The 288,358-nt window shown below is 42.3% G+C and overlaps 6 protein-coding genes and 3 long non-coding RNA genes across 36 annotated transcripts; 5 read left to right on the top strand and 4 right to left on the bottom strand.

Annotated features, from left to right (window-relative positions):
• Positions 1-9,090: 9,090 nt before the first annotated feature.
• Positions 9,091-10,370, bottom strand: LOC121841169. Its single transcript, XR_006080169.1, has 3 exons — positions 10,197-10,370; positions 9,792-9,934; positions 9,091-9,503 (listed from the first exon to the last, which is right to left on the bottom strand). It is a non-coding gene; the product is annotated as an uncharacterized LOC121841169 (long non-coding RNA).
• Positions 10,371-13,125: 2,755 nt separating this feature from the next.
• On the bottom strand, positions 13,126-14,823 carry LOC121841154. Its single transcript, XR_006080158.1, has 5 exons — positions 14,728-14,823; positions 14,496-14,628; positions 13,659-14,240; positions 13,413-13,499; positions 13,126-13,239 (listed from the first exon to the last, which is right to left on the bottom strand). It is a non-coding gene; the product is annotated as an uncharacterized LOC121841154 (long non-coding RNA).
• Positions 14,824-18,559: 3,736 nt separating this feature from the next.
• On the bottom strand, positions 18,560-23,440 carry LOC121841216. Its single transcript, XR_006080241.1, has 5 exons — positions 22,770-23,440; positions 22,310-22,396; positions 21,884-22,020; positions 21,680-21,738; positions 18,560-19,400 (listed from the first exon to the last, which is right to left on the bottom strand). It is a non-coding gene; the product is annotated as an uncharacterized LOC121841216 (long non-coding RNA).
• A 10,006-nt stretch (positions 23,441-33,446) lies between these two features.
• Positions 33,447-68,089, top strand: LOC112226816 (dystrobrevin alpha). Of its 20 annotated transcripts, none has more exons than XM_042307888.1 (24): positions 33,447-33,646; positions 42,404-42,471; positions 42,824-42,904; positions 43,020-43,233; positions 44,167-44,252; positions 46,504-46,658; positions 47,888-47,993; positions 48,488-48,654; positions 48,852-49,030; positions 49,659-49,667; positions 50,221-50,304; positions 50,616-50,699; positions 52,154-52,249; positions 57,251-57,338; positions 57,651-57,751; positions 60,673-60,786; positions 62,245-62,341; positions 63,099-63,119; positions 63,806-63,965; positions 64,079-64,168; positions 64,260-64,344; positions 66,105-66,234; positions 66,353-66,391; positions 66,505-68,089. In XM_042307888.1, the coding sequence occupies exons 2-23, from the start codon at positions 42,405-42,407 to the stop codon at positions 66,368-66,370; spliced, it is 2,232 nt and encodes a 743-aa protein (XP_042163822.1). In that variant the 5' UTR covers positions 33,447-33,646; position 42,404; the 3' UTR covers positions 66,371-66,391; positions 66,505-68,089. The 20 variants fall into 20 exon arrangements, with proteins under 20 accessions (XP_042163822.1, XP_024247166.1, XP_042163826.1 ...); XM_042307885.1 differs by lacking the exon at positions 33,447-33,646 and adding an exon at positions 38,512-38,746; XM_024391393.2 differs by lacking the exon at positions 33,447-33,646 and adding an exon at positions 38,513-38,746 and having other exon boundaries at positions 48,906-49,030.
• Positions 68,090-72,081: 3,992 nt separating this feature from the next.
• On the top strand, positions 72,082-87,833 carry mapre2 (microtubule-associated protein, RP/EB family, member 2). 3 transcript variants are annotated; one of them, XM_024391391.2, is made up of 8 exons: positions 81,381-81,640; positions 83,430-83,557; positions 84,144-84,289; positions 84,553-84,772; positions 85,301-85,458; positions 85,894-86,052; positions 86,349-86,471; positions 86,562-87,833. In XM_024391391.2, the coding sequence occupies exons 1-7, from the start codon at positions 81,519-81,521 to the stop codon at positions 86,427-86,429; spliced, it is 1,014 nt and encodes a 337-aa protein (XP_024247159.1). In that variant the 5' UTR covers positions 81,381-81,518; the 3' UTR covers positions 86,430-86,471; positions 86,562-87,833. The 3 variants fall into 3 exon arrangements, with proteins under 3 accessions (XP_024247160.1, XP_024247159.1, XP_024247158.1); XM_024391392.2 differs by lacking the exon at positions 81,381-81,640 and adding an exon at positions 72,082-72,207 and having other exon boundaries at positions 86,349-87,833; XM_024391390.2 differs by having other exon boundaries at positions 86,349-87,833.
• Positions 87,834-99,687: 11,854 nt separating this feature from the next.
• spidr (scaffold protein involved in DNA repair) lies at positions 99,688-184,532 on the top strand. 4 transcript variants are annotated; one of them, XM_024391387.2, is made up of 20 exons: positions 99,688-99,886; positions 100,288-100,443; positions 100,577-100,640; positions 102,722-102,934; positions 111,651-111,799; positions 122,688-122,941; positions 128,524-128,627; positions 132,380-132,668; positions 138,414-138,624; positions 138,915-139,147; positions 165,665-165,823; positions 174,533-174,620; positions 174,833-174,973; positions 175,166-175,225; positions 175,998-176,202; positions 176,482-176,718; positions 178,133-178,226; positions 178,392-178,506; positions 178,918-178,971; positions 184,048-184,532. In XM_024391387.2, the coding sequence occupies exons 1-20, from the start codon at positions 99,869-99,871 to the stop codon at positions 184,165-184,167; spliced, it is 2,964 nt and encodes a 987-aa protein (XP_024247155.1). In that variant the 5' UTR covers positions 99,688-99,868; the 3' UTR covers positions 184,168-184,532. The 4 variants fall into 4 exon arrangements, with proteins under 4 accessions (XP_024247155.1, XP_024247154.1, XP_042164292.1 ...); XM_024391386.2 differs by having other exon boundaries at positions 175,992-176,202; XM_042308358.1 differs by lacking the exon at positions 102,722-102,934 and having other exon boundaries at positions 175,992-176,202.
• A 197-nt stretch (positions 184,533-184,729) lies between these two features.
• Positions 184,730-186,226, bottom strand: LOC112226813 (CCAAT/enhancer-binding protein delta). The gene has a single exon (XM_024391389.2). The coding sequence runs from the start codon at positions 186,005-186,007 to the stop codon at positions 185,093-185,095; it is 915 nt and encodes a 304-aa protein (XP_024247157.1). The 5' UTR covers positions 186,008-186,226; the 3' UTR covers positions 184,730-185,092.
• Positions 186,227-187,691: 1,465 nt separating this feature from the next.
• On the top strand, positions 187,692-207,875 carry LOC112226810 (DNA replication licensing factor mcm4). 2 transcript variants are annotated; one of them, XM_024391380.1, is made up of 17 exons: positions 187,692-187,754; positions 188,385-188,505; positions 188,649-188,804; positions 191,441-191,604; positions 191,820-191,921; positions 192,062-192,157; positions 192,287-192,382; positions 192,753-192,891; positions 200,508-200,728; positions 201,021-201,141; positions 204,693-204,952; positions 205,285-205,650; positions 205,962-206,089; positions 206,334-206,541; positions 206,822-207,050; positions 207,262-207,395; positions 207,565-207,875. In XM_024391380.1, the coding sequence occupies exons 2-17, from the start codon at positions 188,424-188,426 to the stop codon at positions 207,655-207,657; spliced, it is 2,595 nt and encodes an 864-aa protein (XP_024247148.1). In that variant the 5' UTR covers positions 187,692-187,754; positions 188,385-188,423; the 3' UTR covers positions 207,658-207,875. The 2 variants fall into 2 exon arrangements, with proteins under 2 accessions (XP_024247148.1, XP_024247149.1); XM_024391381.2 differs by having other exon boundaries at positions 187,695-187,754; positions 188,406-188,505.
• Positions 207,876-208,224: 349 nt separating this feature from the next.
• ube2v2 (ubiquitin-conjugating enzyme E2 variant 2) lies at positions 208,225-224,019 on the top strand. 3 transcript variants are annotated; one of them, XM_024391384.2, is made up of 4 exons: positions 208,225-208,377; positions 219,268-219,416; positions 223,571-223,696; positions 223,834-224,019. In XM_024391384.2, the coding sequence occupies exons 1-4, from the start codon at positions 208,362-208,364 to the stop codon at positions 223,978-223,980; spliced, it is 438 nt and encodes a 145-aa protein (XP_024247152.1). In that variant the 5' UTR covers positions 208,225-208,361; the 3' UTR covers positions 223,981-224,019. The 3 variants fall into 3 exon arrangements, with proteins under 3 accessions (XP_024247152.1, XP_024247151.1, XP_024247153.1); XM_024391383.2 differs by having other exon boundaries at positions 219,268-219,437; XM_024391385.2 differs by lacking the exon at positions 208,225-208,377 and adding an exon at positions 208,409-208,433 and having other exon boundaries at positions 219,268-219,437.
• Positions 224,020-288,358: the final 64,339 nt, after the last annotated feature.

Genomic DNA, 288,358 nt, shown 5'->3' with positions numbered 1-288,358 from the left:
TGCTCTGTACCATCACTCATTCATATATCCTTATGTACATATTCTTTATCCCCTTACACTGTGTATAAGACAGTAGTTTTGGAATTGTTAGTTAGATTACTTGTTGGTTATTACTGCACTGTCGGAACTAGAAGCACAAGCATTTCGCTACACTCGCATTAACATCTGCTAACCATGTGTATGTGACAAATAAAATAAAATTTGATTTGATTTGATTTGATCAATTAGCCTTTTAAAATGATCAACTTGGATTAGCTAACACAACATGCCATTGGAACACAGGAGTGATGGTTGCTGATAATGGGCCTCTGTATGCCTATGTAGAAATTTCACTGAAAATCAGCCGTTTCCAGCTACAATAGTCATTTACAACATTAACAATGTCTACACTGTATTTCTGATCAATTTGTTGTTATTTTAATGGACATAAAATGTGTTTTTCTTTTAAAAAACAAGGACATTTCTAAGTGACCCCAAACTTTTTAATGGTAGTGTATATATAATCCATTTTAGAATATGGCTGTAACACAACAAAATGTGGAAAAAGTCAAGGGGTGTGAATACTTTCCGAAGGCACTGTATATTTTTTAATAATATCATCTTTGAGAACTAACAATCAAATAAAAGCTTGACAATCAGGATACAGGATACAGGGCACATGCCCATAGATTTTGTTCTAAAGTTTGAGCAGAGAAACACAGCATTAGCGATAGCACAATGCATAGAATTGCAGGAAATTGCCAAACTGTAGAATTGCCGGAAATTTGCTTCAAAACGGCTAAATGTTCTCTCAGTTCAATTGAATCATTTGTTGAACAGCAACATTTTCTCTACCAAGATACCTTGACCTTTCTATGTTAGTTTACACTCCTCTTCCAACTGACTGTGGGGAGGTCAGGATAATGAAACTGTCTAGAAAATCTATTCATTTTACTTGCCATTATTATTCACCTGATGATAAGACAAGACATTATTTATTTATTGTTCGCTAACAAACGATGTAGGTCCCTGGGTCTCTGATATGCGTGGGCGGGGGGTCCCTGGGAAAGAAAAGTTTGAAAACTCCTGTGGAAGGATGTTTTGGGCACAAAGCATGTGCTTCTCTGAGGGGATTTGGTTTTAAAGTGTACACTTCTCAGAGGGTCTTTGTGTTACAAGTATGCATTGCTTACGGCCTTTATTTTTAAGTGTACACTACTCATGCACAACTTGGCATGTCTCTTTGTTAGTGTGGACTATTCTAAGGGGACTCTGTTAAATTGTGCATTACTCTTAGTAAGGACCCTGAGTCTAAGCTGTGCGTAGTGCGTAGTAAAACTCTGCTCTAGTCTGGAGGAGCCGGGTTGGGGGTTTAAAGTGAGTAGCTGCTCTGCTCTGCTCGGAGGGACCCTGTGCTGGGCTGTGACGGGTGACGGTGCGCTGCGCTTCAATACACCAGCTCTTTTGTCCTTCACACTCTGCAGCTCCCTGATAGCTCCTCCCTCCTCGCCCTCCTCCTTTTCCTCATCCTCCATGCTCCACTCCTCCCTGCTCTGCTCTCCCCTCTGCTCTGCTCTGTGTTCAGCTGCCTTGGGCCTCCCCTCAGCCTCCCCTCTGCTCCTCGGGGCTAGGCCTGGGAGACATGACTGCACCCTTCCTCTCTGAATGACTGACTGGCTGTAATGTCTGGCTGGACAAGACCCATCAAAAAGCATGTTGGCAATAAAAATGGGGAAGGAATGGATGGAGAGGAAAATCATCACTAAACGTGTTATTGCTCACTGTGTAGAGAAGAACAGAGACAGAGGGTCTGAAATTATGTTGAATGAGATCAATTCTATCTGGGAATAAGTCTGATCGAATCAAATCAGTTGAATTATATTTGAATCACAATACTTGTATTGTCTAGGTCTGTGGGACTGTGACCTAGGTAATAGTAGTGCTAGATTGGGAACAGCCGATCGACATGGCTGATTGTCACACCGGGAGAGCAAGGGGAAGGAATCAATGCTAACTGTAAACACCTCTGCATAAAATATATAATGGCTATGAGAAAATGTGAATGGTTCCATGGTTGAATGGCACCTACCTGCTACAGTATGACGGTCGGTGAGGGTGCTACAGGACAGGACATTTGATAAAGATTCATAACTCTCCTTCTGTCCGCTTTGACCTCCTCTCACGACCCACCACATATTAGCCACCCATTATCCAGTAATTGAAGATCTCCACTTCTCCATGCAACCCTGCAGATTCAGAATACGTGCCTACTCTTTTTGAGAAAGGTAGCTTGGGGTATTACCATAGATAGGTATCCCAGCAGTAACACCCAACACAGCCAAAGCCTGAATGAGAAATGAGGTAAACTCATAACGTAGCCTATACACAATAAAAAAAAACAGAAGGTAGGCTAGCTACACAGCCAAATGTAATGTAGTGAATAAATAGGTGGCCTAACGGTGTGAATGTATAGATATAGTTATCTGGAGAGGAGACAGAGCTAGCCTCAGACACCGGGTCACCGCATGCCATTGGCGCTCTCGCCGACACATCATCAATCACGTCACTGTGCTGGCGTTGTGACGACTGGATGTATGGCGGCTGCGTCTTTAACTCTAGTGTGATGACACCACAGAGGGCCACAGTGACTGGTGAATGTTTTACTGTGGGTTAGTGCACTGGTTAGTTCCTTGCAAATGAAGGCATGACGCTCAGCTCGCCGTGTTTTAGATGTGGGAGGCCACACATGCTCAGCATTATATGAAGTTATTATACCGTTATAAATGATTATACTCCCATTCAATTAAAACATCTACTCAACCCATGGATCTTCCCAACCCTTTCAATATACTGTAGGACTAGGCAGGCAGATTGAAGAATGGAAGAAAAACCCATTAAACTGAATGGTTATAATGTTGTCTGGGTGTGGATCCACACGGGAAAGAAGTTCTATGGAACACATACATACCTGGATGGTTTTTATTTTCTGGTTGTTCTCGTTAGAGAGGTTCTGGAAGCGGGCCAGTTCAGCCAGGCTGTAGAGGCTGCGTTGTCTGAAGTATTTCACCACAGCTCTGTGCATCCTCTTCTGCAACAAAGAAAGCTAGGAGGGTGGGGGAGACAGGGAGAAAGAAGGAAAGAAGGAAGGGAAAGGAAAAGAGAGAAAAAGGAATTGGTAAGGCAGGAGAGGAAATTAATGGCAGTGTTCAAGAAGAATGATGGAGGGGAATAGAGAACGCAGTCAATAGCCCATTCTGCAGTACACGGGCCTGACAGGAATTTCACAGTCTCTTGGTTTCTCTGCTCACTCGTGTGCAGTCATCAGAATCCAGTCACATCTGGCTGCCAGGATGGGGGGTTAATTTTCTCTAAATGCTTCAGCAGTTTTGTTCTAGCCGAGGCAAACTCTGTGACTGCAAAGCTGATGAGTAAAATATTTCTACTTCACCCAGTTTAACTTTATACCAATCCCCTCAAGACATATTTTACACATACACACAGTCATGAACCCCCCACCGAAACTAGAAATTATTCCTAGTCTATTGGAAAGACATGCTGCTCGCTTTATTATTTGAACACAGTTTCAAGCAAAAGGGTTTCTTTCAATTCTGATAGATGCCATTGCTTTTTCTTCCTCCCTCCATTTCTCTTCTCTCCCTACAAAGCTTATCATTGCTTGGCAATGTGTTCCCCAGTGCATAGAGAAACTAAAGCAAATTAGCTCAGCCATCAACTGCTGAAGGAAAGACAATAACAGGAATGCTCTTTATGGCGTACCCTGTTAAAAACCTGTGCAGAGAACTCCATCCACATAAACAAAACAATGCTTAAATGCAGTGATAAGAGGACACTTACATGAACCATAAAGTAACTGATCTTATTGGAGGAGAAATAACACAAACCATTTTTAGGTTAACACTTGAGGAAAAGTGTTTGGTTGGAGCATTGAAGCATTTAGCTATTTGCAGGTGATTCAAAAAAATAAACCCAACGCTAACATGAAATTACTATTTATGTCAACTAATTACAAATGCCTACATTCAGAATGTGTACGGTGTCTTAACAATGGGTGAGGTATCTGTGTGAGTACAATGTCTTATTACCATGGTGCTACATGTGTTTGTATTATAACAGGCCAATGCCTGTAAAACTATGGTTTGATGAGTCAGAGCTTCTATTGGCTCCCTCTGCTGAATATCTAACGTTTTACCGGCTCTTCAAACAACTGAGAACTTGTAACATGTTTGGAGGGAGTCATGTCATTCCTGTACACAGTATTGCTATGGGCTGTCAAACAATGTCTGCCATGATATGATCCCACCAGTGTGCTGTGTCCTTGGCAACTAGTCTTTCTTCTCTGTTAGCCAGCTAGCTACTATGGAGAAAAAAAACATGTCACATTGTGTATTGAGAATGGCAACTGATAGAAATGAGATTGGCAGAGGGGTATGAAAATCCACAAATCAATCAAAAACCAACAATTCACTACATTACCTTAAATCTGTTTTGTATTTTTAATGAGACAATTTGAGATTTTGGTTACCTAGGTAAACACATTAATAAGTCTAGATGAGATTTTAAAAAACAACACTGAGAAACATTGTCTATTCTATAATGATAGTCAATTTAAGTAAATTACAGGCATATTATCAAGCTTAATTTGGGTAGAGAACGTGAATGCTGGGACAGTGGTGCTATTCTAAACCTGTCTAGAGTTTGAAACAAACAGAAATGGTTGAGGGAGGTTGAATCCAGAGTAAAAGAAAATCAGGCTTTGATCATGAGCGTGGAGAATCCTGTCCACAGGATTTTATTTCTGCATGCATTTCTCACTTGATAACATTCATGCAGTCAGATGACGAATTGCTCAAGTAAAGGTATTAGTCATTTTGGGAAACAAATCATGTCTATTGCTTATTGCCAGTGCAGTGCCGGGCAGTGCATGTTTTATTTCCTGGTTAGGCTATAGAATATGGTTGTCATCTGCAATTCCTCTCAAGATCAAAGTTAAATTGCGTCCCGGACCATAAAGACCAAAACGATTCTGTAGTCTCACAACTATTCAATACCTTTGGGAGTATAAGTTGTTCTGTAGTTTCTCATTTAAAACCTTTGGGAGTATTAGCATTGCAAGTGCATTCTCTTTTTCTATTCTTTACCTGTGCTTGCTATGGTTCTCTCTCCCATTGACCACCTAGTGAACAGAAGCTAATGTGTAACATAAACATAATGAAACATGTCACCTTGGAACACCTTGAAAGACAATTCATGCAAACGCATAAAGACTAAGGATGCATCCGAAATAGCACCCTGTTCCCTTTATTGTGCACTACTTCAGACTAGAGCCCTATGGGCCCTGGTGAAAAAGTAGTGCACTATAAAGGGAATAGGGTGCGATTTCGGATGCATCCTTATTCAGAGACCCATTCAATACTGCATAGTGAACTTAGTCTTTTTGCGTTTGCATGAATTCCATCCACCCATCGCTTCTCTCAACTCCCTCTTGGCAGAAATACTACTATATCACATCCATAATCCTCCTACACTAAAGTTATTGCATTAAGATCAGATTACTGCAGTAACCTCCTCATTGGTTTCCCAACTAAAACCATCCAAAAATAACTGACCATGCAAAGAAACAATCCAATCAACTGGCAAACTGAATATAATATACACTTAACGCCCAGTTAATTAGGTATACCACCCCAATCACAAAAATGGATCGCTCCTACAGACAGTGAGTCACTTGGCTTGCTATATAATGCAGGCAGACAGGCATCGAGGCATTCAGTTACTGATCGATTGAGCATTAGAATGGGCAAAACCAAGTGACCTAAGCGACTTTGAGCATGGTATGATCATCGGTGCCAGGCACGCCGGATCTAGTATCTCATAAACGGCAGTCCTCCTGGGCTTTTCACGCATGACATTGTCTAGGGCTGCGAAAACAGCTCGTTGATGAGAGAGGTTGAAGGAGAATGGCAAGATTCGTACAAGCTAACAAACAGACAAATGAAGGCGCAGTACATATGTGGTGTGCAATACGGCATCTTGGAATGCACAACTCTTCGATCCTTGTCACGGATGGGCTATTGCAGCAGATGACCATACCAGGTTCCACTCCTATCAGCTAAAAACAAGACGAAGCGGCTCCAGTGGACATTGAGGAGTGGAAAAACATTGCCTGGTAGGACTAATCCTGGTTCCTGTTGCATCATGGACCCATCCTGCTTGGTGTCAACCGTACAGGCTGGTGGCGGTGGTGTACCGCCATCCAGTTTGCAGTAACTGTGTGATGCCATCGCGTTAGCATGGATAAAACATCCCTGTGGACCATTTCCGACTTGTAGAATCTACGACCCAAAGAATTCAGGCAAAAGAGTGGTCAGACCTGGTACTAGATGAGTGTACCTAATAAACTGGCCGGTGAGTGTAATTTCATATCTTATCATATCATGATTTAAATGTATGATTCAATGGTCATTAAAAAAAGCCTCTGCTTGGTTCCTTTTGTCAAACACACACACAGCCTCCCGCTTGGCGATCATGAAGGCATTCTTAAGTTCTCTGTACTCATGGGCCAACTCAACCTTCTCTTTAAGGGCTACCTTTAGGTCAGCCTACAACACACACAGAGAAACACAAGTTCAGTTATACTTTAAAAAAAAACCAGGTTTCACATATCTTGATAACAAGGTTTCCTGTCACATCAAGCAGTTGACAGGGCTTATGAGAATGGTCACAGAGAGTATTGGGAGACATGGCAGGTTGTAGTTTTCTAAGTGAGTACAGTATGTCTGAGGAGTTCCATCATGGTGGTTGGTTCCATCAAGCCCTAGTGGAGGAGAGCTGCTACAGTTCTACCAAAGAACAACACATGCTGAAGCTGAAGTTATACTGTACTTAATACTGTACACGTTGGATGTCAGATACTATATAAGTCATCAAAGATATGGATCACTGTCCCAGGTTGGGCCTACAGACAGGAGAGATACGCATTCTTATGATCCCATAGGCCTGGGAGTGAAGTCATAGATTTATGTATTTAGGAAATACTCAGCATTATGACGAGCTTACAATTGATTTCCAATAATATATTTTGTCATAGGTTGTTTAGGAGATAGAACGTGTACATGTCTGTGAGACTGTCTCTCTATGTGCACGTAAGTGTATACCGGTGTACGTGTGAGTCTTACAAACTAGGGCACACAGGGACAAACACAGACAATTAAACTGGACACTATTCGGGGGAATCAAGCAAATAAATAACAATCTCTCTCTCTCTCTTTCCTCTTCTCGCCGCTCCTCCCCCCCTGTATCCTGGTGCCTATCTCGACTGCACTGTACTATACTGTACCTGCAGAACGAAGGAACATAATGAAGTGTGTCTCTGCAGTAAAACACAACAGCAGCAGCACTAAAGTGATGAGTTTAACCCAGCAGAAAGAGAGGGAGAGAGACGGGCCGTAAACATGACAAATGCCTGCTATTGATTTCAGGTTTAATTACAGCAGGCAAGGCATGCAGCACTACTGACAAAGCCCATCTGATGGGTGCTGTTTTCTGAAGTGTAAATTGAACAAATTACACTTCATTGCCCATAAGAAACTGATGGCGTCTGCGGTTTGTTTGCATTGTTTACTTTATCCACAGTGACTACGTCGAACGTCAGCTAACCGCTTGATTAAATTAACGAAGGACGACACTGTATTGATGGTGGAAACGCTTCGGAAATGTTTGGGTTTGGGGACTGGAGATGGCAGCCAGCTTACCTGCAGGACAACAAGACAAGCTGATTCCATTTAATTTAATTTAAACTGACTCAGTGTTACTCTTTGTTAATGTGTCTACAGTATATACAAGCAACAGAGGTGAATTATGTTTGTTGATGCTGAGGAAAACCGATGAGCATGCCATCAAAAACACACACACATACACACACACACACTCCTCCTCTGAGCTGATAGCCATGCTAATTGGCTCTACCTGACAGTTAACATCCCAACAGTCAACATCCATAGTGACCTCCAGGGCCTTCCAATGATATGAGGTCAGCATCTTTCTCCTGTGTAATTTCATATCTCAAATGTGTCCAGCCATTACAGTGTGTGCGCCATTCTCTGAGTCACGCACGGCGGTTCCCAAATGCTTAGTGTGCTTATTATGTTACGCTAATGTGGATATTATGTGAGTGCTTTATATTGAACCTAATGATCAAAGTAACCCATTTCCTTATAACGTAGCACTCTCTCTAACTCTTGATCTTTTCATTTGGTGAGAGGGACTATAGGTCTATTGTTGTTTCCATTTGATTTCTTCAAGTGAAAAAGGCTAAAGCTCTTTTTGCATGACTGCCTTTTATCAGGCTAATGGGACTTGTATCTATAAGGAAGACTTCCTAATTCTTAAATTGTCTCACGCCAACAACTTCTTTAAAAGTTGCTGCGCTCGCGGATGCATGGCGGCCTAAGCTCCATTGCCTTTTCTTGTTTTGAACTAATGCATTCTTGATCACCGTTTAATGAAACTCTATACCACATGGCGATTTCACATTAGATAAGCCATGTGAGACTCCCATCAGCCACGAGGCCCTGGCTGGGCTGATCATCCTATCCTGCATGCTGTAGATGAAATCCTTACAATGTATAAGGCTTTAAAACAAAGCATTTAAATATCCAATAATGTACAAGACAGAAAATCTAGTATTTTTTTCCCCACTCATATTCTTTTTGAGGTGAATACCAAAAAATATTAGAATGATGAAAAGGTGTTTTTATCACTGTGCTGTCAATGGTGTGAGGTTGAAAATAATAGCCTTTTGTTGAAATGAATATGATGTTTTAACATACAGGTAACTGAAAACGGCAAATGTCTAACCAAGAAAGATTCACCAATACAGGAGAGACCTAAAACCACTCATCAGTTATTTGTGACTCCTATAAAATAAAATGATTGGCCTTGGCTTGTAATTTTAATTGCTGTTGTTGTCTTCTCACAACGGATTGTGGTGAGTAATTCTACTGACGCTAATCCACAAATAACTACACAATAAGCTGAAGACCCTTTCAGACTTTCTCTTGTGTTTGTTACCAATATACAGTACCACTCTGAAAACAAATGCCAATGGGCATGTTTGAAATCAAAACATTTTTAGTTTCAAGCACTCAGCCTACCTGACGTTAAAACAAGTGGCAAGTCAACATTTCAGGGGAATCAGAATTGTACATGGTCTCAAGAGATAAAATCCACAATTCCAGCTAAATGCTCTGTATTAGGAATAACAGTGATACTAAAGTCAAATACAGTGAGTACAACATAAACCAAACCACCTTGTATTCAACCAAATGACCCAGTGTTTAGTTACGTTGGTTTCCTCCATTTTCTCCTGTCTGGTTGTGAACAGAGTAGAATGAGTTTCCACTGTTGGCTCCATCCGTTGTTGACAGTTGGTGATATCACGTTCCAAGGTGTTCATGATCAACATAGCTGTTTGGTTTTGAAACTCTACGGCATCAAAGACGAACCTGATAAATGTGAAATACAGGTGAACGGCAATCAATTGATTTGGAATAATGCCAAGCTGATTCCTGTGGCGATATCAATGATGGAAAAGCCAAGACTTCAAAGTTAATAGTGACGCTTCACGCTCTGAGAACAGCATGAATCAAACTAATACATTCAAGCTTTCCAGGGTCTCTGGTGCAACAGGCTTACAATGATAATAAATTCCAAATACTCTAGATAGGGTAGAAGGCCTATTATATTATATTGGCAGAACAGAGGGTGGTTGTGAAGAGAGGAGAGATTCTTACTGTAGTTCTTCAATGACATCTGGTATAGCGGCTGCTGTTTCCTCCATGTGAGGGCCTGTTCTGTACTCTTTGGACTTAGCACTGAGGTCTGCGATCCTACTCAAGGCATGGTTACACCCGTCGGTAACAGCTTGGTGTAATTCCTATCAATGTTAAATGAGATTGAAATGAACGAACCATGAGCCACAAAGAAAATTGGCAGCCTGATTTCAACATCGATAACTTTCAACAAGTCCCACCCACCTTCTGATTCAAAATACATGACCGTATAACTTGAAAATTATGCATGTCTATTAGATGTAATAGATGTTATGGAATGTGTTGTGCTATCCATTACATTTCTCACTATTTTGAAAATGAAACACAGTGGTAAGTGACTCTGTGTAAACCCTTGCTTTATCATACCTTGACTGTATTTAGATGGGCAAGTTTTAGCCTCCGTTCCTTTTACAGACAAACTGAAGTGTTGTTGTGTTCCGTAGGAAAATCACTGAGTTGCTCCCTTTTTTATTTTTTTTTATTTCACCTTTATTTAACCAGGTAGGCTAGTTGAGAACAAGTTCTCATTTGCAACTGCGACCTGGCCAAGATAAAGCATAGCAGTGTGAGCAGACAACACAGAGTTACACATGGAATAAACAATTAACAAGTCAATAACACAGTAGAAAAAAAGAGAGTCTATATACATTGTGTGCAAAAGGCATGAGGAGGTAGGCGAATAATTACAATTTTGCAGATTAACACTGGAGTGATAAATGATCAGATGGTCATGTACAGGTAGAGATATTGGTGTGCAAAAGAGCAGAAAAGTAAATAAATAGAAACAGTATGGGGATGAGGTAGGTGAAAATGGGTGGGCTATTTACCAATAGACTATGTACAGCTGCAGCGATCGGTTAGCTGCTCAGATAGCTAATGTTTGAAGTTGGTGAGGGAGATAAAAGTCTCCAACTTCAGCGATTTTTGCAATTCGTTCCAGTCACAGGCAGCAGAGTACTGGAACGAAAGGCGGCCAAATGAGGTGTTGGCTTTAGGGATGATCAGTGAGATACACCTGCTGGAGCGCGTGCTACGGATGGGTGTTGCCATCGTGACCAGTGAACTGAGATAAGGCGGAGCTTTACCTAGCATGGACTTGTAGATGACCTGGAGCCAGTGGGTCTGGCGACGAATATGTAACGAGGGCCAGCCGACTAGAGCATACAAGTCGCAGTGGTGGGTGGTATAAAGTGCTTTAGTGACAAAACGGATGGCACTGTGATAGACTGCATCCAGTTTGCTGAGTAGAGTGTTGGAAGCCATTTTGTAGATGACATCGCCGAAGTCGAGGATCGGTAGGATAGTCAGTTTTACTAGGGTAAGCTTGGCGGCGTGAGTGAAGGAGGCTTTGTTGCGGAATAGAAAGCCGACTCTTGATTTGATTTTCGATTGGAGATGTTTGATATGAGTCTGGAAGGAGAGTTTGCAGTCTAGCCAGACACCTAGGTACTTATAGATGTCCACATATTCAAGGTCGGAACCATCCAGGGTGGTGATGCTAGTCGGGCATGCGGGTGCAGGCAGCGATCGGTTGAAAAGCATGCATTTGGTTTTACTAGCGTTTAAGAGCAGTTGGAGGCCACGGAAGGAGTGTTGTATGGCATTGAAGCTTGTTTGGAGGTTAGATAGCACAGTGTCCAATGACGGGCCGAAAGTATATAGAATGGTGTCGTCTGCGTAGAGGTGGATCAGGGAATCGCCCGCAGCAAGAGCAACATCATTGATATATACAGAGAAGGCCCGAGAATTGAACCCTGTGGCACCCCCATAGAGACTGCCAGAGGACCGGACAGCATGCCCTCCGATTTGACACACTGAACTCTGTCTGCAAAGTAATTGGTGAACCAGGCAAGGCAGTCATCCGAAAAACCAAGGCTACTGAGTCTGCCGATAAGAACATGGTGATTGACAGAGTCGAAAGCCTTGGCAAGGTCAATGAAGACGGCTGCACAGTACTGTCTTTTATCGATGGCGGTTATGATATCGTTTAGTACCTTGAGTGTGGCTGAGGTGCACCCGTGACCGGCTCGGAAACCAGATTGCACAGCGGAGAAGGTACGGTGGGATTCGAGATGGTCAGTGACCTGTTTGTTGACTTGGCTTTCGAAGACCTTAGATAAGCAGGGCAGGATGGATATAGGTCTGTAACAGTTTGGGTCCAGGGTGTCTCCCCCTTTGAAGAGGGGGATGACTGCGGCAGCTTTCCAATCCTTGGGGATCTCAGACGATATGAAAGAGAGGTTGAACAGGCTGGTAATAGGGGTTGCGACAATGGCGGCGGATAGTTTCAGAAATAGGGGTCCAGATTGTCAAGCCCAGCTGATTTGTATGGGTCCAGGTTTTGCAGCTCTTTCAGAACATCTGCTATCTGGATTTGGGTAAAGGAGAACCTGGAGAGGCTTGGGCGAGGAGCTGCCGGGGGGCGGAGCTGTTGGCCGAGGTTGGAGTAGCCAGGCGGAAGGCATGGCCAGCCGTTGAGAAATGCTTATTGAAGTTTTCGATAATCATGGATTTATCGGTGGTGACCGTGTTACCTAGCCTCAGTGCAGTGGGCAGCTGGGAGGAGGTGCTCTTGTTCTCCATGGACTTCACAGTGTCCCAGAACTTTTTGGAGTTGGAGCTACAGGATGCAAACTTCTGCCTGAAGAAGCTGGCCTTAGCTTTCCTGACTGACTGCGTGTATTGGTTCCGGACTTCCCTGAACAGTTGCATATCACGGGGACTATTCGATGCTATTGCAGTCAATGGTGAGGAAGTTACTTTTAAAGAATGACCAGGCATCCTCAACTGACGGGATGAGGTCAATGTCCTTCCAGGATACCCGGGCCAGGTCGATTCGAAAGGCCTGCTCACAGAAGTGTTTTAGGGAGCGTTTGACAGTGATGAGGGGTGGTCGTTTGACTGCGGCTCCGTAGCGGATACAGGCAATGAGGCAGTGATCGCTGAGATCCTGGTTGAAGACAGCGGAGGTGTATTTGAGGGCCAGTTGGTCAGGATGACATCTATGAGGGTGCCCTTGTTTACAGAGTTAGGGTTGTACCTGGTGGGTTCCTTGATGATTTGTGTGAGATTGAGGGCATCTAGCTTAGATTGTAGGACTGGCGGGGTGTTAAGCATATCCCAGTTTAGGTCACCTAACAGAACAAACTCTGAGGCTAGATGGGGGGCGATCAATTCACAAATGGTGTCCAGGGCACAGCTGGGAGCTGAGGGGGGTCGGTAGCAGGCGGCAACAGTGAGAGACTTATTTCTGGAGAGAGTAATTTTCAAAATTAGTAGTTCGAACTGTTTGGGTATGGACCTGGAAAGTATGACATTACTTTGCAGGCTATCTCTGCAGTATACTGCAACTCCTCCCCCTTTGGCAGTTCTATCTTGACGGTGAAGTCTACCTTAAACTTCACACTTTCTGAAACAGAGAAATGAATAAGCAATTGAATTTGAAATACTCAACATCTCTCACTAAAATAGAAATACGGTAAACTGAACATAAAATGTTAGATTACCTCAGATTTATCATTGTAAATCTTTCTCAGTTTTTCCGTTTCAATTTCCAGTTGTTTTGTCGCTGATAACGCCTACCTCAAATTCCTTATGAAGTCCCCATCTGGCGTTTTCTGTGTTGGTTTGCTCCTGGTGTAATTCTGCTTCAATAGTTGTTCTTTTATCCTGAAATACAGTTCAAAACTGAAGAAACTGTTCTACACAACGAATCATATCAGTCTCTTGTCACACTGTTTTTATAACACACCTGAGAGTAAAAAGATACTCGACAGAACCAACCCGTGAAACTCAAAACTGTAAAGAAAACAGACAGAAGAGATTTACCTTCAGAATGGCCAGGGCTTTCATCTCGCTCGTCTTTCTTAGGATTCTCAGTCACTTTCCGAGGAGATACTGATGTGTTGCATCAGTAACACTAGTAAAGAAGCCCATTCCATCATTGTACATGGATCTATCTGAACGTCTATCTTCAAGTGCTCCTTTCCTTTCACAAACCCAACTTGTTAGTGAGTCTCCATGCATGGATGAATCTCTAAAAGTATGTGCTTATTTCACTGACAACTAGTGCAGATTATGTGATCGGCAATATCTAATGGTCAAAGCGCTGAATCTAAACATTAGACGTGTCAATAAGGATATGCCACCTCTATATCTAGGATGGATTTACTACAGGTTAGAGTGCATGGATGTCTAGCTAAGTGCATGGCTCTTCTCACACATACTCGCATCCTCTGCTCCACCATGAAGGTCTTCTGCTCCAGCTCCTCCAAGTTGACCTTGGCATTGGGGTGCAGCGTAGCCATCTGGGACAGCTCCTCCTTAGCCTCTGCTCTCCGGTCCTCGTTCACACTGAACTTCTGCTGCATGTGCTTCCTGTTCTTCTGAAGCTGCTTCGCTGCCTGTTCACTGAATGACACATACAGAGACACACACTCGTACGTAGGTACACACACATACATACAGGTATGTACGCACACACGCGCATGCACGCACGCACGCACGCACGCACACACACACACGTCAGAGGGACCCACCATCAGAGCAACACTGACCAAGTTCTTGATACTGCAATGTATAATTGTGTTACGGATTCCTTTCCGTAGTGATTAGTATTAGATAAATATAAATATTGTGATATGAACGAAGTGATAAACCTCTCACTAGATCTTTTTGCTGTAGTCCTCAATCTCCAGTTCATACTCTTTGTTTTCCTCATGAAGATTCAAGGTATCCTGATGTTTCTTTTAAGGAACCCCTCCTCGGTGTGAGAGACCGCCACTTCACCTGCAAGTCTCTGGAATATGCCCGGACACAACATTAGGAGGATATCGTATGCAATAAATTAAATATTGTCAAAAATACGATATGTCAACATAACTATGACATAACTTACAGTTGCATGGACTTCTTTCCGCAGCTCTGAAATCCCTTCCTTTAATTGTGAAAATGTTCTACCTTCTACCTCGATTCATATTTTCAACTCTACAACCTGTGACAAAAATATAAATATACATTGTATTTGCAAAGAGTAAGGAACTTGTGTGCATGGCCTTCACTGGTTCTAACAGCAGAACTATCAGCTTGCTGACAGTTCTTAGCAAACTATTGGAAAAAATTGTGTTTGACCAAATACAATGCTAATTCTCTGTAAACAAATTAACAACAGGCTTTCAGCATGCTTATAGAGAAGGGCACTCAACATGTCCTGTACTGACACAAATGACTGATGATTGGTTGAAAGAAACTGATAATAAGAGGATTGTGGGAGCTGCACTGTTAGATTTCAGTGCAGCCATTGATATTATTGGACATAATCTGTTGTTGAGAAAACTTGTGTTATGGCTTTTCAACCTCTGCCATATCATGGATTCAGTGCTATCTATCTAATAGAACTCAGAGGGTTTTCTTTAATAGAAGCTTTTTTCTTTTCGAGAAGCTTTTCTAGGGCTACTGAGTGGTGCAGCGGTCTACGGCACTGCATCTCAGTGCTAGAGGCATCACTACAGACAACTTGGTTCAAATCCAGGCTGTATCACAAACGACTGTGATTGGGAGTCCCATAGGGCGGTGCACAATCGGCCCAGCACTGGGTATGAATGGTGTAGGCTGTCATTGTAAATAAGAATTTGTTCTTAACTGACTTGCCTGGTTAAATTTAAAAAATGCCATGTAAAGTGTGGTGTCTCCTATCCAAAGGTAACTCGAGAGGGAAACACAGAACCAATTGGTAACGCTGATAGTGACAGTTATTTTTCCGATAGAGAGGAACATGAAAATATTACTGAGGAACAACATGTTTCTGAGCCAGTTCACGCAGGTGATTCTGTGAAGTGCCCGTTCCTGCTCCACACAGAAGTACCAGTGCAAATGCTTGGGTACAATCAAACCCGTATAACGCTCCTAAATCAGCTTGTAATAATGCAATTTCACTCAGTCCCGAAGTGTTGTACCAGGTTATAACCAGTCTGGGTACTGTGTTCTTCAGAGAAGCTGTAAGAGAAGTTAGAAATTTGTGCTCAGTCACCGAGGACGTTGACTTTGTAGCAGGGCAGAATGTAGCCAGGTGGTTAAAGCACATAGCTGTATTCCTTTATATCCACTAGATTGCATCAAATTGTATTTGTCACATCTGCTGAATACAACAGGTGTAGCCCTTACAGTGAAATGCTTACTTCCAAGCCCTTAACCAACAATGCAGTTTTAAGAAAAATACCTTTAAAAAAAGAAATAAAATGAACAAATAATTAAAGAGCAGCAGTAAAATAACAATAGCGAGGCTATATACAGAGGGTACCAGTACAAGAGTCAATGTGCAGGGGAACCGGTTAGTCAAGGTAATTGAGATAATATGTACATGTAGGTAAAGTTATTAAAGTGGCTATGCATAGACAATAAACAGAGAGTAGCAGCAGTGTAAAAAAAAGGGGGGGGGCAATACAAATAGTCTAGGTAGCCATTTGATTAGATGTTCAGAAGTCTTATAGCTTTGGGGTAGAAGCTGTTTAGAAGCCTCTTGGACCTAGACTTGGCGCCCCGGTACTGCTTGCCGTGCGGCAGCAGAGAGAACAGCCTATGACTTGGGTGGATGGAGTCTTTGACTATTTTTAGGGCCTTTGACGTCACCTGGTATAGAGGTCCTGGAAGGCTTGGCCCCAGTGATGTACTGGCCCGTGCCAAATCTTTTCAGTCTCCTGAGTGGGAATAGGTTTTGTCGTGCCCTCTTCTCGACTGTCTTGGTGTGCTTGGACCATGTTCGTTTGTTGGTGATGTGGACACCAAGGAACTTAAACCTCTCCACCTGCTCCACTACAGCCCCGTCGATGAGAATGGGGGCGTGCTCAATCCTCTTTTCCTGTAGTCCACAATCATCTCCTTTGTCTTGATCACGTTGAGGGAGAGGTTGTTGTCCTGGCACCACACGGCCACGTCTCTGACCTCCTCCCTATATGCTGTCTCGTCGTTGTCGGTGATCAGGCCTACCACTGTTGTGTCATCGGCAAACTTAATGATGGTGTTGGAGTCATGCCTGGTCATGCAGTCATTAGTGAACAGGCAGTACAGGAGGGGACTGAGCACGCACCCCTGAGGGGCCCCCGTGTTGAGGATCAGCATGGCAGATGTGTTGTTACCTACCCTTACCACCTGGGGGCGGCCCGTCAGGAAGTCCAGGATCCAGTTGCAGAAGGAGGTGGTTAATCCCAGGGTCCTTACCTTAGTGATGAGCCTGTTTGATGGTTCGTCAGAGGGCATAGCAGGAGTTCTTATAAGCTTCCGGGTTAGAGTCCCGCTCCTTGAAAGCGGCAGTTCTACCCTTTAGCTCAGTGCGGATGTTGCCTGTAATCCATGGCTTCTGGTTGGGGTATGTACGTATAGTCACTGTGGGGACGACGTCATCGATGCATTTTTTGATGAAGCCAGTCACTGATGTGGTGTACATACTCCTCAATGCCATCGGAAGAATCCCGGAACATATTCCAGTCTGTGCTAGCAAAACAGTCCTGTAGCTTAGCATCTGCTTCATCTGACCACTTTTTTTATTGCCCGAGTCACTGGTGCTTCCTGCTTTCATTTTTGCTTGTAACCAGGAAACAGGAGGATAGAATTATGGTCAGATTTTCAAAATGGAGGGTGAGGGAGAGCTTTGTACGCGCCTCTGTGTGTGGAGTAAAGGTGGTCTTGAGGTTTTTTTCCTCTGGTCGCACATTTAGTAGGCTGATAGATATTAGGTAAAACGGATTTAAGTTTGCCTGCATTAAAGTCCGCGGCCACTAAGAGCGTTGCTTCTGGATGAGCGTTTTCCTGTTTGCTTAAGGCCATATCCAACTCATTGAGGGCGGTCTTAGTGCCAGCATCGGTTTGTGGTGGTAAATAGACAGCTACGAAGAATATAGATGAACACTCTCTTGGTAGATAGTGTGGTCTATAGCTGATCATGAGATACTATACCTCAGGTGAGCAAAACTTTGAGACTTCCTTAGATATCACGCACCAGCTGTTGTTTACAAATATACATAGGCCGCTACCCCTTGTCTTACCAGAGGCTGCTGTTCTATCCTGCCGATACATAAATAATGTGTGCAAGCCATTATGGGATTGCGCATGCGCAGTGTGTAAGAGTGAAAGAAAGCAATTACACTGGAGAGCTGTTGAAATCCATCGTTGGTCCAACCTTACTTTATTTTTTATCCTACTCTTGTACCCGAGTAGGATCATAATCTGCAGTGTATAAGTTTGTTTTGTAATATTTATGCCAGATGGTCATGTTAGCCTGTTGATACTTTCAGATTGACATGAGGATGTTAGCTTCTTCCTAGCTGAATACCAGTGCTCTCAGAACCACTTTGTGGAGTTGATAACATTATTTGAAGCGTGAGTAATTATCAGAATGACGTTCGATTTCATGTAAAGACTCAGGGTGTTGTATTTTGTTTCATTTTTTTATTTTTATTTATATAGTGACATACTTTTGTATACTATATATAGTGTATATAATTTCCCCCAGTGCTATATGGATGTGGTGAGGATCTACTGTTCCATGTGGGGTTTGGGTATCAAATAGACAGTGTGTTTGTAAGTACTCATATTGTTTTATTACTAAATGTATTTTTGTTTTTCATGCAAGATGTCATTTTGTTTCTGGACATCTTGTACTCAGACATTTGAAAAATGTTAGAAAGTCTATTCTAGTCTATTCTAACTGTGAACATTGTGTTCTGTGTATTTTCTTGTGTTTTTCTATAGAAAGCAGAGCCATTACCATTTATGCATTTCTCTTTGTACTTATTGTACTCAGATTGATTTTATGCACTTTACTAACACATTTACTTCACTTGATGGTGATTTAGACTCAACTTTACTTTATGGTGACCACCTTGCAGTGATTTCCGTCCTACATTGTCCTATTTTAAATGCACGCTTCGACAGAATAAACAACCCCAAATGAGTCTGTGTCCTGTTCTAGGTTTGCTTTTGCCGGCTACATTTATGCCACTGACTGACCTTTCTGGACGGCTGCTTCCACAGTGAAATAGTATACATTTTTCTCCCAAAAGTTCACCTCCTCTTCTTCTCTGTTTGTAGAGCTTCCTCTGCATCCTGGCGATCAGCTTCTAGATGTTCAATCAGATACACCAACTTTGTGGTTTCCTTACACAGCGGAGACAACAGGCCACCTTCCGTATGAATGAAGAAAGATGTTTGTACAGTATACGTATACCAGTAGCCTTATCTATTGAAACATATTGGTCATTATCAGTTAAACTAAGCAAAACGAAAATACACTACGAGTGGACTCATTGTATAGAAAGCATCTGCAAAGAACAGGGGCTGTACTGCATATGGACGATTCAGAATAATGTGCACGTTATAGATGCCATTACACTGGACATTTTTGTTACTAGAAATATTCCATTGTGTTCATGGACATCATGTGACACGAGGCTGTGTACTGTATCCCTCTCATTTGAGAAAAATAATTCACTTCTTTCGGTTCTTGCACTTAGCCCAATGTCTTCAATGTATAACTCAGTAGACATAATTGAAGACTTGGATTCACTGGAATGAAATCTGAAAAAGACGGAACACATTTCTTCACATGCCTGAAGAAATAGGCGCATTAAAGGGATAGTTCACACAAATTACAAAATTACATATTGGTTTCCTTACCCTGTAAGCAGTATATGGACAAGGTAAGAGGGCTATCCTATCCTATCCATGCTTTGATTTAGTTTCCCTGGAACAGATTCCGAATGCTAACGTTTAGCATTTGTGGCACAAATCCCATTCAACAAACAAATTAGCTTTTGTTGGCAGCATGTTTAAATCATCTATAAATGGGTTAGCTGACAGCGTTACGAAAACGATGCGCACACTTCAATGAGGCAGAAGTCTTTAGGATGTTGTGATTCTGGATGGCCAGGTAGCTAGCAACAATGACAAGAAACTGCCATGTGGGGAAACGTAGGTGGCTCGTTTTCTGCTGGAGCGCGTGCTACAGGTGGGTGTTGATATGGTGACCAGTGAGCTGAGATAAGGCAGGGCTTTAACTAGCAAAGACTTATAGATAACCTGGAGCCAGTGGGTTTGGCGACAGATATGTAGTGAAGGCCAGCAAACGAGAGCATACAGGTCGCAGGGTGGATAGTATATGGGTCTTTGATGATAAAACGGATGGCACTGTGATAGACTACATCCAGTTTGCTGAGTAGAGTGTTGGGGGCTCTTTTGTAAATTACATTGCCAAAGTCAAGGATCGGTAGGATAGTCAGTTTTACGAGGATATATTTGGCGGCATGAGTGAAGGAGGCTTAAGGAGGCTTTGTTGCGAAATAGGAAGCCGATTCTAGATTTAATTTTGGATAGGAGATGCTTAATGTCAGTCTGGAAGGAGAGTTTACAGTCTAACCAGACACCTAGGTATTTGTAGTTGTCCACATATTCTAGGTCAGAACCGTCCAGAGTAGTGATGTTCGTCAGGCGGGAGGGTGCGGGCAGAAATCGGTTGAAGAGCATGCACTTAGTTTTACTATTATTTAAAAGCAGTTGGAGGCTACGGAAGGAGTGTTGTTTGGCGATGAAGCTCGTTTGGAGATTTGTTAGCACAGTGTCCAAAGAAGGGCCAGATGTATACAGAATAGTGTCGTCTGCGTAGAGGTGGATCAGAGAATCACCAGCAGCAAGAGCAATCATAGATATTTACAGAGAAAAGAGTCGGCCCAAAAATTGAACCCTGTGGCACCCCCATAGAGACTGCCAGAGGTCCAGACAACAGGCCCTCTGATTTGACACACTGAACTCTTTCTGAGAAGTAGTTGGTGAACCAGGCAAGGTAGTCATTTGAGAAGCCAAGACTATTGAGTCTGCCGATAAGAATGCAGTGATTGAGTCGAAAGCCTTGGCCAGATCAATGAAGACGGCTGCACAGTACTGTCTTTTATCGATGGCGGTTATGATATCGTTTAGGACCTTGAGCGTGGCTTGACCAGCTCGGAAACCAGCTTGCATAGGGGAGAAGATACGGTGGGAATCGAAATGGTCAGTGATCTCTTTATTAACTTGGCTTTCAAAGATTTTAGAAAGGCAGGGTAGAATAGATATAGGTCTGTAGCAGTTTGGGTCTAGAGTGTTTCCCCTTTGAAGAGGGGGATGACCGTGGCAGCTTTCCAATCTCTGGGGATCTCCGACGATACAAAAGCGAGGTTGAATAGGCTAGTAATAGGGGTTGCAACAATTTCTGCAGATAATTTTAGAAAGAGAGATTGTCTAGCCCGAATGATTTGTAGGGATCCAGATTTTGCAGTTCTTTCAGAACATCAGCAATCTGGCTTTGGGTGAAGGAGAAGAGGAGGGGTTTGGACAAGTTGCTGCAGGGGGTGCTGAGATGTTGGCCAGGGTAGGGGTAGCCAGGTGGAAAGCATGGCCAGCTGTTGAAAAATACTTATTGAAATGATCGATTATCGTAGATTTATCGGTGGTGACAGTGTTTCCTATCCTCAGTGCAGTGGCCAGCTGGGAGGAGGTGCTCTTATTCTCCATGGACTTTACAGTGTCCCAAACCTTTTTGAATTAGTGCTACAGGAAGCAAATTTATGTTTGAAAAAGCTAGCCTTAGCTTTCCTAATATCAATCTCATGACTTGGGATTTGGGATTTGTGCCACAACTGCTAAAATATGAGCATTTGGAAACATTACCAGGGAAGCTAAACCAAAGGACGGATTGGTGTCATATCTTGTACATAGACTGCTAACAGGGTACGGAAACCAATATGGGTGAACTATCCCTTTAATTGCTGTAAATGTAAAGCTTTGGATGAAAACTAACACTGGATAAACACGACACTACTTACCTAAAAGTTTTGCTATTTTTCTGTTTTTCATGAGACATCTGATGCTGAACATTTCCTGACTGATAGAGGGGACAGGACAAATTACAGAAATGCATCCAACCTTACAGTATTTCTAGATAGATTGGATCATTTGTTAATATCACTGATATTTGCCCCATAGTTCTCTCTCTCTTGCATGATCACACTATGACATCAGCATCTTACCTGTTGACACCAGTTCTCCAGTTGCCTCTTCAGCTCCTGAATATGGCAAACAGCTTTGTTGGCACACAGTGAGGGGGTGTTAACCAGGGCACAACTGCGACGTCTGCTGGGGCACACTGCTTGAAGATCTGCCTGATCTTAAAAGATATCAGAAATTACGAGCCGTAAATCAAATTGAAGAGTTATGCCCCAAATCATGTTTCCTTTTGGTTGGCATGATGAAAAGCCAAAAACACATAACTGATTTTCATAAATACTATACATACAAATAACAGTGTGACTGTATAGCATAAGGAATGAACATGAAATGTCTATCCCTTAAAATTAGACACAAAGGTACATATGGTATATCGGACATGTAATCCACTATGTATGAAAGAGACATAGTATTATAAAAACCAGTGATTGACTTGGGCAGGAGCTCACCGGCACTGAGTATTGACACATCAAATGATCTACTTGTTGTGATGCACAGCAGAATATTAGCTCAGAAGTATTGTGGAGTTCCTGCACCTAAATATGAACAATACAGGCATCCAAAATTAGTACAGGCACCTATTTCAGTCCAAGTCATGCACTTATTATGACAATAACATAATGAGCTTATGTCCTTCCAGTATCACCCATAACTGTTCATAACCAATCGCCGTATTGTAAGCATCAGTAAACAGGCCAGGGAAGCTTAATTTGAGCCTCATGTGGCAATATAGACTTGGTGGTTTAAGGGCGCCATCTGGCTGCAGTATAGTTCCTGGCCTAAATACAGAATATTGAAACAGATATCCTACCCAGTCTAACATGCACTTTAGGCCGGTGCTTTCAAGGTACAACATACTTGCAAGTGGAGTGCTCATAGGAAACGTTATTAAGCAAGTGAGTGACTCACCTTTTGTCATGGTCTGTAATTTGATACAGTACATTACACCGGTGGTGTTGTGCCAACCTGTCTCATTGTCTGGGAGCAAGTCAACGTGTGATGACAGAGTATAACCATAGTAGAAAAATGCGAACCACTATCTCTGTTCTGTTTCAACTGCTTTTCAAGTGTTCAGGTATGTGTGCGTGGGGAGGGGTATATCGTGCAAAATATAATTAAAACATAGTAATCTCGGCCCCCCTTCCCTGGATGTAAATTAAGTGGTTCCATTTAAGGCAGTAGCAGTATGCAATCGCCACAATCCTGTGCAAAAACAAATTGTTAGTTAGATCATTGTTAGTGAAATAAAATCTATTATTTGGTACTTACTACATCTTGCCACTGTGTAAACTAATGGCAAAATGTAATCTTAGCAGGCTAGGTGTGTGTCATGTGGCATGAAAGGAAGGTAAAAGCGTGGTTAATTTAGCCTGGACAGAAGAGGGTTGAGTTGGCTATGAATTTACTTGTTCCCAGAATGGATATATCCTCGTTTTTTTCCGTTTTTTTCTACATGTCAACGTCCTGATTCAGGCGCTACTGTAGCACCCACAGCTACTTTTGCCGTCTACAACATATCCTGCGAAATGTTCAAAAAAGTATTTTCTGACTAGCTAGCTAGCGGCTACATAAAATACAATAATGCCCCATAAAATTATATTCTGCCTTGAACGGTTGCGTAAACTACCGTGTCACGTTGTTGCTAAGCAACACGCAGGTTCTCAACGGGGCTGCATCCAAGAGCACTATAGCAGTGGAGGTTTGTTCACTTTACAAAATGCCAAATGTTGCAGTTGTTGTCGACCGCTCGAGGCCCTTTGCATGGTACATGCATAGCTCATCATCTGACATTTTAAATTAGGGGACGTGATGCATTGTATTAATTCAGAGGTTTACACCAAGGTTAGACAAGTGTCTATACATTTTGAGACACTATCAACATTTAAAGCAGGGGTGTCAAACTCGACGCTTTATCGACGTCCAAGTCATCGGGGTCCTGGGTACAGATGTTTGAGGTTAATGCCTTGCTCAAGCGCGGAATTGCAGATTTTTCCACCAGCTACCTTTCAGACTCATCCTGATTTTCACGTTTGTGCTGCAATTACACCATAATTAATGTAATAAAGATGATCTGTTATTGATCATTAATTGATTAAATACTAACACCTAAATGTCAGCTATATCAAGGGTTGGGGTTAATTCAACTAATTCAATTCTAGTTCAATTCCCTCTGAATTCCTTGTAATTAAATTCAAATTCCAGGTCAGCCTTTGAATTCAGAGATAATTCAATACCTCTCAATTCCAAGGTAACTACATTTCAATAATTCAATTCACAATTAAATATTATCCCAAACAATTCCACAAATGAAATTACCTCAGGCTTTCAGGCTGATCATGTCACTTTTCAGACAGCCTTACTATAATGGAAATATAAATTATTTAAAACAAATCCTTCAGTTAAATGTTTGATACAAAGTGCATTAATTCCTTTAACTGGGAAATGTACAAATATTGACTTGAAATCTAATTCCAAAGATCAAATGTTTTTATAATTCCAATTCCATCAGTGCAAATAGTCTAAATCCATAACTTTAAGATTTGACCCCAACCCTGTTTGTGTCCTTATGGCAATCAACTCCACTTGAAAGTCCAATGTGCGCTACAAGTTAAAGAGCAGATATAGGCCTACTATTGGTAGATTTATAACAAACATGTTCTAGGATAGGCCTGGGTCATAAAGACCTCAACTGGATACTGGTATGGAAGCAACACAGGATTATCACAACATTTATAGATTTTATTACAACTTGAATTTGTACAGTTCTACAAAGGCAAATATTAGGTGTAATTACAGCAAACTGATTTTCCGTGCAACACAGCAAACAACACAATATTCAATCAATATGAAAGATCTTAACAGACTAAAGTGTTACGATCATAAAACTGGCCACAAAATCACAGTATAAAACACAAGGACTCATTTCTGTCATCATGACGTGCTTTGAGAGGTTAGTTATGGATCATATCACCTCCACCTTCTTCTGCCTTCAACACAATCCAGCCTTACATTCTGGCACAGAGACTCATTCAGGACTTCTCCTTAGATGGACTTGTGGTTGTTGGACTTCCTGAGCCAGCGATCACAGCGGGTCAAAGTCGGTCCCCACGTGGCAGACATGCGCACCACCAACTCAGGCTCTCCTCAGGGATGTGTTTTGTCCCCACTCCTGTACATATTGTACACTAATAGTTGTACTAGTTCCCATCCTGACAGACACCTAGTTAAGTTCGCTGATGACACTGCCTTGATCAGCATGTTGCGTGATGACGAGGAACAACGTGGCCTGGTCCTAAATGACTTTGTAGAGTGATGTGACGAATCACACTTGGTCCTCAATACTAACAAGACCAAAGAGATAGACTTCAGGAAGCGTACAACACCTAGCTCTACAACATCTATCAGAGGTCAGAACATAGAGATTGTAGAGGAATACAAATATCTGGGTGTCCCCTTGGACAATAAGCTTCAGTGGAGTAAATGTACAGATCTGATCTACAAAACGAGTCAACAGAGACTGTACTTTCTCAAAAAGCTAGAGTCTTTTAATGTTGACTGTACTATACGGACTCTGTTTTACCAATCTTTCATTGAGAGTATTTTAACTTTTTGCAATGTTTGTTGGTTTGGCTATGCCACTGTCAGCCAGAGAAATATGCTTAGAAGGATTATCACCACAGCAAGCAATGTACTTGGAGTCAAACAGACAGGCCTGGATAAGATCTTTAAGGTCAGCGCCCTCCGCAAGGCTCACAAAATAATTTTAGACCCAAGCCACCCCCTGTACCCAGAATGTGAACTACTCCCCTCTGGGAGCAGGTATAGGGCAACCCTCTGCAGGAAAAACAGAACGAGACAATAATTTGTGCCAGGTGTGATGTCCCTCCTAAACAGCTCGGACTAATGTTCCTACCGTCCCAGTAAGGCCAGCAGGCTAGTCTCTTTTTATTGGTGCGTAACTGTTATGAAAGTTTCAATGTCAATTTGTTTTGCATTTAAACGCCACTTTGAATGTGTACATGACACTGCAACAAAATATCCCCACGGGGACAATGAAGTCAGTAAGTAAGTACCTGACAACCTAGACCCGCTACAATTTGGGTAACACTTTACTTGACACCCAGCATCATAACACTTTATGACACGGCCATAACCATGACATAATATGTCATAACAGCTGACATAACTTGTCACCTGTCATAATATGGTCATAACCCATATATTTACACCTGTTGTGATATATATTGTTTATTTTATGGCTGGTTATGACACCTACATAAGCGTGTCAAAACCCACATTTATTTAAATGTTTTTTCTCTGCCAAGAAGTTTCCTTTTGTTTGAAAGTCTGTTTCGTAAGGAATTTCTTGTTGTTGTAAGGAATTATTTACAGTCATCTTTTTTTCCATCATAATTTAAATAGAAAATACCCTTTATGACACTGTCAAGAATAATTTTGACCATCACAATCATGTAAGTCAGATAGGGCTATCACATACAAGCCCTTATGTCAGTCATCAGTCAAAAAGAAGGTGTCTTGTCCTGCTCCTGAAATCTGCTCCTGCATTCATCCCAGTCATCAGCAACAAAGCATTGGGGTAGGTGTCAGTCTGACATCAATGTGTGCACTATTACAATGATCATTTAGTATGGTCAATTTCAGATAATTGTATATAACATAAACATACCGTTGACAAGCAGGCTGTGGTGTAATGGAATGTTTTGCCTTGTGTGGTAGGTTTTGACACTCTTATGTAGGTGTCATAGCCAGCCATTAAATAACTACCGCGGTAGGTTTTGTGGGTTTTAACACTCTTATGTAGGTGTCATAACCAGCCATAAAATAACACAATATATGTCACAACAGGTCTAAATATATGTGGCATGACAGAGTTATGACAGTTTATGACAAGTTATGTCAGCTGTTATGAAATATTATGATATCGTTATGACCGTGTCATAATGTGTTATGCTGGGTGTCAAGTAAAGTGTTACCATAATTTGCATACCACCCCAAAAGATCCATAGATTACGCAATCATCAGTGCACTGCACACTGTCCTATCCCATTCTGGCCACCCTTCATAGCCTGGTTCCTCTCTAGGTTTCTTCCTAGGTTCTGGCCTTTCTAGGGAGTTTTTCATAGCCACGGTGCTTCTACACCTGCATTGCTTGCTGTTTAGGGTTTTAGGCTGGGTTTCTGTACAGCACTTTGAGATATCAGCTGATGTAAGAAGGGCTTAATTCATACATTTGATTTGATTTTGATCTGGACAAGAGGATTACCAATGTAAGAATGCTGTTTATCGACTCAGCCATCAACACCATAGTGCCCTCCAAGCTCATCACTAAGCTCGGGGCCCTGGGTCTGAACCTTGCCTTGTGCAACTGGGTCCTGGACTTCCTGACGGGCAGACCCCAGGTGGTGAATGTACGCAACAGCACTTCTGCCATGCTAATCCTCAACATGGGGGCCCCACAAGGATGCATCTTCAGCTCCCTCCTATACTCACTTTTCACCCATCTCCAACTCAATCATCAAGTTTGCTGACGACACAACAGTGGTAGGCCTGATTAGCAACAACGACAAGTCAGTCTACAGGGAGGAGTTGTGGTCCCTGGCGGAGTGGTGACAGGAAATAACCTCTCCCTCAACGTCATCAAAACAAAGGGGCTGATAGTGGACTTCAGGGGGTTAGGTCAGCCCAACGCATCACGGGGGGCATACTGCCTGCCCTCAGGACATCTACAGCACCCAGTGTCACTGGAAGGCCAAGAAGATCATCAAGAACCTCAGCCACCTGTGCCATGGCCTGTTCACCCCGCTATCATCTAGAAGGCAGAGACAGTACAGGTGCAGGTGGAGGGTGGCACATACATTTTTTTGTCACTCGGTGGGGTTTAATTCCGATTTTTCAGGGGGTGCTGCAGCACCTTCAGTACAGCTATGGGCTCATCCTATATTTTATTTATTTCACCTTTATTTAACCAGGTAGTGTAACGGCTCTCTTCTATCTCCTCCTCTGACGAAGAGGTAGAACAAGGATCGGACCAAAATGCAGCGTGATGATGATTTATGATATATTTTAATGAAGGAAAACCTATACATACAGAAACTACAAAACTAACGAAAATGAAATAATGAAAACCGAAACAGCCTATCTGGTGAAATACAAAACACTAAGACAGGAACAATCACCCACAAACACACAGTGAAACCCAGGCTACCTAAATATGGTTCCCAATCAGAGACAACGAGAATCACCTGACTCTGATTGAGAACCTCAGGCAGCCATAGACTATGCTAGACACCCCTACACAGCCACAATCCCAATACCTACTAAAACCCCCAATACCACAACACAACACAAAATAACCCCATGTCACACCCTGGCCTGACCAAATAAATATATAAACACAAAATACTAAGACTAGGGCGTGACAGAACCCCCCCCAAGGTGCGGACTCCCGGCCGCACACTAAAACCCATAGGGGAGGGTCCGGGTGGGCGTCTGTCCACGGTGGCGGCTCCGGCTCGGGACGTGGACCCCACTCCAACCAAGTCTTAGTCCCCCTGTAACGCGTCCTTTGATTGGCGACCCTCGCCTCCGACCTAGGCCTAATAACCCTCATCAAGGACCCCACTGGACTGAGGGGCAGCTCGGGACTGAGGTAGAAGCTCGGGACTGAGGGGAAGCTCGGGACTGAGGGGAAGCTCGGGACTGAGGGGCAGCTCGGGACTGAGGGGCAGCTCGGGACTGAGGGAAAGCCCAGCACTGAGGGAAAGCCCAGCACTGAGGGAAAGCCCAGCACTGGGAGGAAGCTCAGCACTGAGAGGAAGCTCAGCACTGAGAGGAAGCTCAGCACTGAGAGGAAGCTCAGCACTGAGAGGAAGCTCAGGCAGGTAGTTTGCTCCGGCAGATCCTGGCTGGCTGGCGGATCTGGAAGAGTCTGGTTGACTGGCAGATCTGGAAGAGTCTGGTTGACTGGCAGATCTGGAAGAGTCTGGCTGACTGGCAGATCTGGAAGAGTCTGGCTGACTGGCAGATCTGGCTGCTCTGACTGCTCCATGCAGACTGACAGCTCTGGCTGCTCTATGCAGACTGGCAGCTCCATGCAGACTGGCAGCTCTGGCTGCTTGCAGGCTGACAGCTCTGGCTGCTCCATGCAGACTGGCAGCTCTGGCTGCTCCATGCAGACTGGCAGCTCTGGCTGCTCCATGCAGGCTGGCAGCTCTGGCTGCGCTGAACAGGCAGGAGACTCCAGCAGCGCTGTAGAGGAGGAAGGCTCTGGCTGTGCAGAACAGGCGGGAGGCTCCGGCAGCGCTGTAGAGGAGGAAGGCTCTGGCTGCGCTGAACAGGCGGGAGGCTCCGGCAGCGCTGTAGAGGAGGAAGGCTCAGGCTGCGCTGAACAGGCGGGAGGCTCCGGCAGCGCTGTAGAGGAGGAAGGCTCTGGCTGCGCTGAACAGGCGGGAGGCTCCGGCAGCGCTAGAGAGGAGAAAGGCTCTGGCTGAGCTGAACAGGCGGGAGACTCCAGCAGCGCTGTAGAGGAGAAAGGCTCTGGCAGCGCTGAACAGACGGGAGACTCCGGCAGCGCAGGAGAGGAGAGAGGCTCCGGCAGCGCTGGAGAGGCGAGGCGCACTGTAGGCCTGATGCGTGGTGCTGGTACTGGTGGTACTGAACCGAGAACACGCACAGGAAGCCTGGTGCGGGGAGCTGCTACCGGAGGGCTGGAGTGTGGAGGTGGCACAGGATGGGCTAGACCGTGAAGGTGTACTGGAGAGCCTGAGAGCAGGGCTGGCACAGGACGTGCAAGGCTAGGTAGGTACACGGGAGGCCTAGTGCGTGAGGCTGGCACAATTTTCACCAGCCGACTAACTCGCACCTCAGGACGAGTATGGAGCGCTGACCCAGGTGCCATCAAATCCCCGACTCGCTCCGTCGGACGAATATCGTACCTAAAGCACCAAACTAGCAACTCCCTCATTACTCTCTCCTCCAATTTCCCCATTAACTCCTTCACAGTCTCTGCTTCGCTCACCTCTAACACCGGCTCTGGTTCTGGTCTCCTCCTTGGTTCCTCACGATAAACAGGGAGAGTTGGCTCAGGTCTGACTCCTGACTCTGCCACTCTCTCCCTGAGCCCCCCCCCAATAAATTTTTGGGGCTGACTTTCGGGTTTCCCTCTGCGCCGTCGTGCTTTTCTCTTCAACTTTATTCTCTTATAGCCTGCTTTTTCACTGCTCCAGCGAATCCCAGGCGGGCTCCGACACTTTCTCTGGGTCGACAGCCCACCTGTCTATTTCCTCCCAAGTAGTGTAGTCCCGATATTGTTGCTCCTGCTGCCGCTGTTGCTTCTCCTCATACCAGCGCCTCTCGGCTCTCGCCGCCTCCAGTTCTTCTTTGGGGCGGCGATATTCTCCAGGCTGATCCCAGGGTCCTTCACCGTCCAGTTCGTCTTCCCATGTCCAGTCCCAGTGCAGGTAGAGATACTGGGGTGCAAAGGAGCAAAATAAATAAATAAATACCAGTATGGGGATGAGGTAGGTAGATAGATGGGCTGTTTACAGATAGGCTAAGCACAGGTGCAGTGATCTGTAAAAATGCTCTGACAGCTGGTGCTTAAAGCTAGTGAGGGAGATGTGAGTCTCCAGCTTCAGAGATTTTTGCAATTCGTTCCAGTCATGGGCAGCAGAGAACTGGAAGGAAAGACGACCAAAGGAGGAATTGGCTTTGGGGGTGACCAGTGAGATATACCTGCTGGAGCGCGTGCTACGAGTGGGTGCCGCTAAGGTGACCAGTGAGCTGAGATAAGGCGGGGCTTTACCTAGCAGAGACTTATATATCTACTGCTGTACAAACCTTTCCTATTCATATACTGTTCATAATGTCTATGTTTACATTCCGGACTCTGATATTGCTCATTATGATATTTCTTTATTTTGGGATTTGTGTGTATTGTTGAAGCTAGACACATAAGCATTCCGCTGCACCTGCGATAACATCTGCAAAATATGTGTATGCGACCAATCAAATTTGATTTGATTTGAAGAACTACATCTGCTGGCTGTCTCCAAGTCCACTCCAAACACCCACCAACTAAGTTGTACTGAGAATACCTCCAATTACCACTTTACAAGCACACATAAACTGGAAAAGGATTATTCAATGTGACTGAAGGGCTGCATTTACACAGGCAGCCTAATTATTATATAATTTTTTTGCCAATAATTGGTCTTTTGACCAATCAGTGTAGATATTTTGCGAATAATTAGGAAAAAAAAAAATCAGGGGTGCGTTCAGTTTGATTAATCACTTGCTACGTTGCATGACGGTTTTACTGAAAGACACATTTTACAAAAACGTTCTTCAACGTTCTTGAACAGACTTTGAGGTACGTTTGCTTCGTTTTGTGGGTGTGGTGGGGTGTGGCTTGAAGCAATGAGTGATGGTATTTAGAGGGCAGCAGAGCGTTCCCAACCCACCACCCAACCCCTTTCTGTTCAGAACGCAGCCCATAATTGGGCTGCCAGTGAGGGAGTTTGATTAATCTCGCCCCGGCGCCCGTGTAGATGTGTTTTGCACTGGCTGAAAGTCGAAAGCCCCACTGCAAAGTCGGTTCAAAACAGAAGTGATGTAATTAAGCACGTGTAGTAATGAGTAGGATTCTGTGTTTTCACATGCAAAAGTGATTGCTTTTGATGGAAACGCTTTATCTGCCTTCCCAATGGAAACTATTTTGAAAAGTCAAACAAACATTTATTTTTTGGAAAAGATGATGCCCCATGTTGCGTTGTTGGCAATTTGACCAAGCTGCATAGATTACGTTAGATTTGAGAAAGGCGCTCCTCTCTCCCCGCTTTCGCCCGATGATGTGACAAGCCATAGCGTGACAAAGTAGCGTAAACTATATTTGTATCTTTATTTAACTAGGCAAGTCATATTCGTATCATATTCGTATTTACAATGACAGCCTACACCGGGCCAACCCCAGACAACGCTGGGCCAATTGTGCGCCGCCCTTTGGGACGCCCAATCATGGCCTGTTGTGATTCAGCTTGGATTCAAACCAGGGTGTCTGTAGTGACACATCTAGCACTGAGATGCAGTGCTTTAGAACGCTGTGCCACTAGGAGGCCGCATTATCTTTGGTAGATTATATTAAATGATATATGTTATTAGTTATTACAACAAGACAGTTAACCCACAGTTTCCCGTAATTGTAAATAAGAATTTGTTCTTAACTGACTTGCCTAGTTAAATAAAGTTTACTTTAAAAAATAAAAATACAATTACATTATATAGACATAGGCCCACTGTAATCAAGTCCTCTAAGGAAGTGCTATTTTGTTGTCCTCTGCATCCTCTCTATCTTTGTGAGGTAGCCTTGTGCAGCCTAGTGTGGGCTATGGATCTCGACTATTGTCTGGGTTTAATTAATGTGCCCAGCCTAGAACAATCCAGATGTTTCACCGGATGCACAAATCTGAAGCATCCGGTTGGCGTTTCTACTCTTTAGCAAATGTGGTGGTTAGAGGGAGCCCAGTGGCCGGCAGTAGGAGAAAATAGAGCGAGATTGATTTTGGACGACCGGTTCGTACGTAAAGCATTCTCTATTCCGGCTGCAAATACATCGGTTTCCTCCTTAACTTGCTTTAATGGTGTGCCGCGTGATTGTTTTTTTAATGTGCGTACAGTATTAATAAAACAATTTTCCACCACCATTTTGAGATTTTTGGACAACTTCAGAATGTTTCATACCGCGTTCAGCCAATCCGGTTGCAGCAGTCGGTTGTTTACCCTTAGTTGAGGTGGCCAACATCATAGTAGCATTAGCCACTTTAGCATTAGCCACTTTAGCATGGTGGTGGAAAATTACGCACATTTTTTCATTTTTTTCCCACAGTGGCGCGCAATTAAAACTAGTTAAGGAGGAAACCGATGACTTTGCATTCTGAATGGAGGATGTTTTTTGTACGAACCGTTCCCCGGGGGCCACCAGCGTAATAGCCGCTGGTCACATAGCCTGCCCTAGATGATAGTGAAGATCAATAGCTCCCACTAACGGTTTCCCAGGCTATGCATGTGGAGGATGTTTTGTCTTATTTGTTCATTTCTAAACTGTGCTTATCTGACTCCGATGTGATGCAAATTTCTCTCATCAGTTTCTCACCGTTCAAAAAATGTATTTATCAGATGGGGATTGTTTCCACAGACCCCACAAGCAGTCAGCACTGACTAGTACAACTCAGAGACAGGGCAGTCCAGTGTAATACACTCCCAGACAGACAACACCAAATTGTTGAGACTTCTTATTTACTGGCCATATATGTTACTATAAACACTTTGATGTGATACAGATTTATCTCATCAGTTTCTCACCATTTTTTAATTATTATTTTTTTAGATGTGGTTTGGTTTCACAGACTGCACTTATCCTTCCTGTGCATTGTATTAATGGGTTTATACAGTAAGTATATGGCTGAATCAATATGTATTTGTGTGTTTATTTTGTCAACTTCAACATTTGTAAAGAATACACTGACGCAAGTGAAGAGATTCCGCATTACGTCATCGGCAGAAGCCACACGTACTCGAGGCAAATGCTGGGTTGCGCTACTCGAAAATTTCCATCACATCACCGCTGCAAAAAGCGTTCGTAATTACAGGAATATACCGTTCTAGGGGTATTGTACAATTGACCTAAATTAATCGTAATCACATCTATGGACACGGCTGACACGTCTATCCTGGATGTAAACAATGCAGTTTTATTCCTCGAAATCCTGGTAAGTATAGACAGCACAAGTGCACTGGAACGACCTTAATATCACTCGTGTAAAATCCAAGTTACTGTATAGGAACTAGTGAGATCGAGATTTGTTTTAATCCCGAGGCAAATTGCATGTCAACTGTTAGAATTTAAGGATTGACAATTTGGGGGTTACCGTTATTATGCCTCATTTGTAGTGCCTCTGTCGTAACGGGATACAGATTATCGCAATGGATGTGCATATAAATCTGTCATATACAGCCTGTTGTTGCCTTTCTTCACTCATCATGTGTGTTTGACAAGAAATGTTGACAATGATGCTCTTGGTATTTCACACTGTCAACCATAGTGTTTCTCAGTTCTTTCTGAAATACACCAGAGCTGAGCAGGATCCATTGTAATTAAAGTAACCAAGTCATTGACATGGCTATCATGGCTCGTTTGTAAAACTGTTATGGCATCATCAACTAACAGTTTGGTACACTACATGACCAGAAATATGTGGACACCTGCTCTTCAAACATCTCATTCCAAAATCATGGACATTAATATGGAGTTGGGCCCCCCCTTTGCCGCTATAACAGCTTCCACTTTTCTGGGAAGGCATTCCATTGGATGTTCCACAAGATGTTCTACAAGAGCATTGGTGAGGTCGGGCACTGATGTTTGGTGATTAGGCCTGGCAGTCAGCATTCCAATTCATCCCAAAGGTGTTCGATGGGCTTGAGGTCAGGGCTCTGTGCAGGCCAGTCAAGTTCTTCCACACCGATCTCGACAAACCATTTCTGTATGGCCCTTGCTTTGTGCACTGGGGCATTATCATGCTGAAACAGGAAAGGGCCTTCCCCAAACTGTTGCCACAAAGTTGGAAGCACAGAATTGTCTAGAATGACATTATGCTGTAGCATTAAGATGTCCCTTCACTGGAACTAAGGGGCCTAGCCCAAACCATGAAAAACAGCCTCAGACCATTATTCCTCCTCCTCCTCAGTTGGTACTATGCATTCGGGCAAGTAGTGTTATCCTAGCATCCACCAAACCCAGATTAGTCCGTCGGACTGCCAGATGGTTAAGTGTGATTCATCACTCCAGAAAACGCGTTTCCACTGCTCCAGAGTCCAATGGCTGCTAGCTTTACACCACTCCTGCAGATGCTTGACATTGTGCATGGTGATCTTGGGCTTGTGTGCAGCTGCTCGGCCATGGAAACCCATTTCATGAAGCTCCAGATGAACAGTTATTGTGCTGGCATTGCTTCCAGAGGCAGGTTGGAACTTGGTAGTGAGTGTTGCAACCGAGGACAGATGATTTTTACGTGCTACACGCTTCAGCACTTGCCGGTCCCATTCTGTGAGCTTGTGTGGCCTACCATTCCATGGCTAAGCCGTTGTTTGTTGTTCCTAGACATTTTTAACTTCACAATAAAAGCACTTACAGCTGACCGGGACAGCTTTAGCAGGGCAGAAATTTGACGAACTGACTTGTTAGAAAGGTGGCATCCTATGACAGTGCCACATTGAAAGTCACTGAGCTCTTCAGTAAGGCCATGTTACTGCCAGTGTTTGTCAATGGAGATTGCATGGCGGTGCGCTCGATTTTATACGCCTGTCAGCAACTGGTGTGGCTGAAATAACCAAATCCACTCATTTGAATGGGTGTCCACATACTTTTGTATATATTGTGTAAATATCAGCATATTCCCACCGATCCAGTTTTTCTGTTGTTGCAGCAATTTCCCGAAGCAGTTTCACTAATCACCTTTGTAAAGCAGCCAGAGTTTTTTTTCTTCCAGTAAGGAGCTCACATTGGGACACAGGGTCAGTTCAGGAACAACAACCACAAACATGTTAAAAAACAGATAGAATGCTTTCTGTATTATGGAGCAAAGAACCATGGTGATCAGAGGCCCTACAGGCAGACAGCATTTACTAGTACAACTCAGAGACAGACAGTGGTGAAAAAGTACCCAATTGTCATACTTTAGTAAAAGTAAAGATACCTTATCAGAAAATGACTCAAGTAAAAGTCAACCAGTAAAATTCTACTGGAGTAAAAGTCAAAGTATTTGGTTTAAAAAAATACTTAAGTCTCAAAAGTAAATGTAATTGCTAAAATATACTTACGTATCAAAAGTACAAATTATTAAAAATTCCTTATATTAAGCAAAACAGATGGTACAATTGTCTTGTTTTTTAAATGTATGGATAGCCAGGGGCACACTCCAACACTTTTACAAACAAAGCATTTGTGTTTAGTGAGTCCACCAGATCAGAGGCATTAGGGATGACCAGGGATGTTCGCTTGATAAGTGTGTGAATTGGACCATTTTCTGTCCTGCTAAGCATTTAAAATGTGATGAGTACTTTTGGGTGTAAGGGGGAATGTATGGAGTAAAAAGTACATTATTTTCTTTAGGAATGTAGTGGAGTAAAAGTACAAGTTTAAAAAAAAAAAGTAAAGTAATGTGCAGATACCCCAAAAAACGATTTAAGTAGTACTTTTTACTTAAGTACTTTACACCACTGGAGACAGGGCAGCCCAGTGTAATACACTCCCCGACAAACAACACAAGATTGTTGAGACTTCTTATTAACTGGCTATATAGGTTGCTATACATACATGCAGTACCAGTCAAAGGTTTGGACACACCTACTCATTCAAGGGTTTTTCATTATTTTTCACTATTTTCAACATTGTAGAATAATAGTGAAGACATCTAAACTATGAGATAGCACATATGGAATCATGTAGTAACCAAAAAAGTGTTAAACAAATCTAAATATATTTTATATTTGACATTCTTCAAAGTAGCCACCCTTTGCCTTGATGACAGCTTTGCACACTCTTGGCATTTGCTCAACCAATTTAACCTGGAATGCTTTTCTAACACTATTGAAGGAGTTCCCACATATGCTGAGCACTTGTTGGCTGCTTTTCCCTCACTCTGCTGTCCAGCTCATCCCAAACCATCTCAATTGGGTTGAAGTCGGGTGATTGTGGAGGCCAGATCATCTGATGCATCACTCCAACACTCTCTTTCTTGGTCAGATAGCCTTTACACAGCCTGGAGGTGTGTTGGATCATTGTCCTGTTAAAAAACAAATGATAGTCCAACTAAGCACAAACCAGGTGGGACGGCGTATCGCTGCAGAATGCTGTGGTTGCCATGCTGGTTAAATGTGCCTTGAATTCTAAATAAATCACAGCCAGTGTCACCAGCAAAGCACCCCCACAACATCACACCTTCTCCTCTATGCTTCACGGTGGGAACTACACACACAGATATCATCCGTTCACCTACTCTGCATCTCACAAGAACACGGCGGTTGAACACGACGAACCAAAAATCCAAATTTTGACTCATCAGACCAAAGGACAGATTTCCACCAGTTTAATGTCCATTGCTCGTGTTTCTTGGCCCAATAAAGTCTCTTCTTATTATTGGTGTCCTTTAGTAGTGGTTTCTTTGCAGCAATTTGACCATGAAGGCCTGATTCACACAGTCTCCTCTGAACAGTTGATGCAGAGATGTGTCTGTTACTTGAACTCTGTGAAGCATTTATTTGGGTTGCAATTTCTGAGTCTGGTAACTCTAATGAACTTATCCTCTGCATCAGAGGTAACTCTGGGTCTTCCTTTCCTGTGGCGGTCTTCATGAGAGCCAGTTTCATCATAGCGCTTGATAGTTTTTACTTGACATTTTCCAGATTGACTGACCTTCATGTCTTAAAGTAATGATGGACTGTCATTTCTCTTTGCTTATTTGAGCTGTTCTTGCCATAATATGGACTTGGTCTTTTACCAAATAGGGCAATCTTCTGTACACCACCCCTACTGTACCTTGTCACAACACAACTGATTGGCTCAAACGCATTAAGAAGGACAGAAATTCCACAAATTCACTTTAAACAAGGCACACCTGTTAATTAAAATGCATTCCAGGTGACTGCCTCATGAATCTGGTTGAGAGAATGCCAAGAGTGTGCAAAGTTGTCATCTAGGCAAAGGGTGGCTACTTTTGAAGAAACTCAAATATAAAATATATGTGGATTTGTTTAACACTTTTTTGGTTACTACATGATTCCATGTGTGCTCTTTCATAGTTTAGATGTCTTCACTGTTATTCTACAACGTAGAAAATAGTACAAATACAGAAAAACCCTTGAGTGAGTAGGTGTGTCCAAACTTTTGACTGGTCCTTGCAATTTCAATATGTGATGGGTGTTTTTGTTGACAATTGTTGTACAGTTAACTTCATTACTGAACAAAGCAGGCAGCTTTACACACAGCTCTACCCTGTGGTTATAAATCTGATATCAATTATATTCTTATGGTGTAAAATAGCACTGGGCAATCAGTGGATGTAAGTACATACATGAACAGCTGCAATATATAGCTGATGTCTAAGTGGGGAAAAATATGGGGAAATACAGGGCCATAACTCAAACAACTGCTCATGTCTCAGAAATACTGTACCCCTTTGCTTTTCTTTCTTTGACTGTGGTTTAAAAAAACAAACTTAATATACATAAGAGACTTATAAGGGAAGGGTTCAGCGTGCCTGAAATTCAGTTAATAACTGGGCAAGAGAGTTTATCTATCCACTGCAGGAAGAAATGTGATAGTTTTAATATTGCTAAGAGAAACTGTCTTTATAGCCTTGGTTTGATTCTGGCAGGGGTGGAGTGTTACAAGTTATCTGCAATGTTTATGGTATACAATGATTTGCTCATTTCAGGGCAGTTATTTTTAATACTGCAAGTGTATGTGACGCTAGCACAGAGCAAGAGTAATGCTCGCTGGGTGGGCGCCAAGTGAGAGGTTGGAAGGGGCTGCAACTGGAGAGCCAGTAAAGCTGTACAAGAATGTCAAGCCTGCTCATTTGAAGTTAAAGATAGAGGCAGCAGCACAACCTGTGTCCTGACAGTTTCTAATTTCAGATATGTGACTGTAGCTAAGCTAACCCCTTCCAACTGGGGCTGGCTGCTTTTTGTTGTAATGTTTGCCTGGTAGAGAGGGCTTTATATACTCTGTACAGTTGTTATCAAGAATGACAAGCCTTTGGAGTAGCACACAGACAGACAAGGAAACAGAGGACCATGGTACATTCTGAAGGGTATGTTCAACATTGACAAGTTTGTTATCTCCTGAGTTGTGTTGCTTGTGGTTGTTTTCAATCTTCAACAGGGGAATAGTAGTTTGTGTCAATCTTAGCTATTTATTTCACAGATTTAGAATAGCATTCGTAAGGTCAAATACTTGGCACGAGAGCTTGGCTCTGTTCCTTTGTGATATGAATTGGCAGTTTGAGTATGTTACATTGTTATTATTAGTTAGTTAGTTGCTATGCGTTTGTTGTACTATATGAGACTCAGGTAGATTGTGCTTGGATGATTAATGAATGATTCACTCAAAAGTGTTTAACATTGTTGTAACTTACTTAAACTAAAACTTGACATTACAGACAGATAATGTTTGTTTGCAGTCATCTTTATTGTGTGAATACAGTGTCTAGGAGTGAATGCGCTACTTGCTACCAATTTGATCCAGTGTTACCATAGAGGGCGTTACTCTGCAGAGAAGGGTCTATGTGCAGAATTTGTTTTCATTTTTGTGTATGTGTACAGTACCTTCAATTAGCATTTGGCATGAAACATTTGGAAGTTTCTGCATGTAACCTGAGGCCACTGCATAATATTTGCATATTTATTTAATTATTCAATTAACTTCTACATTATTGATGAAAAGTGGCCAGTCGTGGGAGAAAGAGTATAATGAATCGTTTATAATTTTGTTGTCATTGATGTTTTGCTCCACAAAATCTGGTCCCATTTAAAGTGAGAGAGAAGGGGGGGCATTGCACCCTGTTTTTTAGGAATGGAGTGACTGGGTTCTTTGCTACCATGGCAACTTACCACATGACTAGGTGTATTAGATTTCCTTGGACAGTGTGCAGCGAGGCATAGTGTGAGCATTCGCTAGTTGCTGTGAAACGTTCGTCCTTGTCTCGCTCAAGTTTTTCAATGCCCTGTAGGGACTGTCCGCAGGCTACAGTTTAAAAAAAAAAAGTATTATTTAACATGTCCTGACGGTCACCAGGTAAGAAATTATGTGTCATGTTGCCATTTATTCAAGTGAAAATGGGCAGTGTGAGGTGGTCAAAAGTTATTAGCGTTGATGGAAAAAATGACTCTGGGTTATGTCAGTCATGTCACAGATTATGTTTAGTGAAGGATTTTTGGTACTAATGATACAGTATCTTGTGGTGATTCAGGCTATGAAGTGAACTGAGATAGAGTGTGGATGGTGATACAGTACGTAGAGATAACCAAGAGGATGGTAGTGTTGATGTTGTAGAAGGGGTGTCAGACACTTAGTATTGTAGTGTTGCATTGAGACTAGCATGTACACTAATGTTCAAAAATGTGGGGTCACTTAGAAATGTCCTTGTTTTCCATAAAAACATACATGAAAATGAGTTGCAAAATGAATAGGAAATAGAGTCAAGACGTTGACAAGGTTATAAATAATGATTTTTAATTGAAATAATCGTTGTGACCTTCAAACTTTGCTTTCGTCAAAAATCCTCCATTTGTAGCAATTACAGCCTTGCAGACCTTTGGCATTCTAGTTGTCAATTTGTTGAGGTAATCTGAAGAGATTTCACCCCAAATTGGATCGGCTTGATGGGCACTTCTTACATACCATACGGTCAAGCTGCTCCCACAACAGCTCAAAAGGGTTGAGATCCGGTGACAGTGCTGGCCACTCCAGTATAGACAGAATACCAGCTGACTGCTTCTTCCCTAAATAGTTCTAGCATCATTTGGAGCTGTGCTTTGGATCATTCTCTTGTTGTAGGAGGAAATTGGCTCTAATTAAGCACCGTCCACAGGGTATGGCATGGCGTTCCAAACATTGAGTGATAGCCTCCCTTCTTCAAGATCCCTTTTATTCTGTACAAATCTCCCACTTTACCATCCCCAAAGCACCCCCAGACCATCACATTGCCTCCATCATGCTTGACAGATGGTGTCGAGCACTCCTCCAGCATCTTTTCATTTTTTCTGCATCTCACAAATGTTCCTCTTTGTGATCTGAACACCTCAAACTTAGATTTGTCCGTCCATAACACTTTTTTCCAAATTTCCTCTGCCCAGTGTCTGTGTTCTTTTGCCCATCTTAATCTTTTATTTTTATTGGTCAGTCTGAGATATGGCTTTATCTTTGCAACTCTGCCTAGAAGGCCAGCATCCCAGAGTCGCCTCTTCACTGTTGACATTGAGACTTGTGTTTTGCGGGTACTATTTAATGAAGTCAGTTGAGGACTTGTCAGGCGTCTGTTTCTCAAACTAAACAGTTGTACTTGTCCTCTTGATCAGTTGTGCACCGGGGCCTCCCACTCCTCTTTCTATTCTGGTTAAAGCTAGTTTGCGCTGTTCTGTGAAGGGAGTAGTACACAGCATTGTACGAGATCTTCAGTTTCTTGGCAATTTCTTGCATGGAATAGCCTTCATTTCTCAGAACAAGAATAGACTGATGAGTTTCAGAAGAAAGTTCTTTGTTTCTGGCCATTTTGAGCCTGTAATCAAACCTACTAATGCTGATGCTCCAGATACTTGTCTAAAGAAGGCCAGTTTTATTGCTTCAACAGCTTTCAGCTGTGCTAACATAATTGCAAAATGGTTTTCTAATGATCATTTTGCCTTTTAATATGATAAACTTGGATTAGCTAACACAACGTGCCATTGAAACACAGGAGTGATGGTTACTGATAATGAGCCTCTGTACGCCTATGTAGATATTCCAGCAACAATAGTCATTTACAACATTAACAATGTCTACACTGTGTTTCTGATCAATTTGATGTTATTTTAATGGACAAAAAAAAAGTGCTTTTCTTTCAAAAACAAGGACATTTCTAAGTGACCTCAAACTTTTGAACGGTAGTGTACATTAAATGATAGTAGTTGCGGTTGAACAGTGGCACTACTATGAGTAATACTACAACTACTAAAGCTGTTGAGTTAGTAGTGTTACGTTCATGTATTTTTTTGTTGTAAAATGACCACCTGGGAAGCAATATTGTATTGTCTGCACACAATAATGACCTAATCATTGATCCATTACAAACGTGTCACTATTAGGACTCAAGTACTGAAAGAATAAAATAAATGTGCATTATTTTAATTCAAACTGTCATGGCCCAGTGAGTGTAAGTCATTACTCATGAACAGTTTTAAGAAACCAATAACTAGCCTACTGATTTTGCTGCACTCGTTATGTCTAGGGGTGTTAGGCCTAGCTACATTGTCTGTAACCTGAATGAATGGCTGCTTGAATGTGAGAGATCAGTGTTTGAGGACCGTGTTGGATGCACATGTGCCCAGGGAGACAGCAACCTTACCTTGGTCCAAGGCTAGCTCTGTCTCTCTTGACCTCTTGGTTGGCCAGTCCAAGCAGATTATTATTTGCTCAGATGGTGACAAAACATAAATATGTACAAAAAGGAAAAACACCAAAGGCATGCCCAAAGTAAAGACAAAAACAAACGGAAAGCCTGATGGCCACCAAGCAAAACCAGCAGCTTCGTGGCTTGCAAGCTGGGACATTGACTGACAATCCTAATTGACAGTACCTGATATGCTTATCGAGCCTTGGCTCAGCACCTAGACACTGCCACCTGTGGGATGGAGTGTGGAAGTGTGTCCTGGATAGTGTGTTTGTCTTTGTCCTAACACTAACCTCATATCATCTGTTTCCTCCTGATCAGAATGATTGAAGATCGTGGGAGGAGTGGTGACATAATGGCGGAGAGACGACAACTGTTCGCAGAGATGCGTAAGTGTACAGGGCGATCTCTGAAAAGTAGTGAACCACACTCAAAGTATTATAACTGTTGTATGCATAATAACAACATTCACCAGGTTATTAATAACATTTACCAAGTCATTTACCATGCTACCTCAAAGAAAGATTCCAGTATAGGATCCAATATAGGCCAACACAGCTTACTTTCATTAGCAATAATAGACAGGAATCTATTGTTAATGACCACATGGATGCACTCTGCATGGACAGTGTGTGAAGCAACACTCTTCCCCCAGTAGCTCCACAAAGTCTCATCATCACCAGCATTCCTGTGTTACTGTCCGCCATATTACCTTGCACACAAATTTATTTTTTCCTACAGGGGCACAAGAGTTGGATTCCATAAGATTGTCCACGTATAGGACAGCTTGCAAACTCAGATTCGTTCAGAAGAAATGCAACCGTGAGTATGGCGTGATGTCCTCTGTCTGAGGTTTGATTGGGATTGTCTTGTGTCTCTGAAAACACGTAGCTAAAAGGGAAACGTGTCTGTGCATTTCTATTCTGTCTTTTCACAGTCCATTTGGTGGACATCTGGAATGTGATTGAGGCGTTCAGAGAGAACGGCCTGAACACCATGGACCTCAACACAGAGTTCACTGTGGCTCGCCTGGAAGCAATACTCTCCACCATCTTCTACCAGCTCAACAAGCGCATGCCCACCACCCACCAGATCAATGTGGAACAGTCCATCAGTATGCTGCTCAACTTCCTGCTGGCTGCCTATGACCCGTGAGGATCCACCATGACCGCATCACTGTGTGACGGTCACTGAGCGTGATGATGGGGCAATTGTGTTGGATGTGTTTGTGTACGTGTGTGGTGTGTGTGGCGTCTGTTCACACACAGTCTTTCATGGGAGAACGAAATCCAGACTGACTGTTGTTTTAACAATGTAATGGTCTCACAATAGTCTTGTGTCAAGTGATACATCTTTAGTTCTGATGAAAGACAAGAGAAAGTAAACAGTGAAAATGACATAGTGATGATGATGAATACAGTTGAACCATTTCTGCTTGTTTTTACTGCTGTAATTACAGTGTATAAGAGCAACTTAAAGGTGCTACACAGGATTTTTGGTAATTTTTGCATTGTAATTTCAGAAAATGTTCATAATATATTTGGCACTAATAGTGGAATAATAATGTTTCACAGTATTACTTACCCGCTAGTGTTGTGATTGGCTGTGATATTCGTCTATTTATTTCTCCTGCCAGAGTATCATCTGTCAAACCGGGAAAGCTGTTTTGACCTTGTTTTCTCACATAAACTGAAATTGAGCGAACAGTGTAGAATTGTAGCAACTGGGAAATGACAGAGCGATTTCCACTAGATAACACAGCCACAAAGTCAGAACAGCTTTCCCAGTTTGACAACAGATGCTGCTCCGGTAGGAGAAATCAATAGGCGAGTATCACAACCATTCAAAAGAATGTAAGTCATACTGTGAAACACTATCATTCCACTATTAGCGCCAGATATATTAATAGACTTTTTCAGAAATTATAATACAAAAATACAAAAAAATCCTAGGGGTAGCACCTTGAATTGTGAAAGTGTTTAGATTATTGCAGGTATTATCATTGTACTGCATATTCTTGACTTTTTCACAAATACACAAATTATACAAATCTGAAAAAACACTAAACACATTTCTTCTTTTAGGGAAAGCCTCGGAAAAATCTCTGTCTTTGTTGTGAAGATGGCCCTGGCAACCATCTGCGGAGGGAAGATTTTGGATAAATTAAGATGTAAGATACATGGTTAATATTTCTTAAGATTATAGATTAAGATGAAGATGAATGAATCATTTACAGAGAATGATTTTCCCAACATTACTGTCCAGTGTTTACAGATTTCTATTAAATATGACCTATAATTAATTACAATATTAGTGAAATAGTTTTCCTTCCAAGAAATGCTAATTGAGTATGCTAAAAAGCATATTTTCTGTGTTGGAATGATGTGGGCATTAGTGGTGCGTGGGTCAGCTGTTTGTGCACCTGCACCCTCCCGCAATTGCTAATAACACATCTGCAACCGCCGGACTATATGTGATAAAGTGAAAATCTGAGGCCTGCACCCGACCCTAACCTGCTAAGACAGAAAATGCCCTGTAGGCTACAGTCAGAGACAGCGGAGTGATTTTTTGACAAGGGGGTGCAGGATATCTTTGCCTGATTTAGATATGTTGTTGCATATAATTTCAGACATTTTTGGTAGGCTATTTGTTTGTCAAATTGTCTATAATTAGATACATGCAGCTTATCTTCTCTTATTATACACTGAGTGTGCAAAACATTAAGAACACCTTCCTATTATTGAGATGCACGCACACCTTTCTCCCTCAGAACAGCCTCAATTTGTCTGGACATGGACTCTACGAGGTGTCGAAAGCGTTCCACGGGGATGCTGGCCCATGTTGACTCCAATGCTTCCTACGGTTGTGTCAAGTTGGCTCAATTGTCTCAATTGTCTCAAGGCTTAAAAGGCCTTCTTTAACCGGTCGCTTTCTCTTCATCTACAGTGATTGAAGTGGATTAAACAAGTGACATCAATAAGGGATCATAGCTTTCACCTGAATTCACCTGGTCGGTCTGTAATGGAAAGATTTCTTAATGTTTTGTATACTCAATGTATGTTGCTCTAGAAGACCCTTGCTCACCAGAATAATGTAATAGATCAATAGAATGAAAGCTTCAATCTAGTTGAGATTGGTCAAGTTTGCTCTGTCATCTCTGCTTCTTTCATAGATGTTTAGGGACCAGGGAGAAAATGCAATAACCCTAAAGAAACGGGAAATATTTTCTTAGAAACATTTCCAAATGACATCAGTTTGACCAGTTGTAAGGAAATAGAAAGCTGTGAAAACGACCCAACATGTTTCTGATAAGATTTCAGTTTGGCTTGGATGCATATTTTATGTGGTTGCAATATGATCAGCTTTTATGATGCTGATTAAGATAGCACCTCCACAGACAATATCTAACTGCACATTCACATTCTCTCAAGATGCCAAAAGAAATACATTTCTCCACGTCTGTTCCCGAGTTAAAATGTAGCCCACATTTGGTGTATCATTTTACTGCAAGAAATGTTTAATTCTGAGGGAGTTAATATTAAGGCTATGTGAGAGGTTGTAGACCTACAGTCAGTGTTCAGATTTCAGTTTCCATTTAACCCATCTGGACAGTAGGCTACAGTCCCTTTGACGTTTCATAGGCCTACAGTCCCATGAAAAAGTATTTGCCCCCTTTCTGATTTTCTAAATTTTAGCATATTTTTGATACTGAATGTTATCAGATCTTCAACCAAAACCTAATATTAGATAAACGGAACCTGAGTTTACAAATAACACAAAAAGATATACTACTTATATTTATTTCATTAACAAAGTTATGCAACACCCAATGCCCCTGTGTGAAAAAGTAATTTCCCCCTTACACTCAAAAACTAGTTGTGTCACCTTTAGCTGCAATGACTGCAACCAAATGCTTCCTATAGTTGTTAATCGGTCTCTCACATTGCTGTGAAGGAATTTTGGCCCACTTGCATATGCAGAACTGCTTTAACTCAGCGACATTTTGGGGTTTTCAAGCATGAACTGCTCGTTTTAAGTCCTTCCACAACATCTCAATTGGGATTAGGTTTGGACAATATCAACAATGGACAAATAATGAAACAAATACCAAATAACTATTCATGGCTGGGAGAAGTAATTATTTATAATAAAAAGGATAGGGCTTATTACATAATCCACTAATTTATTGCAGCAGAGCAGCCACAGCTACTCATAGGGAAAGTAAATGATGGGTTAGGGCATTTTAGCTTATGTTTTGTGGTAATTACTACGGACTGCTACCCAGCTCTCATTTGTTTTAGTTTTAGTTTCAGTGATTGCACTGCCTATTGCTGCAATTAGCTAACAATGGTGACAGCTGACAATTAATTTGATCAATTAATTATATATTTTGGAGTAACCACCCCCCATTTTCTGCCCAGATATTTTTTCACAGATATCAGACCCTGGTGGCATAATGGTATACTCCCAATTTGACCAGTTTCTGAGGGAGGTTCTCAAATTACCAATGACTGTTTTTGAGGCACCTTCCTTTGGCTATACTGAGCAAGCCACAAGAACTTGCTTTGCACAGCAGGTGAGAGGCCCATCTACACAAAAAATGAACATCAATTTTCAAGTAAATTGAATGTACAGTACAGTGCATTTGGAAAGTATTCAGACCCCTTGACTTTTTCCACATTTTGTTACAGCCTTATTCTAAAATTGATTATGTTTGTTTTAGTCCTCATCAGTCTACACACAATACCCCATAATGACAAAGCAAACTGGTTTTTAGACATTTTTGCAAATATATAAAAAAAATAATGAAATATTGTATTTGCATAACTATTCAGACCCTTTACTCAGTACTTTGTTGAAGCACCTTTGGAAGCGATTACAGCCTCGAGTTTTCTTGGGTATGAGACTACAAGCTTGGTCTGAGAGTCCTTTAGGTGCCTTTTGGCAAACTCCAAGCGGGCTGTCATGTGCCTTTTACTGAGGAGTGTCTTCCATCTGGCCACTCAACCATAAAGGTCTGATTTGTGGAGTGCTGCAGAGATGGTTGTACTTCTGGAAGGTTCTCCCATCTCCAGAGAGGAACTCTGGATCTCTGTCAGAGTGACCATCGGGTTCTTGGTCATCTTCCTGACCAAGGCCCCTTTCCCCCGATCCCTCAGCTCTAGGAAGAGTCTTGGTGGTTCCAAACTTATTCCACTTAAGAATGATGGAGGCTACTGTGTTCTTGGGGACCTTCAATGCTGCAGACATTTTTTGGTACCCTTCTTCAGATCCGTGCCTCGACACATTCCTGTCTCGGAGCTCTACGGACAATTTCTCATGGCTTGGTTTTTGCTCTGACATGCTCTGTCAACTGTGGGACCTTATATAGTCAGGTGTGTACCTTTCCAAATCATGTCCAATCAATTGAATTTACCACAGGTGGACTCCAATCTAGTTGCAGAAACATCTCAAGGAGAATCAATGGAAACAGGAAGCACCTGAGTTACATTTTGTAAATAATTTTGTAAATAATGTATTTCTGTTTTAAAAAAAAATTAAAAATCACTTTGTCATTGTGGGGTATTGTGTGTAGGTCAATGAATAAGGCTGTAACGTAACAAAATGTGGAAAAAGGGAAGGGGTCTGAATAGTTTCTGAATGCACTGTATACAACACGCTATTGGTATAGATACTGTATAGTGGGTGGATGTTGTAATTGTGTATAAAACATCCCATCATATTACTGTATTTTCTTTCTTGTACTACCCCATATGCCAAACCTGTATTTGATGTGTAACCCCGTCCTCTACTGTATGTTGACAGAAAAAAGTCTCCCTCAACACATTCCTGGACACGCTGATGTCAGACCCTCCTCCTCAGTGTCTGGTGTGGTTACCACTCATGCATCGCTTGGCTAATGTGGAGAATGGTGAGCCACCACAGCATATTTAACACATTCATTGGATGGCTGCGGGTAGGAATGATGGGTCATTTTGTCTCATATCATCGCATTGAGTCACTACACAGTAGACATACAGTACATGCTCAGGAACCCATGCCCGAGCACAAGCACACACACGTAGCCTTCCACCATCGCCCACCTCCCAACCCCTCATGAATGACAAGGAACTGACAACAGAATTAAAGTCTTACACACACTGATGATCACAGAACACCCTCCCTTATTTGATGTAAATCAAAAGAATGCTGTCTAATAGACCTGCAAAACATCCCAGTGCCATCGTTTTTTTTATAAAGATACTGGTTGCACCAAATATGTATTTGTATCAACAACCTTTGGTGTGTGTGTGTGTGTGTCTGTGTGTGGTATATATATGCACATGTGTGTGTGTGTATGTGTGTGTGTACGTGCATCCCCATGCACGTGTTTGTGTGTCTGTGTGTGTGCCATGCCCCCTGCAGTGTTCCACCCGGTCGAGTGCTCTTACTGCCACAGTGAGAGTATGATGGGTTTCCGCTACCGCTGCCAGCAATGTCATAATTACCAGCTGTGCCAGGACTGCTTCTGGAGGGGGCATGCCAGCGGTTCCCATAGCAACCAGCACCAAATGAAGGAGTACACGTCATGGGTAAGGGGGTGATGGGGTGGGGAGAGGGGGGTGACAGCATCAGGCCAGTCAGCCAGTGCAGCAGCCATTTCTGCTTTGCTTCACCCAATGCAGTGCTATGGGGATGGTGATGAGACTGTGATTCAATTCTCTTACATTTTGGTCAATGACATCAAGTCCTGTATCAAATTTTTGAAAGTCATTACTCTGTTTTTAAGTGCCTCTCCCTGCCCTCCGAAATCAGACGTAGCATCTTTTTGGGTTTCTCCCAGAAATCGCCTGCTAAGAAGTTATCTAATGCTCTCAGCAAGTCTCTGAGCTGTGCATCCAGCAGAGAACCTTTACACCCTATGTTTCCCGACATGCCAGAGAAACCTCTGAACCTAGCCCACATTGTGTAAGTATGGTGTAAGTTGTGTAGGTATTCTATTATATTCCTACAGTAAACATAGTAAAACTTGTATTCAATAGCACAATCCTCCTTTTCAATTTCAATACATTTCATATCCATCCCATCATCCCTAACTAGCCCTTTATCCCCAAAGTAAATGTTGAAACGTTGTGAATTGTACGTACTGTATATCTACATGTTTTGTTATTGCCTTATATACATTACACTACATGCTTCTAACACTCAAGTAATAACAATCAGTCAGTTGTCGGATGCACATGATCAATTCATGTTAGCTGTAGGAATAACCACAATTGGTAAAACAGATGTTTTATCTTTGCTCAGTTTTTTGTGGGAAAATCAAAAAAGACAATATGAAGACAAGGTCTTCTAGAACTACAGTATGTCTTTGATACATTCTTATACAAACCCTTAACAGCTAAGCTGAGCCCAGTCTGTAGTGTGGGAAACGAGTGGCAATTCATTCTAATGGCTGACAGACAGAAATTGATTTGGTCATCTAGACCCTTTTCATGTGGAAGTGAATTCAGTTGTACCACTTCACTGTGGCCTTTGTAGTGCATGCATGGGTGATCGTAACAAATGTCTTTGTTCTTTTCTTGCTGCAAAATAGAGACACTTGGTAAGTTTGCTTTGAATATTTGCCTAGAATATGTAGAATATGCCTGTAGTACATTTAATTAGATCAACTCAAGTAATATAGAAGGTAGTGTAATATATTACTAGTAGCTAGTGCAATATTATTTTGTCCCAGTATACTATGCCCTGTAGCTCCTGAAAGTCACTTCAGTTTTAGTACAACCTGCTTGTGTGCAGTTTACTACCAATTTCTGCATCAGTTATCCTAACTCTCCTTTGTGCCACATGTGAATACCTTTTTAGGTCATGTAAACAATAAGATTATGAGGAGTCAATGACCTTTGGATGAGTGAAGAGGGAATCCACACCCACGCATTGTTTACATAACAATATTGTCACAATCAGAAACTGCCCTGACTCCCCAGACCCATTCAATGCTCCGTCAGCCTTGTGAGACCTAGATCAGAAAGACACAGGCACACACACACACACACACACACACACACACACACACTATCTCTCTCTCTCCCACACACACACACAGACTCTCTGTCATGTTGGCTGTTTGAACATAATACAGTTTGTCTCCTGCACAGGCCTCCCAGACCAATGAACAGCACCAATGACTTCATGCTCTCCCACTCCATGCCCACGTCAGGGAACCCTTACTCCACTAAGAAGTAAGTATCTGAGATCAGAAAGACTGCAACGAGGCCGTATGCAGAATCAGGTTACCTGACTGTACATATTCGTCATGATTAAAGATTACTACATCCACTTAAGTCCCCTGAAAGTCCACATATACCCGTATGAATTCTACTAACCAGTCCTTATTTCTGTAAACCTGTATGGTTGTATCTGGCTGGTTGGTACAGGGTAGAGTGTTGGTGGAGGTGTGTGTGAGTGTTGTGTTTGTGTGTGCCTGGGTCAATTGTTGTGTTTGTGTGTGTTGCTCCTTTCGCGGTCTCACTCTTTTGTCTGGTGTAAATAGCTTGCCTTATAAAACCAAGAATAATGAAGCTGAGCAGAGAAAACAGTTGGCTAGGGCTGCTCCAGATCTGTTGAAAGGAAGGGGGTAAGTAACCCAGTGACCCAAGGGTGCCTACTGCCTGTGAGAATGGTTTGGTGACTCAAATGCATGCACAAACTAATTTATATAGATATAGGCTTTAATTGAAATGGAACAATATTTCTTATATAGCGCATTACTTTTGACCATGCTCAGGCCTGTGGGGCTCTATTATAGGGAATATGGTGCCATTTCAGACGTAGATATAGTCATTATAGAGCGTACACTGTAGTGCTCATTGTCCCAGTGGAGCCATTCACTCTTCTGGTTTCCTACAGTGTAGATGGTTTTACACAGTGATACTCAAGGGGCTATTTGAAAGATGCTAGATAGTGCATGCATAACAAAGACCATTGACCATTCATTAGGGTAGAGTATCTATTACAGTCATTTTCATACGTGTCCCACGTTACCTGGGAGAGTGAAGCTAACTGCTCCAAGTCACTAATATTAGCTTGGAGTCTCTCTCTCAAGTTTCTTTTACAATGATTAACATACAACTACACTCCTTTTGACTTGACTTTTTATATCCTTTTATTTTCTGTTTCGCTGGCTGGTAGTGTCAGCCTTGGACTCAGGAATAGTACAAGTGCACGGTAGATACACACACACACACACACTGAGCGAGCCAGGGAAATTTACAGGAGAAGTTACATGCATAGTTATCTGGCGTCAGTGAGTCCTCATCTCTATGTATCGGAGCTGCACCTCTACTTGATGCTAGTTTAAGGAAAGAGACAAAGGGCTCCATTGGTTTAAACACTGACCTCATTTGTAGAGCCAGGTTTCTAAAGATATGTACCTTCAGTGGATGTGATGATTAGGAGAGGTTGTACGGGGTCATTTGTAGACGATGTGGTTAAGGTGGGGTTTTGGTCTTGTGAGTCAGTAGTAAACAAACAGTACTTAGCAAAAATCACTCATTCTTGTCTTGACAATCTTATTGAAATCATTAGCTTTATCAGACATAGTGGCAGTTAGTGCATGACGACGCTTTGCATCTTGGCGCTATAGGTTATTTAGCACATTTTTCAAAATGTCAAATGAACGACATATCAATGTTTTGACATTCATTTACTTTCACAGTTTTTCAATGTTTTGACATAGTAGTTTCACAGTTGAAAACCTAAACACTGTCTATTCAGATAACAATTCCCATAAAGGGATTATGATACAGGATTAGAGATATAAATGCATGTTTTTTTTTCTCTCTGCGTACTGTAAATTATTTGAAAATGCAGTACAGGTACAGCATCACATTCCTATCCATAGTATTAGTATCTAAAGAGAATACAACAGGGATAGCATAACACAGTTTCGGGTTTTCTTCTATTGATCATTCAATGACTGAGAAGACATTGTGTCTCTCTCCAGACCTGTTCTTGTCCGGTCCTCTTTTCTCCTTGTTCTCATCGTGTGTGCCGTTTGTGTTTGTGTTCTGAAACCCTACACTGTTCCAGGTTAAACTACAGTCTCGATGTGGCCGATAGACTGGCTGATGAACATGTTCTCATTGGGCTGTATGTGAATCTCCTACAACACAACCCCACGTCATGGTTAGTCTGGATTCCTGTCTGTAAAGTAACAGTGGAAAAAAAGTAACAGTGGAAACTACTAGCTACAGTGCCTTCAGAAAATATTCCACATTTTGTTGTGTTGTAGCCTGAGTTCAACATGGGTCAAATATTTTCTCTCTCGCCCATCTACACACAATATACCATAATGACAAAGTGAGAAAAAAAAAGTATGACATTTTAGCAAATGTATTGAAAATGAACAACAGAAATATCTAATTTACATAAGTATTAACACCTCTGAGTCAATACATGTTAGAATCACCTTTGGCAGCGATTACAGCTGTGAGTCTTTCTGGGTAAGAGCTTTACACACCTGGATTGTACAATATTTGCACATTATTCTTTTAAGAATTCTTCAAGCTCTGTCAAGTTGTTTTTTGATCATTGCTAGACAGCCATTTTCAAGTTTTGCCATAAAATGTCAAGCCAATTCAAGACAAAACTACAGGTGAAGTCGGAAGTTTACATACACTTAGGTTGGAGTCATTAAAACTCGTTTTTCAACCACTCCACAAATGTCTTGTTAACAATCTATAGTTTTGGCAAGTCAGTTAGGACATCTACTTTGTGCATGACACAAGTAATTTTTCCAACAACTGTTTACAGACAGATTATTTCACTTATAATTCACTGTATCACAATTCCAGTGGGTCAGAGGTTTACACACACTAAGTTGACTGTGTCTTTAAACAGCTTGGAAAATTCCAGAAAACGATGTCATGGCTTTAGAAGCTTCTGATTGGCTAATTTACATAATTGAGTCAGTTGGAGGTGTACCTGTGGATGTATTTCAAGACCTACCTTCAAATTGGTTCATCCTTGGGAGCAATTTCCAAACGCCTGAAGGTACCAAGTTCATCTGTACAATCAATGTACGCAAGTATAAACACCATGGGACCACGCAGCTGTCATACCGCTCAGGAAGGAGATGCGTTCTGTCTCCTAGAGGTGAACGTACTTTGGTGCGAAAAGTGCAAATCAATCCCAGAACAACAGCAAAGGACCTTGTGAAGAAGCTGGAGGAAACAGGTACAAAAGTATCTATATCCACAGTGAAACGAGTCCCATATAGACATAACCTGAAAGGCCGCTCAGCAAGGAAGAAGCCACTGCTCCAAAACCGCCATAAAAAGCCAGACTACGGTTTGCAACTGCACATGGGGACAAAGATTGTACTTTTTGGAGAAATGTCCTCTGGTCTGATGAAACAAAAATAGAACTGTTTGGCCATAATGACCACGTTATGTTTGGAGGAAAAAGGGGGAGGCTAGCAAGCCGAAGAACTCCATCCCAACTGTGAAGCACGGGGGTGGCAGCATCATGTTGGGGGGTGCTTTGCTGCAGGAGGGACTGGTGCACTTCACAAAATAGATGGCATCATGAGGCAGGAAAATGATGTGGATAGATTGAAGTAACATCTCAAGACATCAGTCAGGAAGTTAAAGCGTGGTCGTAAATGGGTCTTCCAAATGGACAATGACCCCAAGCATACTTCCAAAGTTGTGGCAAAATGGCTTAAGGACAACAAAGTCAAGGTATTGGAGTGGCCATCACAAAGCCCTGACCTCAATCCTAAAGAAAAATTGTGGACAGAACTGAAAAAGCGTGTGCGAGCAAGGAGGCCTACAAACCTGACTCAGTTACACCAGCTCTGCCAGGAGGAATGAGCCAAAATTCACCCAACTTATTGTGGGAAGCTTGTGGAAGGTTACCTTACACGTTTGACCCAAGTTAAACAATTTAAAGGTAATGCTACCAAATACTAATTGAGTATATGTAAACTTCTGACCCACTGGGAATGTGATGTAAGAAATAAAAGCTGAAATAAATCATTATCTCTACTATTATTCTGACATTTCACATTCTTAAAATAAAGTGGTGATCCTAACTGACCTAAGACAGGGAATGTTTACTTGGAATAAATGTAAGGAATTGAAACTGTGTTTAAATGTATTTGGCTAAGGTGTATGTAAACTTCCGACTTCAACTGGATAACTAGGCCACTCAGAAACATTCAATGTCATCTTGGTAAGCAACTCGAGTGTATATTTGGCCTTGTGTTTTAGGTTATTGTCCTGCTGAAAGGTGAATTTGTCTCCCAGTGTCTATTGGAAAGCAGACTGAACCAGATTTTCCTCTAGAATTTTGCATATGCTTACCTCTATTCTGTTTCTTTTTATCTTAAAAATCTCCCTAGTCCTTGCTGATGACAAGCATATCCATTACATGATGCAGCCACGACCATGCTTGAAAATATGAAGAGTGGTACTAAGCGATGTGTTGTGTTGGATTTTCTCCAAACTTAACAGTTTGTATTCAGGACAGAAAGTTTGTTTCTTTGCCACATTTTTTGCAGTTTTACTATAGTGCCTTATTGCAAACAGAACACATGTTTTGGAATAGTTTTGCACAGCCATTAAACTCTGTAACTATTTTAAAGTCACCATTAGTCTCATGCTGAAATACTGAAGGGGTTTCCTTCCTCTCCGGCAACTGAGTTAGAAATGACCCCTGTAACTTTGTACCGTATTGATACACTATTCAAAGTGTAATTAATAATTTCACCTTTCGCAAAGGGATGTATTCAATGCCTTCATTTTTTACCCATATACCGATAGGTGCCTTTGGAAAAATTCCCTCATCTTTGTGGTTGAATCTGTGTTTGAAATTCACTGCTCAACTGAGGGGGTACAGAGATGAGGTAGTCAATCAAAAATCATGTAAAGGGCCTTCCGTGTGGTGCAACGGTCAAAGGCACTTGAGGTGTCACTACAGACCCTGGTTCGATCCCAGGTTGTGTCGCCACCAGTTGTGACCGGGAGACCCATGAGGCGGTGCGTAATTGGCACAGCATCGTCCGGGTTAGGGGAGTGTTTGGCTGGCAGGAATTTACTTGTCCCATTGCGGTCTTGTGGCGGGCCGGGCGCCTGCAAGCTGACTACGGCCACTATCGATGGGACAAGACTGTAAATACCAATTGGATATCACGAAAAGGGGTAAAAGTAAACCCCCAAAAATATATAGTAATTTGAAACACTATTATTGCACACAAAGTTTATGCAACTTATTATGTGACTTGTTAAGCAAAGTTTTACTCCTGAACTTATTTAGGAATGCTATAATAAAGGGGTTGAATACATATTGACTGAAAACAGCTTTTCATTTTTAATTAATTTGTAAATGTCACGACTTCCGCCGAAGTCGTTCCCTCTCCTTGTTCGGGCGGCGTTCGGGGGTCGACGTCACCGGTCTTCTAGCCATCACTGCTCCACCTTTCATTTTCCATTTGTTTTGTCTTGTTTTCCCGCACACCTGGTTCACATTCCCTCATCAGAATAAATGTATATTACCCTCTGTTTCCCTCATGTCCGTGTGTGGAATTGTTCTTTGTGTTGGGTGTTACACTACAGGCTAGCTTGCGCTAGGTTTGTTTGTTTTGTTTAATCCAGTTCATGTTACTGTGGTTGTGCTTTGTGCTGCCTCCTCGCCTGTGCCTTTTGGCCAGGATGTATTTTAAAGTTCTCCTGTTATCACCCATCTCTGCTCTCCTGACTTCCCGGGCAACCAGTCACTCACCCCGTTACAGTAAAAAATGATAAAAACATAATTCCACTTTGACATTATGGGGTATTGTGTGTTGGCCAGTGACACAAAATCTAAATGTAATCAATTTTAAATTCAGGCTGTAACGACAAAATGTGGAAAAAAATCAGGGGGTTTGAATACTTTCTGAAGGCACTGTGTTCACATTGTATTTACACCACCCTTGGCACGGCTCTCCCTTTATTAATTGGAGCTACAAGCCTTAATAAAGCATACACTACTCACATCAAGCAGAATAAATGAAAAGTGTCTATTCACAAACCATTGACGTGTCTTTTAACAGCTGACATACAGTAATGTAGCTAAGCCATTAGAAAATGTAACACTTTTTTCATTCACCATAATGCTTTTGCCAGCTGTTGTGCTACTTAGCAATCATTTTTGAAGGCTATATCAACATTATCTTGCTCATTAAGTTGTTACAGGGCTGTAGAAAGTTGCATTTGTTTTGCTCTTCACGTAGTAAAAATCTAGTTTACTGCCCTAGAATTGTCATTTTAATGTGCTTAAGATGACAGCTTGGAATTTGCTGCTTTTCCTTTGCTTTGATAAGTGGCAGTAGTCAGTTCTTTTCAGAGAACATCTGTGTGTTTATGTTTGTCCTCTATTAAGAACAACTTGGGCCGTTACATTAAATAGTTTGATTGGATTTAGATTATTGGACTAGTGCGTGTTCATGAGTTGCAATAAATGCTGTACAATAGATCTCAAAGTTTTCAACAGTATTGGGATTGTTCCTTTTCTCTGAAAGGAAACTCAGACCTTAACAAAATGATCCAGTGGAAGCTACTGACCGTTTACTGAAGCATCCATCCAAATGGACTATTTTGTAAGGTTGCTAAGATTGTTGGAATCATCTGCTTTAGTCCTTGCTGTTCCTCTTTCCTGCTGCCTCCGCCTCTCTTGTAGTAGTATCATCTTAGAGATCTTTCTGCAGATTAAAAATACTTACAGTTTCAACTGCATGTTACCTTCCTTAGCGTTTGTATAAGCTTAATGTTGTTCTTTAGTGCGTATAGTATGTGTGTGTGTGTGTGTGTGTGCGTGCGTGCGTGCGTGTGTGTGTGTGTACATGCGTTGGTATCTAGCTGCTTTAAGGCTTTGGCAAAATGGCTATGATTTGTCCCTAAATAGCATCACCAATTGACAAACAAACTAAGTGTTTGCATGTAAATACTGTGCATTATACTTAACTAAACAATCACACAGACACACTGTTCCAATTATCATTTCCATGAGGAAATTCCCATGAAATATTCTTTCCCAATGTATATACAGTAATGTAAGTACAGTACAGAACTACTTTTTATATTTGGCTGCGGTAAATATATAGGTGGAAGTGTGACTGTCTCCTCTCCTCTCTCCACCTGTAAACAGTTTGCTGGAGAGCAGTAACCACCAGGATGAAGAGCACAGTCTCATCGCCCGCTACGCTGCTAGACTGGCCTCTGACGGAGCCGCCGTGGTGAGACACATGCTATCTGAGGGCATAGAGGGAGAAAATACCATGAATAGCAACCTGACATCTTTGTGTGCACAGCACAAATACACATTTGTTCCAATTGTCTGTCTCTGAAGATAAAGTTGAGCGTGGGCCCTGAGTCAGGCCACCCAGTCAGGAAAAACTTGTGCCCCTAAGCGTATGAGGTGGTTTATGAGTAGCATTGAATAAGGAAATGACATCAGCAGGATTAACCTCAGTACAATAGATAATGTCATGTGTCCCTGTGTGTTATGGTAATGTCATGATCATGTCATGTGTCTCTGTGTTTTACAGCAACAAGCCCAGCAGCAGAGGGTCCCCAACGACATCTCTTTCACTCTGGATGCCAACAAGCAGCAGAGGCAGCTTATTGCCGAGCTGGAGAGCAAAAACAGGTCAGGGATGGATTCCCTCTGAATTCGCTTTTCTCTCTCTGTTCGCCTCTTTTTTACAAACCTGCCAATCGTGCCAAATTACAAGAATGGTGATAGCTCACTTAATGTTCTACCCAATGTGCTTCTCACACAAGCTGTGGTCACAAGTTATTCTAATAGGCTGTAGTAGGGCTGTGACAATTATGGAATTTTGGGTAACAGTCAATTGTCATGCAAATAGCCACAGTTATTATCATAATTGTAATTTTTGTTGAAAAGTGTTTTGAACTTCTAATGCATTTTTCAAAATTAGCTACGACACTGAAAAGAATGCAACAACACAGCTTTATGAATGTTTTGACCGCTTGGAACATTTGGAAATTAAGCATATCCTCCCGACCATGCCGTTCTGCTCGTAAAATGAGCAGAACTGCACCAAACTTTACCCACTTGTACAAATTAAACTGCTATTGGGTGAACTATATCTACTTGAATATAAAGTTGAACTCCCCTTCTTTTAAAATTATTATTACGATTGTGACGTTGTTGTTTTTTCACAGTTATTGTCCATAATTGTCGGTTACACGATTATACACGTTCATACCGTGCCTGTGCCATCCCGGGTATACGGTATTACCGGTGATACAACATGGGGTGTTATTTTTTTTTTCAATGTTAAAAAAAAGGCCCCAATGGGCCTCCCGAATGGCGCAGCGGTCTAAGGCACTGCATCACCACAGATCCTGGTTCGATACCGTGCTGTGTTGCAGGCGGCCATGATTGGGAGACCCGTGAGGAAACGCACAATTGGCCAAGTGTTGTCCGGGTTAGGGGTGGGTTTGGCCGGCCGGGATATCCTTGTCCCATCGTGCTCTAGCGACTCCTGTGACAGGCCGGCCGCATGGGGAAAAAGCCCCCAAGAATTCCGTTACCAAAAAGCTAACCAGATGCTAACAAGTACTAAGTATATATATATATATATATTTTTTAAACTTTATTTTACTAGGCAAGTCAGTTAAGAACAAATTCTTATTTTCAATGACAGCCTAGGAACAGTGGGTTAACTGCCTGTTCAAGGGCAGAACGACAGATTTTGTACCTTGTTAGCTCAGGGATTTGAACCTGCAACCTTTCGGTTACTAGTCCAATGCTCTAACCACTAGGCTACACTGCCGCATATAGTGAATGCTAGGTAAATGCTAATGAGCTCATAAATGTATTCAAGATTCTCAAAAGGCTACTTACTCACAGTTTGCTGCACACACAAAACAAATACAAGACGGCAGGGATGTCAAGCTAGGAGGGGATTGTCTCTACTATTACCAAGATTTAAGAAGCTTGATCTTGCAAGGTAACATCAGCCCCTTGGCTAGCAAGTTAGAAAACCAAGTACGCAGCTGGAGAGAATTTATTTGGTACATCTTAATGAGTTATTTGGTAACTTAATAGTGATAAGATATATAGCTGACAAAACAGTCAATTTCATACAAGTTTAACTTGATCACCTCACTAACTTGCGCTGCAGGGGAATATGACTCTGTTTTGCTTCTTTGTTAACAACCACACGTGACTGGCTCAACAGCTGTTTTGGTGAACTACCGGTAAGCTTCACGATAAAACATGATCTAACAGGTGAAATGAAAAATGCGATTTGCTTCATCTATTTAATGCACAAGTTGACTGCAGGTATTTATTTAAAAAGTACACATTTGAAAATGTATTCAAAAACAAAACACATTTTTTCCTACGGTATTGAAAATCATACCATGAGCATTTCAAAATACTGAGGAATACGGTATATACGGTATACTTCCCAACCCTAGTGACAGCCCTTGGCTGTAGCCCTGTTTTCATGGTAGTACCAGAAGAATTTGACAGCAAGTCAAATTACTTGATGTGGTTGTGGTAGACTTAATGTAGTCAAGCTAGCTGTTAATAATAATAATAATAATAATTTGGTGCTTAGGAAATGTCCTATTTCACACATGTACAAGTTTGTATATTATATGCATGTGTGAACTGGAAATCTGTTTTTTTGCATATCCCAACTCCCCCTAAAGTGGTTCACGGCCAGGGTCAGCCATTATCAACAGCAACCCTGGAGCAATTAGGGTTAAGTCCCGTGCTCAAGGGCACATCAACAGATTTTTCACCTTGTCAGCTAGAGGATTCAAACAAGCAACCTTTTGGTTACTGGCCCAACACTCTAACCACTAGGTTACCTGCTGTCCCTAGACCCCACCTGTAAGTCAAAACACACCATCTGAAATGCACAAAACAAAACTATACTGAACAAAAATAAAAATGCAACATTCAACAATTTCAACGATTTTACTGAGTTACAGTTCGTTGAAGGAAATCAGTCAATTTAAATAAATAAATTAGGCACTATTCTATGGATTTCACATGACTGGGCAGGGGTGCAGCCATGGGTGGGCTTGGAGCCAAGCCCACCCACTGGGGAGCTAGGGGCAGACAATCAGAATTTTTGCTCACAAAAGGGCTTTATTACAGACAGAAATACTCCTCCTCAGTTTCGACGGTTTATGGTAAATTATCTTGCAACAATTCTGTGGCATTGTGTTGTGTGACAAAACTGCACATTTTAGTGTCCTTTTATTGTCCCCACCACAAGGTGCACCAGTGTAATGATCATGCTGTTTAATCAGCTTCTTGATATGCCACACCTGTCAGGTGGATGGATTATATTGGCAAACGAGAATTGTTCACTAACAGGGATGTAAACAAATGTGTGCACAACATTTGAGTTAATTAAGCTTTTTGTGCTTATGGAACATTTCTTGGCTCTTGTAATTCAGCTCAGGAAACATGGGACCAACACTTTACATGTTGCGTTTATATTTTTGTTCAGTTATACTTCAGAAAGTTTACATATGTGATATACTAGCTTCAACTGGCATGTGTGTACGTGTGTGTCACAGAGAGATCTTGCAAGAGATCCAGCGCCTGCGAGTGCAGCACGAGCAGGCCTCCCAGCCGCCAACGGGCACCGCCCAACAGAACCCCACTCTGCTGGCCGAGCTACGTCTTCTCAGGTAGACCCATATCAAGTTTCTTTAAAAAAAATCATTCCTGACCATTTAAATGTGTGTGCATATAAACTCAACAAAAAAAGAAATGTCCTCTCACTGTCAAATGCGTTTATTTTCAGCAAACTTAACATGTGTCCATATTTGTATGAACATAATAAGATTCAACAACTGAGACATAAAGTGAACAAGTTCCACAGACATGTGACTAACAGAAGTGGAATAATGTGTCCCTGAACAAAGGGGGTGTCAAAATCAAAAGTAACAGTCAGTATCTGGTGTGGCCACCAGCTGCATTAAGTACTGCAGTGCATCTCCTCCTCATGGACTGCACCAGATTTGCCAGTTCTTGCTGTGAGATGTTACCCCACTCTTCCACAAAGTTACCTGCAAGTTCCCTAACATTTCTGGGGGGGGAATGGCCCTAGCCCTCACACTCCGATCCAACAGGCCCCAGACGTGCTCAATGGGATTGAGATCCGGGCTCTTCGCTGGCCATGGCAGAACACTGACATTCCTGTCTTGCAGGAAATCACGCACAGAGCGAGCAGTATGGCTGGTGGCATTGTCATGCTGGAGGGTCATGTCAGGATGAGCCTGCAGGAAGGGTACCACATGAGGGAGGAGGATGTCTTCCCTGTAACGCACAATGTTGAGATTGCCTGCAATGACAACAAGCTCAGTCCGATGATGCTGTGACACACCGCCCCAGACCATGACGGACCCTCCACCTCCAAATCGACCCCGCTCCAGAATACAGGCCTTGGTGTAACGCTCATTCCTTCAACGATAAATGTGAATCCGACCATCACCCCTGGTGAGACAAAACTCTTCAGTGAAGAGCACTTTTTGGTCTGGGGCTGTTTTTCATGGTTCGGGCTAGGCCCCTCAGTTCCAGTGAAGGGAAATCTTAACGCTAAAGCATACAATGACATTCTAGACGATTCTGTGCTTCCAACTTTGTGGCAACAGTTTGGGGAAGGTCCTTTCCTGTTTCTGCATGACAATGCCCCTGTGCACAAAATGAGGTCCATTTAGAAAGGGTTTGTTGAGATCGGTGTGGAAGAACTTGACTGGCCTGCAGAGAGCCCTGACCTCAACCCCATCGAACAGCTTTCGGATGAATTGGAATGCTGATTGCGAGCCAGGACTAATCACCCAACATCCGTGCCAGACCTCACTAATGTTCTTGTAGCTGAATGGAAGCAAGTCCCCGCATCTATGTTCCAACACCTAACCCTAGGAAATCCTTCCCAGAAGAGTGGAGGCTGTTATAGCAGCAAACAGGGGACCAACTCCATATTAATGCCCATTAATGCCCATGATTTTGGAGTGACATGTCCGATGAGCAGGTGTCCACATACTTTTGGTCATGTAGTGTGTGTATATATATATATATATATATATATATATATATATATATATATATATATATATATATATTATGTTTTTTTCCTCAACCAGGCAACGCAAAGATGAGCTGGAGCAGAGGATGTCTGCTCTGCAGGAGAGTCGCAGGGAACTCATGGTACAGCTGGAGCAGCTGATGCTGCTGCTGAAGGTGCGTAAGAACGCACTATGCATGCCATACAGTTTAATTTCTACTATAATATAGGTCTACTCAGTCCCCTCCAGAATTCGCGATTCTGTGATCGCAACATTTTTGCAAAAGTATTTGTGAGGGCTTGAAAATTGTACCAAACACTGCACTATTTCTGCATAAAACTGACCCTGCAGAGGGCGCACTTCAACTTTCACTGCAGAACTTCCCTGGTGTTAGTAAATCCTGAGGTGTTGCTCTGGTCTTGACAGGTCTTCCCTTCTCATCCTCTGACCATACCCCATAACTCTGTCTTTATCAAAAATGACTTTGTGTTCCCCAATTTCTTCCATGTCAAGATATCGAGATATACGATTTAACAGACCTTCTTCTGGTGTGTCTACCCAAGGACATTGTTTTGATCATAGGATTATGACCACTGACAATATACAACCAACATCACTTTCACATAATAAAACAGTATATAGGATAATATTCAGCCTGAGTCAGTCACAACAATAATGGATAGAATTCTGACATAAACTGCTTACTCTACTGGCTTAAGTGGTAAGGCTATCAATCTAATTACTCAACTGAAAGGATCAATGCAATTCCAGTTAGCTCTACCTAGCATTAGAATGCTAGCATCAGACTTGCTTTAGGCCTAGGCAAAAAATCCCAATAGGTTTTTACATGTGAAAGAAATTGTCTTCATTGAATGATTATGCTATTGTGTGTTTTTTGGGACGGTAAAATGAATAACATTTTTTCTTCACAGGAGGAGGAAAGGAAGCAAGCTGTAAGTCTGTCTGTAAAACCTCAAAATAACTAATGCTTCTTTCAAAGAGATGTGAAGAGACTTGAGGACAAATGAATGTGATTATATTGTGTTTGTTTGTGGTTTTGCTGACAATATGTGATCAGCTCTCATTGGAAATGAAAATGCAGCAGTCAGTTGAACTAACAGCATGTTAAATGTTTAGATCATTTATGATTTCATGAAAAGTGCTACTAAATGAACTTACAATTCATTATGGCATGTGTGCTATGTTTGTTGCTCACCATTTATGGATGTATTTTGAAAATATTTTTTTATATGCATAACCTAACAGATTTTTCAGCACAGCTGGTCTGAACTTGAGGATTTTTTGCTCCATTACTGGGTCTTATAACATTGTAATTGACATATGGGAATGATAACATATAATTATTGGAGGTTTTAAGCAGTGAAGATGAGTAGGACCTTGAGCTTTTCTTGACCAAAGCTACAATCCCCACTTTAATTTCCCCATACAGACCTATAGAGATTCATAACAGAATCATTCAGTATAAAAATAGCTCCACCAACATTAGATAGATCAATGTTGATCAAGATAATCACTGGTTGTTACTGCACTGGTGTACTACTACTACTACTACTACTACTGAAACAGTGACAGGAAGGGACACCTAGAGTCACACTAAAACCCCTACTTCCTGTTTCAGACTCAAGGGCCTGGCTCCCCCCGCTCATCCCCCAGCCACGCAGTCAGCCGGCCCATCCCCATGCCAACCCAGTCAGAGTCTGCTGGCACCACACCCACTCACACCCCTCAGGACTCACTCATGGGTGTGGGAGGAGACGTGCAGGAGGCCTTTGCTCAGGGTAATACACACATGCATGTATTAACACACACACAACTTTACAGATGAGAGTGAATTGGCCTACTCTGGTTCTGGAGAGCCACAGTCTTCACAGAGGCTCTGTTCTATCTCCAGGCCCCAGGAGAAACTTGAGAAATGACCTTCTTGTTGCTGCTGACTCCATCACCAACACCATGTCTTCATTGGTTAAAGAGCTCAATTCAGGTGATACTATAGTCTCACTGTTTCTATCTGACTTTTGAAAGTATACTTTGCTCATCGTTTCAACAGTTTAACACTGTGTTGTCTCCGTCAGAGGCTGGAAGTGAGACAGAGAGCAACATGGAACTGGTCTCCTCTCCCACTTCTGATCTTCTAGCACAGATGACCACTAAACCACGGTAAATACAGTATGCCATTGTATAGATGTCGCCGAAGAGGATGGCTGACGTTTTACATGCTCATAACCAATTGTGCTATTTTGCTAGATTTTTGTATTGTTTGTAACTTATTTTTTTACTTATTTTGTACACAATGTTGCTGCTACCGTCTATTATGACCAGCAATAACTTCTGGACATCAGAACAGCGATTACTCACCATGAACTGGAAGAAGCTTTTTCCTTTAACGAGTCTGACGAGAAGGATATACTGCTCTCCCGGGAACAGGCCCAGATCCTGGTCATTAATAAAGGTCAGAACGGGACAGTACCCCCCGCCCCCAACGGTGCGGACTCCGGCCGCAAAACCTTGACCTATAGGGGAGGGTCTGGGTGGGCGTCTGTCCGCGGTGGTGGCTCTGGCGCGGGACGCAGGCCCCACTTCACCATTGTCTTAGTCCGCCTCATTGTCCGCCTCCGTGGCTCTCTAACCATGAGGTGGAATAGCCCGCACTGGGCTATGCAGGCGAACCGGGGACACCGTGCGCAAGGCTGGTGCCATGTAAGCCGGCCCAAGGAGACGCACTGGGGACCAGATGTGTAGAGCCGGCTTCATGGCACTTGGCTCAATGCTCACTCTAGCCCGGCCGATACGCGGAGCTGGTATGTACCGCACCGGGCTATGCACCCGCACTGGGGACACCGTGCGCTCCACAGCATAACACGGTGCCTGCCCGGTCTCTCTCGCCCCCGGTAAGCACAGGAAGTTGGCGCAGGTCTCCTACCTGACTTCGCCACACTTCCTGTGCCACCCCCCCAATAAATTTTTGGGGCTGCCTCTCGGGTTTCCTTGCCAGCCGTGTTCGCTTCGCCAACCTCATTCTCCTGTAACCTTCCGCGCACTGCTCCATCGAATCCCAGGCGGGCTCCGGCACTCTCCCTGGGTCGACCGCCCACCTGTCTATCTCCTCCCAAGTTGTGTAGTCCAGATTCTGCTCCCATGTCCCGAAATCCTGACATCGCTGTTGCTGTTCCTGCTGCCTCTGTTCCTTCTCCTGCTTTTTCTGCAGCTGCTGTTTACCACGCCGCTTGGTCCTGTTAAGGTGGGTGATTCTGTAAGGGTTTTCCTGTGGTGAAGGAGAAGCGGACCAAAATGCAGCGTGGTGGTTACTCATGTTCTTTAATAAAGGAACTAGACATGAAATAACTAACAAAACAAGAAATGTGCAAAAACCTAAACAGTCCTATCTGGTGCAAACACAGAGACAGGAATAATCACCCACAAACACACAGTGAAACCCAGGCTACCTAAGTATGATTCTCAATCAGAGACAACTAATGACACCTGCCTCTGATTGAGAACCATACTAGGCCGAAACATAGAAATACCCAAAACCTAGAAAAACAAACATAGACTGCCCACCCAACTCACGCCCTGACCATACTAAATAAATACAAAACAAAGGAAATAAAGGTCAGAACGTGACAGCATGTGACAAATAAAGTTTGATCTGATGCAGTATGCAGTATGTGGATCAGTACTTGACTTGGGCAGAAGCTCACCAGAACTGAGTTCTTGCACCTCATATAGAATATTAGCTCAAAAGTATTGAGGGGTTTCTGCACCTGAATATAAATGGTACCGGCACCCAAAATGAGTACTGTCACCTATTTCAGTCCACGTCAAGCACTGGAGCAGATCTAGGAATCTAGGAATCTATAAAGGCTGCACAATCATATACAGTAGATTTTAGTATGGTAATGTTGGATTTACCTCCATAGTGTTGGTGGCAGGAACACTGGTGGAGTTGAGGAGGAGTGCTATGAGAACGACCTGGTTCAGGTGCTGGAGGATGAGCTGAAGATGGAGGAACTACTAAAACACAGACAGAAGCAAGAGAAAACCCGCATGGTGAGCTATGGTTAAATATATTTAAATGAGGGGAAATAGTGCATTACAAAACATATTCCTAATATTATTCTTTGAAATCTTCTCTCTTCTTCTTGGCTTTGTTCCTGGTGCTATACAGGTGACATTGCAGCAATGACCATGCTGAACCAGTTTTGTGGTTAAGTAGCCTAATTAATTTCTCTGTGGTCTTCTACATCTTCTCACAATTTCTCACTACACTGTATGCCAACTCAGATGGGCAGAGTATTTAACTCCCTATCCTCTGAACAGGTAAACAATATGCGAAGCAACAAAAGTAGAAAAACACTGGAAGATGGATGAGAAGAGAAGGCACTGAGAGGCTTATGAGGAGATGATGGTCCGCGAGCATGCATGCTCTCCAAGTCAAGCTGAAGAAGAAGTGACAGGAAGGAAGGATCAAAGTTATGACACTGCTAAATCCAACAATAGAATACATAGTTATATTATGTAAAGATCTATTTTTAAAACCAACAGCATATTTAAGTGAATACTGTGAACCGATATGGAGAGATCATATAACAACAGAGCTGTCTATTATACCACCGGTGCCATAAAATCAAGTAACTTTATTGGGAAGTATTTGTTGATTTTTAATCATATTATGTTTAGGTAAGAGCTGTTGAAGAATTGTGCAAGTATATGTTGTAGGTGTATGGTGGACAAACCAGGCCGTTGTGTTTCAGTGAGATTGCTTTTGAATCCAAATATTTACCTGGTGTATGTGTAAACTGAGGCACAACTGTCTATAACCTAGAGGTTAGCTATAGTATGTCTGACCGCTATGACCAGGTTGGCCTACCAGTCCAAGGATTTTTAACTACTGGTGTTGTTTGGCTTTTGTATGTGTTGTTTGACCTTTTATCTTTGCTTTTAACCAATTGAAAGAGTGGCTTGTCAGAGAATGTATATCTTTTGACATATCTCATATTGTGTGCACTGCCTTAGCTGATTAGCCTAGCTCACCTTTGGATGGGGTACAGACAAACCTTCAATGCAACATGTAGCTAACATTGTTTCTGCCACTGTTAAAATGCAAATGTTCATCACTGTCAAAATCACATTGTTTAATTCACCCATAAATATAGTAGTTAAATAGTACTAGCTATATTAGGTAAGAACTTTGTGGCAGAAGGACAATGTTATTTATGTCTTCTGCATTTTGTGTTTGCCACATTGCATATTTAACTGAATTCCACCTGGTGTATTGGGCCTGTAGGTGATACTAAGCGAATGAGACCGTATAGGAAGAACAAGCTGAACTTTTTTTTTAAATCTGATGCTGGAAAGTGATATTGTCTACTGAGGGATTTCGTTAACTAATAGCTATATGTTGATGAAGAGTTATAGTTGAGTTTATTTTATTAATACCTGCTTAAGATTTAAAGATGTGATGACAGACATGAAATTGGAGTAGGAAGTACAATACCTTAAAGAAGAAAAGAATGGAAACATTGTTCACAGCACTTCAGTTTCAAAGGTTTACACTTTGCAAGAACGGAGAACATTGTTTGTTTCCCATGTTTCAGAATCAATATCTACTGTAGATTTTGAAGTTGCTTTGTCATTTAAATGTTCTGACCAAATTATTTGCATTTTTCTGCTCACTCACACACAAATCTCTCTCAAACATACACTCAAAGACGCTCACAGTCACACTCTTGATACCTGAGATCTGTGTGTGTAAACTGTTACCCAGTCACTTTTAAAGAAGTGGTGCAAGCCAATTTGAAATCATAAATGTGTGAAATATATGTAGTATGATTTTCGAGCTAGTTCATATCAGTGATTTTGCATGTTGGTGATGATGCATAATAAAGAATTGACACAACATGAGGATGTTGTCTCTATGAGCTCTTTCTTGCTTCTTTTTTCCATCACTTATGAAAGGCTCCTGGCACTGCATAGCCTGGAATCAACTGAAACAATGGTGAAATGGAGCACATCAGTTTGGATTCTGGGCTAGCACTATGAATTCCCATAGGCGTGGTTAACTGCTCCACATTTATTATCTGACACTAGTTCACTGCTCACTGCCTCTAATTCATCACATACCATCCCAGCTAGAACAAAAAAAGCAGACAACCATTGCTAGATGAGATCATTGCACTCATACTTTTGTATAACTGCCCACATACAGTAGGTGTATCTCTTGGCTTTTATTTTTATTTCACCTTTATTTAACCAGGTAGGCTAGTTGAGAACAAGTTCTCATTTACAACTGCAACCTGGCCAAGATAAAGCATAGCAGTGTGAACAGACAACAACACAGAGTTACACATGGAGTAAACAACAAACAAGTCAATAACACAGTAGAAAAAAAGAGTCTATATACATTGTGTGCAAAAGGCATGAGGAGGTAGGCGAATAATTACAATTTAGCAGATTAACACTGGAGTGATAAATGATCAGATGGCCATGTGCAGGTAGAGATACTGGTGTGCAAAAGAGCAGAAAAGTAAATAAATAAAAACAGTATGGGGATGAGGTAGGTAAATTGGGTGGACTATTTACAGATGGACTATGTACAGCTGCAGCGATCGGTTAGCTGCTCAGATAGCAGATGTTTAAAGCTGGTGAGGGAGATAAAAGTCTCCAACTTCAGCGATTTTTGCAATTCGTTCCAGTCACAGGCAGCAGAGAACTGGAAGGAAAGGCGGCCAAATTAGGTGTTGGCTTTAGGGATGATTAGTGAGATACACCTGCTGGAGCGCGTGCTACGGGTGGGTGTGGCCATCGTGACCAGTGAACTGAGATAAGGCGGAGCTATACCTAGCATGGGCTTGTAGATGACCTGGAGCCAGTGGGTCTGGCGACGAATATGTAGTGAGGGCCAGCCGACTAGAGCATATAGGTCGCAGTGGTGGGTGGTATAAGGTGCTTTAGTAACAAAACGGATGGCACTGTGATAAACTGCATCCAGTTTGCTGAGTAGAGTATTTTGTAGATGACATCGCCGAAGTCGAGGATCGGTAGGATAGTCAGTTTTACTAGGGTAAGTTTGGCGGCGTGAGTGAAAGAGGCTTTGTTGCGAAATAGAAAGCCGACTCTAGATTTGATTTTAGATTGGAGATGTTTGATATGAGTCTGGAAGGAGAGTTTACAGCCAGTTATAGCCAGACACCTAGGTACTCATAGATGTCCACATATTCTAGGTCGGAACCATCCAGGGTGGTGATGCTAGTCGGGCGTGCGGGTGCAGGCAGCGAACGGTTGAAAAGCATGCATTTGGTTTTAATAGCGTTTAAGAGCAGTTGGAGGTCACGGAAGGAGTGTTGTATGGCATTGAAGCTCGTTTGAAGGTTAGATAGCACAGTGTCCAAGGAAGAGCCAGAAGTATACATAATGGTGTCGTCTGCGTATAGGTGGATCAGGGAATCGCCCGCAGCAAGAGCAACATCATTGATATATACAGAGAAAAGAGTCGGCCCGAGAATTGAACCCTGTGGCACCCCCATAGAGACTGCCAGAGGACCGGACAACATGCCCTCCGATTTGACACACTGAACTCTGTCTGCAAAGTAGTTGGTGAACCAGGCAAGGCAGTCATTAGAAAAACCGAGGCTACTGAGTCTGCCGATAAGAATATGGTGATTGACAGAGTTGAAAGCCTTGGCCAGGTCGATGAAGACGGCTGCACAGTACTGTCTTTTATCGATGGCGGTTATGATATCGTTTAGTACCTTGAGCGTGGCTGAGGTGCACCCGTGACTGGCTCGGAAACAGTAAGCTATTGTCAGTAAGATAGGATCCCTGTCAAATAGGGAATTATGTCAACTTGAAGACTAAGAATTAAAAACAGTCTAGAAACAAATGCAGGCATCCACTGGTATTGAACATCTGAAAGTCTGTCAAATAATCCCTTGGGCCAAAGAAAAGGCCTTTGACTAATCACTTCAGCCAAGGTCATCTTAAATGCTAATGTTTTTCATGCTTTCTTGCTCCTGATTTTTGAAACGGATACCCTCGTCTCATTGATTTGCCAGCTCTGTCCTCTGTGTCTGCTCCCCTGCTCTTGCTTGACATGCCACTCCATCATCTGTCTTCCTCCTCTCTACGTAGGACTTGATGGCCTGCCCCCTGCAGAGGAAGAAGTATCTCAGCACCCAGAACCAAATAATGTCTGCAACACAACAATTAGCTGTGTTTCTTTCCTACAAGCAGTGGTTCAACCATCCGTTGGGTCCAAGACAAATTATTCCTCTTGTTATTCACTTTCATTGTTTTTTTTTTGAGTGCCTGCACAGACATTGCTACACACGCTGTGATGATATATACCTGAGAACCTTAATGGCCCGTTTCCTAGACACATATTAAGCCTAAAAGCGTTCTTAATGGAGATTATCCATTGAGTTTAATCTGTGTCTGGGAAACAGGCACCGAGAGCAGTTGTTCCCCCCCTTCTAAAACCAAAGTTGCACCCCTGACCCAGAGTATACACTTTTGCAAATGGCACACTATGATTGACCAATATCTGATAGATTTTCTGTGACAATTTATATAATTTCTGTGTGCTAAGAGAAATGCCAAGGGAAATATTTTTTTTATGATAGTGTAACCGGTGTGAAATGGCTAGCTAGTTAGCGGTGGTGCGCGCTAATAGCGTTTCAATCGATGACGTCCTCGCTCTGAGACCTAGAAGTAGTGGTTCCCCTTGCTCTGCAAGTGCCGCTGCTTTTATGGAGCGATGGGTAACGATGCTTCGTGGGTGTCAGTTGTCTATGTGTGCAGAGGGTCCCTGGTTCGAGCGAGGTGACGGATTAAAGTTCAACTGTTACAATTAGAAAAGTTTATATGGTATTCCTAGCCTCACAAGATACGTTTAAACAAACACATGACATTTGTTTGGATTTAGAGCTTAATTGTACTTATCATATCCAACTTGGAATAGGAATCTTGAAGGTTAAACCCTTCATTTGAAGTACAAGATGCATAGTTGCGTAATTTAAAATAAATATAAAATATAAAACATGAAGCATTGAGAAATTAAATAACACATTGCATTATCTGTAAAAATTGTGTTATTGTATGATAATAAAATAAATGCGCGCATGCATTATTTATCATGTACAAAACAAGGAGAGAGCGAGAGGCACTTGAGCGCTTAGGTTACTTCGATGCCCACATACAGCTGTCCTCAATGAGCAACGCATCAAGTTATGACAGGTCGAAATCACTCCAGATCAAACCCATCAACTTCTGCAACGCTTGTCGAAGAAAATATGTGTCGGTTGTCCACGTCATCAACTTCTACAATCGGTGGATTCGATTATGCTGAGCCGCGTGACACCGATCTATGGCCCATGACGTAACCGGGCAAAAGCGGTGAGTGAGTAGCACCATTCTCAAATCGAACAGTAATCTGTGAGGCTGTGCTGCTGGGTCATGTTATCTACAAGGCAGCTTGGTGCATTGCCCAGAAACATACAGCATCTCTTTTCCATAAAATATAGGCCCATGCTATGTTTGAATTTTCAAACTAGTTTTCATTGGGAAGGCAGATAAAGTGTTTTTATAAAAAGTAATCACTTTTGCATGTGAATCCCACTCATTACTCCCAGTGCTTAATTAAATTGCTTTGTTTTGAGACGACTTCACCCGGACCGTTTTTGTTCAAAAGAACTGGGAACTCAGTACGTTCAAGACAACTGGGAACTCGAGAAAAAACTCTTGACTGGAAAAAATCGTTTTAAAAACGGTCATCCAACTTGGAATTCCAAGTCGGAAAATCTAGCATATTTTTTTTCTAGAGCTCCAACTTTATGGCCTGAAGATAACTGACATCATGATTTTAACTATTTTTTTCCCGACTTCCGATCAACTTTCACCCGTTGCAAAACACTCCTGCACGGGAACCCGGGCCGGATTAATCGAATCACTACATTGAATGGAAAGAGGTGCTGAAATACAGCATTTTTTTTTAAAGACGGAGTAACCTGGAACCTGAGTTCACTGGTGAGTCAAAGATCTACGGATGCAATGTGTGATAAAAAAACAACATATTCATAATAATAAAGGTGTGGGATATGTTTCAGGACATGTATGGGCCGTACACTTCAGTGTTATGTTTTTGAATTATACTCGATGTGGTAAATATCTTGGCCACCAGTTTCTGTCAAAGTGAGTTTGTAATTATTGCTAACTGGTTAGCTAGTCCAGTGTACAGTACACTAGCAAAGATGGTGAATAAAGGAAGATGTCCCAATCTGGCGTTTACCGTAGAAAAAAATGGGTCAGTTCCGGTCATCTTAACGGGGCACCAATGCATTAAAGCAGCTAAGGTCTGGTCTGCTAGTTAATTGACAGTATATGAACCAGAAAGAATTAGGCAGTTGGATGTCTTGCTTCCTCTTCCGCTAGCTACCGGAGCCGATGTTGACTAGTTATGCCTTGATTAGCTAGCTAACATGCTAACTGTTTGGTTTGACAGCTGGCCAACTAGCAAGCAAGTTTCAGTCACTACTCCACTTTCACTTTGGTCTGTGTGTCGTTTTCACAATTTGACACTTATGCACATTTAAACCACTGTGCGCGGGACAAGGGACTGCACGTTTGTAGCCAAAACTCTTGCTAAAGTTGCAAGAATGTCAAACTTGGATATCGAAAACCAAGCAAAAGCTTGTAAAAAATGACGTTTAACTATTAAGTTCATTGCAAGACTCAGCCACCAGAGACATATCCTAATTGTACTGTTGTTCGGGTTCAACACATTTAACAATGACACCACAATGGCACGGTGCTAATCAATGCTGCAATTCAGCTGCAGCCAGCAAGGTGGCCGAGACAGCTGATGCCGCACAGCAGCTGCTAAAAAATGCATGTTGAGATCTGAAATTCTCAGGTCAACTTGGCATTTTTGCCTTATGGCATGATTTCTGCGGTCATTATGTTTGCATGAGGAACACCTATGTGGCAAATCATAATAATTCCATGTAATCTCTTTGGACATTATTTTATTAATAATGTGTGCACTGACTGAATAGTCCACTGTGTTGTAGTTTACCAAAAATAAACAGTGTGTGCACTGTCAGATTACAATTTAGGCTGGCTTCTATTTAATTCCAATTTGTATATCGAAAAACAAAACAAGTTTCAATTCATTGTTCAGAGATGATCAAAAGATCCATTCTATATTCACACACTGAGGTATGTCAATTATGCATAGGCTTGCAAAAGGGAGGGTATATTACTGGAAACTTTACGAGTAAACTAAAGTAGACTACATGACCAAAAGTATGTGGACACCAGCTCATCAAACATCTCATTCCAAAATCATGGGCATTAATATGGACTTGGTCCCCTCTTTTCTGCTATAACAGCTTTCACTCTTCTGGGAAGGCTTTCCACTAGATGTTGGAACATTGCTGCGGGGACTTGCTTCCATTCAGCCACGAGCATTAGTGAGGTCGGGCACAGATGTTTGGCGCTTATGCCTGGCTCGCAGTCGGCGTTCCATTTCATCCCAAAGGTGTTCGATAGGGTTGAGGTCAGGGCTCTGTGCAGGCCAGTCAAGTTCTACCACACCGATCTCGACAAACCATTCTGTATGGACCTCGCTTTGTGCATGGGGGCATGCTGAAATAGGAAAATGCTGAAATAGGAAAAGGCCTTTACCAAACTGTTGCCACAAAGTTGGAAGCACAGCATCATCTAGAATGCCATTGTATGCTGTAGCGTTAAGATGTCCCTTCACTGGAACTAAGGGGCCTAGCCCGAACCATGATAACAGCCCCAGACCATTATTCCTCCTCCACCAAACTTGACAGTTTTCGCTATGCATTCAGGCAGGTAGCGTTCTCCTGGCATCCGCCAAACCCAGATTAGTCAGTCGGAATCCCAGGTGGTGAAGCGTGATTCATCACTCGAAAGAACGCTTTTCCACTGCTCCAGAATTCAATGGTGATGAGCTTTACACCACTCCAGCCAACGCTTGGCATTGCACATGGTGATCTTAAGCCTTTGTGTGGCTGCTCGGCCATGGAAACCCATTTCATGAAGCTTCCGACAAACATTTATTGTGCTGACCAGAGGCAGTTTGGAACTCTATAGTGAGTGTTGCAACTGAGGACAGGTGTTTTTTACACACTACGTGCTTCAGCACTTCTGTGAGCTTGTGTGGCCTACCACTTCGCAGCTGAGCATTTTTTGCTCCTAGATGTTTCCATTTCACAATAACAACACTTACAGTTGACCTGGTTAGCTCTAGCAAGGCAGAAATTTGACTTACTGACTTGTTGGAAAGGTGGCATCCCATGACGGTGCCACGTTGAAAGTCACTGAGCTCTTCAGTAAGGCCATTCTACTGCCAATGTTTGTCTATGGAGACTGCATGGCAGTGTCCTCGATTTTATACACCTGTCAGCAACGGGTGTGGCTGAAATAGCTGAATCCACTCATTTGAAGGGGTGTCCACATACCTTTTGTGTATACACTGCTCAAAAAAATAAATGGAACACTTAAAAACAACACAATGTAACTCCAAGTCAATCACACTTCTCTGAAATCAAACTGCCCACTTAGGAAGCAACACTGATTGACAATAAATTTCACATGCTGTTATGCAAATGGCATAGACAACAGGTGGAAATTATAGGCAATTAGCAAGACACCCCCAATAAAGGAGTGGTTCTGCAGGTGGTGAACACAGACCATTTCTCAGTTCCTATGCTTCCTGGCTGATGTTTTGGTCACTTTTTAATGCTGGCGGTGCTTTCACTCTAGTGGTAGCATGAGACGGAGTCTACAACCCACACAAGTGGCTCGGGTAGTGCAGCTCACCCAGGATGGCACATCAATGCGAGCTGTGGCAAGAAGGTTTGCTGTGTCTGTCAGCGTAGTGTCTAGAGCACGGAGGCGCTACCAGGAGACAGGCCAGTACATCAGGAGATGTGGAGGAGGCTGTAGGAGGGCAACAACCCAGCAGCAGGACCGCTACCTCTGCCTTTGTGCAAGGAGGAGCACTGCCAAAGCCCTGCAAAATGACCTCCAGCAGGCCACAAATGTGCATGTGTCTGCTCAAACGGTCAGAAACAGACTCCATGAGGGTGGCATGAGGGCCCGATGTCCACAGGTGGGGGTTGTGCTTACAGCCCAACACCCCGTGCAGGACGTTTGGCATTTGCCAGAGAACACCAAGATTGGCAAATTCATCACTGGCGCCCTGTGCTCTTCACAGATGAAAGCAGGTTCACACTGAGCACATGTGACAGACGTGACAGAGCCTGGAGACGCCGTGGAGAACGTTCTGCTGCCTGCAACATCCTCCAGCATGACCGGTTTGGCGGTGGGTCAGTCATGGTGTGGGGTGGCATTTCTTTGGGGGGCCGCACAGCCCTCCATGTGCTCGCCAGAGGTAGCCTGACTGCCATTAGGTACCGAGATGAGATCCTCAGACCCCTTGTGAGACCATATGCTGGTGTGGTTGGCCCTGGGTTCCTCCTAATGCAAGACAATGCTAGACCTCATGTGGCTGGAGTGTGTCAGCAGTTCCTGCAAGAGGAAGGCATTAATGCCATGGACTGGCCCGCCCGTTCCCCAGACCTGAATCCAATTGAGCACATCTGGGACATCATGTCTCGCTCCATCCACCAACGCCACGTTGCACCACAGACTGTCCAGGAGATGGCGGATGCTTTAGTCCAGGTCTGGGAGGAGATCCCTCAGGAGACCATCCCCCATCTCATCATGAGCATGCCCAGGCGTTGTAGGGAGGTCATACAGGCACGTGGAGGCCACACACACTACTGAGCCTCATTTTGACTTGTTTTAAGGACATCAAAGTTGGATCAGCCTGTAGTGTGGTTTTCCACTTTAATTTTGAGTGCGACTCCAAATTCAGACCTCCATAGGTTGATAAATTTGATTTCCATTGATAATTTTTGTGTGATTTTGTTGTCAGCACATTCAACTATGTAAAGAAAAAAGTATTTAATAAGAATATTTCATTCATTCAGATCTAGGATGTGTTATTTTAGTGTTCCCTTTATTTTTTGCGCAGTGTATATTGTATCTCTGTCCCTCTGTATGGCCTTAACACGTGAAATATATAAAATAATCAAATAAGATGATAAAAACATTTGGACAAACCTGTAAAACATTATCCTAAATATAAACCAACTTAGTGAATACCATTGGTGTTTAATATGAGGGTTTCAGCATGAAATATTCTTAATTTCTTTCACACACTTATTTATTTTGCAATGTTAAAGGTCCAATGCAGTCATTTTTATCTCAATATCAAATCATTTCTGGGTAACAATTGAGTAACTTACTGTGATTGTTTTCAATTAAAATGGTTAAAAAGAATCAAAAATAGCTTGTTTTTTTTTCAGGAGGGGAGCTGGCCTACCTGTAGCTATCTAGGCAAGCTATATGTAGGCCTACACAGCATTAAAAAAAAAGGAAAACACACCTCCCGATTGGTGCAGCGGTCTAAAGCGGGGCAGCGGTCTAAGGCACTGCATCGCAGTGCTAGAGGCGTAAACTACAGACCTTGGTTCGATTCCGGGCTTTTCGCAGCCGGCCGCAACCGGGAGACCCACGGCGCACAATTGGCCCAGCGTCGTCCAGGTTAGAGGAGGGTTTGGCCAGCTGGGATGTTGTTGTCCCTCGCACTTTAGTGACTGCTTGTGGAGGGCCGGGCGCCTGTACACTCACTCGTGTCGCCAGTTGTATGGCATTTCCTCGGACACATTGGTGCGTTGGCTTCCGGGTTAAGTGAGCTGTGTGTCAAGAAGCAGTGCGGCTTGGCAGGGTCGTGTTTCGGAGGACGCATGGCTCTTGACCTTTGCCTCTCCCAAGTCCATAAAGACAGTCAGGCTGTCAATAGCAAACATTGGCTATTGTTGGGAGGCAGAGTTATTTTTTTAGCAACTCTGGCTATGTGGCAGCATAAAGCTTTCATCATCACACAAAACGCTGATAGTTTTGCCCCAATGCAATGTGTAGACGGCATCTTGCTTGTTCTACGGCAATATTCGTTAGAAGAGACCAAAAATGACTCCAACTGCAATAGATTGCCATATATTACCTGTTAATGACCTAAATTACCATAGATTCTGGTAATTTTAGTAAATTGCTGGTAGCTTTGCAATCCTAACTCTGCATGACAATAATCATTGGAATGGTTGGAATGTCTATCCCTGGGAGAATCTGTCGGGATTCACAGGAATCAGTCAACTGGCAACCAGAGGTTACTGGCATCACTTTCTCAGGTGCAACCTACAACTATTGTGTCCTTGAGCAAGGCAGGTCTTTACGCACCCGGCCTAACCAGGTGCTGCCCTACAGCTGACCCTTTACTGCTCCCAGCCTGCCATGTGGCGTGTCAGTGGGGCCAGTGCGGCCCGCTATGTACAGTACATTCAGAAAGTATTCAGACCCCTTTAAATAGTTTTTTCACCTCATCAATCTACACACAATACCCCATAATGACGATGCAAAAACAGGTTTTTAGACATTTTTGCAAATTTATTAGAAATAAAAGACTGAAATATCACATTTCCATAAGTATTCAGACACTTTACTCAGTACTTTGCTGAAGCACCTTTGGCAGCGATTACAGCCTCGAGTCATCTTGGGTATGACGTTACAAGCTTGGCACACCTGTAATTGGGGAGTTTCTCCCATTCTTCTCTGCAGATCCTCTCAAGCTCTGTCAGGTTGGATGGTGAGCGTCGCTGCACAGCTATTTTCAGGTCTCACGAGAGATTAGATCGGGTTCAAATTCGGGCTCTGACTGGGCCACTCAAGGACATTCAGAGACTTGTCCCGAAGCCACTTCTGTGTTGTCTTGGCTGTGTGCTTATGGTTGTTGTCCTGTTAGAAGGTGAACCTTCACCCCAGTCTGAGGTCCTGAGTGCTCTGGAGCAGCTTTTCATGAAGGATCTCTCTGTACTTTGCTCCATTCATTTTTGCCTCAATCTTGACTAGTCTCCCAGTCCCTGCCGCTGAAAAAAATCCCCACAGCATGATGCTGCCACCACCATGCTTCACCGTAGGGATGGTGCCAGGTTTCCTCCAGAAGTGGCCAAAGAGTTAAATCTTGGTTTCATCAGACCAGAGAATCCTGTTTCTCATGGTCTGAAAGGCCCTTAAGTGCCTTTTGGCAAACTCCAATCGGGCTATCATATGCCTTTTAATGAGGAGTGGCTTCTGTCTAGCCACTCTACCACAAAGACCTGATTGGTGGAGTGCTGCAGAGATGGTTGTCCTTCTGGAAAGTTCTCCCATCTCCACAGAGGAACTCTGGAGCTCTGTCAGAGGCACCATCGGGTTCTTGGTCACCTTTAAACTAGGAAAACAAACTCTTAATCTTAGACTTGGGACCACACAGCCACTCCACTGAATAGCAGGCTAATGATTTCTTTGCGATGCTTGCAGTTAGCCACTAAATCCTTCCAAACCACTCATTGTTGAATTTGCGATTTCCTACTTGTTGTGTAATGTTTATGTCCAATGGCCCAGGAGCAACTTAACCTTTTATCTATAATTTATCTTCATATGACAAGGATTAAAAAGGATTTGCCAGTAGATTGTCGACTTGAATCATGACGATGTCTGCTAGCTAAGATTTTAAAAGTGTGATGTTGACATGATCATTCCAATCAAAGCTACTGTAGATATAACGTGATTTGACGTCATTCTATCTGTGGCCAATGACCTTGAGCCTTCTTGGATGGGCACTTATAATGTAACTCTATGGTAGCACTCAAGGGGCTTGAATTTTCGAGCTCTACCCATAGTGTCCCCATTAGTGACAGAACACTGAGCCAATCAAGCCGCAACGCTCTGTATTTTACGATGGCTTGCCCCACCACCACACAAAGCATTGAGCTAGGCTGAAACACCTGCATTTTGGAGCCTCCTTACGCTTCGATCACACCGACAGCGTCATTGCACAAAATAGTACACAGCATCATCTCAATATGCATGCAACAAAAGTTCAACATTCACCTTCTGCTACCATTTCTGCCAAGCCGTCTACGCATACAGTTTGACGCATACGTTCGATAAATCCAACATTTGCACCACTAGGCAAGCGCAGCGTTTCATTGGAAATTAATGTGATTCTGGTGTACCAAAATGCAATGCCGCTGTTTGTGTGATCGAAGCGTTACTCAAGAAAACAAAAAAGAGACCATGTTTGTATGCGGCTTTATTAACTTAATGATATATATTTTTTACATGGTTTGCTATCTGATATGTGACACGTATTAATGCCAAAATAACATGCAAAACAGGCAAAGCCTAAAAAAAAATATGATTTTGTATTTTTTTTAAAATGTGGGGCTCAAAACAGATGAATGACAAGTCGCCACTGAGCACAATAGATGCATAATCTTATTATTTAGTCCTGTCATTTAAATATCTACAAGTAGACCAGCTATTGAAGCAGAGACACAAAATAAAGAAAGCATTTTATCGTATGAGTGAGATAGTGGCCATATGCCCCACGCTCCTCTCAATTTACATCAACAACATAGCTCTGCCAGTAGGAAGCTCTCTCATCCATTTATATGCAGATGATACAGTATTATACTCAACTGGCCCTTCCCTGGATTTTGTGTTAAACACTCTACAACAAAGCTTTCTTAATGTCCAAAAAGCTTTCTCTACCCTTAAACTTGTTCTGAACACCACCAAAACAAAGGTAATGTGGTTTGGTAAAAAGAATGCCCCTCTCCCCACAGGAGTGATTACTACCTCTGATGGTTTAGAGCTTGAGTTCTAAAGTTTGAGTGTTTGGCTAGACGGTACACTGTCCTTCTCTCAGCACATATCAAAGCTGCAGGCTAAATTAACTGCCTTGTTCAGGGGCAGAACAACAGATGACCTTGTCAGCTCAGGGATTCGACCCAGCAAACTTTTGGTTATTGGCCCAACGCTCTATCCACTAGGCTACCTACCACCCCTTAAATTAAATCTAGAATTGGTTTCCTATATCATAATCGCTCCTCTTTCACCCCAGCTGCCAAACTAACCATCCTACCAATGCTAGATTACGGAGACGTAATTTATAGATCGACAGGTAAGAGTGCTCTCGAGCGGCTAGATGTTCTTTACCATTCGTCCATCAGATGTGCCACCATTGCTCCTTATAGGACACATCACTGCACTCTACTCCATCAGATGTGCCACCATTGCTCCTTATAGGACACATCACTGCACTCTACTCCTCTGTAAACTGGTAGTCTCTGTATATCCTTTGCAAGACCCACTGGTTGATGCTCATTTATAAAACCCTCTTAGGCCTCACTCCCCCCTCCCCCCTATCTGACATATCTACTGCAGCCCTCATCCTCCACATACAACACCCATTCTGCCAGTCACATTATGTTAAAAGTCCCCAAAGCGCACACATCCCTGGGTTGCTCCTCTTTTCAGTTCACTGCAGTTAGCGACTGGAACGAGCTGCAACAAACACTCAAATACTCCAATTCAAAGACTCATTCAATGACACTCTTACTGACAGTTGTGGCTGCTTTGCGTGATGTATTGTTGTCTACCTTCTTGCCCTTTGTGCTGCTGTCTGTGCCCAATAATGTTTGTACCGTGTTTTGTTCTGCAGCCATATTGTGTTGCTACCATGTTGTTGTCATGTTGTGTTACTACCATGCTGTGTTGTCGTCTTAGGCCTCTCTCTATACCGTGTTGTCTCTCTTGTGTGATGTGTGTTTTGTCCTCTATTTTTATTTAATTGATGTATATTTTTAATCCCAGCCCCCGTCCCGCATGAGGCCTTTTGGTAGGCCGTCATTGTAAATAAGAATTTGTTCTTAACTGACTTGCCTAGTTAAATAAAGGTTTATATATATATATATATATATGTGTGTGTGTGTGTGTGTGTGTGTGTATATATGTATGTATGTATGTATGTATGTATGTATGTATGTATGTATGTATGTATGTATGTATGTATGTATATATGTATGTATGTATGTGTGTGTGTATGTGTGTGTGTGTGTGTGTGTGTGTGTGTGTGTGTGTGTGTGTGTGTGTGTATATGTATATATATATATATATATATATATGTGTGTATGTATGATATGTCCCTTCGTTTTCTATTCGTGGAATTCGCCGTCCACTGTCCAAGAAGCGCGCCCCCATCACCAGTCACGTGGTTGGTTAGGGTGCACCTACGTCACCAGAGTCAGATTTGTGAAGAATAAGCAGACAGGAGAACGATCCCGAGGTGCGGCAATTTATATCGCATCGTCCTTTCATAGAGAGAGAGCAGGTAATCTGTTCAATATTTTAGAGACTCAATGCCTGGTCCCACCCAAGCACTGTCCCCAAATGGAGAGAATAACAACGACATCATCCCAACGGACGGATCCAACTGCATTCCTTACAGAAAAAATACAGTGCGAGGAGAGCGCGCCTACAGGTAAATCAGTGCAAATGCCGCATTCGGCGTGGCTTCACAGCAAGGCTTTGAGCAATAATAAGGTTGCTGCAAAACTCTGAACATTTGTTTCAGGAGCATTGGATTTTTCCACGCCATCCGCTCGCTCTTTTTCAATTATGTTACAATGTATCAGCTCGTGCATAACATTGGATGTATTTCCTTCTTGGTGACTGTTTCTTGACCATGGCGTAAATTGTCTTGAGGAGGCCCCTGCAAGTTCACAATAATGCCAAAGCGAAATCGGTGACATTTAAACATAAAATAACACACATTGTCTGGCCAGTTGGAAATGGGACCGCTGTAGGAAAAAACTAGCAAGTTAGCTTGCTTCATTGTCAAATACAGTCACTGTCTTGACTGTAATGATAGCAATAGCTGCTAGAATGTTCTTGTTGGCCCCACGCTACCCAATCGTGTGTTCTGGGAAAAGGGGCACCGTTATAAAAATAAATAATAAACTCGTTTGTTTGGGTCAAGTAGAGCCAATGAGCTAACAAAGCTAGCAGTACATCCGCTTTGTTGACACGAGAACGGCTGTCCGATTTTCTGTCTCAGTGCGCAATCAATGGAAGAGGATAGTTGGAAAACGAAACTCCAGTCCACATCTTGTCAGCTTTTGCCATTCATGTTTAGGGTTTAGCTGTTTAGATGTGGACTATGCGCTTGATGTAATTGTAGACTAACGTTAGCTGTTACCATATTTTTATCAAATGGAAATGCATTGTCCATCGCATTATAGCCAGCCCTCCGTATCAGTGACAAACGATTTAAACTCATTAGCTGAATGTTTGCATTTGGAATGGTGGAGCGATAGATAGTGGTAACGTTAGACATTTGGGTCATATGTCCTAAGCACCAGGCCCGTTATTTTCTTCGGCTACCCATTTGCGAATAGGATATGTTGCAACAGCAATTCAGGTTTTACATTTTGACATTATATGCTCCAGGCTGCCTCATCATTAAAATGAAAATATTCCAAATACCAAAGCTGTGAAAAACGTTATTTTTTTATGCACTTTACAAGGCGTTTGCATAATGTAGGCTACACTTAAAGACCATTTTTGCATTTACTGTGAAGGGTGGTCAACAGTTTCAAACATTTGTTTGCAAGTCATCACTTTCATGTCACTTTGCTCTGTTGATGTTTCTGAAGATAACATCTCAACTCTTCATTATGAAAATGACAGGTTTTTTTGTTTATTCTCATCCAATCTGCTCCTCATCCAATATAGATTTTGTGCTACACCCACACTCAAACTCCTTCTATGAGTGTGTTTACAAGAGTCTGTATTTCAGCTAAATTGGGCATCCTGATATTATAACTGCATTACTAACATGTTATTACATTACTGGACCTAACATGGGATATGCATGGAGATAAATTGTAATAGATGTTGTTAAGCAATTTGACAGTGGAAATTGGTTGGAATGAAAATCAGCATACACACTGATCTCACATAATTTGATTTGAGACCAGTGTGCCTTTATTTCGTTACTATTAGCTCTGGTTATAGGCCTAGGTTTGCTGTCGAGTTTCCCCTTGATGGTTTGTATTGTTGTTATCTGTCTTGCTTTACATTTACATGTAATGTTAGTAGTTAAAAAAGCCACCATATCATTTATCTGTTGGTCAACAATTGTGTGTACAGAACATGTTGGCTAACCATTCTGTAAAAGAGATTACCAAAAAAAATCCTCATTTTGAGATAGTTACAATTAATTTTCTCAAACATTACCAACTGCTTAGTGCCTTTTCTATCTTTTGCAGTTGGGGAATGGCGGTCAATGTATATTCTACCTCAATAACCCAGGAGACTATGAGCAGGCATGACATCACTGCCTGGGTTAACGATCTTCTCGGTCTGAACTACACTAAAGTGGAGCAGCTCTCCTCAGGTAAGAATAATTACGCTGTTAACCTTGCTGTAAACTGTTCTTCCTTCCAGACGCAAGGACCTCATTATGGGCTCAGGATATAGGCCTAGCATAGAAAGGGAGAGTGATGCGGTATTGGAAGGGAGAGATATGTCCATGCTTTCCCTCTGTTCCACACCAAGCTTCTGCAAATGACCTAGTAATAGATATAGAAATGTGTATAGTCAAAGAAACCTGGTGTAAACCTAACCCTGCTCCTAACCTATCCTTGCTCTGACAGAGAAGACGGACAGTGCTATTAATACAACTAGTTTGCGCACTTGCTGTGGCTACCATGCCATGGCTGCCCCAAGTAATCCAATCTCTGCTGAACCACACACAGTCCTGTAGCAAGGTGTGCTAATGGTACTATTTTGAGGTTAAAGCTGCTTGTCACTTCCAGCGCTGTCAAGCCTGTTGTGTCTGGTCTTCCGTAGGTTGTGTTGTGCTAGGTTGGCTGAAACATATAATTTGTTCATTATCATTTGTTTCGAACCTGTATCAGAAAAGAAACAATTTGTAGTTGTGTCACATCTTCTGACGTGGTTTTGTTTTCATTCACTTGTAGGAGCGGCCTACTGCCAGTTCATGGATTTGCTCTTCCCTGGCTGCGTCAGTCTTAAGAAGGTTAAGTTCCAAGCTAAATTTGAGCATGAGTACATTCACAACTTCAAGCTACTGCAGGCCTCCTTCAAGAGAATGAATGTGGACAAGGTGAGAGAATGAGGCTGAGTGAGTAGTGTCCTGACGGGACCTACTGTAGCTATTTATAACAGTTTACCATTAGATAGGGCTTTTCTTTAGTTACTATGGCTAGCCCAGGCTATATTTGATTGAACCAACACACACACACACATGCTCACTTTGCTCCTAAAAAATATTTTTAAATGAACGTGTCATATCACGTAAAGTGCAGATTATAAAACAGGTACCCCAATTTTTTGTTCTTGATCATTTCTTTCCACTTCTCTATGAAGATTATTCCTGTGGAAAAGCTGGTGAAAGCTAGATTTCAGGACAACCTTGACTTCATCCAGTGGTTCAAGAGGTTCTTTGACGCCAACTACGACGGTAAAGATTACGACCCACTTCAGGCCAGGCAGGGTCAGGATGCCATCCCCCCACCTGACCCCGGTGAGCAGATCTTCAACCTGCCAAAGAAGTCTCAACACCACGCTGCCAGCTCCCCCACTGCAGGTAAGAAGACCAGCCGCCTGAAGGGTATAATACAAAGCACGATCAATGAGTTAGCCAGTTTACTTGCCTAAATACTCTGAAATAACAGTTTATTTTTGAAAAAGATAAGCTTGAAATGGGTATGGTCTAATTGACTTGACAACCAAAAACAAAGTGTAGCTTTCTTAATAAACCAGAAAATGTGTAGTTCATTCTGGTAAGTTAGCTGGCCAGGAGTTTTGAAATAGGTGGTACGGATGAGTAAGGTGGGGGGGATGCCTGTAAGGGGGGCTCTGTCCGCCCTTGGACTCAGGTGTTCAAAAATGCAAAAATCTCTAACTGCCATTTCCTGCAATCTCGAGCCTTAAATGATAACAAATAAAGTAAAAAACAGTTTACATAGTGGCGCAGCAAGTCCACAAGGTAGTGCAGCGCCCATCTTATATTATTTTGGAAGAACTCTGCGTTGATTGTAGTATACCCCTCTGTACAGCAGACATTGTTTACGTAGATTAGGAAACTGACTGACTAACCTATATTTGTGTTCAGGAGCCACCAGGGCGAGCGCAACAACGCCGAAACAAAACCCTTGCAGCCCCCATCCGTCCTCCAGACCCTCTTCAGCCAAAAGAATCCCAGTTGCAACGACAACTCCGGCCAAAGGAGAGCGGGAACTGGAAGCACAGGTCACATTGCTCAATGACCAGGTAAAAAGCCACTACTACTGCATCATAACAACTTCATATATATAAGTTACTACAACCACGTCATTACAACTTAATATATCTAAGTTGGACTCACTGGTAAGATTTGTAAGAAAGATTTTCTGCTTTTTGGCAGAACCAAAATGATAAGTAATTCCAAACTGCCTTGAATGATAATTCCATAATCCTGATTTTACAAGGATTAGATTAACAGAAACATGAAAAGGGTCCGAGAAACAATAAGTTGGGGATCAGAGGAGCAGCAGTGTATAACAGCATTAGTTTTATGATGGCGCATGTGAGCATTTGGATTTGATTGACAATAGAAAAATCATTAATACTGCAAGAATAGTTTACACACAGACAAATGTTATTGTTTAAAGTCAAACAGCAAGATATGAAAGGAATATCAATTTGTCTGTCTCGTTTTGTGTGCAGGTGAACACATTAAAACTTGCACTGGAGGGGGTGGAGAAGGAGAGGGATTTTTACTTTGGAAAGCTGCGGGAGGTGGAAGTGCTGGCACAGGAGCAAGGTCAGGAGAGCGCACAGTTCGTGGAGAGGCTAATGGAGATCCTGTACTCTGCAGACGAACAGGTCAATCGGCTGTTATTGACTCTTCAGTGATTATTCATAGGAGATTCCCGAAGGGGATTGGGTGTGGGATGTTGTTGTGCAACATTTGTTTTAGATTCAAGAATGTTCGTACTGGATTGGGCAGTAAATGTTTTGATACTTGTTCTTTTCTAGGGAGATATTTTCTTTGTAATCACAGGCCTTTGTTTGATTAATTGAGCAATTGATTTAGGTTACCTAATGCTGTTAATTACTTGAAAAGATCTATGGCGGTTGTTGCCCTAACATTTTTGCTATGACTGCTTGTGTCCCCTTAGGAAGGTGCTGGAGAGGGGGAGGACGTGGACCCAGGGGTCCATGAAGAAGAGGTTCCTGATGATCAGCAGGATGAGTACTGACTGCCATCCCTCCGTGTCCCCACCACCATGCCCTTTTACTTTGTGAGAACTTTGTTACAGGTATCATTTTTTTGTTTCTTTTTGTTACATTTTTTTTTCCTAATGGTTTGTTTCTTTTTCGTTCTCTTGAAGACTGAGCACATGAAGCAACCTCGTGAAAAGAAGCACGACCCTCGTTTTTTATTTTTTAGATATCCCTCAGACGTTCTGCATTCTGTGTGTTTTGTTGACTGTCGGTGAAATGCTGTGGCCAGGTTGCTGTTATTACATACCGCCACATGCAGAAAAGCTCAGACCATCACAGAAGTTTCCAAGGCCATTGAAAAAGGGTGAAAAAAGTATGTAATTCAAAATTCTCTATTTGATGAAATTGTAATATGGAGTAGACCGTGTTTTTATCTGACAGCACGTGTTAAGTATGTTGCCAGTCTGTCCCATGATCCATCCATTATGTACGTTGTTTCAAAGTTATTGTTTATTTTAAGACTTGTACATATTAATCATCAGAACGCAATAAGCAAAACCCTGAAGGGCCGGTAGTAGCTCCTATTTAACCTTCCTCCATATGTTGCACTGTCATTTGACTCTGGAATGGACAATCTGTCCATAGATTCTCACAATTCACACAATTACAAATTGAATTGCAAAAACAATATTTATTAAAAACTAAGGAGACTTGATATTGCCTTTACGCGATGGGAGGCAGTTTAGTCCATGAGAATTATTAATGAAAAGTAGTAGTAAGTTAGTTAGACAAATTATGAGTAGCATGTGACTGTCTTCAGCAATTCAAAGAATTTTGATAATCAGTGCGTACTCAAAAATGCCTTATTTGGTGCTACGGTGACAGAAACAAGGTTGATTCATCAGTTTGGCTTCATCATAAGGGAAAGGGTTCGTGTAGACTAGTATGATTTTTTTAAACTTCAAGAGCAACTAGCCACCATCGTATTCAATGGAAGTCGGGTATATTTCAGATGTTTTCATATGACTTTTGAACCACAGGTCTTAGGGAAAGTTGTGAGTCAGTTCACTGAGTAATTTGACATACTATATTCCAAGTACGTATATTGTATACCCTTTCTTAATGTTGCATTTATTCTTATTGAACTCAGCAGTGCACCATAATACTTTAGTCGTATGTTGTGTAAATGAAAAGGAATGTAAACATGTACTGTCAATAATTATAAATAGATCATGTTTTTCTTCTGATGTCCCACTCATTATGCATTCCCCAAAATGTGTTGCATGTTTGCATTTTATTTGTGAATAACTTGACCTGCTTTTTACATATTTAATAAAAAACAACTATGTTAAGTGAGCTGTGTTTTGTATGTTTAACTTGCTATTTAAAACTGTTGAGATTTGGATGGATTTGCTGTAATAAAGCCTTTCACCTTTTCAGTCAAAGGGAGTGTTTCATTACGTTGTCTTATCCATCAAATAACCAACCTTCACTCCTGCTCCCCCTCGCCGGCGCTCAACGTCGCCAGTCTACTCACCACCGGTCCTGGCAACCCATCTATACGCACTCCTGCGTCTCATCAGTCACACCTGGACTTCATTACTCCCTGATTACTTACCCTTTATATAGCACTTGTTATCAGTTACCAGGCAGCATTGGTTGTTTCCTTGTCAGAAGTTTCTCTACCACAAGTCGAGCCAGCACCCCAGCCCATCCAACAGTCTGCCCAAGTCAGCGATGCCTGTTTGTCCCTCTCAGACAAATATGACGGGTCTCCCTCCAAATGCTGTGACTTCCTACTCCAGTGCTCCCTCTATTTCACTCATCATCAGATGGGAGCCCCCACCATGGAGAGGTCTGTGGTTGCCACGGTTATTTCCCTGCTGACCAGGCGGATGTTGGAGTGGGCTACTGCTGTCTGGGAGAGAGGAGAGGAGGAGCTGCGTTCCTATGAGGGGTTCATGGCTCTGTTCAGGGGGGCCTTTGACCATCCATTGGAGGGCAGAGGAGCAGGGGGGGAGCTCCAGATGGAGTTGACGTACCGAGATGCTAATCTAACCTTGGACACACTCATCGCGATGGCCATCTGTCTGGGCAACCTTCTTCGGGAGCGCCGGCACCTCCATCGCCTCTCTCCCTCCTTCGTTGACCGTCAGAGCCTGAACCCATGGAGATAGGGGCCACACGTCTCCCCGCGGCTGAGCGACGCCGTCAGAGACAGTTAAGGCTCTGTCCCTATTACGACCGGGAGGGGCATCAGCTTCAACGGTGTCCGGTATGTCCTAAACCGGAATCCACGAGAGCAGAGGGATGGCCCCATGATCATCCGTCTCCTATGTTAGGCATGAGTTCTCCATCACCTTTTTTAGTCTCGATTTCACTCATCTATTGTTTCTATAGCTCTAGTGGATTCCGGTGCCGCAGGGAATTTTATTGACCAGGCCCTTGCCTCCTCCCTGCACTTCACCTCATACCCGTTCTCCACTTCGTTTCCGGTCCAAGTGTTGGATATGCGACCATTGGGATCCAGCACTATTACGCACGTCACAGCTCCACTCACCCCTCACCGTGGGAACCAAGCACCAGGAAAGCCTTTCCTTCCTCATCACTTACGCACCTGTGCACAAAGTCAACCTTGGCCTCCTGTGGCTCCAATTCCTGGTCAGAGAGGAGGATGTCGGAGGACCAGCTTTCCTGCACCCTGTGGTTCCATGTCAGTGGAGGGATCTGTGAGTGTACGCCAGCCCATCAATCGGTCCTCCCGTATTGTTGACCCCATGTTTTGGGACATAGATGTGGACATCTGCCAGGCTCTGGAGAGGGATCCCACTCCTGCCACCTGCCCTACGGAGCGCATCTACATCCCCACGGGGGTCAAAGATCGGTTGCTGACCTGGGCACACACGTCCCTCACCACTGGACACCCAGGTACCACCCGCACCAGTCAATCCCTTTCTGAGAAATACTGGTGGGCCACTTTGGCGCAGGACGTTGCACACCATGTCTACTCATGCTCAGTATGTACTCGATCTAAATCTCCCTGGCACGCTCCAGCTGGAAGACACCTTCCCGTGCCTCAGTGTCCCTGGTCTCATCTGCCCATTGATTTTGTCACTGATCTCCCCTCTGATGGTTTCACCACCATTTTGGTGGTTGTGGATAGATTCTCAAAATCATGCGGTTTCATCCCTCTCTCTGGTCTCCCTACCACTGAGGCATTGATCCAGCAAGTCTTCCAGCACTATGGCCAGCAGATATGGTCTCCGATCGTGGCCCCCAATTCACATCACGTGTATGGAAGGCTTTCATGGAGAAGCCTGGGATCACGGTCAGCCTCACTTCTGGGTACCGGCCTCAATCTAACGCATCTGGCTCTCCACCAGGAACCTCCCTCTCCGCCTGTCCTGTAAGAAGCTGAGTCCCCGGTTTGTGGGGCCGTTCAAGGTCCTCCCGAGGGTCAACGAGCTAACTTACAGATTACAACTCCCCACTAACTACCGGATCTCACCATCCTTTTCATGTTTCCCTCAGGCCGGTGGTTCCTGGTCCCCTGGCTGATGCCGTCCCCCACGACACCCCTCCGCCTCCCTTGGACATCGAGGGGAGCCCCGCCTATGCCATCAGATCAGTCCTGGACTCCCAACATCATGGGGGTTGGCTCCAGTACCTGGTGGATTGGGAGGGGTACAGACCAAAGGAGCGGTGCTGGGTTCCGGTGGACGACCTAGATCCCAACCTCACCCGAGAATTCCACCTTCGCCATCTGGACTGGCCCGCTCCTCGTGCTCTACGTCAGTGGTCTACTAACCATTGGTCCTGGCAACCAATCTTTACACACTCCTGCATCTCATCAGTCACACCTGAACTTCATTACTCCCTGATTACTTGCCCTTTATATAGCACTCTTTTGTTATCGGTTATCAGCCAGTCTTGGTTATCTTTCCTTGTCAGATGTTTCTCTTGTTTTGTATCATTGTATGTTCATTAATATTACACTCACTAAGAACACCTGCTTCCTGACTCGACGTTACACCTGCGTTTTGATGTAGGAATCAATCAAGAGGTATTGATGACCAAAACATGCTCTGCCTACCTGTGCGTGTACTGAAGGAACTGACTCCATTTGGGTTGAGAGAGTATAATTGTTCCTGTTCCTGTCTATTGTATTTAAATAAAAGTAGGGCACTGTAGAGTATACTGAAGTCATTAAAATTACCTTGCCCCAATGAAGCCTCAGACTCAGAGGTCAGACGGTGGTAGATAAATAGCCTCTTGCTATTCACTTGCTAAGTAATTAAACATCAATAAATCATCAAATATACTGAACAGAAATAAACGCAACATGCAACAATTTCAAAGATTTTACAGAGTCAGTTCATATAAGGAAATCAGTCAATTGAAATTAATTAATTAGGCCCTAATCTATGGATTTACTTGACTGGGAATACAGATATGAATCTGTTGGTCACAAATACCTTAAAGGTAGGGGCGTGGATCATCAAATCAGAAAATATATTGGGGAATACCATTTGTGTCATGCAGCGAGACACATCTCCTTTGCATAGAGTTGATCAGGCTGTTGATTGTGGCCTGTGGAATGTTGTCTCACTCCTTTTCAATGGTAATGCGAAGTTGCTGGATATTGGCGGGAATTGGAACACGCTGTTGTACACGTAGATCCAGAAGGTCCCGAACATGCTCAATCTGTGACATGTCTGGTGTGTATGCAGGCCATGGAACAACTGGAACAATTTCAGCTTCCAGGAATTGTGTAAAGATCCTTGCAATATGGGGCAGTGTATTATCATGCTGAAGGTAGCCTAGTGGTTAGAGCATTGGACTAATAACCAAAAGGTTGCAAGATCAAATCCCCGAGCTGACAAGATAAAAATCTGTTGTTCTGCACTTGAACAAGGCAGTTAACCCAGTGTTCCTCGGCCGTCATTGAAAATAATAATTTGTTCTTAACTGACTTGCCGAGTTAAATAAAGGTCAAATAAAAAAACATGAGGTGATGTCAGTGGATGAATGTCACGACAATGGGCCTCAGGATCTCGTCACGGTATCTCTACACTCAAATTGGCATAGATAAAATGCAATTGTGTTCGTTGTCTGTAGTTTATGCCTGCCTATATCATAACCCCACCATGGGGCACGCTGTTCACAACTTTGACATCAACAAACCGCTCGCCAGGCATAACGCTATACACGTGGTCTGAGGCTGTGAGGGCGGTTGGACGTACTGCAGTGTTTCCTCTGGAAAATGTGTTAGATGTGGGGGAAAAGTTAGCTGGGGGGTTAAAATAAGTACTGAAAAGTTTGGATCTGGTGATTTTTTTTTTAAGGAAAAAAATTCTAATAAACCATCTGAAATATATTTTCCACCCCCAGAAATGAGCTCAATAACGTATTGGTCAAATTATTATAGTATACAAGATGCAATTTAAGGTTGAGTGCTGCAGCTATCTAAAGAAACACAACAGAGACCGTCTTTCTGAAATAATTTTTTTAATCATCTTGACAAAATGAACAGAGGAACATTTGATTGAACATGAATGAGAGCTCACTAAGAGCCTACTCATGAGAGCCCACTCATGTTCATACCAAAAGGAGGATGTTGGAAATCTCTTTCTAGGTTCTGACAAAAACCTAGTTCTGACGTAGTTTACAGTCTTGGTCAGAGCACTTTATTATTCTGGGCTTTTGGAAAAAGATTTCCAACGCCCTCCTGTAATTGAGCTCCTTGATGGGAGGGCCGTTGATGGAGAGCCGCATGCAGGCGGCTAGTTGCTCTCCCTGCACTCTGTTCCTTAAGTCTGTTTTGTGTTGACCCTTCTTTTTCAAGACCTCTGCGATCTGCCCTGGCATGCTGTCAATTAACTTCTGGGCCACATCCTGACTGATGGCAGCCCATTCTTGCATAATCAATGCTTGGAATTTGTCATCATTTGTGGGTTTTTGTTTGTCCACCCGCCTCTTGAGGATTGACCACAAGTTCTCAATGGGATTAAGGTCTGGGGAGTTTCCTGGCCTTGGACCCAAAATACCGATGTGTTGTTCCCCGAGCCACTTAGTTATGACTTTTGCCTTATGGCAAGGTGCTCCATCATGCTGGAAAAGGCATTGTTCGTCACCAAACTGTTGCTGGATGTTTGGGAGAAGTTGCTCTCAGAGGATGTGTTGGTACCATTCTTTATTCATGGCTGTGTTCTTAGGCATAATTGTGAGTGAGCCCACTCCCTTGGCTGAGAAGCAACCTCACACATGAATGGTCTCAGGATGCTTTACTGTTGGCATGACACAGGACTGATGGTAGCGCTCACCTTGTCTTCTCCGGACAAGCTTTTTTCCGAATGCCCCAAACAATCGGAAAGGGGATTCATCAGAGAAAATGACTTTACCTCAGTCCTCAGCAGTCCAATCCCTGTACCTTTTGCAGAATATCAGTCTGTCCCTGATGTTTTTCCTGGAGAGAAGTTCCTTGCTGCCGTTCTTGACACCAGGCCATCCTCTAAAAGTCTTTGCCTCACTGTGCGTGCAGATGCACTCACACCTGCCTGCTGCCATTCCTGAGCAAGCTCTGTACTGGTGGTGCCCCGATCCCGCAGCTGAATCAACTTTAGGAGACGGTCCTGGCGCTTGCTGGACTTTCTTGGGCGTCCTGAAGCCTTCTTCACAACAATTGAACCGCTCTCCTTGAAGTTCTTGATGATCCGATAAATGGTTGATTTAGGTGCAGTCTTACTGGCAGCAATATCCTGCCTGTGAAGCCCTTTTTGTGCAAAGCAATGATGACGGCACATGTTTCCTTGCAGGTAACCATTGATGACAGAGGAAGAACAATGATTCCAAGCACCACCCTCCTTTTGAAGTTTCCAGTCTGTTATTCGAACTCAATCAGCATGACAGAGTGATCTCCAGCCTTGTCCTCATCAACACTCACACCTGTGTTAACGAGAGAATCACTGACATGATGTCAGGTGGTCCATTTGTGGCAGGGCTGATATGCAGTGGAAATGTTTTTTGGGGATTCAGTTCATTTGCATGGCAAAGAGGGACTTTGCAATTAATTGCAATTCATCTTATCACTCTTCATTTGCGGCAGGGCTGAAATGCAGTGGAAATGTTTTTTGGGGATTCAGTTCATTTGCATGGCAAAGAGGGACTTTGCAATTAATTGCAATTAATCTTATCACTCTTCATAACATTCTAGAGTATATGCAAATTGCCATCATACAAACTGAGGCAGCAGACTTTGTGAAAATTAATATTTGTGTAATTCTCAAAACTTTTGGCCACGACTGTATAGTCAGTCCGATAGCTGGCTAAAGCAGGGGTAGAGCTGCCCCCATTCATCAAACTGCGAGGCCAGCTTTGTCATTGTCGTCAGCTGGTCCAACCCCTGAACTACATGAAACACTAAAAGACGTACAACATTATAGAAGAGCCAACAGAGTGGTAGTTCAACAGGAAATAGGGTTGGCCAACACTGGCCTAAAACGTTATCTTCAAAAGATTGTCACACTCATACCATACCTTGAATGCTCCAACTAGCACATGTTGCTTGTGAGAGTGCCACTCTTGCAGCACAGCAGCCTCTTGCGCTTGCAAGAACTGCCTGGAGAGGAGGGCCAGGTTAAAAGGTGTTTATCCTCTCACTAGAGAACACAGCCTAAGGTCCCAACACACTGAAGGCCCCCAGAATCTCCAGGTGTTGGAACCTCAGGTCTAGGCTGTCCTAGAGGCCAACAAGATATGGATCCATGACCTGATTACAGCACAAAACAGACAATACATTATTAATAGCTGTTTGTTTTAGTTTATCCAACACCCATGATGTAACATTGGTTTTATCACAGCATTTGAAAACAAATGTTCTTACCTCCTCTCTAAACCGAGCCCAGAACTGCTCCCTGGTCTTGGTCTTCTCCTCCTGGCCTCTCCCTCTCCTTGATGTTGAATGTCGGCTTTCTATTCCGCAACAAAGCCTCCTTCACTCACGCTGCCAAATTTACCCTAGTAAAACTGACTATCCTACCGATCCTCGACTTCGGCGATGTCATCTACAAAATTGCTTCCAACACTCTACTCAGCAAACTGGATGCAGTTTATCACAGTGCCATCCGTTTTGTCACTAAAGCACCTTATACCACCCACCACTGCGACTTGTATGCTCTAGTCGGCTGGCCCTCGCTACACATTCGTCGCCAGACCCACTGGCTCCAGGTCATCTACAAGTCCATGCTAGGTAAAGCTCTGCCTTATCTCAGTTCACTGGTCACGATGGCAACACCCATCCGTAGCACGCGCTCCAGCAGGTGTATCTCACTGATCATCCCTTAAGCCAACACCTCATTTGGCTGCCTTTCGTTCCAGTTCTCTGCTGCCTGTGACTGGAACAAATTGCAAAAATCGCTGAAGTTGGAGACTTTTATCTCCCTCACCAACTTCAAACATCTGCTATCTGAGCAGCTAACCGATCGCTGCAGCTGTACATAGTCTATCGGTAAATAGCCCACCCATTTTTACCTACCTCATCCCCAAACTGTTTTTATTTATTTACTTTTCTGCTCTTTTGCACACCAATATCTCTACCTGTACATGACCATCTGATCATTTATCACTCCAGTGTTAATCTGCAAAATTGTAATTATTCGTCTACCTCCTCATGCCTTTTGCACACAATGTTTATAGACTCCCCTTTTTTTTCTCTACTGTGTTATTGAGTTGTTAATTGTTTACTCCATGTGTAACTCTGTGTTGTCTGTTCACACTGCTATGCTTTATCTTGGTCAGGTCGCAGTTGCAAATGAGAACTTGTTCTCAACTAGCCTACCTGGTTAAATAAAGGTGAAATAAAAAAATGCCCCCAGACCCATTGGGTCATAGAGGTCCTGGTGGAGTTGGCTCAGAAATGACACCGGGGGCTGGGAATCATCAGAATTTTTTTATTTTTTTATTTTTATTTTTTAATTTTTTAATTTTTTTAAGTGATGCCATTGTCACAGGGACCTACAACACAAGAGTTATTTTGCTTGAAGTTATTATAATGAAGTGTTAGTAGTTCTTAAATATTTAATTGACTTGTGCTGTTAAACTGAGACATTTGCACACATTTGAACATGAAGATAGAAAATAATGTACCCGCTCTTTAATGGCCTGGAAGTTTACATCCTCCTTTTGGAATACTTTTGAAAGCCACGTCAGGCGAGGCAGCACGTCCACCTGCAGGTAAAGTTCTGCCACAAATCTGTAGAGTTAAAAAAAGTGTTTCACTCAATTGACAGTAGAAAACAGGTTTTAAAAGCCACATTGTGGACCATTCAAATAAGAGTTTTGAGACACTAAAAGCAGTAATAGCAACATAGTACATTTATTTAATTTGGAGTCCACTATAATCTATAATACATTTAGGCCTACCTGTACGTGGCACAGAAAGCCTAGTGGCCCTAAGCAGTTGGGCACCGGTTCACCTCCACCTCTTTAGACTATGCAGCCAACACTGCGCTGAGGTTTCACTGAAGATTAGCCACGGCCAGGTGCTGGGACAGCCAGCGAACATTCTTTACTTCCTACAAAATACATTTATTTTGAGTGTAGATGCAGTAGGTAAACAAGAGGAGACCAGACTAGCCAAGTGAAGAAATGTGATGCATAATCTTACCTTAACTTTTAAGTACTGAAGGCCCAGGGTCGCTGAAGCAGCTTTTAAGACTTCTGTCTTGTTACTGCTTTTGGCAAATTAACTATGAAGCTGCTGCAGGTGCTCCTTGAAAGTGTCCATATAGGAGACCTCAGCTGATGCATCTTTACAGGCCAGAACAAGACGGTGGGCTGCACAAGCCACAGACGCCATCCACAGGAAGGCATCCGTTAGCTGTTTTGCTCCACCACTATGTTGTCGTGTTCGAAGACGAGGAAAATGATTTGTATCACAAGTAAAAAATAATAATAATAATCATTTAATTCTAAGACCTTGTGTTGTGTCCATACCAATGATCACTGCAGCTCTATCAGTGCCCAAGCTGTACAATCTCTCTGTTGGTATCTTTCTGATGTGCAGCACCTCCTTGATGGCAGGAGTGTCTGCCTTGCCATCAGGGACTGACACCAGGTCCAGGAACTGGTTGTAAAGTTGAACCTCTTGGTCCATGTATCTGGAAAAAAACATTAAAAAATCCATACACATTATTCGTCATGTGGCTGTAGAATATCACTATTAAAAATAATTTTGTAACTCTTATTGAAATAATACCTGACATGTAAATCCAGCTGCTTATTAGTTGCCATATCTGTAGTTTCATCAGCGTCCAGGCCAATGGCTACAGATGTCTGGATGTCATGACATTGAGGATAGGCTCCTCCACAAGTTGAGCCAGAATCTTCAACATTTCGTCCACTATTATGTAGGACCTGTAGTTTGTGTTCTTGTCAATCTTTAAGTAAATGAGAACAATGTGAAATAAGTCTGGTGACATTTAAAAATCAAGTGAAGAAAACATGAGCAAAAACACAGAATTGTGGAGCAGTCATTCACCTTGAGCTTTGTGAAATAGTCACAAGCATCCCAGCAATTCAGCAAGGTCCAGCAGTTCTGGGAAGTTTGTGTGATGGCACTGCTCCCGCTTTGTTAGATGGTGCAGACATTTAAAACCCCCAATGACGGCCTCGTGCTCACTGTGGTTGGCTAGATGCAACCATGACTGAGGAACCTGTGAACAGCAACAGGCATAATGTGTTATTATTGAGCCACAATTAGTGCACAACCTGAGACATCTTTTACATTAGAAGACATTTTGAGAAATGGAAGTATCCAATAGAACAATCTTTACCTTTTGCCAGCATTGCATGAGCCCTCATACTTTCCATGTGGTGCTCTGTCCCTGGGTGCTGGTTTATTATATAGTCCAGCTGTAGTTATGTAGAGTGTAGTTTAGTGGAATTACTGGTGGCTGGAGCAATACCTATTACAGATAGCAAGCATTACAACACTACACATAATGCTACAGACTAGTACAGTCTAAATATGCAGAAACATTTTTAGCCCTTAGCCTAATTAAAGGAAATATGACTAACAATGTGGTGTATTATATAGCCACGGCTTCAGTCTGTCAATTTTAAGCCACTTTGGGTCCCATCCGGATTGCCGGTGGTGCACACTTGGCCTTACTACTCGCTCCTCTCCTTTTATCAACTCCTTCCCTCTGCTCTCCTCTCTCCTTTTCTCCTTCCATCTCCCCTCCTGGCTCTCGCCTTTCCTCTGTTCCACTCTGCTCTCCTCTCTCCCTTTCTCGTTCCATCTCCCCTCTTGGCTCCCTCCTCTGCTCCATTCTGTCCCTCATATATCCCTACCTCACTCCCCGGATTATGCCTCTTCTCTATCTAGTAAAGTAAGCCATACACTTGTTATAAAAACGATAGCTTAAGCTTTTAAAGAGTTAGCTAACTAAAGAAAGTTTAATTTAATTCAGGCTGATTTCACATTAGCTAGCTAAGTTAACATTAGCTGATGCTCTTGTCCCTGCTCACTCTTTCTCTTTCACTGCTGTGGCTGGAAATATTTCAATAAACTCATCTGAGAAAGAAAAAATCTAATCGAAGACAGATAAATGTAACTATCTTGCACTTGATACAGTTCCAAGTGTTTTTTATTTTACCTTTATTTAACTAGGCAAGTCAGTTAAGAACAAATTCTTATTTTCAATGACGACCTAGGAACGGTAGGTTAACTGCCTGTTCAGGGGCAGAACGACATATTTGTACCTTGTCAGCTCGGGGGTTTGAACTTGCAACCTTCCGGTTACTAGTCCAACTCTCTAACCACTAGGCTACCCTGCTGCTACCCTAGCTAGCTAACTTGCTAGACTAGTAACGTTAGTTAATCATGTTTCTGTCATCAACATACTTGTGGATATTGGGTAGCTAATTGCAGTTACAATTGTGGCAGCAATGTTATAGATCTAAATTATGTTAGTAGAGTTTTTAGGTTATAGCTAGCTTATGTAGTTAACTAGTTGGCTCGGTAACGTTAGTCAAACAAACAAACTAACATACCTTCCTTGCAGTTTCTCACGCAGGTGCACTCTGAGGTGATTCAAGCGAATTTTATTTCATGCCACAGAGCTTCTGTATTGCGCACTGGTAATAAGTGCATGAATTAAGCATCGGGAAGCTACTGATACCTCTCATCAAGTCACCGAACGTCTTCCTATCACCATAAAATACCGCCATGAATTAACATGGACTGTCAATGGAGAAAGTTTTTTTTGTAAGGCGTCGAACTGCTGAAGGGTTCACGTCACGTTCATGTCACGTGACACGTACACGTCATGTAGATGTAGTAAGGCGTTGGTATGACGACATGTTGGTTAAACGCAGACGTCTACAGACATTAGTAAGGTGTTGGTATCATGTCATATCAGTCAGATGTTCAATGGTAGGCGACAGCCACAAGTTGGTACGGTTGCCTAGGCTTAATTCTGGCACGTATCACCCCCCATACAAGTGCATTCTGAAGTGATTCAAATCCAGAGTCTTTATCAAGCACTGGTCACTCGCACACTGGACACTGACGCACTGTGTTTCTTGAGTTGCACCACTCACAGAGCTAAATAACCTTCAGAACTGTGTTGAACCCAGACATATTATCTATTTACCAAGAAAAGCAAATGTGCTTTACATAACTTTATTGAAACTATGTTTGGTAGAAATAGGATGTTTATTTTTGTGCGGCGGCAATGATTCTGCTGTGGCACAGCGCCACACTTAAATGAATGCAGAGGAAACACTGGGTTGTACGGGCAAATTCTCTAAAACAACATTGGAGGCGGCATATGGTAGAGAAATTAACATGACATTTTCTGGCAACAGCTCTGGTGGACATTCATGCAGTCAGCATGCCAGTTGCACACTCCCTCAAAATTTGAGACATCTGCACATTTTTAGAGTGGCCAATTATTGTCCCCAAATTGCAATGGTGCAATGATTGTGCTGTTTATTCAACTTCTTGATTTGCCACACCAGTCAGGTGGATGAATTATCTTGCCAAATGAGAAACGCTCACTAATAGGGATGCAAACAAATTTGTGGACAAAATTTGAGAGAAAAATTATTTTGTGCTTATGGAACATTTCTGGGATCTTTACATGTTGCGTTAATATTTTTTTGCTTCCAGCATCTTCCCCTGGATGAATCTAAGGACCGTGCTACAAGCAAATTACTGGAGTAAAGATGAGTAACAAACCTTTAGTACTGCATTTCCCAGGAGCCAAAGAAGATTTGACCACTTCCGGAAAGCTTCACGTGAACAAACGTCGCCAGTGGCGCGCCAAGAAGAAAAGTTGTGGAGAAGGCAGCTACCGTTAGTGGCCATTTCATATACTGGCTAAAATACTGTATATCACAATATTTTAATATGTTTGGACATTTTATGTCATACCCACTCATACAAAACGACATGTAACCATTTGCCAACATGCCTTTTCAAGGAAAGGTACGTTTCTCTAAGTCTATTCTGCTTGGTAGCTAACGTTAGCTAGCTAACTTAGACTGCTCTGTGTCTGGTTCAATTGTGCGACGACAACAACGTTCTAAGGGTTCTTTCAGAGAGGGTTTTTCCCACGATTCATGTTTAGTGACTGGCATCATTATACTTTAGTAACTCACCAAAGTGAATGTTGATAGAGTGCAGAGCCAAAATACGAAATAAACAAATTTTGAGCACGCCAGAATAACTTCGGTCCACGCGTTTTCTGGGATGCGAATGCATCTGGTAGTGCAGATCCGACGCTTGCACATGGACCAGAGTTATCTAGCTAACTAGCCAGCTAACTAGACAGTTTAAGTAAATATCAACTTTGCACTGTTTTACATATGAAGTCATTTATTTTTCAGCGCAAAAGATATTCCAAGGACATACAGTGTATGTTCTTTCCTGATGTCAAAGTTAGTGTCAGAAAAGTGGGACGAGGGCCTTCAATCACTGACAGTTCTGCTACCAAGTCCTGGGAGAGTTGTGGAGACAGCTTTTTGGACACTCCTGTGATAAAGGTGGGTAATGTACACAGACTATATGATCTAGAAGCAGTCTGAACTACTGTACTTCATGTTGTCATTACAATTAATCTCCATGATGCTGAGTTGCTCATATTGCTTCAAACATATCATTGTGGATTTATTTTAGAACCTAAGTTCATCTGGGAACAAATGGCGAGCTGTACGACGACTGGCACAGTCACCGGCACAAGGTATTGTAAACAATAGTTAAATAGTCAACAATACGGTTGGGCGATATCATTATTCTTGGTCTATCGCCGATTGACAGCCATCTTCGATGGTGACGACATCGGGACGATCGTTTATCCTATTTTAAGTTGACTGGCTTCCCTATCTGCTATAGCCTATTTCAATAAATATGTACAGAACGACACATAGGAATGGAGGCTCAAAGGTTTAAGGGTTTTTCTTTATTTTTACTATTTTATACATTGAAGAATAATAGTTAAGACATCAAAACTATGAAATAACACATATGGAATCATGTAGTAACCAATTTTTTTTTTTTTTAACAAATCAAAATATTTTTTTATATTTGAAATTCTTCAAAGTAATCACCCTGCCTTGATGACAGCTTTGCACACTCGTGGCATTCTCTGAACCTGCTTAATTAGGAATGCTTTTCCAACAGTCTTGAAGGAGTTCCCAAATATGCTGAGCACTTGTTGGCTGATTTCCCTTCACTCCAACTCATCCCAAACCATCTTAATTGGGTTGAGTTTGGGTGATGGTGGAGGCCAGGTCATCTGATGCTGCACTCCATCACTCTCTATAAACTGCGTGTACAAAACATTTCCATGTCATAGACTGACCAGGTGAATTTAGGTGATCACTATGATCCCTTATTGATGTCACTTGTTAAATCCACTTCAATCAGTGTAGCTGAAGTGGTGGAGACAGGTTAAAGAAGGATTTTTAGGCCTTGAGACAATTGAGACATGGATTGTGTCTATGCGCCATTTAGAGGGTGAATGGGCAAGACAAAATATTTAAGTGCCTTTGAACGAGGTATGGTAGTAGGTGCAGGGGCACCGGCTTGTGTCAAGAACGGCGACGCTGCTGGGTTTTTCACGGTCAACAGTTTCCCGTGTATCATGAATGGTCCACCACCCGAAGGACATCCAGCCAACTTGACACAACTGTGAGAAGCATTGGAGTCAACATCTCAAAGTTTCAATATCCTAAAAACACAAGGTAGCCAAACTAATGATTAGCATGAGCAAACAATATCAATAGCCTATTGAAAAATCGAATGACACGTTTAATCAATTTAAGTTTATTAAGAAGGAAATGATCCATGCAAGGAGGAAAAATTCATTCATGCTAGGTTGAAAACCAAATGGCCAAAACCTATCATAAAAGCTTTAAGACAAGGTAAAGTAATGAACCATAACCTATTTCCCAAATATTGTAATAGCCTAAGGTGTCCAAAAGTTGCCACTTTCAAAAAGAACAAGAATGAAAGTTTGATTCTACAGGCATAGGCTTTTCTCAATCACAGTTTTATGAGAGATCCAGAGATTAAACAATGTTAAGAGAGGTGGATTACTCAAATAAAGCAAATATTATCCAGTTCTGAAGACAGTAGACTTTTAGCTTTTATCCAGCCCATGATTTATAACCTTGCCTAACTCACTACGGCAAGGCAATGCGTTCCTCATCGGAGACGGACACGCACAAACCTGTTTCATGCTGAAGCTCCACCAGAAAGGAATATTAGAAAAGATTTCCCAGCTTCACCAGAAGGGAATATTAGAAAAGATTTCCCTGCCTCACCAGAAGGGAATATTAGAAAAGATTTCCCTGCCTCACCAGAAGGGAATATTAGAAAAGATTTCCCTGCCTCACCAGAAGGGAATATTAGAAAAGATTTGCCTGCACTTAGCCTCTGTCCAGGGTTTCAACAACATTCTCTTTTGTCATGATTCGTCTAGTTGTAGAATGCTATTTCACACTATAGCCCAACAGCGGTTAAGCTGAGTTTTAAAATAACAAAAATATTTGGTTGGCCAATAGGGGGCGATACCATTGCATATCAATGTTTTATGAGTACCTAATCACAATAGGACAACAATGCTTCATGATGTTTACTTGTCGTCTGTGTCTAGTGATAACTAACTTGTCAAATACGTTCTACTATACTGATTTAAAATATGTATTGGAAGGTTCTATAAGTGCCTGATGCAAATCCAAATCCATTGACAATCCATTATAACTGAAAATGCTTTATTATTATCCATGAACATCCATTAAAACTTTGTATCGCATCCAGTGCAGTGCAGTGGTCTGCGGTGTGATGAGGACCCAGTGCACATCGCCTGGAGCTCCAGTGAGAGTGAGCCTTCTGACAGTGAGCCCCAAGGCCAGCAGCCTCCTCCAACTCCCCCCAGCAGCATTGTGGCTCAGGTGCACCGCGGGCCCGGGAGACAAGGAGCCTCCATCCAGTTCTACAGCCGAGCCCAGCGCATGCTCAGCACTGAAACAGGTACTCGAAACGGGTGCAAACGGTTTGCATTCAGCTTGCATTGTATCCCACCGTGCTTCTACACCTGCATTGCTTGCTGTTTGGGGTTTTAGGCTGGGTTTCTGTACAGCACTTTGAGATATCAGCTGATGTACGAAGGGCTATATAAATACATTTGATTTGATTTGATTTGACACAATCTGTGGTTGGTATTTTGATTTCAATATGTATTTGTCTTTTAAATGGCATTCAGAGAATATATTCGTCAATGCCGCCTCAGTGCAAAAACTGCAGTCGAAAAGGTTGTAATTAAGAATTGAATATACTGTAGGGATGGGGGAAAAATCGATTTAGTAGAGTATTGCAATATTATTTTTGCAGATTTTATATCGATACTGTGATACTTTTTTTCCTGGGTAGTTAATGTTAGCTAACACTATAGTCGCCTGTACCTGCACCAAAAATGTTTTTTTTTTTGTGACCAACTTTTATTTAGTTTGTCATCTTTTCAGAAGGGTGGTACAGGTATAACATCCAAAGTAATATTCATTCAGATATATTCATATATTTTTGCATTTTGATATTTTCTTGTACCTGTGTGCTGCCACAAAAACAAAACATAAATATGAGAAATGCAAATAAAGAACAGTATCAACAGTTTTGTATTATTTTGTATGCAAGGAAAATAAACAAAGGCTCTCCTTCCCCAACCCAGTCCTCCCCCCAGTCCCCATCCACCTGTCTGCATTCTCCCTCCCCACCTGGAAACTGGGTTTCCCACCCTGCCTAGCCCCGATTCTCCCGCATCGTCATCGAACTCCCCTAACCGAAGAAAGCATGCCTCCCACCTCTTTCCGTCCCACCCAGTAACCAAGGTTGCCCCCCCAATAACGACCAGAGAACCCTCAAAAAGCATTTAACTGCAGGGCACTCCCGCATCACGTGAAGGAATGTGCCTACCTGATTTAGCGAACAGAGTGAACATAAGGGGACAATTTCATTTATACATCTTTATTGTGTGTTATTCATAGCTGACCTAAATTGGAGATAAAGAAAAAAAAGAGTTACCTTGTAATAGAAATGCTTCTTTCAGATCTTGGGATGTCTTCAAACCATTACTATCCATGATATCGGCAAGGGTACGGATACCTCATTTGGCCATTGGGGCGATATGAAAGGCCGTCCTTCTGATTGCAATGTGTTATTGTTAAATATAGAAGTCATGGCATACCATTTTTCTTCCTAGTTGCATAGTTTTTAAATTTTGCGCCTAATAGAAATTGTGTGAGAAATTATAGGGCCAAAGGGTAAAGATTTTAAATGCAATCGCATGTTAAACTTTGGTGACCACGATTTAAAAAGGAGCTATTTTTTTATTTTCAATCTCAACTTGTATAGCGTGCCTCCCATTCGCCATTCGGATGCATAGGCTATAGCCAGCCTACCGTTGACTATCAACGTGTCACCCACCACTTTACAACTTGAGCTTGAGGCAGCATAATTGTTTGAAACCTGAACCTTTTACTTTAAATCCAATAATGAGGCATTTCTTACCTTGTTTCAAGTATTAGTATTGTCCTTGTATGAGTGGACAAGTTGTTTGCGGAGCGCATAACCTAGGCTACACATTTGAGAAAAGTTTTGGTTTATTTCATTCCATTTACTAATTTTCAATTTATTCATTGTCTTTTTGTTTGGAGCGCTTCTGTCAATCTTGAGTAAGGACACACCTGATTACGCATAGAAGTAGGCTACCTGGCCTGTGTGCAAATGTAGGCCTATATATGTGCTGATTTGGGGATCTGATACTATTTCTGATTGTCTTAACTCACCATCACTGTTAAGCTTCTCAGATAAAACATTTATTTGCCTCAAACAGCAAGTGAAAGTATTTTTACATCCTTGAGAACAGTAAGTTCCTAAACGTAGCCTATTTGAAAAATCTTTCCAACTCTCTCCCTTTCGATAACTACTCAGCGTGAAAAGGTAAAAAATGTCATGCTCTGATCCGGTTGAAACGTCATAAAATAGTTCTACCTGATTTCTTCTTATTCCTTGCGCAAATAGCCTACAACTCTGTCTGTCCGGAGATCACTGGCTCATGAAACTGAGGGTCCAAAATATTTTATACAATGTTGTACTTTTGCTAGCACAGCCTTTGGGCTAGACCAAGTTAATAGTTGATACAATGTTTCAAGTTCCTTGCATATAGGCCATATGTAGCTACACATCATAAGCTATTTATTTTTGTCAGGATATGTTTTACCTGTGGGCTGCAATGTTTTTATTTGTTGGCTTTATGTAGGCAATTTTTACATATTGGCAATATAAGTTACTTTTAGATGTATTATTTTCATTTACAGTACATTCGGAAAGTATTCAGACCCCCTTTTCCACATTTTGTTACGTCACAGCCTTATTCTGAATTTTTTTTTAAATGATCATTTTCCCTCATCAATCTACACACAATACCCCATAATGACAAAGCGAAAACAGGTTTTCACGTATGTATTCAGACTCTCTGGTATGAGACTCGAAATTGAGCTCAGGTGCATCCTGTTTCCATTGATCATCTTTGATGTTCTACAATTTGATTGGTGTGCACCTGCGGTAAATTAAATAGATTGGATATGATTTGGAAAGGCACACACCTGCCTATATAAGATCCCACAGTTGACAGTGCATGTCAGAGCAAAAACCAAGCTATGAGGTCAAAGGAATTGTCCGTAGAGCTCCGAGACAGGATTGTCATTTGGGGAAGGGTACAAAAAAAATTACTGCAGCATTGAAGGTCCCCAAGAACACAGTGGCTTTCATCATTCTTAAATGGAATACGCTTGGAACCACCAAGACTCTTCCGAAAGTTTGGAGAGATGGTTGTCCTTCTGGAAGACTTCAATCTTGGTTTCATCAGACCAGAAAATATAGTTTCTCATGGTCCGAGAGTCCTTTATGTGCCTTTTGGCAAATTCCAAGGGGGCTGTCGTGTGTATTTTACTGAGGAGTGGCTTCCTTCTGGCCACTCTACCATAAAGGCCTGATTGGTAGAGTGCTGCAGAGATGATTTGCCTTCTGGAAGGTTCTCCCATTTCCACAGAGGGACTCTGGAGTTCTCTCAGAATGACCATCAAAGTAATGAATGAAGGGGTGCCAATAATTGTGGCACAAATATATTAGAGAAAAATATTTGTTTTATGATGTGAATATATTTTTTTCTTTCAATTATTTTACTTCAAAGGTTTGATTTTGGTGAATATTTTGAATGAAAGACTAAGAGGATAAACAGCAAAGACATTTTTTTCACAGCCCGTTTTGCTCATATTTACTAATGGTGCCAATATTGCAAATAAGGCATTTCTGTTTTTTGTTTTTAATACATTTTTCAAAATGTATTAACATGTTTTTGGGTTTTTCATTATGGGGTGTTGTGTGTAGATTGAGGGTTTTTAAAATGTAATCCATTTTTAGAATAAAGTGGTCTGAATACTTTCCGAATGCACTATATATGGAAAAATACACGTACAAATGTTGGCCAATTGACTGGTCGAAAGAACAGACGACTCTCGGTCGACCAAAATTGTTTTTAGTCGGGGACAGCCCTAGATTCCATAAGTACAAGTGGGGTTCTCTGTCAGGCTCTTGAGTGGGAGGGAGTAGGGTTAGATTTATTTTTAAACTTCAGATGGAGCTGAATTTGTCTATGATCGTCAAAGCGTTTGGGAGAGATTGAGATACATTGTCTAGATAAAGTAAGATGTCATCTGCGTATAATGAGATGACGTGATCTGTAGACTTGAAAGATATTGGTGTAATTTGCCTGGGCAAGGGGCTCCATAGACAATATAAATAGTGCAGGTGAGATGGGATCACCTTTCCTGCTACTTCTATTTATTCTGAACAGGATGGTTGAGGGATTAACCTTTTAGTATTTTAATCATATTATTGAATTTGGAGCTAAATCCCATATGTTCTGAAACCGACCAAAGATATGACCATTCTTGCCTATCAAAAGCTTGTTCTGTGTCCAGAGAGAGAACTGCTCAAAGAGTTTTGGTTTCTGATGAAGCATGTTAGATATGTAATAGATGACGGAGGTTATCTGAGGAGAATCGATTTTGAACAAACCCGCAATGGTCTGTATATACCATTTTGGTTAAAGTAAGTTTCGAGATGGGATGACAGAATTTTAGAACATATTTTTGAGTAATAGTGGACCTAATTGGTTCCAAAATGTTAAATGGACCTCAGGAGCAATTCCTTTCCAAACAGGTGATTTGCCTTTTATTCATGTTATCCAATGCCCTTTTGTGTTCATGTTGAGAGAAGAATAGTTCTTATCTTTTAAAAAGGACTCAATCTAGCTTGGTGTGGATTTACAATCAGAGGTGTATAATTCTTTATAGAAACCGGAGAATCTTTTGTTGATTTAAATTGGGTTCTGATAGTAATTCACCTGATTTCAGATTCAATGGTTGCAATATCTGCTAATTGATCATTACTCCCTAGCTTGTTGGCCAGTAAACGAATGGGATGTGTACCATGAGAGTATTGGAGAGCCATTAATATACACCAACACTAGACTACTGTCAATAAAATTAGCAGTAAACATGTACAATTTAAACTTCTAAACAGATATTTATATTATTGTGTAAGTGTTTATTCATATCCTTGATTTGCACAACGTGCGTTACATAAGCTCCCACACTGCTTATAAGCGCAAACAAAAAATAAATGTGTCCTATGAAAAGAATAACCCACATTTGTATATGCTAAAAATGACAAAATAAATAAAGCAAACAAAATAAGAATTAACCAAATAAATTACAGTGCAAATAAGTTTAAGTCACACAACATAATTTTGTAGCCTAGGCTACATTTATTTAGAATAAGACGCATCTGTGAATACAGGCTTTGAAAATTATACAAATGAAAAGCACTGTTTAATCAGCTTCTTGATATGCCACACCTGTCAGCTGGATGGATTATCTTGGCACAGGAGAAATGCTCACCAACAGGGATGTAAATACATTTTGAGAGAAATAAACTTTTTGTGCATATGGAACATTTCTGGGATATTTTTTATTTCAGCTCATGAAACATGGGACCAACACTTCACATGTTGTGTTTATATTTTTATTCAGTGTAGCTGGCAAACATTTAGTTGTGCATTTCATACTGTAATGGGCTAATCTGGCGCATGCTGCACAACAGTGAATGACTCACAAGGCTCCGGTCTCTCCTTTGTGTGCTTGTAACAAACAATATGTGATTGGGGACTACCGTAAGCTTCATAATAATGTGATAGGTGAAGTGAAGAACGCAATGTTCTTTACCTCCTAACTTATTACACAATTTGACTGCAGGTATTTACTGAAGTAGCTACAAATATTAAAATGTCTTAAACTTAAAATAGTTTAATCAGTATTGAAAAACCATCCTGTGGCTTTTTCCCAAATACCCCGGTATACGGTATACTACCCAATTCTACCAGTTTGTACAAATGGTTATCTGTTCTATGTGTGTCGTTTTGGAGTGAATGTGTTTCTTGGAGCCTTGTTATGTCAATATGGTTTCTTGCTAGAATATCAAGACACCTGGAACATTTGATAGGACTATTAAGGCCTTTTTAATATCATTAGAGAATAGCTAGTCTTTCCATTGTGTTCCTAATGTTTGCTATATTATTTATAATAATAATAACAATAAAGTAAAACATGAAATAATTAACCAATTCAGACCTTTACAGTTGTTGGCAGGAAATGGAAACAAAAAGACGAGTGATATGCAAGTCTAATGCATAAACAGACCAAAAAATATGATAGCTGTAGAAGCAATAGCACTTAATCCATTATCTTGATTTATTATTAGCAATATGATTTGAATGACCTTAAACATAAATGTGGCCTCATTTAAAAATTTAAAAAAATAAAAGAACAAAGGTATGTGCGAAAAGTGAAGTATATCCTCGATTGTATGTAGTATTCACTATTGCCTGTAGGGCACGTCCTCCCTGGAAGTTAAATTCAGTATCCCATATTGGACTGGCCATCTCTCCTTGCCAGTAGCAAAAAATCTATCTAAAATAATTTGTAGGGGAATGGCTACCAACCTATATTGCCATATTTAGTTAGCCTAAATGGATTCAATGCGCTGTAGCCACAAAGGAAAGCAGTCCCAGTATGTAGACACCTCCATATATTGTTCATTAATTGGCTTCTTTTCCATCAGTGTCTAAATGGCCTGGATCATAGGCAATATCATTTTAACTAGTTCAATGGTCATTAATAATTGCAATATTGTTCCTTGTACCCTAACATGAGGGGGTGTCCTCATTGTCTTATACTGTGGGCAACATCAGGGCAGCGGTTCGCAATGTTAATCAGTGGCATGGGACCCAACTTCTCCTGACCGAACAGTTCATAGAAATGACTACTCATGAAGGTCAAAACTCTAGTATTTCTCATCCTATAGCTTGTTCTCCATCTTCTTCTTTAATGTTTTAAATGGTGAGCCAACATGTTTTGGACACTTATCTCAAACTTGTTTCTCATGGCTCTCTTTTCACTCTTCAGCAGACATTGAGAAATGTGTTTGGAACATTAAATCTCAGTAAATTCGCAGTATCGAATCGCAAATCATATTGTATCGATACCTAAGTATCGTGATATCATATTGTGATGTCCCCATGAATTAACAACCCTAATATTTTGTGTATGTTCATTATGTTATCAGCCACATACAGTGGGGCAAAAAAGTATTTAGTCAGCCACCAATTGTGCAAGTTCTCCCACTTAAAAAGATGAGAGGCCTGTAATTTGCATCATAGGTACACTTCAACCATGACAGACAAAATGAGAAAAAAAATCCAGAAAATCACATTGTAGGATTTTTAATTAATTTATTTGCAAATTATAGTGGAAAATAAGTATTTGGTCACTAACAAAAGTTTATCTCAATACTTTGTTATATACCCTTTGTTGGCAATGACAGAGGTGAAACGTTTTCTGTAAGTCTTCACAAGGTTTTCACACACTGTTGCTGGTATTTTGGCCCATTCCTCCATGCAGATCTCCTCTAGAGCAGTGATGTTTTGGGGCTGTTGCTGGGCAACACAGACTTTCAACTCCCTCCAAAGATTTTCTATGGGGTTGAGATCTGGAGACTGGCTAGGCCACTCCAAGACCTTGAAATGCTTCTTACGAAGCCACTCCTTCGTTGCCCGGGCGGTGTGTTTGGGATCATTGTCATGCTGAAAGACCCAGCCACGTTTCATCTTCAATGCCCTTGCTGATGGAAGGAGGTTTTCACTCAAAATTTCATGATACATGGCCCCATTCATTCTTTCCTTTACCCGGATCAGTCGTCCTGGTCCCTTTGCAGAAAAACAGCCCCAAAGCATGATGCTTCCACCCCCATGCTTCACAGTAGGTATGGTGTTCTTTGGATGCAACTCAGCATTCTTTGTCCTCCAAACACGACGAGTTGAGTTTTTACCAAAAAGTTATATTTTGGTTTCATCTGACCATATGACATTCTCCCAATCTTCTTCTGGATCATCCAAATGCTCTCTAGCAAACTTCAGACGGGCCTGGACATGTACTGGCTTTAGCAGGGGGACACGTCTGGCACTGCAGGATTTGAGTCCCTGGCGGCGTAGTGTGTTACTGATGGTAGGCTTTGTTACTTTGGTCCCAGCTCTCTGCAGGCCATTCACTAGGTCCCCCCGTGTGGTTCTGGGATTTTTGCTCACCGTTCTTGTGATCATTTTGACCCCACGGGGTGAGATCTTGCCTGGAGCCCCAGATCGAGGGAGATTATCAGTGGTCTTGTATGTCTTCCATTTCCTAATAATTGCTCCCACAGTTGATTTCTTCAAACCAAGCTGCTTACCTATTGCAGATTCAGTCTTCCCAGCCTGGTGCAGGTCTACAATTTTGTTTCTGGTGTCCTTTGACAGCTCTTTGGTCTTGGCCATAGTGGAGTTTGGAGTGTGACTGTCTTTTATACTGATAACAAGTTCAAACAGGTGCCATTAATACAGGTAACGAGTGGAGGACAGAGGAGACTCTTAAAGAAGCAGTTACAGGTCTGTGAGGGCCAGAAATCTTGCTTGTTTGTAGGTGACCAAATACTTATTTTCCACCATAATTTGCGAATAAATTCATAAAAAATCCTACAATGTGATTTTCTGGATTTTTTGTTGTAGTGTACCTATGATGGAAATTACAGGCCTCTCTCATATTTTTAAGTGGGAGAACTTGCACAATTGGTGGCTGACTAAATACTTTTTTGCCCCACTGTATGGTAAAAATCACTGTCCAGTGTTTCCAGATTTCTTTCCAAAAAATTGTAATTATTTATGTTAAAAAGCAGCTTTTCTGTGTTTGAATGGTGTGGGCCCAACCCAACAACAGAATGTTGTCGGCGTATACCGGTAATTACAAATATTAATGTGAGAAGACCGCTGATTAGCCAGCTAAGCCTCGTCAGGAGGCTGACATGTTCTATGAGGAAATGGCAAGCATTTTTGAAGCAGCCTGTTTGAGATACAAGTTTTAAGTTTATTTTTATTTTTTTAAAGTATATTTTTTCTCTCCAATTTATGCTTAAACCACGTACAAACGAGTATAGGAAATAGTCAACTACATCATTTGGGTATCAGTTAACAGAATAGGAACTTTTAAAAGTGAGATTTTCAGTGGACACTTGTTAAAAATATATATATATTTATTTTTAGATGAGCTTCCGACGATAGACACGGATAGTGATGTGGATGAGGCTGAAGATGATCAGGGAAAGAAGGAGGACGGTGTGGGGGAGATCTCTGACTGTGAGTCGGAGCCCTGCGCTCGGGAACCGAAAGAATCATCTCCTAAACCTACAACTGTGAGTAAATGAGAGGTTTACTCACACTTTACCAATACTACAAAAAACAAGATAAAATACTGTATGTGTAATCACATCTAGAAATACTAAACAAAAATTATAATCTTTATTGAAATAAATAGAAACGCAGACATTTCACATTGTTTAAGACAAATATACTATTGCTAAAATACTGGACACAAACAATACTTTACGTCTACAAAAATGTACAGAGGCACATTAACACCTATGGCATTATGAGTTTCAGCCATGTTCAATGACACTAGGTGGTGCTATGCCCCTTACAGTGCATTGTTTTGTTCCCTCTGCCTTTATATGACAGTGCTGTGTTTACAATTGTCTACCCCCAGTTTAATCTAACCTCCCTTCACTCAGTATGAGCGTAAAGGTAAATATGTGCACGTGTATAGCAACATGTCAATAGCGGCATGGTGGTTCTCCCGTACCACCTGTCAGTCAGTATGTCTGCGGGCCACCTGGTTTGCCCATTAGGCTACTGCCCTTCCCACTCAACTCATGACGTATGTAAACACAACACTGTGTAATATACATTTAAGGAAACATGACTTCACATATATACATTTGAATGCAACATGACTATTTTATAGCACTAATCTGAACATCAACAAGGTCTAGTTAGTTATATTTTTATGATATACCTTTTTAGATATTCTACCACTAGGTGGAGTATTCAAAAACAAACTGACAGAATAGGTCTGACAGGCCAATACCAACACAGTACAATGCAGTGCACTTTCCTCTGTAGCTCAGTTGGTAGAGCATGGTGCTTACTATGCCAGGATAGTGGGTTTGATTTCCGGGACCATCTGTACGTAAAATGTATGTGCGCACTACTAAGTTGCTTTGAATAAAACATCTTCTACACTGAGTGTACATAACATTATGAACACCTGCTCTTTCCATGACATAGACTGACAAGGTTAAAGCTATGATCCCTTATTTATGTCACTGGTTAAATCCAGGATTTTCAAGCCTTTGGACAATTGAGACGTGGATTGTGTATGTGTGCCGTTCAGAGGTTGAATGGACAAGACAAAATATTTAAGAGCCTTTGAACGGGGTATGATGTCAGGTGTAAGGCGCACCGGTTTTAGTGTGTCAAGAACCTCAACGCTGCTGGGGTTTTCATGCTCCACAATTTCCCGTGTGTATCAAGACTGGTCCACCACCCTAAGGACTTCCAGCCAACTTGACTCATGTGGGAACTGTGGGAAGCATTGGAGCATCCCCGTGGAAAGCTTTCTTTCGACACCTTGTAGAGTCCATGCCCTTACGAATTGAGGCTGTTCTGAGGGCAAAAGGGGGTGCAACTCAATATAAGGAACATGTTTCTAATGTTTTGTACACTCAGTGGTGTATATTATAAGTTCAGGTCATGTTCTAAATTGTTACAGTTCATAAGTTGACCCCAAGTGGTTTTGCTGAATGGAGCACTGTCTATGTGGGGAGAGAGTAGGGCACGTTCCCAAACGGCCAGCAGCCACTTAACCAATGTCCATGTATCAATAAACTCAAATCTATTTCAGGTAATATACACATGTTTAACCTCATTTTTCTGGAAGGTAGAATTTTTTTGGCCTCTAAAGTTGTCTATATTTAATTGTGGAAAGAGGGATATTGTTTTGTGCTGCCTGACCTAGGTTATGTTATTTACATCGTGAGATACAAACAGCCTATTAGATGACACATTATATTTTGCATTCAACATTGTTAGTGTTTGACATATGTCAATCTATTATATTTTATGATGGAAATATGTTTATCTTTAGCCTACCCGCTCACTTGTAGTGACTGAACAGGGAAAGAAAGGTGCCTTTATGTCATGTGTTGTACAGTGGAGGCTTGCATTATGTCAGTCTTCAGAAGTCATTCAGGAGTGTTTGTTAAAGGTTGGCCAGGCACCTTGAGAATGTACAAGGAGTGGTGTTCTGTTCACTCCGATGTTTTCCAAAGTTCTAGAATATTCTACTATGTGGCTTTGGGATTGTTCAACTAGCGGCCCACCTGTGGTCTGTACTGGTTCCCACCCACCATGACATTTGATTGATCAATTAAGTCATCGATTGGTTAAAGCTTAGAAGGTAAGGATGGAGATAATAGACTCTGACCCTCTTGAGGACTAGAGTTGTGTTGAACCCTCCAGATGAGGATTAAAGTGCCTTCAGGAAGTATTCACACCACTTGACTTTTTCTACATTTTATTGTTACAGTCTGAATTTTAAATGAATTCAATTGAGATTTTGTGTCACCGGCCTATACACTATACCCCATAATGTCAAAGTGGAATGAGGTTTTCACAAATGTTTACAAATTAATGAAAAATGAAAAGCTGAAATGTCTTGAGTCAATTAGTATTCAACACCTTTGTTATGGAAATCCTAAATAAATTCAGGAGTAAAAATGTGCTTAACAAGTCATAGTTAGTTGCATGGACTCTGTGTGCATTAATAGTTTTTAACATAATTGTTGAATGACTACCTCATTCATCATACAGCAGGTAGCCTAGTGATTAGAGCGTTGGACAAGTAACCGAAAGGTTGCCAGATCGAATCCCAGAAAAATCTGTCGTTCTGCCCCTGAACAAGGCAGTTAACCCACTGTTTCTAGGCCGTCATTGAAAATAAGAATTTGTTCTTCACTGACTTGCCTAGTTAAATAAAGGTAAAAAAAAAATATATATCTCTGTATCCCCCACAAAATAATCTAAGGTCCCTCGGTCAAGCAGTGAATTTCAAACACAGGTTCAACCACAAACACCAGGGAGGTCTTCCAATGCCTCTCAAAGAAGGGCACCCATTAGAAAATAAGTTAAAAATAAAAATTAGGCAGGCATTGAATACACTTTTGATGGTGTATCAATACACCCAGTCACTACAAAAATACAGGCGTCCTTCAGTTGCCGGAGAGGAAGGAAACCGCTCAGGGATTTCACTGTGAGGCCAATGGTGACTTTAAAACAGTTACATAGTGTAATGGCTGTGATCGGAGAACTGAGGATGGATCAACAACATTGTAGTTACTCCACAATTCTAACCTAATTGAGTGAAAGAAGGAAGCCTGTACAGATTACAAATATTCCAAAACATGTATTCTGTTTGCAAATAAGGCACTAAAGTAAAACTGCAAAAAATATGGCAAAGAAATGAACTATATGTATAGAATACAAAGTGATATGTTTGGGCAAATCCAACAACACATTACTGAGTACCACTCTCCATATTTTAAAGCATAGTGGTGGCTGAATGATGTTATGGGTATGCTTGTAATCGTAAAGGACAGGGGAGGTTTTCAAGATAAAAAAAATCAAATGTAATAGAGCTAAGCAAAATCCTAGAAAACCTGATTCAGTCTGCTTTCCACCAGATGCTGGGAGATGAATTCACCTTTCAGTAGGATAATAACATAAATTGTGCTGAGCGATTTTGTGTTTTTTGATTTTGTGATTTTTTTTTGATTTTGTGTTTTCTGTTCTATTTCAATAATTTGTTTTACATAAAATGCATTATCAAATCAAATAAAATAGTATTAGTCACATGCGCAGAATTGTAGACCTTACAGTGAAATGCTTACTTACAAGCCCCTAACCAACAGTGCAGTTTCAAAAAATACAGATAAGAATAAAATTAACCAAATTTACAGGGGGGTACAGAGTCAGTGTGCGGGGGCACCAGTTAGTTGAGGTAGTATGTACATGTAAGTGGAGTTAATTAAAGTGACCATGAATAGATGACATCTGAGAGTGGCAGTGGTGTGGAGAGGGGGGGGGAATGTAATTAGTCTGGGTAGCCATTTGACTAGATGTTCAAGAGGCTTATGGCTTGGGGGTAGAAGCTGTTAAGAAGCCTCATGGACCTAGTCTTGGCGCTCCGGTACCACTTGCCGTGCGGAAGCAAAGAGAACAGTCTATGACTAGGGTGGATGGAGTCTGACAATTTTTAGGGCCTTCCTCTGACACCGCCTGGTGTAGAGGTCCTGGATGGCAGGAAGCTTGGCCCCAGTGATGTACTGGGCAGTTCGCACTATCCTCTGTAGTGCCTTGCGGTCGGAGGCCGAGCAGTTGCCATACCAGGCAGTGATGCAACCATGCTCTCGATGGTGCAGCTGTAGAACCTTTTGAGGATCTGAGCACCCATGCCAAATATTTTCAGTATCCTGAGGGGGAATAGGTTTTGTCGTGCCTGCTTATTATGTGGGTTGAATGATGTAACACAGAGTAAAACAATAAGTCACATGATGGTAGTAACTGCCCATTTACTGCTCATCACTTAACCATTTATTCACAGTATATTAAGAAATATTTGTTAATTTAATTTAAAGTCATCTCATTTCTATAGAGCTGCTGCCTATGCTGTCTGACCAAATCACTTAAAAAAAAAAAATAGTTATTCAAATAAACTTTAGACTGCTGAATACCAACTATCAATCACTTAGATCATGTATATTCAGGCTCTCAAAGCAACTGCTTTCTATCCCTGTAGGTTGCACGTTCTCTCTTCTCTCAGTCTCCATGCCTGCTCCGCACAGACAGAGTGCATTGGATTATGGTCATTGTAGTTAATTACTACGTTTTCTACACTAAACTAACCAAAATGGCGGTTAATCGCTCAGCACTACCAAATCTACACTGGAGTTTCTTACCAAGAAGAGTGAATGTTCCTGAGTGTCAGACTTACAGTTTTGACTTAAATCTGCTAGAGAATCTATGGCTTGGAAATGATTGTTTAGCAATGAATAACTACCAATTTGACAGAGCATGCAGTGACTCTGTAATTTTTATGTATTTAGTTTTCAATACATTTGCAAAAATGTCAAACATGTTTTCACTTTGTCATTATGGGGTACTGTGTTAAAAAGGATGATTTTATATATATTTTTAATCCATTCTGAATTCAGGCTGTAAGACAACATTTGGAATACGTCAAGGGGTGTGAATACTTTTTGAAGTCACTAAGGCACTTAAGCCTATGTTTAATGAAGATACTGAAATATGTATGGCCAACGAGAAGCTACATATTAGCCCTAGCTCTGTTGCCAGAGACCATGTTAAAAGGAATACTGTTGCTTGAGATTGTTTGCTGTATGCACACTGGATTGGAGTTACATTGTATGTATGTGTTGTCTTGACAAGTTAGAATGTGCCTCTAAAGGAGTTCTCTGTTAGTTGTAATGCAGTCGAGGCAATGTTCGTGAGGAAGCCTCACGCATGTAGTCAGATAATCATCACCCCCACAGACCGTGTAGCCATTTCCCTCTTACTTTCACAGCTGCTATCAGCATTCTGGGAGTCAAAGGTTACCTATCTAACCTCCCTGAACTGGAGGCTTGTGGTCTGAGGCCTCACAGAAACCAAGAGATTATCTCTGAAGCTGAATTCACCTAACATGTGAAACATTAAAAGTTGAACGTTTTTCTTAAGATCGGGTTTTGATGTCAATGGGAGATTTGCTTGAAGGTTTGAGTTATAGCCTAGGTTATTCTCAGGTTTGTCCTATTTTCAGTGTAGCTTTTTCTGTTCTTTGAAGCCCTGGTTTAATTTGGGGTACATATATTTTACATTTATGCGTATAAATGATAAAAATTAAATCTAAGTTGTCACGTGCTCTGAATACAACAGGTGTAGTAGACCTTACAGTGAAATGCTTACTTACAGGCTCTAACCAATAGTGCAAAAAAGGTATTAGGTGAACAATAGGTAAGTCAAGAAATAAAACAACAGTAAAAATACAGGCTATATACAGTAGCGAGGCTATAAAAGTAGCAAGGCTACATACAGACATTGGTTAGTCAGGCTGATTGAGATAGTATGTAGATGTGGTTATAGTGACTATGCATATATGATAAACAGAGAGTAGCAGCAGCGTAAAAAGAGGGGTTGGGGAGAGGGGCACACAATGCAAATAGTCTGGGTAGCCATTTCATTACCTGTTCAGGAGTCTTATGGCTTGGGGCTAAAAACTGTTGAGAGGCCTTTTTGTCCTAGACTTGGCACTCTGGCACCGCTTGCCATGCGGTAGTAGAGAGAACAGTCTATGACTGGGGTGGCTGGGGTCTTTGACAATATTTAGGGCCTTCCTCTGACACCGCCTGGTGTAGAGGTCCTGGATGGCAGGCAGCTTAGCCCCAGTGATGTACTGGGCCGTACGCACTACCCTCTGTAGTGGCTTGCGGTTAGAGGCCGAGCAATTGCCATACCAGGCAGTGATGCAACCAGTCAGTATGCTCTCGATGTTGCAGCTGTAGAACCTTTTGAGGATGTCAGGACCCATGCCAAATCTTTTTAATTTTCTGAGGGGGAATAGGCTTTGTTGTGCCCTTTCACAACTGTTTTGGTGTGTTTGGACCATTCTAGTTTGTTGTTGCTGTGGATACCAAGGATTTTGAAGCTCTCAACCTGCTCCACTACAACCCCGTTGATGAGAGTGGGGGTGTGCTCGGTTCTCCTTTTCTTGTAGTCCACAATCATTTCCTTAGTCTTGGTTATGTTGAGGGATAGGTTGTTATTCTGGCACCACCCGGCCAGGTCTCTGACCTCCTATCTATACGCTGTTTCGTCATTGTCGGTGATCAGACCTACCCTGTTGTGTCATCTGCAAACTTAATGATAGTGTTGGAATCGTGCATGGCCATGCAGTCGTGGGTGAACAGGGAGTACAGGAGGGGACTGAGCACGCAACCCTGGGGAGCTCGTGTTAAGGATCAACGTGGCAGATGTGTTGCTACCTACCCTCACCACCTGGGGGCGTCCCACCAGGAAGTCCAGGATCCAGTTGTAGAGGTAGGTGGTTAGTCCCAGGATCCTTAGCTTAGTGATGAGTTTTTGAGGGTACTATGGTGTTGAACGCTGAGCTGTAGTCAATAAATAGCATTCTCACATAGGTGTTCCTTTTGTCCAGGTGGGAAAGGGCAGTGTGGAGTGTAATAGAGATTGCATCATCTGTGAATCTGTTTGGGCGGTATGCAAATTGGAGTGGGTCTAGGGTTTCTGGGATAATGGTGTTGATGTGAACCATTACCAACCTTTCATAGCACTTCATGGCTACGGACGTGAGTGCTACGGGTCTGTATTCATTTAGGCAGGTTGCCTTTGTGTTCTTGGGCACAGAGACTATGGTGGTCTGCTTGAAACATTTTGGTATTGCAGACTCAATCAGGGACATTTTGAATATGTCAGTGAAGACACCTGCCAGTTGGTCAGCACATGCCCGGAGCACACGTACTAGTATCCGTCTGGCCCCGCAGCCTTGTGTATGTTGACCTGTTTAAAGGTCAACGGGGGGCGTGATCACACAGTCGTCCGGAACAACTGATGCGCTCATGCATGCCTCAGTTTTGCTTGCCTAGAAGCAAGCTTAGAAGTGATTTAGCTCGTCTGGTAGGCTCGTGTCACTGGGTAGCTCGTGGCTGTGCTTTCCTTTGTAGTCTGTAATAGTTTGCAGTCCTTGACACATGATGAGCGTCGGAGCCTGTGTAGTATCTTAGCCCTGTATTGACGCTTTGCCTGTGATGTTTCATCGCCGGGCATATCAGGATTTTTTGTAAGCTTCCGGGTTAGAGTCCCGCACCTTGAAAGCGGCAGCTCTACCCTTTAGCTCAGTGCGAATGTTGCCTGTAATCCATGGCTTCTGGTTGGGGTATGTACGTACAGTCACTGTGGGGACGACGTCCTCGATGCACTTATTGTTAAAGTCAGTGACTGATGTGGTGTCCTCCTCAATGCCATCGGACGAATCCTGGAACATGTTCCAGTCTGTGATAGCAAAATAGTCCTGTATTTTAGCATCTTCTTCATCTGACAACTTTTTTATAGACATAGTCACTGGTGCTTCCATCTTTAATTTTTGCTTGTAAGAAGGAATCAAGAGCATAGAGTTGTGGTCGGTTTTACCAAATGGAGGGCGATGGAGAGCTTTGGACACGTCTCTGTGTGTGGATTACAGGTGATCTAGATTATTTTTTTCTCTGGTTGCACATTTAACATTAATATTTATTTGGTGGAACTGATTTAAGTTTCCCTGCATTAATGTCTCCGGCCGCTAGGCACGCCGCCTCTAGGTGAGTGTTTTTCCTGTTTGCTTATTTCCAGAGTGCGATCTTAGTGCCAGCATCTGTCTATGGTGGTAAATAAACAGCCAGAATAACAACTACTCTTGACATGAATGGATGCAGATTTAACGATGGCAATCATTTAAAAAGCTACACTGAACAAAAATATAAACGCTACATTTTTCAAGGATTTGACTGAGTTACAGTTTATATATGGAAATTGTAATTTTTGTATTTTACCTTTATTTAACCAGGTAAGTCAGTTACGAACAAATTCTTATTTTCAATGACGGCCTAGGAACAGTGGGCCTTGTTCAGGGGCGGAACAACATATTTTTACCTTGTCTGCTTGGGTGGGGATTCGATATTGCAACCTTTCGGTTACTAGTCCAGCGCTCTAAGCACTAGGCTACCTATCATTCAATTTAAAATATATTGAAGGCCAACATCCCGGAGTCGTCTCTTCACTGTTGCCGTTGAGATTGGTGCTTTGCGGGTACTATTTAATATAGCTGCCAGTTGACTTGTGAGGCGTCTGTTTCTCAAACTAGACACACTTATGTACTTGGTTATAGCCATTTTGCGCTGTTCTGTGAAGAGAGTAGTACAAATTGTTGTACGAGATCTTCAGTTTCAATTTCTCACATGAAATAGCCTTCATTTCTCAGAACAAGAATAGACAGTCGAGTTTCAGAAGAAGGTTTTTTTGTTTCTGGACATTTTGAGCCTGTAAATCAAACCCACAAATGCTGATGCTCCAGATACTCAACTAGTCTAAAGGAGGCCAGTTTTATTGCTTCTTTAATCAGGACAACAGTTTTCAGTTGTGCTAACATTATTGCAAAAGGGGTTTCTAATGATCAATTAGCCTTTTAAAATGATAAACGTGGATTAGCTAACACAACATGCCATTGGAACACAGGAGTGATGATTGCTGATAAGTGGGCCTCTGTACACCTATATAGATATTCCATTAAAAATCAACCGTTTCCAGCTACAATAGTCATTTACAACATTAAGAATGTCTTCACTGTATTTCTGATCAATTTGATGTCATTGTAATGGACAAAAAATTTGCTTTTCTTTCAAAAACAAGACGTTTCTAAGTGACCCCAAACTGGTGAATGGTAGTGTACATTGGAGGCAGCTTATGGTAGAGAAATGAATATTAAATTCTCTGGGAACAGCTCTGATGGACATTCCTGCAGTCAGCATGCCAATTGCACACTCAACTTGAGACACCAGTGGCATTGTGTTGTGACAACTGTGTCATTTTATTGTCCTCAGCACAAGGTGCACGTGTGTAATGATCCAAATTTGAGACAAATAAGCTTTTTGTGCGAATGGATAATTTCTGGGATGTCAGCTCATGAAACATGGGACGAACACTTGTTTGTTTATATTTTTGTTCGGTGTAAAAGCTAGTGTTTCCCTATCCTATTCTGATCAGTGGCTATCCATTTTGCTTTCCTTTGACTACAGTTTGGGTCAGAAGGGTAAGAGTTAGTACTTCCTACTCTCCGCAAAGGATGAGGTGGTTACTATCAACTGTAAATCAAACTGGATCTAACAGGAAATGGACTTTGAGGTCTCAATCCAAAAGGACCGATTTATTGTTCCATATAAAGCTATGCCCTGCGACGAACAAAACACAAAACGCTGACAAACACTTTATCTGTGTTTGCCAGCGTAGTACTCATTTCGTTTTTATTGTTGATCTAGAACTGTGTGGTTGGTAGCGAGGAAGAGGAGCATGCCTACTGATGCTTTATTTCAAGAGTACATGAGGATAGCCAGCTAGCCACTTCCCAGATGAAGGCAGATCCAAGCTCAAGCTAAACCTCCAAAGCCAAGACCTGGGTTTAATATTATTTTAAGTATTTTTCAAATAGGTGTGATTGAGTGAGTGGGATAGAAAAGTCTCCAAAAGTACAAACTCCGCCCACCTGGGCTGGCATTCCAGGCACTGGCAGGCTAAAGTGATCACTCAAGCTATTTGAATGAGTTCCAATAGTATTTGAACCCAGGTTTGCCTCGGCTGTCAGCAGCCAACAGGGTTAATAACCTGCACCCCATCTGCGCCGTGCCATCAGGGTTGTAAAACTTGCCTTTTACTACTGTTGGTTCAGCAACAACATGTCAGCTAGGAGGCAGGACCTCTCCCTCATAGGCTGTGTGAGAGAGCTGTGTGAGCTCTGTATTTACTTACAATGCATCCAGTGCCGTGCAGGCAGGGTGAGTGAACACATTTTTGAGCACGGGCCAGGAACATCGTGTTCCTGCTCTCTAGCTAGTTAGTGTGACATCTGCTGGCACTCCGCCTAGCAGGGTCAAGTTGAATCAAATAAGAGAGCACGCTGCTCGGCTGCTGCGTAGGCTGGGGTGGTGTGGGTAGCTAACAGGGAAAGGGGGCTGGTATGCTGGTCTTGTCTGCACATGACAGGGTGGAGAGTGTTTTGGATTTCTCTACATGGGAACTGATATCCTCAGGTGTGCTGTGTGTGTGCCCAATGAGACAGAGCGTTCTGTTATTGTTAGTGTAACGGCTTGTTCCTATCTGCCCGCTCTTAATGGTTCCACATGTGTACCTTAATCCTCATTGATGACAGTTTTTAAGAAGGGTTTTTGATCATATTGTACATAACACTTGATAAGTGCTGATATGCCACATATTAGCACCCAAGTGTTAGATCTAAGATGAAAACATACTCCTTTGAATGAAGGAAAATACTTCTGCCAAAGTATGACCTTTCGGAATTAACATATTGCACCGATATCATGTTATGTGTAAAGCTCATAATAATAATAGACTAATCATCCCCAGGTGACAGACACTGACATCTCAGACTACCTGTCTGATGGAGAGGAAGAGAGCCATGACACCCTGAGCCTGAACAGACTGGAGGCTGGGGTTGTGGCTGAATGTCCTCTGCAGGCTGGGGAAGGGGAGGGCAGCAGAAGGTCAGTCAGTGACTGGGTCAGGTCCGCTCAGGCAGCGCTGCAGACGCCCCAGAAACAGACAGACAGGAACTCCAAGACCCCAGAGGACTCCAGCAAAAAGAAAAGGACGTTTCAAAGGTTCGACTACTAAAGAAAAAATATTTTTAAGAATAATTTATGATCTCATAATAGGTTCGATCAGGGATAGGCAACCCTGTACAGTGCCTTGCGAAAGTATTTGGCCCCCTTGAACTTTGCGACCTTTTGCCACATTTCAGGCTTCAAACATAAAGATATAAAACTGTATTTTTTTGTGAAGAATCAACGACAAGTGGGACACAATCATGAAGTGGAACGACATTTATTGGATATTTCAAACTTTAACAAATCAAAAACTGAAAAATTGGGCGTGTAAAATTATTCAGCCCCCTTAAGTTAATACTTTGTAGCGCCACCTTTGCTGCGATTACAGCTGTAAGTCGCTTGGGGTATGTCTCTATCAGTTTTGCACATCGAGAGACTGAAATTTTTTTCCCATTCCTCCTTGCAAAACAGCTCGAGCTCAGTGAGGTTGGATGGAGAGCATTTGTGAACAGCAGTTTTCAGTTCTTTCCACAGATTCTCGATTGGATTCAGGTCTGGACTTTGACTTGGCCATTCTAACACCTGGATATGTTTATTTTTGAACCATTCCATTGTAGATTTTGCTTTATGTTTTGGATCATTGTCTTGTTGGAAGACAAATCTCCGTCCCAGTCTCAGGTCTTTTGCAGACTCCATCAGGTTTTCTTCCAGAATGGTCCTGTATTTGGCTCCATCCATCTTCCCATCAATTTTAACCATCTTCCCTGTCCCTGCTGAAGAAAAGCAGGCCCAAACCATGATGCTGCCACCACCATGTTTGACAGTGGGGATGGTGTATTCAGGGTGATGAGCTGTGTTGCTTTTACACCAAACATAATGTTTTGCATTGTTGCCAAAAAGTTCAATTTTGGTTTCATCTGACCAGAGCACCTTCTTCCACATGTTTGGTGTGTCTCCCAGGTGGCTTGTGGCAAACTTTAAACAACACCTTTTATGGATATCTTTAAGAAATGTCTTTCTTCTTGCCACTCTTCCATAAAGGCCAGATTTGTGCAATATACGACTGATTGTTGTCCTATGGACAGAGTCTCCCACCTCAGCTGTAGATCTCTGCAGTTCATCCAGAGTGATCATGGGCCTCTTGGCTGCATCTCTGATCAGTCTTCTCCTTGTATGAGCTGAAAGTTTAGAGGGACGGCCAGGTCTCGGTAGATTTGCAGTGGTCTGATACTCCTTCCATTTCAATAGTATCGCTTGCACAGTGCTCCTTGGGATGTTTAAAGCTTGGGAAATCTTTTTGTATCCAAATCTGGCTTTAAACTTCTTCACAACAGTATCTCGGACCTGCCTGGTGTGTTCCTTGTTCTTCATGATGCTCTCTGCGCTTTTAACGGACCTCTGAATAATTTTACACGCCCAATTTTTCAGTTTTTGATTTGTTAAAGTTTGAAATATCCAATAAATGTCGTTCCACTTCATGATTGTGTCCCACTTGTTGTTGATTCTTCACAAAAAAATACAGTTTTATATCTTTGTTTGAAGCCTGAAATGTGGCAAAAGGTCGCAAAGTTCAAGGGGGCCGAATACTTTCGCAAGGCACTGTACCTGGAGTGTACTGCAGGATTGTGTTCCAACTCGGCACCACACCCGACCAACTGAGCTAATTGATCAGTTCTGTGATTGCCTAAATTCAACACACTTGGTCTTCCAGGTCGGGTAAATCAAAAACGTTAAGTCTCTGCTGCATTCCAGGACCAGGGTTGCTTACCCCTGGGTTAGCTCTTGGATAATGAGAAGCAATGCGAGAGAAATAATCATCATGATCATCTCGAGTCACATTCACACACACACACCGTTTGCGGATGTTTCCAGGGCGATGCTGCTGATCAAAGGGCCACCTGGGTGACGACATGTGGGTGCCAAATGTCACTGTCATAGTTAAGACCCTCGGATAAGACAATCTTTCTCCACAGAGTACCATAACAAACTACTGCTTTGTGATTCCTTTGTATTTCTACAGTTGATCAAATAGAATTGTATTTGTCAAATGCGCCGAGTACAACTGGTGTAGACTTTACCGTGAAAGACTTGCTTACGAGCCCTTCCCAACAATGCAGAGTTTAAAGATAAGAATAAAGTAGTAACACGGAGAATCAAATAAAATACACAAGAATGGTGCTATACACAGGGAGTACCAGTACCAGATCAATGTGTATGAGGTTCGAGGTAGATAAGTACATGAAGGCAGGATAAAGTGACTATGCGTCAGGATAGATATTATTACTATTATTATCAAGAGTAAAATAAAGAACAGAGCAAAAGAAGCAAAGTATTAGCGTGTGTGTGTGTCTGGTGTCAATCTGCATGTGTGTGTTGTGTGTATGTACTGCGTGTGGGAGTGTCAATGTATTGTGTGTGTGGTTTGTACACTGAACAAAAATATAAACACAACCATTTCAAAGATTTTACTGAGTTACAGTTCATATAAGGAAATCAATTGAAATAAATGAATTATGTCCTAATCTATGGATTTCATATGACTGGGAATATAGAAAGTTTTTTTTTAAAGGTAGGGGTGTGGATCAGAAAACCAGTCAGTATCTGGTGTGACCACCATTTGGCTCATGCAGCGCGACACATCTCCTTTGCGTAGAGTTGATCAGGCTGTAGATTACATCCTTGTGGAATGTTGTCCCATTGTGGCCTGGTGGAATGTTGTCCCACTCCTCTTCAATGGCAGTGTGAAGTTGCTGGATATTGGCGTGAACTGGAACACTGCTGTACACGTTGATTCACAGCGTCCCAAACACAGAAGAACTGGGACGTTTTCAGCTTCCTGGAATTGTGTACAGATCCTTGAGACATGGGGCTGTGCATTATCATGCTACAATACGAGGTGATGGCGGCTGATGAAGTGCTCGACAATGTGCCTCAGGATCTCATCACAGTATCTCCGTGCATTCAAATTGCCATCGATAAAATGCAATTGTGTTCGTTGAATGTAGCTTTTATCTGCCCATACCATAACCCCGCCGCCACAATGGGGCACTCTGTTAACAAAGTTGACATCAGGAAAAAACACTTGCCCGTCCGTCTGATATATGCCCGGTACAGTTGAAACCGTAATTCATCCGTGAAGAGCTCATTTCTCCAGTGTGCCAGAGGCCATCGAAGGTAAGCATTTGCCCACTGAAGTTTGTTAAGACGCCTCACACCCAAAAGTACTTTCCCTCACACCCAAAAGTCTCACACTTATCAACATCCCTGGTCATCTCTACTGCCTCTGATCTGGCTGACTCACTATACACACATGCTTCGTTTGTAAGTTATGTCCGAGTGTTCCACTGGCTTTGTGTAAATAAAATCGGGTTTACATAAGATAAGGAATGTGAAATGATTTCTACTTTTAATTTTGATCCATAATTATGTTTAAAACCAAATAATTTTAGACTTTCATTCACGTAGTATTTTGCTGGGTGAGAGAATTTGGTTCTCTGTGTGTACAGTGCAAAAATGATCACATTTACAGTTTTCAGACCCTTTACTCAGTACTTTGTTGAAGCATCTTTGGCAGCGATTACAGCCTCGGAGTCTTATTAGGTAGCTCTGGAGCAGATTTTCATCTAGGGTCTGTATTTTTCTCAGTTTATTTCCCCCTCGATCCTGACTAGTCTCCCAGTCCCTGCCGCTGAAAAACATCCCCACAGCTTGATGCTGCCACCATGCTTCACCGTATAGATGTTGCCAGGTTTCCTCCAGATGTGACTCTTGGCATTCAGTCCAGAGTTCAATCTTGGTTTCATTAGACCAGAGAATCTTGTTTCTCATGGTCTGAGAGTCTTTTAGGAGCCTTTTTGGCAAACTCCAAGTGGGCTGTCATGTGCCTTTTGCTGAGGAGTGGCTTTCATCTGGCCACTCTACAATAAAGGCCTGATTGGTGGAGTGCTGCAGAGATGTTTGTCCTTCTGAAGGTTCTCCCATCTCTGCAGAGGAGCTCTGTCAGAATGACCATCGGTTATTGGTCACCTCCCTGACCAAGGCCCTTCTCCCCGATTGCTCAGTTTGGCCGGGCGGCCAGCTCGAGGAAGAGTCTTGTTGATTTCAAACTTCTTCCATTTAAGAATGATGGAGGCCACTGTGTTCTTGGGGACCTTCAATGCTATAGAAATGTTTAGGTAACCTTCCCCAGATTTGTGCCTTGACACAATCATGTCTCGTAGCGCTACGGACAATTCCTTCGACCTCATAGCTTAGTTTTTGCTCTGACATGCACTGTCAACTGCGGGACCTTTTATATTGATAGATGTGTGCCTTTCCAAATCATATCCAATCAATTGAATTTACCACGGGTGGACTCAAATCAAGTTGTAGAAACATCTCAAGGATGATCAATGGAAACGGGATCCACCTGAGCTCAATTTCAAGTCTCATAGCAAAGGATCTGAATACTTATGTAAATAAGGTATTTCTGTTTTTTTAATTCCCCAAAATTATTTTAGCCGTTTTAGAATAAGCCTGTAACTTAACAAAATGTGGAAAAAGTCGAGGGGTCTGAAAACTTCTCAAATGCACTGTATACTGAACAAAAATATGAACGCTACATGTAAAGTGTTAGCCTCATGTATCACAAGCTGAAGTAAAAGATCCCAGTAATGTTCCATATGCACAAATGTTTTCTGTCATTGTGAACAAATTTGTTTCCATCCCTGTTTAGTGGGCATTTCTCCTTTGCCAAGGTAATCCATCCATCTGCCAGGTGTGGCATATAAAGAAGCTAATTTAAACAGCATAGTCATTACACAGGGGCACCTTGTGCTGGGCAATCTAAAATGTGCAGTTTTGTCACACAACACAATGCCACAGATGTCTCAAGGGAGTGTGCAATTGGCATGCTGACTGCAGAAATGTTGCCAGAGATTTGAATGCAAATAACTCTACCATAAGCCGCTCCAACGTGGTTTTAGAGAATTTGGCAGTACGTTCAACCGGCCTCGAATTTGGCAGTACGTTCAACCGGCCACGAATTTGGCAGTACATTCAACTGCAGACCACATGTAACCACTCCAGCCCAGGACTTCCACATCTGCCTTCTTCACCTACGGGACTGTCTCAGACCAGCCACCCGGACAGTTGATGATACTGAGTATTTATGTCTGTAATAAAGCCCTTTTGGGGGGGAACTCATTCTGATTGTGCTCTTGCCCAGTCATGTGAAATCTATAGATTAGGGCCTAATTTTTCCAATTGACTGATTTCCTTATATGAACTGTAAAATTGTTGCATGTTGCATTTTTATGTTTTTGTTCAGTGTATATATATGGTCTAGTGAGTGTGTGTGACATTTCAGTGGGAGATAGTCAGTGCAGGTAGTTTGGGTAACATTTAATTGACTATTTAGCAGTCAAGCAGTGGCTTGGGGGTAGAAGCTGTCTCAGAGGCTGTTGGTCTGAGAACAATGCTCTGGTACCATTTGCTTGATGGTAGCAGTCTATGGCTTGGGTGCACTGCACAGTTGGATGCACAGCACAGAATAATGTTCACTTCTTTAAAATCGATTTAAAGTACCTTGGCCTGTATTGAGCGCTGTTTATACAGTATTCTTGAGGATATTGACGCTGTGTGTGTGTTTCCTACAGTGGCGGCATGGCGGAGCGACTGAACCGACTCCAGTGCAGACAGAGGTCAGCCATCAGCTTCTGGAGGCACCAGTCCATCTCTCACACTTCTACTACAGCCACAGGTAATACAGACAACAAACAAACGCACAAGTCCGTGTTTGACACCACTGTAGTAGGGCTGGCAGTGGCCAGGGACCTCACGATACGATAGATGTGATATTATCACGATACTTTAGTGCCGGTACGATATGTATTGCGATTCTCACAATCCGATATGTATTCTGTTTCGACACTGCAAATTTATTGCGATTCGATGTTCCAAACATATTGCTCACCGTATGTCTGCTGCAGAGGGACAAGAGAGAGCCATGAGAACTAGTTTTGATTGAAAAACAAAATTGTCTCTCTATTTAAAAAGATGGACAAGACGCTATGAAGGAAAAATACTGAACTTTTGGTAAAGATACAACTAACTAGCGCAAAAATAGTAATGCGATGGTCAAAACGATACGTTATATTGTCAAAAATAATATCCTGATTTGTTACTGTATGGATTTTTTTCTCTCCCCATTACTACACTATAGGCACAGGTATTAGGCTACAGAGCTTTTTATTTGACATGTAAAACTGAGAAACAGCAACAGACATGCAGAAGTAACCATGTGCTCTGCGAATATAGAAACCCAGACGGGCTTATGAAAGGATCCCCAGTCACCGTTACCACACATTCCTATATACGCTAAGTATTCTCCGTTAATGGTTCAAGATTAACTTTGATTTGATGCGTTCTCTGAGACAGAAGTCAATCTCTCAGGCAGGTGTGATTTTTCTGCTCAGATCTGTGGTCATGTGAAGACTGGAGCTGGAGCGTGTGGAGGAAGTGCTGGTTGCTCGTTGATAATTGTGACAGAAGTGAATTTGTTTGGTTGGGGCCAGTATGTAGGTGACAGGAAGCACTCTGCTTACTGACTTATATTTTCTTTCCATGGTGATACCAAAGCATGAGTCTACCCTCATTGTCAGTGGCTCCTAGATAATTAGGTTAAACCACTATTTTAATGTGACAGTTGATCGTGGAAAAAAAACACAAAAAAAAACCTGTCTACCTTTTCCAACTCCCGTTCAGTCTGTAGGTCAGTTAGATGGCTTGATTGTCTTTCATCAGAGTGCGAGAAGAACTTGTAGAAAATAGAATGTTAAGGAGAAGAAGTTTGCTCTAACTTGGCCTCATTTTTAGACTTGTGACATCTAGTGAGAGTATTTGGCCCTCGTCCTGGATCATAACAATGTTCTGTGTGCAATACTGCGTACTAGTGTTGGCACTTTTGTTTGTTGACTTTCTCACCTTGATTTACGAGCACCTGCACTTAAACAATAACACCGGCAGTTATTACAACACAACTAGCTTCACCTATTATTAGTGCTGAGCGATTAACAACTAAAACTTAAGTTTAATTATTTGAATTCCATTAATAAATAAATATATGTGTATATATATATATATATTGTGTGCTCATTGCTCAGTTTCTTTAGATGAAGCACAAACTGTGTGATTTAGTAGGTACTCATAGTTTCCAACCGGCCAATATTCAACATAGTTTATAGCAGAAAACATGTTAATTAACTACAACGATCATAGTCCGTTGCGTGCCTACTTAGCCGATCTGTGTTTTTTTTTTGCATGATACATAAGAGACAAGAATGCGAAATCAAGAGGGATCGAGAGCAGTTGCTTTGCACGGTGCAGTATCTACCTGAAAGTACAGTATCTAAGTGATTGATAATTGGTATTCAGCAGTCATAAAAGAATGCCGTATTTACTTTGCAGAACTAGTCAGATTGATTTTGTCTGACAGCAGCTCTATAGAGATGAGATGATGACTTGGAATGAAATAAAGTCATCAAATAAAACAAAGTGATGAGCAGTCATTACTATCATGGGACTTTTATTAATAGTTTTATTCTGTGTTACAGCAGTCAACCCACAATGAATAGTGCATTTAATGTTTTTTAAATTAAAATTATTTTTTAATAATTTAAATGAAACTGAACCAACCTCAAAAACCAATAACCGCTCAGCACCAGCTATAACAAGCATGTTCATCCTCACGAGAATAAGCTGTGTGTGTGTGTGTTTGGCAAAAGTGTGTGCGTCAGTCATTGATGTTATTTCTTCACACACTATTCAACTTTAGATTGATTAGTTTATTGCAGGTCAGAAGGAGGGCTCCATTCAGTCTTTCCTGTATTCACCTGCCCACTAATAAAGGGTTCACTATCATTGTTATATACTGAACACAAATATAAACGCAACACGTAAAGTCATGTTTCATGAGCTGAAATAAAAGATCCCAGAAATGTTACATACGTGCATATAAAAAGCGTATTTCTCAGTCCTGTATACAGTCCTATTAGTAAGCATTTCTCCTTTGCCAAGATAATCCATCCATCTCACAGGTGTGGCATATCAAGAAACTGATTAAACAGCAGGATCATTACACAGGTGCACCTTGTGCTGGGTACAGTAAAATGCCACAGTTTTGTCAGAACACAATGCCAAGTTTTTACATTTGGCATGCTGACTGCAGAAATGTTCCAACGCTGTTGCCAGATACTTTAATGTTCCTTTCTCTACCATAAGCCACCTGCAACTTCGTTTTAGAGAATTTGGCAGTATTTCCAACCGGCTTCACAACCGCAGACCACGGGTAACCACGCTAGCCCAGAACCTCCATATCTGTCTTCTTCACCTGCAGGATCGTCTGAGACCAGCCACCCGGACAGCTGTTGAAACTGGGGGTTACCTAGACTAAGATTTTATGTACAAACTGTTAGAAACCATCTCAAGGAAGCTCACCTGCGTGCTCGTCATCCTCACCAGGGTCTTGACCTGACTACAGTTTGGCGTCGTAACCGACTTCAATGGGCAAATGCTCACCTTCAATGGCCGCTAGCATGCTGGAGAAATGTGGGGGAGTATTTCTGTCTGTAATAAAGCCCCTTTTTGGGTAAAAACAAATTCTGATTGGCTGGGACCTGGCTCCCCTGTGGCTGGGCCTATGCCCACCCATGGCTGCACCCCTGCCCAGTCATGTAAAATCCATAGATTTAGGGCCTAATGAATTTATTTCAGTTGACTGATTTCCTTATATGAACTGTATATCGTTGAAATTGTTGCATGTTGCGTTTATATTTTTGTTCAGTATAGTATTATAGTATGTCTTGTGTGCCAAATGGAGGAACATATCTCTGGATATGATACATGTTCTAACAATTCCTTCCACTTAGTGCTGACTTTGATTTACTCTCCTGTTGACAATCCCCTCAGGCAAACATCAGTGATAGTTACATACTCCAACGTAGAGCTGCTTTGTCTTGCATTGAATTGGAGTGCACTGATATGGTCTTGATTCACATCACAAACGGCATGATAGATCGTCAGTGTTACACACACACATTACATTGAGCTAAGTCACACTCTGCTTATTTGTTTATGACAGGTTTGTTTGAATTGGGACGTTGGGCATGTTTTGTTCTTTAGAGCCACTCTCAGCTTGCTGGATGCGGCAGGCACACAAGATTGACCCAATAGCATTTTGCAAGAACCTCATTGAATGTATGAGCTTTCCAGTTTCTGCATTTCATAATAGTTATAGCCTACTTTATTAATTCACATAATCACTGTTATAAGAGATATTACATTATGAGTGACACTGAGTGAAACTGTTCTGGAATACTTTTTTCAGATCCAGGAAGTGAATTTCTATTTAACTTCCTTAATTGAAAACTGAATTGACCCTAACCCTGTGAGGCAAGTGACCCACATAGACACTCACATCACACACCATCTGTGTTGTTCTTGTCTCTCCTCCAGTCGATAAGCCTGGGGTGCTGGTACTGGAGGTCCTGTCAGTCCAGGAGGAGAGCTGCATGCAGCTGGCCCTGTGTGAGCAACACCACCCCCCTGCTACAGGCCACCACAGGCCTCCATCCAACACCACCACCACTATGACAAGACCTGAACAGCACAATCCCTCTGCTACAGACCACACCCCCCCCCTCTCCACCAGAAACGGAGCTCGGGTCCTGGTACTGTTCAGTAAGGAGACGACTGCTCAGCTCATGCCTGTGCCTCGAGACCTCATCCATATATACCCACCATGGTGAGAGAGCATTAGTCTGCAATAGTTAATAATGCAAAGTTATGGTGTCAAGTAAAAAATGTAATATTAAAAGGGGAAATGCCCAAGTCATTATGTTATCTACACATCTTCCTCATGCAGAAAAACTATAGTCATTACGTTTCCTGCACTTGTCTTTTCTACTATCTTCTACTATTTTCTACTGTCTTTTCCTACTATCACTGACTTTGCTGATAATTACTTTGAGGGAGAATGTACTTTGACTGTGATATGTGGTTGTCTTACCTAGCTATCTTAGAGGGATAGTTACCCAAATTGCAAAGTTATACTGACCATAATCGGCGTGAGGTCAAAATCAAAGTAAGCATATGGCGTTTTAAAACACCTGATTTTCTGAGCAATAAAAGGCGTTCCAGTGTATTTGATCTGTGCCTGTGCTAGCACTAGCCGAGCGAGCCTCCCTCTTCAGCGCAAGTGAAGAGTTCATAACTACTGAATTAGATGCGTCTTAGAAGTCGTTTTCACATACAAACTTTATATGTCCGAACTCCGAATCAAATATGCTTCCCAAATATAACACGGTTGCTGTGGTATAACGCTTATTTAGATTTTCTGCATTTATCAGTGCCATCGGGTAGCTTGATTTCAGATGTGTCCATGTAAACAGGATTATTTGGGAAATAGTTCTTCTTCCAGAGAATGTAAACATTTTACTCAAATTATTATATTAATCTGACTATCTGCAATATTCACATTATTGTGTAAAAGTACTCACTGTAAGCAAGTCTATTGACAAGGTATGACAGCAATTCATGCTTTGGTTTAGTTTCCCTGGCACTGTTTCCACATACTACAGTTTTAGCATTTGTGGCACAAATCCCATTAAAGTCATGGGACCGATATTAGCATTGTTCACGCACCATGTCCAAATCATCCAAAAGTATCTCAAATTGATTGTGAAGCGCAACAGTCACTTATACAGTGCATTTGGAAAGTATTCAGACCCCTTCCCTTTTTCCACGTTACAGCCCTGTTATAAAATGGATTAAATAAAACATTTCCCTCATCCATCTACACACAGTACCCCATAATGACAAAGCGAAAACAGGTTTTTAGAAATGTTTACAAATGTACCTCGAGAGGATCTGCGGAGAAGAATGGGAGAAACTTCCCAAAGACAGGTATGCCAAGCTTGTAGCGTCCCCAAGAAGACTCAATGCTGTAATCACTACCAAAAAAGTACTGAGTAAAGGGTTTGAATACTTGTGTAAATGTGATATTTCAGTTTTTATTCAAAAATAAAAAATAATCTGCAATTTCATGGTATCCAATTGGTAGTTACAGTCTTGTCCCATTGCTGCAACTCCTGTACGGACACGGGAGAGGCGAAGGTCGAGAGCCGTGCGTCCTCCGAAACACAACCCAGCCAAGCCGCACTTCTTCTTGACACAACGCCGCTTAACCCAGAAGCCAGCCGCACCAATGTGTCGGAGGAAACACTGTACACCTGACGGTTGCGTGCTTCTACACCTGCATTGCTTGTTGTTTGGGGTTTTAGGCTGGGTTTCTGTACAGCACTTTGAGATATCAGCTGATGTACGAAGGGCTATAAAAATACATTTGATTTGATTTTGATTTGGTTGCCTGGCCCGCCACAGGAGTCACTAGTACGCGATGGGATAGGAACATCCATGCCAGCCAAACCCTCCCCTAACCCGGACGACGCTAGGCCAATTGTGCGCCGCCCCATGGGTCTCCCGGTTGCGGCCGGCTGCAACAGAGACTGGACTCAAACCAGAATATCTAGTGGCACAGCTAACACTGCGATGCAGTGCCTTAGACCACTGTGCCACTCAGAAGGCCCCAGTCTTATTTTTAATGTTTAAAAATGTCTACCTGTTTTTGCTTTGTTATTATGGGGTATTGTGTGTAGATTGATGATGAAAAAAAACAATTTATTCAATTTTCGCATAAGGCTGTAATGTAAGAAAATGTGGAAATAGTCAAGGGGTCTGAATACTTTGATTGCACTGTAGATGATTTGAATATGTGTGAAAAGTGCTAATAACAGTCACATGACTTGAATGCTAAAACATTTGCATGTGAAAACAGTGCCAGGGAAACTAAACGAAACCATGCGTTGCTGTCATACCTTGTACATTGACTGCTTACAGGGTAAGGAAACCAATGCCATTTTGTAATGTTAATTTGGGTGAACTATCCCTTTAAGATGAATACACTAATTGTAAGTCACTCTGGATAAGAGCATTTGCTAAATGACTAAAATGTTAAATGTAAATCTCAATTATATTTTCTAATATAGGCCTACCTGTACTTTCTGTTTCAAAATGTGTTATAATGTGTTACTGGAACTTATGCAATGGTGTAGTGTATACACAGTCAGAGTAGTTGGGGTGTGTGAAGTTGTTTGGGCACAAGATAGAGGCTGGTTCCAGCTGTTGGGGGTTTAGTTTGGGAGTCCAGCATGCAGCTCTGGAATATCCAGGCTCTGAGCTGGCCTGGCGGAAGTCCAAGGGCCTACTCGGTGCTCTGACGTCAAAAGCTGCTCCAGGGAATGCTGCTTCGGATTCCTCTTCCTGGCAGTGGAGTAGTTAGGTCATTTCCAGCAAGCCGGCCCGGGAAAAAACACTGGGCTTTTTTTCTGGAGCATTTGGGAACAGAGTGGAAGAAGTCAAGAGGACAGGATTGAAAACACATGCGGCTCTTATTGCACACACACACACACACACACACACACACACACACACACACACACACACACACACACACACACAGTGTAGTGTATCAGTGGTTTAGCAATATCATAGCAGTTCTCTTTTCTCTGTATTGTTTTTCACCAGCAGTGGAGAAGAGTAGTCCCCCACTGACTTATTGAAAGCAAAATCAATCATTTACACTGAACAAAAATATAAACGCAACATGTAAAGTGTTGGTCCCGTTTTTTTTTTTTTTTTGCTGAAATAAAAGTTCTTAGTGTTCCATATACATAAAACGCGTATTTCTCTCAGATTTTGGGCACAAATGTATTTACATCCCTGTTGGTGAGCATTTCTCATTTGCCAAGATAATCCATCCACCTGACAGGTGTGGCATATCAAGAAGCTGATTAAACAGCATAATCATTACAGGGGCACCTTGTGCTGTGGACAATAAAAGGCCACTCTAAAATGTGCAATGCCACAGATGTCTCAGGTTTTGAGGGAGTGTGCAATTGGCATGCTGATTGCAGGAATGTCCACCAGAGCTATTGCCAGAGAATTGAATGTTCATTTCTCTACAAGAAGCCACCTCCAATGTCGTAGAGAATTTGGCAGTATCTCCAACCAACCTCACAAACGCAGACCACGTGTAACCACGCAAGTCCAGGACCTCCACATCCGGCTTCGTCACCTGCAGGATCGTCTGAAACCATCCACCCGGGACAGCTGATGAAACTGAGGAGTATTTCTATATGTAATAACACACTTTTGTGGGGAAAACTCATTCTAATTGGCTGGGCCTGGCTCCCAAGTGGGTGGACCTATGGCTGTGCACCTGCCCAGTCACGTGAAACCTTACATACAGTTCATATATTTCCTTATAACTAATTTCTTGTAACTCATTTAAATTGTTGAATGTTGCGTTTATATATATTTTTTCAGTGTATAACCTACAGAATCTGTTCTTTAGACCCAATTTCATATTTTGGTAATGAGATATAGACCAACTATTAATCTAGCTTATTTGCCTAATGCTGAACCTCGTAGCCATTCATTCTCTTACATTTCAAATCAAAGTTGATTTGTTACGTGCGCGGAATACAACAGTGAAATGCTTACTTACAGACTCAAAAAAGGTATTAGGTGAACAATAAGTAAGTAAATAAAAACAACAGTAAAAAAGACAGTGAAAAATAACAGTAGCGAGGCTATAACAATAGCCAAATAGAACAGCCAGAAGTGGAAAAACCCAGGAATTCATCAAATTAGCGATGCTTGTAAAATTGATCTTTTGTCGATCGGCTTCTTGTGTGACACGTGAATTGTTCCCTCCCCCATACTCCTTCACTGAGTGGGCCGGGCCCCTCCCTCCTTCCGCCTCCCACTCATTGTGAGTGGGCAGAGAGCACAGATAGCCAGCAGCAGAGTGGAAATACCTGCAGACATTATTCACCTCACTGACTCGGCCTCTGACGAAAGCAGCCGCTCCTTAACCTAACTACCTGTCTGATGACACGTAGGGAACGTGTACTAGTTCCCAACAGTCACCTGCACTGTGCAGGGTCACACTTCCTGTTGCTCCTTTAGGATAGCCTTGACACTGATAGATTAAATGTAGAAAACAGGTTTTTCAAAACCTTGATACTGACACTAATTGAGTGTAATGAAGCACCCTATTTATATTAATAGGCTTTATTAACATTGATAAGTCTTAGGCTAAATGATAACTAAAACATTGCACGTGTGGAACTATAGTGTGTGCAATTGTTCACTTCTGGACAACATTTAAAACAAGCTATTATTTATAATTTCCTGATGATTGACACTACCAGAAATGTGCACCTCCCGAATATTAGATAACAACATATTTTTTTAAAGGTTTACTCAATTACCTCAAATATGAAATTTGTTATATTGAAAGCAACTGTAGTCTACATTGTATGAAGTGTGATTTTATTACCCTGGCTCCTCCATCTTATCACCAGTCAGAGGCAGGCTGGCACATGTAAGCTGAAGCCACAGAGACTGTGGTTGACCCTGAGTCAACTATAAGCCATGTTATTACCTATGTCACATCAAAATAAATATTGAGTCAGACCTTTGTATCATCCACATAATAAACAGTTAGAGAAATAATGCGATCTGAATTAGATGGATTGCTTTCAAAGGATGGACATTGTCTGGTAAATTATTGTTCAGATGGGTGTGAAGTGAATATTCTTAACAAGCTGAAATGCTTGACTGTTGATAAAACATGTTTTAAGTATTTTTCTCTAGCTACTTGATTAATATGAGTGGTTTCTCCTGATATTAAAGGGAAACAAAAAATAGACATTGATCAGCCTCTTTACATACAAAGGATCGTCAAATGACATGCACACATTTCCTTTCTAGTTTTATTAAGCCCCAACTGAAATGTACATAGGCTGCTATTCTGAATTTGAATTGAGGGTGTTTATAAAAAATAACAGGAAGAAAGAAAGTGTTAACAACCACATAAAAAAAACAGCTCCACTATCTCCGAGGGATTTGGAGCGTACTGTGAAGCATGTTTGGTCAGGCGTGCCACTTTTCACAGTATCCGGAACAGCCTGTCTGAATTCACTGTTGTGGAAAAGAAAAATGCAGCTTTCTATACAGCGAAAGATTCCAAACTTATCAGTTCAATTGCATTTTTCCATGGAGCATGGGGGCAGGCTAACCCACCTGAATCTGCTACGTGCCTGGGGGTAGGGTGTTTAGAGAGTGAGGAGACCGATGGAGGTGGAGGCGGCTGCCTGCTTATCAATCGATCTACATTTGACATTCATCATACGTCTTCTTCAGCCTTCCTGCCGCTGCAGTCTTATGCAAGAACAGAGCCCCCCCCCTAAATCTATACTTTTAGTTTACTCAATCTTTCCACTCCTTTTAACCTGAATGTTGCATGTGTGACAGATGACCGAGTCAAATACCATCTATAGTTTTCTGTCAATTTACTAAACAAGATTTGGTACAACACAACTTCTACTCTATATTTCAAAATTAACCCTTTTTTTCTCTACAGGCAAAGTCTCATGATTGAGGGCCAACATAATAGCATTATTCTCAACACACACTTCAGCCAGAAGGTATACTCTGACACCAAGCAAACCAGCATGTCCCTCCCCAGAGCCCTGGTCCCAGTGGAGAGATGCAACCCATACTCTCTGACCAGGTCATTTGGCCAGCTTGAGATCAACAAGACTTCACCAGAGGGAGATGGCACGGTCAAACAGGTGGGTTGGGTTTCACTATATTTACTGGCAGATATTCCACCTAGAATGGACAATAAAGTTATATTCTATTGATGTTAACCCAGGTTTGATTAGCCCTATTATTTTGGTGGTCTGCACTCTACACAGTAACAATTAGTACCAGTGGGGTAAAGTATAGTGTGGGCTAACCTGCTATGTTGTCAGTGTCTCAAATCTTAATTCGGTAACACAAATATTCTCCCATGTTTGTCCAGGTACAATATGATGTCCGGGTCCAATAAGTGTGTTTTTTCCTCTATCCAAATCTCCAGTCTTTATGCAGCCAGGGTGGCCCAGGTGCAGCCAGCAGCGGAGGGTGTCATTCGCTCCTAGAGGCCATCGAGGGCCTGGGCCAGGCTGGGTCAGTGGGGCAGGATGTGGAGGTGGTGGTCCAGAGGGTCTACTGTACCCCCATCAGGGAGCGCTCCACTGGGGCTTCACTCAAGTCCAGAGCTCCTGGCCGATCCCCTAGAGTGCCGCCTCCTCTCCAGAAGGGCAAGAGCAGGTAGAGTTCAGCAACATGTCTGATATCTTGTTTAATCTACCATGAAGTCCCTATGAGGTTGAATGTGATGGCCTGTTGTGAGTGTTTACATGGTAAACTAACTGTAAAGCCGGGCGCACACTACAAGATTTTGGCCCCGATTTAGCTGTCCCAGACAAGTTTATGAGATCCGAGACAAAATTCCCCTACTCGGGTCGTGCAGTCTCCTCTACTCTTGTTTAATGCGAGCAGGTCAGAGACACAATCTGAGGGCTACTGATCCCGTCTTTGAGTTGTCCCAGACGTCCCGTAGTTTGAGATGTGCAAGTTTTGAGAACGGTGATCAGCAATAGCCAATGAGAGCTCGCCAGAGAAGAAGCAAGTGAGGTGACAATGTTGTATCTCATCACCCAGAATGTGTAGATTACTTGAGCAGGGGAAATGATTACTACTAGTATGCATTTGTAGCCTACTTGCCTTTAACCAAAGCCAAAGTGTCTCGTTGCTTGTGAACTTCAGAGCTGTAATGTTATTTAATTAAAAATGTATTGGCTGGAAACATTTGAGGCTGCTTTGAGTCAGGCTCGTTTTAGCTATGTTAACAATCTGATCACATTGTTTTCACAAGACTACGGGGTATGTAGAATCCTCACAAAGGGAAGAGCCGGAGTTCTTACTGGTTGGTAGGTGATCAAATACTTATGTCATGCAATAAAATGCAAATTAATTACTTAAAAATCATACAATGGGATTTTCTGGATTTTTGTTTTAGATTCCGTCTCTCACAGTTGAAGTGTACCTATGATAAAAATTACAGATCTCTACATGCTTTGTAAGTAGGAAAACCTGCAACATCAGCAGTGTATCAAATACTTGTTCTCCCCACTGTAGTTGATTCCCTAATAAGGTCAATATTTTTTTTTATATTGTTGATTTCCGTTTTTATGGCTGAATTCTGTGAGGGCACAAATTTTCCAAAATTTGGACCAGAATGAGGTTCTCCGTATACCTATTGTTCCTGCAGTGATGAAAAAAAATATATATATATATATATATATTTAATCTTTATTTTACTAGGAAGGTCAGTTAATAAGAACAAATTATTATTTACAATGATGGCCTACGTCGGCCAAACCCAGACGTGCCCTATGGGACACCCAATCACAGCCGGTTGTGATACAGGCTAGGGAGCCAAATGGGGAGCCAAATGAATGGCTCTCTTACTGATGGATTCGGTAGGCTACATCTTTCACATAGGATTTATGGTATTTTGCTTGTTAAAAAAAAAAGACCAACCAGCTTCATGAGACAGTCACCTGGATTGCATTTCAATTAACAAGTGTGCCTTTAAAAGTTCATTTGTGTATTTCTTTCCTTCTTAAAAACTTCTTAGGGCTGCAATCCCGTTAACGGGATCGATATGACAACAGCCAGTGAAAGTGCAGGGCGCCAAATTCAAAACAATAGAAATCTCATAATTAAAATTCCTCAAACATACATGTATTTCATACTGTTTTAAAGGTAATCTTGTTGTTAATCCCACCACAGTGTTCGATTTCAAATAGGCTTTACAGCGAAAGCACAAACGATTATGTTAGGTCACCACCAACTCACAGAATAATTCAGCCATTTTTCCAGCCTAAGAGAGGAGTCACAAAAAGCACAAATAGAGATAAAATTAATCACTAACCTTTGATGATATTCATCAGATGATACTCATAGGACTTCATGTAACACATTACATTTATCTTTTGTTTGATAAAGTTCATATTTATATTAAAAAAATCTCAGTATACATTGGCGCGTTATGTTCACTACTTCCAAAAACATCTGGTGATATTGCAGAGATCATTTTACAGAAATACTCATTATAAATGTGGATAAATACAATTGTTAGACATGGAAATATAGATATACCTCTCCTTAATGCAACTGCTGTGTCAGATTAAAAAAATAAAAAAGTGCAATCTGAGACGGTGCTCAGAAAATAAGTAAAATGATCCGCCATGTTGGAGTCAACAGAAATCAGAAATCGCATTATAAATATTCCCTTACCTTTGACGATCTTCATCAGAATGCACTCCCAGGAATCCTAGTTCCACAATAAATGCTTGATTTGTTCGATAATGTCCATTATTTATGTCCAAGTAGCTACTTTTGTTAGCTCGTTTAGTACACAAATCCAAAAGCTTGTGCAGGTCCATCCGAACGCCGGAAGAAAACTTAAAAAAGTTATATTACAGGTCGACGAAACTTGTCAAACTAAGTATAGATTCAATCTTTAGGATGTTGTTATCATAAATCTTCAATAGAGAATTTCTATGTCTGTAGAGAAGTCGTGGAACGCAGGTCGCTATCATGTGAAATGCGCTTCACCAGGACCTGGCTCTCTGCTAGACCACTGACTCAAAGAACTCCCATCTGGCTCATTCAAGTTTCTAAAGACGGTTGAAATCTAGTGGAAGCCCTAGGAAGTGCAACATTATCCATATGCCACTGTGTATTCAATAGGGGCTGGGTTGAAAATCGACCAACCTCAGATTTCCCACTTCCTGTTTGGATTTCTTTTCAGGTTTTCGCCTGCCATACGAGTTCTGTTAGACTCACAGACATCATTCAAACAGTTTTAGAAACGTCAGAGTGTTTTCTATCTAATACTAATAATAATATGCATATATTAGCAACTGGGACTGAGGAGCAGGCCGTTGACTCTGGGCACCTCTGGGCACCTTTCATCCAAGCTACTCAATACTGCCCCTGCAGCCATAAGAAGTTTTAATGTGTTTGAGCCAATCAGTTGGCCCAAGCAAGTCTCTTCTTATTATTAGTGTCCTTTGGTAGTGGATTCTTTGCAGCAATTCTACCATGAAGGCCTGATTCACACAGTCTACTCTGAACAGTTGATGTTGAGATGTGTCTGTTGAACTCTGAAGCATTTTTTTGGGCTGCAATCTGAGGTGCAGTTAACTCTCATGAACTTATCCTCTGCAGCAGAGGTAACTCTATGTCTTCCTTTCCTGTGATATGGACTTAGTATTTTACCAAATTGGACTATTTTCTGTATACCTACCCTACCATGTCACAACACAACGGATTGGCTCATGCATTAAGAATGAGTTTTTTATCAGCCACACCTGTTAATTATAATGCCATCCAGGTGACTACTTCATGAAGCTGGTTGCGAGAATGCCAAGAGTGTGCAAAGCTTTCATCAAGGCAACGGGTGGCTACTATTTTGGTTACTACATTATTCCGTTAGTGTTTTTCCATAGTTCAGATGTCTTCACTAATATTCTACGATGTAGAAAATAGTCAAATTAAATAAAAACCCTAGAATGGGTACGTTTGTCCCAACTTTTTACTGGTACTATATACAGTTGAAGTCGGAAGTTTACATACACCTTAGCCAAATACATTTAAACTCAGTTTTTCACAATTCCTGACATTTAATCCTAGTAAAAATTCCCTGTTTTAGGTCAGTTAGGATCACCACTTTATTTTAAGAATGTGAAATGTCAGAATAATAGTAGAGAGAGATTTATTTCAGCTTTTATTTCATTTGATCACATTCCCAGTGGGTCAAAAGTTTACATACACTCAATTAGTATTTGGTAGCATTGCCTTTCAATTGTTTAACTTGGGTCAAACGTTTCGGGTAGCCTTCCACAAGCTTCCCACAATAAGTTGGGTGAATTTTGGCCCATTCCTCCTGACAGAGCTGGTGTGACTGAGTCAGGTTTGTAGGCCGCCTTCCACGCACATGCTTTTTCAGTTCTGCCTTCAAATTTCCTACGGGATTGAGGTCATGGCTTTGTGATGGCCACTCCAATACCTTGACTTTGTTGTCCTTAAGCCGTTTTGCCACAACGTTGGATGTATGCTTGGGGTCATTGTCCATTTGGAAGACCCATTTGCGACCAAGCTTTAACTTACTGACTGATGTCTTGAGATGTTGCTTCAATATATCCACATAATTTTCCTGCCTCATAATGCCATCTATTTTGTGAAGTGCACCAGTCCCTCCTGCAGCAAAGCACCCCCACAACATGATGCTGCCACCCCCTTCACGGATGGGATGGTGTTGTTCGGCTTGCAAGCATCCCCCTTTTTCCTCCAAAAGTAACAATGGTCACTATTTTTGTTTAATTTCTCCAATACGTACAATCTTTGTCTCCATGTGCAGTTGCAAACCGTAGTCTGTCATTTTTATGACGGTTTTGGAGCAGTGGCTTCCTCCGTGCTGAGCGGACTTTCAGGTTATGTCGATATAGGACTCGTTTTACTGTGGATATAGATACTTTTGTACTGGTTAACTCCAGCATCTTCAAAAGGTCCTTTGCTGTTCTGGGATTGATTTGCACTTTTCGCACCAAAGTATGTTCATCTCTAGGAGACAGAACGCGTCTCCTTTCTGAGCTGTATGACAGCTGTGTGGTTCTATGGTGTTTATAGTTGCGTACTATTGTTTGTACAGATGAACGTGGTTCCTTCGGGCGTTTGGAAATTGCTCCCAAGGATGAACCAGACTTGAGGAGGTCTACAATTGTATTTCTGAGGTCTTGGCTGATTTCTTTTGATTTTCACATGATGTCAAGCGAAGAGGCACTGAGTTTGAAGGTAGGCCTTGAAACACATCCACAGGTACACCTCCAATTGACTCAAATGATGTCAATCAGAAGCTTCTAAAGCCATGACGTAATTTTCTGGACATTTCCAAGCTGTTTACAGGCACAGTCAACTTAGTGTATGTAAACTTCTGACCCACTGGAATTATAAGTAAAAGTGAAATAATCTGTCTGTAAACAATTGTTGGGAAAATGATTTGTCATGTACAACGTAGATGTCCTAACCGACTGGCCAAAACTATAGTTTGTTAACAAGAAATTTGTGGAGTGGTTGAAAAACGTGTTTTAATGACTCCAACCAAAGTGTATGTAAACTTCCGACTTCAACTGTACAAACATACGTACATAATTGTGTGTGTGTGTGTGTGAATGTACAACAATTCTCTTGATACGTCCTTTCCTTGTGAATAACCTAGTGCTATTTGTAGTGGCTGCCGACCATGTAGACACTAATTAATAAATACCTACAGACTGCTGTCAGCGGGGCTTTCCATTGTACCGTTACACCCTAGTTCTAGTCTTCTCAAAAGACTAGTGAATAGCCTTTTTACGCGTTACTCGACTTAATTTATTAATTTCAAGTGACTTACTGAAATCAGTTGCCATCCCTCAATTGTTCACGGATGATGTCTCCTCCTGGGCAGCTCACAGTAAGGGTCTGGTCTAGAGATTGACCGATTAATCGGAATAGCCGATTAATTAAGGCCGATTTCAAGTTTTCATAACAATCAGGATTTTTGGACACCGATCATGGCCGATTACATTGCGCTCCACGAGGAGACTGCATGGCAGGCTGACTACCTGTTATGTGAGTGTAGCAAGGAGCCAAGGTAAGGTGCTAGCTAGCATTAAACATATCCTATAAAAAACTATCAATCTTAACATAATCACTAGTTAACTACACATGGTTGATGATATTACTAGTTTATCTATTTTTTCCTACGTTGCATATAATCTGTGCGGTGCCTGTTATTTATCATTGAATCATAGCCTACTTTGCCAAACGGTTATTTAACAAGTGTATTTGCGAAAAAGCACTGTCGTTGCACCAATGTGTACCTAACCAATAACATCAACGCCTTTCTTAAAATCAATACACAAGTATATATTTTTAAACCTGCATATTTAGTTAATATTGCCTGCTATCATGAATTCCTTTTAAATAGGGAAATTGTGTCACTTACCTTGCATTCTGTGCAACAGAGTCGGGCTATTTGCAGCAGTTTGGGCCGCCAGTTCGTTGCGAACTGTTTGAAGACCAAATTCGCCAAACGGGGGATGACTTAACAAATGCGCATTTGCGAAAAAATCATAATCATTGTACGTATGTAGCTAACCATAAACATCAATGCCTTTCTTTAAAATCAATACACAAGGATATATTTTTAAACCTGCATATTTAGTTAAAAGAAATCCAGGTTAGCAGGCATTATTAAACTAGGGGAACTGTCACTTCTCTTGCGTTCATTGCACGCAGAGTCAGGGTATATGCAACAGTTTGGGCCACCTGGCTCGTTGTAAACTAATTTGCCAGAATTTTAAGTAATTATGACAATACATTGAAGGTTGTGCAATGTAACAGGAATATTTTGACTTATGGATGCCACCCGTTACGATTACGATAAAATATTTCACCCGTTACGAATACGATAAAATATTTCACTGAAAGAATAAACGTTTTGTTTTCAAAATGACAGTTTCTGGATTTGGCCATATTAATGACCTAAGGCTCGTATTTCTGTGTGTTATTATGTTATAATTAAGTCGGATTTGATATTTGATAGAGCAGTCTGACTGAGCGGTGGTAGGCAGCAGCAGTCTCGTAAGCATTCATTCAAACAGCACTTTCGTGCGTTTGCCAGTGTCACATCTAATCAAGGTGGGTGGAATCAGGCGCAGAGAGCAGATAGCGATATAAAGTTTATTCTCCGGTGAACAAAACAAACACGGTCAACCCAAACACACACAGGGTGAAATTATCCAAACACAGGATAACAGACTAACCGGAGAATAAGAAACACAATAACACCGACAGACGAAAATTAATGACAAAATAAACAATCCCGCACAAAACAAGGGTGGGACAACCTACATTATATACAGACACTAATTAACTAAACAACACACAGGTGAAACCAATCAGACAAAACCAACAGATACACGAAAAGGGATCGGTAGTGGCTAGTAGGACGGTGACGACGACCGCCGAGCACCGCCTGAACGGGCAGGAGAGCCAACCTCGGCGGAAGTCGTGACAGCCAGCAGCTCTTCGCTGTGCTTCAAGCATTGAGCCGTTTATGACTTCAATCTATGAACTCCCGAGATCAGGCTGGTGTAACCGATGTGAAATGGCTAGCTAGTGAGCGGGGTGCGCGCTAATAGCGTTTCAATGAGTGACGTAACTCGCCCTGAGACCTTGAAGTAGTTGTTGTTCCCCTTGCTCTGCAAGGGCCGCGGCTTTGTGGAGCGATGGGTAACGATGCTTCGAGGGTGGCTGTTGTCAATGTGTCCCTGGTTCAAGCCCAGGTAGGGGTGTGGAGTGGAATTTCCCTCACGCTTCATAAAACATGGCACCACTTCTCCTCGCAGACCCTCACTGGAAAGCTCCGCAGGCAGAATCAATCATCCTGTTTGTTGATGTCAAATTGTTGTGGAAATTTTACACAGGGACACTCGAAGTCAGTCTTAAATTAATCATTCTGTTTATTATCAGCAAGCTGGAGAGGTTCCAACCAACTGAGTGCAGCCAGTATACATGTCGATCAGGAGCTGCAATGGGACAGTCCCGTTAATTATTTTATATACCGACACACAAAGTAATAATTGCATGATGTTGCTTATTCATTATTCATAACTATTATAAGTGGAGACCTTGAAACTGAGAGATCGTTCTCAAATCAAGGGTTTGGGAGTACTGCCAAATTGAAGATACTACAGTGAGGATTTCTCCCTGGTGTTAATTTGCATGAACACAGAAATTGGTTATTAAAAAAGCACAAACATAAAAATGTCCATCACAGTGCTTAACCTCTCTGGGATATATGGTACTCTAGCGTCCCACCTGGCCAAAAGCCAGGGAAAATGCAGAGTGCCAAATTCAAATAAATTACTATAAAAATCAAACTTTCATTAAATCACAAATTCACTTGTTGTGAATCCAGCCAACATGTCAGATTTCAAAAAGGCTTTTCGGCAAAAGCAAACAATGCTATTATCTGAGGATAGCACCTCCATAAACAAAGAGAGAAAAGCATATTTCAACCCTGCAGGCGCGACACAAAACACAGAAATAAAAATATAATTCATGCCTTACCTTTGACGAGCTTCTTTTGTTGGCACTCCAATATGTCCCATAAACATCACAAATGGTCCTTTTGTTCGATTAACTGGCTGCAATCCCGTTAACGGGATAATTGTCATCAACAACCGCTGAATTGCATAGCGCCACATTCAAACAATATTACTAAAAATATTTATATTCATGAAATCACAAGTGCAATAAAGGAAATCACAGCTTAGCCTTTTGTTAATCCACCTGTCGTGTCAGATTTTGAAAATATGTTCTACAGCGAAAGCAATCCAAGCATTTGTGTAAGTTTATTGATCGCTCGACAAAACATTATGTACACTTAGCATCAAGTAGCTTGGTCACGGAAATCAGAAAAGCAATCAAATTAATTGTTTACCTTTTGATCTTCGGATGTTTTCACTCACGAGACTCCCAGTTACACAATAAATGTTCCTTTTGTTCCATAAAGATTATTTTTATATCCAAAATACCTCCGTTTGTTTGGCGCGTTATGTTCAGAAATCCACAGGAAAGAGTGGTCACGACAACGCAGAAAAATACCAGATAGTTTCCGTAATGTCCACAGAAACATGTCAAACGTTTTTTATAATCAGTTTTTAAAATATATAATCGATAATATATCAACAGCAACTGTATTTTTCAGTAGGAGAGGGAAAGGCAATGGCTGCCCAAACTCTGTTGCGCGAGCAAAACTCATGCGAACACCTGACGCGATGTTATCTTTCTGGCTCATTTTTGAAAATAAAAGCCTGAAACTATGTCTGAAGACTGTTGACACCTTGAGGAAGCGATAGGAAATGGAATCTGGTTGATATCCCTTTAAATGGAGCAAAGGCAGGCTATGGAACATGGAGTTTTCACAATTGAAGCCACTTCCTGGTTTGATTTTCCTCAGGGTTTCGCCTGCAATATCAGTTCTGTTATACTCACAGACAATATTTTGACAGTTTTGGAAACTTTAGAGTGTTTTCTATCCAATACTAATAATAATATGCATATATTAACAACAGACCGAGAAGCTGGCAGTTTACTCTGGGCACCTTTTCATCCAAGCTACTCAATACTGCCCCTGCAGCCATAAGAAGTTAATTCCGTCGATATATATCCAAAATGTCCATTTAATTTGGCACGTTTGATCCAGAAAAACACCGGTTCCAACTTGCTCAACTTGACTACAAAATATCTCAAAAGTTACCTGTAAACTTTGTCAAAACATTTCAAACTACTTTTGTAATACACCATTATGTATTTTTTTACGGAAATAATCAATAAAATTGAAGACGATGATCTGTGTTAAATACAGGAGGAAAACAAACTGTAGCTAGCTTTCTGGTCATCCGCCTCCATCTAACAGTACACTTCACGTGACCCTTGTTCAAGAATTCTGTACTTCTTCATTACACAAAGGAAAAACCTCAACCAATTTCTAACGACTCCCAATGAAAACCCATTGAAAAGAGAGTGACCTCAAAAAAAATCTGAATGGTTTGTCCTCGGGGTTTCGTCTGCTAAATAAGTTCTGTTATACTCACATACATGATTCAAACAGTTTTAGAAACGTCAGAACGTTTTCTATCCAAATCTACTAATAATATGCATATCTTATCTTCTGGGGATGAGTAGCAGGCAGTTGAATTTGGGCATGCATTTCATCCGGACGTGAAAATACTTCCCCCTGTTACCAAGAAGTTAAGGTTGTTGTCCTGCTGGAAGGTGAACCTCCGCCACAGTCTGAAGTCCTGAGCGCTCTGGAGCAGGTTTTCATCAAGGATCTCTGTACTTTGCTCTGTTCTTCTTTCCCTCAATACTGACTAGTCTCCCAGTCCCTGATGCTGAAAAACATGCCCACAGTATGATACTGCCAACACCATGCTTCACCGCAGGGATGGTATTGGCCAGGTTTCCTCCAGATGTGCTGCTTGGCATTCAGGCCAAAGAGTTCAATCTTGGTTTCATCAGACCAGAGAATCTTGTTTCTCATGATCGGAGTCCTATCGGTGCCTTTTGTCAAACTCCAAGCAGGTTGTCGTACCTTTTACTGAGGAGTGGCTTCCGTCTGGCCACTCTACCATAAAGGCCTGATTGGTTGAGTGCTGCAGAGATGGGAGAACCTTCCAGAAGGAGAACCATCTCCACAGAGGAACTCTGGAGCTCTATCAGAGTGACCATCGGGTTCTTGGTCACCTCCCTTACCAAGGCCCTTCTCCCTCGATGAGCCAGTTTGGCCGGGCGGCCAGCCCTAGGAGGAGTCTTGATGGTTCCAAACTTATTTCATTTTAAGAATGATGGAGGCCACTGTGTTCTTGGGACCTTCAATCATTTTTTCATACCCTTCCCCAGATTTGTGCCTTTGCACAATCCTGTCTCGGAGCTCCACGGACAATTCCTTCGACCTCGTGGCTTGGTTTCTGCTCTGACATGCACTGTCAACTGTGGGACCTTATGTACACAGGTGGGTGCCTTTCCGAATCATGTCCAATCAATTGAATTTACACAAGTGAGCTCCATCCAATGCTGGATCGAATCCCCGAGCTGACAAGGTGAAAATATGTCGTTCTGCCCCTGAGCAAGGCAGTTAATCCACTGTTACCTGGGCGCTGAAGACCTGGATGTCGATTAAGGCAGCAGCCCGCACCTCTCTGATTCAGAGGGGTTGGGTTAAATGCGGAAGACATATTTCAGTTGAATACATTGTTGGACAACTGACAATATATCCCCCTTTCCCTTTCCAATCAACTTGTAGAAACTTGTAGAAACAAGGATGATCAATGGCAACAGGATGCACCTGAGCTAAATTTTGAATACTTATGTAAATAAGGTATTCCTGTTTTTTGTTTTTTATGAATTAGAAAAAAATTCTAAACCTTTTTTCACTTTGCCATTATGGGATATTGTGTGTAGATTGATTGGGGAAAATTGTATTTAATACATTTTAGAATAAGGCTGTAATGTAACAAAATGTGGATAAAGTTACATATAACAAAATGTGGAAAAAGTTACATATAAAAATACATATTTTGACCAATCGAGTTGTCGAAAGAACAAACGACTTTCGGTCTACCAAGATTTTTTACAGTTGGGGACAGCCCTACAAATATACAAACAGAGATTCGGTGAAAACAAAAATCTGACATCTATTGATTTATCGAGACGAGTTCCCACACTTGTCTCAAAGCAGTGCGATGGCGCTGTCCTAATCAAATCGTGCTGAAATGATCATCTGGTTTTCCACACGTGGGTAGGCTATTGCTTCAAATGTATTAGAACGGTTGGATGACTTTGGGAGTTTCAGTAAACAACAATTTGATACATGCCTTCAAATTCAAATTAGCCTACTTTATTCCAATATTTTCAAAATTCATTGATATTTATTCCCACATTAATTCTTTATGGATCCATCCAGTTGTGGTTAAGAAAACAGCGCATGCTTAGTGGTGGGCTATGTGAAGAGATGGTAGAAGTGAAATGCTTTGCAAAGTTAACTACTGGCAGGAGGATGGTTAACTGGCGCTGCCTAGCAACCATCAAGAGTTTAAGAGCGTAGTGCCGCCTCAGTATTACGGCTACGTTTCATACTAAGCTGTAGCAGAAGTTTACCGAACTGAACAAAAATATAAAGAATTTCAACGATTTTCCTGAGTCACAGTTCATATAAGGAAATCAGTCAATTTAAATAAATTAATTAGGTCCTAATCTATGGATTTCACATGACTGGGAATACAGATATGCATTGGTTGGTCACAGATACCTTAAGAAAAAGGTAGGGGCGTGGATCAGAAAACCAGTCAGTATCTGGTGTGACCATTTGCCTTATGCAGCGCAACACATCTCCTTCGCATGGAGTTGATCAGGCTGTTGATTGTGGCCTGTGAAATTTTGTCCCACTCTTCAATGGCTGTGCGAAGTTGCTGGATATTGGCATGAACTGCACCATGCTGTCGTACATGTCGATCCAGAGCATCCCAAATCTGCTCAATGGGTAACATGTCTGGTAAGTATGCAGGCCATGGAAGAACTGGGACATTTTAAGCTTCCAGGAATTGTTTACAGATCCTTGCGACATGGGTCCATGCATTATCATGCTGATGGCGGTGGATGAATGGCACGAAAATTGTCCTCGATCTCGTCACTGTATCTCTATGCATTTGTCAAATTTCTATGGACAAAATGCTATTGTGTTCGTTGTCAGTAGCTTTTGCTTGCCCATACCATAATTCCACCGCTTGCCCATACCATAATTCCACCGCTTGCCCGTACCATAACCCCACCATCACTACAACGTTGCTGATGTCACAACGTTGAAATCAGCAAACTGCTTACCCACACAACGCCATACACGTGGTCTGCGATTGTGAGGCCTGTTGGACATACTGCAAAGTTCTCTAAAACAGCGTTGGACGTGGCTTATTGTGGAGAAATTAACATGCAAAGTCTCTGGTGGACATTCCTGCTGTCAGCATGCCAATTGCACACTCCCTCAAAACTTGAGACATTTGTGGCATTGTGTTGTGTGACAAAACTGCACATTTGAGTGGCTTTTTATTGTACCCAGCACAAGGTGCGCCTGTGTAATGATTGTGCTGTTTAATCAGCTACTTGATATGCCACACCTGTCAGGTGGATGGATGAACTTGGCAAAGGAGAAATGCTCAGTAACAGGAATGTGCACAGAATTTGAGAGAAATACGCTTTTTGTGCATATTCGAAAATGTATGGGATCTTTTATTTCCGCTCATGAAACATGGCAACATGTTATTCAAGTCTTGCTCTTCACGCGGGCAGTTGCCTGGCCTACTCCCAACCAAAAGCCTGTGACTTGTCTGATTATCAATCAATGTGATTTTTTTTCACTGAATTTGTCTATATATTTGGATCATTTATCTCTGTCAGGACAAGTGGAAGTGGTATCTCATTTATTTGTTTGATCATCTATCTGATCAGAAACTTTTAGCATGCAATAATGTAGCCTAAGTCAAGTGTATTATTAATATATTTATTGACTCATGTAGTAGCCTTATATAGCCACATGTAGAGCCTAGGCTAGTTTCTTATCGTCCCAATCCAACAAACTCAAAATCATGACTCCTGTCTCACATGAAAATTCCTCACTTTATTATGTAATCCATATGTTGCATTATCAAAGCATGTCTTGCCTTTACATGTCAAAATACCGCTATAACATGTCCCACGCTTCTCTGCGCTGTCTCGTAATTGCTGCCCATATGAGAGCTTCGGTATAGAATGTGTGATCAACGAACATTATGAGAGTAGAATGGTCCCCGTTAAGATACCTTGATATTGAAACATTTTCCTCTCTCCATCTCGCTGTTATTCATGTCCTGATCTGCTTTCTGTATAATCATCAACTCGATTTTGCCAAATAGGACATTCTGTCATTCGTTAGAAGTTATCTCGCAACCTTAGCAACTTTAGTCATTTAACTTTTGTTTGAATGCCGTTACAAAGTTTGTATGATTTGACAACTCTATAGTCTACTCTGGGTGCGTCCTGAGAGTGCTCTGTGTCTAGATAGCCTCGACCTACTGCTGAAATTCACGGAATTAATTGAGGAACATTATAATGCTCTGAATTTATGAGCGGCCTGCTTCAAAATGTACAACGTCATTGGCGATCAAAGTTACACTATCATTACTAAATATCAGGTTCACTTGATGTGAAATCTTTGTGGCGCAGTGACATGAATCCTTAGTATTGACCACATCTTTACTAATGCTGCAGAAATGTGCTCTAAATCAGTATCCAACACCCATCAGATATAGTGATCATAATATAATAGTCATATCTGGGAAAACTAAAGTTCCAGACGGAATCAAAAATAGTGTGCAGTCGTGGCCAAAAGTTTTGAGAATGACACAAATACTAATTTTCACCAAGTTTGCTGCTTCAGTGTCTAGATATTTTTGTCAGATGTTACTATTGAATACTGAAGTATAATTACAAGCATTTCATAAGTGTCAAAGGCTTTTATTGACAATTACATGAAGTTGATGCAGAGTCAATATTTGAAGTGTTGACCCTTCTTTTTCAAGACCTCTGCAATCCGCCCTGGCATGCTGTCAATTAACTTCTGGGCCACATCCTGACTGATGGCAGCCCATTCTTGCATAATCAATGCTTGGAATTTGCCAGAATTTGTGGGGTTTTGTTTGTTCACCCGCCTCTTGAGGATTGACCACAAGTTCTCAATGGGATTAATGTTTAGTGAATTTTCTTGCCATGGACCCAAAATATCAATGTTTTGTTCCCCGAGCCACTTAGTTATGACTTTTGCCTTAATTGCAAGGTGATCCATCATGCTGGAAAAGGCATTGTTCATCACAAAACTGTTCCTGGATGGTTGGGAGAAGTTGCTCTCAGAGGATGTGTTGGTACCATTCTTTATTCATGGCTGTGATCTTAGGCATAATTGTGAATGAGCCCACTCCCTTGGCTGAGAAGCAACCCCACACATGAATGGTCTCAGGATGCTTTACTGTTGGCATGACACAGGACTGATGGTAGCGCTCACCTTGTCTTCTCCGGACAAGCTTTTTTCCGAATGCCCCAAACAATCGGAAAGGGGATTCATCAGAGAAAATGACTTTACCCCAGTCCTCAGCAGTCCAATCCCTGTACCTTTTGCAGAATATCAGTCTGTCCCTGATGTTTTTCCCAGAGAGAAGTGGCTTCTTTGCTGCCCTTCTTGACACCAGGCCATCCTCCAAAAGTTTTTGCCTCACTGTGCGTGCAGATGCACTCCCACCGCCATTCCTGAGCAAGCTCTGTACTGGTGGTGCCCGATCCCGCAGCTGAATCAACTTTAGGAGACGGTTCTGGCACTTGCTTGACTTTCTTGGGCGTCCTGAAGCCTTCTTCACAACAATTGAACCGCTCTCCTTGAAGTTCTTGATGATCCGATAAATGGTTGATTTAGGTGCAGTCTTACTGGCAGCAATATCCTTGCCTGTGAAGCCCTTTTTGTGCAAAGTAATGATGGCGGCACGTGTTTCCTTGCAGGTAACTGTGGTTGACAGAGGAAGAACAATGATTCCAAGCACCACCCTCCTTTTGAAGCATCCAGTCTGTTATTTGAACTAAATCAGCATTACAGTGATCTCCAGCCTTGTCCTCGTCAACACTCACACCTGTGTTAACGAGAGAATCACTGACATGATGTCAGCTGGTCCTTTTGTGGCAGGGCTAAAATGCAGTGGAAATGTTTTTTTGAGATTCAGTTCATTTGCATCGCAAAGAGGGACTTTGCAATTAATTGCAATTCTTCTGATCACTCTTCATAACATTCTGGATTATATGCAAATTGCCAACATACAAACTGAGGCAGCAGACTTTGTGAAAATTAATATTTGTGTCATTCTCAAAACCTTTGGCCACGACTGTATATGTGATCAAACAAGGTTTTGAAATTATTCCTATTTTGAAGATGTGAAAAATATTTGTTGGTCTGATGTGTGTAATGAGGAACATCCCGATGCTGCGCTTGAATAATTTACTGAATTGCTTATTTCAGTTACTAATAAGCGTGCACCCATTATTAAATGACTGTAAAAACTGTTAAATCCCTGTGGATTGATGAGGAATTTAAAAATGTTATGATTGAATTTAAATTATTTGTGTAACAGACAGATCACTTAAGTATTAATTAAAACACTCGATGGTTAAAAACAATAACACATATAATGATTGAAATGCAAGAAAAAATTATTAACAACCATAAATACATACATTTATATTGAAATCATGGAAAGTGGCACTATTAATTGCACTTTTCCCTAACCTTAAAAATCAACCATATTCATTGCACATTTCGATGATTGAGAGGGATGAGGCAAAAAGATCTGGTTGCACAGCTGATTGGCTACCTTACTGTAAATTGAGAAATCATTGGACTAAACTTAACAAAAATGATAAACTGTACTATGAAAAAAATATATATAATATATGTATAAAGAATGATAATAAAAAGAATTTGGCAAACTCGGCTCCATTCATTGAATCAGATGGCTCATTCATCACAAAACCCACTGATATTGCCTACTACTTTAATGATTTTTCTATTGGCAAGATTAGCAAATGTAGGCATGACAACAAGTTCTGAACCTACACATCCATACATAACTGACCAAATTATGCAAGGCAAACATTTTAATTTTGAATTCTGTAAATTGAGTGTGGAAAGTGTGAAATATTTGTTGTTTTCTATCAACAATGACATGCTGCCTGGGTCTGACGACTTGGATGGAGAATTACTAAGGATAATAGCGGACTATATTGCCACTCCTATTTGCCCTCTCTTTTATCTAAGCCTACAGGAAAGTGGAGGCCTGGAGGAAAGCAAAAGTCTTTCCGCTAATAGCAAATCACCCTTTACTGGCTCAAACAGCCGACCAATCAACCTGTTACTAACCCTAAGTAAACTTTTGGAAAAATGGTGTTTGACCTGATACAATGCTATTTCACAAACAATTTAACAACATACTTTCGGCACGCTTATAGGGAAGGGCTTTCAACATGTGTATTGTACCTTACACAAATGACTGATTTTTGGATGAGAGAAATTGATAATAAGAAAATTGTGGGAGCTGTTTTGTTAGACTTGTTAGGAATACATGTGTGTTATGGCTTTATATCCCCTGCTATATTGTGGATCGAGTTACCTTTCTAACAGGACACAGAGGGTGTTCTTTAATGTAAACCTCCAACATAATCTAGGTAGAATCAGGCATTCTCCAGGGCAGCTGTTAAGGCCCCTTCATTTTTTCAGTCTTTACTAATGACCTGGCACTGAGTAATGCCTGTGTGTCTATATATGCAGAGGACTCATCACAATACACGTCAGCAAACACAGCAAGTGAAATCACTGCAACAGTTAACAAAGAGCTGCAGTCAGTTTCAGAATGGGTGGCAAGAAATAAGCTGGTCCTAAATATTAAGCAAACTTAAAGCATTGTATTTGGGACAAATCATCCACTAAACCCTAAACCTCAACTAAATATTGTAATGAATAATGTGGTAATTGAGCAAGTTGAATTGACTAAACTGCTTGGAGTAACCCTGGATTGTAAACTGTCATGGTCAAAAGGTATTAACATGTTGAAATCTCTGAGCTGTCTAAGCAACTAGCGCACAGCTCACACACCCATAGATACCCCACAAGACATGCCACCAGAGATCTCTTAACAGTCCCCAAGTCCAGAACATACTACGTGAAACGCACAGTACTACATAGAGCCATGACTACATGGAACTGTGTTCCACATCATGTAGCTCAGTCAATCAGTAAAATCTGATTTGATAAAACTACACCTTATGGAAAAGTGTGGACTGTGACGAGAAACACACACCCAGACACACTACTCACAAACGCATTTTAATATTGTTATTTTGCTGTATTGATTTGATTGATTTTGGATTGTATATATGTTATGGTAGAGTAGTGTGTAATATTGTGGTGTAATGTATTGTTTTATTATATGTAATTTTGCTGGACCCCAGGAAGAGTAGCTGCTGCCTTTGCAGCAGCTAATGGGGATCCAGAATTTAAAAAATACAAATACCATGGCATGGACGTAAAACCACGCTGCATGATTTATGAATGGCAAATGGAATAGGAGATCAACTTTATTTCGTCAGTTCGACAGTTTTTAAAATATTTTTTTATCAACTATAGTCAACACTTGCTGTTCATTTGTCAATCAACGCACTGTAAATATGCGTCATGACTCCTCGTGGCTGGCTATGTGAAACACTAGCAAAATAAATGAATGTGTGAAAACAAAAAGCTGAGTCGTGGATTTTGTTTCATTGTTACCACCTGCAAAGTCACGAACATCATGCTCTCTCACCTCCATGTAGGCCTAAAGAAATTTGACTGCAACCAGAGATCTTTATATAATGACGAGATGCTAATGTCTCTGCCCTAGCAATGGCAGTCGTTGTCCCAAAGACGGGAAGGAAGGCGACAAGCTCAGGTCCAAAATAAGCCCATAGAAATGCATTGGCCTTATTTTGGACCAATTTTGGGGAGAATGAATACTCTCTCTTCGCCTCTTCCTCTCTGCTGCGTTTCCGTGTCATTGCGCAATTTGTGTCTGACAGGCAGGTGCCTCCTATCAATAGATCCCTAGAAAATGCAGATTGTTCATTCTAGTAGGTTTGACGGAGTAGCGAATTGAAACTTTTAAATAAAAAGTAGCCTACTTACTATGAAGTGGAAAATGTAGCCGGCTGAAAATGAGTCAACCGACTGATTTAGCCGACAGCCGGCGCTAATGGCAAACACTGTAAGAGCGAAATATAAATGTGAAAATGTAATGGTAGAGAACTTCAGAGAAAGATGTGAATCGCTTGCTATTTTCTTATGCTTACTGAAGCCCAAACTGTGTGTTTGCTATATAGGCTGATACTTCCCCCTTTTGATAATGTCACTTTCTAATGTTATTTTGGTTCTTGACCGTATGCAATGTTTATTCCATTGTTTATTCTTTCCTGCAGCAAGTTCCTCTGCCTCTCCATGGACATTTGCCTCGCCTTGGTGGCAACATGTGCCCCAGCTTAGTTCTTAGCTATTGTTAAAGTAACTGTCCAGTAAAAATCTGTAATATTCTGTTAACTCATACTCAAATAATGTTGTTGACTCATCCTATACTTGCCTTTGTAGCCAACGCATAAATATGAGAAGGAAAAAAACTAACATCAACAGACCATTTAAAAAATGCTTGCTATTTCCTCATAGGATGATGTCATCCTCCCGAGGAAGGATGAGCTGGCCAATCAGCAGACTATTCTCACAAATATTTTTATTGACCGGTATACACCCACAGTGTTCTTTTGTTGTGGTATGCCCACACCATTCCAACACAGATAAACTGCTTTTTGAAGTACTTAATTACAATTTCTTGGAAGGAAAATTATTTTACGCATATTGTTATTAATTATAAGTCATATTTCATAGAAATCTCGAAACACTGGACAGTTAGCTGAACAGACCCCCTCCACAGAGGGCTGTCTCTTTACTCTAAAGCCATATGGCATTGCTTGACAAAGGAAATAAACATTTATAATTGAAGCCAGACCTGCTGTGCTGTCGTGATCCACCAGGCCAATTCTCTGGAACAAAAGACGACATGTTGTTGAGCTCCAGGGAGGGTCCTGCTGGGTCCTGGCTGCATCAGTATGTGAGGGAGGGGATGCCCAGTAATGCCCACTGGCCACAGGGTGGCACAACGCTGCCTAACCTATAGCTTCCAGGACTGCCAGCAATAAACTTTGATTGACGAGCAGACTACATAAAACCAATTTCCATTTAATTACCTTGTTCAGAGAGCGAATGGCTATTTGCTTGAGGGGAAAGCTTGTTTTTTTTAAGCAATTTTTTATGTTAGGCAGACTTGACAGTTGCCTGAACATGGACCCTGGACTGGAGCTCATGATAGAATGCATGGTCGTTGAGAGTACTAGTAGTACTTCCCTTTATTATCCCACAATGGGAAATTGGTTTGCGGCAGTTTTCAAGAGACAAACATGAAAATCATAACATAAAATATATATCACTAAAATACATCTATACTGAACAAAAATATAAAGGCAACATGTAAAGTGTTGGTTTCATAAGGTGAAATAAAATATCCCAGAAATTTGCCATAAGGACAAAAAGCTTTTCTCCCCAAAAAATTGTTCACAAATTTGTTAACATCCCTGTTAATGAGCATTTCTCTTTTGCCAAGATAATTCATCCAACTGTCAGGTGTGGCATATTAGAAGCTGATTTAAACAGCATCATCATTACACAGCTGCACCTTGTGCTGGGGACAATAAAAGGCCACTCTAAAATGTGCAGTTTTGTCACACAACACAATGCCACAGATGTCTCAAATGTTGAGGGTGCGTGCAATTGGCATGCTGACTGCAGGTATGTCAACCAGAGCTGTTGCCAGTACGTCCAACCGGCCTCCCAACCGTAGAATATGCGTAACCACACCAGCCCAGGAACTCCACATCCGGCTTCTTCAACTGTGGAATTTTCTGAGACCAGCCATCCGGACAGCTGATGAAATTGTGGGTTTGTACAACCAAAGAATTTCTGCACATATTGTCAGAAACTGTCTCAGGGAAGCTTATCTGCATGCTCGTCGTCCTCACCAGAGTCGGGACCTTACTGCAGTTTGGCGTTGTAACCAACTTCAGTGGGCAAATGCTCACTTTCAATAGCCACTGTCACGCTGGTGAATCCCGGTTTCAACTGTATCAGACAGATGACAGAGTGTATGGCGTCGTGTGGGCAAGCGGTTTGCTGATGTGGGGTTATAGCATACGGACAACGAACACAATTGCCTTTTATCGATAGCAATTTGAATGCACAGATGTACCATGATACCTGTCATCCGCCGCCATCACCTCATGTTTCAGCATGCTAATGCATGGCCCCGTGTTGCAACAATCTGTACACAATTTCTGGATGCTTAAAATGTCCCAGTTTTTCCATGGCCTGCATACTCACAGGACATGTCACCCATTGAGCTTGTTTGGGATGCTCTGGATCAACATGTACGACAGCGTATTCTAGTTACCGCTAATATCCAGCAACTTCGCACAGCCATTGAAGAGGATTGGGACAATATTCCGCAGGCCACAATCTACAGTCTGATCAACTCCATGTCGAAGGCGATGTGTTGCGCTGCATGAGGCAAATGGTGGTCACACCAGATACTGACTGGTTTTCTGATCAACGCCCCTACCTTTTTTTTAAGGTATCTGTGTTCCCAGTCATGTAAAATCCGTAAATTGGGGCCTAATGAATTTATTTCAATTGAATGATTTCCTGATGTGAACTGTAACAGAATTTGTTCGGTGTGTGTATATACAAATTGCACTGGATGGACTGGAATAAAGTGCTGGGATGTGCAATCATGGCTTCTGCCATTTGAAGTATTATGTTTCTTTAGGAGCCATATTGTTGAATTGCTACCATGCTTTATTACCCTTTAATCAGCCATTAGTCATATAATTACCTCTGATGTTGAACCCAAGATATCATTGACAATTATTACACTCAAATTGTAGGTGACTTTAAAATTACTTTTATTGAGGGATGGGATCCGAGGCAGGGTGCGGAGGGGGATCACTGTGAGCTGCACTTGGGGACTGGAGTGGTATTTTAGGGTGGTACTGGAGTGGTACAAGAGGGTAGAAGAAGGGGAGTCCCGGTCAGCTGACTAGGCTGTCACTAATTGACTGACCGGGCAGTAGTAATGTGACACCTCTGCTCCTGTCCCCTTTGCTCCTGCCATGCTGCTACAGCTGGTAAGCAAACACCACCTCTCACAGGAAACACATGCACGCACACTTTGAATCACACTTTGTAACACAGTGCACAGCCTTCAGCCTGACTGCCTCACTAGTCAACAACCAGATTGAGCTGGCTCAGGTGGGGGTGTGTCCTGGATGTGGCCATGAGGTCTGGAATTTCAGAATGAACGCCTGCCTGCCTGCCTGCCTCTGCTTGAGTCTGATAGTCAGTGTCCATATTGCACACTTTGTTGAGGAATAAGAATTTGCCATCTCATCTAGTCAATTTAAATGATAATGTAGTAATGTGTACTTTGGCTGTAGTAATCCAACATTTGAAATATTTGTTCTGTTATTTTAATTTTGTGTTCAATTTGTTTTTTTGTGTTTTTTTTTTAGAAATATAGGTTAGTGCAATGTAGGCCTAGTCCATTATCCACTGGCCCAACGTCCCCATTTAAGTGATCAAAGAAAGTAGGATGAGTGACCTATGGACCTCTGTTTCCCTCTCCCCAATTTCTATCTCACTATTCTGGGTAGCCACTTTTCTCTAGTCCTTTTTGTTGTTTGATTTTATAGCCTGTTCCTTTCACATACACAGGGGAGAGAGGAAACCAGGATTATATTTATGCTAGAAGATGTTTAGTTCCAGTAAATTCAGAATTGAATAAACAAGAAGATTAACTGTTTGCAGGGAGGGAGTGGGGAATAGAGAAGGTGGGGTAGGAGGAGAGGCAGAAGAGAAGACAAGATGAGGGGGAAAGGAGAGGGAGGGAGTGAGGAGGAGGAGAGCATGGGGAAGGAGTGGAGGAGGAGGCTGGCTATTTTCACAGAGCTTGGAACACAATGTGCTGCAGGGATCCTGTTACAAGCATGTTTATCACTCTGCGACGTGATTGGTGGACGGTGCAGAGGAAGGAATCCCTCCTCAATGCCCCCTGTCAATGAGGCCTCTCGGCTGTGTTAATGTGTGGGTCTCTTACTTACTGTGGGGCCAAGTGGTGTGTGTGTGTGTGTGTGTGTGTGTGTGTGTGTGTGTGTGTGTGTGTGTGTGTGTGTGTGTGTGTGTGTGTGTGTGTGTGTGTGTGTGTATTTGGACACGCTCAATGGATCGTAATTCCTGGAAGAACCCCCGAGTTGCTGAGAGTTCTTGTGATTGCTCACAATAACACATTCTGAAATCAGCCTGTGACTGAAACTGAGTGGGACTGGAAAAGGCTAAAAAGAGAGGCTGAATGGGGTATAGTTTTAGTTTAGGGGCTGGATAGATGGGTGGTTATGTCAAGATGGTAATACCACAAGACTCCCCCCTCTTACCTTTCTCCCAACTTTCTCTCTCTCTCCACCGATTAGCTTTCACTTTAGGATTTCAGGTTTGAACAGGCTCTGCTGTTAAAAAAAGAAAAGAAAGAGAAACCTGTGTAGGCTAAGTTTTGTGCCGCAGTTGACTTTAAAACAGCGACTGTTTACATTGGACAAAATTAGCTATTCCAGTTAAGACTATTTTATGCATGCTCTGATTTTAGATCTCTGTGGTTGTTTTTCAACATTTGCAAAATAGAAGTTTAGTCAGAGAGTACTACAGGATATTTTTCAGTTCTGTCCAAAATGAAAAATCTCCCAAATGAATGTAGCTATTAATGTGTATTTGGTGGAAAATATGCACTAAGATAAACAAATGCACAAATGTCTTGACCGGAGCGCAGAGATACTAGCTGTAACTGGAGACAAGTTTACATATGTCAACACTATATTTAGTGTCACTGTAAATAATTTAATATTAGACTGCTTCTCTGTCCCTCCCTGTGTTGTTTTATTAATTATTAATTAATTATTAATATTAGATTTAAAACAGATAGGATTACACTCTTATAACTGAATGCAGCATAACTACGCATGGAAATTGATTACCTGATTACAGCCTGAAAGTATTCAGACCCCTTGACTTTTTCCACATTTTATTACTTTATAACCCTATTCTAAAATTTGAGATTATTTTTGTTTTAATCCATCTACACACAATTGAAAAAGCAAAAATAGTTTTTTATACTTTTTTGCAAATGTATTAAAAATAAAAAAGCAGGTAACTAAGTTTTCAGACCCGTTGCTATGAGACTCGAAATTGAGTTCAGGTGCATCCTGTTTCCATTAATCATCGTTGAGATGTTTCTACAACTTCATTGGAGTCCACCTGTGGTAAATTCAAACTGAGCAATCGGGGGAGAAGGGCTTTGGTCAAGGAGGTGACCAAGAACCCGATGGCCACTGACAGAGCTCCAGAGATCCTCTGTGGAAATGGGAGAACCTTCTAGAAGGAAAACCATCTCTGCAGCACTCCACCAATCAGGCCTTTATGGTAGAGTGGTCAGACGGAAGCCACTCCTCAGTAAAAGGCACATTGACAGCTTACTTGAAGTTTGCCAAAAGATACCTGAAGGACTCTCGGACCATGAGAAGCAAGATTCTCTGGTCTGGTGAAACCAAGATTGAAGTATTTTGCCTGAATTCCAAGCGTCACGTCTGGAGGAAACCTGGCGCCATCCCTACTGTGAAGCATGGTGGTGGCAGCATCATGCTGTGGGGATGTTTTTCAGCGGCAGGGACTGGAAGACTGGTCAGGATCGAGGGAAAGATGAACGGAGCAAAGTACAGAGAGATCCTTGATGAAAACCTGCTCCAGAGTGCTCAAGGCCTCCGACTGGAGTGAAGGTTCACCTTCCAACAGGACAACGACCCATAAGCACACAGCCAAGACAACGCAGGAGTTTCTCTGAATGTCCTTGAGTGGCCCAGCCAGAGCCTGGACTTGAATAGGATTGAAAATCTCAGGATTGATCTGAATAAAGCTGTGCAGAGATAAATGTTTTATAATTTATTTGCATTTTTTTTTTATTGTGTGTAGATTGATGAGGGGGGAAAAAACTATTTAATACATTTTAGAATAAAGCTGTAACCTAACAAAATGTGGAAAAAGTCTAGGGGTCTGAATCCTTTCTAAATGCACTGATTGATAGATGCCCAGTGTCTTAAACGGTGTTTAGTTACGATCAGTATTCCGATTAGGATAACTTTAGATTGCTTCACCCAAGAGCAGTGTTTTGGCTTGATCTGATTGACAGCAGATGATAATATTTACCACGCAAAAGTTCAATTTCTCCCCTTAGGTCATCGTTAGATAAATTACCTGACAAATTGTTTTCCCTAAAATCTGTATGTTGTTAATGGAGATACACTGAGTATATCAAACCTTTGGAACAATTTCCTAATAATGAGTCGCACCCCCCCCTTTGCCATGAGAACAGCCTCAATTCGTCAGGGCATGGACTCTACAAGGTGTCAAAAGCGTTCCACAGGGATGCTGGCTCATGTTGACTCCAATGCTTTCCACAGTTGTCAAGTTGGCTGGATGTCCATTGGGTGGTGGACCATTCTTGATACACACGGGAAACTGTTGAGCGTGAGAAACCAGCAGCGTTGCAGTTCTTGACACAAACCGGTGCGTCTGGCACCTACGACCATACCCCGTTCAAAGTCACTTTTGTCTTGCCAATTCACCCTCTGAATAGCACACACAATGCATGTCTCAATACTTTAAAATCCTTCTTGAACTTGTCTCCTCCCCTTCATCTACACTGATTTTGGAGTTGATTTAATTAACAAGTGACATAAATAAGGGATCATAGCAGTCACCGTAATTCACATGATCAGCCTTTCATGGAAAGACCAGGTGTTCTAAATGTTTTGTATGCTCTCTGTATATTGCCATGAAATGCATCATGATCCACATATTCAGACTTTTTCAGACATTCCCCATGGACCTCCCATGTATGCAGTTCCATAATTGAACTGATAACACCTTACACCTTATAGTGTAGAAGAATGTTTCTTCTTTTGATTATTGGACTCAGCCATTTTACAGCACTGTGTAAGTAGGTTATGGATTGGTAATTGTTAACAATAAAACGCTGTACTGTTCCCTAGCAACGTGGTATGATGTAGATGAAAAATAAACACAGACCAATGTTTACCAACACAGTTTATATAGCCAAGCAGGTGGCTGGAATGGAAACCAACAGACTCAAAACGTTCCTAGTGTCTGGGAAATGCAAATGCATGGTTAGCCTTGAACTTTCGTCCATTACACACCTCTCCTTCCTACTCCTCCCACTGTTTTTCCTCCCCCTCTCCTGACGGAGGGTATAGAGCACTAAGAGTCCACTCCCCCCTCTGGTATCTTTTAACTGGGGGTTATGAACAGCACTGTTTACCCTCTAAGGACTGGTACAGTACAGCGGCTGTGTCTGGACTTGAAGGGCTGACTTGAAATCCTGTCTTTTTCTGCTAACTCATTAACTCCTCCTGTTGACTCCCTCTGATATCCTGCTGTTAGTCCTAGTAACTCCTTCTGACTACTTCTAGTAACTCCTTATGATACTGGTTTTATAGCTGCACCATCGAGAGCATCCTGACGGGTTGCATCACTGCCTGGTATGGTAACTGCTCTGCCTCCGACCGCAAGGCACTACAGCCACCCTCTTCTACGCTGCTGCTACTCTGTTATTATCTATGTATAGTCACTTTAATAACTCTACCTACGTGTACATATTACCTCAATTTCCTCGACACCAGTGCCCCCGCACATTGACTCTGTTCCGGTGCCCCCTGTATATAGTCCCGCTATTGTTATTTACTGCTGCTCTTTAATTATTTGGTATTCTTATCACATACCTTTTTTAAAAACTTTTTTTTGTTGTATTTTCTTAAATCTGCATCGTTGGTTAGGGGCTTGTAAGTAAGCGTTTCACTGTTAGGTCTACACCTGTTGTATTCGGCGCATGTGACAAATACAATTTGATTTGAACTCCTTCTGATATCTCCTAGTAACTCCTTCTGCTATCTCCTAGTAATTCATTCTGCTATCTCCTTCTCTTTCTTGGTTGCTGAGAGCAGCAGAGTTCTGTGGCAGAACAGCACATCTTGTTTACTAGGCCAGGCCAACGGTTCTCAATCTCAGCAGCCAGCCTGTCAAACCAACCTCCAACACCTCAACTTTAAAATGTCAATACAAGCCCAAATCACAAAGCTTTGAGTTTGGTTCATAATGTGTGTTCAGTTAATGTTATATTCTTACACCCTCACCAACACACATTAATATACCAATACAGATTTGAAATAATAGTCAATGGACTGGCAAATGACTAACTTGTCTTGCAGCCCTCAGTTTATTTAACTAAATTCTACCTGTTTCTATGAGGCCCAGGCTGTGTGTTACGTTCTCCCTGTGTTTGTGTATTCCAGGCTGTGTGTGCTGGTCCAGGACGGCTATGGGATGTTCAGCATGGTTCAGCTCCACCCTCTGCCGTCTGAGGACCCTCTCCACCTCTACACCAGGAAGTGGGAGGGCCGGACCTGCGTCCTGCGAGCCATCAAAGTGGTGCAGCGGGTCACTCGGGAAAGGTGAGAGAGTCACACACACACACTGCAGGCCTTTCGTTTGAACTTCAACCCAGGGCTACAGACTATTGTTAGCCAGAGGTATGTATTTTCCTGTATTAAGATTAAAATTCAAATATGTATTAAGATTTTGATGATTATTCGTGAGGTTATCTGTTCTAGGTCCCGAACAAGGCCAACGTAGTCTTGGGCTTAGGCCTGAGGTTAAAGCTACAAAAACAGGTGTGAACTGTGAACGTTAGATATCTACCATTTGTGTCCCTGATATGAAATCCATGGCCAGTTTCCACTGACCTCATTTAACCTAGAGTGTATTCGGAAAGTTTTCAGGCCCCTTCACTTTTTCCACATTTTGTTACGTTACTGCCTTATTCTAAAAATTGATGAAATTATTATTTTTCCTCATCAATCTACACACAATACCCCATAATGACAAAGCGAAAACAGGTTTTTAGAAATGTTAGCAAATGTATAAAAAAATTCAAAACAGAAATACGTTATTAAGTATTAAGACTCTTTGCTATGAGACTCAAAATTTGTGTCGAATTTGTGTCCCTTAGTCGTGTACTAATCGCATTCCCATAGTCGCGCTCCCATAGTCGTGTACTATCGTGTTCCCATAGTCGTGTACTAGTCGTGTTCCCATAGTCGTGTACTAATCGCGTTCCCATAGTCGTGTACTAATCGCGTTCCCATAGTCGTGTACTAATCGTGTTCCCATAGTCGTGTACTAGTCGCGTTCCCATAGTCGTGTTCCCCATAGTCGTGTACTAATCGTGTTCCCATAGTCGTGTTCCCATAGTCGTGTTCCCATAGTCGTGTTCCCATAGTCGTGTTCCCATAGTCGTGTACTAATCGCGCTCCCATAGTCGTGTACTATCACAAAACAGCAAAGACAAGTATAATCATCCAAAAGTGAACGACAGTTCTGTAAAAGAAAAACTGGCATTTGGAAAGTTTGAGGTGAGGGAACAAGTGTGGTGGAACAAGAATTGTTAGGATTGTTAAGTATCTTGCTACAGTAGCTGGATTGAATTCTCTGTTGGCTAGCAAGATAAATGTTGAGCAACATTAGCTAATTTAGCTGATCAAATAATTTAGTTTATGGTGTGAAAATTAGTTGGCTAACAAAGTCAGTCAGACCGTTAGCTAGCTAACGTTTCAACGTCAAATCAAATGTTCTTGGTCACATACACATGGTTAGCAGATGTTATTGCGAGTGTAGCAAAATGTTTGTGCTTCTAGTTTGGACAGTGCAGCAATATCTAACAAGTAATATCTAACAATTCCACAACAACTACCTAATACACACAAAAGAATATGAACATATTAATACAGTGCCTTGCGAAAGTATTCGGCCCCCTTGAACTTTGCGACCTTTTGCCACATTTCAGGCTTTAAACATAAAGATATATAACTGTATTTTTTTGTGAAGAATCAACAACAAGTGGGACACAATCATGAAGTGGAACGACATTTATTGGATATTTCAAACAATTTTAACAAATCAAAAACTGAAAAATTGGGCGTGCAAAATTATTCAGCCCCCTTAAGTTAATACTTTGTAGCGCCACCTTTTGCTGCGATTACAGCTGTAAGTCGCTTGGGGTATGTCTCTATCAGTTTTGCACATCGAGAGACTGAATTATTTTCCCATTCCTCCTTGCAAAACAGCTCGAGCTCAGTGAGGTTGGATGGAGAGCATTTGTGAACAGCAGTTTTCAGTTCTTTCCACAGATTCTCGATTGGATTCAGGTCTGGACTTTGACTTGGCCATTCTAACACCTGGATATGTTTATTTTTGAACCATTCCATTGTAGATGTTGCTTTATGTTTTGGATCATTGTCTTGTTGGAAGACAAATCTCCGTCCCAGTCTCAGGTCTTTTGCAGACTCCATCAGGTTTTCTTCCAGAATGGTCCTGTATTGGCTCCATCCATCTTCCCATCAATTTGAACCATCTTCCCTGTCCCTGCTGAAGAAAAGCAGGCCCAAACCATGATGCTGCCACCACCATGTTTGACAGTGGGGATGGTTTGTTCAGGGTGATGAGCTGTGTTGCTTTTACACCAAACATAATGTTTTGCATTGTTGCCAAAAAGTTCAATTTTGGTTTCATCTGACCAGAGCACCTTCTTCCACATGTTTGGTGTGTCTCCCAGGTGGCTTGTGGCAAACTTTAAACGACACTTTTTATGGATATCTTTAAGAAATGTCTTTCTTCTTGCCACTCTTCCATAAAGGCCAGATTTGTGCAATATACGACTGATTGTTGTCCTATGGACAGAGTCTCCCACCTCAGCTGTAGATCTCTGCAGTTCATCCAGAGTGATCATGGGCCTCTTGGCTGCATCTCTGATCAGTCTTCTCCTTGTATGAGCTGAAAGTTTAGAGGGACGGCCAGGTCTTGGTAGATTTGCAGTGGTCTGATACTCCTTCCATTTCAATAGTATCGCTTGCACAGTGCTCCTTGGGATGTTTAAAGCTTGGGAAATCTTTTTGTATCCAAATCCGGCTTTAAACTTCTTCACAACAGTATCTCGGACCTGCCTGGTGTGTTCCTTGTTCTTCATGATGCTCTCTGCGCTTTTAACGGACCTCTGAGACTATCACAGTGCAGGTGCATTTATACGGAGACTTGATTACACACAGGTGGATTGTATTTATCATCATTAGTCATTTAGGTCAACATTGGATCATTCAGAGATCCTCACTGAACTTCTGGAGAGAGTTTGCTGCACTGAACGTAAAGGGGCTGAATAATTTTGCACGCCCAATTTTTCAGTTTTTGATTTGTTAAAAAAGTTTGAAATATCCAATAAATGTCATTCCACTTCATGATTGTGTCCCACTTGTTGTTGATTCTTCACAAAAAAAATACAGTTTTATATCTTTATGTTTGAAGCCTGAAATGTGGCAAAAGGTCGCAAAGTTCAAGGGGGCCGAATACTTTCGCAAGGCACTGTATATGGAGGAGCGATGACTTACCGGCATAGGCAAGATGCAGTAGATGGTATAAAATACAGTAAATACATATGGGATAAGTAATGCAAGACATCATTATTAAAGTGACTAGTGATCCGTTTATTAAAGTGGACAATGATTTCAAGTCTGTATGTATGCAACAGCCTCTGTGTTAGTAAAATATATCACTAGCCACTTTAAACAATGCTACCTAATATAATGTTTACATACCCTACATTATTCATCTCATATGTATACATATATACTGTACTCTATATCATCTACTGCATCCTTATGTAATACATGTATCACTAGCCACTTTAACTATGCCACTTTGTTTACATACTCATCTCATATGTATATACTGCACTCAATACCATCTACTGTATCTTGCCTATGCCGCTCTGTACCATCACTCATTCATATATCTTTACGTACATATTCTTTATCCCCTTACACTTGTGTCTATAAGGTAGTAGTTTTGGAATTGTTAGCTAGATTACTTGTTGGTTATTACTGCATTGTCGGAACTAGAAGCACAAGCATTTCGCTACACTCGCACTAACATCTGCTAACCATGTGTATGTGACAAATAAAATTTGATTGGATTTGATGGCTGTTTAACAGTCTGATGCCCTTGAAGTAGAAGCTGTTTTTCTGTCTCCCGGTCCCAGCTTTGATGCACCTGTACTGACCTCACCTTCTGGATGGTAATTACGGGGTGAACAGGCACGGGCTTGGGTGGTTTTTGTCCTTGATGGTCTTTTTGGCTCTGGTACTGTAGGTGTCCTGGAAGGCAGGTAGTTTGCCCCTGGTGATGCGTTGTGCAGACCGCACCACCCTCTGGAGAGCCCTGCGGTTGTGGGCTGTGCAGTTGCCGTATCAGGTGGTGATAAAAAAAACAATCAATCAAATGTATTTATAAAGCCCTTTTTACATCAGCCGATGTCACAAAGTGCTAAACAGAAACCCAGCCTAAAACAGCAAGCAATGCAGATGTAGAAGCATGGTAGCTAGGGAAAACTCTGTAGAAAGGCCAGAACCTAGGAAGAAACCTAGAGAGGAACTAGGCTCTGGGGGGTGGCCTGTCCTCTTCTGGCTGTGCCGGGTGGAGATTATAACAGAATATGGCCAAGATGTTAAAACATTCATAGATGACCAGCTGGGTCAGATAATAATAATCACATTGGTTGTAGAGGGTGCAACAGGTCAATACCTCAGGAGTAAATGTCTGTTGGCTTTTCATAGCCGAGCATTCAGAGGTTGAGACAGCAGATGCGTTAGAGAGAGACTCCAAAACAGCAGGTCCGGGACAAGGTTGCACGTCCAGTGAACAGGTCAGGGTTCCATAGCCGCAGGCAGGAGAATTGAAATTGGAGGAGCAGCATGACCAGGTGGACTGGGGACTGGCAGCAAGGTTATCAGGCCAGGTAGTCCTGAGGCATTGTCCTAGGGCTCAGGTCCTCCAAGAAAGAGAGAATTAGAGGGAGCATACTTAAGTTCACACAGGACACCGGATAAGACAGGAGAAATACTCCAGATATAACAGACTGACCGTAGCCCTCCGACACAAACTATTGCAGTATAAATACTGGAGGCTGAGACAGGAAGGGTCGGGAGACACTGGCCTGTCCGATGACTGGGCCAAACAGGCAGGATATGACCCCACCCACTTTGCCAAAGCACAGCCCCCACACCACTAGGGGGTTATCTTCAACCACCAACCTACTACCCTGAGACAAGGCCGAGTATAACCCACAAAGATCTCCCCCACAGCACCAGCCCGAGGTGGGCGCCAACCCGGACAGGAAGATCACGTCAGTGACTCAACCCACTCAAGTTACGCACCCCTCCTAGGGGGGAAGGGTCCCAAAACATATCTGCAGCATTTAAGGTCCCCAAGGACACAGTGGCCTCCATCATTCTTAAATGGAAGAAGTTTAGAACTACCAAGACTCTTCTTAGAGCTTGCTGCCCGGCCAAACTGAGAAATGGGGGGAGAAGGGCCTTGGTCAGGAAGGTTACCAAGAACCCGATGGTCACTGACAGAGCTCCAGAGTTCCTCTGTGGAGATGGGAGAACCTTCCAGAAGGAAAACCATCTCTGCAGCACTCCACCAATCAGGCCTTTATGGTAGAGTGGCCAGACGGAAGCCACTCCTCAGTAAAAGGCACACGACAGCCCGCTTAGAGATTGCCAAAAGGAACGTAAAAGGCTCTCAGACCATGAGAAACAAGACTCTGGTCTGATGAAACCAAGAATGAACTCTTTGGCCTGAATGCCAAGTGTCACGTCTGGAGGAAACCTGACACCATCCCTAAGGTGAAGCATGGTGGTGGCAGCACATGCTGTGGGGATGTTTTTCAGCTGCAATGACTGGGAGACTAGTAAGGATCAAGGGAAAGATGAAGGGAGCAAAGTACAGAGCGATCCTTAGGATCTCAGACTGAGTTTAGGATCTCAGACTGTGATGAAGGTTCACCTTCCAACAGGCAGCGACCTTAAGCACACAGCCAAGACAACACAGGAGTGGCTTCAGGACAAGTCTTTGAATGCCCTTGAGCGACCCAGTCAGAGCCTTGCCTTGAACCTGATCGAAATCTCTGGAGAGACCTGAAAAAAGCTGTGCAGCGACGCTCCCAATCCAACCTGACAGAGCTTGAGAGGATCTGCAGAGAAGCATGGGAGAAACTCCCCAAGTACAGGTGTGCCATGCTTATAGCATCATACCCAAGCAGCTCAAGCTGCTTCAACAAAGTACATAGTTAAGCGTCTGAATACTTATGTAAAGTAAAGATATTTCAGTTTTTGTATTTTTTTTGTTGTCATTATGGGGTGTTGTGTGTAGGGGGAAAAAACGATGTAATCCATTTTAGAATAAGTCTGTAACATAGCAAAATGTGGAAAAAGTGGAGGGGTCTAAATACCTTCCGAATACACTCTAACTCCCATAACTTTCCAACCTGAGTTCAAGATGGCCACCCGCTGATCATCCTGCCATATCACTGTCCCATGTTTACATGTAAAGTGATACATCATTGGTGCTCGCACTGGACCTATGATTTACTTTCTACAGTCAGGAGCTCAGATTAGAAACATTTTGGAGAACTGGTGTGGGGACATTTAGAGGAGGGGTTAGTGTGTTTACGGCTTCATTTATGCCAAAAAGCATCCCATAATGTGTTGGTGGGGAGGCGGGGGTTGTTGTCTACAGTCCGCCATGATGGATATATCCCCTTCAAGAGCAAGCACCTCTATGCCCTATGCACTTGAGGTCAAGGTGGTGCGATAACTATATTACTTACACCTGTAAAATCCTCTGATTTCCTGAAGTGCGTAGTTTAGGTGTCAATTTGGGATTGGTCCAAACGCATGTAGCCACCATCTTATACTCTTATCTTAAACAAAACATTCCTGCCATATCAGGGCTCTACACTGACTTTTAAATTTTTTTTTTTTTTTTAACAAGGAACACTTATGCGGCTAAGTTGAAAAATGTAGGCGCACACAAAGAAATATAGGAGCACAATGAAAAATATTTGAGGTATTAAAGCTAGAATCCTTTGTTTTTCTTGGCGGACTGGGGCTCCTAAATTGAAATTCCAGGTAGCACTGTGGAACCCTGCATATACAGTAGCTGGGGCTTGATCTTTTAATAAGCCTTTATCAAAGCTTTAAACAAGTGTTTTTGATGTGTTGGCACTTAAGAATCTCAATTTGAATCATCATTAAATCGTCAATTAGATCATGTTACTGTAATCATGTCAAATCAGTTTTTGATAAATGTTAGTGTTGTAACTGAGTCCTTGACTCCCTCTTCAGTACTCACATACTACTGTACTTAAACAGCATTCTTCAGTAGGCAAACCAGCCCACTTGTACAATGTTACAATAAAGGTCTCAGTAACAAAGTCAGTGTTGTGTGAGGTGAGCTCATTCTTCATCCTGACCTGTTGGACCAGCCCGGGGTGCAGAGCCAGTTCTGTACATAGACACCCTGTGGAACCGGTTTTTAACAACCAATGAGGCAGACTGAGTTAACAGCACCAAAGAGGAGGAATAGAAATGACATCAACCCAACCTCTCACACACACACACACACACACACACACACACACACACACACACATACAATGACTAACTGGTGGCCCTGAACTCAAGGACAGGTTTAATTTATTTTGTTTCTGGGCATTTAGGTTGGGGTTGAAGCATCGCTATTTTCGGTCTTCCTCTGTTGGTCCCCTAGTTGGATTTTCTAGACGGGGCACCTCAAAGCAACACCCAGGCCCTCAGGTGTCAAAATTGTCAGTTGAAACCAACAATTGAAACCAATAGAAGCCAGACTTGTTTTTGTGTGTGATTTACATAGCGCAAGTGAAAAGATGCTTTGGTGATGAAATTTCACGTCATTATGTTATAAAATACATTTTACCAAGACAAATATGATTCTTCATGTTCTGAATCGTTCAGTGGGGTCTTTCTCTAACATGTCATTAACATTAAATCCAAGAAGTCGGATTTCGTAACATAATACATCCGATAACAAGTACTGGGCTCTGTTGCCCCGAACTGAATGAATTGTTAAAGGTTTTGACAATAAAAGTCTTGTGGTACGCTCAGTGCTCCATTGACATTTCAGAGATACGCTTGTTTTTGTGAGAAGTCTTTTAAAACTGTTACATTAATATGAAAAGCTTATACTAAAATATGAAACTGTTTAGTGTCACGTCTCAAAATCGATATCTATCTCACCTCTATGTGGTTTTATGTCCTCCGGATTTGAGAAGAAAGACAAGTTCAACGGTGAGCCTGTCAGTCTAAATTCTGTGCTAGCTGACACAATGCTATTTTCCAGATTTATTAACACTTTTTTTTCCCTCTGGCCTCCATTGATTTAGTCACTCTAATTTTGGCCAGGGTAGTAACTACAATAACTTTTGAATGGATTATGATCGAGACATAAGGTTGGGACCATTCATTTTCTTAGAAGAGTATCTACACAATTAAAATGATTTTACTCATTGGTCTAAATATGTGTTTTTGATTGGACACCCTACATAAGGTGTTTGCTCGGTTAAATGTTTTGGTGTGTGTAAGAAATGTTTTCTTCACATACACAGTTTACAGTGGGTATGAAAGGTGCAGCGAAATGCTTATGTAATAGCTCCCTCAACAATGCAGTACATTAATCAATAATAGAGATGAAAAGAGTCACAATAACAAGTAGTAGAAGTAATAGACAAATTAAATTGGTATGCATAGTAATAATGGGCTGTATTTACACTGTATTTACAAATATAAAGTGGGTAGTGGAATCAATAGTATATAAAAGAACAGCAGCAGTGTGAGTTCTGAGTGGGTGTGCGTTTGTTTATGGTTGTTTGTGTGTAAGGGTTGGATGTGTGAGTAGTCTGTGCAAATCATCTCTAAGGTGCATATAGGCTCTCTGCAAAAAGTCTTTATGCTGCAGGTCTATGCAGGGAGACGGCTAGGCTTGTCTTTTCAGCAGTCAGATTGCTAGTGATAAAGAGGTGCGAGAGAGCGCGAGAGTGTGTCTCTCGCACCAGTCTCGGCATGTTTTCTGTTGATTCGGTGAAAGCTAAAAAGTGCCCTGTCTTAACAGATCTGTCATTCCGTAAAAGGGAAACCAACTGATATTGTTGCACCTCCCTCTCTGTATACCCTGTCGTTCACTGTCTTTTCCCTTTCCAACCCCTCTCTCACTTTCTTCTGCTCTCGCTCTCACAGGTGGACCAGACTCTTCAGCCTGATAGACAGCCTCTGGCCACCAGTGATGCCTTTCAAAGTACTTGGAGAAAACCAGAGCTGTCAAGGTGTAGGTTATTCAATATTCCGTTGTGAATCATATCCTGCCTTTTCCCGCAATTGAAACTCAATTACGTGAACAATGTATATACAGTATTTCCATTTGATATTGAGAACCCATGTTATTATAGTTAATTTATGTTAGAATAAGAAACTGGCTATGAATACTGCCTGCACGTAGTGGATTATAATCTTGATTCTGTGTGTTTGTTTTGTTTGTAGGACAGCAGACACAAAGGCCCAGCCCCAAGCTTCTGTTACCTGCTGTCAGGCCAAGAGGGCTCTGTGGAGCCTGTAGAGGGACAGCCTTTATCCTCTCTATACCTGCCTCCTACAGAACAAACCCTCAGAGACATACTGCAGGTAACTAGTGACGCACAGAGAGAGAGAGGGCGAGAACTGAATTCTAACTCTCTGTTTACCTCCCCAACTATTCCTCAAAACATTTGAGTTGTTGAGACCAGATGACACATTTTTCCTTCGCTTTGACTTTGTTGAGCCAGTGGCAATCGATCAAATATGAATTGTAGTAACGGCCTGTCACATCTATTTCAGTGTGAGCTCAACAGCCATCGTTGTAGCTTTGTCGCCACTGTCATCTACAAGAGAACGCAGGTACTTTCAAATGCATCCTTGGATTTCAATGAGAATGTATAGTCTGACTGAGAAACTGTTATCTGTATCTTATCTTATTAGAGACGGGTAGATTTAACACAACATATTTAAAGAGTTGACAGGAACATGATCACATCCTGCTGTGGTGGACAGTGGGGAATCATTAGAACTTGCTGTGTTGACAAGACGAGGCAAACTGCCTTCACCATCTGTATGCATGTTAACCTACATTATCTACCAGTTTTTTTTACTGTTGATCAGTGAAACCTTTACACTTTGACCACCGGGAAGGAGATAACAGGCCCAGAACAGAGCGTGTGGCGAAGTCCAATGCTTTTTGTCTATACCACTCTGCTTTTCATGTCAGTCATCAAATGGATGATTCCGAGCAACCAGACTGAGCCAACAGAGACTCATGCTTTTTGTTTGATGCACATACAGATACAGACAGAAAGGTGTTTATTCACTAAGACACTTAGAATTTAGAAAGTAAGCTCATAGTCTCCCACACCATTTTTCTCTCTCCCTCTCTCTCTCTCTCTCTCTCTCTCTCTCTCTCTCTCTCTCTCTCTCTCTCTCTCTCTCGTTGTCTCACACTCTCTCATTGTCTCTCTTTCTCGCGTTGTCTCTCTCGCGCCTTGTCTCTCTAATAATCTACACTAACGACTGATTCCCTCTTTCTCTTCCTCTCTTTATTATCATCTTGGTCGATATGAATGATAGCCCCCACCAACTCTGTCTGTCCCCCCATCTCTCTCCCCTCCAGTCTCAGAGTAGTGATCAGAGCCCAGGGGAGGTTTGGCTGGTGGTGACTGACCCCAGTTTGCAGGAGGAGCAGCAGTCCGATGGGCCACCATGCAGACGAACGCTGGCTGTGTGTGTGACCACTTCCTGTGTGCTCACTTCCTCTGTCGCCAAGGCAATAAGCACCCCCGGCACCTTCCGCTTGTCATTCAGGGACGCAGTCAGAGAGCATGGTACTGTTTTACTGCAATATCATGGCTACTACCCAAATGGCACCCTATTCCCTATGTAGTGCACTTCATATGGAATAGGGTTCCATTTGGGACACATACATGGTGTTATTCATCTAGTCTGTCACTATATAGTGTATATTGCATTAGCCACTATGTATTGTATACTGTAGGACATCTGAAGTCACATGGCTACTGCTTCCCCAAAACTTAATAATGAAAGCACCTCCAATGTCAGGTCAAACTACTGTTTTATGAAGCTATGGAATGATTTCTCTCCAGGTGGGATCCTGTGTGTGGAGCAGTCAGTTGTGCAGCTGCGGCCTCTGGTATCAGTGTGCTGCCCACATACCGAGAGCACGCTGGGCCCAGGGTCTCTGTCATTGTCCCAGGCAAAGCCCTTACCTCAGCCCCTACCTCAATCCCAGCCCAATGTCCTTCCTCAGGCTTTACCACAACATGTGACGCTGGATCCCCTGGGTCCGGAAACACCACCCAACTCCCTCTGCACATTCTCGGGTCAGTCACGCTCTCCTCTTTGATCAATTATTTTTCAGGGTTAGCCCGGATAATTGTTTTATTGGAGGGACAGACAAACGGTTTTGAGTGTGTTGTGGCTGTTGCCTGTTTGTATTTGTTACTTTGTGCGAGACAGAGAGGCCTTCTTGTGTTTAGTCGAAGGCATTGTGTTCTTCCACTCTCATTCACAGTTTCCCTCAAGTGGTTGAGCCACTGGTTGTGACAACCTTTGAAGGCCCACCAATGCAACTAGCTGTGGACTATCTATCTGTAATCAAGTGATGATACTGTTATCCTAAATTCAATGATAATGGTATGAATCTGATTAAGGGATCCAATCAAACTACAGAGCCCTTAAGCCCTTAAGATACTGGCACAAAATGCATTCACTGTCTGTCTACAGTCTATTTTATATGCAACTCAGGGAATCTTGAGTAAGTCACGATAAGTTGCATCTGTTAGCACCCTGTGTCACAGGAGAGATCAAAGGTGAAACTGTGAACCCTTTGGATTAGTTCAGGTCTCTCTCACTCGTCTTCCATGTTGGATCAGCTGGCTGAATAAAACAAACACCAATGCCAGATTCACACTAACCCGAATGCTGTGCTGAACCTGTGCTTTGCTGGCTCAGATAGTTTATTTTCAAATTGTCATTTCCAGCACGGCTCCAGACGCTATGGTAGATGCATAACCAGGCCAGCACGGTACAGTTGTGCTTGGCTCTGTAGTGTAGAATAGGGTATTTTTTCTCTATTTTTTAAAAAACCTTTATTTAACTAGGCAAGTCAGTTAAGAACAAGTTCTTGTTTTCAATGACGGCCTAGGAACCATGGGTTAACTGCCTTGTTCAGGAGCAGAACGACAGAGTTGTACCTTGTCAGCTCGGGGATTTGATCTTGCAACCTTTCGGTTACTAGTCCAACGCTCTAACCACTAGGCTACCTGCCATATAATGTGTCTTTATCTGCACTCGTAAGCAAGTTCTAACTTATGGCAGTTTGCCTGGCTCTGTGTGAAGGCAGAATTTTTATTTTTATTGGTTGGTAAATATATATATTTTACATAAGCTGTGTGTTGGGGGGGGGGCATATCTCTAGTTGTTAACTATGATTGTGTCAGTTCTTTAAGGGAGTAAACACTTGCTATCCATTTCAACGCACAGATAAGAATATCTGGGGCTGCAAACTTGATTTGTTTTCCCTTTGACCCTAAAATGTCATTCTTATCTTCTTACTGAGCTTGTTTTATCTTTCCTTTTTTAATCCATACCACAGTGACCTCAAGAATATTGATACAATTGTTACACTGCTCAGTCCCAGTTTCCACCCATGTTGCTTGCCAGTTTAGTCAGTGTGGTGCCCTAGAGAGGTTTGTTTCTCTGGCTAGTGCTGATGGTTGTGTTGGTGATTTGTAGGTGTGATAGTTGGTGTGGATGAGGACACGGCCTACTCCTGGCCAGTCTGCAGCCTGTGTGGGAGCGACCGCTTGGAGATGGCACCCCAAAAGCCGTAAGTCTTCAATTCACCTGCTGATGACCTATAGGGGATAAGCCTAATTAACTGATTGAATCTTATTGGTTTACCAATAGAATAACTTCATTTTTTCACAAAGGGAACTTGTGTATTGTGGTTAAAATGTGATGTCAGTATCTGCATTATGTCTGTTGTCCCCAGTCAAGCATTCCTTTGTGTTGCTTGTGATTCACTGGTTGACCAACCAACCATGAACATGCAGCTTGAAGTGTTCATGAATTGTTCTACACTGAGAGACTTCACTGTGAAAGTAAAGGTGAGACAAGATTTTGAGTTTAGGTTGTGTGTTGGCAAATGTCTGTGTTTGCAATGTGTGACATAGCAGTGCATAAGTATAAAGTAATATAAAGGGAAGGTTGATCTAATCTTAATCAAGATGTGGTCTCAGATCTTTTCACTTGAAGTGTATACCAATAGTTCTGTATTTTCTTAGTGTCACTGTCAAATATAGTCTTAGATTGTATCATTAATGGAAACATGAAACTGTTGAAAACGCTTTGACAAAGTCAATGCTCATAACCCCTTATTATGTTATTATAAGGTATGTGCTGTAATGTAATATGACATAATTGAATAAAACCGCTAATGTGAAGAAGCTTAGTTTGACAGTCCAATCCAGACCATTTATTCAACAAGTATGGTGACTATTCTCTCTACTGTTTTCTAGCTCCAGCAGAGCACCATCATGTCTGTGTTGAACTGTGCAGCCTCTGGCCATGAGGTGAGCTCTCTCTCTTTCTCACATGTTATGTAATACGCTGTACCTGCCTTTTTATGCAGACAGTACTTACCTCTCAGTTTAGTGCATCGATATAGCATTTTGATCCTCCTATGCGTCAGACTGTCAGTATGTTTGCTGAAAGTGACATCATTGTCATCTGTCTGATATCCCATAGTTAGACTGTGTTAAGGGAGCTGTTTAGAACAATGGCAGGACTTACTCACACAGATCAATACTGTAAGAAGAGCCAAATGATACTAGTATCGCTGGAGTTGGATCTATATTTCCTTCTAATCTACAAACACTGGTATCACCACATGCCACCATCAAAGCCAAATATCTAAATATAAGGCTCTGACATCTAAATATATGGCTCTGACCACCATATACAGTGCATTTGTAAAGTATTCAGACCCCTTCCCCTTTTCCATATTTTGTAACGTTACAGCCTTATTCTAAAACTGATTCGATAAATAAAAATCCTCATCAATCTACACAAAATACCCCATAATGACAATGTGAAAACAGATTTTTAGAAATGTTTGCAAATGTATTAAAAATTATAAACAGAAATACCTTATTTGCATACAGTACCATCCCAAAGTTTGGACACACCTACTCAAGGGTTTTTCTTTATTTTTTAACATTTTCTACATTGTAGAATAATAGTGAGACATCAAAACTAACGCATATGGAATCATGTAGTAACCAAATAAGTGTTAAACAAATCCAAATATATGTCATATTTGAGATTCTTCAAAATAGCCACACTTTGCCTTGATGACAGCTTTGCGCACTCTCGCCATTCTCTCAACCAGCTTCATGAGGTAGTCATCTGGAATGCATTTCAATTAACAGGTGTGCCTGGTTAAAAGTTCATTTGTGCAATTTATTTCCTTCTTATTGCGTGAGCCAATCAGTTGTGTTGTGACAAGGTAGGGTTGGTATACAGAAGATAGCCCTATATGGTAAAGGACCAAGGCCATATTATGGCAAGAACCGCTCAAATAAGCAAAGAGAAACGACAATCCATTACTTTAAGACATGAAGGTCAGTAAATCCGGAACCTTTCAAGAACTTTGAAAGTTTCTTCAAGTACAGTCGCAAAAACCATCGAGCTATGATGAAACTGGCTCTCGTGATGACCGCCACAGGAAAGGAAGACCTAGAGTTACCTCTGCTGCAGAGGATAAGTTCATTAGAGTTAACTGCACCTCAGACTTCATCCCAAATAAATACTTCACAGAGTTCAAGTAACAGACACATCTCAACATCAACTGTTCAGAGGAGACTGTGTGAATCAGGCCTTCATGGCCAAATTGCTGCAAAGAAACCACTACTAAGGAAACCAATAAGAAGACGAGACTTGCTTGGGCCAAGAAACATGAGCAATGGACATTAGACCAGTGGAAATCTGTATTTTGGTCTGATGAGTCCAAATATCACCCCCTCCCTTGTCACAACACAACTGATTGGCTCACACATTAAGAATGAAAGAAATTGCACAAATTAACTTAATTAACTTTGTTAAGCTGATTGTGAGAATGCCAAGACTGTGCGCAAAGCTGTCACCAAGGCAAAGGGTGGCAACTTTGAAGAATCTCAAATCTAAAATATATTTTGATATGTTTAACACGTTTTTGGTTACTACATGATTCCATATGTGTTACTTCATAATTGTGATGTCTTCACTACTATTCTACTATGTTGAAAATAGTACAAATAAATGAACTAAACGAGTAGGTGTGTCTAAACTTTTGACTGGTACTGTAAGTATTCAGACCCTTAGCTATATGACTTGAAATTGAGCTTAGGTACATCCTGTTTCCATTGATCATCCTTGATGTTTCTACAACTTGATTGGAGTCCACCTGTGTTAAATTAAATTGATTGGTCATGATTTGGAAAGGCATACACTTGTTTACATAAGGTCCCATAGTTGACAGTGCATGTCAGAGCAAAAACCAAGCCATGAGGTCAAAGGAATTGTCCATAGAACTCTGAGACAGAATTGTGTCAAGGCATAGATCTGGGGAAGGGTACCAAAACATTTGTGCAGCATTGAAGGTCCCAAGAACACAGTGCCCTTCATCATTCTTAAATGGAAGAAGTTCGGAACCACCAAGTCTCTTCCTAGAGCTGGCTGCCTGAACAAACTGAGCAATCGGGGAGTTGATCAATAACCTGATGTTCACTCTGACAGAGCTCCAGAGTTCCTTTGTGGAGATGGTAGTACCTTCCAGAAGGAAAACCATCTCTGCAGCACTCCACCAATCAAGCCTTTATGGTAGAGCGGCCAGACGGATGCCACTCCTCAGTAAAAGGCACATGACAGCCCGCTTGGAGCTTGCCAAAGGGCATCTAACCATGCGAAACAAGATTCTCTGGTCTGATGAAACCAAGATTTAGCTCTTTGGCCTGAATGCCAAACGTCACGTCTGGAGGAAACCTGGCGCCATCCCTACGGTGAAGCATGGTGGTGGCAGCATCATGCTGTGGCGATGTTTTTCAGTGGCAGGGACTGGAAGACTAGTCTGGATTGAGGGAAAGATGAACAGAGCAAAGTACAGAGAGAACCTTGATGAAAACCTGCTCCAGCGCGCTCAGGACCTCAGACTGGGGTGAAGGTTTGCCTTCCAACAAGACAACGACCCTTGGCACACAGTCAAGAAAACACAGGACTGGCTTTGGGACAAGTTTCTGAATGTCCTTGAGTGGCCCAGCCAGAGCCCGAACATGAACCCGATCGAACATCTCTGAAGAGACCTGAAAATTAGCTGTGTAACGGCGCTCCCCATCCAGCCTGACAGAGCTTGAAAGGATCTGCAGAGAAGAATGGGAGAAACTCTCCAAATACTGGTGTGTCAAGCTTGTAGCGTCATACCCAAGAAGACTCAAGGCTGTGATCTCTGCCAAAGGTGCCTTAAGAAAGTACTCAGTAAAGGGTCAGAACACTTATGTAAACGTGATATTTTTTTAATATATATTTTTTTAAATAAATGAGCAAAAATGTCAACCTTATTTTTGTTTGTCATTATGGGGTATTGTGTGTTGATTGATGAGGGGGGAAAACGATTTAATCTATTTTAGGAAAAGGCTGTAACGTAACAAAATATGGAAAAAGTCTAGGGACCTGAATACTCTCTGAATGCACTGTATCATCCAGCATTCTAGAATGGATATTGTTGAAAACCTGGCTTACATCCATTATTGAGAACCAGGGCAAACCAACAATCCAGGTTAATTGAGGTGGATTAGCTCCACATACCCAATACAAATATTTTCTATTGAGTTTTTGCACTGGATGCCCCCCCAATCTAATAACAATATATTGTCATTATAAAGGATATTATAGAGTGTAACTAACTTTTGACGCTTAGCTTAGCTCCAACTTTTGTTCTCATTGAGCATGTCTAACTTGTGTTTTTACAGTTGAAGTCCGCAGTTTACATACACATAGGTTACGCTCTTCTTGACATTTATGTTGCCTATTTGTATAGCTTCACAGTGTTTATTGAATGTTATTAGGTAACATGTTTATTGTTAGCATGAGTGCTAGTTGTGACTCGGGTTACTACAGTTGAAGTCGGAAGTTTACATACACTTAGGTTGGAGTCATTTAAACTAGTTTTTCAAACACTCCACAAATGTCTTGTTAACATTATAGTTTTGGCCAGTCGGTTAGGACATCTACTTTGTGCATGACACAAGTCATTTTTCCAACAATTGTTTACAGACAGATTATTTCACTTATAATTCACTGTATCACAATTCCAGTGGGTCAGAAGTACATACACAAAGTTGACTGTGCTTTTATACAGCTTGGAAAATTCCAGAAAATGATGTCATGGCTTTAGAAGCTTCTGATAGGCTAATTGACATAATTTGAGTCAATGGGACAACACCATGGGACCACGCAGCCGTCATACCGCTCAGGAAGAAGACGTGTTCTGTCTCCTAGAGATTAATGTACTTTGGTGCGAAAAGTGAAAATCAATCCCAGAACAACAGCAAAGGTCATTGTGAAGATACTGAAGGAAACAGGTACAAAAGTATCTATATCCACAGTTAAACGAGTCCTATATCGACATAACCTGAAAGGCTGCTCAGCAAGGAAGAAGCCACTGCTCCAAAACCGCCATTAAAAAAGCCAGACTACGGTTTGCAACTGCACATGGGGACGAAGATCATACTTTTTGGAGAAATGTCCTCTGGTCTGATGAAACAAAAATAGAACTGTTTGGCCATAATGACCATCGTTACATGTTTGGAGGGAAAAGGGGGAGGCTTGCAAGCCGAAGAACACCATCCCAACCGTGAAGCACAGGGGTGGCAGCATCATGTTGTGGGGTGCTTTGCTGCAGGAGGGACTGGTGCACTTCACAAAATAGATGGCATCATGAGGTAGGAAAATGATGTGGATATATTGAAGCAACATCTCAAGACATCAGTCAGGAAGTTAAAGCTTGGTCGCAAATGGGTCTTCCAAATGGACAATGACCCCAAGCATACTTACAAAGTTGTGGCAAAATGGCTTAAGGACAACAAAGCCAAGGTATTGGAGTGGTCATCTCAAAGCCCTGACCTCAATCCCATAGAAAATATGTGGGCAGAACTGAAAAAGCGTGTGCGAGCAAGGAGGCCTAAAAACCTGTCTCAGTTACACCACCTCTGTCAGGAGGAATGGACCAAAATTCACCAAACTTATTGTGGGAAGCTTGTGGAAGGCTCCCCGAAACTTTTTACCCAAGTTAAACAATTTAAAGGTAATGATACCAAATACTAATTGAGTGTATGTAAACTTCTGACCCACTGGGAATTTGATGAAAGAAGTAAAAGCTGAAATAAATCATTCTCTCTCTTATTATTCTGACATTTCACATTCTTAAAATAAAGTGGTGATCCTAACTGACCTAAGACAGGGAATTTTTAATAGGATTCAATGTCAGGAATTGTGAAAAACTGAGTTTAAATGTATTTGGCTAAGGTGTATGTAAACTTCCGACTTAAACTGTAAGTCTTACTCTTAGACTAGCCTATAGATCCATAGTTAGATTGATTGTTCATGTGCTGCAGTTCCCAGGTTACGAGGTGGAAAATGTGTTGGGGAAGGAGGTGGGCCTCCTCAGCGCTTACGTCCGCGTGCTCACCAGGAAACCTGCCCTGTCGATCGGCCTGGAAGAGATCTGCCTCTGAGGCTGTCAGTGTGGAGTGGGATCCCGTGAAATCAATCTGTAGGACTAGGAGGTCTCCTCAGCCCAGCCAGGCCCAGGCTCTCTGTACAGCGCATGAATAGTTAGGCTGGAAAAAATAGATCTGTTTGTGTGTTACTGATATGTTAGGACCCTGGAGATGACAGCCCAAGGTTAGAACTGAAGGACCAGAGAGGAGTAACATTTGTCAGACTTTGTCACGTGGGTCCAAATGGTGACTGTAAAATATGCCTGTTTGCTGTATATAGCCGCACATTTCTTTCAAAGTGTTCCCTTGAATATCTACCCCCTAATCTTTCTCTGAAGATGAATGGTGCTTATACTGTGTCAATAAACCTTGTATTATAAGTTGGTGAATTTGTTTACCTTTTTCTGTACTTTCTTCCACTAGCTGTGAAAATGTTATTCTAGAGAGGTGGCCCAACTCCAACTGAGGTAGATTCTTGGCACCAGCAAATCCATATAAAATATACTTTAACCATGCCAAGTAATTTATAATCACATATGTACTAATATGTTCATCCCAAACACACTCATAGACAATGTTGATTTGTATGACTTTTCAGCACTTTTATTAGAGATTCCATAATAGACAAATATTTAATGTTTTTTTTTTATATAAACTATATAAAATTCAAACATGCTCTTGCTCTTACAAAGTTTGGAATTATAAAACATTTACCATATCTGGTATAACAACAACTAAATGAAGTAGTAAAATAATTTAATATAGAAAAAAAAATCCCCCCAAAAGATTATGGCAACAATATGGGAGGAAGCCTACGTTTCCAGTACATTTCCAGTGCCATAAATGTAAGCTTGTTTATAATGCATCTGTTACAGATGGTAAGTCTGTGTTGAGGTATGTATTTCAAAAGTTCAGTTAATTAGAAAGTAAGATTAATTGGTCACCGCCTGGCCCCACCCGTGGTCCCCAAAAACGAGGAGCTGTGATTGGGAAGCTGCTTGAAGAAATCTCTCAGGCCAGTGAGCTCACTGGTTAGTTGATCGATAGTTTTGTGTAATCTGTCATTCTCTGAACCCAGTTCAAGCATTTTTTGCTGCATTTCCACGTTGCGTTGCTTTGCTTTGTCCCTACTTTTCCTCACTGCAACGTTATTCCTCTCACGTCTCTGGCGGTACTCTTGGCTGTACCTGTCAAAATTCTTCTTCCCTTTCTCCTTGCCGACCTTCCGAGGAGAGGAGTGGGCTGATTGGCTTGAGAGGGGCTCTGGGGTTGATGGTGGAGTTGGTTGTCCCATGGGAAGGCTCACGGAGGTCTGCGCGCAGTTTTTGATCTGGGAAGGTAACGACGAGGACATGTCATTGTCGCTCCAGTCCGATTCCTGTTTAATCGGTGCACTGAAGACCCCCTTGTTGTCAAATCCACCCTTGAGCTTCCTCTCGAACTCTTTTTGGCTTCCAACTGCGTATGCGTTGGTTGAACAGTTTGACAGCTGCTGCATATTGCTGGACGACGTAGTCGAGCTTGGCATGTAGAAGTCTGTCTTCTCTTGCTTCACAGTGTTGAATAAGTCAAGGAAAAGTTCATCGTTGCAGAGTTCCAGGTGTGGTACTGCTGTCATCGACTCTATGTAGGAGCTGAAGTCGATGGCACTCTCGTCGTCGTACATTGCAGGGGCTGTGTTCAGCTCGGCCATGGTTGTGTCCTCGCCTGTGCCATGATCACTTCTCCCGGGTTTGCAGACCCCCTGAAGACCGCTGCTCAGCTTATTGTCGTAGAAGTTTGTAGGCTCCATCGCCCAACTCATGTTGCATTGTGGAGACACGCACTGAGAATCCAGGCTGTATATATCACACATGAACTCTGCTTTCTGCCCTCGTGGGATCGGACGTCAATAGATTTCGTTACTTAGTAGCCAGGTAGTTGGAACAAGCTTGATACAATGTATCACGCTCACTCTGTATTACTGGAGCGTCCTCTTCCCTTTCCCCAACGTTGCTTCTTTTAAGTGGTGTTTAGGTTTATTCTAAAATAGTGGCGGTATATTAAGGTCTGTAACTTCTCTGAAGTCTCTGTATTTCGCGGAGTGTATTTTGTATCTTTCCTCTGCTTACGTCAAAGGTTTACCTCCCCCTTTGACAAGCCAGTAGAGTCTAGTTTGAATCACGTGGTCTCCCTAGCTCCCATTTGAGGAGAGAAGGGTGTGCGCACATGCCACCCTCTTTCTATACTACGAGTGCATTGGGGGGATTCGATTATGCTGATCCGCGGGGCCACCGGTCTATGACCCGTGAGGTCAACGGGCAAAAGAGATGAGGTAGCTGCGCCCTCTCAAATCGAACAGTAATGTGCGCCGCTCTGCCATGTCAACGATGCAGCATGGTGCATTGTCCAGAAACACATCACTTTTCTATAAATATATGTTTACATTTTCAATATAGTTTTCATTGGTAAGGCAGTTAAATAAGTGTTTTTCTCAAAGTGATCACTTGCATGTGAAAACATAGAATCCTACTCATTATGCCACATGCTTAATTACTTAACTTTAGTTTTGAGGCGACTACACCGTGGGCTTCAAACGGCGAACCTGGCTCACGCCCGGGAGGAAGCCCGGTTCCAAAACGAATGCAATCAACTTTCACCCAGGGCAAAACACGCCAAGGCGCCCGGGCCAGATGAATCGAATTCCCTAACTGACAAGCGCACAATTTCATGCTGCGTATGTGGAGCCAGCGCTTTTATAGGCATCATCATGTAAATCAGTGGTTCCCAACCGTTGGTACCCCTAAAGTACCCCCTCATGTAGTTTTTACCAGTAGGCCCATGGTCTCATGAGTCTTTTCAAGTACCCACTGTGGGTAGGCCAAGTACCCTTGGTTGGGAACCATTGATGTAAACTGTCAAGTTCACGTCTCTGGTCATATGACATTGTGGGCAGTGGAAATGTTACTTAATGAACAATATTTTATATTCACCGATTTTTGTGTACAGTACATGCCATTGTCTATAAAATAAATTAGATGTCCTTGATATCCCTGGAAAGTAGGTTATCATGGTTATTCATGTGATATAAAGGCATTGTTGCTATATAGAAGAATGCAGAGTAATTACTTATGGTAAGAGCAATTCTGCATGTTTGATGTGTTCCCGGAATTTGTTTCATGCCATTCCAATAAATTCTATGAAAATCTAAAGAAATGCTTTCTGTATTTTTCGAGTGATCGTCAAAAAATGTTGACACATTTCTCATGGCACATGCGCCACCTTGTGGTAAAGGTTTACACTAGCGCCCCTGAGTGGAATATTTCGGGTGAAACGATATCAGATTGATGGGGGGATTACCCAGACCTTTAGGTGAACACAATTATTACAATGCAAACTCCTGATCTAATAATGAAATACTTACAAAAATAAGAGTATTAAGGTATTCCATTTAAAATGTTAACTGTACTGGTTGTAAAGACACTCCGGAACCCCCTTGATGTGCAAATACTAATGGTTAGCGCACAAGTACTTAGCTTCGCTATTGGTGCAAAGTTTCCCGGGACTAAAACGTCACACCCACCATTTCGCGCCAAATTCATTGCGGTATCACTACGTAGTAGGTAAGAAAAGTAATTTTAAGATACTGTAGCTAGCTATTTCTAAGGTTTTCAAAAGTTAAATGAACTAGGTCGTTGTTTATTAAATGTTTTATGTTAGAGCAAATTCAGATTACCTAATTTATGTGTTTGGGAGTGTTCACCGGATTTTTAAAATAAAATCAGACTGGATTTCCTCGGCAAGTAGTAGTTGGTGCCTTTCATGCAAAGATACTAACATAGTAGCTTTCTCTCTATTGTTAACTTGCACTAGGTAGCTACTGTTTTACAATGAACATGCCAGCCATCAAAGTATTTGATAAAAAAATTATTAGGAATATATAATTAGAGAATGTACCTAGTTAAGGATTTACAATCAATATTTTATTTTTAGTTTACAAGCTCTTTCGGATGTTTAGTTGACTTCCCAGCTAGCTAACTGGCTAGGATGCATTGTTTCATTACACGTCGAAAAGAATGCAAGTAGCTACCAACAATTAACTCGTTAGCTAGTGACATAACTAACTACTGGCTTTGTTATTAGCTAATTCAAGCTCAACTCCGCTATGTGTTACTTACTGAATGTGTTATGTTATTTTACGAGTCAAAGACGCATACATTTAACGTTATTTAACTTTTTTTTTGACCGTATAGTCAACCAGATTTATTTTCTAGGACCTGTGATCATTCAGAATGTCTTCACCAACATCAACTCCCGGTAGACGCAAGCGCAACAGGGATGACATTCCAGCCACTCCTAAGTCGACAGCAAAAGGTTCTGAGTACCATAAACTATATTTACAGTTTGATTTTGTACAGAGATATTGTTTTTAATTTAATATAACACTCAAGGACATATAAATCACATGAAAGGAAGCAGTCTAACCTAACCAACTATGTATTTTTCTGTCTCTGTAGCTGGCAGTGATGGCCAGGTCTCCCCTCCTTCCCAGCGGCGGAGAGGTCAGGACTCCTCCAACGGGGATCTGCCGGCCATGCCCACGTCTCCAGCCACAGACATTGCCAGCCCTGCTGTCCATGACACCTCTCTGTTCTCCAGCCCGCGCCGCTCAGGTAACTAACTGCCTCTCCAGCATTAACACACATAATGATGCTGTTTGAGTTAGTCTTTTTTTTTGCAGTCGCATAAATATACAGTACCAGTCAAAAGTTTGGACACATACTCATTCAAGGATTTTTCTTTATTTTACTATTTTATACACTGTAGAATAGTAGTGAAGACATCAACACTATGAAATAACACACATGGAATCATATAGTAACCAAAAAGTTAATTAAACAAATCCAAATAGATTTTATATTCTTTAAAAAAAATGATTAGGAATATATATTCTTAAAAGTAGCCACCCTTTGCTTTGACAGCTTGGCATTCTCTCAACCAGCTTCATGAGGAATGATTTTCCAACAGTCTTGAAGGAGTTCCCACATATGCTGAGCACTTGTTGGGTCCTTTCCTTCACTCCATTGTCCAACTCATCCCAAACCATCTCAATTGGTTTGAGGTCGAGTTATTGTGGAGGCCAGATCATCTGACGCAGCACTCCATCGCTCTCCTTCTTGGTCAAATAGCCCTTACACAGCCTGGAGGTTTGTTTTGGGTCATCGTCCTGTTGGAAAACCAATGATAGTCCCACTAAGCGCAAACCAGATGGGGTGGCATATCGCTGCAGAATGCTGTGGTAGCCATGCTGGTTAAGTGTGTCTTGAATTCTAAATAAATCACTGACTGTGTCACCAGCAAAGCACCATCACACCACCTCAATGCTTTACGGCGGGAACCACACATGCCGAGATCATCCGTTCACCTACTCTGCATCTCACAAAGACATGGCGGTTGGGACCAAAAATCTCCAATTTGGACTCATTAGGCCAAAGGACAGATTTCCACTGGTGTAATGTCCTTTGCTTGTGTTTCTTGGCCAAGCAAGTCTCTTCTTATTGGTGTCCTTAAGTAGTGGTTTCTATGCAGCAATTCGACCATGAAGGCCTGATTTCCCACAGTCTCCTCTGAACAGTTGATGATCAGATGTGTCTGTTACTTGAACTCTGTGAAGTATTTATTTGGGGCTGCAATCTGAGGTGCAGTTAATTGCCCATTTCTGAGGCTGGTAACGCTTAATGAACTTGTCCTCTGCAGCAGAGGTAAATCTGGGTCTTCTTTTCCTGTGGCGGTCCTCCATAAGAGCCAGTTTGATGTTTTTTGTGACTGCACTTGATAATAATATATATTTTTTGTTGTTGTCAATTGCCACTCCAATTCACATACCACCCCAACAGATCCACAGATGATGCAATCTCTTTTTCACTCTACACTGCCCTTTCCCACCTAGAACAAAAGGAAAACCTATGTGAGAATGATATTCATTGACGACAGCTCAGCTGTCAACACCATAGTGCCTTCCAATCTCATCACTAAGCTAAAGATCCTGGGACTAAACACCTCCCTTTGCAACTGGATCCTGAACTTTCCTGATGGGCTGCCCCCAGATGGTAAGGGTAGGCAATAACACGTCTGCCATGCTGATCCTCAACACTGGCCCCTCAGGGGTGTGTACAAAGTCCCCAGCTGTACTCCCTGTTCACTCATGACTGCACGGCCAGGCATGACTCCAACACCATCATTAAGTTTGCTGACGACACAACAGTGGTAGGCCTGATAACCGACAACTATGAGACAGCCTATAGGGAGGTCAGAGAACTGGCAGTGTGGTGTCAGGACTACAACTCCTCCCTCAATGTGATCAAGACAAAGGAGCTGATCGTGGACTACAGGAAAAGGCGGGCCGAACAGGCCCCCATTAACATTAACGGGGCTGTAGTGGAGTTGGTCGAGAGTTTCAAGTTCCTTGGTGTCCACATCGCCAACAAACTATCATAGTCCAAACACCAAGACAGTCGTGAAGAGGGCACGACAAAACCTTTTCCCCCTCAGGAGATGGGGAAAGGAGCTCGGCATCTGACCATAAGGCGCTACAGAGGGTAGTGCGTACGGCCCAGTACATCACTGGGGCCAAGCTTCGTGCCATCCAGGACTTACATAATAGGGGGTGTCAGAGGAAAGCCCATAAAAGTGTCAGCGACTCCAGTCACCCAAGTCATAGACTGTTTTCTCTGCTACCGCACAGCAAGTGTTACCTGCGCGCCAAGTCTAGGACCAAAAGGCTCCTTAACAGCTTCTACCCCCAAGCCATAAGACTGCTGAACAATGAATCAAATGGCCACCGGACTATTTACATTGACCCACATGCATAGTCACTTCACCCTTACCTACATGTACAATTACCTCAACTAACCTGTACCCCTGCCCGCACACTGACTTGGTACCGGTACCCCCTGTATATAACCTCGTTATTGTGTTACTTTTTATTTCTATTTTTACTTTCTAGTTTATTTGGTAAATATTTTCTTAACCAACAGTGCAGTTCAAGAAGAGTTAAGGGCTTGTAAAGTAAGCATTTCACAGTAAGGTCAACACTTGTTGTATTGGGTGCATGTGACAACTAAAGTTTGATATGATTTATATGGACAGATCCAAGATCAGCACTCCTACTCTGAGATGCTTTGTGGAGACGGGCCCAGATCATTTGTGCAGCACAACTGCAAAAAATAAACTGGAACTGTACCTAAAAGAACTGAGATTTTGACCCTGTGATGTCACTCGGAATGTTAAGTCAATGTCTTCTCCTCAGTTCTCCCAAGTGAGGTGGACATGAGCTCTCCTCTGATGTACGGGACTCCGAGCTCCAGGGTGGAGGGCACCCCCCGTAGTGGTGTGGGTGGCACCCCAGCCAGACAGCGCCCTGACCTGGGCTCCATCAGGAAGGCCCCCCAGGTGGACCTTCACTCTGAGCCGGTGAGTAGAGAAACTCCTATATGGAGAATGATAATCAGGAAATGTATAACCACTAATGCTATATAGATATAGAATGATATTGTTAGCAAATCTGTAACAGCTAATGCTATTTATTTTAGAAAGTTGGCGTTAGAGATTTGCTAACGGCTTATGCTATATAGAATGACATGGTTAGGAAATCTATAACAGCTAATGCCATTTTTGTCCTCCACCAGCCAAGTGCAGATGGTGCAGTAGCCAGTGAGCAAGCACTGGGTCAGAAGCTTGTTATCTGGGGCACTGATGTCAACGTGGGAACGTGCAAGGAGAAGTTCCAGGTATGGAAATGAACCTTTAGGGCTTTGCTTTCATTGGTGTAGAAAAATAAATAATACAAATCTAATTGATAAGAAAAAATGTGAGTTCAATCTGTTAGATCATTTTATCTGAATGCTATTATTGTTCATTTTCCCCACAGAGATTCCTGCAGAGGTTCATTGACCCGACTTCCAACGAGGATGAGAATGCTGGTTTGGACCTGAATGAGCCTCTCTACATGCAGAAGCTGGAGGAGGTAGGGTCCCCCTCCCCCTAGCACCATGTGACACCAATAACAGTGATCAACCATTAACATCTTGTCTTGAGACTAGTATTGCACTTATTCTTTTGCAGTGATAATTTTCTACTTGTGTTGTCCCTCTAGATCAGTGTGGTTGGTGAGCCTGTGCTGAACGTCAACTGCAGCCATGTGCAGTCCTTTGACGCGGACCTGTACAGGCAGCTCATCTCCTACCCCCAGGTAAACACGCACGCACCAGACGGTCTCACATATGAACCCTCTCGAGTCTAAGTGGGGGGTGTGTGTGTGTGTGTGTAAGTTCTACTAAGCTAGCATATGGAATTACCAAGGGTCATTTAGATATTTGATTTCTAGCTTTAGGACCTCTTTAATATTAATGGGAGATAATGGGCTATGAATGCTAACTTACAATGTTTCCCGTATGACAGCGTTAAATCAAATTGTGACCGCTAGCAAAGATGGGTTGGTGTAATATTTGTCTGCTAAATATTTTACCATGGGCATAGAGATTACAATATGTTTAATTACGTGTGGCATACCAATAAGAATGGTGATTCATAATGTTGTTTTTCCTATATCTCTTTCACAGGAAGTCATCCCCACGTTTGACATGGCTGTCAATGAGCTGTTCTTTGAGCGTTTCCCAGACTCCATCTTGGAGCACCAGATCCAGGTGCGGCCGTACAACGCCCTGAAGACCAGGAACATGAGGAGCCTGAACCCTGAAGGTAATAGGACTGTGGCGGTAATTACATTTTGTCAGCCGGTAACTGTCATGCAAATAACTGCTGGTCTCACTGTTGTTCACCGTTAATTAACATAAACACGTTTAACATCTCCGGACTTCCACACACACAGCCTACAAGACACTGATATCGGACCTCTGGAACATACACTTTAAAATAGGCTAATGAATCAATTGATTATAGCCTACACCAACACAATAAATCCATTATTTATTTTAGGCATTTCTAAAGATACATCATATGGAGAAAAGAACCGAATAGCATATTCTGGGGTCATGTTAGGACCTGATCTGGCTATGTCATGTGGCTGTTTGATACACTAGTTCATTTAGCAGACAAGATTTGCTTATATTTCCTGTGGCATTGTATATTATGTTCTAGTAAGAAGAGTACAATTGAACATAGCGGAATAAAATAGAAAGGTTATTTTTCTGACGGGAGTGCGCACATGCATGCTGCTATTCTGTGTTGATTGGTTAACAAAGTGATCGGTTAAAACATGTCCTATATGCTTAAATGTAGTTATTTATGCAACTTTAGTTGTGATACAAAACTTAAGGTATATGTTTTGATTTCTGAGGCTGCATGATGTGACACTAATGATGATTTGGCAAAAGTAGCGTGTTTCTTGCACAGGCTGCACACCATCTTTCTCTTATTCACAATTTGACAAGCACTCTGCAGTATTCTCATCCATCAGACTATTCTGAATTGAATGTTTTTTGCATATCGCCTACTAACGTGTGGGATTATTTGATTTAGAGTGGCCCACACAAAAACATGTTATCCTTAGCCTGCACTCGAGTAGCGAAAGCTCTTCCCGCGGTTCCGTTTTTAATATGCCAGGTTGGCTACACCGGTTCAAAAGTGAATTAATGTGCTTAATTTTAAGAATTTAGCAATAAATAAAGCAGCACAAGAAAGCTTTAACCTTTTTTTAAAATAGTGGCCAGTCAACAGTTTTCACATGTGATGGCGCAATGACTGGGCTTATAAGAACACTTTTCACTAGGCTCTTTAGGCTATGGGGTCTCCCCAACCATGTTCCAGGGGTCATAGGCCTATAGGCTATGCTTAGTTATGTGGCCAGTTTAGTTGATTCAAAACATATAGCCCTTCGGGCTAGGTAGTCCTCATGATGCATGTGACTATGGTTTGAAAACGTTTTAAAAAACAATGCATGTGCTGTTTCTTGCCTAGACTGCACACGCTGAACATCATTCACAACTGGTGATAATCTCACCCATCAGGCTATTCTCAATGTAATCTTGTCTATGCATATACTAAATAATATACAGTACCAGTCAAAAGTGTGAACACATACTCATTCCAGGGTTTTTAATTATTTTTACTATTTTCTACATTGTAGAATAATAATGAAGATATCAAAACTATGAAATAACACATGGAATCATGTAGTAACCTTAAATATGTTAAACAAATCAAAATATATTTGAGATTCTTCAAAGTAGCCACCCTTTGCCTTGATGACAGCTTTGCACACTGAGGTCCAACTCATCCCAAACCATCTTAATTGGATGGGATCTGGGTGATTGTGGAGACCAGTTCATCTGATGCAGCACTCCATCACTCTCAAATAGCCCTTACACAACCTGGAGGTGTGTTTTGGGTCATTGTCCTGTTGAAAAACAAATGATGGTCCCACTAAGTGCAAACCAGATGGGATGGTGTATCGCTGCAGAATGCTATGGTAGCCATGCTGGTTAAGTGTGTCTTGAATTCTAAACAAATCACAGACCGTGTCCCCAGCAAAGCACCATCACACCAACTCCATGCTTCAAGGTTACATCACTGCCTGGTACGGCAATTGCTCGGCCTCCGATCGCAAGGCACTTCAGAGGGTAGTGCATACTGCCCAGTACATCACTGGGGCTAAACTGCCTGCCATCCAGGACCTCTACACCAGGCATGTCAGATGAAGGCCCTGAAAACCCCAGCCACCCCAGTCATAAACTGTTCTCTCTACTACCGCATGGCAAGCGGTACCGGAGTGCCAAGTCTAGGACAAAAAGGCTTCTCAATAGTTTTTACCCCCAAGCCATAAGACTCCTGAACAGGTAACCAATGGTTACCCAGACTATTTGCATTGTGTGCTCCCCCAACCCTTCTTTTATGCTGCTGCTACTCTCTGTTTATCTTATATGCATAGTCACTTTAACTATACATTCATGTACATACTACCTCACTTGGCCCGACCAACCAGTGGCACATTGGCTAACCGGGCTATCTGCATTGTGTCCCACCACCCGTCAACCACTCTTTTTACGCTACTGCTACTCTCTGTTCATCATATATGCATAGTCACTTTAACCATACCCACATGTACATACTAGAGGTTGACCGATTTAATCAGAATGGCCGATTAATTAGGGGCGATTTCAAGTTTTCATAACAATTGGAAATAGGTATTTTTGGGCGCCATTTAAAAAAATAACATTAAAATGTATTCCTTTATTTAACTAGGTAAGTCAGCTAAGAACACATTCTTATTTTCAATGATGTCCTAGGAACAGTGGGTTAACTGCCTTGTTCATGGGCAGAACGAAAGATTTTCACCTTGTCAGCTCGGGGGATCCAATCTTGCAACCTTACAGTTAACTAGTCCAACACTCTATAACCACCTGCTTCTCATTGCACTCCACGAGGAGCCTGCCTGTTACTCGAATGCAGTAGAAGCCAAGGTAAGTTGCTAGCTAGCATTAAACTTATCTTATAAAAAACAATCAATCATAATCACTAGTTATAACTACACATGGTTGATGATATTACTAATTTATCTAGCGTGTCCTGCGTTGCATATAATCGATGCAACGCTGGGGGATGATTTAACAAAAGTGCATTTGCGAAAAAAGCACAATCGTTGGACGACTGTACCTAACCATAAACACCAATGCCTTTCTTAAAATCAATACACAGAAGTATATACACTGCTCAAAACAATAAAGGGAACACTAAAATAACACATCCTAGATCTGAATGAGTGAAATATTCTTATTAAATATGTTTTTCTTTACATAGTTGAATGTGCTGACAACAAAATCACACAAATTATCAATGGAAATCAAATTTATCGACCCATGGAGGTCTGGATTTGGAGTCACACTCAAAATTAAAGTGGAAAACCACACTACAGGCTGATCCAACTTTGATGTCCTTAAAACAAGTCAAAATGAGGCTTAGTAGTGTGTGTGGCCTCCACGTGCCTGTATGACCTCCCTACAACGCCTGGGCATGCTCCTGATGAGGTGGCGGATGGTCTCCTGAGGGATCTCCCAGACCTGGACTAAAGCATAAGCCAACTCCTGGACAGTCTGTGGTGCAACGTGGCGTTGGTGGATGGAGCGAGACATGATGTCCCAGATGTGCTCAATTGGATTCAGGTCTGGGGAACGGGCGGGCCAGTCCATAGCATCAATGCCTTCCTCTTGCAGGAACTGCTGACACACTCCAGCCACATGAGGTCTAGCATTGTCTTGCATTAGGAGGAACCCAGGGCCAACCGCACCAGCATATGGTCTCACAAGGGGTCTGAGGATCTCATCTCGGTACCTAATGGCAGTCAGGCTACCTCTGGCGAGCACATGGAGGGCTGTGTGGCCCCCCAAAGAAATGACACCCCACACCATGACTGACCCACCGCCAAACCGGTCATGCTGGAGGATGTTGCAGGCAGCAGAACGTTCTCCACGGCGTCTCCAGACTCTGTCAATCTCGGTGTTCTCTGGCAAATGCCAAAAGTCCTGCACGGTGTTGGGCTGTAAGCACAACCCCCACCTGTGGACGTCGGGTCCTCATACCACCCTCATGGAGTCTGTTTCTGACCGTTTGAGCAGACACATGCACATTTGTGGCCTGCTGGAGGTCATTTTGCAGGGCTCTGGCAGTGCTCCTCCTGCTCCTCCTTGCACAAAGGCGGAGGTAGCGGTCCTGCTGCTGGGTTGTTGCCCTCCCACGGCCTCCTCCACGTCTCCTGATGTACTGGCCTGTCTCCTGGTAGCGCCTCTATGCTCTGGACACTACGCTGACAGACACAGCAAACCTTCTTGCCACAGCTCGCATTGATGTGCCATCCTGGATGAGCTGCACTACCTGAGCCACTTGTGTGGGTTGTAGACTCCGTCTTATGCTACCACTAGAGTGAAAGCACCGCCAGCATTCAAAAGTGACCAAAACATCAGCCAGGAAGCATAGGAATTGAGAAGTGGTCTGTGTTCACCACCTGCAGAACCACTCCTTTATTGGGGGTGTCTTGCTAATTGCCTATAATTTCCACCTGTTGTCTATTCCATTTGCACAACAGCATGTGAAATTTATTGTCAATCAGTGTTGCTTCCTAAGTGGACAGTTTGATTTCACAGAAGTGTGATTGACTTGGAGTTACATTGTGTTGTTTAAGTGTTCCCTTTATTTTTTTGAGCAGTGTATTTTTAAACCTGCATATTTCGCTAAAAGAAATCCAGGTTAGCAGGCAATATTAACCAGGTGAAATTGTGTCGTTTCTCTTGCGTTCGTTGCACGCAGAGTCAGTGTATGCAACAGTTTGGGCAGCCTGGCTCATTGCGAACTAATTTGCCAGAATTTTACGTAGTTATGACATAACATTGAAGGTTGTGCAATGTAACAAGAATATTGAGATTTAGGGATGCCATCCGTTAGATAAAATACCGAAAGGTTCCGTATTTCACTGAAATAATAAACGTTTTGTTTTCTAAATGATAGTTTCCGGATTCAACCATGTTAATGTCCAAAGGCTCATATTTCAGTGTGTTATTATGTTATAATTCATTCTATGATTTGATAGAGCAGTCTGACTGAGCGATGGTAGGCAGCAGCAGGCTCGTAAGCACTCATTCAAACAGCACTTTCATGCGTTTTGCCAGCAGCTCTTCGCAAGCACAGCGCTGTTTATGACTTCAAGCCTATCAGCCTAATGGCTGTTGTAACCGATGTGAAATCGCTAGCTAGTTAGCGGGGTGCACGCTAATAGTGTTTCAAACATCACTCGCTCTGAGACTTTGAGTAGTTGTTCCCCTTGCTCTGCAAGGTTCGCGGCTTTTGTGGAGCGATGGGTAACGCTGCTTCGGGTGTGGCTGTTGTTGTGTTCCTGGTTCGAGCCCAGGTAGGGGCGAGGATAGGGATGGAAGCTATACTGTTACACTGGCAAAACTATAGTGCCTATAAGAACATCCAATAGTCAAAGGTATATGAAATACAAATGGTATGGAGAGAAATAGTCCTATAAATTCTATATAAACTAAAACCTAAAACCTCTTACCTTGGAATATTGAAGTCTCATGTTAAAAGGAACCACCAACTTTCATATGTTCTCATGTTCTGAGCAAGGAACTCAAACGTTCGCTTTTTTACATGTCACATATTGCACTTTTACTTCTCCAACACTTTGTTTTTGCATTATTTAAACCAAATTGAACATGTTTCATTATTTATTTGAGGCTAAATTGATTTGTATTATTAATTTAAAATAAGTGTTCATTCACTATTGTTGTAATTGTCATTATTACAAATAAATAAAAATCTGCCGATTTTTAATATATATATTTATATAGCCTTGCTACTCTTATTTTCAAATGTCTTTTTACTATTTTATTTCTTTACTTACCTACACACACACATGCCTTTTTTTCTGCACTATTTGGTTAGTAAGCATTTCAGTAGTGTTGTATTCGGCAAAAAAACTTTGATTTGATGCGTCACATTTATTTGGGCTGCAATTTCTGAGGCTGTTACTCTAATGAACTTATCCTCGGCAGCAGAGGTAACTCTCTGTCTTCCTTCCCTGTGGCGGTCCTCATAAGAGCCAGTTTCATCATAGCGCTTGATGGTTTTTGTGACTGCACTTGAAGTTCTTGAAATTGTCTGGAGTGACTGACCTTCATGTCTTAAAGTAATGGACTGTTGTTTCTTTGCTTATTTGAGCTGTTCTTGCCATAATATGGACTTGGGCTTTTACCAAATAGGGCTATCTTCTGTATACCACCCCTACCTTGTCACAACACAACTGATTGTCTCAAATGCATTAAGAAGGGCATTCATTCCACAAATGAACTTTTAACAAGGCACATCTGTTAATTGAAATACATTCCAGTTGACTACCTCATGAAGCTGGTTGAGAGAATGCCAAGAGTGTGCAAAGCTGTCATTAAGGCAAAGGGTGCCTACTTTGAAGAATCTAAAACTTTTTTGGTTACGACGTGATTCCATCTGTTATTTCATAGTTTAGATATCTTCACTATTATTCTACAATGTACAAAATAGTAAAAACAAAGACAAACCCTGAAATTAGGTGTCCAAACTTTTGACGGGTACTGTATGTGTGAAATTAGTTTTGATTTAGGGCCATTATCATGCACCTGTCGGAACAGGGTGAGGGGGGGAAAAAAAGGTCATCCTTGGGCATTTAAATAGCGAATGGAGGACATTTTCACCGTGGTTCTTTTTCATGCCAGCCAGGTAGGCTACTCCGGTTGTAAAGCGAAGCAATGTGCTTAATATTAGGAATATTAAGAAATAAATATAATAGACCTAGCCTATAGAAAACTTATGGTATCAACTCAGTTTTGCCATGCAATTGCATAGCCTATAGAAATGTTGCGCAACATGGGCTAATAGGAAAACTTACTTCATTCAATACATCAACCAGCTATTTACATTTTAGTCATTGAGCAGACAGTCTTATCCAGAGCGACTTACATTTAACTCATTGGGACAACCACATATCACAGGCATGGAAAGTACATTTTTCCTTTAACGTAGCTGTCAGAGTCGGAGCTAGAAGAGGGAGTCAAGTGCAAGTGCTGGTTAAGTGTTTAAATAAACATTTTAAAAATGGGAGGGGGGGTTGAGGTGAGGAGGATTATTTAAGATACTATTTGAAGAGGTAGGGTTTCAGATGTTTTCAGAAGATGGGCAGAGACTCTGCTGTCCTAGCTTCAGGGGAAAGCTGGTTCCACCATTGGGTTGCCAGGGCAGAGATGAGCTGCCATCCCATAGGGGTGGGAGGGCTAAGAGGCCTGCGGTGGCAGAACGGAGTGCTCGGGTTGGGGTGTAGGGTTTGCGCATAGCCATAGGTAAGCACCATGGTCTTGTAGCTATGAGGAGCTGGCTCTCACTGTGCAACAGGCAATCCTATTCTGCTCAAACTCTGAATGCCAGGGCTCTCATGAAGTGTTTGATTAGAATTTCGATTGCATTTGCACCAATGTCAGATGAAGACCTACGGGTCGAAACGTTGTTAAAAATAAATATCACCTGGGAGCATCTGATGGGTGTCTAGCTTCCCTGAACAACACATGAACATCTACTGCACTATAAACCATATGAAGAGTGAATTATACTCAATTTAACATTGATTTTCTTTCCAAATTGAGCGTTTGAATGAGCCTGCGGCCTAGAGTGCCAGATGATTTGTACTTTTGGGGCTGACATTGATTCCATTTGTCCCGGGCAAGCTCAATCAACCATATCTAAAATGTTTGAAACGAGCACAATTTGAAGCCATATCTGGTGCTATAGTGCTCAGTACTTAATACAATCTTCCTCTGTCCCTCTCCTTCCAGACATTGACCAAATGATCACCATCAGCGGTATGGTGATCAGGACCTCCCAGCTGATCCCAGAGATGCAGGAGGCCTTCTTCCAGTGCCAGGTTTGTGCTTTTTCTACCCGCGTGGAGGTGGACCGCGGCCGCATCGCAGAGCCTGCCGTGTGCCGCAACTGCAACACCACCCACAGTCTGGCCCTCATCCACAACCGCTCAGCCTTCTCCGACAAACAGATGGTGAGATATGGGGTGAAAGCGTTTTTTTAAGTTGGTCAAGATCATGCAGGGGTCTGTTATACTTTAAGACAGTCTGCTTACTTTAATTGGAAGATACGATTTGTTTGGATGCTGCTGAACAAAAAACTGAGGATAGTGGTTTAGTTCAGATACCCGTTAGTCCATAAAAGCTTGTCTTCCTGGGTTAGAACACAAATCCAATATTAGTGTATTCCCAGACACAGCTCTGAAGAAGCAGAACTCCTGTTTTCACTCAGATTCCTTTTTTTCCCCCTCCATCTCCCCTTTTCAGATCAAAGTGCAGGAGTCTCCTGATGACATGCCTGCTGGGCAGACCCCTCACACCACCATAGTGTACGCTCACAACGACCTGGTCGACAAAGTACAGCCAGGAGACCGCATCAACATCACTGGTGAGCTGTTTACCCCGTAGAAGAACTGGCTGTGAAGCGATAATGTATAGCTTAGCTGTTGGATATGGTATGTGGAAGAGAGCAACCCGGCTCTACGTATTTTACTGGTTTGTGAGCCACTGACGCCGTCCCCGGTTAGAGGGGAATAAAGCAGCCCAAGAGTTAGCACACATTAACTTTATTTAAACACCCTGAGAAAGGTCCTGTAAAGGTACAGAGAGAAGATGAATATGCTATACAGGATATAAATACACTGCATAGATATGTGCAGAGTGCTATGTATGAAGGAATGATGAATACAACTAGAGCAAAGGACTAATAACCATATATTACATAGAGTTGAAGTCGGAGGTTTACATGCACCTTAGCCAAATACATTTAAACTCACTTTTACACAATTCCTGACATTTAATCCTAGTAAAAATTCCTTGTTTTAGGTCAGTTAGAATCACCACTTTATTTTAAGAATGTGAAATAGTATAGTATCTTTCATCACATTCCCAATGGGTCATATGTTTACATACACTCAATTAGTATTTGGTAGCATTGCCTTTAAATTGTTTAACTTGGGTCAAACGTTTCAGGTAGACTTCCACAAGCTTCCCACAATAAATTGGGTGAATTTTGGCCCATTCCTGCTGACAGAGCTGGTGTAACTGAGTCAGGTTTGTAGGCCTCCTTGCTCGCACACGCTTTTTCAGTTCTGCCCACACATTTTTAATGGGATTGAGGTCAGGGCTTTGATGGCCACTCCAATACCTTGAATTTGTTGTCCTTATTAAGCCCATTTTGCCACAACTTTGGAAGTATGCTTGGGGTCATTGTCCATTTGGAAGACCCATTTGCGACCAAGCTTTAACTTCCTGACTGATGTCTTGAAATGTTGCTTCAATATATCCACATATTCTTCCTGCCTCGTGATGCCATCTATTTTGTGAAGTGCACCAGTCCCTCCTGCAGCAAAGCACCCTCACAACATGATACTGCCACCCCTGTGCTTCACGGTTGGGATGGTGTTCTTTGGCTTGCTAGCCTCCCCCTTTTTCCTCCAAACTTAACGATGGTCATTATGGCCAAACAGGTCTATTTTTGTTTCATCAGACAAGAGGACATTTCTCCAAAAAGTAAGATCTTTGTCCCCATGTGCAGTTGCAAACCGTAGTCTGGCTTTTTTAATGGCGGTTTTGAGGCAATGGTTTCATCCTTGCTGAGCGTCCTTTCAGGTTATGTCGATATAGGACTAGTTTTACTGTGGATATAGATACTTTTGTACCTGTTTTCTTCAGCATCTTCACAAGGTCCTTTGCTGTTGTTCTGGGATTGATTTTCAGTTTTCGCACCAAAGTACGCTCATCTCTAGGAGACAAAACACGTCTCCTTCCTGAGCGGTATGATGGCTGCGTGGTTCCATGGTGTTTGCACTTGCCAACTATTGGTTGTACAGATGAACGTGGTACAGACATTTGGAAATTGTGGTAGTGAATTATAAGTGAAATAATCTGTAAACAATTGTTGGAAAAATTACTTGTCATGCACAAAGTAGATGTCCTAACCGACTTTCCAAAACTATAGATTGTTAACAAGACATTTGTGGAGTGTTTGAAAAACGAGTTTTAATGTAAACTTCTGACTTCAACTGTAGTAACCCGAGTTACAACTAGCGCTCATGCTAACAATAAACATGTTACCCAATAACATTCAATGAACACTGAAGCTATACAAATAGGCAACATAAATGTCAAGAAAAGTTCATCTCTACTTGGAGCACATATGTGGTAAACACGTCCAATAGGCATAACAATAGTGATACAAACTTATGTTTTCACGCATCCCCATATCCACCGGTTCAACCATGCTCACAGACTGGGAAAAGACTGTTTGGGTACGGGCCATATTTACTCCCTTGGGGAGTGTGGGTCAGGCTGGTTAGCCAATCAGGGCTCGGAGAGACTGCATGGCTAGAGCGTGCACAGGCGTGGGATACATGGCTATTGTCTAGTTGGCTGAAGCCACGAGCTGGAGATGTTCAATCTCTCATGCGAGGGGGAGAAAGGGTGAGGATGAGTGAGAGCCAGACAGCGCGGCTCCAGAATGCAAATAAACAAATGCGCACACAATGATGTGGCGCCCTCGGCAACGGGATTCTGTAACAGGCTATAAAGTGCTTTCCAAAAAGTGTGCTCTAGTTAAAAGGGCAATCTGAAGTTGCCGCATCCATTTTTGGACTTATAAATAAATGATATTCAGTGATTTCTTGTAGAATATAACTTAGTGCAACTACCGTATCCCATGTTAGTAACAAACACTGTTTCGACTTAAAATATGCTTAACTATAATTGTGATATTTTAGTGGCCAGTCCTTGCAATCAATAGCGCTTTGTTTGTTTCAACTGCTGTTTGCCCCTGACCCCCTTTTTTTTAAAAGCCTATAACCGTGGGCTTAGTTTTTCTGGTCAGGTCACGTGGTAAGGAAAAACAATTAGCCGTAGTCATGCATACTGCTGCTGTGCCTTACTAGAGTTTCAATAAGAAGACATGGTTCTATAGACTAATTTCTTTGCTGCGTCATGAAAAGTTGAGTGTGCAGTTCGTCATCTGTGTACCTAGCAGTGGATACGATCGAGTGCAACTTCAAATGCAGCTCGTGCAAGTAAAAAAAAAAAAAAACGTACTCAGATGGTTACCGTCAACAACGCAGATGTCAGAGGATTGATAACCTAGCAAGCCAACAAGGCAAGGGGAAATATCACAAATAAAGCTAGATAAAGCCATAAGAATAATATACTTGTTGAACATTAGAAACAAGTTGGAACCTGTTCAGGGAACCGAAAACCGGGAAAGACCGAACATTTTTTTTAAGAAACAGAACCGAGAATAAAAGTGACCTTTTACTGTTCTGGAGCAGTAAAAGAGAACAGGTGAAATAAAATGAGTCATGATCCAAGGCTAGCTCTGGTCCAACATTACGATAACTCTCTGAAGTTATGTTCCTTCATAGAAGTCACTCCTCCGTAGGTATAATTATGTGGGCCTAATTCAAATAATATATGTCATATCAACAAGTTACCCAGCGCTTCATGCCCAGTGCTCCCCTCACCCACAGCATTTCATTCACATGTCGCCCCCTACATTTGTCTGTAGCTTGCCTGCTCCATAGCAAGCTCCCGTATCCATTGGTGAAGTCATTTAATGTCGAGTTGAATGTAAAAAGGTTTAAAAAGGAACAGAAATGAACAATATAAACGTTACATTTTTTGGGTTTAAATCGGTCCAGAACTTTATTTTGCTGGTTGGAACAGTGTAACGGAACCAACAAAAATAATGGTTCTGTTCAGAACAAAACGATTGGAGAATAATTTTGGTTCCATCCCTGCATAGCAATAGCCGTCAGTCTTGTGTGTTTTCATGGTCATCACTCACTCACTGTTAAATTTCTCAAGGTCCCGAGACTCCCGACATCCGTGTTAGCTGTCCTGCTACAGAGCTTTTTGATGTTGGGATGCAAGAAAATGGTCCTATTGTCTTGACGAAACTCCTCAACTCCCCCACAGGTATCTACAGAGCGGTTCCTATGCGTGAGAACCCTCGCCAGAGCAACGTGAAGTCTGTGTATAAGACCCACATCGATGTCATCCACTTCCGCAAGACTGATGAGAAGCGCCTTCACGGGCTGGATGAGGATTCAGACCAGAAGCTTTTCACTGAAGAGCGCGTCCAGATACTGAAGGAGCTGGCCTCCAAACCAGATGTATACGATCGTCTCTCCTCCGCCCTGGCCCCCAGCATCTATGAACACGAGGACATCAAAAAGGTCAGTGAAGGCAAAGTTGTAGCACAAAGATCATTTTCTATATTGCCTGCTATGTAATTAAGATGTTTGTGCTACAACGCTTTTGGGAAACTCGCCACGGGATCGTTGTCTCGTCAAATGAACGTGGGGTCCTCTGTTGCCAGGGATGTGGAACTGCTGTCTTTCAGATTACAGTAGATTTTGCTTTCATTCAACATCCATGAACAGTACTATAAAGTTTCATTCTTTTCCCAGGGTATTTTGCTGCAGCAGTTGTTTCATTTTTGACTGAGTTTAGATTAGACTTTTATTCAAAATGCACAGTACTATAAACTTTCTCTTCTTTTCCCAAGGGTATTCTTCTCCAGCTGTTTGGGGGCACCCGTAAAGACTTCAGCCAGACAGGCCGCGGTAACTTCCGTGCCGAGGTAAACATCCTGCTCTGTGGAGACCCCGGCACCTCCAAGTCCCAGCTGCTGCAGTACGTGTTCAACCTGGTGCCCCGCGGTCAGTACACGTCTGGGAAGGGCTCCAGCGCCGTGGGCCTCACAGCCTACGTGATGAAGGACCCAGAGACCAAGCAGCTAGTGCTGCAGACGGGGGCCCTGGTGCTCAGTGATAACGGGATATGTTGTATTGATGAGTTTGACAAGATGAGCGACAGCACGCGCTCTGTGCTGCATGAGGTCATGGAGCAGCAGACTCTCTCCATCGCCAAGGTTGGTTTAAAAAACAAAAAAATAAGATCAGGGGATGAACTTTCCTTGTTAAAGGTTAAATAAAAAAGTTTACTGATGTTTAAGTTTCAGCACTAGGTTCAAGACTATTCACAGAAACGATGCACTTCACAGAAACTTATAGGCTCTTCTTGAATTTTAATGTTAAATGTGGTGTTGCTAACATCGAATGATTAAATAGTTTCACTACTGGAGAAGCATTATAATTTTGTTTTCTGTTTTGTAAATAGTCTGTTAGTAACGATGAACTACAGGATAGTTTCTTACAAAGCTCTCTCTTTATTTTTGTGCAGGCGGGAATCATTTGCCAGCTCAATGCACGCACCTCCGTCCTGGCAGCAGCCAATCCCGTGGAGTCTCAGTGGAACCCCAAGAAGACTACCATTGAGAACATCCAGCTCCCTCACACACTGCTCTCAAGGTAAATATTACCTGATAGGTCAACCACCCTGGACACTCTTATTGATAAATGATATTGATTGTCAATAATATCCTTAGGGTCACTGAACCCCAAACAATGACTTCTCCACTGTAACTAAATGCACCTTGTTGCCAAAAAATATATAAAATAAAAATAACTCACAACATGCATATGACCTACTATTAAAAAATGTAGTATGTGAGGCATTAAACATAATATATAAAATGCTATTTTTCCCCTACAGATTTGATCTGATCTTCCTGATGCTGGATCCTCAAGACGAGGCATACGACCGTCGCCTGGCTCACCACCTGGTGGCGCTCTACTACCAGAGCGAGGAGCAGATCGAGGAAGAGTTCCTGGACATGGCTGTGCTGAAGGACTACATTGCATACGCTCGCACTTACATCAACCCCAGACTGAACGAAGAAGCCAGCCAGGCACTCATTGAGGTACGATATAGGCATATAATAATAACAAATACTCTCAGTTGAAAGGGGTTGTGATGTAGATGTAACTTCAGGGCCTGACAGCACCAAATACTGCTAAAAAAAAGTATAAAGTGGCTGGCTAGGTTTGTTTCAGGCCCTGAATGTAACAAGTTCAGTGCTGGTTCCAGGTTTAGGCTATATTAAGCCAGATGAAGCCCTGGTTGATATCCTGCAGTAGCATTCAACAGTGTAAAGGTTTTATAAATAAATTGGATTGATTGTATGGGTATCTTACTTCCAGGCCTACGTGGACATGAGGAAGATAGGCAGCGGGCGGGGGATGGTGTCTGCCTACCCCAGGCAGCTGGAGTCTCTGATCCGCCTGGCTGAGGCCCATGCCAAGGTGCGCTTCTCTGACAAGGTGGAGACCATTGACGTGGAGGAGGCCAAGAGACTGCAACGCGAAGCCCTCAAGCAGTCCGCTACAGACCCCAGGACTGGCTTTGTCGACATCTCCATCCTCACAACCGGTATGGAGGATTTAGTCTATTTGTAATTATTTACTATGACAGCTCTTCAAATTCCTTTCGGATGTCTGCCATGTTAAATGTTTCAAATATGTTTTTGGATTGGTTGGATGTGCGAACCCAACCATGTTATGAATTTGTATGTGTCAGTGTCTTTGATAATGTGCATTATGGTGCAAATATTATCTTGTCTTTTTGTTTTTACTCAACCCAGGAATGAGTGCCACGGCCCGTAAGCGTAAGGAGGAAGTGGCCCAGGCCTTGAAGAAAATGATCCAGTCCAAGGGAAAGACCCCTGCCATGAAGTACCAGCAGCTGTTTGATGACCTCCGAGGACAGTCTGAAGCTGTAAGTAGTACCTACCAGCTCTGCTTTTCCTGTTGAGAACTATCAAAACAGTCCTCACAATTACCCTAAAACAAGATTTAAATGTGTATTTTTCTGTACATTTGAATTGGCTGGTAAGCATATCCATCTTCTGAATAGTGTTTCTGTCTCCTAATGTGTTAACTTCCAGGCAATAACAAAGGACATGTTTGAAGAGGCTCTGCGCGCCCTGGCAGATGAAGACTATCTGACTGTCACTGGAAAGACTGTTCGCCTGCTGTAAAGAAACTCACGCCTCCCCTTACCTTGTACAGTCATTGAATTTGCACGTATTTCCCTGAACCAGCAGCTTTCTCTACAGAATACTGATCTGTGAAGAATGTTTGACCACATTAATGTTAATGACTCAGTCAGGACTAGCATTGTATGCTTCATGATTACTGATAGTGCTTGGTTGCTTTGATGTTTTGGTGAGCAATAAAGAAATAGTTTTATATGTAATTTGGGATGTTTCAGGTTTGGAAGAATGCTGATGCCAGGGCTACAATGCATCACTATGACAAGGTGTGCCATGATTACAGGCAGTGTGCACTTAGGACTACTGTGTTACCCAGCACATGGCAAAAGCATAGTAGACAGGAGAAACTCCCTAGAAAGGTTTAAACCTAAAGAGGAACGGGGAAGAGATCTGGCTGTACCAGTTTGAGGTATTGTATGTTCGTATGCAGTTGGTGTAATGTGCCTCTCCTGATTGTCCCAATGCAAGACCACCTTGTCAGCCACATTCTTGGTATGCCTTTTGGCTTTAATTGAATCTTGTCCAACCCCCCAACTTAACCCCCTACTTAGTAGTATATTCGAATACATGGAAAGACCCAGCGGGGCCTGAGCCGTTTCTGCATACATGCCTGAGGCCCAACACACCCTATTTCATAGACTGCGGTCAGATAATCGTGATGTCACTGCTTCTGGATTTGGCTGAAGAAGATGGCGGCCTCCTCAGGTTCGTCTGCTACACACTGGGCAATATGTAAAGATTCTAAATGATTATTTGTCCGTGTGAGTCATAGTATGTATTTACTTGAACACAATCTGAAAGATGCAGGGGGTCTGAAATGCTTGCAGCAAGCTAGCTATCGGCAATTAATGGTGAAGGTTAGCTAATTTGTTAGTAACAAACTGTTTTGCTAACAGCCACCAGATTTATCTAATAAGATGTGTATTTTCATTATATGAAGTTGGTCGAACTAGCATAATGATTTGATAGGTCAACCTAGCCTACCACCAAGTAACTTAGCATCTCTTTGCTACAGTAACGTCAGTTAACGGTTATATAGCTAACTTGGATCATGGATGTTACAATTAGCTTGCTAGTTAAAAGCAAACAGAATTTGCCCTATTTCAGAATGGTTTTCATAATTTGCTAGCTAACGTTTCGCCACACGTGTGTGCATCATTAGCTACAGAATGATACAGATGTGATTGAACAAAATATTTTTGGTATCAATTATTACTGGGAGGTTACCGAACTGTACTGGATGGCTGAGGGACATTCAATTCAGTCGATACTTGTAAGAATATACCTTCTGAAAACGCTTACCTGTACCTATGTTTGTCCTGTACAACCGTGGTCCTGCAGTGTGCTCAAATGCATACCTTTTAATAACATTTATCGAATATAACCATTGACATTGTCATCATTTCTGTTCAACTGTAGACATAGCGGCCTTGAGTATGTAAGTTGAGGAAAAAGTCAGTGGTTGTATTCAATAAAACCTAATTTAGTATGAATTTCAGCTCCCCTCAGAAAGACAGCGGTTGTACAGGACAAATAAGCTTAGCCGTGGTATATTGGTCCGTTATTACAGGACTAAATGCCCACTGCATTACTTTTGTTTAGATTTATGCTTTTATTATTCTGATTCTTCAGCGGCCTACTTCCCGCGGCTATAAACATATTGTTGGTACAGGTTTCAGAATGGACATTTTTACAAGTAACGTTATTGACTGATGGTGACTCAATGTTGTTGCTATCAAATCGCATATATATATATGTATATATATATGAGAACGGTTTGGTGTAGCACCGACAATTCTAGACTAACCTTAAAGTGGCAACATTATCTTCGTTCTCGAGCTGCCAAACATATATCTTCTCAAATTGCCGTGTCCAGTTGCATGTGGTGCGTTTGTATTTAGAAAATGTTCCGTTATATTTATTTTTATTCAGGAAGTAATCCAACAGTGTGTACTCCATTTGGTAAATTTCAAATCTTCTCTCATTGATTGAGAGAGGTGGTTCTAATTGATACAAATTCACATAAACACATTACCGTGACTTTTTTAATGTACAATCCCTTAACCAACAATGCAGTTTATTTTAAAAAGCACGAAAAATGTGCTAAATGGAAAAATACTAACACAAAATAATGAGGCAATTATGCAAGGGGGGTATCGGTACTGAGTCAATGGGTACGGGTTAATCAAGCTAATTGTGGTTATATATATATATATGACATGACACATCCTCTCACTGTCAACTTTATTTTCAGGAAACTTAACATTTGTAAATATTTGTATGAACATTAGATGCAGCAACTGAGACATAAACTGAACAAGTTCCACAGACATGTGACTAACAAATGGAATAATGTGTCCCTGAACAAAAGTAACAGTCAGTATCTGGTGTGGCTACCAGCTGCATTAAGTACTGCAGTGCATCTCTTCATGGACTGCACCAGATTTGCCAGTTCTTGCTGTGAGATGTTACCCCAGTCTTCCACCAAGGCACCTGCAAGTTCCCGGACATTTCTGGGGGGAATGGCCCTAGCCTTCACCCTCCGATCCAACAGGTCCCAGACGTGCTCAATGGGATTGAGATCTGGGCTCTTCGCTGGCCATGGCAGAGCACTGACATTCCTGTCTTGCAGGAAATCACACACAGAATGAGCAGTATGGCTGGTGGCATTGTCATGATGGAGGGTCATGTCAGGATGAGCCTGCAGGAAGGAGGAGGATGTCTTCCCTGTAACTCACAGGGTTGATATTGCCTGCAATGACAACAAGCTCCGTCCGATGATGCTGTGACACACCACCCCAGACCATGATGGACCCTCCACCTCCAAATCGATCCCGCTCCAGAGTACAGGCTTCGGTGTATCGCTCATTCCTTTGACGATAAACGCGAATCCGACCATCACCCCTGGTGAGACAAAACCGCGACTCGTCAGTGAAGAGCACTTTTTGCCAGTCCTGTCTGGTCCAGCGACAGTGGGTTTGTGCCCATAGGCGACGTTGTTGCCGGTGATGTCTGGTGAGGACCTGCCTTACATCAGGCCTACAAGCCCTCAGTCCAGCCTCTATCAGCCTATTGCGGACAGTCTGAGCACTGATGGAGGGATTTTGCGTTCGTGGTGTAACTCAGGAAGTTGTTGTTGTCGTCATCCTGTACCTGTACCGCAAGTGTGATGTTCGGATGTACCGATCCTGTGCAGGTGTTGTTACACGGTCTGCCACTGCAAGAATGATCAGCTGTCCGTCCTGTCTCCCTGTAGCGCTCTTCGGCTTCTCACAGTACGGACATTGCAATTTATTGCCCTGGCCACATCGGCAGTCCTCATGCCTCCTTGCAGCATGCCTAAGGCACGTTCACGCAGATGAGCAGGGACCCTGGGCATCTTTCTTTTGGTGTTTTTCAGAGTCAGTAGAAAGGCCTCTTTAGTGTCCTTTAGTTTTCATAACTGTGACCTTAATTGCCTACCGTCTGTAAGCTGTTAGTGTCTTAACGACCGTTCCACAGGTGCTTGTTCATTGAACAAGCATGTGAAACAGTGTTTAAACTCTTTACAATGAAGATCTGTGAAGTTATTTGGATTTTTACGAATTATCTTTGAAAGACAGGGTCCTGAAAAAGGGACGTTTCTTTTTTTGCTGAGTTTGTGTGTGTGGGGCGTCAGTGTGCGTGTGTGTTGGAGTGTCAGTGTAATATGTGCGGTTAGAGTCCAGTGAAAGTACATCGAGCCTGTGCAAGAGAGTCAGTGCAAAAAATAAGAATACAATAAGGGGGCAATGGAAATAGTCAGCGTAGCCATTTTGTTAACTGTTCTGCAGTCTTATGGCTTGGGGGTAAAAGCTGTTAAGAAACCTTTTGGTCCCAGACTTGCTGCTCCAATACCGCTTGACGTATGGTAGCAGAGAGAACAGTCTATGTGGAAGGAGTCTTTGACAACTTTTAAGGCCTTCCTCTCACACGCCTGGTAAAGAGGTCCTGGATGGCAGGACGCACAGCCCCAGTAATGTACTGGGCCGTACGCACTACCCTGTAGCGCCTTGCGGTCGGATGTCAAGCAGTTGCCATACCAAGTGGGGATGCAACCAGGATGCTCTCGATAGTGCAGTTGTATAACATTTTCAGGATCTGCGGTCCCATGCCAAATCTTTTCAGACTTTTCAGGGGGAATGGGTGTTGTGTCCTCTTCACGACTGTGTTGGTGTGTTTTGACCATGATAAGTCCTTAGTGATCTGGACACCAATGAACTTGAAGCTCTTGACCCGCTCCACTAAAGCCCCATCTGTGTGAATGGGGGCATGCTCTGCCCTCCTTTTCCTGTAGTCCACGATCAGCTCCTTATGTATTGCTCACGTTGAGGGTGAGGTTGTTGTCCTGGCACCACACTGCCAGGTCTGTGAACCCCCCCCCCCTCAATGCTGTCTCATCGGCGATCTGGCCTACCACCGTCGTGTCGCCTGCACACTAAATTATGTTGTTGGAGTCGTGCATTAACAAGGAGTAAAGGAGGAGACTAAGCACTCACCTATGAGGGGGGGCCCCGTGTTGAGGGTCAGCGTTGCGAATGTGTTGCAGAGGGATTTGTTCAGTTTCAGGGTACTTAACCTGTCTTAACCCCCCGCAACAGCAAGTGAAAGTGCAGGGTGCCAAATTCAAAACAACAAAAAATCTCATAATTTAAATTCCTCAAGCATACAATTATTTTACACCATTTTAAAGATACAATTCTCGTTAATGCAGCCACAGTGTCTGATTTCAAAAAGGATTTACAGCGAAAGCACCACAACCTATTATGTTAGGTCACCACCAAGCCACAGAAAAACACAGCCATTTTTTCCAGCCTAAGAGAGTAGTCACAAAAAGCAGAAAGAGATCAAATGAATCACTAACCCTTGATGATCTTCATCAGATGACATTCATAGGACTTCATGTTACACAATACATGTATGTTTTGTTTGATAAAGTTCATATTTATATCAAACAATCAAAGTTTACATTGGCACGTTACGTTCAGTAGTTCAAAAACATTGTGCAGAGAGCCACATCAATTTACAGAAATACTCATTAATAAACATTGATAAAGATTACGACTATTATACATGGAACTTTAGATAAACTTCTCCTTAATGCAACCGCTGTGTCAGATTTTTTTAAAAACTTTATGGAGAAAGCAAACCATGCAATAATCTGAGTACAGCCTTTGGACAACAAAGCAGCCAAAAGATACCTGCCATATTGGGTAGTCAACATTACTCAGAAAGAGCATTTTAAATATTCACTTACCTTTGATGATCTTCATCAGAATGCACTCCCAGGAATCCCAGTTCCACCATAAATGTTTGATTTGTTCGATAATGTCCATCAGTTATGTCCAAATATCTTATTTTGTTAGGGCGTTTGGTAACAAATCCAAAAGCGCGTTCAGGTCACGCCGAACATCGGACGAAAAAATGTCCGTTACAGCCTGTAGAAACATGCCAACCTAAGTATGGAATCAATCTTTAGGATTTTTTTAACATAAAACTTCATTAATGTTCCACCCCGGACAATTCCTTTGTCTGTACAAATGAAGTGGAACGTAGCTACCTTTCACGTGAGCGCGCCAGACAGGCTGTGGCACTCTGCCAGACCACTCACTCAAAGAGCCCTTATGAGCCACTCCTTTGGAGTAGAATCCTCAAAACAGGTTCTATAAATACTGTTGACATCTAGTGGAAGCCTTGGGAAGTGAAACATAACTAATATCACCCTGTATCTTCAATGGGGGCTGAGTTGAAAAACTACAAACCTCAGATTTCCCACTTCCTGGTTGGATTTTTTTCTCAGGTTAGGGCAGGGGGCAGATTATGCAATAGTCATGTAAACGCATTTCTCTTACCTTAATTGGCATGAGGTCCAAATTAAAGTAAGCATACGCCAATTTAAACACCTAATTTTCTGAGAAAATCTTTTGAATTAAGACATGTAAACACCTTAATCTGCGTTCCGACGTATTTGATCCGTGCCTGTGCTAGCACCAGCCAAGCGAGCCTCCCTCTTCAGCGCAAGTGAAGAATTCAGAACTACTGAATGTATGAGTCTTAGAAGTAGTTTTCACATACAAACTTTACTTCCAAACTCACAATCAAATATGTTTCCCAAAAATAACTGTCCTGGTGGTTGAAAGTTTATTTTGATTGGCCATTTTCTGCATTTACCAGTGCCATCAGGTAGCCTGATTTCAGATGTGTCCATAGGGAAATTGGTCTTCTTGCAAAGCAAGTAAACATTTTAATCAAACTATTATATTAATCCACAGTTGAAGTCGGAAGTTTACATACACCTTAGCCAAGTACATTTAAACTCAGTTTTTCACAATTCCTGAAATGTAATCCTAGTAAACATTCCCTGTCTTAGGTCAGTTAGGATCACCACTTTATTTTTAGAATGTGAAATGTCAGAATAATAGTAGAGTGATTTATTTCAGCTTTAATTTCTGTGATCACATTCCCAGTGCGTCAGAAGTTTACATACTCAATATTTGGTAGCATTGCCTTTAAATTGTTAAACTTGGGTCAAAGGTTTTGGGTAGCCTTCCACAAGCTTCCCACAATAAGTTCGGTGAATTTTGGCCCATTCCTCCTGACAGAGCTGGTGTAACTGAGTCAGGCATCTAGGCCGCCTTGCTCGCACATGCTTTTTTCAGTTCTGCCTACACATTTCCTATGGGATTGAGGTCTGGGCTTTGTGATGGCCACTCTAATACCTTGAATTTGTTGTCCTTAAGCTATTTTGCCACAACTTTGGAAGTATGCTTGGGGTCCTTGTCCATTTGGAAGACCCATTTTCGACCAGCTTTAACTTCCTGACTGATGTCTTGATGGTGCTTCAATATATCCACATAATTTTCCTACCTCATGAAGCCATCTATTTTGTGATGTGAAGTGCACCAGTCCCTCCTGCAGCAAAGCACCCTCACAGCATGAGACTGCCACCTCCGTGTTTCACGGTTGGGATGGTGTTCTTCGGCTTGCAAGCATCCCCCTTTTTCCTCCAAACAGTTATATTTTTGTTTCATCAGAGGACATTTCTCCAAAAAAGTACGATCTAGGAAATAGAACTCGTTTTACTCTGGATATAGATACTTTTGTACCTGTTTCCTCCAGCATCTTCACAAGGTCCTTTGCTGTTGTTCTGGGATTGATTTGCACTTTTCGCACCAAAGTACGTTCATCTCTAGGAGACAGAACGCATCTCCTTCCTGAGCGGTATGACGGCTGCGTGGTCCCATGGTGTTTATACTTGCGTACCATTTTTTGTACAGATGAACGTGGTACCTCCAGGCATTTGGAAATTGCTCCCAAGGACGAACCAGACTTGTGGAGGTCTAAAAATGTAAAAAATCTGATGTCTTGGCTGATTTCTTTTGATTTTCCATGTTGTCAAGCAAAGAGGCACTGAGTTTGAAGGTAGGCCTTGAAATACATCCACAGGTACACCTCCAATTGACTCAAATGATGTCAATTAGCCTATCAGAAGCTTCTAAAGCCATGGAATTTTCCAAGCTGTTTAAAGGCACAGTCAACTTAGTGTATGTAAACTTCTGACCCACTGGAATTGTGATACAGTGAATTATAAGTGAAATAATCTGTCTGTAAACAATTGTTGGAAAGATTACTTGTGTCATGCACAAAGTAGATGTCCTAACTGACTTGCCAAAACTATAGTTTGTTAACAAGAAATGTGTGCAGTGGTTGAAAAACGAGTTTTAATGACTCCAACCTAAGTGTATGTAAACTTCCGACTAACTGTCCACAATAGTCACATTATTGTGTGCATGTAACCGTACTCATTATTTGATTACTTCATGGACCAAAAAAAAGTATTTATTTTAAAAACTGAGCATTTTCTGAATTTCAAACGCACCACCAGCAACTGGACGCAGAACAGAAGATACAGTATGCTTTGCCGAAAGGAGTACAAAGATAGTATCGTTAAGGTTGGTTGAAAATTCTCTGTGCTACACCAAACTGTACCTAACCTGAAACTCCCAGTAATGGATACCAAATCTGTTTGGTTCAAATCACATTATCTGGTGTATCAATCAGTGCCTTCAGAAAGTATTCACACTTCTTGACTTTTTCTACATTTTGTTGTGTTACATCCTGAATTAAAAATGTATTCATTTAGTTTTGTCACTGGCCTACACACAATATCCCATAATGTCAAAGTGGAATGTTTTTGGAAATGTTTAAATTCATTAAAAAGTATCCTTTTGTTATGACAACCCAAACTATAAGTTCAGAAGTGAAAATGTGCTTAACGAGTCACATAATACGTTGCGAGGACTCTGTGTGCAATAATAGTGTTTAACATTTGATTCCCTCTTCCGACTGTCCATCAACTCCTGTCTGAAACCTACGTCACAAACAACAACACATCGTAACGTAGCAGGAGATGGTTTCGTTGCTGTAGCACATTCATAGATTGATTTATAGCCAGTAATCTAAAGTAATTAATAGATTTTAAACAAACACCATTTTCTGTTTGTCGTAGTCATACCGTACTCATTGTTACATCCAGGCTGTATCACATCCGGCCGTGATTGGGAGTCCCATAGGGCGGTGCACAATTGGCCCAGTATCGTCCGGGGTAGGCCGTCATTGTAAATAAGAATTTGTTCTTAACTGACTTGCCTAGTTAAATAAAGGTTCAGTATTTTTTTATTATAAAATTGACAGAGAATATTAATATGAGATGAAAGGTGAGTTCCTAACGAGTTCAGGAAGCCAAGCTAGAGCTCGGTGAGATGTTCACAGCAATGAAAAGATGCACATTTTCTCTAACACTAAATACACATATGTATTTTACAGTTGTAAGGCAGTTGAAATCTTAGTCATTTTATAAATTGATTATACTATATTTAGAACAAATATAAGTCATTTCAACCTTTATACAGTTTTGTTGAAGAAATACATCATACAATTTCATATTTTAACATATTTGTAATGTGTACATGAGTTTGTGTCATTAAAAGTGACCACACCCCAGCAATTTATAACTATTTTTATCAGAAAGGTTAGATTCGAACCGTTCTTGGATTATGCAGCATTACTAGTAATTGTTTATGGCACTTTCATGATAAATAATACATTTTGGGGATTATGTAATTACATTTAGTTACATTTAAGAGGTTTAATGGCTGAGGATGGATCAAATCAAATGTATTTATATAGCCCTTCTTACATCAGCTGATATCTCAAAGTGCTGTACAGAAACCCAGCCTAAAACCCCAAACAGCAAGCAATGCAGGTGTAGGAGCACGGTGACTAGGAAAAACTCCCTAGGAAGAAACCTAGAGGAACCAGGCTATGAGGGGTGGCCAGTCCTCTTCTGTCTGTGCTGGGTGGAGATTATAACAGAACATGGCCTTACATATACTTAGAAAATTTACTCAGACATCTTATGAGCATTTTGCATGCATTTAATTTCAGAAACTCAAATTTTTTACGAGGTGCCGAGACTCTTTCATAGGAGTAGATTTCCGTTTTTACGGGCTGGTGAGATCAGCCGTTCACAGGTGTAATTTGATGGTGCAATTATAAGATTGGACCCCCCCCTTTACCTCCAGAACAGCCTGAATTCTTCAGCGCATGGAAACGTTACTCAACCCGAGATGACAATGTAAAAATCTGTCATTCTGCCCCTGAGCAAGGCAGTTAGGCAGCGATGACGTGGATGTCGATTAATGCAGCCCCCCGCACCTCTCTGATTCAGAGGGGTTGGGTTACATGCGGAAGACACGTTTCAGTTGTACAACTGACTAGGTATCCCCCTTTCCAATTTGAATGAAGGGACCTAATGTGTGCCAGGAAAACATTCCACACACCATTACACCACCACCACCAGCCTATACTGTTGACACCAGGCAGGATGCGGCTGTAGACTCATGCTGCTTACACCAAATCTTGACCCTGCCATCAGCCTGACGTAACAGGAACCGGGATTCGTCAGGCCATGTTTTTCCACTCTTCAATTGTCCAGTGTTGGTGACTGTGTGCCCACTGGAGACACTTCTTGTTTTTAGCTGATAGGAGTGAAACCATGTGTGGTTGTCTGCTGCAATAGCCTATCCATGACAAGGATTGACGTTGTGAGTTCCGAGATGCCATTATGCACACCACTGTTGTACTGCGCCGTTATTTGTCTGTTTGTAGCCCGCCTGTTCGCTTGCAGGATTCCTGCCATTCTCCTTCGACCACCATTCTCTGTAAACCGTAGACACTGTCGTGCGTGAAGCCCAGGGGGGTGTTTCTGAGATACTAGATCTGGTGCTCCTGGTACCGAACGATCATACCATACTCAAAGTCGTTTAGGTTACTCATTTTGCCCATTATAAAGTTCAAATCGATCAGTAACTGAATGCCTGTCTAACTGCTTTACATAGCAAGCCACGGCCACGTGACTGACTGTCCAGGAGTGATCGGGGTAGTGTACCTAATAAACTTGCCGGTGAGTGGGGGCTTTAAAAGTTTAAAGGTGCAATATGCAGAAAGTGCTCCACCATTTCTTGGTTGCTAAAATTCTAATAGTTTGTCTAATTTCAATAACAGTTTGTGACAAAACAAGCAGTGTATAGTGTAGAGAATCATTGTACCATGTAAACCACTGAAATATGTTATCAGTAACCAGAAATAATGTATTTTTTGCTGTTTGAAGCTAGTTACAAAACCAAAAGTAAAAGACAAAAGCGAAACTTATGAACGGGAAGCATAGAAATAGTGCACAAAGAACAGATCTACCGCTTCTTAGACTTGCTTTCAATGAGTGACAGATTTTGGTCAGGTCGCCCAAAAAGCTACATATTGCAGCTTTAAAATCGTCAGAATTTGAATCAGATTTTTTGGGAGTGGCAGCAACGATTGAATATAGGGGAAACACTGCTTTCACAGTTGGCCGTTTGGCTTGCGCCTGTTTTCAGCATAAAGGAAGTTGCCCCCTGCCAGGTCTGATAGTGCAGTGGTGGATTTTGAGGAATCACGACAGCTGCATTCCATTACTTTCAAAGCCAAGCACAGAGTGCCATATCTCTGGTTCCACCCTGGCATGCAGAATGATACAGAACACAACACCCACACTGACACACCCCACTTAAAATTGCACATAGACATGTACCTCATTATTCCCTCTCTGGAATCATGTAGTAGGATGAGGTTAGTCCTGTTCCATCACTAATTATCCAGTGTTCAATAGGCTACAGTGTTAGGATGATCTCTTAATGATGAATTGGAAAGATCGAGGCAGGTCAGAATTTGATACTTTGCCATCAGTGTACAGTTAAAATGGTAACCTACACTGACATCGCATTTACCCATTAGAAGGAAGTGTTCATTCCAGTGACTTACAGCACAAGGGATGATGACAGTGATAGTTGGTTGCCTGTTTTCAGCCACTAGCAAATACTCAATAAGTAGTTGCAGATAACTTGTTGAGTCAGCAGTTTTATATGGTTTTGTTGTGCAGTGTTGCGGCCTGAGCAGTTGTTAGCATGGGGGTCGCATGGACAAACCCGCCCCAGGATAACCTGTCTTCTAGTTTTTAATCTTGTATTGTTTTTATTTCAGGAGTTAAAGTTCCACGTAATTTTCGCTTGTTGGAAGAGCTTGAAGAGGGTCAGAAAGGTGTTGGAGATGGGACAGTCAGCTGGGGCCTTGAAGACGATGAAGACATAATGCTAACACGGTGGACGGGCATGATCATCGGACCGGCACGAGTAAGTGTGACTGCAGCAGGAGTAAGTAAGAGTTGTCTACGCGCCACATTACTGTGTAAAAGTCAGCTGAGCTAAAGTAACAAAAGTCTCAGGCAAGGTTACACAGCACTTAATGTTTGATCAGATGGTGGATAAATGAAGACTGTTTACCTTTTTGGAAGAAAAAAATCCCGTCTGCTTAAAGAATGACTGCCCCTAAAAAAACAACCAATCCCTTTGAAAACAGTATATGTGGCATTGATATGAGTCAAACATTTATTGTAGTTTTAAAATTGACTACAAAATGTAAATATAATTTACGAGGAAATTAATGTTAGGTTTGGATTAACATTATGTTAATTGTTAACATTATGTCAACAATTCATGCCCCCTTTTGCCTATTAACACGTAGTGTTTGTTCTTTGGGAAAAGAACGGGCAAGTATGCTTTGCATGGTCCGGTACCCCGGGTGGGCGGAGACCTTTCCTTAGAAGGACCATGAGCAAACCCCGCCCACCCGGGGCACCAAGTCACGCAAAACAAACTCGCCCACTGGAACATCTTCCCCAGATAGTGGTTAGTACTTGCCCATGGTCAGGAAATACCTACTCTAGGGAAAACGGGCTTCCATAAAGTTGTTCAACAATCTTGGCCGAATGCCAAGGACATGGATTAAGTCCAACGAGCTTCGGCTTGGCCTGTCAACCGTCAAACCCCAGACAGGTGTGTTGTTGGTTAATGTAGCTACATTTGTTAGCTAATAGCATTATGTCATTATTTGATAGCCTAGTATCATAGGGGCATAGCCTAAATACATAGCCTCTCCCTTACATGTAATGTGAGAGGAAGATTTGCATAGCTAATGTTGCACCTGAAGACAGGTTTGAGCCCTGCTAACTGATGTTAGCAAGCTAGTTCTCATAATCAAGCAAACCCGATGACATGTTTTATGCAGCTTTCTTTCAATAATGTTTAAACTCAAACTGGCTAGCTACTGTCCTTGTTTGTTGTGATTGACTGGATAAGACACAACCAAGAAACGCCCACATCAAACCACACCCCCAGGACAACTCTCATTTGCCTTCTGTCATGGTATTTGTTCATGAGCATTGATGAAAAACGAGGCTAAATCAGGACGTGCAGTTGACCTTTAATGGGTGACTGCACTTCCTTTTTCATAATTTCTTTTTACCCCCTTTTCTCCCCAATTTTGTGATTACTAACTTGTCTCATCGCTGCAACTCCCCAAAGGGCTCGGGAGAGGCGGAGGTCGAGTCATGCGTCCTCCGAAACATGACCCGCCAAACCGTTCTTCACCCGCTCACTAAACCCGGAAGCCAGCTGCACCAATGTGTCAGAGGAACCACTGCTCAACTGAAGATCAGCCTGTAGGCACCTGGCCTGCCACAAGGTGTCGCTAGAGCACGATGAGCCAAGTAAAGCCTCCCCTAACCCGGACGACCCTGGGTGCCTGCAGGCTGATCACGGCCGGTAGTGAGATCAAACCCCAGGCTGTAGTGACGCCGCAACACTGCGATGCAGTGCTTTAGACTGCTGCTCCACTCAAGAGGCTCTGTACTTCCTGTTTTGCCCTAATTTTAGATTTGGTTAATTAAGAAATGCTAGGGGCCAAGACTGAATTCAAACATGAGTTGGTTTTGTGGTGTGGTTTGATGTGGGTGTCTCGTGTATCTTTGCAGGTAGAAGAGTTATCCAAATTATTTCGCCAATTAGCGTCAGCCGGCTGGTGTCTGACCGTGGCAGTTGGTTTGACTAGTTTAGCTATTTAAGGACCGTCAATAAATTACACAATGTAAATGGGACAATATTTGAATGTAGAACATATTTAGGTTCTCATACTTTGAATATATGTATATACATTTCTACAATTTTATAGTTGGTTTCAGGTTTTTAAATAATTGAAAATTGGAGCTTTTGGAATTGAAACATTGTCCCATGTACATTCTGTAATTTACCAAAGATCCCTAACTAGCCCCATAGGGATATCCAAAGTCTATTCAAATTTACCACGGGCATTACGATTGGGTTGCGTGCAACTGCACTCCAAATTGATGATTACTTGTGTGTTGTGGGCAGGATTGAAACAAACCCAACATTTATTTATTTTGTGATGTAGTCACGACCACAAATCTATGTTTCGGACAAGACTGACTTCATGACCAAAAGTATCCTATTTACACTTTAGTCAATTTTTATAAATGTTTCGGACTCATATTGATTTTCGAAATGAGAAGTTGTTTTTTAGGGGCAGTTGCTTTTTAAGGGGGTGGCACTCCCATAGGCACCAATGCATTAGCAGCTGGGTCTGGTCTGCTTAGTTTATTGACTGTATATGAACCAGAAATAGCGAGTGGGATGTCTTGCTTCCTCTTGTCTCTGGTTTGATTACCGAATCACCTCTGTAACATAAGCACCTCGAAACGTGTTTCCACCAGGGAAGTGGAAGAGTAATATGTGTGTGTAAGACCATACTGTGTCTGAATTGTGTTGTTGAAAATTCTTGAAAAATAACCAGTAAGTCAAAACAGGCATTGTAATGTACATACAGTGAGGGGGGTGTATTTGATCCCCTGCTGAGTTTGTACGTTTGCCCACTGACAAAGAAATGATCAGTCTATAGTTTTAATGGTAGGTTTATTTGAACAGTGAGAGACAGAATAACAACAAAAATCCAGAAAAACACATGTCAAAAATGTTATAAATTGATTTGTATTTTAATGAGGGAATTAAGTATTTGACCCCTCTGCAAAACATGGCTTAGTGGCAAAACCCTTGTTGGCAATCAGAGGTCAGACGTTTCTTGTAGTTGGCCACCAGGTTTGCACACATCTCAGGAGGGATTTTGTCCCACTCCTCTTTGCAGATCTTCTCCAAGTCATTAAGGTTGAGGCTGACTCAAACCTTCAGCTCCCTCCACAGATTTTCTATGGGATTAAGGTCTGGAGACTGGCTAGGCCACTCCAGGACCTTAATGTGCTTCTTCTTGAGCCATTCCTTTGTTGCCTTGGCCGTGTGTTTTGGGTCATTGTCATGCTGGAATACCCATCCACGACCCATTGTCAATGCCCTGGCTGAGGGAAGGAGGTTCTCACCCAAGATTTGACTGTGCATGGCCCTGTCTATTGTCCCTTTGATGCAGTGAAGTTGTCCTGTCCCCTTAGTAGAAAAACACCCCCACAGCATAATGTTTCCACCTCCATGTTTGACAGTGGGGGTGGTGTTCTTGGGGTTATAGGCATCATTCCTCCTCCTCCAAACACGGCGAGTTGAGTTGATACCAAAGAGCTCCATTTTGGTCTCATCTGACCACAACACTTTCACCCAGTTGTCCTCTGAATCATTCAGATGTTCATTGGCAATGTATATGTGCATGTATATGTGCTTTCTTGAGCACGGGGACCTTGCGGGCGCTGCAGGATTTCAGTCCTTCACGGCGTAGTGTGTTACCTTGGTGTTTTCTTGGTGACTATGGTCCCAGCTCCCAGATCAGTTCTGGGCTGATTCCTCACCGTTCTCATGATCATTGCAACTCCACGAGGTGAGATCTTGCATGGAGCCCCAGGCCGGGGGAGATTGACAGTTCTTTTGTGTTTCTTCCATTTGCGAATAATCGCACCAACTGTTGTCACCTTCTCACCAAGCTGCTTGGCGATGGTCTTGTAGCCCATTCCAGCCTTGTGTAGGTCTACAGTCTTGTCCCTGACATCCTTGGAGAGCTCTTTGGTCTTGGCCATGGAGGAGAGTTTGGAATCTGATTGATTGCTTCTGTGGACAGGTGTCTTTCATACAGGTAACAAACTGAGATTAGGAGCACTCCCTTTAAGAGTGTGCTCCTAATCTCAGCTCGTTACCTGTATAAAAGACACCTGGGAGCCAGAAATCTTTCTGATTGAGAGGGGGTCATATAATTATTTCCCTCATTAAAATGCAAATCAATTTATAACATTTTTGACATGCGTTTTTCTGGATTTTTTTGTTGTTGTTCTGTCTCTCACTGTTCAAATAAACCTACCATTAAATTTATAGACTGATCATTTCTTTGCCAGTGGGCAAACGTACAAAATCAGCAGGGGATCAAATACTTTTTTCCCTCACTGTAACTGATCACCTTTACCCTGACCAAGCAATGTTTGTTTGTTTGTTTTGTTTTCCAGACTAATTATGAGAACAGGATATACAGTCTGAAAGTGGAATGTGGTCCAAAATATCCTGAATCACCACCGGTCGTTAGATTTGTAACAAAAATTTGCATGAATGGGATAAATAATTCCAATGGGATGGTAAGTTACATTACATACAAATTTTTGCTCGTACAAATGATAGACCTAAATCTGTTAAATTATTAGTGTATATATGTTCTGGTAAATGTAGTGCTCTTCAAAGGATGTTCACTGATTTTCCGCTCTCTCTCTATCAGGTGGATACACGAAGCATACCAATTCTATCTAAATGGCAAAATTCTTATAGCATTAAAGTTGTTCTTCAAGAGTTAAGGCGTCTAATGATGTCCAAGGAGAATATGAAGCTCCCACAACCACCAGAAGGACAAACCTACAGCAATTAATTGTTCACGGATTGTTTACTTTTGACCCCTATTGTCTTAAACCTTATTCTCTTATAAAAAAATATTCCCTCCACCATTCCAAGAATTTAGACTGAGAGCCAGGTTGGATATTCCTAAAATTGGACATTCCTTCTAGTTAGCTCATTCTAGAATATCCCCACTGAGAGTGAAATGATGTTTTTAAGAACACTGTTATTTCTCTTCTATTGACCTTTAATTAACTAGGCAAGTCAGTTAAGAACAAATTCTTATTTTCAATGACGGCCTAGGAACAGTGGGTTAACTGCCTGTTCAGGGGCAGAACGACAGATTTGTACCTTGTCAGCTCGGGGGTTCGAACTTGCAACCTTCCGGTTACTAGTCCAACGCTCTAACCACTAGGCTAGTGTGACCATTCACTTTCTGATCAAGAGATGTGTCAAGTTGGCTTCCCAAGAGGAGCATAGCACCAAGTGGATACCCAAGTCAGAACAATTTATCTTTCGAATGGCAGGTCACTGAAATAAAGAATTGAGGTGTGTGTGATGGCATGCTCCAACTAAGAAATAGACAAAAATACACCAGTTGTAATTTGTAGGTACATTGAATTATTATGAAGATTAAAATGTGGCTGTAGGCCAGACGTAGTGTCACCGGGTGTGAAGGATTTGTTTTATATTTTTTATTTGACACAATGCCAATGTTTTTGTTCTGCTGCTTTTTAACTTGTAACAGACCTTAAAGCCTGTTTGGTTCCGAAAAAATACCCCTTGCATTTAACTTTTAGTGAAAATGACAAGTGTATGTATGACATTGTGATTTTTCTGATATTAAAAATCAATATCTGAAAAATGTTGCAAAGTGCATACATTTTTACCCAATCTATTATGAAATATCTGTTGAATATTATACTGTAACAGTTATTTAAGTAATAAGGACTGAGGTGGTGTGGTAAATGGCCAATATATCACGGCTAAGGGCAGTTCTTAACACAACGCGGAGTGCCTGTATACAGCCCTTATTCGTGGTATATTGGCCATATACGGCAAGCGGTACCGGAGCGCCACGTCTAGGTCCAAAAGGCTTCATAACAGCTTCGACCCTCAAGCCATAAGACTCCTGAACAGCTAATCAAATGGCTACCCAGACTATTTGCATTGTCCCCCCCCACCCCCTCTTTTATGCTGCTACTACTCTGGTTATATATGCGTAGTAACTTTAACTATACCTACATATTACCTCGACTAACCTGTGCCCCCGCACATTGACTCTGTACCGGTACCCCCTGTATATAGCCTCGCTAGTGTTATTTTACTGCTGCTCTTTAACTATTTGTATTTTCTACTTAACACTTATTTTTCTTAACTGCATTTCACTGTAAGGTCTACTACACATGTTGTATTCGATGCATGTGACATAAAAATTGATTTGATATACCACAAACACCCTTATTGCTATTATAAACTGGTTTCCAACGTAATTAGAGCATTCCAAATCATTTTTGGGGTCATACCCGTGGTATCAGCATTCAGGGCTCGAACCACCCAGTTTATAAAATGAAATAAATTCTGAATGTTGATACTGACCTGTCTAACAGCCAGATTATCAACACTATCAACGATTCTCATAAATAAGTTAAATCTTTTCTAGCTTATGTCCACCTGTGATGCAATATATAGACAACTGTTCAAAAGTTTGGGGTCACTTAGAAATGTCCTTGTTTTTGAAAGAAAAACATTCTGTCCATTTAAAATAACATCAAATTGATCAGAAATACAGTGTAGACATTGTTAATGTTGTAAATGACTATTGTAGTTGGAAACGGCAGATTTTTTTAATGGAATGTCTACATAGATTTAATCGATCCCACAAATGCTGATGCTCCAGATACTCAACTAGTCTAAATAAGGCCAGTTTTATTGCTTCTTTAATCAGAACAACAGTTTTCAGATGTGCTAACATAATTGCAAAAGGGTTTTCTAATGATCAATTAGCCTTTTAAAATTATAAGCTTGGATTAGCTAACACAACGTGCCATTGGAACACAGGAGTGATGGTTGCTGATAATGGGTCTCTGTACACCTATGTAAATATTCCATTAAAAAATCTGCCGCTTCCAGCTACAATAGTCATTTACAACATTAACAATGTCTACACTGTATTTCAGATCAATTTGATGTTATTTTAATGGACAAAAAAAACAACTTGCTTTTCTGTCAAAAACAAGAATTTCTAAGTGACCCCAAACTTTTGAACGGTAGTGTATATATAATATTTCATAGATCTTGTTAGCCTTGATATACAATTGCTTTCATGCTTTAAATGGGGTTCAGGGATTAACCACTAGCAATTGGCACCAAAACAATTACAGTGGTGATATCAGGCCATTTGGACAGTGTTTAATAGCCATTTGCCAAGCCATAGCAGATAATTAGAAAATGATCCGTTGGACTGAAAACACAAGCTCTTTTTCTTCATACAGTTGAGTTTTATGTGCAAAAGGCCATTAACTTTGATTAATAATACTGATTAATTCATGATTTTAGACAGTGATTATACACTTTTTTTCCATATACTGTCTGTCAGAACTCTGGATTGCAGGAGTCAGTATCCTAAAACAGTACAGCTTTCATGTTACAGAGGATTGTGTGATGTGACACTCAGGGTGATAGACTGTAATGGTTAGTGACTGTAAGGCCACCATGCCAGTCCTCGGCATGGCCTGACCACCATAGATCTCTCCCACTGCAGTGGCCTGACACAGAGCAGCTTGACTGTCTTGGGGCTGAGCATCACATTCACTGCAGACTAGTAGACCGCCCACATCGCTGTGGACTGGGCACCACATCTCACACACACACTATATAACCTCAGTATGGGAGACCTCATTGTCAGCCACAGAAACATTTCCTTTGTTAGATGTGTTCATTCATTCTCTCTGCTGTATTTGTGTATAGATCTCATCTCAAGCTGATAGGTTTACATAAACAAAGGATATATTCGCAACAGAACAACACAGGATAAATGGTATCCCAAAAGACGAGAAGGACAACAAAGCCATATCCAAATATTTTCTGTATTGTAAATAACACTGGCGTTGACCTATGCACCAGCATGGCCATCTTAGTAACAGCAGAATAACTAATGAATTAAAACAACCTAAATATACAAAGGAAGCAGCTACTCGAAAAGCACACAGTAAAAATGTGCTTAGTCATATGTACAGATGCTGGGAGGAAACCATCTTTGAAGAGAGTGGTTGTGGGAAGAGTTGGTGGAGGATTTCTTCCCTGGTGGACTAAATCAAAACATTGGTGGAAAAAGTACTTGAGGAAAAGTAAAGATACCTTAATAGAAAATGTCTAAAAGTAAAAGTTAGTCACCCAGTAAAATACTACTTGAGTAAAAGTCTTAAAAGGTATTTTGTTTTAATTATACTTTAGTATCAAAAGTAAATATAAATATGTATCAAAAGTAAAAGTACATGTTATTTCAAATTCCTTATATTAAGCAAACCAGACAGAACAATGTGTTTTTTGTTTTAATTTACAGATAGCCTTGGGCACACTCCAACACCCAAACATGATTTAGGGACTACTATTGGGTGCCAGGGAAAATGTATGGAGTACAAATGGATTTATTTGATTTTGGAATGTAATGAAGTAAAAGTTGTCCAAAATATAAATAGTAGAGTACAGATATCACAAAAAATGACTTAGGTAAACATACTTTAAATGACTACTTAACTACTTTACACCACTGAATCTAAATAGTATTTCCTTGATTCATTGTGTCCTCTCCATCCTGGACCTCCAATATGATTTGAGAAGGAGCTCAATGAGGAATCAACTAAATACAATTGATATTCTCCATGAGGAATCAAGGAAATAGGATTGAGATTCACCCCGTCTTGTTATCAAGCTTCAGCCATTCTATAATTAATCAGCTCTGAAATCATCCCCTAGAGGGAGCTATATACCTGTGAGTTCACACTACTGGGTGTTCTTGGAGCGCTTTCCATTCTAGCTGTGGTTTCTACTCTTGGGGTCATAACTGTTCTGAAAGGCAGGGGCAGCAGTATGATGCTGCTTAGGTTTGTCTCCAGTGCCTCCATTGCCGCATGTTTACATTACTCTTTAGAAAGAGATGCTTTAGACAGAGCTGCTCACCAAAGGGAAAAATGATATGCATGATCTTGTTCCAAGATGGCAGCGCAGTAGGACGTGTATATCTGTCTTTGTCTTATCCCATGTCCTATACCTTGTAAATAGCCAGTCTTTTTCGTATATATCTTAATCTCACTTTCTATCTACGAACGAAATATACTTTCCTGCAACCCGCCTCACCCAATGTCGTACGGATAATTGCCAAATTGTCATTATTCCGCCACTATGGCTTATTTATAGGCCTTACCTCCCTCACCTTACTTCATTTGCACACACTGTATATAGACTTTTCTATTGTGTTATTGACTCTACGTTTGTTTATCCTATGTGTAACTCTGTTGTTGTTTGTGTCGCACTGCTTTGCTTTATCTTGGCCCGGTCGCAGTTGTAAATGAGAACTTGTTCTCAACTGGCCTTCCTGGTTAAATAAAGGTGAAATCAAATAAAAAAATAAAAATATTTGCACTCTAGCTACTCGTGCTGTGCAGTGCTGCCTGCCTGTTAGCCGGAGTTCACCATGTGTCTTCATTGTGCTTTTGAATTGGTGTCCAAAGCAAAGCACCAACTATGAATGATTAATTTATGTAATTAAGGCATCATTCTGGACACCCGCAAGTGATTATTTCTCTCACAAGCTGTCCTCTCTTGGAGACTTAAAAGCAACCAGATAGAGAACACAATTATTCCATCATTTGTCAGGAGCCTTTGAATGTAGTTATTGTCTGAGTGCTGATATATTTGACCAGGGTTTTGTATCAATAGATGGTTTCACAGGAAAATGAGAGAAGTACAGTATGTTACAATATATTAGAAGGATGGTAACATACTGGAAGTATTGCTAGTATAACTTCTTACTTGATGTGACCTGATGTGATATAGAGTTCCCTACGTGCAAAGCCCCAAGCCAGCAGCCCTGTGGGTTGACTGGTGTATGGGTTAATTATCACAAGAATGGGGAGTAAGGTCATTGTGCATTTTTACTAGTCATTACATAACAACGCAATCTTCTCGATAAGTTCTTGAATCTGGTCTCAGAACATGCAATAAAGTACCTGCTGCTGAGGTTGGATGATGAGGATTTGTTTTTTCTAAATAGGAGTGCGAGGTACTTTTTTCTTTTTATCACAATAACCATCCATGCATTTACTGCAAGTAATCCATTTGAAGTCATTAGTAGAGCTCAGATTTACTTTACCCAAATTTGAAGAACCTTCCAAATTCCCAGTTACACGCAGAGGAAATACACTGAGTCTACAAAACATTAGGAACACCCGCTCTTTCTATGACAGACTGATCAGGTAAATCTAGATGGAAGCTAAGATCCCTTATTGATGTCACCTGTTAAATCCACTTCAATCAGTGTAGATGAAGGGGAGGAGACAGGTTAAAGAAGGATTTGTAAGCCATTCAGAGGGTGAATTGGCAAGCCAAAACATGTAAGTGCCCTTGAACATGGGTATGGTAGTAGGTGCCAGGTGCACCGGTTTAAGTGTGTCAAGAACTCAGTGTATGTCTGAAGATAATGTAGGGGCTGTTGTAAAAGGTCCACTGTAGCGGTTTTCATTTAAAATGGTCAAAAATAAAGTAAAATCGCTTCTTAACAAAGAGTCATTTCTCAAGCAAGAATGGACTGTTGGGGTGGTTTGAGTGTGGAGCGGAAAACGGAAAATTTGCTGTTATTGGCAGAGAGGTTTGGAACTCTTAAACAGGCAGAAATGTCAAAAAGCTCTTACACTAAAAGGGCATTATCATCCTTTTCACAATTTCACAGTGTCAAGAATGTTCCACCACCCAAAGGGCATCCAGCCAACTTGACACAACTGTGTAAAGAATTGGAGTCAACATGGACCAGCATCCCTGTGGAACTCGTTCAACACCTGGTAGTCCATGTCCCGACAAATTGAGGCTGTTCTGAGGGCAAAAGGGGGTGCAAAGTCAATATTAGGAAGGTGTTTGTAATGTTTTGTACACTCAGTGTATATTATTGCATTCTAACAGAATGCGTTTACTAAAAAGGCTGTCTTATGAAGACTTCTCTGCACATAATATAGTATTTAACCTGAGAGAGATTCATCTTAACAATAGGAGCAGCAAATCCACACCTGACTGTTTAACCTCCAGCACCGTCACGCTAATCTGAATTTCAACTCTGAACACCTCAATAAAGACTTCAATTTTAATCCTTTTTCTTATTTTCTCAAGGCTCTCTTTCTCCCTCTGCAGGAAGCTCAAGTGGAGGCTTACACTGACATTGTTTCACTTTTTACATCCTCTGTCCTCTCACGCTCAGCTCTCTACCCATGCAGTCAGGCAACCAGTCTCCCACCTTTTCGAAAACGTGTGAAATTAGTAAATGTTGCTTTGGGTTTGAGTGACTAAGCTGAATGTAGCCTGCGAGCGTTTCAGTGATCTAAGTTGGGAAGGAATGTGGTGAGGAGGACATGATGCTAGTCTACAGACTGGCTTCTGGAGCCAGCCCTCTTTAGTGGATTCCCAGAGTTCTCACCTTCTGCCCCCCTGGGACAAAAGGTCACATCTTCCGTCTGTCCGTACTGTAAAAAGCTTTGTCTCTTTTTACAGTCCACAGGACAGGAGGAATGAGTGGAGATGGAGAACGTGTCTATCGCAAAAACATTTTTTGCATACATTTCACAGGATTTACCCCAGTGATTGTCTGAGCTTGTGCAAATTGAGAGTTAACATATACAGTGCCTAGAAAGTCTACACCCCCCTTCGATTTCTTCATATTTTGTGTTAAAGAGTGGGAATCTACAAAAAAAACGTATCTTTTGTCAAGGTGGAATCAATGTACAGTTGAAGTCAGAAGTTTACATACACTTAGGTTGGAGTCAATAAAACTTGTTTTTCAACCACTCCACAAATGTATTGTTTACAAACTATATTTTTGGCAAGTTGGTTAGGACATCTACTTTGTACATGACACAAGTCATTTTTCCAACAATTGTTTACAGAGAGATTATTTCACTTATAATTCCCTGTATCACAATTCCGGGGGTCAGAAATCTACATACGCTAAGTTGACTGTGCCTTTAAACAGCTTGGAAAATTCCACAAAATGATGTCATGGCTCTAGAAGCTTCTGATAGGCTAATTGACATCATTTCAAATCAAATCAAATGTATTTATATAGCCCTTCATACATCAGCTGATATCTCAAAGTGCTGTACAGAAACCCAGCCTAAAACCCCAAACAGCAAGCAATGCAGGTGTAGAAGCACGGTGGCTAGGTAAAACTCCCTAGAAAGGCCAAAACCTAGGAAGAAACCTAGAGAGGAACCAGGCTATGTGGGGTGGCCAGTCCTCTTCTGGCTGTGCTGGGTGGAGATTATAATAGAACATGGCCAAGATGTTCAAATGTTCATAAATGACCAGCATGGTCGAATAATAATAAGGCAGAACAGTTGAAACTGGAGCAGCAGCACGGTCAGGTGGACTGGGGACAGCAAGGAGTCATCATGTCAGGTAGTCCTGGGGCATGGTCCTAGGGCTCAGGTCCTCCGAGAGAGAGAAAAAAAGAGAGAATTAGAGAGAGCATATGTGGGGTGGCCAGTCCTCTTCTGGCTGTGCCGGGTGGAGATTATAACAGAACATGGCCAAGATGTTCAAATGTTCATAAATGACCAGCATGGTCGAATAATAATAAGGCAGAACAGTTGAAACTGGAGCAGCAGCACAGCCAGGTGGACTGGGGACAGCAAGGAGTCATCATGTCAGGTAGTCCTGGGGCATGGTCCTCGGGCTCAGGTCCTCCGAGAGAGAGAAAGAGAGAAGGAGAGAATTAGAGAACGCACACTTAGATTCACACAGGACACCGAATAAGACAGGAGAAGTACTCCAGATATAACAAACTGACCCTAGCCCCCCGACACATAAACTACTGCAGCATAAATACTGGAGGCTGAGACAGGAGGGGTCAGGAGACACTGTGGCCCCATCCGAGGACAACCCCTGACAGGGCCAAACAGGAAGGATATAACCCCACCCACTTTGCCAAAGCACAGCCCCCACACCACTAGAGGGATATCTTCAACCACCAACTTACCATCCTGAGACAAGGCTGAGTATAGCCCACAAAGATCTCCGCCATGGCACAACCCAAGGGGGGGGGGGGTGCCAACCCAGACAGGATGACCACAACAGTGAATCAACCCACTCAGGTGACGCACCCCTTCCAGGGACGGCATGAGAGAGCCCCAGTAGGCCAGTGACTCAGCCCCTGTAATAGGGTTAGAGGCAGAGAATCCCAGTGGAAAGAGGCGAACCGGCCAGGCAGAGACAGCAAGGGCGGTTCGTTGCTCCAGAGCCTTTCCGTTCACCTTCCCACTCCTGGGCCAGACTACACTCAATCATATGACCCACTGAAGAGAAGAGTCTTCAGTAAAGAATTAAAGGTTGAGACCGAGTTTGTGTCTCTGACATGGGTAGGCAGACCGTTCCATAAAAATGGAGCTCTATAGGAGAAAGCCCTGCCTCCAGCTGTTTGCTTAGAAATTCTAGGGACAATTAGGAGGCCTGCGTCTTGTGACCGTAGCGTACGTGTAGGTATGTACGGCAGGACCAAATCAGAGAGATAGGTAGGAGCAAGCCCATGTAATGCTTTGTAGGTTAGCAGTAAAACCTTGAAATCAGCCCTTGCTTTGACAGGAAGCCAGTGTAGCGAGGCTAGCACTGGAGTAATATGATCAAATATTTTGGTTCCAGTCAGGATTCTAGCAGCCATATTTAGCACTAACTGAAGTTTATTTAGTGCTTTATCCGGGTAGCTGGAAAGTAGAGCATTGCAGTAGTCTAACCTAGAAGTGACAAAAGCATGGATTAATTTTTCTGCATAATTTTTGGACAGAAAGTTTCTGATTTTTGCAATGTTACGTAGATGGAGAAAAGCTGTCCTTGAAATGGTCTTGATATGTTCTTCAAAAGAGAGATCAGGGTCCAGAGTAACGCCGAGGTCCTTCACAGTTTTATTTGAGACGACTGTACAACCATTAAGATGAATTGTCAGATTCAACAGAAGATCTCTTTGTTTCTTGGGACCTAGAACAAGCATCTCTGTTTTGTCCGAGTTTAAAAGTGGAAAGTTTGCAGCCATCCACTTCCTTATGTCTGAAACACATGCTTCTAGCAAGGGCAATTTTGGGGCTTCACCATGTTTCATTGAAATGTACAGCTGTGTGTCAGTTATCATTATGTTTTCGAATAACATCCCCAAGAGGTAAAATATATAGTGAAAACAATAGTGGTCCTAAAACGGAACCTTGAGGAACACTGAAATTTACAGTTGATTTGTCAGAGGACAAACCATTCACAGAGACAAACTGATATCTTTCCGACAGATAAGATCTAAACCAGGCCAGAACTTGTCCGTGTAGACCAATTTGGGTTTCCAATCTCTCCAAAAGAATGTGGTGATCGATGGTATCAAAAGCAGCACTAAGGTCTAGGAGCACGAGGATAGATGCAGAGCCTCGGTCCGATGCCATTAAAATGTAATTTACCACCTTCACAAGTGCCGTCTCAGTGCTATGATGGGGTCTAAAACCAGACTGAAGCATTTCGTATACATTGTTTGTCTTCAGGAAGGCAGGGAGTTGCTGTCAAATGGAGATGTATCTGTAGATGTATTTGAAGGCCTACCTTGAAAATCAGTGCCTCTTTGCTTGACATCATGGGAAAATCAAAAGAAATCAGCCGAGAGCTCAGAAAAAGAATTGTAGACCGCCACAAGTCTGGTTCATCCTTGTGAGCAATTTCCAAACGCCTGAAGGAACCACGTTCATCTGTACAAACAATATTACGCAAGTACTGTCATGATCGTTGTATGAACTGGAAATATACTCAGACCAACGTGCAGCGTGATTTGGGTTCCGCATGTTTAACAAAGGAAACTCACAAAAACAGCAACCGAAACGTGAAGCTCAAACAGTGCTCACAAGAAACTACACAGAAACAAGATCCCATAAAAACCAGCGGCGAAATGCCTGCCTAAATATGATCAACGATAAACAGCTGCCTCTGATTGGGAACCATACCAGGCCAACATAGAAATAAATGCACTAGATCACCCACCCTAGTCCCACCCGACCTAACCAAAATAGAGAATAAAAAGGCTCTCTATGGTCAGGGCGTGACAAGTACAAACACCATGGGACCACTCAGCCGTCATACCGCTCAGGAAGGAGACGTGTTCTGTCTCCTAGAGATGAACGTACTTTGGTGCGAAAAGTGCAAATCAATTCCAGAATAACAGCAAAGGACCTTGTGAAGATACTGGAGGAAACAGGTACAAAAGTATCTATATCCAAAGTAAAAACGAGTCCTATATCGACATAACCTGAAAGGCCGCTCAGCAAGGAAGAAGCCACTGCTCCAAAACCTCCATAAAAAAGCCAGACTACGGTTTGCAACTGCACATGGGTACAAAGATTGTACTTTTTGGAGAAATGTCCTCTGGTCTGATGAAATAAAAATATAATTGTTTGGCCATAATGACCATTGTTATGTTTGGAGGAAAAAGGGGGAAGCTTGCAAGCCGAAGAACACCATCCCAACCGTTAAGCATGGAGGTGGCAGCATCATGTTGTGGGGGTGCTTTGCTGCAGGAGGGACTGGTGCACTTCACAAAATAGATGGCATCATGAGGTAGGAAAATGATGTGAATATATTGAAGCAACATCTCAAGACATCAGTCATGAAGTTCAAGCTTGATTGCAAATGGGTCTTCCAAATGGACAATGACTCCAAGCATACTTCCAAAGTTGTGGCAAAATGGCTTAAGGACAACGAAGTCAAGGTATTGGAGTGGTCATCTCAAAGCCTTGAACTCAATCCTATAGAAAATTTGTGAGCAGAACTGAAAAAGCGTGTGCGAGCAAGGAGACCTTCAAACCTGACTCAGTTACACCAGCTCTGTCAGGAGGAATAGGCCAAAATTCACCAAACTTATTGTGGGAAGCTTGTGGAAGGCTACCCGAAACATTTGACCCAAGTTAAACAATCTAAAGGCAATGCTCATAAATATTAATTGAGTGTATGTAAACTTCTGAGCCACTGGGAATGTGATGAAAGAAATAAAAGCTTAAATAATTAATTCTCTCTACTATTATTCTGACATTTCACATTCTTAAAATAAAGTGATGATCCTAACTGACCTAAGACAGGGAATTGTTACTAGGATTTAATGTCAGGAATTGTTTAAAAAAACTGAGTTTAAACGTATTTGGCTGTATGTAAACTTCCGACTTCAACTGTATATACAGTGGGGTAAAAAAGTATTTAGTCAGCCACCAATTGTGCAAGTTCTCCCACTTAAAAATATGAGGCCTGTAATTTTCATCATAGGTACACTTCAACCATGACAGACAAAATGAAAAAAAATCCAGAAAATCTCATTGTAGGATTTTTAATGAATTTATTTACAAATTATGGTGGAAAATAAGTATTTGGTCAACAACAAAAGTTTATCTCAATATTTTGTTATATACCCTTTGTTGGCAATGACAGCGGTCAAACGTTTTCTGTAAGTCTTCACAAGGTTTTCACACACTGTTGCTGGTATTTTGGCCCATTCCTCCATGCAGATCTCTAGAGCAGTGATGTTTTGGGGCTGTTGCTGGGCAACACGGACTTTCAACTCCCTCCAAAGATTTTCTATGGGGTTGAGATCTGGAGACTGGCTAGGCCACTCCAGGACCTTGAAATGCTTCTAACGAAGCCACTCCTTCGTTGCCCGGGCGGTGTGTTTGGGATCATTGTCATGCTGAAAGACCCAGCCACGTTTCATCTTCAATGCCCTTGCTGATGGGAGGAGGTTTTCACTCAAAATCTCACGATACATGGCCCCATTCATTCTTTCCTTTACATGGATCAGTCGTCCTGGTCCCTTTGCAGAAACACAGCCCCAACTCAGCATTCTTTGTCCTCCAAACACGACGAGTTGAGTTTTTTCCAAAAAGTTATATTTTGGTTTCATCTGACCATATGACATTCTCCCAATCTTCTTCTGGATCATCCAAATGCTCTCTAGCAAACTTCAGACGGGCCTGGACATGTACTGGCTTAAGCAGGGGGACACGTCTAGCGCTGCAGGATTTGAGTCCCTGGCGGCGTAGTGTGTTACTGATGGTAGGCTTTGTTACTTTGGTCACAGCTCTCTGCAGGTCATTCATTAGGTCCCCCCGTGTGGTTCTGGGATTTTTGCTCACCGTTCTTGTGATCATTTTGAACCCACGGGGTGAGATCTTGCGTGGAGCCCAGATCGAGGGAGATTATCATAACCGCCATCGTTAAAAGACAGTACTGTGCAGCCGTCTTCATCGACCTTGCCAAGGCTTTCGACTCTGTCAGTCACCATATTCTTAACGGCAGACTCAGTAGCCTCAGTTTTTCTGATGACTGCCTTGCCTGGTTCACCAACTACTTTGCAGACAGAGTTCAGTGTGTCAAATCGGAGGGCATGCTGTCCGGTCCTCTGGCAGTCTCTATGGGGGTGCCACAGGGTTCAATTCTCAGACCGACTATTTTCTCTGTATATATCAATGATGTTGCTCTTGCTGGGGGCGATTCCCTGATCCACCTCTACGCAGACGACACCATTCTGTATACTTCCGGCCCGTCCTTGGACACTGTGCTATCTAACCTCCAAACGAGCTTCAATGCCATACAACACTCCTTCACTCACGCCACCAAACTTACCCTAGTAAAACTGACTATCCTACCGATCCTCGACTTCGGCGATGTCATCTACAAAATAGCTTCCAACACTATACTCAGCAAACTGGATGCAGTTTATCACAGTGCCATCCGTTTTGTTACTAAAGCACCTTATACCACCCACCACTGCGACCTGTATGCTCTAGTCGGCTGGCCCTCGCTACATATTCGTCGCCAGACCCACTGGCTCCAGGTCATCTACAAGTCCATGCTAGGTAAAGCTCCGCCTTATCTCAGTTCACTGGTCACGATGCGATGGCAACACCCACCCAGAGCACGCGCTCCAGCAGGTGTATCTCACTGATCATCCCTAAAGCCAACACCTCATTTGGCCGCCTTTCATTCCAGTTCTCTGCTGCCTGTGACTGGAACGAATTGCAAAAATTGCTGTTGGAGACTTTTATCTCCCTCACCAACTTCAAACATCTGCTATCTGAGCAGCTAACCGATCGCAGCCCACCCAATTTTACCTACCTCATTCCCATACTGTTTATATTTATTTACTTTTCTGCTCTTTTGCACACCAATATCTCTACCTGTACATGACCATCTGATCATTTATCACTCCAGTGTTAATCTGCAAAATTGTAATTATTCGCCTACCTCCTCATGCCTTTTGCACACAATGTATATAGACTCTCTTTTTTTCTACTGTGTTATTGACTTGTTAATTGTTTACTCCATGTGTAACTCTGTGTTGTCTGTTCACACTGCTATGCTTTATCTTGGCCAGGTCGCAGTTGCAAATGAGAACTTGTTCTCAACTAGCCTACCTGGTTAAATAAAGGTGAAATAAAAATAAATAAATAAAAAATTATCAGTGGTCTTGTATGTCTTCCATTTCCTAATAATTGCTCCCACAGTTGATTTCTTCAAACCAAGCTGCTTACCTATTGCAGATTCAGTCTTCCCAACCTGGTTCAGGTCTAAAATTTTGTTTGTGGTGTCCTTTGACAGCTCTTTGGTCTTGGTCATAGTGGAGTTTGGAGTGTGACTGTTTGAGGTTGTGGACAGGTGTCTTTTATACTGATAACAAGTTCAAACAGGTGCCATTACTACAGGTAACGAGTGGAGGACAGAGGAGCCTCTTAAAGAAGTTACAGGTCTGTGAGAGCCAGAAATCTTGCTTGTTTGTAGGTGACCAAATACTTATTTTCCACCATAATTTGCAAATAAATTCATTAAAAATCCTACAATGTGATTTTCTGTATTTTTTTCTTCTCATTTTGTCTGTCATAGTTGAAATGTACCTATGATGAAAATTACAGGCCTCTCTCATCTTTTTAAGTGGGAGAACTTGCATATATACAGTGGGGAGAACAGTGAAGTATTTGATACACTGCCGATTTTGCAGGTTTTCCTACTTACAAAGCATGTAGAGGTCTGTAATTTTTATCATAGGTACACTTCAACTGTGAGAGACGGAATCTAAAACAAAAATCCAGAAAATCACATTGTATGATTTTTACGTAAGTAATTGGCATTTTATTGCATGACCTAAGTATTTGATTACCTACCAACCAGTAAGAAATTCCGGCTCTCACAGACCTGTTAGTTTTTATTTAAGAATCCCTCCTGTTCTCCACTCATTACCTGTATTAACTGCACCTGTTTGAACTCGTTACCTGTTTAAAGTAACCGGTCCACACACTCAATCAAACAGACTCCAACCTCTCCACAATGGCCAAGACCAGAGAGCTGTGTAAGGACATCAGGGATAAAATTGTAGACCTGCACAAGGCTGGGATGGGCTACAGGACAATAGGCAAGCAGCTTGGTGAGAAGGCAACAACTGTTGGCGCAATTATTAGAAAATGGAAGAAGTTCAAGATGACGGTCAATCACCCTCTGTCTGGGGCTCCATGCAAGATCTCACCTCGTGGGGCATCAATGATCATGAGGAAGGTGAGGGATCAGCCCAGAATTACACGGCAGGACCTGGTCAATGACCTGAAGAGAGCTGGGACCATAGTCTCAAAGAAAACCATTAGTAACACACTACGCCGTCATGGATTAAAATCCTGCTGCGCACGCAAGGTCCCCCTGCTCAAGCCAGCGCATGTCCAGGCCCGTCTGAAGTTTGCCAATGACCATCTGGATGATCCAGAGGAGGAATGGGAGAAGGTCATGTGGTCTGATTAGACAAAAATAGAGCTTTTTGGTCTAAACTCCACTCGCCGTGTTTGGAGGAAGAAGAAGAATGAGTACAACCCCAAGAACACCATCCCAACCGTGAAGCATGGAGGTGGAAACATCATTCTTTGGGGATGCTTTTCTGCAAAGGGGACTGCACCGTATTGAGGGGAGGATGGATGGGGCCATGTATCGCGAGATCTTGGCCAACAACCTCCTTCCCTCAGTAAGAGCATTGAAGATGGGTCGTGGCTGGGTCTTCCAGCATGACAATGTCCCGAAACACACAGCCAGGGAAACTAAGGAGTGGCTCCGTAAGAAGCATCTCAAGGTCCTGAAGTGGCCTAGCCAGTCTCCAGACCTGAACCCAATAGAAAATCTTTGGAGGGAGCTAAAAGTCTGTATTGCCCAGCGACAGCCCCGAAACCTGAAGGATCTGGAGAAGGTCTGTATGGAGGAGTGGGCCAAAATCCCTGCTGCAGTGTGTGCAAACCTGGTCAAGAACTGCAGGAAACGTATGATCTCTGTAATTGCAAACAAAGGTTTCTGTACCAAATATTAAGTTCTGCTTTTCTGATGTATCAAATACTTATGTCATGCAATAAAATGCAAATTAATTACTTAAAAATCAATACAATGTGATTTTCTGGATTTTTGTTTTAGATTCCGTCTCTCACAGTTGAAGTGTACCTATGATAAAAATTACAGACCTCTACATGCTTTGTAAGTAGGAAAGCCTGCAAAATCGGCAGTCTATCAAATACTTGTTCTCCCCACTGTATATATTATTTTTTAGATTAATGTTAAATAATGTTAGAAACACCTTTGGCAGCAATTTCAGCTGTCAGTCTTCTTCTTAGGGAAGTCTCATAAGAGTTTTTACACACCTATATTATGCAATATTTTACCCATTTAAACTTGTTATGGCTGCAATCCCACTAATGGGATAAGTGTCATCAACAACCGCTGAATAGCATAGCGCTACATTCAATCAATATTACTACAAATATTTATATTCATGAAATCACAAGTGCAATATAGGAAAACACAGATTAGCCTTTTGTTAATCCACCTGTCGTGTCAGATTTTGAAATTATGCTTGACAGCGAAAGCAATCCAAGCGTTTCTGTAAGTTTATCGATCGCATGACAAAACATTAAGTACACTTAGCATCAGGAAGCTTGGTCACGAAAATCAGAAAAGCAATCAAATGAATCGTTTACCTTTGATGATCTTCAGATGTTTTCACTCACGAGACTCCGTTACACAACAAATGTTCCTTTTGTTCCATAAAGATTTTTTTAATATCCAAAATACCTCCGTTTGTTTGTTGCGTTATGTTCAGAAATCCACAGGAAAGAGCGGTCACGACAATGCAGACGAAAATTCCAAATAGTTTCCATAATGTCCACAGAAACATGTCAAACGTTTTTTATAATCAATCCTCAGGTTGTTTTTAAAATATATAATCGATAATATATCAACCGCAAATGTCTTTCACAGTAGGAGAGGGAAAAGCAATACCTATCCAAACTCTGTTGCGCGAGCAAAACTCATGTGACCACTTGACCCGATGTTATTGTTCTGGCTAATTTTTCAAAATAAAAGCCTGAAACTATGTCTGAAGACTGTTGACACCTTGACGAAGCTGGTTCATATCCCTTTAAATCCAGCAAAGGGAGGCTATGGAACATGGAGTTTTCAAAATAGAAGCCACTTCCTGTTTTGTTTTCCTCAGGGTTTGGCCTGCAATATCAGTTCTGTTATACTCACAGACAATATTTTGACAGTTTTGGAAACTTTAGAGTGTTTTCTATCCAATACTAATAATAATATGCATATATTAGCAACTGAGACTGAGGAGCTGGCCGTTTACAATGGGCACCTTTTCATCCAAGCTACTCAATACTGCCCCTGCAGCCATAAAAAGTTAATATTTTCAAGCTCTGTCAAGGTGTTGGAGATCATGGCTAGACAGACATTTTCAAGTCTGGCCATAGATTTTCAAACAGATTTAAGTCAAAACTGTAGCTTGGTCACTCAGCAACATTCACTGTCTTGGTTAGCAACTCCAGTGTAGATTAGTCTTTGTATTGTAGGTCATTGTTCTGCTGAAAGATGAATTGTTCTCCCAGTGTCTGGTGTAAAGCAGACTGAAGCAGGTTTTCCTCTAGGATTTGACCTGTGCTTAGCCTGTTTCTTGTCATCCTGTAAAACTCTTTGCCGTTGTCAAGCATACTCATTAGCATGATGCAGCCACCATCATGCTTGAAAATAAGGAGGCAGTTACTCAGTGATATGTTGTATTGGATTTGCCCCAAACATATTTTTTTATTTAACCTTTATTTAACTAGGCAAGTCAGTTAAAAACAAATTCTTATTTACAATGACGGTCTACACCGGCCAAACCCGGACGACGCTGGGCCAATTGTGCGCCGCCCTATGGGGCTCCCAATCACAGCCGGTTGTGATACAGCCTGGCTTTGCATTTCGTCCAAAAAGTGTATTCCTTTCCCGTGTTGTTTTGCAGTATTATTTTAGTGCCTTGTTGCATACATATGCATGTTTTGGACATTTTATTTCTGTACATTTTTATTCTGCTTTTCACTCTGTCATTTAGGCCATTAGACCACTCCCGAGTGGCGCAGCGGTCTAAGGCACTGCATCTCAGTGCAAGAGTTGTCACTGCAGTTCCTGGTTGGAATCCAGGCTGCATCACATCCTATGGGAGCCCCATAGGGCGGTGCACAATTGGCCCAGCATCATTCGGGTTTGGCCGGTGTAGACCGTCATTGTAAATAATAATTTGTTATTAACTGACTTGCCTAGTTACATTGTATGTAATGGCCGTCGTCGGTGGAATAAGGTGAGGACCAATGCGCAGCGTGGTACATATTCATCTTTTTAATAAAGTAAACTGAACACTGAATAACAAAACAACAAATAAACAACCGGAACAGTTCTGTCTGGTGTCGACACACAAAGACTTAAAACAACCTGAACAGTTCTGTCTGGTGTAGACACACAAAGACTGAAAACAACCACCCAAAAAACACAATCGAAAACAGGCTACCTAAATATGGTTCTCAATCAGGGACAACGATTGACAGCTGCCTCTTATTGAGAACCATACCAGGCCAAACACAGAAATAGAAAATCATAGAAAAACTAACATAGACAACCCACACAACTCACGCCCTGACCATACTAAAACAAAAGACAAAACAAAGGAACTAAGGTCAGAACGTGAAATTGTATTAATTTGTAGAAATGGATAGAATTTTCTTTTCACTTTGACATTATGGCATATTTTCTGTAGATCAATGACATTTTTATTTTTAATTAATTATATTTCAGTCACAATTTGTAACGCAAAAGAAAATGAACTTTCTGTAGGCACTGTAATAGGCCTAGTTGAAGTCGATAAACAAAACAAAAAGATAAAGATAATTTACTTGTTCTAAGATTGAAGCAATTTGAGGCCCATTTTCAGAGAAAGGAGGCACACTGTATTTCAACAATGGTAACCTGGAACTACAGGTTAGATATTTCTCACTATTAGGCTTGTTATTTATCTATAGAATTTTTTGATGTTGATGATGACAGAAAAAGGCATGGTTTTCTACTGAAGGGGGGGATTTGATCACACATTCAAGTGCTGCATTTACAGTGGTGAGCTAGTACATGAATGGCCTCTTCTCATTGTGAGAAAAGGGACAGATTGGAACCGCATGTCTGCTTGCCAGGGATATTGACAGGCACTTCACAGACAAAGTACAATACTCATGCAGAGAGCTGGGCTTCAGTCAGCCTGTTTATACTTATGGCACGTTGTGCTCACGGCTATTGGAATCCAAGATCCATAGAATGATATATCAGTTAGTCAAGGGGAAGTTCGCTGATATCTTATGGCTGATGTTGTATGATGATAATAAACATACTATCTGAAACATCATTTCAAATAGCCTATTTATTGCCACTTAATATGTGGCCAGTGTGATATTAAAGAGGGCCTCACATCAACTGACTGAATGTTGAGAAAGGAGGTAAAGAAAAAAATATGAACAAATAAGCTGTGTACTTATTGCATTCCAAGTTATTTATACAGAGGAGAGAAAAGTCAGTAGACTTCATGTCTCTACTCTGCGGGAACTATTAAATTACGTCTGGATGTTTCTAATTACCTCACTATAAATGTTGGAACACAACACTTCTCCAGTGTTAGAGGGCCCTTATAATGCCTCTTCGTATGTTTAGGGAAGCACTGGCCCATGGTGGTCCTTGTATATGTGTTTCTGGCATTTGGAATGTGGCTTTTAGTGAAAGAAAAGTGAGCATTCCTGCTGCTGGCGCAAGGGGAAAGGAAATGGGTAATAAACCCCCCCCCCCAAATAACCTCCCTCGCGCCGCAGCACGCTGGAGCCAGTGATTCTGACTGGGATCCACTTAATTGCTCTTAAATGAAAAAGATTGTTGCCTTCCCATTTTTCTGATGTTTAAGAAAGTCAAGTCAAATCCCATGTGTATGGCAGCCAAAGCAGGGACCGCTGCGGCCGGCCGGGCGACTCTCATCCAGCAGTTTAAGCACTAATCCTGCTCTCAGTGCGATGCCATCAGTAACATTATTATTAGTATTGAGCAGAGGACTGTATGCAACAGCAACCAAACTCTGGAGGAGTCAGAATGTCCAGCCTGCTTTGCTCTTAAACATACGGCCATATGGAATGTGCAACATATTGAGGTGGTTCAGTCCATCACGTCATTTCCCCCAGTGTTATATAAGGCAGTCTATGTATAATATAACATTTGGATGATATTCTGTATCAGTATTGACCTGTGACGAGCGCATTCTGTTCATATTCAGAACCAAAATACACTATATATACAAAAGCATGTGGACACCCCTTCAAATTAGTGGATTCGGCTATTTCAGCCACACCCGTTGCTGAAAGCTGTATAAATATGAGCACACAGCCATGCAATCTCCATAGACAGACACTGGCAGTAGAATGGCCTTACTGAAGAGCTCAGTGACTTTCAACGTGGCACTGTCATAGGATGCCACCTTTCCAACAAGTCAGTTCATCAAATTTCTGCCCTGCAAGAGTAGCCCCGGTCAACTGTAGTTGCTGTTATTGTGAAGTGGAAACGTCTAGGAGCAACAACGGCTCAGCCACAAAGTGATAGGCCACACAAGCTCACAGAACGAGACCCTCCAAGTGCTGAAGTGCGTAGCGCGTAAAAATCGCCTGTCCTCGGTTGCAACATTCACCAAACTGCCTCTGGAAGCAACGTCAGCACAAGAACTGTTCGTTGGGAGCTTCATGAAATGAGTTTCCATGGCCGAACAGCCGCACACAAGCCTAAAATCACCATGCACAATCCCAAGTGTCGGCTGGATTGGTATCAAGCGTCCCGCCATTGAGAGCATTGGAAATGCGTTCTCTGGAGTTATGAATTCCGCTTCAACATCTGACATTCCGACAGACAAATCTGGGTTTTCGGTGGTTGCCAGGAGAACGCTACCTGCCCAAATGCATAGTGCCAACTGTAAATTTTGGGGGAGGAGGAATAATAGTCTGGGGCTGTTTGTCATGGTTTGGACTGGGCCCCTTAGTTCCAGTGAAGGGAAACCTTAACGCTACAGCATACAATAACATTCTAGACAATTCTGTGCTTCCAACTTTGTGGCAACAGTTTAAGGAAGGCCCTTTCCTGTTTCAGCATAACAATGCCCCTGTGCACAAAGCGAGGTCCATACAGAAATGGTTTATCAAGATCGGTGTGGAAGAACTTGACTGGCCTGCATAGCGCCCTGACCTCAACGCCATCGACAAGCTTTGGGATGAATTGGAACGCCGACTGCAAGCCAGTCCTAATCGGCCAACATCAGTGCCCGACCTCACTATTGCTCTTTTGGCTGACTGGAAGCAAGTCCCAGCAGCACTGTACCAACATCTAGTGGAAAGCCTCTACAGCAGCAGAGGGGGGACCAACTCCATATTAATGCCTGTGATTTTGCAATGAGATGTTTGACGAGCAGGTGTCCACATACTTTTGTAGTATGTAGTGCATCTAACCGTATAAATTCACTTTTACATACTGCGGGATAGATAGTAAAATAGGCCTATCACGACAAATCTGTCAGACAGAGTCCATCATGACTTTAATGTCAAGTTAGACTTTCATGTCGTGTCAGGCGTTTTGCTTTGTCATGTAGTTAATTGTTGAGGAAAAGAAGTGTGTCACATCGCCAGCAGTCATTGGTCACATCCCATAAAGCTGAGCTGAGCTGACTGCTGCTGTCTGTCCCCGTTGTCACACTTCCATGCCCAGGGCCTTGGGCATTGGCTGGTTAGTTGGTTGGTGCTATTGTGGCAGGCAGTGGCTACAGGACCACAGAGAGCTGGGACCCTGGCCTTGCAGGATGTCAAACAATGCTGGGAAGGAAGAGGAGGGAATCCTGGGCTTTGTGTTAGATGGAGCCTGGTGGTCATCATCAGCACTGGTTGTCTTGAAGAGAGGAGCCTCCACCCCATAATGACTCCTCACCAGTGGAGGCTGGTGGGAGGAGCTATGGGAGGACAGGCTCATTGTAATGGCTGGTATGGAATGAATGGAACGGCATCAAACACATCAAACATATGGAAACCAGATGTTTGACTTAGTTCCATTTATTCAATTACAGCCATTACAATGAGCCCATCCTCCTATAGCTCCACCCACCAGCCTCCTCGGCTCCTACATCACTGTCCCCCTGGGTCCTCTTGAAGAGAAGAAGACAAGAGAAGAGTGAACAGAGGATAGGAGGAGAAGGGAAAAGAAGAGAAGAGCTTTTTATTATATGAATGACTCCTCACTGTCCCCGGGGCTTGGCTTGAGTTAGCTTGGTCAGCATTCATCAGTCTCTTGTTGCATGCTCTGTGAATGATAATGAAGTCTTCTGTCTCTGGTTCGTGCCAACGTCTTTGATTAATATTTCAGCGTTTGGTTTGCTTTATTCTTTTCAAAACAGTATTTTCCAAAGCATTGACACAGAGCTGACATCATTGCATTGTTGTTGTTCTCTTCAATGTAATTCACCTGTCATTCAACAGGCCCATATCTGTCAAATCTGCAGCATTACCCGGCTTGTCACAGTACTAAGGAGATGAAACCTACACGGAGACCTGATTTTCATGGTACTCTCATGTGCTCAGAGGAGTGGCGTGCCCGGTCAGACCAGACCCCATCTGCCACAGAAGGGGGAAAAGTAGATTACGTCAAAATAATTCTCATGCGTTGATAACCAATTATAGCTGGAGTCTCTACACTCCAGAGCACATCAAACAAGATCAAACAGTGACCTTATACAGCTAGCTGCCAAACGGAAACCATGTTTACAGTTTATAGCTCTTTACTGTTATTTCATTGTGGAACATTGTGGTACATGATGAATCAATGTTCATATTCAGAGTTAAGAAAGGACATGGCATCATGATTTGGATGACATATGCGTCAGCCTTACGGGACAAACTGGGATGCCGGGTCACATTTTTCTCATGTTGAGCGGTTCAAATGCAAGAAAAACAAGAGAGGCCAAACTTCTGAACGCTCTGCCTCACTCAAGCCACATGAAAACGTGCCTCTTAACCACACAAAAAAATGATGCAGTTGGTTACATCGCAGACGAGCAGAGGGAGCAAAAAAAAGATGTCCAAATATTTCCATGGCTCCTGTGGCCTTCTGCTAGCATACTTCGGGCATGAGCCCATGTGTGCTGTGGCTAGTTTGTGCTCTCTCAGCACTGTTCCCTTCCTATAACTATCAGTGTCTTAGCTCAACTAGCCATCTACATTATCATCCAAGATGCTTTTCTCACTCACTCACTCACTCACTCACTCACTCACTCACTCACTCACTCACTCCCCCTGAAACACCCTTGGGAGTGTTGTTCCACTGAGAGCCCAGGGTGGGGATTTTTTTGTGAGAGGACATCATAGCCTACATAGTTATTCCATACGCTGAAACTGAACATGTGCAGCCAGAGTATCAGCTTTATCAAGATATTGATTCAAAATTAGGTTTTAAACATTGGTCCTCAGATGACAGTGGTCCTCAATGCCTTGGGAGTCCTTATGATTACTTATAAAACTCAGGAGTCAACTGTTTCAATAAACTGTCTCTACCCCTTTACTGCATGTAATTGTGACTATAATTAGGGCTTATGAAACACTTATTCTTTGAATTCTTCCTGCAGTTATTTTTGTGAGCCCTGCATGATCCAAATAGGGGAAGAAGTTTAGAAAATGTGGCAGAAACCTTTTTTTTCAGGGGGTTGGGGGTTGAGCTTTTACTTTTCAACTGGATCGAGAGCAAATCTCAATAACAAAGAGTCTCTCTGTGGTATTAACCAACCATAAATTGACATGAAATGTATTCCTGATAATGCAACCATTGGGAACAGAGGAGCCAGAAATAACTCTCTCATGCAAGATGTGGAAGAGATTAGGACCGAACCAAGCAGCAAGTGGAGGCGGGGGTTGAAAAGAAGGGTGGAGGGAGTTAGGGGTGGAGGTGGAGAGTGGCGGAGTGTCACTCCACTACTCTGTGGAGGGTTAGAGAGAGAGAGAGTGAGGAGAAGAGAGGGGGGTGGCCCTGTGAAAAAGAACTCATAAAAGTCCCATTTGTTGGTGATGCATGAGGAAGTGAAGCCAGCTTTTACACATGTGTCTGTGGTGCTAAATTAACTGTTAACACAAATAATCAAAGTGCAGGGCCCATTGAGAGCTGGCGCCAGTGAAATGAGGGGGAGAGGCTGGCTTTGGAGGCGCCTCCATCCCTCCTTCCCTCTCTCTCCCTCCCTCCCTCTCTCCTTCCCTCCCTCCCTGGGCTAACTAGCAGGTGGAGGTCTACCAGGGGCTTTCACAGGATGGAAGTGCTTACAAAACAGGCTGGCGGCCCACTGACAGAGGAAAGCACCGCCGCACTCCTGCTTTCCAGCTATTGTGTAGAAGTGTGCTTCTCTTTTTAGAACCTCACCTTTGTACAGTTAAGCACCGACACAGCTCTGAGAGCCGGAAGAGACACGGCACTGAGAACTACCTCACCTACTGTAGCTACATGCCTGCCTTAAGTTAATTACCATGTCACTATTAGACCTTGACTTTATTATTTTTAACGTGGTACAGTACAATTACTGCCCTAGCTCACTGGGGCAGAACGCTTTTCTGTAATATCACAGTGAGAATTAGGTAACACTTTATTTGAAGGGTACCTACATGAAGACCTAGCCTATACATAACACATCCATAAGCTGTATATAAGCGTTTCATAAACGCTTATGTCGACAACCTCAATGTAGGTGAAAGGGGGAGGACTGTTGTCTGATGGAGATAGTAGGGGTAAAAAACTGTGGCCACAGAGCTGCTTCCTGTGTCGAAATGCTTCTCCAGACTCCTGTTGCCAATGGGCTGTAGAGAGAGGCTCCACAAACACAGATTTAAAAATGTAAAAAATCCTACTGAAGCCTTCAAGGTCTGTTAATATCTCAAAGTTTGTTGCCCATAATCCTAGAAAATAAATAGCTGCTAGTGTAATTATATTACTTAATATTATTATGCACATTTTTAAAAAGAAAATACACAAAATCAGTATTGAAATAGCTGATGAAACGATGGCAGAAATGGAGTTTAAACTGTAAAACAAAAGTCATCTTAGTTAATGGTTTTATTAGAATTTCGACCCTATGACACCATTGCCGTTTTTTCACATACTGTCTGGATTTGGGTTGGAAAATAAACAGATCAAGGGAAGATGTGTCGTCAGATAAGCTGTGATACTTATGCTATGTATGACAGCTTTAGAAAGCTTTTCTATCAGATTGAATAAACAAAAGTATTATTGCTGCAGCTACAAGACCATTTCAGTTGTGCTGAGCTCCGTACTCTTCCAAAAACAATCCAAGTCGCGAGGGGAAAATAAATAGAACAATTTGGAAAAAGTAATACCCTGCAGTCTTGTAGCCTCGATGCTATGTGACATCAGCATAAAGGAAGCACGGCCCTGGCCGATGATCCCCACTTCCCATGCAGCCCAGGCAGCAGCCCACAACTTCTGGCTGCAACCTGGACTCAAGGGTAGACGTAACATAGTAAAAGTGAATCCAGAACACTCCAATTATTATGATATGTTACGTTTCGTATGGGTATGGATTAATTTGTAGATGTCTATCATTCATTTAGTATGATATGTTACACATTTCAATTCATATGATATGTTATGAATTGCAATTCTTACAATATGTTAAGAATTTGCAAAACGTATGAATGCTCCGAATTCCAATTTGTTGTGGCTAACATTAGCTAGATGGCTAATGCTAACGTTAGCTGGGTTAGGGGTTAAGGTTATGGTTAGAAGTTAGGTTAAAGAAGTTTAGGGTTAGGGGAAGGGTTAGCTAACATGTTAAGTAGTTGCAAAGTTGCTAAAATTATAAAGTTTTCCGAGATGAGATTCGAACATGCAACCTTTGTGCTGCTAGATGTTCGCATTAACTGCCCGCCCATCCACCCTTTTGCCTTAAGTAACCTTCTGTCTTATGTAACCATGTCAAACGTAACATATCACACTCATTTGAGTATCTCGGATATACTTTTATTATGTTACGTCTAGTCTTTGAGACCAGGCTGCACAACTGGGCCCTAGACCTAGGTTCCCTGGCGCCACAGTCATCATGTGTGTCAGTCACTTGCAAAACGCTCTGTTTTCCTTAGAGGATGAGCTAAGCTCCTCCTTTAGCCCTAACGATTTATTTTAGATTCAGAGTCCAGAGACCCACTTTCTTGAAAATCTTTCGTTTATCTTGGCCATGTTGTTTCAATATGAACCAATCAGCTTAGCCTTCACTGGAATGTCCCGTGAGACCTGCCTTTGGTTTCCCAATAGGCCCATTCATTTTGAGGACACAAGTTTAACATCTGGTTCGTATTAGCAGCTCTTACAATAGCTCTCATCTAGGGGCTCCCTCCTCCGGTGTCGCTCACTGGGACAAGAGGGCAATCAGTCCCTCAAGAAACATTATTTGATAGTAAATCCTAAAGCAGAAATGATTGACTATTCCCTTTTTATGCTGAGTCTGTGTTTTTGTTTTACTTGTTAACTGTTGCAGCTTATCAAGGTATGAATTTTGAGAACTTTGTAAAGTGGACTAATTTGACATCTATATAGATATTTGCAATTTGCTACAGTATGTGTTGAAATACTTAGATAAGGTGGACAGAAGATAGATCATGCCAATTTTGTGATGAAGCTGTAACATAGGGGAAATAAACCAATGAACAGACACACAAACAGTAAATTGTTCAACATGTTCAAATGCCACTGAACCGCAGTGACAGCATTTGAGTCAATATCTTTGAAAAGCCCTATAACATGAGCATTTAAGTACCCGAATGATCGCCATTTAATATGAATGAAAAGGAGGAATCAAATCCCAGGTATGATGTGACCTAAATCCAACTTCTCTGTGTATTTATCATGTATTTACATGGTGAGTGCTTTGTAATCACTCTTTTCACCCCTAGTGTTATTGTCATTCAAGATGCCTGGTTGGGTTGCACTTGTGTTTCAGGTCATCTTTGCTCCCAGCCACTGATATGAGCTGTGTTCATCCTCCCCTTCTCTATCTTTTGCCCCCCCCCTCCTCTCTCTCTTTCCCTCTCTCTCTCCTCTCTCTTTCTCGCTCCCTCTCTCTGTCTCTCTCTCCCTCTCTCTGTCTCTCTCGCCCTCTCCGTCTCCTCATCTCTCCCCACGTCACTCTGGCAGCCAAAGTATGGGCTTGATGTTCATTTACTCTGTTGCTAGATCATTATATTCCCTCTCTTATCCTCCGGGACAACACTGGAGAGAGAGGTACACTGAGGTGCTTGCCAGTGTACGATGCTCGCCAGATGATTAAAAAGGAAGTTGAGAGGAAAAGCTTGTTAAGTTCTTTATCGAAGCCTTTGTCTGGAATGTCTTTTTTTCAAATGTATTAATATAGGGAACGTCAGATGACTGTATGGATTTAATTTGGACATTGATCAGAAAATGTGTTTTTAAAACCACTGTGATAATGGTCTACTGACTTTCTCAAACACATTTTCAAAAGCGTTTTCACTTATCAAGTCTGAATCTCAGACACACAGAGTGGCTATTGTGCTTTTCATTATTTGAAATTGGCCTTTCAACCTCTCTCTGTCTGCTGTAGTTCCTGTTGAAGTCTTCTTTTTTGTGGGGGGGGGGCTAGAAATTCCTGGAAATTGTTATTGGCATAATTTGAGAACAAATCGAGACTGTGATTGCTACACTACAGTAAGCCTACAGGCTCTAGAATACAGCATCTCGTTTTACCATTAGCTACGTTCAACACCTACCATGGATGGGCCTGCAGCCTCCCTTAACTGGCTCTACAGGGTTCTACCTGAGTTATCCTCCACCTATCTCACATCACCAGACTCACTAATCTACCATCTGCTTTGGGGAATACTTCTAGATCAAATCGGGTGTATTACCTTTTTCTCACAGCAATTTCACAAGTTCTGGACTTAATATACGTGGTCCCAACCAAGCAAGCACATGACCAAATGGACAACCATTAACTAAGTATGTGAAACACAATGCGATGAGGGGTGGCAAAAGGGTATTGATTGGAATTAAATTGATACCCCAGTGTTTTATTAATAGAGAATGTCAACACAAACATCACAGATGACATACGTTCAAACATAAATGCTATGCTGTTACATAACATTTAATCACATAGCTAACTAACCTAGCTGTCTGCAACTAGTATTCTTTTGCAGCCCTTTCAGTGATCATGGTTTTAAATTTCATGACTAAATGAGCTTGTTATTATCATTACATAAGTTTGATTTAGTCTGCCAACAACAATCCACATCTGTGTGTGTGTGTGTGTGTGTGTGTGTGTCTGTCTGTTTGTTGTGTGTGTGTGTGTGTGTGTGTGCACTTGTGTGTGTGTGTGTGTGTGTGTGTTCCCTGAGAATGGAGCTCCCTGATGGCCAAAGTTGGGGCTGGGGAGAGGTCATTGATTCAAGGGCTGTAACTGTGTGACAGGCTTCATTGTAAATCCTTGCCATGCTTCACCCATTGGCGTCTCTCTGAAGCCCAAACATTTCAACCTTTGACCCCCAGGGAGGTTTGGTTTACAGCCGGCGTTAACAACCTTGATAGCCTGCTGAGAACCTGCCCATTTGATCCGAGGGACAGAGCCCCTATTTACAATGAATATCATTGGACACGGCGACCATTTGTCTACCAAATTGTTGATCTGGTGCATTTCTTTTCTTAACATTACTGACTTGACTGATGTTTTTAGATGCATTTAGGCTGTATTATTTTGGTAAGCGCACCTTTTATCAGTAAAACAGAACACACCTCTACACAATTACCAGTTTTACTATAGTGACAGGTCACAATAATGCACAATAATGGTGTTGAACAACCTTTGTGTTGTGTAGTGTTTAATTAGTAACATTTTTTTTAAAAGGGCAAAAATGTTGTCTGTGGCTATCCTGAAAAAACAAAATACCTTTTTCTATTGAACAATGACTCTGTGAAAACACAATGAACAGTAAGTGGCCATTTAAGGGCCCCACATTAAAACCACCTACTCCCCGACTATTTATCACACACGTTTATTTCCCAATTAGCAGCACCTACTCCTCTGAATGGCTGGCAGAGAGCGAGAGAATGAACTGGCCACTTGGAGTTATAGCTACGATTAGGTTAGCATTGTGAAGTCTTCAGGGCCAGCCAGCTCCTGTGGGGGATAGTGTTTTATTTGTCACATGGGACCACTGCTCGGAGGGCCAGGTCACAGTTCCACACAGCAGGGACCTTGTAAAATGCCTGTTGCTGCCGCCTAGGCTGACATGCAACAGGGCTGCCATTCAACCATCCTGCTGTAGGAATATCTCCCGCACCAGTGGGGGTGTCGGGGGGGAGTAAGGGAGGGTCGGACGGACGGAAGTCAGATCTGGTTTAAAGAGAAGAGAGAGAAGGATGGGATGAGCTTTGTGTGCAGACAGTGGTTGCTTTGAAAGAGCACTCAAAGCATCCATTGACAGGATCACTCTCTGTGTTGGTCAGCTGATTGCTGAAGTCTTTTAAGTAACACTTTCATCTGATGGTTAGCTGAAATACGTTTAACTGGAAAAGTCCCACACGCCCACCATGCAAGGTCATCTGTGTTGTTAATTTGGTCAACCTCATTCTGTTGTGGATTATCTGCAAAAGGAGACAAATGCTGAATACACACAGTACCAGTCAAAAGTTTGGACACTACTCATTCACTCATTCAAAGGTTTTTATTTATTTATTTTTTTACTATTTTCTACATTCTACATCAAAACTATGAAATAGCACATATGGAATCATGTAGTAACCTAAAAAGTGTTAAAACAAATCAAAAAATATTTTATATTTGAGATTCATCAACGTAGCCACCCTTTGCCTTGATGACAGCTTTGCACACTCTTGGCATTCTCTCAACCAGCTTCATGAGGAATTATTTTCCAACAGTCTTGAAGGAGTTCCCACATATGCTGAGCACTTGTTGGCTGCTTTTCCTTCACTCTGCGGTCCAACTCATCCCAAACCATCTCATTTGGATGGGGTCCGGGTGATTATGGAGACCAGGTCATCTGATGCACCACCATCACTCTCCTTGGTCAAACAGCCCTTACATAGCCTGGAGATGTGTTTTGGGTCATTGTCCTGTTGAAAAACAAACGATAGTCCCACTAAGTGCAAACCAGATGGGATGGCGTATCGCTGCAGAATGCTGTGGTAGCCATGCTGGTTAAGCGTGCCTTGAATTCTAAATAAACCACAGACGGTGTCACCAGAAGAGCACCATCACACCTCCTCCTCCATGCTTCATGGTGGGAACCACACAAGCGGGGATCATCCGTTCACCTACTCTGCGTCTCACAAAAACACGGCGGTTGGAACCAAAAATCTCAAATTTGACCAAAGGACAGATTTACACTGGTCTAATGTCCATTGCTCGTGTTTCTTGGCTCAAGCAAGTCTCTTCTTCTTATTGGTGTCCTTTAGTAGTGGTTTCTTTGCAGCAATTCTACCATGAAAGCCTGATTCACGCAGTCCCCTCTGAACAGTTGATGTTGAGATGTGTCTGTTACTTGAACTGTGTGAAGCATTTATTTGGAATGCAATCTGAGGTGCAGTTAACTCTCATGAACTTATCCTCTGCAGCAGAGTTAATTCTGGGTCTTCCTTTCCTGTGGCAGTCCTCATGACAGCCAGTTTCATCATAGTGCTTGATGGTTTTTGTGACTGCACTTGAAGAAACTTTAAAAGTTCTTGAAATGTTCCAAAATGACTGACCTTCATGTCTTAAAGTAATGATGGACTGTCATTTCTCTTTGCTTATTTGAGCTGTTCTTGCCATAATATGGACTTGGTCCTTTACCAAATAGGGCTATCTTCTGTATACCACTCCAACCTTGTCACAACACAACTGATTGGCTCAAATGCATTAAGAAGGAAAGAAATTCAAGGCACACCTGTTAATTGAATTGCATTCCAGGTGACTGCCTCATGAAGCTAGTTGAGAGAATGTCAAGAGTGTGCAAAGCTGTCATCAAGGCAAAGGGTGGCTACTTTGAAGAATCTCAAATATAAAATATATTTTGATTTGTTTAACACTTTTTTGGTTACTACATGATTCCATATGTGTTGTTTCATAGTTTTGATGTCTTCATTATTATTCTACAGTGTAGAAAATAGTAAAAAAAGAAAAACCCTTGAATGAGTAGTTGTTTCCATACTTTTGACAGGGACTGTAAATAGGCAACTGTTACATTTCTGCTTTGATTTTTTGCTATTGAAATCGTGCACAATCAAAACTAGTGCAAAAAATAGCACCAACAATATACATGTAACTGCCAAAATAAAGGAAACACTTGAGTAAATGAGGGATGCAAAGTATATTGAAGGCAGGTGCTTCCACACAGGTGTGATTCCGGAGTTAATTAAGCAATTAACATCCCATGCTTTAGGTTGATGTATAAAAAATGCCCAGTTGCACATTATTTTGTCTTTCATGGCTAGAAGAAGAGATCCCAGTAACTTTGAAGGCGGGGTCTCAAAGGACCATAGTGGATTTAAAGGGTGTGTGTCTCTCATTCACCAGATCCAAACCCAATTGTACACTTATGGGAGATTCTGGAGCGGCACCTGACACAGCGTTTTCCTCCACCATCAGCAACCAACCAAATTATGGAATTTTTCATAGAAGAATGATGTCACAGCCCTCCAATAGAGTTCCAGACACTTATAGAATCTATGCCAAGGCACATTGAAGCTGTTCCGGTGGCTCATGATGGCCCGACACTTTATGTTGGTGTTTCCTTTATTTGGCCAGTTACCTGTACATGCATATACAGTTAGCTAATACACAAAATCATGTTGACTAGATGTTTGTGGGATGAATTGCCCCCAAGGAATAGTAAAGACTTTACTCTAGTCTATACTGCTACTAGAAATGTCCCACAAATTCTCATGGTTCTCAGTAGGGAATATGACATTTGTACTGAGGGAATGTCTCTGAGAGTTAGATGCTGCGGGTCATTCCAGAGTAGACTCTTGGCTGATCATATCCATGGAAAAGGGGTGAGACACACGCAGCCCGACTCCTGCCAACAGCACCAAGATTTGTGCGTCATCAAATTACCAAAAAAAGTGTTGCCAATCGCAATTGCTGGGTAACATAATGACTGTGCTTTCACTGTAATAGGGAATGATTACATTTCTAATGGTGTGGCATGTTTTTCTGAACTGTACAGCATCTCGTTAATTTATCTTTGGTTTCACCACTGACACACAGCACTTGAAAACACTGTCTAGCTTGTTTTTTTCATTGGGGTGGAGCCTTCATAAGCCTTGCAGATTTATGAGGAATGTATTGCCGTGCGACATTGATGCTGAGTGAAATGGTTACCTCCAGGTGGCCTCTATAGACTTTTTATAACATGAATGCTATTTACAATTGTCAATAATCCAGCAAAAAAAATAATTTAAAAAAAAAGTATTACAATTACAAAGTCTATATACTGTATCAAGGATCTAATAACAGTGTTGTTGCCTCCCCTTACCATCAACCCGTCAAGAAGTCTAGGATCCAGTTGCAGAGAGAGGTATTTGTCACAGGGTCCTTAGTTTAGTGATGAGCTTTGTGGGTAATATGGTGTTGAATGCTGAGATGTAGTCAATGAACAGCATTCTCACATAGGTGTTCCTTTTGTCCATGTGAGAAAGGGAGTGCGGAGTGCGATTGAGATTGCGTCATCTGTAGATCTGTTGGGCCGGTATGCTAATTGGAGTGGGTCTAGGGTTTCCGGGATGATGGCGTTTATGTGAGCCATGACCAGCCTTTCAAAGCACTTCACGGCTACTGACGTGAGTGCTACGGGGCGGTAGTCATTTAGGTAGGTTACATTCGCTTTCCACAGGGACTATGGTGGTCTGCTTGAAACATGTACAGTTGAAGTCTGAAGTTTACATACACCTTAGCCAAATACATTTCAACTCAGTTTTCACAATTCCTGACATTTAATCCCAGTAACAATTCCCTGTCCTAGGTCAGTTAGGATCACCACTTTATTTTAAGAATGTGAAATATCAGAATAATAGTGGAGAGAATGATTTATTTCAGCTTTCATTTCTTTCATCACATTCCCAGTGGGTCAGAAGTTTACATACACTCAATTAGTATTTGGTTGCAATGCCTTTAATTGTTTAACTTGGGTCAAACGTTTTGGGTAGCCTTCCACAAGCTTTCCACAATAAGTTGGGTGAATTTTGGCCGGCTGCGGAGAGTCTGATATATATATCGGCTGCAGAGAGTCTGATCACACAGCTGATACTCTCATGGTGTTTTAGTGATGCTCGCCTCAAAGCCAGCATAAAAGGCATTTAGCTCGTCTGGTAGGCTCGTGTCACTGGGCAACTCGCGGCTGGATTCTTTTGTAGTCCGTAATCGTTTGCAAGCCCTGCCACATCCGACGAGCGTCAGAGCCGGTGTAGTAGGATTCAAGTGCATGTATTGACTCTTTGCCTGTTTGATGGTTCGTCTGAGGGTGTAGGGGTATTTCTTTTAAGCGTCCAGATTAGTGTCCCATTCCTAGAAAGCAGAAACTCTAGCCTTTAGCTTGGTGCGGATGAGGCCTGTAAACCATGGGTTCTGGTTGGGATATGTACGTATGGTCATTGTGGGGACAATGTTGTCGATGCACTTATTGATGAAGCCAGTGACTGATATACTCCTCAATGCCATTGGATGAATCCCTGAACATATTCCAGTCTGTGCTAGCAAAACAGTCCTCTAGCTTAGCATCCGTGTCATCTTACCACTTCCGTATTGTGCGAGTCAGCAGGAATCAGGAGGATAGACTTATAGTCAGATTTGCCAAATGGAGGATAAGGGAGAGCTTATGTGTGGAGTAAAGGTGGTCCAGAGTTTTTTTCCCCTCAGGTTGCACATGTGACATGCTGGTAGAAATGAGGTTAAACGGATTTAAGTTTGGCTGCGTTAAAGTCCCTGACCACATGGAGTGTCGCTTCTGGCTGAACATTTTCCTGTTTGCTTAAGGCCTTATACAGCTCCTTGAGTATGGTCTTAGTGCCAGCGTCGGTTTGTGGTGGTAAAAAGATGGCTACGAAAAATATGGATGAAAACTTTCTTGGTATATAGTGTGGTCTACAGCTAATCATGAGGTACTCTACCTCAGGCGCGCAATACCTCGAGACTACTGCAGACCAGCTGTTATTGACAAATAGACACACACCCCCACCCCTCATCTTACCGGACGAGGCTGTTGTATCCTGCCAATTGACAGAAAACTCAGCCAACTGTATATTATTTGTATCGTCGTTCAGCCACGACTCGGTTAAACATGGGACATTGTTGGTAGGATTGTCTTGAACGGAGCTCATCCAGTTTATTCTCCAGTGATTGCACATTGGCCAATAGAACGGATGGTACAGGTGGTTTACCCACTCACTTCTCACAAGGCACCCTGATCTGCGCCCCCTGTATTTTCATATTTTCTTGCTGCGAATGATGGGGATTTGGGCCTTGTCTGGGAGCAACATTATATCCTTCACGTCAGACTCATTAAATAAATTCTTTGTCCAGTTCAAGGTGAGTAATCGCTGTTCTGATATCCAGAAGCTCTTTTGGTCATAAGAGACGATAGTATCAACAATAGGTACAAAATAAGTTACAAACGATGTGAAAAAACACGTAAAATAGCACAATTGGTTAGGAGCCCGTAAAATGGCAGCCATCCCCTCTGGCACCATTGTACAGTCTCTTTTCTTAATTTTATTTACCTCATTTTCTCAGTATCCAATTGGTAGTTACAGTCTTGTTCCATTGCGGCAACTCCCGTACAGACTTCGGAGAGGCGAAAGTTAAGAGCCGTGCGTCCTCCGAAACACAACCCAGCCAAGCCGCACTGCTTCTTGACACAATTCCCGCTTAACCTGGAAGCCAGCCGCACCAATGTGTCAGAGGAAACACCATACACCTGGCGACTGTGTCAGCGTGCACTGTGCCTGGCCTGCCACAGGAGTCGCTAGTGTGCAATGGGACAAGAACATCCCTTCCGGCCAAGCCCTCCCCTAACCCGGATGATGCTGGACCAATTGGCTGCGACAGAGCCTGGACTCTAACCAGGATCTCTAGTGGCGCAGCTCGCACTGTGATGCAGTGCCTCAGACCAGTGCGCCACTCGGGAGGCCCGTACACTGTCTCTTTAAGAGCATCAAGTTTGTGATGATGACATGCAAGAAATCTGTCATTCATTCATTGCTATGATCACTGATGTCTCTTATGAATGTAAAATGTGACTTCCCAATCCACTGGTCTAGGATGAAAAAAGTGTTGCGCCGGTAATATGGGTCAGATATTTATTACGGACATATTCAATCTCTCTCTATAACAGTCTGCTTTTCCCACTTACTTCAAGGTGTCCACCATTGTTCCTGTACCCAAGAAAGCAAAGTTAACTGAACTCAATGACTGTAGCATTCACTTCTGTCATCATGAAGTACTTTGAGAGGCTAGTCAAGGATCATATCATCTCTACCTTCTCTACCTTACCACTTCACTTTGCATATCGCCCCAATAGATCCACAGATGATGTAATCGCATTTGCACTTCACACTGCCCTATCCCATCTGGACAAGAGGAATATTTATGTGAGAATTCCTTCAACACCATAGTACCCTCCAAGCTCATCATTAAGCTTGGGGTCCTGAGTCTGAACACTGCAACTGGGTCCTGGACATCTTTATGGGCTGCACCCAGGTGGTGAAGGTTGGAAATACCTCCACTTTACTGATCCGCAAAACAGGGGCCCCACAAAAATGTGTGCTCAGCCCCCTCATGTACTCCATGATTGCGTGGCAACATAGGCCTCCAACTCAATCATCAAGTTTACAAACGACACAACCGTAGTAAGCCTGATTACCAACAATGACGAGACATTCTACAGGGAGGAGGTGAGGGCCCTGGCAGAGTGGTGCCAGGAAAATAACCTCTCTCTCAACATCAACAAAATTAAGGAGCTGGTCGTGGACTTCAGGAAACAGAAGAGGGAGCACGCCCCTATCCACATCGACAGGACCACAGTGGAGAAGGTGAAAAGCTTCAAGTACACATCACCGACAATCTGAAATGGTACACCCACACAGACAGTGTGGTGAAGAAGGCGCAACAGCTAATGAATCTGCACTCTGCAAACAACGGTACAGCGAAATCTTATCATTACAACAATTATTATCTGGGTGATTTCTTTTCTAGGTGCCCTGGTGCTCCCATATTTGTATTTGTATTTATTAAAGATCCCCATTAGCTGGTGCCATTAAAAATCCAGTTGGCACATCAAAATATTTAGGATATGTGACCAAAAGGATAGCACTTTAGAGTCCCTTTCACAAAGTATGTCATCACTATGGTGGCGCAGTGGTTAAGGGTGCTGTACTGCAGCACCAGCTGTGCCATCAGAGTCCCTGGGTTTGCGCCCAGGCTCTGTTGTAACCGGCCGCGACCGGGAGGTCCGTGGGGCGACACACAATTGGCCTAGTGTCGCCCGGGTTAGGGAGGGCTTGGTCGGTAGGGGTGTCCTTGGCACATTGGTGCGGCTGGCTTCCGGTTTGGATGCGCGCTGTGTTAAGAAGCAGTGCGGCTTTGTTGGGTTGTGTATCGGAGGACGCATGACTTTCAACCTTCGTCTCTCCCGAGCTGACACACAATTGGCCTAGCGTCGCCTGGGTTAGGGAGGGCTTGGTCGGTAGGGGTGTCCTTGGCGCATTGGTGCGGCTGGCTTCCGGGTTGGATGTGCGCTGTGTTAAGAAGCAGTGCGGCTTGGTTGGGTTGTGTATCGGAGGACGCATGACTTTCAACCTTCGTCTCTCCCGAGCCCATACGGGAGTTGTAGCGATGAGACAAGATAGTAGCTACTACAACAATTGGATACCACAAAATTGGGGAGAAAAAGGGGTCAAATTCAATATATAAATAAAAATTAGTCTGAACAACAGTACTTTGTCCCTCTTTTCAAAGCTTTGTGTACATTTTTGTTAATTAAATATTAAACCAAATCGAAAGTGCTGCGGCAAATGCCAGCTTGCCACACGTTTGCCGGGGGAACCGAGCTGATCTCTGGAAAGATGGAAATCGCCACACAATGCTACAAATGAAGAAACGCATGCTATGTGTATGATCTACAATCTCAAATATTTTAGATAGTATCTAAAAATGGTGAGATACTATCTAAAAAAATAATTAAATGGTATCGGGAATGGGCTTGCATAAATCAACAGCAACATGGCGCCGACACAGATGGTCACCACGCTTCGTGTTCTTAGGAAACTATGCAGTATTTTGTTTTTTTATGTATCATTTCTGACATTGTTACCCCAGGAAATCTTAAGTCTTATTACATACAGCCGGGAAGAATTATTGGATATAAGAGCAACGTCAATTTACCAACATTACGACCAGGAATACGACATTCCCGAAGCGGATCCTCTGTTTGGACCACCACCCAGGACAATGGATCGGATCCCAGTTGGCGACCCAGAAGAGGCAGACGGAGCGGTCTTCTGGTCAGGCTGGGGTGACGGGCACATCGCTCACCACTCCTGAGTGTACTATGCGCCAATGTGCAGTCTCTTGAGAACAAGGTAGACTAAATTAAATTCGAGCAAGGGTTGCCTTCCAGAGTGACATCAGAGATTTTAACATTCAGGCGGGAGGCTCCGGCAGCGGCGCCGGACAGGCGGGAGGCTCCGGCAGCGACGCCGGACAGGCGGGAGGCTCCGGCAGCGGCGCCGGACAGGCGGGAGGCTCCGGCAGCGGCGCCGGACAGACAGGACCACCTGCAGGGAGGAGACAGAGAGACAGCCTGGTGCGTGGGGCTGCCACAGGAACCACCAGGCTGGGGAGACCTTCAGGAGGCTTGGTGTTAGGAGGAGGCACCTGAAGGACCGGGCCGTGGGGGAGCACTGGAGCTCTGGTGCGCAACCTTGGCACCACTTCCCCAGGCTGGACAACTACTTTAGCCCGGACCCTCCAGAGTGCAGGCACAGGTTGAACCGGGCTGTGGGTAAGCACGGGAGATCTAGTGCTTACTACACGCACCTCTCCCTTAGGCTCCACTCCCACATTTGCCCGGCATGAGCGGAGCGCAGGCAGAGGACGCACTGCACCCTCCCAGCGCCCGGAGACACAGCACGCAGAGCCGGCGCAGGATAACCTGGACCAAAACTGCGTACCGGCGACCAGACCCGCTGAGCAGGCACCATACGCCCTGGCACAATGCCCACACTCGCATGGCACTTTCGGGGGGCTGCCCTATAGCGCACCGGGCTATGGGCACGCACTGGCGACACCGTGCGCTTAACCGCATAACACGATGCCTGACCAGTAATGCGCTGTTTATAATAAGCATGAGGAGTGAGCTCAGGTCTGCTACCTGGCTTAGTACCACACCTCGTCTGCCCCCCCAAAAAAATTTTTTGGGGCTGCCTCTCGTACCTGTCGCACTGCCGTGCTGCCTCCTCATATCGCCGGCTCCTCTCTCCAGCTGCCTCTGTTCTCCTAGCTGCCTCCACCTGTTCCCATGGAAGGCGATCCTTTCCCGCCAGGATCTCCTCCCAGGTGTAGCAACCCTTGCCGTCCAATACATCCTCCCATGTCCAGGAGTCCTGTGATGCTGGCCGCTGTTGTTGCCGCTGCTGCTGCTGTCGTCGCTGCTGTTTACCACGCCACTTGGTCCGAGTTGGGTGGGTGTTTCTGTCAAGGATTTCCTCCTCTTCATCTGAAGAGGAGAGGCGAAAAGGATCAGAGGACCAATATGCGGCGTGGTAAGTGTCCATGGTTCTTTTAATATGTAAATGTACACATGAACACTACAAAACAATAAACATGGAAAACCTAAACAGTCCTATCTGGTGCAAAGACAGAGACAGGAACAAACACCCACAAACACACAGTGAAACCCAGGCTACCTAAGTATGATTCTCAATCAGAGACAACTAATGACACCTGCTTCTGATTGAGAACCATACTAGGCCGAAACATAGAAATACCCAAATTATAGAAAAACAAACATAGACTGCCCACCCAACTCACGCCCTGACCATACTAAATAAATACAAAACAAAGGAAATAAAGGTCAGAACGTGACAATTGGACTCTATGTAAACTGTAAACGACATATACTGAGGCTGCATTTATTATAGCTGGGAATTTTAACGAAGCTAATCTGAAAACAAGGCTCCCTAAATTTTAGCAGCATATCAAATCCGCAACCCAGGCTGGCAGCATTCTGGATCATTGCTACTCTAACTTCTGCGATGCATACAAAGCCCTCCCTCGCCCTTCTTTCGGCAAATCTGACCACGACTCCATTTTGTTGCTCCCAGCCTGTAGACAGAAACTAAAATAGTAAATGTCCAATGCTCAAGTGTGTTCAACGCTGGTCCAACCAATCTGATTCCACACTTCAAGATTGCTTCGATCACCTGGACTGGGATATGTTCCGGATAGCCTCAAACAACAACATTGATGTATACATTGATTTGGTGAGCGAGTTTATTAGCAAGTGCATTGGTGATGTTGTACCCACGGTGACTATTAAAACATTCCCCAACTAGAAACCGTGGATTGATGGAAGCGTTCGCACAACACTGAAAGCGCGAACCACTGCTTTTAATCATGGCAAGGTGACCAGAAACATGACCAAATACAAACAGTGTAGCTATTCCCTCCGCAAGGCAATCAAACAAGCTAACCGTCAGTATAGAGACAAAGTAGAGTTGCAATTCAACGGCTCGGACACGTGACGTATGTGACAGAGTCTACAGTCAATCACGGATTACCAGAAGAAAATCAGCCCCATTGCGGACACCGACCTCTTGCTCCCGAATAAGCTAAGCAACTTCTTTGCTCGCTTTGAGGACGATACAGTGCCACTGACACGGCCCGCTACCAAAACCTGCTGGCTCTCCCTCTCCTTCACAGCAGCCAATGTGAGTAAAACATTTAAATGTGTTAACCCTCACAAGGCATCCCTAGATGCTTCCTCAGAGCATGAGCTGACCACCTGGCTGGTGTATTTACAGACATATTCAATCAATCCCTATCCCAGTCTGCCGTTCCCACATGCTTCAAGAGGGCCACCATTGTTCCTGTTCCCAAGAAAGCCAAGGTAACTGAGCTAAACAACTATCGCCCCGTAGCACTCACTTCTGTCATCATGAAGTTCTTTGAGAGACTAGTCAAGGATCATATCACCTCCACCCTACCTGATACCCTAGAACCACTACAATTTGCTTACCACTCCAATAGGTCCACAGACGACGCAATCGCAATCACACTGCCCTATCCCACCTGGACAAGAGTAATACCTATGTAAGAATGCTATTAATCAATTACAGCTCAGCATTTAACACCATAGTACCCTCCAAATTTGTCATTAAGCTCGAGACCCTGGGTCTCGACCCCGCCCTGTGCAACTGGGTCCTGGACTTTCTGATGGGCCGCCCCCAGGTGGTGAGGGTAGGAAACAACATCTCCACCCCGCTGATCCTCAACACTGGGGCCCCACAAGGGTGCGTTCTCAGCCCTCTCCTGTACTCCCTGTTCACCCATGACTGCGTGGCCATGCACGCCTCCAACTCAATCATCAAGTTTGCAGACAACACTACAATGGTAGGCTTGATTACCAACAACAACGAGATGGCCTACAGGGAGGAGATGAGGGCCCTCGGAGTGTGGTGTCAGGAAAATAACCTCACACTCAACATCAACAAAACAAAGGAGATAATCGTGAACTTCAGGAAACAGCAGAGGGAGCACCCTCCTATCCACATCGACGGGACAGTATTGGAGAAGGTGGAAAGTTTTAAGTTCCTCAGCGTACACATCATGGACAAACTAAAATGGTCCACCCACCCAGACAGCATGGTGAAGAAGGCGCAACAGCACCTCTTCAACCTCAGGAGGCTGAAGAAATTTGGCTTGTCACCGAAAACACTCAAACTTTTACGGATGCACAATCGAGAGCATCCTGTCGGGCTGTATCACCGCTTGGTACGGCAAATGCTACGCCCACAACCGTAACGCTCTCCAGAGGGTAGTGAGGTCTGCACAACGCATCACCGGCTGCAAACTACCTGCCCTTCAGGACACCTACAGCACCCAATGTCACAGGAATGCCAAAAAGATAAATCCAGAAGTCGAGGTGAGTACAGATGCATCAAAGCTGGGACCTTCTATCTCAAGGCCATCAGACTGTTAAACAGCCATCACTAACATTGAGTGGCTGCTGCCAACATACTGACTCAAATCTCCAGCCACTTTAATAATTACAAATTGAATGTAATAAATGTATCACTAGTCACTTTAAACAATACCACTTTATATAATGTTTACATACCCTACATTACTCATCTCATATGTATATACTGTACTCTATACCATCTACTGCATCTTGCCTTTGCCGCACAGCCATCGCTCATCCAGATATTTATATGTTCATATTCTTATTCATTCCTTTACACTTGTGTGTATAAGGTAGTTGTTGTGAAATTGTTCGATTACTTGTTAGATATTACTGCACGGTCGTAACTAGAAGCACAAGCATTTCGCTACACCTGCATTAACATCTGCTAACCATGTGTATGTGACCAATAACATTTGATTTGATACATGTATTCTGTACCAGCACCTCATATGAAACATTTGATCTCAAATCCAAAATGGAGCATAGAGCCACATTAACAAGTTTTAGCTTTACTGTCCAAATAAATATGAAGAGGAGTGTAGTTTGTTTTCTAACCATCATAATGAGATATAATAATAGTGTACATGGCAATAAATACCACTTCCATTTTACAACGGCAAGGTTTTGGTCCATTCCCAGTCATTTTGATGCATGAAGAGTTCTAAACACTCACTGGAAGCATTTTAAAGGGGTAATCCACCATTGAAACAATAACAAAGCATCTCAAATCAATGTTGATTTGTCACGTTCACATATATAGCAGATGTTAAAGCAGGTGCAGCGAAATGCTTGTTTTTCTAGCTCCAGCAGTACAGTAAAAGTCTAACAGTACAAGTCCGGGTTCTGGCTGGGCAACGGACATTCAGAGACTTGTCCCGAAGCCACTCCAGTGTTGTCTTGACTGTGTGCCAAGGGACATTGCCCTGTTAGAAGGGGAACCTTCGCCCCATTCTGAGGTCCTGAACACTCTGGAGCAGGTTATCATCAAGGATCTCTCTACTTTGCTCCATTCATCTTTCCCTCGATCCTTACTAGTCTCCCAGTCCCTGCCGCTGAAAAACAACCCACAGCATGATGCTGCCACCACGAATGCCTACCGTAGGGATGTTGCCAGGTTTCCCCCAGATGTGATGCTTGGCATTCAAGCCAAATAGTCAAATCCTGTTTCATCAGACTCTCATGGTCTGAGAGTCCTTTAGGTGCCTTTTGGCAAGCTATAAGCGGGATGTCATGTGCATATAACTGAGGAGTGGCTTCCGTCTGGTCACTCTACCATAAAGGACTGATTTTAATGGAGTGCTGCAGAGATGGTTGTCCTTCTGGAAGGTTCTCCCATCTCCACAGAGGAACTCTGGAGCTCTGTCAGAGTGACCATCGGGTTCTTGGTCACCTCCCTGACCAAGGCCCTTCTCCCGCGATTGCTCGGCCAGTTGGGCAGCTCTCGGAAGAGTCTTGGTGGTTCCAAACTTCTTCTATTTAAGAATGATGGAGGCCACTGTGTTCTTGGGGACCTTCAATCCTACAGACATTTTTGGGTACCCTTCTCCAGATCTGTGCCTTGACACGATCCTATCTCGGAGCTCTACAGACAATCATGGCCTTCGACATCATGGCCTGTTTTCGTTTTTTGCTCTGATATGCACTGTTAACTGTGGGACCTTATATAGACAGCTGTGTGCTTTTCTAAATCATGTCCAATCAATTGAATTTACCACAGGTGGACTCCAATGAAGTTGTAGAAACATCTCAAGGATGATCCATGGAAACAGGATGCTCCTGAGCTCAATTTCAAGTCTAATTGCAAAGGTTCTGAATACTTTTGTAAATAAGTTATTTCTGTATTATATTTGTTATATTTTAGCAAAAAATTCTAAAAACCTGTTTTCCTCTTTGTCCATTATGGGGTATTGTGTGTAGATTGATGAAGAATACATTTAATTTAATCCACTTTAGAATGAGGCTGTAATGTAACAAAATGTGGAAAAAGGGAAGGGGTCTGAATACTTTCCGAATGCACTGTATGTAATGGTTGTGTATTTTGTCTAGTAGTAGTAGTAGTGGTTAAATAACAAAAACAGTTTCACTAGAGGAAAAAAAACGCAAGAAAAGACTGACAACCCATATTTCATGTAGTGATTGAACAACAAAAACTGCATTCCCACACCTCAGCTCCAAAGTTTTAGTATCATGGCAGGTCACCTGTCAAGTCAGTCAGTCATCAGTCAGTCAGTCAGAAATGTGCGCAATAGTGTTGACAAATATTGGAATGAAAAAAAAGCTTAGATTTTGGGTTCTGATTGGGTACGACCAGGGAAGAAGGATTGTGCCCTTTCATTGAGTAATGAAGTACAATGCCGTTCGCACTATTGCAGGCTGTTGTTTTCAGAAAACAGGATCCCCTATTATACTGTAGGCAATGGGAAAATGGCAATCTTCATTGTCAATATTAGTGTAAATACAATTATTTTTCAAAGACAGTCATTGTACTGTCATCAGGGTTGGGGAGAATGCATTATAAAAAACGGTAACTGTAATCCGTTACGTTACCAGCAAAAATATTGTAATCAGATTACAGATTTTTTTGGAAAAACTAGATGATTACTTCAAGGATTACTTTAAATTCAGAAAGGATGTTTGCCCAAAAAATATTTAACACTTCTCTGTTTTCTCAATAACATTCAAATCAGCATTGAAAAAAGGTGCAAATTCAAGTTTGTTCCACCTGAGTGAGTCTAACCACAAGTCAGAGACCTGATGATATGATGACACACCAAATGGATTTGATGGATCGTGGGAAAAGTGGGCTACAGTCCAAGCTATGTATGGCGATACAGATCTATGGTACACAGTACATTGATGTGAATCACACTGCTGCTCTCTCATTTAGCTATTTGCACCTTACGGATTGGGGTTGTTGTGGATGGCTGATCACAAATCGAAATGTGTCTTTTGAACCCAATAATGGTTGTGATTTTTAAGCTGCCTATCAATCATTGTTTTTGAAACCAGTGGACAGCCAGTGAAAAACGCTCTCTTGCAACAGCTGCATAGTGCGGAGCCAAGCCTACGGAATAAAAATGGGGCTTTTATTGCTCAATCTAATTCATGCTGATCTTTTTTTCTTTCTTCCATAGGCCTAGTGCAGACACGCTCAAGCATTTGATAGACTTAAATCATTTTGATAGACTTAAAGCGTCAATCTGTAGTTGCTACATCCATTTTTGGAGTTATAAATTATATATATTAATGTAAAGATATAATTTAATCGTATTATTGTGTAGAACGCGATGGGTTTAGAAGAAGTCCACACAACCAACCCATAAAGTAACATTTAACATCCATATATGGACAGCTATGTGATTTATTTATTTAGCAATAGATGTCGTTCAATTGGTACCATACATTTTTGTCTTCTTCTAATGCCTCTTAAAGGGAAAATAATCTAAAAGTAACTGAATGAAATTAGATTACGTTACTGAGTTTGGGTAATCCAAAAGTTACGTTACTGATTACAGTTATGGACAGGTAACTAGTAACTGTAACAGATTACATTTAGAAAGGAACCTACCCAACCCTGACTGTCATCTGTATCTTAGCTTCCCCATTTTTTCCTGTGTGTGCATTACTTCCTTCGCACTTTGTCATCAATTTCCCTTTTTTGTAGTCAGGTGCAAAGTGTATTCTCTGCCATATAGCCCACTGATACACTGTATAGTTTTGGAGGATGTTGTTATTTACTATAAATATTCTGGAGATTTCTTTGCTCTTCGTAATTGAGAGAACATTTCATTTCTATCTCAGAATCTGCCAATATGACATGTCAGGTGTAGGTAGGATGGATTTATCTTGCAAACGTTTAGTTTGACATTGAGAACATTAGCATCATAGCAACCTGGCAATACAATCAAGGTTACAAACTGGGTATCCTGTCCAGTATGCCAGTTGATAATGGGCCTAGCCCTTAGCCTCTGTATGTCTGTCCAGTATGCCAGTTTGTGATGGGCAGAGCTCTTAGCCAAGCCAGTGTGTGTCGCTTTGCTAGAATCGGGCCAGTCGGACCGTGAAAGGTTTGAAAGGGAGGTGGCAGTAGAGGTGGTGGTGGGGTGTTTTACTGCTGCTCTGTGGACGGAGCAAAGGTATGGAGGATAGACCCTCAGTGTTTGTGGAGGGACGCCGGCCAGCCAACTCTGCTTTGGGGAGGTGAGGCTGGGAGCTCTACGGGGCTCGGTAAGGGAGGAAGTTAGGGGAGGGAGAGGGCCGTAGCCCAGAGACTGTAACTCATTGTAGCCTGACTCCGCTGGCTTGTGTGGCAAAGATTGTGAAGTCCTGGACATTCATCAACCTGCCGAGGAGGGCCGCCTGACTGGAGCCAGGGCCTGTTTTCTTCCCCCCTTCCTCTCCTTTCCTCCCTCTCGCTCCCGCTCTCTCTTCCCCCTTCCTCCCCTCTCTCTCGCTCCCTCCTTCCCTTTCCCTCACTCTGTGTCAATGTGATCCAATGCAACTGTGCCGGCCGAGGCTAGCCGCCTGGCCCTGAGGAGACAGACCTGGCTCAGTGCAAATAATCAGGTCTCTGACGCCTTGGCTCGTTACTGGCAGGGAGAGGGTGGAGGGGGATACCCAGCGGGCTGCAGAGCATAGGGGATCCCACAGGAAACGCAGGACAGGGCTCTCCCAGTGGTAGCCTGTCAGCCAGGGGATGAGAAGGTTAAGATGTGGCTGGGCCGACTGGCCATCCACGCTAGGAAAAACAAGCACACAGAAGAACTCCAGAGCAGGAATCCTCCCTAACCCTAAACTATCATTACAGTAAGGATGTAGCTAAAATTTACATTTACAGCTGACCAACATCTAGAGGTGACTTATGTGATGGTTTACTTTATAATACATTTTAGAAGATTTTTTAAATCATCTCTATCATATATCGGGGCCACAATATCATCATGGCTGATCTTTGATATATATAAAAAAAATCCTTGATTGAAAAATCCAATGAAAAGATCAAAGCTTGTAGACTAGTACTGAGTCAAGCTGGCTCTAACGTCAGTTTTGGCTTCACACTGTAAGTCATCAGTGGCTTGTTTCCTATGACATGGTCTCAGTTATAGCCTAACCATGCTGAGTCAGGCCCTTTGCAGTAAGCATGGGAAAATCCGTAGGCTTGGAATGTGTGGGGGAAAGTCTGTCTGAACTGAAGACACGCCAGAGTCTGCTCAGAATCCTTTTATAAATCAGAGCTCATCTCTCTTTTTTACGACTTTTAGTTTTTAAGGGCTTTCACAATAATGTTTCAAGGGATGTCGCATCATCTTCACCGCTCTTTAGATTAGTTGGTATTAGCACCAATTATCAGTCGGTATTAGTTGCAGGGGATAATAAGGTCAACTATGCATTTGATGAGTTTTATTTCACGAGTTGAGTTTTACTTCAGTATATATGGCAGCTAAAAGCTGCATTTGTCACACCCTGATCAGTTTCACCTGTTCTCATTATTGTCTCCACCCCCTCCTGGTGTTGCTTGTTTTCCCCAGTGTATTTATCCCTGTGTTTCCTGTCCTGTTTCCTGTGCCATTTAGTCTTGTATGTTAGTCAAGTCAACCAGCGTGTTTTTCCCGTACTCCTTTTGCTATTCTCTTTTTGCCAGTACTCCCGGTTTTGACCCCTGCCTGACTCTGAACCTCTTTCCCGCCTGCCTGATCATCCTGCTGCCCTGACCTAGATTCTGCCTGCCCTTCGGTCTCTGAACTGGTTTTGACCTTTTTGCCTGTCCATGACCATTCTCTTGCCTTCCCCTATTGGATTAATAAATATTGTAGGACTCCAACTATCTGCATCTGGGTCTCGCCTTGTGTCATGATATAATTACATATACAGGAAATTCAAGATAGTATATTGGGCTATTTCAACTGCAAAAAATATTGTTTTTGTTTCTATTGTATTTACTGCTTGTCAGATCATTGTGACAGTGAGCCAACATACTCATATAATGTTATCTGGCTTTCTTGGGAGGGAGGCCAATGAGATTGAGTATCATGTTATGTGTTTTATTGTGTTTGGAAGCTGAATTGATTTAAAGCATGTTACAAATGGTCCAACAAAGCTCCACTTCCGCAGCTTCACTTTCCAGTTCAATAATGAATCAATTTGCCTGTGAAATTCATCACTGTATTGGCTTCTTCTTCGTTGGCCTAATTTTTCCTCTATTTTAACACTGTGAGAGCGAGCCAATGGATATCATCCCACCACCCTTGTAAAATATTTTCCTGACATTTTGTAGCAGCTTCTATTGTAGAATGTTCACAATCCCATGTCCCTCGCTGATCATCAGGTTCTTCTCAGATTGGATTTCTTCTCACATCTCCCAAGTCCACCCCCTCCCTTCCTTCCCTCCCCTCCTCCTTCCTTCTACCCCGACACACCTCCCCCAAGTCTCATGGGACCTCAGCAGTACAAATTTCCATTTATGCCAGTGGCTGGGGCTGACGACACCGCAACGCTCTATCCCACAGATTGACGAGGCCTCAGATGCCGATTTACTGTACATGGCAGCCACTCTGGAGCCGCCGCACATCTGGAGTGGAGTACGCTTACTGAAAAACAGGGGCCAGCCTTGGCTCGAGCAAGTGTAGCAGAGCACAACCGATGAAAGCCCCCCCCCCCTACCGGCTCCTAACTCACCAAGCTCTCTCTCTCCCGACTCTAGTCTCAAGCCATTACAAAGACACTGGGAGGACTTAGTTCTATAAGCAAAGATTTGACAGCTAAGCATTTTAGAAAGCAGGCTGCGAGCTAATGATGTGATTGTGCTGCTGGGAATGTCTTCAGAGGGCTAGCTGCTGCTACAGTCTTAACTGTAAACTTGTGTATGTGTGTGTGTCATGGTAAATGCTATCCAGGATTGCAACAGTAGACTCACATCTACGGAAAAAAACTTCTCAGCAGCAAATCATTTAACTTGACAACTTGAAATATTAGTAGAGGTCAAATGTCGTCCACAATTATATTCTAATCATGTATTTCTAAAAATATGACTACAAATCCTCTGCATTAAAATCGTATAATAACTCTAAAACACGGAAAAGTACATATGTTTTGAGGTTTGATTGAGGAAGCTGATGTCCAAGATGATCCATAATCATCTGTGTTGAAACGTAGATTAGGTTCCCAGAAACTGTAGGTGTTTCTGTATCTGGCTTTCTGATATGAAAGATAAAATGATGTTTAGTTGATAACTTAAATGATGAAAAAGTTAATTAAAATGGGATTATTTAACTCAGTTGGGCTTCTCATTTGGTCCTTATGCAATGATTCAATTATTGAAGTATTTTAAAATCATGAGTTAAAGGTATAATCCATTGGCTGATAGTCAGTTGGTTGCAATTTCATCATGTAAATACACATTGATACACTCTAATATACACTGCATTTAGAGTGAAAAGTCTTCAATCAGAATTAGCTGAATTGGTTTTTAGAAGGATATGCGTTAAATGTCTGATCTATGCTTTCATGTTTTAAAAGCCGGCTGGACAAAGTCTCCTCTGAGCTGCTCTTCATTCCTCAATTTAAAGTTCACTGTAAATCCTTCCAGTGTTACTATTAGCTCTGGTTGTCGATGAGAATAAGGAAAAAAACAGAGGGAGAGAAGGCGTCAGTGTTCTTTAAGTGTGTCCAAAGTGTGTGTTGGTTGGAGAGAGAGTGTGAATAAGTATGCTTGCTTAGTGTGTGTATGTGTGTGCATGAGGAGGTAAACAGTGTCAAGGAATTCAATGACTGTCCTCCACCTGTTATTATTCTGGTCCCAATCAACCTGCTAGCCAGTCTGGAGCCAGTGGCCATCTGGAAACACTGCTCTGTTTATAAACTTGGCAAGGATCAGCACTCCGGGACCCTGACCTCCCACACAAATCTGGAAACAATTAGAGCAAGACAGTCTGGCTGATTACTGCAAACGGGCCCAGTGTGGATCTCACTGAAGGCTATGGGGACCACAGGATCTTGTTAGAGAAAACGCTAACTCAGTTTTTGTTACATACACAGATTGCACACATACACATATTGTTCACACACACACACACACACACACACACACACACACACACACACACACACACACACACACACACACACACACACACACACACACGCACACACACGCACACGCACACACACTGGGCGTTGGGTCAGTAACCGAAAGGTCACTGGTTCGAATACATCTGCCGATGTGCCCTTTGCTCCAGGGGCACCGTACTACTATGGCTGACCCTGTAAAACAACAGTTCACCATCATCTACCACCCCCTGACCAGCTCCACCCATTCAGGCCATGAACTGGCCCTCTCTCTGCTGCAGTTTTCTATTTCCATTTAAAATACATTTTATTAGTCTCTAACCAACCAATCATTATTCATGGGAGATTTTTATTTTATTTTTATGATGTCAAAAATGCTCATGTTGACTATTTAAAGAAGCAGACCCCTATAACCTCTATCCACACGATGAATCACACTAGACTCATTGCCTACATGCCACACATCCTACAGTCTACATTTAGGAACTTAGAAAAATTATTGCATTTTTTCCCATAAATTAGTTGGAATAATCCTTTCCATGTATTGAATCGGTATACAATACATACACAGTCATATGACTTACTCTGAACAGAGCTTTTGAACGTATTTCAGTTACGTCACACGTCACACACACCATCTGTTTAATAGCAATATTTTGGATCCAGTACTTGGGAGAGTTTCAGAGAAGAGAACACATAGGTGAACACTTCCATGGAACAGAATTAAATGGAACTTTGAGAAGGGTTTTCCCCTCATGACTGAGCAGCCAGAGAGGTGTATGAAGGGAATTGAGCTTCCCAATCAGTAATTACAGTAATCCCGTTATCTAACTGGCCTGCCTGGCTGCCTACTCTCTGGATGTTGAGAAGTTCCTGCTGAGATTATGTGATTAATACTTGGCCAAAAGTCGTCGGGAGTTCAATCAACCATTTGATTAATTTGTGATTTACACGGGTTTCATTTAACGTGTTTCATTTTCAGTGTAATTTGTGGGTCTTAATTATAAAATAATTAAAAGTTTATGGCTAACGGAAATAAACACAAACTATTGAAAACATTTTTCTCAAAGCCAAATGATTCCCAAATACTGCTATAATGAATGGGTCTGACTGTGCTCTGATCCATTTACTAAATCAATGCCCATATCCATAGGAATGAATACACTAGGCATCTTTGGTGGCGCTTGTTTCTCATGGAGCAATGAGACTGATCCTAACCCATCAGAAAACCCATTTTATCAACCTGGATTGAGTAACAATACGATTGTTATGATTAATAATATACCCATATAATACTGCCAAATATGGACTTGAGCCCATTGCAGTGTCTTCTGTGCCACACCCCTTGACTTTTTCCACATTTTATTGTTTTTCAGCCTGCATTTGAAGTGGATTAAATTGACATTTTCTGTCACTAGCCTACACACAATACCCCATAATGTAAAAGTGGAATTATGCTTTTAGAAATGTTTACAAATAATACAAAATGAAAACTTGATATGTCGTGAGTCTAAGTGTTCAAAACCTTTGTTATGGCAAGCCTAAAAAAGTTCTAGAATAAAGATTTGCTTAACAAGTCACATAAATTGCATTGACTCACTCTGTGTGCAATAGTGTTTAACATGATTTTTTGAATGACTACTTAATCTCTGTACCCTACACATACAAACACAGATTCTACCACAAAGACCAAGGAGGTTTTTTGCAAAGGTAGATGGGTAAAAAAAAGCAGACATTGAATATCCCTTACTTTGGATAAATACACCCAGTCACTACAAAGATAAAGGTGTCCTTCCTAACTCAGTTGCCGGAGAGGAAGGAAACCGCTCAGGGATTTCACCATGAGGCCAATGGTGACTTTAAAACAGTTACAGAGTTTAATGGCCATGATAGGAGAAAACTGATGATGGATCAACAATATTGTAGTTACTCTACAGTACTAACCTAATTGACAGAGTGAAAAGAAGGAGATCTGAACTGTCACGTCCTGTCCTTAGTTCCTTTTTTTATGTCTCTATTTTTGGTTTGGTCAGGGCGTGAGTTGGGGTGGACATTCTATGTTTTTGTTTTATATTTTGTATTTCTGTGTTTGGCCTGGTATGGTTCCCAATCAGAGGCAGCTGTCTATCGTTGTCTCTGATTGAGAACCATACTTAGGTAGCCTGTTCCCACCTGTGTTTGTGGGGAGTTGTTTTGTGTTTTGTGTGTCTTCACCTTACAGAACTGTTTCGTTTCGTTCACTCTCTTTCTTTGTTGTTTTTTGGTAATTGCAGTGTTCAGTTTATTTATTAAAATTAACATGGACACTTAACCACGCTGCGTTTTGGTCTGATCCTTTCTATTCCTCATACGAGGAGGACAATGATCTTTACAGAACTACCCACCACAAACGGACCAAGCAGCGTGGTAACAGGGAGCACAGGCTGGGGAACATCGCCACCCCAAAGAAGAACTGGAGGTAGCTAAAGCTGAGCGGAGGCAATATGAGGTAACGCAGCGCAACAGGCACGAGAGGCAGCTCCCCGTGGACTGGGGAGTTTTTTTTAGGATAAAAAAGAAACGGAATGGAGCTAAGCACAGGCAAAATCCTGGTGGTTCAGTCTACTTTCCACTAGACACTAGGAAATGAATTCATCTTTCAGCAGGACAATAACCTAAAACAAAGGCCAAATCTACATTGGAGTTTCTTACCAAGAAGACAGTGAATGTTCCTGAGTGGCCGAGTTACAGTTGACTTAAATCTGCTAGAAAATCTATGGCAAGACATGAAAATGATCAACAACCAATTTGACAGACCTTGAAGAATTTTGAATAGAATAATGGGCAAACATGGCACATTCCAGGTGTGGGAAGCTCTTAAGCCTTGTTCATATTGCAGACCTTAATGTTCAAATCATTTTTGTTTTTCAAATCTGATTTGAAATACTGACTGTCTAAACAGCAAGTTACAAATGACAAAATCAAAATTGTGTGTTTTCTGACAACAGTCATTCGCTAACATGGCTATGCTATGTTAGCCATGTTGGGCTTGTGCACAGTGGTGGTGTAGGCTGATTGGTGGTGGTGCTCGTGGTTCCTATCACTCAGAAGTTATGTAGCAAGCTAAGGTGACAACAATGACTGCCTTGGACATTTCACAGTTGCTTTGAATGTTCAAAATCATAGTGGAAGAACACTTTTAAAGGCTCAAAGGATAAGAAGTCAGATACAAATCTGATTCCTGGCCATGTGACGTGTGTCTGAACAGTCAAATCTAGCCTCCCGGGTGGCGCAGTGGTTAAGGGCGCTGTACTGTAGTGCCAACTGTGCCACCAGAGACCCTGGGTTTGCGCCCAGGCTCTGTCAAAAGGAGTCCTTTTTGGCTAGCCACAGCAGTCAACTGTGTATAATTGTGTATAATTTCTGAAGGCATTGTATCTTGTCGATTGCAATATTATACACCCAACCTGTAAATGGAAAGTACAGTACAGTAACATGGTAAACAACATGATAGTTTGTGAATATCCAATTCCTTGGCTGTGTATCCCGTAAGCCTACAACTACTACATTAAATATTTGTATTATGATTATTACTTACACCATTACAACTTGGCTACTACTGAACAACCACTGCTACCTTACTGCTTCTTTTTACAACACATACAGTGCCTTCAGACCCCTTGACTTTTTACACATTTTGTTAGGTTACAGCCTTATTCAAAAAAATTATTACATCGTTTTTTCCTCCTCATCAATCTACACACAATACCCCATAATGACAAAGCAAAAACAGGTTTTCAGAAAATAAATTAAATATCACATTGACATAAGTATTCAGACCCTTTACTCAGTACTTTGTTGAAGCTCCTTTGGCAGTGATTACAGCCCCGAGTCTACTTGGGTATGACGCTACATGCTTGGCACACCTGTATTTGGGGAGTTTCTCCCATTCTTCTCTGCAAATCCTCTCAAGCTCTGTCAGGTTGGATGGGGATTGTTGCTGCACAGCTATTTTCAGGTCTCTCCAGAGATGTTCGATTGGGTTCAAGTCCGGGCTCTGGCTGGGCCACTCAAGGCCATTTAGACACTTTTCCCAAAGCCACTCCTGCGTTGTCTTGGCTGTGTGCTTAGGGTCTATGTCCTGTTGGAAGGTGTGCTTTGGAGCAGGTCTTCATCAAGGGTCTCTCTTTACTTTGTTCCGTTCATATTTTCCTCGATTCTGACTAGTCTCCCAGTCCCTGCCACTGAAAAACATCCTCACAGCATGATTCTGCCACCACCATGCTTCACCGTAGGGATGGTGCCAGGTTTCCTCCAGACGTGACACTTGGCATTCAGGCCAAGGTGTTCAATCTTGGTTTCATCACCCAAGAGAGTCATTAAGTGCCTTTTGGCAAACTCCAAGTGGGCTATCATGTGCCTTTTACTGAGGAGTGGCTTCCATCTGGTCACTCTACCATAAAATATCACGTTTCAGGAGAAAACCCAGCTGCAGACAGTGTAGAAGTAACAAAAGTTTATTACTAAAATAGAGGGCAGGCAAAACAACAGGTCAAGGGCAGACAGAGGTCAGTAATCCAGATCAGAGTCCATAAGGTACAGAATGGCAGGCAGTCTGGGGGTCAGGGCAGGCAGAGGTCAATAATCCATGGTGGGATAACAAGGTACAGAACGACAGGCAGGCTCAGGGTCAAGGCAGGCAGAAATGGTCAAAACTTGAAAACTAGAAAACAGGAAATAGAAAAAGACAGGCGCAAGGGGAAAACCACTGGTAGGCTTGACGAACAAAACGAACTGGCAACAGACAGAGAACGCAGGTATAAATACACTGGGGATAATGGGGAAGATGGGCGACACCTGGAGGGGGGTGGAGACAAGCATAAAGACATGTGAAACAGATCAGGGTGTGACAATAAAGGCCTGATTGGTGGAGTGCTGCAGAGATGGTTTTCCTTCTGGAAGGTTCCACAGAGGCACTCTAGAGCTCTGTCAGAGTGACCATCGGGTTCTTGGTCACCTCCCTGACCAAGACCCTTCTTCCCCGATTGCTCAGTTTGGCCGGGCAGTCAGCTGTAGGAAAAGTCTTGGTGGTTTCAAACTTCTTCCATTTAAGAATGATGGAGTACATACACTGTGTTCTTGGGGACCTTCAATGCTGCAGAAATGTTTTGGTACCCTTGCCCAGATCTGTGCCTTTCATAGCAAAGGGTCTGCATACTTATGTAAATATGTTTTTTTAAATGATAAATCTATTTTTTTTTTTTTTTGCAATATTTTTTTATTTTAAGTTTTCGCTTTGTCATTATGGGCTATTGTGTGTAGATTGCGAAGGATTTTTAAAATTTAATCCATTTTAGAATAAGTGGAAAATAGAAAAGGTGGAAAAAATAAAGGGGTCTGAATACTTTCTGAAGGCAATGTACTTATCCCAATGCTTCTAATGCTAAACTACTATCTTTAGAAAATGTTAAGATTGCATCAGGACCATAATAAGGATGATTTTTTTTTGTAGCAGCTATTATAGTCTCCCTTATATAAGGCCTTGTTGTGCGTTGTGCAATGCATGTGAATAACTGAGGATGGGCTGTTTTTAATAAACAAAGATTGTAGGAAATGGGACCAAAGCCCAATAGAACATTTCCAGCTGGAAGTCCATCCGCCCAGCTCAAAGTAGAGCAGAAAACCAGCTCATAGGGCTCAGCCCAAGAGAGAGGATTACTGCATTCACTCAAGATATACTGTATCATACTGGGGACTTTCCCCCAATGCTACATTGCAGCCTGGCCATATAGACCAGACGTAACATATTAAACGTACATTTGTGAACCTCAAATTAGTAGGATATGTTACATTTTGTATGGTTACATAGGACAGTAGGTTACTTAAGCCAAAAACAAAAGTAGGGAGGTTGGTCGGGGAGAATCGGTGGGCGTATAACACGGGGAGAATGAGTGGCGTATAACACGAGGAGGATACGTGGGCGTATAACACTACCATATAGCAATCCAAAGGTTGCGTGTTTGAATCACATCACTGACAATTTTTCCCACTTTCCAACTACTTACTACTTTTGAACTACTTTTGAACTACTTACCATGTTAGCTAACCCTTCCTAAGTTCAGGTTTTGCATTTCTACAGAAACATAAAGTGGTGCATAACATATAAATTCTTATTGCTATCTGAGAGTGCACAGATTATTCTGTTTTTTCATAAAATGGTGTATCAAGTCAAACCAAATGTTATTAGTCACGTGTCGAATACAACAGGTGTAGACCTAACAGCGAAATATGCTTACTTATGAGCCCCTAACCAACAATTCAGTTTAAAAAATAAGAATACGAGGTAGAAGTAACAAGTATTTAAAGAGCAACAGTAAAAAATAACAATATATACAGGGGTGTGCCGGTACAGAGTCAATGTGTGGGGGGGCACCGGTTAGTTGAGGTAATATGTACATGTAGGTAGAGTTATTAAAGAGACTATGCATAGATGACAAAAGAGTGGCAGTGGTGTGGAGAGGGGAGCAATGCAAATAGTCTGGGTAGCCATTTGACTAGATGTTCAAGAGGCTTATGGTTTGGAGGTAGATGCTGTTAAGTAGCCTCATGGACCTAGACTTGGCGCTCCGGTACCACTTGCCGTGCGGTAGCAGAGAGGACAGTCCATGACTAGGGTGACTGGAGTCTTTGACAATTTTTAGGGCCTTCCTCTGACACCGCCTGGTATAGAGGTCCCGGATGGCAGAAAGCTTGGCCCCCGTGATGTACTGGGCCGTTCTCAGTACCCTGTGTAGTGCCTTGCGGTCGGAGGCTTAGCAGTTGCCATACCAGGCAGTGATGCAAGTAGGCAGGATGCTCTCGATGGTGCAGCTGTAGAACCTTCTGAGGATCTGAGGACCTATGCCAAATCTTTTCAGTCTCCTGAGGGGGAATAGGTTTTGTCGTGCCCGCTTCATGACTGTCTTGGTGTGCTTGGACCATGTTAGTTTGTTGGTGATGTGGACACCAAGGAACTTGAAGCTCTCTCCACTGCAGCCCCATCGTTGAGAACGGGGGCGTGCTCGGTCCTATTTTTCCTGTAGTCCAAAATCATCTCCTTTGTCTTGATCACGTTGAGGGAGAGGTTGTTGTCCTGGCACCTCCCTATAGGCTGTCTCATTGTTGTCGGTGATCTGGCCTACCACTGTTGTGTCATCGGAAAATGTAATGATGGTGTTGGATTCGTGCCTGGCTGTGCAGTTATGAGTGAACAAGGAGTACAGAAGGGGGCTGAGCACGCATCCCTAAAGGGCCCCTGTGTTCAGGATCAGCATGGCGGATGTGTTGTTACCTCCACGTACCACCTGGGGGCGGCCATCAGGAAGTACAGGATCCAGTTGCAGAGGGAGGTGTTTAGTCCCAGGGTCCTTAGCTTATTGATGAGCTTTGAGGGATCGATGGTGTTGAATGCTGAGCTGTAATCAATGAATAGCATTCTCACATAGGTGTTCCTTTTGTCCTGGTGTGAAAGGGCAGTGTGGAGTGCAATAGAGATTGCATCATCTGTGGATCTGTTTGGGCGGTATGCAAATTGGAGTGGGTCTAGGGTTTCTGGGATGATGGCGTTGATGTGAGCCATGACCAGCCTTTGAAAGCACTTCATGGCTACAGACGTGAGTGCTACGGGTCGGTAGTCATTTAGGCAGGTTACCTTAGTGTTCTTGGGCACAGTCACTATGGTGGTCTGCTTGAAACATGTTGGTATTACAGACTTGGACAGGGAAAGGTTGAAAATGCCAGTGAAGACACTTGCTAGACGGTCAGCGCATGCTCGCAGTACACGTCCTGGTAATCCATCTGTGAATGTTGACCTGTCTAAAGGTCTTTCTCACATTGGCTGCAGAGAGCGTGATCACACATTCTTCCGGTGCAGCTGGTGCTCTCATGCATGTTTCAGTGTCATTTGCCTCGAGGCGAGCATACAAATAGTTTAACTCTCTGGTAGGCTTGTGTCACTGGGCAACTCTCGGCTGTGCTTCCCTTTGTAGTCTGTAATGGCTTGCAAGCCCTGCCACATCCGACGAACGTCAGAGCCGGTGTAGTACGACTCGATCTTTGTCCTGTATTGATGCTTTTCCTTTTAGATGGTTCGTCGGAGGGCATAGCGGAGTTTCATAAGCTTCCAGGTTAGAGTCCCGTTCCTTCAATGCGGGAGCTCTAGTCTTTAGCTCAGTGCGGATTCTGCCTGTAATCCATGGCTTCATGCACTCATTGATGAAGCCAATGACAGATGTGGTGTACTCCTCAATGCTGTTGGAGGAATCCCCAGACATATTCCAGTCTGTGCATGCAAAACAGTCCTGTAGCTTAGCATCTGCTTCATCTGACCACCTTTTTATTGATCTACTCACTGGTGCTTCCTGCCTTAATTTTTGTTTTGTAGCAGGAATCAGGAGGATTGAATTATGGTCAGATTTGCCAAATGGAGGGCGAGGGAGAGCTTTGTATGTGTGGAGTACAGGTGGTCCAGAGTTATTTTCCCTCTGGTTGCACATTTAACATGCTGGGAGAAATTTTGTCAAACTGATTTAAGTTTCCCTGCACTAAAGTCTCCGGCCACTAGGAGCGCTGCCTCTGGGTGAGCGTTTTCTTGTTTGCTTATGGAGGAATACATCTCACTCAATCCTATCTTAGTGCCAACCTCTGACTGAGGTGGTACAGTTGAAGTCGGAAGTTTACATACACTTAGGTTGGAGTCATTAAAACTTGTTTTTCAACCACTCCACAAATTTCTTGTTGACAAACTATAGTTTTGGCAAGTTGGTTAGGACATCTACTTTGTGCATGACACAAGTACTTTTTCCAAAATTGTTTACAGACAGATTATTTCACTTATAATTCACTGTATCAGAATTCCAGTGGGTCAGAAGTTTGCATACACTAATTTGACTGTGCCTTTAAACAGCTTGGATTATTCCATAACATGATGTCGTGGCCTTAGAAGCTTCTGATGGGCTATTAGACATAATTTGAGTAAATAGGAGGTGTACCTGTGGATGTAATTCAAGGCCTACCTTCAAACTCAGTGCCTCTTTGCTTGACATCATGGGAAAATCTAAAGAAATCAGCCAAGACCTCAGATTTTTATTTTAGACCTCCACAAGTCAGGTTCATCCTTGGGAGCAATTTCCAAATGCCTGAAGGTACCACGTTCATCTGTACAAACAATAGTACACAAGTATAAACACCATGGGACCACGCAGCCGTCATACAGTAAAACGAGTCCTATTTCCTAGATCGTACTTTTTGGAGAAATGTCCTCTGGTCTGATGAAACAAAAATATAACTGTTTGGCTATTATGACCATCGTTATGTTTGGAGGAAAAAGGGGAGGCTTGCAAAACAAAGAACACCATCCCAACCGTTAAGCACGGGGGTGGCAGCATCATGCTGTGGGGGTGCTTTGCTGCAGGCAGGACTGGTGCACTTCACAAAATGGATGGCATCATCAGAAGGAAACTTATGTGGATTTATTGAAGCAACATCTCAAGACATCAGCCAGGAAGTTAAAGCTTGGTTGTAAATGGGTCTTCCAAATGGACAATGACCCCAAGCATACTTCGAAAGTTGTAGCAAAATTGCTTAAGGACAACAAAGTCAAGGTATTGGAGTGGCCATCACAAAGCCCAGACCTCAATCCCATAGGAAATATATGGGCAGAACTGAAAAAGTGTGTGCGAGCAAGTCAGCCTACAAACCTGATTCAGTTACACCAGCTCGTTCAGGAGGAATGGGCCAAAATTCACCCAACTTTATGTGGGATGCTTGTGGAATGCTACCCGAAACGTTTGATCCAAGTTAAACAATGTAAAGGCAATGCAACCAAATACTAATTGAGTGTATGTAAACTTCTGACCCACTGGGAATGTGATGAAAGAAATAAAAGTTGAAATAATAGTTCTCTCTAGTATTAATCTGACATTTCACATTCTTAAAGTAAAGTGGTGATCCTAACTGACCTAAGAGAGAGAATTTTTTACTAGGATTAAATGTCAGGAATTGTGAAAAACTGAGTTTAACGTATTTGGCTATGGTGCATGTAAACTTCCTACTTCAACTGTATGTAAACAGCTTTGAAGAATACAGATGAGAACTCTCTCGGTAGGTAGTGTGGTCTACAGCTTATCATGGTATACTCAACCTCAGGTGAGCAATAGTTTGAGACTTCCTTAGATATAATGCAGCAGCTGTTATTTACAAAAATACGTAGACTGCAGCCCCTTGTCTTACCAGACGCCGCTGTTCTATCCTGCCGGTACATCGTATTTCCAGCCAGCTGTATGTTGATATTGTCGTCATTCAGCCACGACTCCGTGAAACATAAGATGTTACAGTTTTTAATGTCCCGATGGTAGTTTAATCTTCCCAATAACTCGATTTTATTGTCCAAAGATTGCATGTTTGCGAGCAGAATTGAGGAAAGTGGGGGTTTATTCATTCGCCTTCGAATTCTCAGAAGGCAGCCCGCTCTTCGGCCTCTCTTTCTCCGCCTCCTCTTCACTCAGATCACGGGGGTCGGGGACTGTTCCCGAGGGAGCTGTATATCCTCCGCCTCGGGATCTTCAGAGTCGTGAAAGAAGAAAAACGATTCTGCTCATGAGTAATTGCAGTCCTGATGTCAGTCCTAGAAGTTATTTTTCGTCATAAGAGACGGTAGCGGCGACATTATGTACAAAATGAGTAAAAAAACAAGTTACAAACAACGCAGATAAACAAACAAAAAACCACTATCAGTTGGGGGCACGTTAAACTCTTGCCTTCTGCTCCGGCGCCGTTTTGGTAGACTGTACTTCAAATAGTATTTTTGTCTCTCATTACTTTCAGTGTTTGATTGAGCCTTCCTGAAGTCCAAGATGAACGGGGCTGAAAGCTGTATTTCTGTATCACACAGTTTTTACAGGTACTATATTTCCTTGGGTTATCACTACAGGCCTTGCAGTGGTCTCACAAGATGCCCTTGCCTGAGTTATGACCAGATAGCTATCACCTATTCCAATTACAGTGGAAAGACATTGCGAAAGATACTGATCGTTGAGTCAAGTGACTTGATGACACGTGACTTTGATGCAGCATGCGTACATACTGCAGCAATTGAAGTTTAATGTTACTGGTAGGAGATGAAACCTGGGTTGATAAGCTGTGAACAACATGATTATTACTTTACACTCAGAAAATAACAATAAAATCTCATGTTGTTGCTAACTATGAAAACATAACAAAAAACATGAACACAAACAACATAAACCATGTCATTAGGTATAGACATTATCGTGTAGTAGTCATATTTGTAATGAAATACTTCAATCCATTCTATAATGTTCCACACCAGTCTTTCAGAGTTGCGCAAACATCCTACATGGAACAGCCAGTGACAGAGAGTGAAAACAGGATCTTGTTCAGAACAGAGTACTTTTTAAAAAGCTGCTGCCTGGTGGGCAAGGCAAGGCTGATGTATTTTTGAAGTGGCAGCAGAGGAAGAGCATAGGGCAGTGTCTTTCCTGGTTCCTGGCTTGCTACAGCTTCCTGTCGGGGCGTGTGAGTCCCTGATGTGGAATTTTATTCAAACAAAGGCACTTGTTACGACTCATGCTCCTGCCTCTTGTATTCAATGCCTTCTATGCCATTGTTTCAACTGCCCATTGATCTTGTTCTTCGTCTGACTTGACAACCCAACCCTGTTGACTAACTTAGGGGCTAGCCCTCCCTAGAGATGTGTTACTAACAACCAAGTGAATCACTGGCATCTACTGTAGCATGCCCCCCATTTAGGATTCTCCCAGCCTCCCCACTCCGCACCCCCTCTGTGTAACATCCCCGTCAGAGTTACACCTGCTTGACTCCCAGTAACATAGAAAACACTCCTCAGTCAATCCATTACACATAGCATGAGTATGCTAGGCTGCCATGACCAATATCCTGTAGGCCTGAGTAAAAGGAAAACCCAGACAATAAGTCAATGTTCTCGGAGGGATTTTGACACAGGCACATATGTTAGAGTCCGCTATTTTGAACTTTTAGTGTGTACTTTGTGAGACAGCGTTTTCCAGTGTTCTGTTAGTAATAAGTAATACATATTGGGGGACCTCTGAGAGATATCCCACATTTTCCCATACAACCATCTAATAAAGTGTAAACAACAAAGGTCCCTTGTCACGTCCTGACCTTAGTTCCTTTTTTATGTCCCTATTTTAGTTTGGTCAGGGCATGAGTTGGGGTGGGCATTCTATGTGTTGTCCTATGTTTTGTATTTCTGTGTTTGGCCTGGTATAGTTCCCAATCAGAGGCAGCTGTTTATCGTTGTCTCTGATTGAGAACCATACTTAGGCAGCCTGTTTTCCCACTATGATTTGTGGGTAGTTGTTTTCTGTCGTATTAGTTACCAGACGGAACTGTTTCAGTTGTTCTTTTTGTTTATTTTGTATTGTAGTGTTCAGTTCAGTTTAATAAAATGACGAGCACTTATTACGCTGCATATTGGTCCTCCTCAGAAGAGGAGGAAAACCGTTACATCCCTAAAATAAGAACCATGATGGAGTTCTCTTTTCTCATTCAGAATGTCCTTCAACACATATTCTCCTCAGGTGAAAAGTGTACTACAGCACAGCTCCAGGTGGTGGCAATAAGACCTTATCTATCCAGGTACCAATCACACCCCCCACATACTCCCTGGGGAGCTCTCCTGTTGGTCTTCTTAGCTTACTGACTAATTGTTGTTGTTTTGACCGGGTTTGAGCGCTGTTTGGTGAGGTTAATAACATGCTAAATATATTTTCTTGTCTTCCCCATACGCAAAACTCAAGTATTATAATATTAGGAACAACTGGTCTTTCCATGACATTCTGTAGACTGACCAGGTGAATCCAGGTGAAAGCTATGATCGCTTATTGATATCACCTGTTAAATCGACTTTAATCAACGTAGATGAAGGGGAGAGGACAGGTTAAGGAAGGATTTTTAAGCCTTGAGACAATTGAGACATGGATTGTGTATGTGTACCAAAGCACATCCAGCCAACTTCACACAACTGTGGGAAGCATTCGAGTCAACATGGGCCAGCATCCCTGTGGAACGCTTTCGACACCTTGTAGAGTCCATGCCCTGACAAATTGAGGCTGTTCTGAGGGGAAAAGGTGGGCGCAACTCAATATTAGGAAAGTGTTCCAAATGTTTTGTGCACTCAATGTATGAGGGTCCTGTGTGTAGAGCTGGTGTAGACAGTCAGGCACAGGACAGCAAATATTTTTATTTTACCTTTATTTAACTAGGCAAGTCAGTTAAGAACAAATTCTTATATTCAATGATGGTCTAGGAACAAATTCTTATTTTCAATGACGGCCTAGGAATAGTGGGTTAACTGCCTGTTCAGGGGCAGAACGACAGATTTGTACCTTGTCAGCTTGGGGGTTTGAACTTGCAACCTTCCAGTTACTAGTCCAACTCTCTAACCACTAGGCTACCCTGCCTGAGTAATCAATGTACTTTTACTCAAAATGACAAATGTACAAAGTAGCATCATGAGCACACAATGCTTGACCGAAAATACAATAAACAATCACTCACAAATACAACATGGGGAACAGAGGGTTAAATAATAAACAAGTAATTGATTGAGTGAAGCCAGGTGTGATAAGACAAAGACAGAACAAATGGAAAATGGTGGCTAGAAAGCCGGTGACGTCGACTGCCGAATGTAGCCCGAACAAGGAGAGGGACCGACCTCGGCGGATGTCGTGACAGTAACCCCCCCCCTTGACGACCCGGATGGAGACGGTGGAAATCCCGCAGCAACGAAGGGTCCAGGGCGTCCTCCACTGGCACCCAGCATCTCTCCTCCGAACTGTACCCCTCCCACTCCATGAGGTACTGAAGGCCCCTCGCCCGACGCCTCGAGTCCAGGATGGCCACCTCGCGGCCCGTTGTGGGTGCACATGGGCGTCGTCCCAGGTCTCCTCCGAGCTCTTGAACCATTTGTGCACCGCAGGAGCTTCGATCTGGCTCTGATGCCACGGTGCCAGAACCGGCTGATACCCCAGTACACACTGGAAAGGAGAGAGGTTAGTGGAGGAGTGGCGGAGTGAGTTTTGGACCATCTCTGCCCAGGGGATGAATGTCGCCCACTCCCCCAGCCAGTCCTGGCAATATGACCACAGAAACCTACCTACATCCTGATTTACTCTCTCCATCTGCCCGTTACTCTCGGGGTGAAAACCTGAGGTAAGGCTGACCGAGACCCCCAGACCCCCATGAACGCTCTCCAGACCCTGAACTGGGGACCCCGATCAGAGTCTATGTCCTCAGGCACCCCGTAGTGCCGGAAGATGTGAGTGAACAGGGCCAGAACAGAGTTCTGTTATAATCAAAGACATCATTAAAACAGTTTTAGAAACGTCAGAGTGTTTTCTATCCAATACTAATAATAATATGCTTATATTACCATCTGGGACAGAGTAGGAGGCAGTTCACTCTGGGCACGCTATTCATCTAAAAGTGAAAATGATGCCCCCTATCCCAAAAAGGTTCAACCGTTACCCTCTACCACTCATCGCCTCGGCTTTTGAGCCGCTCCAGGGGGCCACTATTCTTCTCTAAGTTAGAGCTGCGGAACGCCTACCACCTGGTATGGATACAGCCTACAACACTGCTATCAGTTACTGTGAAGGTATCAAATGGCGTCGGAAGAAATGGCAGCAGTTTTACGGGCGCCCAACCAATTGTGCTATTATGTGTTTTTGTTTGCGTTATTTGTAACTTATTTTGTACATAATGTTTCTGCAACCTTACGGCAAAAAAGAGCTTCTGGATATCAGGACAGCGATCACTCACCTCGGATTAGACAAAGGTTTTTTCTTCAACAAGCAAGACGCACAGGACATTACCCAAACACCACACAGGGCCGACATCCCTGTTATTTGCAAGAGGAAACGACGCAGGTACAGAGGACAAAGAGCCGGATGCCTGGTCAAGACCCGAAAAAGGCGTGTGGAAAGCTGCCGTTAGCGTCAATACTACTCGCCAACGTGCAATCATTGGACATTAAACTAGACGAGGTACGATCACGAATATGCTACCAACGGGACATCAAAAACTAATATCCTATGTTTCACGGAATCGTGGCTGAATGACGACATGGATATTCAGATAGCGGGATATACGCTGCACTGGCAAGATAGAGAACAGCACACTCCGGTAAGACGAGGGGTGGTGGTCTGTGCATATTTGTAAACAACAGCTGGTGCACGAAATCTAAGGAAGTCTAGATTTTGCTCGCCTGAAGTAGAGGATATTGTGATAAATTGCAGGCCACACTACTTACCTAGAGAGTTTTCAGCTATACTTTTCGTGACTGTTTATTTACCACCACAGACAGATGCTTGCACTAAGACCGCACTCAGTCAGCTGTATAAGGACATAAGCAAACAGGAAACCACC

This window comes from Oncorhynchus tshawytscha, linkage group LG28 (assembly GCF_018296145.1).
Source record: "Oncorhynchus tshawytscha isolate Ot180627B linkage group LG28, Otsh_v2.0, whole genome shotgun sequence".
In the NCBI taxonomy this organism is placed as follows: Eukaryota; Metazoa; Chordata; class Actinopteri; order Salmoniformes; family Salmonidae; genus Oncorhynchus; species Oncorhynchus tshawytscha.
Note: the sequence above shows the minus strand (reverse complement) of the source record. Positions and strands in the feature narration are given on the sequence as shown.

Excerpts from the sequence above, each read along its gene's own strand:
- LOC112226816 (XM_042307885.1), top strand. Across the intron at positions 62,342-63,098 it reads AGCTGATGCTGCTGCTGAAG|GAGGAGGAAAGGAAGCAAGC; the intron begins GTGCGTAAGAAC and ends TTTTCTTCACAG. Across the intron at positions 63,120-63,805 it reads AGGAGGAAAGGAAGCAAGCT|ACTCAAGGGCCTGGCTCCCC; the intron begins GTAAGTCTGTCT and ends TTCCTGTTTCAG.
- mapre2 (XM_024391391.2), top strand. The coding sequence starts at position 81,519 with ATGCCTGGTCCCACCCAAGCACTGTCCCCAAATGGAGAGAATAACAAC. Across the intron at positions 83,558-84,143 it reads AGTGGAGCAGCTCTCCTCAG|GAGCGGCCTACTGCCAGTTC; the intron begins GTAAGAATAATT and ends ATTCACTTGTAG. Across the intron at positions 84,290-84,552 it reads AGAGAATGAATGTGGACAAG|ATTATTCCTGTGGAAAAGCT; the intron begins GTGAGAGAATGA and ends TTCTCTATGAAG.
- spidr (XM_024391386.2), top strand. Across the intron at positions 178,507-178,917 it reads ACTTCACTGTGAAAGTAAAG|CTCCAGCAGAGCACCATCAT; the intron begins GTGAGACAAGAT and ends ACTGTTTTCTAG. Across the intron at positions 178,972-184,047 it reads GTGCAGCCTCTGGCCATGAG|TTCCCAGGTTACGAGGTGGA; the intron begins GTGAGCTCTCTC and ends CATGTGCTGCAG.
- LOC112226813 (XM_024391389.2), bottom strand. The coding sequence starts at position 186,007 with ATGTGTGATATATACAGCCTGGATTCTCAGTGCGTGTCTCCACAATGC.
- LOC112226810 (XM_024391380.1), top strand. The coding sequence starts at position 188,424 with ATGTCTTCACCAACATCAACTCCCGGTAGACGCAAGCGCAACAGGGAT. Across the intron at positions 192,383-192,752 it reads AGCTCATCTCCTACCCCCAG|GAAGTCATCCCCACGTTTGA; the intron begins GTAAACACGCAC and ends TCTCTTTCACAG. Across the intron at positions 207,051-207,261 it reads CATCTCCATCCTCACAACCG|GAATGAGTGCCACGGCCCGT; the intron begins GTATGGAGGATT and ends TACTCAACCCAG.
- ube2v2 (XM_024391383.2), top strand. Across the intron at positions 219,438-223,570 it reads TAAGTGTGACTGCAGCAGGA|ACTAATTATGAGAACAGGAT; the intron begins GTAAGTAAGAGT and ends TTTGTTTTCCAG. Across the intron at positions 223,697-223,833 it reads TAAATAATTCCAATGGGATG|GTGGATACACGAAGCATACC; the intron begins GTAAGTTACATT and ends TCTCTCTATCAG.